Source organism: Aotus nancymaae, unplaced genomic scaffold (assembly GCF_030222135.1).
Source record: "Aotus nancymaae isolate 86718 unplaced genomic scaffold, 86718_ANA_hifiasm-v0.15.2.pri h1tg000014l, whole genome shotgun sequence".
In the NCBI taxonomy this organism is placed as follows: Eukaryota; Metazoa; Chordata; class Mammalia; order Primates; family Aotidae; genus Aotus; species Aotus nancymaae.
Genome location: NW_026988425.1, coordinates 16685740 through 16951324, shown reverse-complemented (window position 1 = coordinate 16951324; position 265585 = coordinate 16685740). Strand labels below are relative to the sequence as shown.

Below are 265585 nucleotides of genomic sequence, written 5' to 3'. Positions count from 1 at the left end.
GAACAGCATGGGAAAACCTGCCCCCATGATTCAATTACCTCTCATCAGATCCCTCCAATGATAGGTGGGGATTATGGGAGCTACAATTCAAGAGGAGATTTGGGTGGGGACACAGCCAAACCATATCACCATCTAAGTTCTCTATAAAAATAGTTTAAGCCAGGCATGCTGGCTCACGCCTGTAATCCCAGCATATTGGAAGGCTGAGGCAAGAGAATCACTTGAGCTCAGGAGTTCAAGACCAGCCTGGGCAACATGACAAGACCCTGTCTCTACAAAAAACTAAAAATTAGGTGTGGTGGTGCGCATCTGTAGTCCCAGCTGCTGGGGAGGCTGAGACAAAATCACTGAGCCCAGGAGGTCAAGGGTGCAGTGAGCCGTGATGCTGCCACTGCATTCCAGCATGGGTGACAGAGCAAGACCCTGAATCTAAAACAATAATAAAAAAAAAATAGTTCAGAAATCTAAGAGGGCAATTTTTTTGGTTACTAAGTTTTTTGTTCAGATGGCACACTAAATTGGGACAAAAAATCTGCTATAGTAAAGTTCTGTACTTGTGTTTATTGGGTATAAAAATAAGTGCTTTAAAGAATTTGAAAATCCCTATTGACCAAAAGTTTATACTGTAATAGGGGACAAAACAAGCGCATTAAGCTAAATTTAACCAGCACATTTACGACTGTTTCATTCAGTTGAGCAGAGAAACATCACGATTGCTGGAAAATATCGAACCTGGATTCAAGGTTTGGCATTGCTCTTTTCAAACTATGTGATCTTTTAGGTCAGGGGTCAGTGAACTACAGTACAGAGACCACATCTACTCTGCTACCTGTTTTTGTGAATAAAGTTTTACTGGAACAGATCTGTATGTATTTGTGCATGGATTGTCTATGTATGCATTTGTACCACAACAGCAGAGATGAGTAGTTACAACAAAGGGCCCCCACAAAGCTGACAATATTTACTCTTTGGTTCTTCATAGAATGTTCTGACCCCTGTTGTTGTAACTATGGAAGTGTATTTTCTTTAGAAGGAAAGCTACAGTTAGAATTTTGATTCCATGTGTGATGCAAGGAATACAGTCCCTGGTTTTGAGATTGTTGCTTTAAGCGTTTCTTACCCACTGTTTTGAATGAATCTCCTCCCTCCTTGCATTTCATCATTAGCGCAAACTGGCTCAGCATTGCCTCTTTTGTACTTAATCAGTCCGCAGATTAATGAAAGCTTCTCTGGGATAGATTCTATCTTCCCTCCACATGCCCTAAGATCTCTAGCATCGTGCCTGCTTGAAATGTTTTAGGGGCTCAGGTAGGCATAGATCACACCACTGACCTCTAAAACTTTAAGTTATAGAAATCAGACAAATGCACACAAAATGTGAAATGAGCACACAAGATAGCACAGCAATTCTTGTATCAGGAAGTGGCATTCCAGGTGCCAAGTCAGGTAGATTAGTGTGACTGGGATGACCAGAGGGGAGGAAGCAAGGTGGAGGGGTGTGGACCTAGAGCTGGTCTTGCAGTATGGCAGGACTTGGGATGGGAGAGGAAGGGATCCTGGTGGAGAGAACTGGAAGCACAAGTGCAGGTGTGGCGTGGAGATGGGCACGGGACAGGTGCGGCGTGGAGATGGGCACGGGGCAGGTGCGGCATGGAGATGGCATGGGGCAGGTGTGGCATGGAGATGGGCATGGGGCAGGTGTGGCGTGGAGATGGCATGGGGCAGGTGCGGCGTGGAGATGGGCACGGGGCAGGTGTGGCATGGAGATGGGCACGGGGCAAGTACAAGGCAGAGGTCAGAAGCCATGCTAGGACTCCCTTGTCCTGATCCAAAATAGTGTCATGCCTGCTTGGAATGTATCAGGGGCTCAATTAGCCGTAGATCACGCCACTGATCTCCATAATAAACTTTAAGCAAGTTATGGAGATCCGACAAATGCACATAAAATGTGAAATGAGCACACAAGGTAGCGCAGCACGTCTCGTGAGTATCAGGTAGTATTCTTCCAAAACAGTGTCTTCATTAGTCTCCACCCTTGCCCTCCCACCACCTGTCTATCCCACTCAACACAGACCAGACACTTCGAGCTTTAGAAAACAGAAATCCAAATATATTTGTTTCCTCTGCCAAACTATTAATACAACTTTCTGTACCACTGAAACATAAATGTTTATTCCTTTAGTGCCCTATATTTTCTTCTTTATTTTCCCCCCGAGTCTCCCTTTGTCGCTCAGGCTGGAGTGCAGTGACGCGATCTCAGCTCCCTGCAATCTCCGCCTCCCAGGTTCAAGTGATTCTCCTGCCTCAGCCTCCAGAGTAGCTGGGATTACAGGTGCCTGCCACCATGCCCAGCTAGTTTTTGTATTTTGAGTAGAGACGGGGTTTCACCATATTGGCCAGGCTGGTCTCGAACTCCTGACCTCGTGATCTGCCTGCTTCAGCCTCCCAAAGTGTTGGGATTACAGGTGTGAGCCACCGCACCCGGCCAAGCCCTGTATTTTCTGCTGCGGTGTGCCCCTCCAGCCTTGTCTCAAGCCTCTCTCTACCTCACTCATATTCCAGCCAGACTGGTTGTGGCCTAGCAGCATTTGACTTGGTCATGCTTTCGTTGAGTTCCCATTTACCAGTCTCACAACTTAAGAGTATTCTGCAATGACGAAGGCAACAGTTGTTTCCTGGTGACGGGAGCTGTACTTCCTAAGCCCATGGAGATCTGGCTGTGATGTGCTGGTAAATGCTTACCAACTGGCTGTCGGGGGGAAAAAATAACCACCACCCTGCTTCATAGAACTTGCTGATTTTCACTGTGTAAACATCCCCACCACAGCTAATTTCAGGCTCCAGGGTGGCAGCAGTGGATGTGAGTTGGAATGAGATGCACACAGTCACCTCTGGCAAGCTGCTAGGAGCCGGGTCCTGCATACCACTGACAAAGCGCAATGGAGAGATGTCCTTTGTTTAAATTAAAAAATGATATTTGCTGGTTCAGAAGACAACCTCTGAATGAAGCAGAAAGAAGACACTTATAAAGCCTTCAGCACTTTGTTTTGGTAGGGGGTGTAATTAAGGTGGGAAAGTTAAAAATTTAGTAGAGGATCTATTTCCATCTTTAGTTCTTCCAGGGACTTCTATTTTTACTTTCAAGTAATAAGCAGGTTACAGTTGATAAGCAGTTTGAGACATAAACAGGGTCTACTGCCCCTGAAATAGTCACATATTTGCTTGGTGGGAACCAGTTGTTACATTCGAGCTCTCATCATTCCCTCATGATATGCTGGGGGAAATACCCAGTGATTGCTAAAAATCCCATTGATCGGGGGAATAGTTCTTTGTGAGTTCACGGAATGACTCACAAAATATTAAATTCAGCAAATTTAATATTCCTCTTAACTGCAGATAAGATAACCCCAAGGATCAACACCAACCATCTTTATCAAGTTGCTTAGAGCCTAGTTGTTAAGAAAAGATAGAAATATATAAGGCGATAAGACAATTAACAGAGTATGGCGACCATCTGTATTTGTGTTGAAGGGCTCCAGAAAGAAAGTGTTCAGTCACGCATGGTGGCTCACGCCTGTAATCCCAGCACTTCGGGAGTCCAAGGTGGACGGATCACCTGAGGTCGGGAGTTTGAGTCCAGCCTGACCAACATGGAGAAACCCTGTCTCTACTAAAAATACAAAATTAGCCGGGCGTGGTGGTGCATGCCTGTAATCCTAGCTACTCGGGAGGCTGAGGCAGGAGAATCGCTTGAACCTGGGAGGTGGAGTTTGCGGTGAGCCAAGGTCACACCACTGCACTCCAGCCTGGGTGACAAGAGCGAAACTCCATCTCAAAAAAAAAAAAGAAAAAAGAAAGTGTTCAAAGAGGGAAGTTTTGAAGAGAGGAGAACATTTAGCCCCAAAATGCAGATTTGTGATATGTAATGTGAGCACATGCCAGGGCAATGGAACTAATGAATGGAGAAAAGTCATGAGGCAAAAATGAGCAGAATGTGGGTTTCTGAAGCAGTTCTTTCTTACACTCTCCTTCCTTTGTGTTACTCTGTTAACAGCCTCTCTCTGACATAATCAGCGGCATTAGTTACCGTTTGTTCAGCACACATTTCAGGCTTGGTGCCAAGTGTGCTGCCCTCAGTGTCTCATTTTGTCCTTGCCATGCTGTCGATGCTATTTATAATCTATTTTAATAGCTATTTTACAGAGAAGCTATTGAGATTTAGAAAGCAGTTTATTTAGCTTACTGTCACAGTTAGCTTTGCTGTGTAAAAAAATCACCCCCGATTTCAGTAACTAAAATAACATCTTCTTTAGCTCATGATTCCAGGAGTTGTCAGTTTGACCTGGCTCATCCGGGCAGCCTCTCCCTGCTGGGCTCACTCAAAGCCTCTTCAGTTCAACTAGACCAAGGTCCACAAAGCTGACCTTGCCTGGCTTTCTCATATTTGGGACCTCAGATGAGGCGGTCGAGCTCCCCTCCATTTGTTTGCTCATCCTCCAGTTAACTAGCCTTGGTGAGTTTATGGGGCATTTGATAAGGTCTCAAGAAAACTAATGGGATTAAAATTTTAAAACTGGCATATTGAGATTTAAAATAAAAACTGGCACATTGTTCATTCCACCACATTCTACTGCTCAAAGCAAGATGTAATGCCAGGCCACCGTCTGAGGTGGGGAAATAGACTCCATAACTTTCTGGAAGTTGCTGCAAAGCCGCTCAACAAAAGGTTGGAGAATTGTGGCCACCTTTGTAATCTACATCACTTGCTGAAAATCACAATACTGTATGGACAGGAAATTCAGATCCAGCGTCGTCTGTCTCCAGAATCTCACTTGATACACTTCGGTTATCTGTCCCTGTCCAAAGCTCATGTTGAAATATAATCCCTGGGGTTGGAGGTGGGGCCTGGTGAGAGGTTTTTGGATCCGGGGGGAAGATCCCTAGTGGATTGGTGCCACCATCGTGAGTGAGTTCTCATGAGATTTGTTCGTTTTGAGATGGGGTCTTGCTCTGTCACCCAGGCTGGAGTGTAGCGGTATGATCTCTGATCACTGCAACCTCCACCACCAGAGTTCAAGCAAGTCCCTGCCTCAGCCCACTAAGTAGCTGGGATTACAGGCACCTGCCACCATGTCCAGCTAATTTTTCTATTTTTAGTAGAGACGAGGTTTCACCATCTTGGCCAGGCTGGTCTTGAACTCTTGACCTCCCAAAGTGCTAGGATTTCAGGTGTGAGCCACTGCGCCCAGCCGAGATCTAATTGTTTCTAGAAGTGTAGCACCTCCCCACTGCCCTTGCTCCCACTCTGCCATGTGGTACACCTGCTCCTGTTTCACCTTCCACGTGAGTAAAAGCTACTTGAGGCGTCCCCGGAAGCCAAGCAGATGCCAGTGCCATGCCTGTAGAGCATGCAGAACCATGAGCCAAGTAAACTTCTGTTCTCTACAAATTACCCAGTCTCAGGTATTTATCTGGCAATGCAAAAATGGCCTAACACATTGCTCTTTCATCACGAAACTAAGCTAAATCCAAGCACTTTCTCTGTATTTCACTGGCCTTCTGATAGGACCACACCCATTCTGTGTGGCATAATTTACCACCATCCCATCACCAGCTTCCTTTAATTAGACATGTACTTTTAGCATAAACACGCACACATACCCACCGTATTATTCCCTTTATTCTTCTGTTGCTTGAAATGACCTTTCTCGCCTATTCACATTGTCTTCGTCCTTGGTAACTTGGTTCAGGTTTTAATTTCTACACCAAGCTGCCTGTGGCAGAGACTGCTAACATCCAGTAATCTGGCCTTTCTCTCCTTTTACCTTTTAGTAACAGAATTCCCCTACGTTTTGGCTGCAATTTATGTTTAGCCACGTAATACATTTCCCAGCCTCACTTGCAGCTTTCTGTGGCCATTTTAAAACATACTGCAACTTCTTGATACCTCTCCCATGAAAAGGTGAAGTCTAATTCTTACGAATATGGGTCAGGCATGGTGATTCACTTCTAGTGAGTAGAATGTAGAAGAAATGATACTGCATGACTGACAAGCCTAGGTCATAAAAAGTGGTACATCTTTACCTGCTCTTTCTCTTGAGACACACACACTCTCTGGGCTGACATGGAAGAAGTCTCCCTAGCCTGAAGATACCATGCCAAAGAGACTACGTTAAGGAGGCCACATAGAGAGAAAAGCTTGACACACCCCAGAGGTACCACGCCTCAGCTGTTTGTCTTCCCGACCTCAACCATAAAATAAGTCAATGAGTCTTTAGATTATTCCAGCCCTTAGCTTTGAACTGCCCCAGCTTAAGCTGAGGGGAGCAGAGCTGAGCTCTTTCTGCTAAGATCTGCCCAAATTGCAGTTTCATGAACAAAATGACTATTGTTTAAAATGATCACTAAGTTCGGGGGTGGTTAGTTTCACAACGGTAGATAACTGGACATATTTTGGCACTCTAGACGTGAGGTGCTACCGTAACCGAACCTAAAGCATGTGGCTTTGGGACTGAGCAGTGGAAAGAAGTTGAACTGAAGAAACATGTTAGTGAAGCATCAAGGACTTCAAAGAAATCATTAGCAGAGTCTTGATGACCCTCTGGGGATTGCTGGTGAGGACTTACAGGAAAGTGAGGAAAATATTATTGGAAGCTGGAAAAAAGAAAATCTTTGTGATGCAATCGCAGGAAGTTTAGAAACACCATTGCCTGTGCTCATGTGAGAAATAGAAAAAGCACCTAATGAGCTAAATGTTCCAGCTAAGGAGATTTCCAGAGAGTGTGTTGAAAGTACCACCTGGTTTCTTTTTGCTGTGTATAAAAAATAGACAAGCTAAAGAAAGAACTGTTAAATAGAAAGGAGCCAGGACTTTCTGAGTTGAAAATAAAACTGGTTTTCATTCCTAGTTTCTCCAACTGACATAGTGATTGCTAAAATTAAGAAATGGTTTCTGGAAGATATCAAATGCAGGGCACTGTCAGGACAGTGTAGTCTAAGATGAACCCAAATGTGCAACTGAAAAACTCTATGTGAAGTTCTTAGAAAGAAATGAAATCAAAGTTCTCTAGGGATCATCAGGATAGGCCATGCAGATCCTTCCCACTACACAACTTGGGCTTCTAAGAATCTTTTTTTATTTTTGAGGCAGAGTCTTGCTCTGTTGCTCAGGCTGGAGTGCAGTGGCATGATCTTGGCTCACCACAACCTCTGCCTCCTGGGTTCAAGTGATTCTCCTGCCTCAGCCTCCCGAGTAGCTGGGACTACAGATGCACACTACCATGTCTGGCTAATTTTTGTAGTTTTAGTAGAGATGGGGTTTCACTGTTAGCCAGGCTGGTCTTGAACTCCTGACCTCATGATCTGCCCCTCAGCCTCGCAAAGTGCTGGGATTACGGGTGGGAGCCACCACACCCGACCAAGCATCTTAAAGGAATTGTGCCAGAGTCACCTTTCAGGGATCCCAATGTAGAAAAAGACTTACCTTGAGATACATAAGTGAGGCTTTTATTTAATAGAGTGAATTCCAGTAGGTTACATAGTAAACCCAAAATGTTGTAAGAGAATTGTATGAAACAAAACTTTGACAGGCAGGAAACAGGCTGAAAAATCTAATCTGCTGCAAACATGTCTACATTTTAGAGAAAAAGAAAGGATGACTCAGAGGATATATCCAAGAACCCATGGAGAATGATTCCCAGTTGCTGGAACTGAGTCTTCATCAAGGCACTGGCAATGTGTGTTCAGCTGGATTTCAGAAATGCCATGGGCCAGGGAGTTCTGTGTGCTTCTCTTTCCCTGCACTGTGTGAGTTAGAGTGTCTATAGCAGTTATCTTATGCCAGACCCTCCACTGTATGTGGCATTAGAGAGAGAAGACTTGTCTCTTTACTACACAGATCTTCAGATCAAGAATATGATCATCAATATCTACACTTAAGGAACTACCCGCAAGGAGCCTCACCCATGTGGGAACATGATTTAGAGGACAAGACCCTGGGCTTCAAATCTAAACCTGATCTCTTAATAGATACAATTTTGCAAGTCCTGGGATGAAGCAAGTGTATTTTACATGAAGGAGAAATGTAAATAATTTGGGCTAGAGGATTGATTGTGCTGCTTTTAAAATATAACCACAAATGCTGTGATACTCCTCCCATGAAAAGGTGGAGTCTAATTTTCCTCTCCTTGAATATGGGGCAGCTCCAGTTCCTCACTTCTGACAAATAGAATGTGACAGGAATAAAACTGTATGACTTACAAAGCCAAGTCATAGAAGGTGACACTACAGCTTTTGCTTGTCTCTCCTCTCTTGGGACATATGCTTTTGGAGCCCTAAAGCCACCATTCTCAAGAGAAAGATACCCAAGGCATCCCAGCTGTGCCAACTTCCAGCTATTTAAGTCTTCCCAGCACCAACCACAAGTCATTTCAAATGATTCCAGTCTCCAGCCTTCGAGCTGCCTCGCCTGAGGCCAAGGGGAACAGAGGCATGCTATGCTCACTGAAGAGGTTCCAGCCACTTCAGCAAGCCAGAAAGAGGAAGGGAAAAGATATACAACTGTCATTATTCACAGCTGAAACGATGAAGCCCCTAGCTTATTGGCTGATTATGTTAGATTTCCTATTAAAATTAATGAGTGACTGTCGCAAGATCACTAGATAAAAAGTCAGTTTTTTAAAAAAGTGCACTTCTATATAGGACAATGAATTACAAAATGTAAAAATAATACCTTTTACAATATTATTAATAACATCGTAAAATCTAAGAGAATATTAGATATTAAATAACATTTAATATCTAAGAGAAAATGAAAATCTCAATGGAATAGTTCATCCTCTGATGTCAAAGCCCAGGATTTCTTCCTGACGCCACAGTCTGAACGAGATGTAAACTGATCCACAAAACATGAAATGAAGAGAAGGGAAAATTGCTGCTACAAATAGCCAACCATGAAAGCAAAAATATGTTGGTGATAGAAGGAAATGAGGATATAACCCAAGTGTTTGTTAATCTGCTGGGAAAGCTACAGCTTCATAATTCCTACTTTGATCCCCCTTCTTCTAAATTATGCTGAGTGTAAAGCATAGTAAGAAAATCTAACTTCTAAAATAAAATATGTCCCTTCACGACAAAGAGGAAGTCCCATTTATTGGTTAGTAGAGAGCTTCTGCTTGAAATGTTTATTTTCTATTTTACATCAGCCAGCCTTCTGTTACTTGGTAGAATTATGAATTTTTTCAAAGTAAATTTGTGCTGCTGTTCAACTGAGTGTACCACCTATCTAGAAGCATCCATGTGAGAAGCACACTGATTGCACATTGATACCTGCTATTAAGAACATGTTCTAACCCAATGCAAAGAAACTAAGAACCTTGAACAAACATTTGACGAAAATGCTAACGAGAATAAACAGCTTAGAGAGGAACACATATGAATTGATGGAGCTAAAAAACACAACACGAGAACTTCATGAAGCATACACAAGTTTCAATAGCCAAATTGACCAAGCAGAAGAAAGGATATCAGAGGTCAAAGATCAACCAATGAAATAAAACAAGAAGGCAAGATTAGAGAAAAAAAAAGTAAAAAGAAATGAACAAAGCTTCCAAGAAATATGAGATTATGTAAAAAGACTTAATCTACATTGGATAGGTGTACCTGAATGTGATGGAGAGAATGAATCCAAGCTGGAAAATACTCTTCAGGATTTTATCCAGGAAAACTTTCCCAACCTAGCAAGGCAGGCCAATATTCAAGTCCAGGAAATACAGAGAACACCACCAAGATATTCCTCAAGAAGAGCAACCCCAAGGCACATAATTGTCAGATTCACCAGGGTTGAAATAAGGAGAAAATGGTAAGGGCAGCCAGAGAGAAAGGTCGGGTCACCCGCAAAGGGAAGCCCATCAGATTCACAGCGGATCTCTCAGCAGAAACCCTACCAGCCAGAAGAGAGTGGGGGCCAATATTCAAGAACCTTAAAGAAAAGAACTTTCAACCTAGAATTTCATATCCAGCCAAACTAAGTTTCATAATTGAAGGAGAAATAAAATCCTTTATGAACAAGCAATTACTCAGATTTCATCACCACCAGGTCTGCTTTACAAGAGCTCCTGAAAGCAGCACTAAACATAGAAAGGAACAACCAGTACCAGCCACTCCAAAAACATACAAAATGGTAAAGGGCATAGACACAATGAAGAAACTGCATCAACTAACAGGGAAAACAACCAGCTAGTATCGAAATGACAGGATCAAATTCACATATAACAATATTAACCCTAAATGTAAATGGGCTAAATGACCCAATCAAAAGACACAGACTGGCAAATTGGATAAAAAGCCAAAACCCACCGATGTGCTGTATCCAGGAAACCCATATCACATGCAAGGATACACATAGGCTCAAAATAAAGGGATGGAGGAAGATTTACCAAGCAAATGTAGAGCCAAAAAAAAAAAAAAGCAAGAGTTGAGATCCTAGTCTCTGATAAAACAGACCTTAAACCAACAAAGATCAAAAAAGACAAAGAAGGGCATTACATAATTGTAAAAGGATCAATGCAACAAGAGCTAACGATCCTAAATATATACGCACCCAATACAGGAGCACCCAGATACATAAAGCAAGTTCTTAATGACTTACAAAAAGACTTAGACGCCCACACAATAATAGTGGGAGACTTTAACACTCCACTGTCAATATCAGATCAATGAGACAGAAAACAAGGATATCCAGGACTTGAACTCAGACCTGGACCAAGCAAACCTAATAGACATTTACAGAACTCTCCACCCCAAATCCACAGAATATACATTCTTCTTAGCATCACATCACACCTACTCTAAAATTGTTGGGAAGTGAATTACTCCTCAGCAAATGCAAAAGAATGGAAATCATAACAAATAGTCTCTCAGACCACAGTGCAATCAAGTTAGAACTCAAAATTCAGAAATTCAGAACTGGCAGCTTCATGGAAACTGAACAACTGGCTCTTGAATGTTTACTGGATAAACAATGAAATGAAGACAGAAATAAAGATGTTCTTTGAAACCAACAAGAATGAAGATACAATGTACCAGAATCTCTGGGACACATTTAAAGCAGTGTCTAGAGGAAAATATATAGCAATAAATGCCCACATGAGAAGCAAGGAAAGGTCTAAAATGACACCCTATCATCAAAATTGAAAGAGCTAGAGGAGCAAGATCAAAAAAACTCAAAACTTAGCAGAAGACAAGAAATAACTAAGATCAGAGCAGAACTGAAGGAGATAGAGACACAAAAAACCCTACAAAAAATCAATAAATCCAGGAGCTGATTTTTCGAAAAGGTCAACAAAATAGACCACTAGCCAGATTAATAAAGAAAAGAGAGAATAATTGAATAGATGCAATAAAAAACAATAAAGGGCATATCACCACAGATTCCACAGAAATACAAACCACCATCAGAGATTATTACAAACAACTCTATGCACATAAACTAGGAAACCTGGAAGAAATGGATAAATTCCTGGACACTTGCATCCTCTCACATCTAAACTAGGAAGAAGTTGAAACCCTGAATAGAGCAATAACAAGGGCTGAAGCTGAGGCAGGAATTAAGAGCCTACCACCCAAAAAAAGCCCAGGTCCAGATGGGTTCACAGCTGAATTCTACAGACATAAAAAGAGGAGCTCATACCACTCCTTCTGAAACTATTCCAAACAATCCAAAAAGAGGGAATCCTTCCCAAATCATTTTATGAGACCAACATCATCCTGATACCAAAACCCAGCAGAGACTCAACAAGAAAATAAAACTTCAGGCCAATATCCATGATGAACATAGATGCAAAAATCTTCAATAAAATACTGGCAAACCGATTGCAACAGCACATCAAAAAGCTTATCCACCACGATCAAGTAGGCTTCATCCCAGGGATGCAAGGCTGGTTCAATATACACAAGTCTGTAAATGTAATCCACCACATAAACAGAACCAAAGACAAAAACCACATGATTATCTCAATAGATGCAGAGAAGGCCTTTTACAAAATTCAGCAGCCCTTTATGCTAAAAACTCTCAATAAACTAGGTATTGATGGAATGTATCTCAAAATAATAAAAGCTATTTACGACAAACCCACAACTGATATACTGAATGGGCAAAAACTGGAAGCATTCCCTTTGAAATCTGGCACTGGACAAGGATGCTCTCTCTCGCCACTCCTATTCAATATAGTATTGTAAGTTCTAGCCAGAGCAATCAGGCAAGAAAAAGATATAAAGTGTATTCAGTTAGGAAAGGAGGAAGTCAAACTATCTCTATTTGCAGATGACATGATTGTATATTTAGAAGACCCCATTGTCTCAGCCCAAAATCTCCTGAAACTGATAAGCAACTTCAGCGAAGTCTCAGGATACAAAATCAATGTGCAAAAATCACAAGCATTCCTATACACCAGTAGCAGACTTAAAAGAGCCAAATCAAGAACAAACTGCTATTCACAATTGCTACAAAGAGAATAAAATACCTAGGAATACAACTAACAAAGAATGTAAAGGACCTCTTCAATGAGAACTACAAACCACTGCTCAATGAAATAAGAGAGGACACAAACAGATGGAGAAATATTCCATGCTCATGAAGAATCAATATTGTGAAAATGGCCATACTGCCCAAAGTAATTTACAGATTCAACACTATCCCCATCAAGCTACCAATGACCTTCTTCACAGAACTGGAAAAAACCACCTTAAACTTCATATGGAACCAAAAGAGAGCCCACATAGCCAAGTCAATTCTAAGCAAAAAGAACAATGTGGGAGGCATCACACGACCTGATTTCAAACTATACTACAAGGCTACAGTAATCAAAACAGCATGGTACTGGTACCAAAACAGAGATATAGACCAATGGAACAGAACAGAGGCCTTGGAGGCAACACTACACATCTACAACCATCTGATCTTTGACAAACCTGACAAAAACAAACAATGGGGAAAGGATTCCCTGTTTAATAAATGGTGTTGGGAAAACTTGCTAGCCTTGTGCAGAAAGCAGAAACTGGATCCCTTCCTGCCACCTTACACTAAAATTAACTCCAGATGGATTAAAGACTTAAACATAAGACCTAACACCATAAAAACCCTAGAAGAAAATCTAGGCAAAACCATTCAGGACATAGGCATAAGCAAGGATTTTGTGACAAAAACACCAAAAGCATTGGCAACAAAAGCCAAAATAGACAAATGGGACCTAATCAAATTCCACAGCTTCTGCACAGCAAAAGAAACAGTCATTAGAGTGAATCGGCAACCAACAGAATGGGAAAAAATTTTTGCAATCTACCTATCTGACAAAGGGCTAATACCCAGAATCTACAAAGAACTAAAACAGATTTACAAGAAAAAAAAAAAACCCATTCAAAAGTGGGTGAAGTATATGAACAGACACTTTACAAAAGAAGGCATATATGAGGCCAAGAAACATCTGAAAAAATGCTCATTATCACTGGTCATTAGAGAAATGCAAATCAAAACTACATTGAGATATCATCTCATGCCAGTTAGAATGGCAATCATTAAAAAATCTGGAGAAAACAGATGCTGGAGAGGATGTGGAGAAATAGGAACACTTTTACAATATTGGTGGGAGTGTAAATTAGTTCAACCATTGTAGAAGATGGTGTGGCAACTCCTCAAGGACCTAGAAATAGAAATTCCATTTGACCCAGTAATCCCATTACTGGTTATATATCCAAAGGATTATAAATCATTCTATTATAAGGACACACAAATGTTCATTGCAGCACTGTTTACAATAGCAAAGACTTGGAACCAACCCAAATGCCCATCAGTGATAGACCAGACAGGGAAAATGTGGCACATATACACCATGGAATACTATGCAGCCATAAAAAACGATGAGTTCGTGTCCTTTGTAGGGACATGGATGAACCTGGAAACCATCATTCTCAGCAAACTGATACAAGAACAGAAAATCAAACACCACATGTTCTCACTCATAGGTGGCTATTGAACAATGAGAACACATGGACACAGGGAGGGGAGCATCACACACCGAGGTCTGTGGGGGGAACTAGTGGAGGGACAGCAGGGGTTGGGGAGTTGGGGAGGGATAACATGGGGAGAAATGCCAGATATAGGTGATGGGGAGGTAGGCAGCAAACCACATTGCCACGTATGCACCTATGCAACAATCTTGCATGTTCTTCACATGTACCACAAAACCTAAAATGCAATAAAATGTATATTAGAAAAAAAAAAGAACACCTCCCTGGCCAGGTGCAGTGACTCATGCCTGTAATCCCCACACTTTGGGAGGCTGAGGTGTATGGATCACTTGAGGTCAGGAGTTCAAGACCAGCCTGGCCAACATGGCAAAACTCCATCTCTACTAAAAATACAAAAAATGAGGCAATTGTGGTGGCTCATGCCTGCAGTCCCAGCTACTTGGGAGGCTGAGACATGGGAATCACTTGAACCCTGGAGGTGGACGTTGTAGTGAGCTGAGATGGTGCCACTGCACTCCATCTCAAAAAAAAAAGAAAGAAAGAAAGAAAGAAAGAAAGGAAGAAAGAAAGAAAGAAAGAAAGAAAGAAAGAAAGAAAGAAAGAAAAGAAAGAAAGAAAGAAAGAAAGAAAGAAAAGGAAAGAACACCCCGCTCTTCTCCTGATTCTGCACTAATGGTCCTTTTTCATTCAGTCTTCAGGTTATATGTTACCTCCAGAAAGGCCCTTCCTCACCACCAAATATGTTAATAAAATAACCAGTCTTACAACATACCAGAATCTCTGGGACCCATTTAAAGCAGTGTGTAGAGGGAAATTTATAGCACTAAATGCCCACCAGAAAAGTGAGGAAAGATCTAAAATTGACACCCTAGTGTCATGATTAAAAGAACTAGAGGAGCAAGATCAAACAAATTCAAAAGCTAGAAGAAGAAATAACTAAGATCAGAGCAGAACTGAAGGAGACAGAGACACAATGAACCCTTCAAAAAATCAGTGAATCCAGGAGCTGTTTTTTTTTGTTGTTTTTTTTTTTAAAGATCAACAAAATAGACTCCTAGCCAAACTAATAAAGAAGAGGTAAGAATCAAACATGCAATAAAAATGATAAAGGGGATATCACCACTGATCCCACAGAAATACAAACTACCATCAGAGATTACTACAAACACCTCTATGCAAATAAAACAGTAAATCTAGAATAAATGGATAAATTCCTGGACATTTACACACTCACAACACTAAACCAGGAAGAAGTCGAATCCCTGAATAAATTAATACCAACGTCTGAAATTGAGGTTGTAATAGTCAACCAACCAAAAAAAGTTCAGGATCAGATAGGTTCACAGCCGAATTCTACCAGAGGTACAAAAAGGAGCTGGTACCACTCTTTCTGAAACGAACTCAAACAATAGAAAAAGAGGATATCCTCCCTAACTCATTTTATGAGACCAACTCACCCTGATATCAAAACCTGGCAGAGACACAACTAAAAAAGAAAATTTCAGGCTAATATCCATGATAAACATTGAAGTGAAAATCCTCAATAAAATACTGGCAAACTGAATCCAACAGCACATCAGGAAGCTTATCCAACATGATCAAGTTGGCTTCATTCCTGGAATGCAAGGCTTGTTCAACATACACAAATCTATAAATGTAATCTATCACATAAACAGAAACAAAGACAAAAACCACATGATTATCTCAATAGATGCAGAGAAGGCCTTTGACAAAATTCAATAGTGCTTTATGCTAAAAAAAAAAAAAACCCCTCAGAAAACTAGGTATTGATGGAACGTATCTCAAAATAGTAAGAGCTACTTATGACAAACCCACAGCCAGTATCATACTGAATGGGCAAAACTGAAAGCATTCCCTTTAAAAACTGGCAGAAGGCAAGGATGCCCTCTTTCACTACTCCTATTCAACATAGTATTGGAAGTTCTGGCCAGGGCAATCAGGCAAGAAAAAGAAATAAAGGGTATTCAGTTAGAAAAAGAGGAAGTCAAATTGTTTCTATTTGCAGACAACGTGATTGTATATCTAGAAGACCCCATCACCTCAGCCCAAAATCTCCTGAAACTGATAAGCAACTTCAGCAAAGTCTCAGGATACAAAATCAATGTGCAGAAATCACAAGCATTCCTATACACCAATAACAGACAGACAGAGAGCCAAATCATGAGTGAACTCCCATTCATAATTGCTACAAAAAGAATAAAATACCTAGGAATACAATTAAAAAGGGATGTGAAGGACTGCTTCAGGGAGAACTACAAACCACCTCTCAATGAAATAAGAGAGGACACAAAAAAATGGAAAAACATTCCATGCTCATGGTTAGGAAGAATGAATATCGTGAAAATTGCCATACTGCCCAAAGTAATTTATAGATTCAGTGCTATCCCCATCATGCTACCTTTGACTTTCTTCACAGAATTGGAAAAAAAAAACCACCTTAAATTTCATATGGAACCAAAAAAGAGCCTGCATAGCCAAGATAATCCTAAGCAAAAAACAAAAACAAAAAAACAAACAAAAAAAACAAACAAAAACACACACACACGAAAAAAACAAAGCTGGAGGCATCATGCTACCTGACTTCAAACTATACTACAAGTCTACGGTAATCAAAACAGCATGGTACTGGTACCAAAACAGAGATATAGACCAATGGAACAGAACGGGGTCCTCAGAAATAACGCCACACATCTACAACCATCTCATCTTTGACAAACCCGACAAAAAGAAACAATGGGGAAAGGATTCCCTATTTAATAAATGGTGTTGGGAAAACTGGCTAGCCATATACAGAAAGCTGAAACTGAATCCCTTCCTTACACCATATACAAAAATTAACTCCAGATGGATTAAAGATTTAAACATAAGACCTAACACCATAAAAACTCTAGGAAAAAAATCTAGGCAATACCATTCAGGACATAGGCATGGGCAAGGACTTCATGACTAAAACACCAAAAGCACTGGCAACAAAAGCCAAAATAGACAAATGGGATATAATTAAACTTAAGCGCTTCTGTATAGCAAAAGAAACTATCATTAGAGTGAACTGGCGACCAACAGAACAGGAAAAATTTTTGCAATCTACCCATCTGATAAAGGGCTAATATCCAGAATCTACAAAGAGCTTAAACAAATTTACAAGGGAAAAAAAAAAAAAACCCATCAAAAAGTGGGCAAAGGATATGAACAGATACTTCTCAAAAGACAACATTTATGCAGGCAACAAACATATGAAAAAAGATCATCACTGGTCATTAGAGAAATGCCAATCAAAACTACATTGAGATACCATCTCACGCCAGTTAGAATGGTGATCATTAAAAAATCAGGAGACAGCAGATGCTGGAGAGGATGTGGAGAATTAGAAAATCTTTTACACTGTTGGTGGGTGTGTAAATTAGTTCAAATATTGTGGAAGACAGTGTCATGATATCTCAAGGATGTAGAATTGGAAATACCATTTGATCCAGCAATCCCATTACTGGGTATACACCCAGAGAGTTATAAATCATTCTATTATAAAGACACATGCACACGTATGTTTATTGTGGCACTGTTCACAATAGCAAAGACTTGGAACCAGCCCAAATACCCATCAGTGATAGACTGGACAAAGAAAATGTGGCACATATACACCATGGAATACTATGCAGCCATAAAAAATGATGAGTTCATGTCCTTTGCAGGTACATGAAGTTGGAAACCATCAATCTCAGCAAACTGACACAATAACAGAACATGTTCTCACTCGTAAGTGGGAGTTGAAAAAGAGAACACATGGACACAGGGAGGGGAACATCACACACTGGGGCCTGTGGTGGGGGTTGGCTAGGGGAGGGATATCAGAGGGTGGGGAAATAGGGGAGGGATAGCATTAGGAGAAATACCTATGTAGATGATGGGGTGATGGATGCAGCAAACCACCAAGGCACGTGTATACCTATGTAACAAACCTACACGTTCTGCACATGTACCCCAGAACTTAAAGTATAATAAAAAAATTGCAAAAAGAAAAAAAAATAAAATAACCAGTCTTTGTTGCATCACCATCTTTGAAATAGCACTTGTCATTAAATGGTGTCTTTTTGTTTATTGTATGTCTTTTCCAGTTAGAATGGAAGCTCCATGAGAGCAGAATTTTTTTTACATTTATTACTGTCACTTTGTTAATGAGAATTGTATCTGAATATAGTAGGTTCTTAGTAATTATTTCTTCAATAAATGAAGAAATGAAGTATGACTTTCAACTTGGGGCTACCCCAGGTGAAATGAAGGCAGAGATGAACTGCTGATGCGTTGAGAAATGCAATCCCAGGGCAGAAAGGATATGGGAGTGAGGCAGAAATGGATAGGAGTCATTGCCAGGCAAGGCTTTACTGGGCCAACCCCTCTTCACCTTGAGCCAGAAAGAGATCCAGCCCGTTGCTTGGCGGAGCATCTGCTGGCCTCTGTGGGATGTCTCTGCACAGGCTGTATAGAGAAGTCCTGCCTCAGAGCAGTCCTCCAGAGGGAAGAAATACATCTTCCCGGCTTGGTCCTGTCTCCTGTTTCCCACTGGTTGAATTTCACTACCTGGGGAGTCAGCTCCCACACATGTCCATGCCATCTGGTATCTTTATTTTTTATATTTTTAGAAACAGGATCTTGCTCTTTTGCTCAGGCTATAGTGCAGTGGCATGATCATAGCTCACTGCAGCTCCTAGACCCAAGAGATCCTCCTGCCTCTGCCTCCCAAGTAACTAGAGTGACCAGTGCATGCCACCACACCCAGCAAAGTTTTAAAATTTTTTGTAGAGATGGGATCTTGCTATGTTGTCCAGACTGGTCTCAAACTCCTGGCCTCAAGCAATCCTCCCACCTCAGCTTCCCAAAGTGGTGGGATTACAGATGTGAGCCACTGTGCCTGGCCTGTCTGATGCTTTTCAAAGCCACTTAAGAAGCCATATCCTACCCAGAGGTGGGCTGAAAAATGGCCCCTGACAGATAACCACATCCTAATCCCCAGAATCTGTACATGTTAATGGCAAAAGGGACTCAGCAGATTAATTAAGAATTTTGAGGCCAGGCATGGTGGCTCACACCTGTAATCTCAGCACTTTGGGTGGTCAAGGTGGGTGCATCACAAGGTCAGGAGTTTGAGACAGCTTGGCCAACATAGTGAAACCCCATCTCTACTAAAAATACAAAAATTAGCCAAGCGTGGTGGTAGGCACCTGTAGTCCCAGCTGCTTGGGAGGCTGAGGCAGAAGAATCGCTTGAACCTGGAAGGCGGAGGTTGCAGTGAGCCGAGATTGTGCCACTGCACTCTAGCCTAGGTGACAGAGCAAGACTCCATCTCAAAAAAAAAAAAAAAAAAAAAGTCTTGAGATGGAGCAATTGTTCTAGGTTATCCAGGTGGGCCCATTATTCAAGGGATCTTTGAATAGGGAAGCAGAAAATCCGAGGCAGCGTTGGGAGATGCGACAGTGGAAGCAAGTGTAAGAGTGATGCGAGAAAGGGGCCACAGGCCGGGGAATGCCAGCAACCTCCACAAGCCTGGAGAGGCAGCGGCCCTCAGGAAAAGGCAGCCCTGCCGGCTCCTTGATTTTAGAAGCATGAAGCTCATTGCAGGCTATGACCTCCAGAAACGGAAGAAAACTAACTTCTCTTGCTTTAAACCACCCACCATGTTTGTGGTAACTTGTCACAGCAGCAACAGGACTCAAATTCACATGCCCTGAAGGTAGCATTTCATCGAAATCTCTGGCAGGAGGCTCCTGAGACTCCAGGTATCCAGCGGGTCAGTCTTAAGGGGTGGAAAATCAAAGGCCTGCGTGGAGTCAGTCGACTCTCTTGGCCCTGAGTGGACCAAGCTTTCAAGAGCTTGGGGGACGGATGAGGCCAAGGAACCCGAGGCGGCAGGTAAGAGATGTAGCATCCAGCGACCCACATTGAAAACAACCACGTATGTTAACAAGGTGTGGACAGAGAAAATGTGTACATGTTGATTGTATTATCACTACCTTTTATGATACAGTCGTCCCTTGGTATCCATGGGGGATTGGCTGCAGGACCCTCCATGGGTACCAAAATCTGAGGATGCTCAAGTACCTGATGTACAATGGCACATCCTCCTGTGTATTCTCTAGGTTACTTATAATACCCAGTACAGTGTAAATGCTATGTAAATAGTTGTACTATATTGTTTAGGGACTAACAAGGAAAAAAGTCTGTACATGTTAAATGTGGACACAACATTTTTTTCAAATATTTTCAATCCTTGCTTGGTTGAAATCTACAGATGTGGAACCCACAGGTACAGAGGGTTGGCTGCACATCATTTTCAGCTGTTGTAAGGAATAACTGCTGAGCCTCATGAGACATCCCCTTGGCCCCTTGGAGTGAATTTTATGTCACATCATCTCTACTCTTACGTCAGACGATCACAAACTAAAAATCGCTGGGCGTGATGGCTCACACCTGGAATCCCAGCTCTTTGGGAGGCCGAGGTGGGTGGATCACAAGGTCAGGAGATTGAGATCATCCTGGCCAACACAGTGAAACCCCATCTCTACTAAAAAGTACAAAAATTAGCTTGGCGTGGTGGTGCATGCCTGCAATCCCAGCTACTCGGGAGGCTGAGGCAGGAGAATCACTTGAACCAGGAAAGCAGAGGTTGCAGTGAGCCGAGATCGTGCCACTGCATTCCAGCCTGGTCAAAGAGAGAGACTCTGTCTCAAAAAAAAAAAAAAAAAAAAAAAAAATGCTGAAAATCTATTTGGACAGAAACAATTTTTATATTTGATGTAGAATTTATTAAATATGTATTAAGGCAACTCTAGTTGCTTTAGCCAACAAACTGCTCTGTTTCAACCACTTAATATAATGAAAGATGATTTTTTGCTTATATGGAGAGTGGTGGTTACTCCCTGTGGCTATTCAGGGGCCCAGGTTGACGGGGGCTCTGCCTTCTTCTACATTTAGCTTCCAAGGTCGTCTTTGGTGGAGCTGGGCAGAGCTGGCAGAAAGGAAACAAACAGTCCATTGAATCAGGAAATTCACTTCTTAACCTTTTCAGCCTGGAAGTGACTTCACTTCTGCTCCCAATCCACTAGCAAGACCTAATCACATGGCATTACTTATATGCAAGGGATGCTGAGGAATGGATGCAGCGGATGCTGGAAATGCAGCTCCAGGCTGGACAACTGCCCTTTCAGTAGCAACTGTACCGTACATAAGGGGAGAACGATGCTTTGGTGGACAGTTAGCTGTCACTGTCGCAGTCTGCCTCTCTGGCCAAGAAATATTCACAAAGACACTATCTCCAAATTCAGAAAATTCTTCCCCCGGCCAAAAAAGAACACTCAAGAAAGTTAACTCAAAATTCTATTGAGTTATTGCATCCCTAGGAACAAAACAGATGGCCAGCCAACAAGAGATTGTTCAGTCTGTAAAACCAAAAGAAATCAAGGATTGGATGATTAAGAACCCAAGAGCCACCAATAAAAACACAATCCCTTGTTCAGTTGCCAGGCCTGAGACACTGTTTGGCCCCAGGTGCATTGACTAAAGAAAAGACTGTGTCTCTAGGAGGCAGAGCCCTGCAAAACCACACAGCAAGAGGGTGAGGTCCTGGGTCTCCCAGGCCTTTACCAAAAGGGATCTACTTGGGTGACTGAATACTGAGGATTATCCAAACATTTGAGTGACTGTTGCATGAGGTCTTAGTAGACATTAACACCTAGAGACACAAACCAGCAGCTTGGGCCTCTGTCAGAGTGGGTAATATTGGAGTAGGTAAAACATGGAGACTGGCCCAGAGCCTACTTATTTATGGTTTGTCCACTGGGCCTGCAGATTCATCCAGTGGTCATTTCTCTGGACCCCAAATGTATATGGAAATAGGCATGCTTCATTTACTCGTTCCTAGGCTTAAGACTATCATCGTAGAGAGAACCAAGGGGAATCCACTGAAATGAATCCCCTCAACGACCATAGACAGTGACTCGAAAGCGATACAGCATTCCAAAGTGAATGGCAGAAATTAGTGTCATCCCTAAAGAACTAGAGGATGCAGGGTAATGGACCCCATCACGTCGCCATTTAATTCACAAGCGCAGATGCTGCAAAAAAAAGGCGGATCCTGGAGGATGACAATGGTCCATGGCCAACTCAACCAAGCAGTAGTCGCCATTGCAACTGCTGTGTCAGATGTGATATCACTGCTAGGTCAGAATAGCTTGGCCTGAGTGCATGTTACGTGCGATTTAATATACATTCTTGATTGAATCCTGTTTTTTTGATTTCTAGGAAATTTAAATTAGAATGTATAACTTTGATGTCTATAGATGAAACATGTAGGTTATATTTCTTCAAAGAGCATTATATAATTTCAAGCATAATAAATGATATTACCTACAATAACTCATTTTCATATGGTTCTTACTTGGCAAACTCAGTAATTCAAAACACGGCAAGAATCTGGGAGGAAGCAAAACTTCGCTTCATGTAACTCCTAACTGTCCTTGTGAGCTTTGCTGACACAAATTCCATTTGTGCCCCAAAAGGGTCAGAAAAGATGATCCTCCCTTTCATCCCACTCAGCAGGTGTCCTCTCTCCTCACTCGCCTGTGCCCTCTGCAGCCAATGATCTGTCACCTGCAAAACCCCATCATCACCACCTCTTCTTTAAGTTCCTCTGACCTTCTACTCTGAACTGAAAACTGGCATGTTTCCAGCAACCTTCTCAAGTAAGGGTTGTTTGCATCCCAGCCCTGCACCACTGGGCCTGGGTGAGGTGGTTATTCTCTCAGCTCCTCGAGACCTTTGCTCTTCCTTCTTTTCTGAAAACCCTGAAATTGTCTGAAGCGACACCATTGGAACAGACCGTCCTCACCCCTTCCTCATACAAGTATTTGGCTGCCTTTCTCTGCACCACTGTTCCGGAGACTTCCCTCTCATAGACAGTCCATCCAACGCCCTGGCTTCTTGGTCCTTTGACCTCCTCACTTCTAGCAATCTTCCCCACCAAACTCTGGCCTGCTGCTCCCAAACTATTTCATTTCCACTTTTTCTCAGCATAGTTCCTCTAGTGACACTTCTCCAACAATGCTACCCCATGAAGACTTCCAAACCAGTGAGGCCACCACTTTCCTCCATGTACACTGCTCCCTCCTTCCACAGTCTAGGATCATTTGCACATATCCTCAATTCCCTCCTCATCCCTTCCCTCCCTACATTTGCCTTCAAAAATCCCACATGACTGAGCCATGGGATGCCCAGATAACTGCTCAAACATGATTTCTGGGTGGTCTCTTAGGATGTGTCCAGAAGAGATTCGTATTTGAATTGGTAAACTGAGTAAAGTCATGGGGGTGGGCATTACCCAATCTATTAAAGGCACGAATAGATCAAAAAGCAGAGGAAGGTTGAGTCCATTCTCTGCCTGACTGCTGGAGCTAGCTTTTTTTTTTTTTTTTTTTTTTTTTTTTTTTTTTTTTTTGAGACAGAGTCTCGCTCTGTCATCAGGCTGGAGTGTAGTGGCCAATCTCAGTTCATTGCAACTTCTGCCTCCTGGGTTCAAGTGATTTTCCTGCCTCAGCCTCCCGAGTAGCTGGGACTACAGGTGTGCACCACCACGCCCGGTTAATTTTTGTATTTTTTAGTAGAGATGGGGTTTCACCATGTTGGCCAGGATGGTCTCAAACTGTTGACCTAGTGATCTGCCCGCCTCAGCCTCCCAAAGTGCTGGGATGACAGGCGTGAGCCACCGCACCCGGCCTGGAGCTGGCTTATTGATCTTCCCCTGTACTTAGAGCACCTCGTTCTCAGGCTCTCTCACCTGGACTGGAATCTACACCATTGGCTCCCTGGCTTTCAGGCATTGTAATTATACCACAAACTTTCTTGGGTCTCCAGCTTGCAGACAGCAGCTCGTGGGACTTAAGTATCCATAATCAATCTCTATAATCATGTGAGCCAACACCTTATAATCCATTTCTTTCTGGAGAGAGATATAGATATCCTATTGGATCTGTTTCTCTGAGGACCTCTAATGCCTTGTATTTGAGCAGCTGAATATTGCTGGAGAGATCATGGTAACTCTCACTTTATTACAATCTTCAGAAGCTGGCAGCCACTTCACATCCATCCTGCCACCCTTCCCTAATGAATTCAGTCTCTTGTATCCTGTGGCCAAGACCACTTTCTCAAAACTCATTTTTTTTTTTTTTTTTTTTTTTTTAGAGACAGAATCTCGCTCTGTCACTTGGCACCAGGCTGGAGTGCAGTGGCGCGATCTCTGCTCACTGCAACCTCCACCTTCCAGGTTCAAGCAATTTTCCTGCCTCAGCCTCCCCAGTACATGGGATTACAGGCACGCGCCATCACACCCAGCTAATATTTTTATTTTTGAGTAGAGACAGGGTTTCACCATGTTGGCCAGGATGGTCTCGATCTCTTGACCTTGTAATCTGCCTGCCTCAGCCTCCCAAAGTGCTGGGATTACAGGCATGAGCCACCGTGCCTGGCCAAAACTCCTCTCTTTCTAAGCTCCCTGCAGTCGTTCCTTCTATTCTTCACTTCTTATTTCATTGTGAAAACCCAATGGTAAGCAGAGAACACTTGCCTCTTCTACCATATCTTCCAATTTATCCCACATACTCTCATGGCTTTCATGTCATTTAGATGCTGACTTTCTCTCCCTTGAACTTAAGGTCTTCCTATCTGATCTCCTACTTGGTGTCTCCACTTGCCTGTGTATTAGGCAGGTGAAGTAGAGCATGTCCAAAAGAAGACTGCCTGATTTTCTCTCCCAAATATTTCCTATCTTGTTCAGTTGTCAAGCATCATTCTTGACTTCTCTATGTCCCTGACATTCTACATCTAGTCCATGAACATCTACTGTTTCTACCTCCCCTGGTTTTCCAAATCCAACCATTTCTCGGCACCTCTACCACTACCATTCTCTTTCTGTGACTATTGTAGTAGCCCCTACCTGATCTCCCAGCCTCCATGCATGTTGCCTCATCAGTAATCGGAGCCATCTTTTAAAGATGAAACCTGGCCAGGCACGGTGGCTCATGCCTGTAATCCCAGCACTTTGGGAGGCTCAGGAGGGCGCATCACTTGAGGCCAGGAGTTCAAGACCATCCTGGCAAACAAGATGAAACCCCTTCTCTGTTAAAAATACAAAAATTATCCAGGTGTGGTGGCAGGTGGCCTGTAATCCCAGTTACTCAAGAGGCTGAAAACAGAGAATCGCTTGAATCCAGGAGGGGAGGTGGAGGTTGCAGTGAGCCAAGATCATGACACTGTACTCCAGCCTGGGTGACAGAGTGAGACTCTGTCTCAAAAAGATAAATAAAGATGAAAATTGGATCAAGTCCCTTCTTGTACAAAATCCTTCATTGGTTTCTCATCACTATTTAGAATAAAATTGAGTCTCCTTCCACGTGGTCTACAAAGCCCTGCACTGTGGCCCACTCTGCCACCTCTACAGCCTCATCCCCATCGCTCTTCCACACCCCAGCCCTGCTGTCCTCTGCTCTTCTTGTTTTCTCCTTCTTGTTGTTTCTTGAGCATTTCAAGCTGGTTCTGGCTTCACAATCCTCACCCCTGCTGTTCACTCTGTCCGGCATGGGCTTGCCTGCAGAATTTCACATGACTGCCTGCCTTACTTCATTTAAGTGTCTGCTCAAAAGTCATTTCCATTCAAGACCAGCCTGTCCAACATGGTGAAAACCCTGTTTTCAGAAAAGAAGGAAGGCATGGTGGCATGCACCTATAATCCCAGCTACCCAGAAGGCTGAGGCAGGAGATCACTTGAACCCAGTGGTGGAGGCTGCAGTGAGCCAAGATTGCACCACTGCACTCCAGCCTGGGCAACAGAGCAAGACTCCATCTTGAAAAAAAAAAAAAAAAAAAAGTGACTTCCCTCACCACCCTGCCTACTATGGCCTTCTCCTCCAACGTAATTATCTGGTTTTTTACTCTATTCTCTTTTTCTTCATTGCATTTAACATGTGCTCCATTGTTATGTTAATGGATCTCAATGAATTCTAGGATCTTGTGTTGCCCCCTTCAACATCAACTCTAGGCTTAGTCACATGATTTTCTTTGTCTATTGGATCTTTAGAAAATGTGGCCCAAGCAGAGGCCTGTTCGATGGGTGCACAGCAGCCTTGCCCTCATGGAACCCCAGCTTCCAAGTGAGGAAGGCTGAGCTGGGAGAGGCCAGCTGGGGAGCAACTGAGGCACATCAGCCAGCAGCTCCAGCCAACTGCCAGGTGCATGAGTGAAGCCATCCAGCATCTGGCAATTGGTGGCAAATGCATTAACGAACCCAATACCACCACGTGGATCCTCTAAGATGAATAAGATGTCTAAATTTAGCTCATTAGAAAAATCTATCTTCCAAGTGTCTGTCCCAAGTAACCACTGGACATCACCAGCTGAAATTCAACATCTAAACTATTGTTCTTCTCCCCCAAACTTATCTTTTCTTCTTTGTTCCATATATTATTAATGGCACCCAAATATAACCAATGTTTTAAAGGTGATGATTAATTTTATGTATCATCTTAGCTAGACTGTGGTGTCTAATTGTTTGGATGTCGCTGTGAAGGTATTTTTTAGGTATGATTAACATTCAAATTGGTGAGCTTTGAGGAAAGCAGATTACCCTCCATAAGATACCTGGGCTTCAGCCAATCAACTGAGGATGTTAAGAGAAAACACTGAACTCCACCGAGGAAAAAGGAATTCTGTCTCTAGACTGCCTTCGAACTCAAGACTGCAAGATCATCTTCTGATAGAATTTCTAGCCTGTTAGCTACCTTGCAGGTTTTGGACTTCCACACACCCACAATGGAGTTTCCTTATAATAGAGAGCTCCTTTCTCTCTCTCTCTCAATCCACACTCACACATCCTATTGGTTCTATTTCTGTGAAGAATCCTCAAAGGTTATCTCTATGACCCCTCTCTGTCACTTCCTAGCATTCACTTAGTGACCATGCCCTATTTTTGCAATCTACAAACTGTCTCTTGTATCCATCCTTTCTCTGTCTCTACTTCCTCTGTCTTGGTTTAGGTGCTCAGCATCTCTCACCGACACTATTACAAAAGTCTATTAACCAGTCTTGCTGGCTCATCTCCTTCCAAATCCCCTGCCACTCCACGACTAGACTTAACTTTCTAAGATAAGCACCTGATGATCATGTTATTTATCTCCAAACTCTCCTCCTGGCTTCCCACTGCCTTTAGGACACAGTTCAGACTCTTCAGGATGGGATGGAAGCTCTTTATGTACTAGCCCAAGTTCCGCTGGAGTTCCGAGCTCCCTTACTGCCCCGAGTATCCAAGCTCCAGCCATATTTAACTAGTTGTTGACCCCCAAAGCCCTCATGCTTTTGCATGTTCTGTTTCATCTGCTTGGAATGCCTACTGCTTTGTCTGAAAAACCCTCTGAACTTCAATCCAAGCCATGGCTCAGAGGTACTCTTTAGGTTCAGAAGCTGTTGCTAGATTCTTGGCTCTAATTTTTAGAACCTGATAAAGGTCTTACCATAAACCCTGTGTAATACATTGAAATTAACATACTTGTATTTCTCAAAAGATAAGGGACTCTTTGATGGCCCTTGTATCTTGTTCATAATTGGATCCCTAGTCCTAGTGTTTTGTTTAGCTCATAGTGGCCACTCAAGAAATGCTTGTGGAGCCCATTAGTATAAGTTAGATTTTATACCCCTTGAAGGTAGAGACCATACTGCTGTTCATCTTTTTATCATTCCTCTCATGGAATCTTGCATAGTTGAAGCTTAACATAAGAAATTTGAGGCTGGGCATGGGGGCTCACACCTATAATCCCAGCACTTTGGGAGGTCAAGGTGGGTGGATCACATGAGATCAGAAGTTTGAGACCAGCCTGGCCAAAATGGTGAAACCCTGTCTCTATGAAAAATACAAAAATTAGTCGGGTATAGTGGCCTGTGCCTATAATCCCAGCTAATGAGAGTCTGAGGCAGGAGAATTGCTTGAACCCAGGAGGCAGAGGCTGCAGTGAGCCAAGATCACATCACATCGCTCCAATCTGGGCAACAGAGCAAGACTCAGTCTCAAAAAAAAGAAAGAAAGAAAGAAAGAAATTTGAATTTAGATATGTCAACCATCTTTGAGATTCCCTGCTCAGTGGTGTCACAGTGATTTTAAGTCAAATAAAAGTTTATGGAAAAGAGACATTGCTAGCACTGAGGGTCATAGCTGTGGAGAAAAGGGAATAGAAGAAAACAGTCTTTAAAAATTTTTTATAAGAACTATTTCCATTTCCTATTTTCTCAAAGAATCTTTGAAAAACATTTTTGTCTTGAAAATTTTCAAACCACAGAAAAGTTGAAAGAACAGTACAACGAACACCTGGATACCTCTCATGTAGATTCATCATTTAGCTGCACCTACTTCCTCTTCCTTTCTCTATTTATGTGCAGGCGCGCGCGCGCGCGCGCACACACACACACACACACACACACACACTCTTCCCTTTTGCTCAAGTAGGCAGCTGTCATCATGGCATTTCATGCCCAAATGTTGCATCTTGCATTGCTCAGAACAGAGCCATCCCCTTCGTCACCATAACGCCATCTTCACACCAAAGGAGAGAATCAACATTAATTCAACAGAATGATCTAACATGCGGTCTGGACTCAAAGTTTCCTAATTGTCCTCCAAAATGTCCTTGGTAGCTATTTTTTGACCCAGAATACAATCAAGGTTGACACCTAGATTTGGATGTTCTGTCTCTTTATTTTCCCCATACTCTGCTTCTGTTCTTGATATCGAACTCTTTGAAGACCTGTAGAACATCCCTGATGGGTGTGGTGGCTCACACCTATAATCAAAGCACTTTGGGAGGCTGAGGTGGGAGGACCACTTGAGGTCAGAAGTTCAAGACCAGGCTGGGCAACATGTTGAAACACCGTCTCTACTAAAAATACAAAAATTATCTGGGCGTGGTAGCACACGCCTGGAATTCCAGCTACTCAGGAGGCTGAGACATGAGAATTACTTGAACCCAGGAGGCACAGGTTGCAGTGAGCCAAGATCGTGCCACTGCACTCCAGCCTGGAGGACAGAGCAAAGCTGTCTCAAAAAAAAAAAAAAAAAAAATCCCATATTCCAGGGTGTTCTGACCATCTGGCCAGGATTTGATTTAGGTCAGATGCTTCTAGCAAGTTTTGTTATGGGTGTCCCTCCCATGGCATCAGACCAGGGGCTCACAGGGTCAGATTGCTCCACTAATTGTCATGGCATGCATGGTGGGAGGCAGATAAGGTGAAGGCTGACAGATTGCAATGCAAAGGCACACTTTTGCCTTTGTAATTAATCAGTAACCGAGAGATTGCGTAAACAGCCTTTCCCCCTACAGTTCTTTTCTCCCAGTGGGTCATATTATTCATTGATGATGACTGCTTGAATCAATTATTACATTTAGAGTTACAAAATGGGCTTTCTTAAATGTAAAATTTAGCCTATACATACTAGATTAGAGTCTTTTAATTATTGTTCCTTTTTTTTTTTTTTCTAGGCAGGGTTTCGCTCTGTCACCCAGGCTGGAGTGCAGTGGTGAGATCATGGCTCTTTACAGCCTCGACCTCCCAGGCTCAAGTGATCTTCCCACCTCAGCCTCCTGAGTAACTGGGACTATAGGCACATGCCATTATGCCCAGCTAATTTTTGCATTTTTTTTTTTGCTAGAAATAGGGTTTTGCCATTGCCCAGGCTACTCCTTTAAGAATCACTATAGAGTCACGAAAATTTAAAAATGCAATGCATTACTGTCATTTCCAAGGATTATTTTTTTTTGATCCTCAAAGTTTCTAAGATTTGGTCAGTGGGATCCTTTTCAAGCTGACTTCTGTATCTTTTTGACATGGACTTTTAAATGGTCTGTGACTACATCTTTGCTTTCTGATACACAAGATGTTCCTAACTGTGACCTAGCATTTGCCAATTCTCTAAGGAGCTTTGGTTCTTTTTGGCAGGTAATAGTATCCGAAACCAAAACCTGGTTCCTACATGAACTTATTGCTATTGGGTATTATTGATTCTAGGCTTTTTCAGGGGCAGAGCTAGAATATCGTACCATGATCTCCCACTGACTGATAGCTCCAATTCAAATCCTACACTGCAGGGTTCTCCACCTGCCCTCCTCCCCGATCCTATGTTCTAGATCCCCAGACTGAAAACCCTCATTAAGAGCAAGAGGTAGGCTGGGCGCGGTGGCTCACACCTGGAATCTCAGCACTTTGGGAGGCTGAGGAGGGCGGATCACAAGGTCAGGAGTTTAAGACCAGCCTGACCAACACAGTGAAACCCAGTATCTACTAAAACTACAAAAATTAGCCAGGCATGTTGGTGGGTGCCTGTAATCCCAGCTACTCAGGGAGCTACTCAGTGGCTGAGGAGGGAGAATTGCTTGAACCTGGCAGTTGGAGGTTGCAGTGAGCCGAGATCACGCCACTGGGTGACAGAGTGAGATTTCATCTCAAAAAAAAAAAAAAAAAGCAAGAGGTAAACACAATCCTCAATGATCTGAGTTTGGGACTTCACTGTGGAGGCTGGGACTCTCACCCATTGGAGTGGCAGGGGAGGCAGAAGGAAAGATTCCCTTGCCAGTCAGCTTGATTGTACCCCAGGCATCTGGCTGCTGCGCCTTCTTGGAGTGGGCAGACTTTTATACAGAAAGAAGATGGAAACTGTCCACTTGGATGTTATTAAAACATGCACCTGTGACCCAATTCTTCAGAAACCTACTTGTGGACATTTTACATAAAATCAGCGTTTGAAGATTTTCTACTGAAGAATTAAGGACAAAACTGCTTCTGTAGCTTTGTCCATCAAACGACGAGTTTCCAACAGAAAGCTGCTTGGTTCATGACCCCTGGAGAACTGGCCCCTGTAGCTATTTCCTCTGAACAGAGCTCTTTGTAGAGAGCTGTGGTTAAGCCACCCATGAATGAGACTGGTTTCTCTTTCTGGCTTTGTACACTGCAGAGAATTGTTCTGAAATTTGATGATACAAACTTTGGTATCAGTTGCAACAGTTTTTCCATGTAGCCCAGGTCTTCTCAAGAGAAAGTCATTATAAAATGCCTGTGTTCAGGATCCAGATTCTTAGGAGATATTCTCCCCCTGGGTCTCAACTGCAGTTATTCCAAGTAATTCCTACAGCAGTCTTAAGAGTTAAGGATTGTTTTAAAGATGAGGAAACCAAGACTCAGAGAAACTGTGTCACATAACACAATGTCACAGGCTACTATGCTTTGTCGAATCTAAGATGCTAAGATTTTAAAGTACATTCCATTTCCAGGTATGTTAAAAGTGAAAAAAATATGTATATGTCTTAGAATCAGTGAAATACAGTGGCTAGTGATAGATCTAGGGTCAAATTCAGATCCTCCTAAGAAACCCCAGCTTTTCCCACTTGATCAAGGGTTCATGCAAGAAGAGCAAGCTGAGCTGCAGATAGGAGACCTGGGCTTCCAGGAGGTTGAAAAGACAAGGAAAAATAGCATAGCATGAACAACAGCATGGATATGAAAGTTTGCTTCGAGTGTGAACTCAGAGATGAGCTAGTCTGATGATAGCTGAGTGTTCGCATTTGGGAGCGGTGAGAAATGCAGCCTTTAGAAAGAGCTTGGCCGGATGAACAAGCTCTAGAAGGCAGCTGGCAATTTCTTTAGGCGTAGCAGTTCTAGGAAATTGGGCATTGTTGTAAGCACTTGGGGGTGGATGCTACAGGTTGAAAGCCCTGTTTTAAAGGAGAGGTGTACAGGGAAGATTGGAAGAGCTGTGAGGCTGCCATAGTCAGATGGGCAACAGGCACTGAAGCTTGAACAGGGATGGCAGACCTGAGACTACAGAAAAGGGCTAGGCGAGGTGAGAATGCTTCAGAGGAGGAGTTCTCAGCAATTATTGACAGGTTGGCAATGAATGGGGAGCCCATATGATTTCTCATCCAAACCCAGACACCTCTGAGAAAGAAAGTGAAGCACTATTAATAACCGTGCCAGAAGGCAGGCATCAGCCAGCATTGTCTTGGACAAACCTGACATACAGTTACTGCAGATAAGAAAATGAAGGAGAGACCAGAATCAAAACAGCTCCAGTATTGCTTGTTTGGGGGACTTTGGGTTACTCTAGCTCACAGGGCAGTTGCAAACGCCACCTCTTGTGCAAGGAGAGTCTCTGTGATTTTCCCCCATCCTCCCCAAAAGAAGCTGTGTGGAATCAAACAGCCCACGTGGTATGGGTGAAGGAACAGGCTTTAGTGGGGGCAACTTAGAAGCCAAGGTTGGAAGGAGAAGGCATCCGATACTCCTCTGAACCACACAGAGAGGGGTGTGCCACAGCCAGGATGGTCTCAGAGACCTCTGGGTGGACATGCCTGGGAAGGAGCCCCTCTCCTCCTCTCCTCCAAGTCTCTCTTCACCTTAGATGAGGTAAAACCTGACAGATGGCAATGCAAAGGCCCGCTTTTGCCTTTGTAACTAATCAGTAACCTGCGAGGTTGTATAAACAGCCTTTCCCCTACAGTCTTTTCTCCAAGTGGGTCACATTACTCATTGATAATCATTGCTTGAATCAATTATTTTTATTTTTGAGACAGAGTCTTACCCTGTCGCCCAGGATGGAGTGCAATAGTGGGATCTCGGCTCACTGCAACCTCTGCCTCCCAGGTTCAAACAATTCTCCTGTCTCAGCCTCCTGAGTAGCTGGGATTATAGGCAACTGCCACCACGCCCAGCTCATTTTTGTATTTTTAGTAGAGATGGGGTTTCACTATGTTGACCAGGATGGTCTCAAACTCCTGATCTCGTGATCCACCCGTCTCGGCCTCCCAAAGTGCTGGGATTATAGGTGTGAGCCACTGTGCCCCGCCTGCTTGAGTCAGTTACAAAATGGTGCTTTCCTAAATCTAAAATTTAGCCTACACATACAGAGAGGTATGTGCCACAGCCAGGATGTTCTTGGAGCCCCTGGGTGGACGTGCCTGGGAAGGAGCCCCTCTCCTCCAACTCTCTGCCACCTCTCTTCTTTATAGGACAAGAGCAAGAACCACCTTGTCAGTGGGAGAACAGTCTACAGGTACATTTGATGCTAGTAGATTGCAGAAGGTATGGGGAAATCCAGCTGTCCAGTATTTGGAGAATCTGAGGGCTCATTGGAAGCTGGTTTTGGAAGGAGACCCATCAAGCCTGTAGGACCCTCGGTTTATGTGTATCTCTTCTCCCTGGAGAAGGTAGAAATGCCTTCAGTCCCATCCAGGACCTTGTCCAGGCAACCCAGAGTGAGCTCCCATGGGCCTTTTTTGGGATAGTTCGGCTTGTGACACCAAAGTACTTCGTTTAGGGCAGGGAAGGGGCAGGAGTGAGGGTAAAAACAGAGAAGTGTGATACTGTGATATAATAATATATATTTGGTCATCCTCCCTGGTTTCTAGCACAGAGCTTTGAAAACCCTTGGAAGGGTTTATTATGAGAAGAGCATAATTTATTATTCTTAATAAGTCCCTTTCAACCATACTTGAGTTTACACTCACGAGATGATTCTTCCTTGGTCCCTAGATGTTTCATGATGGGGGCTGCTGGCCAGAGGAACTGACCATGTGATTACAGGGTTAGAACATTCAGTCCCGCCCCCAGGCCTCCTGGGGAGAGGAGAGGGGCTGGAGGTTTTAATGATTTAGTCAATTGTGCCTATATAATGAAATCTCCATAAAAACCCCTAAATGAAGAGATGCAAGGAACCTGTGAGTGTGAGCAAATGTATCCACATGCCCGGAGGCTGGCATGCTCTAACTCCCCAGTGGGGCTGACGCGCTCATGTTCAGGACCCTTCTGGACCTTGCCCTACGTACCTCTTCATCTGCATGCACATTCGTATTCTTTATCATTTCCTTTATAATAAACTAGCAACAGTAAGTAAACTGTTTTCCCTGAGTTCTGTGAGCTGTTCTAGCAAATTATTGAACTTGAACCAAGAGCGGTAGCTCATGCCTATAACCTCAGCACTTTGGGAGGCTGAGGTGGGAGGATTGCTGGAGCCCAGAAATCCACGACCAGCCTGGACAACATAGGGAGGCACTGTCTCTAGAAGAAATAAAAGCTTAGCCAGGTGTGGTGGAGCACAGCTACTCTGTGCTCCAGCTGGGTGTGATCCGAGCTACTCTGGAGTCTGAGATGGGGGGATCACTTGAGCCTGGGAGGTGGTGGCTGCAGTGAGCCATGATTCCTGCCTTGGTGACAGAGTGAGACACCCTCTGTCTGTGTGTGTGTATATAAATTTACATATATATATATATATATATATATATATATATACACATATATATATATATATGTATAAACTTGAAGGGGGAGTCATGAAAACCTCCGATTTATAGCCAGTCAGTCAAAGTACGGGAGGTCCAGAACTTGTGATTGGCATTTGAAGTGGGGGTAGTCTTGTGGGGCTGAGCCCTTAACCCATGATCTGCTGGGTTAGACCAGGTAGTTAATGTCAGAATTGAACTGATAACCAGTTGGTGTGTAGACAATAAGAGAATTGGTTATTGGTGTGGGAAAATCCACATACCCAGTGCCAGAAGTATTGGGAGTAAAAACAGTTCAGACTGTCAAAGGAAAACCTTATCACAGGTTTAGTTTTAAGATCTTAATTGACTTTATTTGTAATTCCAGAATTCAGCAAACTTCATTTGATGAAATAGAACAAGTGTTCCAATGGGCTGAGTAGAGGAAGTGGTTTCATAAGGAGAAGGGCTGAAGAAAGCAGGGACAAAACCCAAAAAGCAGATTGGTCATTTCAAAGTCACTTTCCTTGCAAGGTGGAAATGGGGAACAGAACAGTAGAGAAATAACTGATTGGTTAATATCAGGCCACTTTCTCTTGGAAGGGAGAGAACAGAGGAAACTCCATTACCATGCAGATTGAAACTGGCCTGTTTGGGAAATTTGACTTTCTCTCCTGACTGCTCTGGAGGTCGGTTGACAACTTGGGTTTGGCAACTCAGCATGAGTGACTTCATTCTGATTTTTGGTCTGGTCTGTTGGGGCCTAGTGTAGCAGCTTAGTCCAAAACAGTAGTCTCCTGGCTGGTCTGAAGGTAGTGAGTTACCTTAATTGATTGTTTGCAGTCAGTTACAGATCAAACTCCTTGTTCTTCTCTTTTCGTCCTTCTCACTACTGCACTCATGACAATGATGGCCTCCTATAATTTTTTTTTTTTTTTTTGAGACAGAGTCTTGCTCTGTTGCCCAGGCTGGAGTGCTGTGGTATGATCATGGCTCACTGCTTGACCTCCCTGGCTCAAGTGATCCTCCTACCTCAGCCTCCCAAGTAGCTGAAACTACAGGCACATATTTTTTTGTAGAGATGGCGTTTCACCATGTTGAGCAGGCTTTGTCTCCAACTCCTGGGCCCAAGTGATCTGCCCACCTCCTGAAGTGTTGGGATTACAGGTGTGAGCCACTGCACCTGGCCATTCTCCTCTAATTTTTATTTAGGGAGAAGTAGAGAGAGCGTCCCTTTTCAGTGAATTAACCTACGAGCAAATATACTGAACTGTGAACTATAATAAGTAGAGACATATTTCTTGGATGGTTCAGAAGACATTTGGGTTTCATAACTTATGGGTCCCCAGGAACACCCCTAGTTGTGCAGCAAGCACCCGACTGCACCACGTATGCATAACTGAAGTGGGCACGTGCGACATGTTCTGACTGCAGGGCCTGTAGCCATTTTCACAGTCTCGAGGGTTGCCAGATTTTGTGCATGATTTCTAATGAACTAAAATTAGTAACAGGTGACAAGCCAAATATACCCTTGGAAGGGTTGTTTGTGGGATGTCACCTTCATAGCTATTTCATTGCATTCCACTCATCTAATTTTAGCATGGAAGACACCCCCTTGAGACTGGAGGCCTGATTTGGAGACCTGGATTTAGAGAGAATCACAATACAGTTTTGCTTTAAGGATGGAAGTCAGGCTGGAGTTCCCGGGACCTCAGGACACTGCTGCTTTGATTCTATCACTTCTTTGGTAAAAAGAAACAATAACAACAAAGAAACCCACAAACTCCAGGAACTCTCTACTGCTCAAAGGATTTTGTCTAAAATTCTGTTACTGATACTTACAAGTTTCTTTTATTTGATCTGTTTATCCAAAAGTCTTATCAAAAGTACTGTGCCCCATGCAGTTGCACGAACCTGGCCAGCGCCTCTGAATGCTTCTTGGTCATGCCCTCTGCCAAGTTCTCCTACAGGCCATTCCGTCTGCCAGGATCTGTCTCGTTCGGGATACCTGCTGGTCTCTGAGGTGCAGAGCCCTGTACCCAACAACCTTACTGACATCTCCAGAGATATCCAAATGCAGATCCATTTTCAAAAATGAAACCTGCCAGTCTCCCTTTCAAACTGGCTTCTCCTCCTCCCTCATCCTCGAGAATGACAAGGGAAAAGTCTCTTAGAGTGCCTTCCCTCTGTCAGGCTTTATGCCATCCACGATCCGGAGATATCTTTCTGAAACACAGGCTAGCTCCTTCTGTCTCCTGCTGCAAGCCCTCCCATGGCTCCCTGTTGCTCTCAGGACAAAGCAGAAGCTTCTAGCATCATACAGGAGGAGGCCCACTGTGACTGGTCTCCTGCTCCTTCTACCCCATCCTCCAGCTTACGTCTCCTCCAGGTCTCCTCTGAGGGCCACGCTGGCTCCTCTCCCGCTTCCAGACTGTGCACCTCATGCTTCCCCATTCCCTTTGCCTAGCACCTTCTTCAGGGTCATTATCCATTGTCTATGCCATAAGCACCATGAGAGAAATAAGCAGTCCTGTTCATCTCGCCAGAAGTCCACCATCAGCCTTTCATGAATGTCTGATGACCAGTGAGTGAAGAAATGAAGAAATAACAAATGAATACACAGGTACAACGATGCAGAATCAGGGCCATCAAAGGGGGTGTGGGGAAGAGGCTTCAGACAAGGATACAGCAGTGCTTTGTCTGCTGGTTCAGATTCCTGTTGGGAAGGGGTTGGAAGTTAGTGTCCTGCAGCCACCCTTGTGGATCACAGGTGTGCGTGTGTTTATGCATGTGCCTGTGGACAGACAGGTAGGCCTCCTTGGGGGATATACTCATGTTGTCATGTGACCTCCGTTCTTTTCAATTAACCATTCTGAAGCCTTAAAAAAACACCTGTTTTTTGAGACAGAGTTTCCCTATCGTCTCCCAGGCTGGAGTGTAGTGGTGCCATCTCAGCTCACTGCAACCTCTGCCTCCTGGGTTCAGCAATTCTCCTGCTTCAGTCTCCTCCTGAGTAGTTGGGATTACAGGTGCCCACCACCACACCCGGCTTTTTTTTTGGATTTTAAGTAGAGGCGGGGTTTCACCCTGTTTGGCAGGCTGGTCTCAAACTCCTAACCTCAGGTGATCCACCTGCCTTGGCCTCCCAAAGTATGAGGATTACAGGTGTGAGCCATGACACTTGGCCAAAAAAAAAAATACTTTTAGGTATTAGGGAGCAATACCCCAACTGTTATCTGGGTGGCCAACATCTTTCTGGTAAGCACATCCCTTACGGAATGCTTGTCAAACACAGACTATCCTAGTTTGAATATTTCAGTTTGTATATGCACAACAGACATTCAATGTAAGCAGAAATAGCGAATTCCTTCTGTGAACCAGGCACTGGGCTGGGCCTTGGAAGCTGGGCTAGAGACCCAGGAGATGACCTTCCTTCTTTTCCAATTGCTCTGTGGCTGCTGATGATGTGTGATAATCCTACTTATTTGTGCTTAGACTGAACTATCCAGGTTTTCTTAGTGACAAGAAAATTAGGGAACTTTAGCTGGGTGCAGTGGCTGATACCTGTAATCCCAGCACCTTGGGAGGCCAAGGCGGGCGGATACCAAGGTCAGGAGTTCAAGACCAGCCTGGCCAATATGGTGAAACTCCGACTCTACTAAAAACAACAACAACAAAAAAAAAAAACCCCAAAATTAGCCAGGCATAGTAGTGGGCACCTGTATTCCCAGCTACTCGGGAGACTGAGGCAGGAGAATTGCTGGAACCCAGGAGGCGGAGGTTGCAGTGAGCCGAGACGGTGCCACTGCACTCCAGCCTGGGCAACAGAGTGAGACTCCGTCCCTCCCCACCAAAAAAAGAAAATTACGGAAATTTAGAAATAAGGAACAGAGGATATAGCAAGGAGAGGAGGGTAGAATTGCTTTAATAAAATTATCAACACACAAAAAATTCTATCTGCAGGCTAGTAAACAATACAACACGTACACAAGTGTATTAGTTCATTCACATTCTAGTATGAAGAAATACTCGAGAACAGGTAATTTATAAAGAAAAGAGGTTTAACTGACTCACAGTTCTGCATGGCTCGGGAAGTCTCAGGAAACTTACAATCATGGCGGAAGACACACCTTGGCAGAGTGGCAGGAAAGAGGATGAGTGCTGAGTGAAGGGAGAAGCCCCTTATAAAAACCATCAGATCTTGTGAGAACTCGCTATCATGAGAACAGTATGGGGGAAACCCCCACGCCCATGATTCAATTATCTCCACCTGGTCCCACCCTTGACACCTGTGGATGATTACAATTCAAAGTAAGACCTGGGTGGAGACACAACCAAACCATATCAACGAGCCTCCTTCTGTTTAAGGAACCATGGACCTACTGTAGGATTCTAATATATAATATTTTGGGGAAAAGAAATTTCTCCCAAAATATTATGACTGGGGCATTTCCCCATCATTCTAAGTCTTAGCTTGATGTTGCCTGAGGAGACTTCCTGCAGTGGAAATTAATTATTCATTGTTTTTCTCTCTTATTACAAGCTTTCCACATACTCTAAGATGAGAAAGTTGAGTGAGTGGCCTCTGTTAGAGTTCTTATGTGTATTTGGACTTTCTTTACTGGAGCTGTCTCATTTTCTAAACTAAGATTCAGTGGCTATGACTGTTCTGTTTTTTTTTTTTTTTAATTCTCAGATGAATTTCTAGTTTCCTTGTTTTTGTGATGCAGATTGTCAAATCACCTAGCACATTACTGTTAATCACTCTGTTCCTAATATATAGCAATAAAAAATTCGGGAGAGAATCTTAAACAGTAAGCTTACCTGCAGGAGTTCAAGAATATGGCATGTTCTTAAAACTAGGGGACAAGATTTCAACCACTGTTAGCATTATGCTTCAGCCGTCTTAGCCCTGAATAAAGTACTCAAGCATCACAAAGATCATTAGACAAACAACAAACAGGCAACAGCAACAAAAACCCACCCAGCAGCACCATTTGCATGTCTATGCCAGTGTCCACTTTTGTCACACAAGTTGTCAGTAAGTATTACAGGTCGGAGGTGAAAAGGACAGATTAGCCCAGCCTTTTATGCAAAACAGTTTGCGTAGCATTTTCTCCATAGTAATTTTGAGAGAGAGAGACAAAGAGAGAGGGAGAATCAACTTTACAACACATGGCTGTGGGGAAAGAGGTTTATTATTAAACAGAGATGATAAGTAAGTGCTGGAAACCACACACAGCTAAGGAGCTTAGCTTTTATGTGTCTTGGTTGCCAGCAGTTTTTACTACTTCAACAGATCCTGACAACAATAAGTAGAATTCAGGGGAAGCAGGAGGAAGGTGATGAATCTTGCAAACCTGTTTCTCGTAGCTCATCAACACTGTTCTGGGCAATGGGGATGCCTGGTTCCTCCTCTCCCCTGCCCCATGCTCTCCACACTGGCTGCGGCACACATCTGTCTAGCGACAGATTTTAGAATAGCAAACCTGGGGCTGTATCAAGTGCCAAACAAAGGCCAAAAGACACAATAAAAGCATTTATCTTTCAAAAACTTCTCCACTAGTGCCAAGAGGGAGGACACACACCTGGAAAAAGATTGTATTTTTTTTTTTTGAGATGGAGTCTTGCTCTGTTGCCCAGGCTGGAGTGCAATGGCGTGGTAACTGCCACATTTCCCTTCCGGGTTCAAGCAATTCTCCTGCCTCAGCCTCCTGCGTAGCTGGGGCTACAGGTGACCACCACCACGCCTGGCTAATTTTTGTATTTTTAGTAAAGACAGGGTTTCCCCACATTGGCCAGGCTGGTCTCCAACTCCTGACCTTGTGATCTGCCTGCCTGGGCCTCCAAAGTGCTAGGATTACAGGTGTGAGCCACCGCTCCCAGCCAAGATTGTCTTTCTTATATGGTTGAAACCTGAGTTGTTTCCATGTTGCTGTTTCCTTGCTGCCCAGGCCACTTTCCATCGGGTTGTCAGGATATTCCTAAGAAGGGAAGCTGGAAATGCCAGATGCTCTTAATTGGCCCCTCATCAGACTGTGAGCTTCCTGTGGGTGGAAGCTGTATCCACAGAGCTTAGCAATGCTTTGTGTACTCGGTAGCTGTTTAGTAAGCCTTTGCGTGGACGCCGGGAATATACCCCCTTTGAAGTACAACATACACACAGTAAAGTGCAGACACCTGCAGTGAATGTACCAATCAATGGATTCCACATGTGTCTACACAGAGGTTTACAATGGCCATCCAGAGGCGTTACAGAACTTTCCCCCAGAGGCTCCCTTGACGCAAGGGAATTTCATTGCCCTCCCTTCCATCCTGTGCAGGAAGGCTGGTTGCCAGTAAAGGGATATGAGATGCCCTGATTCACCTGCAGATAGAATCCTCTGGATGGGGTAATGGCATGTCATAGAGTAAAAGGAAGACCAGGAAGATTAAAGAAGACAAAAATTTAAAAATGCAAATAGTGAAAAGTAAGCATAACCAATGAACTGTGTTCCTCTCTCTCCGCACTCACGCAGAAGCACTGGGGCCAAAGAGGTGGGGCATGGGAGGTCTCAGGATGGATGCCCTGCCACCCCACCACTGCCCTGATGCCTGCTCGTGACGCGGAGACCAAGTGGCTCTGAAATCACTGGCTTCAAAGCAGGCCAAATCTTGCTTGACATGTGCAAAGGTTCAGTCTCTTGCTTGTCAGCTCCCCGCACTCACGACCAACGTGCACTTCTGAGTCAGATCACCTGGCCACACAGAGCCGGGGGAGAGGCGGAGAGAGAGAGAAACAGCGAGAGACAGAGGAGAGAGAGAGGAAGCACCTTCCCCCACCGCTGCTGCCTGGCGTTTCCTCCCGTGTCAAACGAGAGGGCCCCAAATTGACCCCAGATGTTTTTTCTTCCTTTCTCAATCCAACATTTATACCAGCACGTTATTCCCAGGGTGCCCAAGACCTCTGCTATGGCTGTGCTGCTGTCCCTGCCAAGGTGCTGGGGATGGTCGGGGTGGGGCATGCCCATGGGGGCTGAAATCCGCTGCCAAGGGAAGGGGCGCCCCGAAACCACCCTCAGTGGCTGCTGGTTGGGCGACCGGTGACCCTGGCTTGAGAAAGTGAAAATGTCCAATCTATTTTGCCCTTAGCCTTGGCTCCCTTTCGGATATGGAACCGAGCCGCGGTCCTCCACTCCGCCCTCTCCGTCGCTGCAAGGGAAAAGAAGGTCGTTTTCCTCGGGTCCCCGGCGAGGCCCTGGAGGAACCTGGAGCCCCCAGTGGACGCCGCCCAGCTCCGGGCCCCGCCCCTGCGCGAACTCGGCCGCACCCACTTCCCCCGGCGGCGCCCCCTCCGCGGCCGGTGACGTCACAAGGCACCCGGCCGCCTGCGCCCCGCGGTGCGCGCCGAGCTCCGGGACCTGCCGCCGCCGCCCCGCCCTCGGCGTCCACACCCAGGCGCGCCCCCGCGCGCGCTCTGCCCCGTCCCCGCCTGGAAGCGCCGCCGAAGATGGCGAGCCCGGCGCCCCCGGAGCACGCCGAGGAGGGATGCCCGGCTCCCGCCGCCGAGGAGCAGGCGCCGCCGCAGCCCCGGGCGCCCCCAGCAGAGCGGCCGCCGCAGGAGGAGGAAGCGCAGGAGGCTGGGGCGGCGGAGGGCGCGGGGCTGCAGGTGGAGGAGGCCGCGGGCTCTGCGGCCGCCGCGGTGACCTGGCTGCTCGGGGAGCCAGTGCTGTGGCTGGGCTGCCGCGCGGACGAGCTGCTGAGCTGGAAGAGGCCGCTGCGGAGCCTGCTCGGCTTCGTCGCTGCAAACCTGCTGTTCTGGTGAGAGCTTGGGCAGGGTGGGGGCGTTCAGGAGGGCAGGTGACCTTGGGGCGCCCGGGGACCCAGTGCAGGGGGAGCCCGCGGGACAAAACACTTGTCAGCGCTGCCGCACTTTCTCGGCCACCTTTCTCGAACAGGTAGACAGATACTCGCTGCAACTTTCCTCCGGACGCACGTCCCTGTGCGTAGGTGTCGTCCTCCGTGTGCAGATCCAGCCTCAGAGCCAGGTGGTCGGCCGGCCCGCGGGCACCTGCACCTGCAGGTGTTCCCATCGTGCTTGAAAACTTCGCCTCCTCTTCCTAAAACTCTCAGGTCTTAGACCTGCTCGCCCAAGCTTGCCGGAGCAAACGTGTTTGAGCGTGCCTTGGTTCTGGCGGCCCCAGCAGGCATAGCTGGACCAGATTAGGTACACGTTCAAAACGGTGCCGCGCTCATCAGTCACCTGAGATGGGCCCTGAATGATTTGTTTCTCCTTCCCCTGGAGGGTTAGGTTTACTGTCTTTACTCCCTGATGAGAAAACGGGAGGCAAACAAGCAGGTGGCGTACGCCCAGCACCCACCCCTGGGTGTGCACAGTGTGGAACGCAGGCATATTTTTAGGCGAAGTACAGGGAGAACATACGGGGATGCTCAGCCTCTGAGCAACAGGTTCATATCTCCAAAAAGCTCTCTTCACCAGGAAGGCCAGGAGAGTGTCTGGCTCCTTCGTTGAGAGTGGTGTCCTGTCATCCATTACCACGCTACTGAGGGCGGAGAAAAGCCTTCTTTGTTTGCTAAGTGTCCTCATAACAAACATGACCCACACAGGGCAGAATAAGCAGAGCTCCCGTAACAGGTGCCTTGTTACAGGGCAGAGATTTCTTAACCTTAAAGTTGAGAAATAAATAAATTGCACAAAATACACAGCCTGTCATTTTCTAGGTTAACTTGAGCAAGGCGAACATTGTCCTGCAGATCTGTGCTAGGCCTTTTCTTAGTGTTGCTAGTTTCCTGTGTCTCTTTCCAGATAGTGCATGTTTCAGCAAATATACCATATTCTATGCAAATTGTGGAATACCATATGAGCTCTTCCTTTTCTTAGTATTTCTTGGTGATTGCTTCCTTGTTCTTTTTCAGCTGCTTCAGAATTCTATTGTAAGGATGTCTCAAATTACTTAACCTGTCTCCTACTGAGGCACTGATGTTTCCAAGCTTTTGCTGTTTCAGTGTTATAGCTAATGACCCTGTACATGCATCATTTTGCATACATGCAAGTATTTTGGAAAACTTCCCAGAAGTGGAATTGCTGGGTCAGAGGGTGTGTGCACTTGTAATTTGGTGGAGATCACCATATTGCACTTCCTTAGGGTTCTAACAATTTATACTTCCGTTAGCAATGTGTGTGACTGCCTGCCTGCTTTGGTACACCCTTGCCAAGAATATTTTATGAAACTTTTTGATCCTGCAGATCTGATGGGTGAAAAAGACTATCCCCAAATGATTTTATTTTGCAATTCTCTGTGATTGAGCATTTTATCTTATGTTTAAGAGCCACTACAATTACCTTTTATCTGCATTGTTTATAAATAACCTTTGTCTATTTGTTCAAGTAGGCCATTGTTCTTTTCTTTATTGATTTATAGGAGCCATTTTTTTTTTTTTTTTTTTTTTTTTGAGACGGAGTTTTGCTCTTGTTACCCAGGCTAGAGTGCAATGGCACTATCTCAGCTCACCACAACCTCCACCTCCCAGGTTCAAGCAGTTCTCCTGCCTCAGCCTCCCGAGTAGCTGGGACTACAGGCGTGCGCCACCATGCCCAGCTAATTTTTGTATTTTTAGTAGAGACGGGGTTTCACCATGTTGACCAGGATGGTCTCGATCTCTTGACCTCATGATCCACCCGCCTTGGCCTCCCAAAGTGCTGGGATTATAGGCGTGAGCCACCGCGCCCGGCCTATAGGAGCCATTTTTATAGTAAAGACTTTAGCCTGATTTCTGTAACATGAGTTGAAATTTTTTTTTGAGACGGAGTTTCGCTTTTGTTACCCAGGCTGGAGTGCAATGGCGCGATCTTGGCTCACCTCAACCTCCGCCTCCTGAGTTCAGGCAATTCTCCTGCCTCAGCCTCCTGAGTAGTTGGGATTACAGGCACGTGCCACCATGCCCAGCTAATTTTTTTGTATTTTTAGTAGAGACGGGGTTTCACCGTGTTGACCAGGATGGTCTCGATCTCTTGACCTCGTGATCCACCCGCCTCGGCCTCCCAAAGTGCTGGGATTACAGGCATGAGCCACCGCGCCTGGCCAAAATTTTTTTTTCTATGATGTTTTCTTTAATGACACCTATTGAAAATCATGTTTTTGCATAAAATAATTGGAAGGCATATTTGGTATTATTCAGGGGTGTTGTCTTCCATCTATTTTATTTATGACTGTTGGAGAGGACACATTGGCCAGGCATTCAACCTAGATAGAGCCTTCTCCTTACCTGTTTTATTTCATCTCCTGTTTGAGGCATCTGCATTCCATGCATGTAGTTTCTTTGACAAAAATGACTGCCCTGTTCTTTAAATTCAGAAATACTTGTTGCTTTTCCATTATAATCCATTGAATTTGTGACCCATTTATTAATGTCATTAAAATTTTGTTTTTTTCCCCTTTTATTTGTTGCTCTGGGGTTAAAATAATTTTCAAGGACATTGCATTTTCTTTAAATAATGTATTTCTTCTCAAATGATCTTAAATTATGTGATTCTCTTATATTATGATCTTAAATTATGTGTCTTAGGAACTCTAAAGCACTGTATTTTCTATGAGAAAAACAAGAAAAAATTCAATTTTAAAACTATGGGGAACCCAACCGAATCTGTCGTAAGCAATGGGATGTTGTTTTCACTTTAATTGATGTCATTTCATTTTTGTGGAAATAAACTTTTAAGCCTATATTTTTGAATGATTTAGCACCTGGCATTAGCAGTGGGTTTTAGGATTTTGAATTTGACTTGAAAGCTTCAACATTTGCCCATTATCTGTAAGATTTTGGGCAAAAATTGTGACACAGCCATAACCAATGGGTATAACTCAAAGTTGCATGAATTAAGTGTGGTGGAAAGTTCAGGAAAGGAGAATTCATTTTGACATGGTTTTGGGGAACAGTGGTATTGTGGATGGAAGAGATTGTGGGGTTCTTCATAAGGAGATCATGCTTGAACCAGACCTCAGTGGATGGGAATGATTTGGGAGAGCTAATCTGGTTCATGATCCACAGCATCCCAACCCTGAGGAATAAAATGAACACAACAGCAGCTTGAAGGTGTACCTAATATTTCAACCACAACACAGTACACAGATGCAGCAGCAGCCTGGGTTGGTAGAAAAGGTAGTGGGAGATAAGGTTGGCCAGGCGGTTTGTGGGGGCAGTCGTTGCCTCAGATGCTATGTGGTGTGTTTGACTTTGTTTTCTTCTGTAGGCAACAGGGATCAAAAAAATACCTTATATCAGCGTCCACAAATATTTTAATGGATAAGTACATTGTGGTTCATTTATTTATTATGAATTGTGATACCATATAATGATGAAAATACAGCTTTGGCAACAACATGGATGAATTTTACAAATGTAATTTTGGTTAAAAGACGCACAAAGTAATATGTGCTGAATGATTCAATTAAGAAGCTTTAGATGGTGCAGAAACAGAACAGGTTGATTAGGGATACACACATAGGAGATTAAAAACTACAAAGAAAATAAAAGACATTCTTGAATCAGATACATGCAGGCACACACACATATGCATTCTTATCTATGGTATATTTTATGAAAAATACTAACATGAAAAAATGCTAAAAAATGATAGTCACTGAGAACTCAGTGGAGTTTGGTAAAATATAGGCCACATAGAGCGCCTGTCTCAAAAAGCAGGGTTTCCACAACTGAAATAGATTGGGCAACAGTCCAATAGTTTTGTGGTGCTGAGGGGCCTCAGATGATGTTATCTCACTCATGTCACCAATGAAGAACATGTTTTTAGAGTTTTTCCTTCATTTAAAATTTTATTTATTTAAAAATTAACTAACATAGGCTTATAGTTCACACGTTTAAATGTACAAAAGGGTAAACATTTTGAAATCGTCTTCCCACGCCTGTCCCTGTCTACACAGTTTCCTCTCAGAAGCAACCGATGCTATACTTGTAAGCACATCCTGAAGTAGAATGAGCCCAATGTAATAGGAAATGTCGGGTTTATTTTTTTTCTAAAGGATTAACTTTTTGTGGTTTACCACCAATAAAATGCACATACTGTAAGTATACAGTCAAATGTATTCTGTATGCCTGTGTAACCACAGTGGCAGTGGAGATCTAGAATATTTCATCACCTGTAAAGACTTCTTTGCATCCCTGTCCTATCAGCACCTAGCCCTGGGGACTGATCTGTTTCTGTCACTGTTGCCTAGGTTGGACTTCCCTAAAGTTTCATATAAACGATGTTAATTAGGGTGATGTCTTGTTTTTTTGAGATGGAGTCTCACTCTGTCACCCAGGCTGGAGTGCAGTGGTGTGATCTCGGCTCACTGCAACCTCTGCCTTCCGGGTTCTAGCGATTCTCCTGCCTCAGCCTCCTGAGTAGCTGGGATTATAGGCACACACCACCATACCTGGCTAATTTTTGCATTTTTAGTGGAGACGGGGTTTCACCATGTTGGCCAGGCTGGTTGCAAACTCCTGACCTCAAGTGATCCGCCCGCCTCGGCCTCCCAAAGTGCGTGATGTCTTTTGTATCTGGCTTTGCTTACTCAGCGTAGTTTTGTCATCCCTGCTGCGTGTGCCAGTGATTTGCTGCTTTGTATTGCTGGGTAGTGTACCACCTTGAGGCTGTACCACAATTTGTTTATCCATTCTCTGGTTGATGTTCCTTCAGGTAATTTTCACGTTTGACTATTATGAATAAAGCTATTGGAAAACATCAGGTAGAAATTTTTGTGTGAAGTGTCTGTTTTTGGTGAGGGAAGTGGTAAGCCCTGATGGTTGCCTTGGATTGGCACCGAATGGAATAAAAGGTCCATCTCAGTCTTGCTGGTTGCTGTATTGAAATTTAATGGCTTACAATGCAGCTCTTCTTTTGGGCATGTTACCGCTGCACCCTCAAAGCCTCTCTGATGTGATTTGGTTTTGAACCCCTGGTTGGAGACCATGGCGTTTAGAAAAGTCCATGCATAGACCTTTTTCCTTAGTGCTGTGGCGAGGAATGACGACAGCATTCCCTTCTATTGGTATAAATAGTAAAACTGTAAGAAAGTGGTTTGCCTGAGTGACCACACACGGGCACACCTGGCAGGAGACCTGGGGCACTCTGACTTTTCAGGCTGGGCACCCGGCAGTCCTGAATGCCAGCAGGACCCACCGATAGTCTTTGGAGCACTGTCAAGTTGTTTTAGAAGGTTGCAGGGTTCAATCTTCCACTTGATGTCAGGCGTTCCTTCTCCGCCAGCATGAATGTGGTGCTCCAGTTGACGTTAGAGCCATACCTCGCAAAGTGAGGTCCTGGGCCAGCAGCATCCACATCACCAGCGTCACCTGGAGTTGAAAAATCATGGGCCTCCTCCACACTCACTGAACAGGAATCTCTGCGGGTGGGTCCAAAACATCTTGGCTTTCTCCAGCTCTGCAGGTGATTCGATACGTGTTCCAGTTTGGAAACCTCTATGTTTGAGCACTTTCTGAAATTGTGAGCTATCTTCTCCATGAGGCAGCATTTCCATTGCTGGACGACACTCACTAGTCAATGTTTTCCTTACATTAAGGCCGTCTCTTGATTGTCTCCGAAGCTGCCCAGGAGGTAGACCCCTCCTCAGGACCGTCCTTTGTCTGTTTCAAAATCCATTTTCTTCTTGGTTCCTGCCAAGTCTTCTCTTCCCTGGCTGAGAAATCCCAGCCTCCTCCACTCACTATTGTGCTGTCTGGTTTGCAGACACTTCTGGCCGGGCTTCGGTTCATCCGTATCCTGCCTGGAATGCAGCATTCCTGAGGTGGTCTGACCGCTGCATACTCTCTCGCTTCCTCCTGGACGGCGTCCTTCTGGTATCACAGCTTGAGATATAATTTCTTTACTCCAGTTGACAGTAACTCCCTTTTACAGATGCTACTGTTGCTGGTTGTTAGACTCTTACAAATAAGTAAATATATATCATTTAGTGCTTTGTCAAAGTATGGTTATATGGATAGTTATATACAGTTACAGTCTGTCAAACTTTACTAAAGTTGTGATAACGGGTATTCACATGTAGCATCGTATTTAAACCTTGCAGGAACACAGTGAGGTGTGTGTTCTTTCCATTTTACAAAGGAGGAAACAAGAGTCCCAGAAAAGTTAACACCAAAGATGACATTGACCTGTGCTTTTCAAAGAATGCTTGCAGTGACAGACATAGTCTACCTTTGCGCTGCTGGTTATGGTAGCCAGTAGCTTCTTGTGGCTGTTGAGCATGTGAAATGTGGCTAGTGGCCCTCGGAATGTCATTTTACTTTTATTTAAGTGTAAGTTTAAATAGCCTCACATGACTAGTGGCTGCTGTGTTGGCACCGTCTTAGATAATAGTGCTGAAGCTGGGTAATGAAGCGGCATCCATTTTCCCGAAATTCATTGATTTTTCTACTCCATCTCTCTAAAGAACAACAGGAGGCTGGGTGTGGTGGCTCCCTCAGCACTTTGGGAGGCCGAGGCAGGGAGATCACCTGAGGTCGGGAGTTAAAGACCAGCCTGAACAACATGGAGAAACCCTGTCCCTACTAAAAATACAAAATTAGCCAGGCTTGGTGGCACATGCCTATAGTCCCAGCTACTTGGGAGGCTGAGGCAGGAGAGTCACTTGAACCCAAGGGGCGGAAGTTGCAGTGAGCGGAGATCGCACCACTGCATTCCAGCCTGAGCAACAAGAGTGAAACTCTATATCAAAAACAAAACAAAACAAAACAAAACAAACAAAACAAAACAATAGGAGACTACTAGGGCTTACTTTTTTCAATATTACAGAATTACACTTAGTGATTTTGGCACAGAGTGAAAAAAATTATATTGTGAGAGGGTTGCTTCTGCATAAATGGGAGGGATCTTTTTAGACTGTCAGCCAGTCTGGTCCAAGTTCCTTGCCTTATCTTTGTTCTGTCTGGGTAGCCGGCACCTGTGAATGAGTGTCTGCTCCCTGCCCAGGGTGGTGCTGGGTCCCGGGGGTATACCAGAAGCCCAATGCCTGAACCTACCTCCGAGAGCCTACCCACTGGTTTAGGAGACAGAGCTGATTCGGTGAATTGATTGAGAGAGTACGTACGGTTCTGAATTGCATGTCACGGTCTCCAGGGCTGTACAGTTTAGGACAAAGTGGGAATCAGGGAGGTTTGGAATATTTGATGAAAGCCTTGTGAGATTTATTGTGTAAGCCTGGAAGGAAAGGTGTAATTTAAAAAGTGAGGTTAATGGTGAGGGATTTCCACGTAGGACAACTCAGGAATAAATGGGAGATGAGCCCTGGATGTTTTCAGAATGGGAAGACTCTCCTGACTCACACTGAGGGCCTGTTTTGGGGATGGAGAATTAATCTTGAGTTGCTGGATCCACATGAGGTCTAAAACATTGTAGATGTTAAAAAAGGTTTGGTGAAATGAGCTGGACTAGAGGATATTCCCCTATGATGAATAAGGTGGGCCTATTTAAAGACAGTGAGAGTGGGCCAGGCATGGTGGCTCACAATTGTAATCTCAGCACTTTGGGAGGCCGAGGCAGGCAGATCACTTGAGGTCAGGGGTTCAAGACCAGCCTGGCCAACATGGTGAAACCTCATCTCTACTAAAAATACAAAAATTAGCCAGGCATGGTGGCATGTGCCCGTAATCCCAGTTACTTGGGAGGCTGAGGCAAGAGAATCGCTTGAATCTGGGAGGCGGAGGTTGCAGTGAGTTGAAATCATGCCATTGCACTCCAGCTTGGGCGACAGAGTGAGATTTGGTTTTGAACCCGTGGTTGGAGACCATGGCCGTTTAGAAAAGTCCATGCATAGGCCTTTTGCCTTAGTGCCTGTAGCATTGTACTAAGTTCCTCGCATTACCTTCCATTGGTATAAATAGTAAAACTGTAGGAAAGTGAAAAGGAAAAAAAATAAAGACAGTGAGAGTGGAGCGGAGGGGAGATTTATGCGCTTGCTAGGGGGAATACCCAGAGGTGAGGCTGCAAATTCAAAGGGTGGGGCCAGGTTTTGAAGAGGTTACTATTGGACTATGCTAAGGAATCTGGGTGACATCAAATAAGCAGTCCCTTTCTATTACCCCAGTATTAATACAATCATATTCCTCCCTTTCTTTCAGGACCTCCATTTAAATATGCAACAAGTAATTCTTTCTTTCTTTCTTTCTTTTTTTAAATTGAGACAGAGTCTCACTCTGTCTTCCAGGCTGCAGTGCAATGGCACTATCTTGGCTCACTGCAACTTCCGTCTCCTGGGTTCAAGTAATTCTCCTGCCTCAGCCTCCGGAGTAGCTGAGATTACAGGCACGTGCCACCATGCCCAGCTAATTTTTGTATTTTAGTAGAGACAGGGTTTTACCATGTTGGCCAGGCTTATCTTGAACTCCTGACCTCAGGTGATCCACCTGCCTCAGCCAGCCGAACCACCACGCCTGGCCAAAATATGCAACAAATATTTCTTGAGTGTGTACTATATGTGAATATTGTTCTAGGTGCAAGGGATTAACAGTGGACAAACAGATAAGGTCCCTATTCTCCCAGAGCTTATATTCTAGTAGTGAAAGTGGTGGAAAAAAGACAATCAACAAATGTACAAAATGCTAGAAGGAGCTGGATGTTATGAAGAAAACTAAAGCAAGGACAAAGGATAGAGAGTGAAAGAAATTACTATTTTGTTGAGTGGTCATCAGTGGCCTTTCAGGAAGTGGCCTTAGCAGACACCTGAAGAGCAAGTCAGGGAATGATGCAGGCAGGTAACTCTGGAGTGGAATGTTCCAGGCAGAGGGAATGGCACGTACAAAAGCCCTGGGCGGGAGTGGGCTTGGGGTGTTTGCAGTGCAGCAGGGAGGCCGTTGTGGTTGGGGCTGGGTGAGCAAGGGGGAAGCGGTGCTTGTTCAGCTCGGAACTTCATGCTACAACTGTGCCAGAGGCTGCCTGTCAGCTTTCTGCCAGCCCCTCTGGATGAATGAGGGGAGCAAGAGCCCGGGGCCAGGCACCAGCTAGGACACCATTGCAGGCGGCAATGGTGGTGCTGAGAGGCTGAGCCAAGGTAGTGGGGGTGGGGAAGAGGAGATGGATTTGGGGTGACTCTGGAGATAAAATCAGGAGGACAGTGATTTGGTGGGTAGGGGTAGAGAAAGGCAGGGAAATGACTTAGGCTATGGGCTAGACGAGGAGTGCCTGGTAGTGACCTTAACCAATGTAAGGGTGGCTGAGGTTGCAGCAGACTGGGCTTGCCCAGGTTTGGGGATGTTGCATTGGACGTACCTGTAGCTCTCCAGGTGAATTATCCACGTGTCACTACAGTGTTAGACACAGACTGATGCTCAGGGTGCAGATTGAGTTTGAAGTATGGAGTTGCATGTGTTAGAGTTTAGATGCTGCAGCCTTGGGAGCATGTGAAATTTCTTGGAGAGAGCTGGGGGAGAGTGTTGGGGAGATTGAATTACCCAGGTGGGTGACCAGAAAGAGAACCTTGAGAGAGAGAGAGTGCGGCAGCATGGGGGAGTCACAGGAGAGGGTGGTTCTGGAGCAGCCAGTGTGGTGATCACAAATGCCATCCAGTACTTGACTTATAATTGCTCCTTGCTGGCCTTAGCTCAAGTGGTTTCTACAGGGTGCTGGTGGACTCAAATCACACCCCAAGGGGAGGAGACTCTCCTCCTTTCTCCGTAGTACCACTTCCTCACTGCAGCATTGTGGCTCAGTGGAGGACCCAGCTATCAACTCTCTATTTCTGGGCCCCTCTGTGATTTGGTTCTCAGGCTGGCTCCCAACTTGGCCAACGGAATTCAAGTAATTTAGGAAATCTTCTCTCTCTGCCATGGTCTGAATATTTGTGTCCCCTTAAGTTTCATATGTTGAGACCTTCTCTCCAGTGCATTAATTTTAAGAGATGGAGCCTTTAGGAGGCTGTTAGGTTGTTGAAGGAGGAGGCCTCATGAGTGGCATTAGTGCCCTTATAAAAGGGGCCAGAGGTAGCTTGTTCACTGGTTCCACCATGTGAGGACACGGCAAGAAGGTGCTGTCTGCAAAGCAGAGAGTGAGCCCTTACCAGATGCCAAGCCTACCGGTGCCTTGATCTTGAACTTCCGAGCCCCTAGAATTGTAAGGCATGAATTTCTGTTATGTATAAGCCACCCAGTTAATGGTATTTTTGCTACAGCAATCCAAGTGGACTAAGTACTCTATCTCTAATGCTTGGCCTTCACCCCCATGAAATACCTTATTTTAAATGTCAGAAGCTGCATTTCACCAGTGTTTCTATTTTCATTCCCTCTGTAGAATCTTAGCACCCCACTCCCTCCCATTCTCGGTCCGTCCTCTAGATGCCTGGAGATGCCTGGGTGGGTATTCCAAAGGACACTGGAATTTGTGGGGAAAGGGGCAATGGAGAGGCAAGATTGATGATATGGTGGTGTCCTCTGAGGAGGACCCAAGGGGTTGGGTGAGAAGGACACCTTTTCTTCTGATTCCTGGGGACCTAGGGGAAGATTCCTGGGGACCCAGTGTACTTGTAGTCAAAGCAGCAAGGAGTCACATGTGTTGTCTGATTTCTCTCTGAAGGAGGATGGTAATCTACTGCAGCTGAGGAGGTTAAGGCAGGACAAGGCACCTGCAGAGGCCGGCTGTAAGCTTTAGTGGGGAAGCACAAATGTCTGGGGGAAAATGCTAGATTGCACTTTTTGTTTGTTTGTTTTATTTATGCTTGGCCATTTCTTCAGTGCAGACATTTTGTATCAGGTTCCTATATCTTCATCTTTGCCTGCATTGACCATTTTTTTCCAAGGTGCATTTTTAATGGAGTAGTACTAGTTTTAGTATTGTAGTCACCCCATACTATATTGGTTTAACAATAAATATGTTATGGGAAATTTCCCATTTGCTAAAGATAAAATGAGTCCAAGATATCCACGTGTCATTTCGAATGTGCTTTCAGAAGCATGCAGCTGTGAAGTGTTTTCAAAGATTTTGCTGAATGATTTAGTGTAATGTTCTTTGTTTGCTGCTGATTCCAGTTTTTGGAAGGACTCATTTTTGTCTCAGGGATGAAAAAGGCAATACCTAAGTGAAGACACATTGAGTGAGGTGTGGCCACCTCCACGCTCCTCAGTAAACCTAGAACTGGGAGAAAGAGCATGAGCCACCTGTGGGAGGCTGGCCTCCCATCTCTTCCTAGACACTCACCAGACCTTTCACCTGAAAGATGAACTCAGATGGCAGAGGGAGCTCTGCTGAGTTGTGGCCACGTGGACTTTCTGGGTTTCTAGATAAACCATTGTGGCTATCGTGTAATGAACCATTCTTCTTTTGATGATTTTGCAGCACACTTGGCGTGGCCTTGCATAATTTCCTGCATTTCTGCAGTGATCCTTGATAATGGCAGTCACCATTTATGGGGCTCCTGCTTTGCTAGGCACTTAGTGGAGTTTCCTTATTTAATTCTCAGACCATACAGCAGGTATCATTGCTCCATTTGGAAGAGGGAATATTGGGGCTCAAGGCATTTAAGTCACTTGTCCCAAGGCAATGGTATTTGGCAGAATGGGGATTCCAACCAGGTTTCTGCTTTCAATAAGCTAGACTTCAAGGGGAGGTTGCAGGATACAATCAGAGCATAATTCAATATGACTTCTTCCCTCTGCTTCTTGAAGACAGACTTAATTTCTTACTCAGATCAAAACATCAGCTTTTACTCGCAGAGTTTGCTATCTCCATTTGCTTTACATAAAAAGGTTAATTTATTTTTCCAGGTAAAATTTTGGCACCAACTCTGGCTTCACCCGTAGAGGATTCCACCCCACCACCTTTGTTTTCCATTTTCGGCATTGATTACCAAAGCAGGGTGTGTATTTCTCTGAGTTGTCATGTGGCCCAATTTCATCATATTTCAGTTCCCTTTTGTGTGTGCTCTTTTGACCCAGGGCGGGTGGCACTCTCCCTAACAGGTAAGATGTCATGTGGGCTCTGGCCTGTTCTTAGCTGATTGTACTACTTTGTGGTGTAGAGAGTTGCATGAGATAGGTGACGTGGGATGCAAGTCCCGGTGAATCTAGAGTTTGGGGACTGACATGTTGTGCTGAAGGAGTGCGGCTGCCACTCCGAGGGTGGGGTTGGGCTGGGGGGTGGGTGGGCATGGCGCCATTATGGAGGGAGCACAGGGGAGCCCACACCCGCCCATGCCTCTTCTTGCCCACTCTGCTAAGCTGCGTGCTCTGTGGGCAGCCCCTCTCCCACCAGGACTGTGACTCCCGAATCTCTGTTCCCTGCTCTGTTCCTTCCCCGTCATTAGCCCCACCTGCCACCTCTTCAGTGAGGTTGTCCCCAGCCTAGACTCCATCTAGATCTTGCTTGTTAATTTCAGTTTCAGATCTGCAAATATTCTTCAGAGAATGTGGTGCAACTGGAAGGTATTTTGTTAATTTTTCTCTGTGTTTGTTTTTCTAATTCTTAAAACCTCGTTAAAACTCTGTTAAGTATCCCTTGGGTCAAAGAAGAAAATTAAAACTGCAATTACAGAATATGTAGGAAATGATGTAGAGAAACCATGTATGGAAATCAGTCTCTCCCTTACACACACATACATCTTTAATATCAATCAATTCCACTGGGTTTTTAATGAAAATGCAACAGTTTCTTCCCAGTCCTGTTTCCAGGAGCAACTGTTATTTGTTATGCTCTTGGCTCTATATAGACTTTTCTAAGTAAAATTCTTAAAATGCTGGTTTTTGATTCAGCAATCTAAGACATTAATTTTCTCCTGGCACCCCAATTCACATAAACTCTTCTCATCCCCCTTCCACTGTAATGATATCACAAGTTTTGGTGAAAGCATTATGACTACGTAAGTATTGTTCCTGTATGAACTGAGTATCATGTTTACCTTTCCAGCCTTCTCCCAGTTCCCATCATTCTGTTCTGGTCTTCTCTGATGCCCCACTGGGCTTGCTGTCCACCCAGGACACTCCATCATCATCATTTTCCTTTTCTCCTCCGTTGGAGCCCCTGATACTAGACCCTTGCTTAAAACAGGGGCTTAGGACAAAGTCAACATCCTGAATGGGGAGGCCCCCCTTTCTTCCTCTTGAAAATATTCATGAGAGTGTAAGGTTTTCTTCACCCTTGTCCCGAGTTCTTGATTTCTGTGTTTCTTCTCTGTTCCTGAAGCCTTCCTTGGTGCACTCCTCTGTATGGGGAGAGCACATTCTCTCACTTGGAGAGAGTACCAAGGAAATAAATACATGTTTTGAGAACTTGTATGCAGAAAGCATCTTTTTCCCACCCTTGCTGTGGGTTTCTCGTCTGGCTTGATTTAGAGTTCTGGGTTGGAAAGAATTGCCCTTAGAAATTGGAAGCATTGCCTCCTCGTCTCCTCTCTTGCTTCTACCATTGCACTTGAGCTGGCGAAAGACCTGCCAGCGCCTGATCTCTTATAGATGACCTGGTTTTTCTCCCTGGAAGATTCTGGGGTTTTCTCTTGATTATTGATAGTTGATATTTCAAATTGGTAGGTCTCTGTTGATCCTTTTTTCATTTATTGTTCCAGGTTTTATGAATAGCCTCAGCTGGAAACTTTTGTGTTTGAAAAAAAAGATTCTTGAAGTCTTTTAAATTTTAAAATTCTTTCTCTGAAAAAAAAATTTTCTTCAAGTTTTTAAAAAATTATTTCCTGGCCAGGTGCAGTAGCTCACGCCTGTAATCTCAGCACTTTGGGAGGCTGAGGCAGGTGGATCACTTGAGGTCAGGAGTTTAAAACCAGCCTGGCCAACATGGTGAAACCCTGTTTCTATTAAAAATACAAAAATTAACTGGGCATGCTAGTGCATGACTTGGGAGGCTGAGGCAGGAAAATCACTTGAACCTGGGAGGTAGAGGTTGCAGTGAACCAAGATTGCGCCATTGCACTCCAGCCTGGGTGACAGAGCACGACTCCATCTCAAAAAAAAAAAAAAAAAAAAAAGAAAACAAAATTCCTTCTCTTTGTTTTGTTTGCTTTTCTCTTCTTTCTTTTTAAATTTCGTTTAAAATTTAAAATTTAAAAAGAAAGGCCGTAGTGCAGTGAGGCGATCATAGCTTAAGCGATCCTCCCACCTCAGCCTCCTGAGTAGCTGGGAGTGCAGGTACACACTACCATGCCTGGCTAAGTTTTTAAAATTTTTGTTGGGGTGGGATCTTGCTGTGTTGACCAGGCTGGTCTGTAACTCCTGGCCTCAGGCAGTCCTCCGGCCTTTGCCTCCTGAGTCACTGGGATTACAGATGTGAGCCGCCACACCCAGCCTATTTTTCCTTTCTGGAAATCTTACTGGTCTAATGTTGGACTTCTTGGATTGCTCCTGATTTTCTCAGTTTTTCTGTTTTCATCTTCATCTTCTGTTCTGCTTTCAGAAAGCTTCCTGTATCTTTTGCATTCTACTGATTCAAAATTTCTGGTTTCATTTTTAGTTCCAAGACATTTTCCTCATTTTTGATTTTTTCCTTTTAGAATGCACTTGTTTTGAGTCTTAGCTTTTTGATTCTTAGATTTTCTCCTCCTTAATAAAAAGGAGAAGATAGTTTATTGGAGGTTTCTCATGCGTGTTCTGAGTTCCTTATTTCTGTGTGTTTTGTCTCTCTTAGGTGTTGAAGGGTTTCCTGAAATATCTAAGGGGTCCTCAGATTCCCGTTCCTGTTTCACAGTAAAGGACTTCAAGACTGAGCACAGTGTGCAGGGCTGAGGAGTGTCCACTTCACGGTGTTCACTGAGGGTCATCAGCATGCTGACCCCTCCTGGGGGCGTGGGGCAGGGAGCAGACGCCTGACTCTGAGTGGTCCAGGAGCTGTGTCAGGGAGATGGTGAACACGTGCGGTCCCTGTCAGAATGCTGCCTGGCATCAGCTCCCTGTTCTCAGTGTGTTTCCTCTGCCCTGCTCTCTTCTGTGCTGTTACCCCTGGGGTCTGAAGCCCTTCCACTTTAATTTTTTCAGAGAACAACCTCCTACTTCTATTGGGGTGGAGGAGGGGTCCCCTCTCCTGACCCAGCAAGGGTGGGCAGTAAGATCTGAGGTTCTAACTGCTCATCATACAGATTTGTAGGCTGCGTGTGGTGGCTCACGCCTGTAATCCCAGCCCTTTGGGAGGCCGAGGCGGGTGGATCACTTGAGGTCAGGAGTTCAAAACCAGCCTGGCCAACATGGTGAAACCCTGTCTCTATGAAAAAGACAACAATTAGCTGGGCATGGTGGTGTGCACCTGTAATCCCATAGGAGGCGGAGGCAGGAGAATCGCTTGAGCCCGGGGAGGTGAAGGTTGCAGTGAGCCAAGGTTGTGCCACTGCACTAAAACCTGGGTGACATCTTCACACTTGTCCTGGCCCCCGCCTTCTCCCAGTACCTTACCCCCCTCCCCCACCTCCCAGCTTTCCTGGGACCTGCAGCTCAGGGGGACGTGCTTTTGGGGACCTTCTCCTTGCGCCCTTGAAATTCCCAGCGCTCTTTCTGCTGCTTGCCCAGTGACCACCCTGGAGCTTGTTTTCTGTCTTCTAGACGTTTGTTGATATCCACCCTGTTGTCTCCTTTCCTGCTTTCTTTTAGCTTCATGCCTGCATATCTTTGTTGTATTCTTTCTTTTTTTTTTTTAATTGCATTTTAGGTTTTGGGGTACATGTGAAGAACATGCGAGATTGTTGCATAGGTGCATACGTGGCATGTATTCTTACTTTTTATTCTGGCGTGGTTTGGGGAGGGAGAGGAGAAAGATATGTGTGTTCAGTGTGCCATGGCTGACCACAGGGCTGGCCTCCCCACCTGAACGCTGCCTCCAGGAGGGCGGAGAGCAGTTTGTTGCTTCAGCCCTGTATCCCAGCACCATAGCATATGGTAACTGAATGGGTAAAACTGCAGTGACACCTGCTTTTTCATCCACTTCCTCGCGATTCCCATGCTTGTGGAAAGGTACCCGAGTTCTCTGCTCACCTCCCTTGAGAAGAAGAATTTCTGCTCTTTTACCGTTTCTTTTCCAAAATACTGTGTGGTTGTGATAATTCCTATCCAATTCAAGTGAAGCACTTTGTCGATTTTAAATTAAAAATTGACATGATAATAATTTATTGCTGAGTGTTAATACATGTCTAGATTTTGGAAAGTTTACTGAGTAGAATATTAGTGAATGGAGTATATTTCATTCTGGCTAGTTTCATTAAAGCATGAGAATGGCATTTTATTACAGCATTTCCTTTTATTTGTAAACATTTATTTATTTTTTCTTTCTTATTGAGACAGGGTGCTTCTCTGTCAGCCAGCCTGGAGTGCAGTAGTGTGACCTTGGCTCACTGCAATCTCCACTTCTGGGCCCAAGCAGTCCTCCCACCTCAGCCTCCCAAGTAGCTGGGACTACAGGTCTGTGTCACCACACTCGGCTAATTTTTAAAATTTTTTGTAGAGACGGGGAAGCACTACAGGGTCTCACTCGACTCCTGATTGAGACCAGCCTAGGTAACACAGTGATCCTCCCACCTCTCAAGTGATCCCTCCCACCTTGGCTTCCCAAAGTGCTGGGATTGTGGGCATGAGCCACTGTACCCAGCCTATAAATTTTTTTTTCTTTTTTTGAGATGGAGTCTTGCTCTGTCTCCAGGCTGGAGCACAGTGACACAATCTTGGCTCACTGCAACCTCCGCCTTCTGGGTTCAAGTGATTCTTCTGCCTCAGCCTCCCGAGTAGCTGGGACTACAGGTGTGTGCCACCACACCCGGCTAGTTTTTGTATTTTTAGTAGAGATGGGGTTTCACCGTATTGGCCAGGATGGTCTCGATCTCTTGACCTTGTAATCTGCCCACTTTGGCCTCTCAAAGTGATGAGATTACAGGCCTGAGCCACTGTGCCCGGCCCAGCCTGTAAAATTTAAAAAATAAATAGAGCACGATTTGGTGAATGAAGGGTGCCATTAGTATCAAACTCTAAATCCTAGGTGTCTTCAGTCTACCTTGATCTGACATTGAACTTTAACTGTAGTGGGACTTGAAGGACTTGGTGGACTCTGTCACTTATAAAGAATGGTTATAAAGGAAGGTTAAAGGTAGTTCTTAGTGTCTAAAATCTCTTGGGAGAGATGACACGGAAAGCAGCAACTAGTCTGTTTGTCAAACTTGAGTAACAGGTATCCAGGCTGCTGCTGCTGTGGGAAGGAGCGGAAGTCCTCCGAATCTGGTGACTCCAGGGAGGTCACACTTCTGTGAATTGAGCATGATAAGTAGAAGTGGTTTGAGTGAGTCCACATAAGCAGAGCCTTCTGGGCTGAAGGAATCATGAAAGCTACAAGGGTGACAGTGAGCAACATGGCCCCGGTTCGTTTCATTAGCAAATAGTCACTGAGAACATGGCAGGTAGAATCACTGTGCTGGACGCTGGGAACAGGGTGTCTTCTTCCCTCATGGAGCTCACTATCTGGGGAAGGAACTCAGGCCGGGGTCCTTTCCAACATGTTCTCATCAGTGCCATGCTAGCGGTAGGTAGGAGGGGCAGCCATGGTGGTTGGTAGTCATGAAAGACCTAGAAGTGACATTTTAGCTGGACCTAAAGAGTCAGTAGGCATTGGCCAGGTTGCCGGGGTGTGCAGGGGAAGGAGTTGTTCCAAGCCAAGGGAGCAGCGTGTGTGAACGTCCAGAGGGAGGAGTGTGGGCTGCCGAAAGAATGCAAGGACTTCTGTGTGGTTGGGAGGTGGGGAGATGGAAGGGGAGGGGGTGAGGTGGGGCAGGAGGTGGGGCACGGTGAAGAGCCTGGCACCAGAGTTGGGGGTTTGGGCTTCATCCAGAGTGCAGTCAGAAGCAAGGGCTGCCCAGGCCCCTCCAGTGTAGTTCCTTACCCCTGGGGCAAGGAAGTTGTGCCAGTGGTCACAGGAGGTGAGGGTGGAAGGGAGGCAGGTCCGGACCCTGAAGGGCTTGGGCACCAGTTCCAGGACTGGGACCTCTTTCAGGTCTGGAGAACTGCTGGGCCATTATAAACATCCCCTGGCACTGATGTGATGGATTTTGTAGAAAGCATTTGAGGGGCAGTGAGGAGGGGCATGTGGGAGGCATGTTGGAGGCTGGAGAGTGGAGCGTCAAGGGGAAGACGGGGTTTTGCCTGTTGGCCAGGCTGGTCTTGAACTCCTGACCTCAGGTGATCCACCTGCCTCGGCCTCCCATAGTGCTGGGATTACAGGCATGAACCACCACACCCAGCCTACAAATCTGTATGATGAACGGTTAGAACTTCAGATCTTACTTTTCTATGGGAACACACTGGTGGGGTCACCCTTGTGGGTGGAGGAGGCCTCAGGGCAGTGCAGGTTGGAAGTGCCCTTCTCCCTGGGAGGGGTTCTGGAAGGGTGGCTGACTTCAGGCTGAGTGTGGGGCCTGGTCCAGCCCAGACTGCCACCCTGAGAGAGACTCCTAGGCTCCCTGAGGGTACTCAAAGCCCAGCAGAGAAAGGCAGTGTGCTTTTTGTGGCCCCAAGTTTAGGGGTTATTAAGATTTATGATACTTTGGCTTTAATGACAAAGGTACAGTGACAAATCAGTGAATAAGGATAATGTTACAATTCAGAACTAATGAGTGTGAAGCACTTATCCTGTGCCAGATATTTTAGGCAGTTCACCTGTAGTATCTCTCACTCTGTGTACATAACAACTGTTTGAGGAGGTAGGTGTCATTACTAATATTCACAATGGTAAAGGCATTGTGAGGCACAGAGAAGTCAAGTGACTTGCCAGGGCACACAGCCACACTCATGTGTGGTTGCAGCTGTGTTACACCTGGGCGGCCTGACTGTAGTTTGTCCTCTACTTGTTGGGTTATTTTGCCCATTAAATGCATTTGCTAGCCTACTTGTTCAGGATTCTTTCCGTGTCCGGTGTAGATGCATTTCTCTGTTGTCTGACGACTGTCGGTAGTCTAACTGTTGACCGATCACTTCTAGTACACAGGTAAGCACAGAAGCAGCCAGATCCTGTGCCATTATTTCTCATGGTTTTGATCTTCAGGGCAAGCTTAAAGCATTTCTTTCTGCCTTTTGTGCTGCCAAGGCCCGTCATCTGCTTGCTGCATAGAAGCTGCACATGATTTTTGTGGTCCATTCTCTAAGTGTGACACAGGGCTTCTGTGTTGCTCATCTCCGGGTACTCACACAGAAAACAGCGTGAGCGGCAGCCCCTCGAGTTGCAGTGAGGTTGTCTGGCTGGATGTTGTGGGCTTTGCTGAGTTCTGCCCTGGAGGGTGCCTGTCAGGCCAGGTAATTGGCCTGGCTTCATGGGAACTGCCGGAATAGGCTGTGCTTAACTGAATGGATAGATAATTCTTACCTTGATGTTTCAAAGCACGACTTTCAAAACAAATATTCCAGTTCAAGCACAACTTTCAAAACAAATAGTCTAGTCTGTGATTGACCAGGATGCATCAGGTTGAGAGTGTCACTACTGCTTACATTTTAGGTTTGTCTTGGAGCATGATACTTAATGCTACATGGGTGCCGATTTCTTCCTGTCAGCTTCCAAAAAGCCACTGTGGCAGTTTTGCATATGTTTTGCCAGTCTGTGTAGCACTGAAAGAAATGTGCCTCTGGAGTAGCAGATTTCAGCAAAAGAATCATATAGAAATCATATAGGACCCAGGCTGCCAAGTTCTTTGAAGGCACTAATCTGTTTTCAGTATTTCAAACATCTCATGGAAGATAATTATTTCTGTGATCAAGCTGCACCAGCTCTGACATAGTAAACCATATTATTTGTTTCATTAGCAGCTAAAATCTTTCAAAAGAAGACATCCGTATGATGAAATGAAAGGAGGGGAAATCTTTGCTCCAGTTTAACCACCTTGTGTACAGATGAAGAAACTGAGTTCCACGGTCCCTCAGCTGGTCACATCATGACCCATATCAGAGTCTCGTGACCCCTTTTTTAAACTGCATGTGCTAAGTGTTGAGACAGTGAACATGATGAAACTTAGGAAGGCAAAATAATAATGTTCCCAAGTGTCAGAATCACTAATTATATTTTGCAGGTCAGTGTGGGAACTTTGCTGTGTTGACCCAACCATGTCTTTGCAGGTCTTTTGAGGGTCTGGAGTATTGACAGGTCTCCCCGTGATCTTCCAGGACCCTAAAAAGCTCTTAGCTGTGAGATTCAGGCCTTTGTCTCAGACTTCACATCCCTTCCTGCCCCCGGCCCCGACAAATGAGCCAGAGTTTGCTAAAAGTCACTTGTATATAAAGAGGCAGTCGAGAGCAGCCTCTTGCTCTTAGTAGCAATAGCTTCTGTTTGACCACATCTTCAATGGTAGTGCATCTTTGAAATGATGAGAGTAACTCCATCCAGAAAGCTTTTCATAGAAGGAGATTTTGGCTGTTGAAAATGCATTTACTATTCAAAGGAAACATTTTTTTTGTATGCTCGTAACTAACAAGTTATTACTTGTGTCTGCCAAAACAACACCAAGAACCGTTAAAATGGACGTGGTCACTTTAATACGGTAGTTATATTAGTTATCATAACACAACTTAGGGACTTTTTTTGGTTAATAAAATCTCTCTAAAAGAGCTGTTGGCCTCTTTTAATTAAGCTCTCCTGTAGCTATTAAGCATGGTGCAGGGCGCCTACAAACAAAGCATACATACACTCAGAGCCTAAAAAAGTGATCTTTCATGTGAAATAAAAACAAAATATAAAAACAAGGAACCATTAAAGGAGTTTATTAGGACAGCAAGGGTTAGGGGGCCTGTGTACAGCGCTGCATGTGACTGCCACCCTGACGGGAATGTCACCATGAGTCAGGAGATGGCTTCATGGTTTCTGGTCTGGGGCTTAGTTGCTCATGAGTTACATAAAATCCAAATACCGTCTTCACACATGAAGAAAATGGCTCATAAGCTGAAGGAAGGATATTACGTGAAACTATTCTGCAACTGAGCTCCTGTGACCTGGATAGGTATATCTTGGAGTGTTGACTGTAGTCTGGAAACCTTACTTCATCTTTTTCTTCATTGTTTTGGGAGTGAATGTGTGTCTTCCTGGCATACCTTCTGAATTTAACTTCCAGATACCTTCTGGATAAATTGAAAACAACAGCTCGCATCATTATGTCATCTATAACATCAGAAACTTTTAGTGAGAGACTTTTAGCTGGTTTGTGATGTAGTCTATGAAAAATGCTGTGCGGTTTTGTTTTTATTTATTTATTTTTTTGAGATGGAGTCTTGTTCTGTCATCCAGGCTGGAGTGCAGTGGCACGATTTTGGCTCACTGCAATCTCCATCTTCTGGGTTTAAGTGATTTTCCTGCCTCAGCCTTCCAAGTAGCTGGGACTACAGAAATGTGCCACCTCGTCCAGCTAATTTCTGTGTTTTTGGTAGAGACAGGGTTTTGCCATGTTGGCCAGGCTGGTCATGAATTCCTGACTTCAGGTGATCCAACCTCTTTGGCCTCTCAAAGTGGTGGGATTATAGGCATGAGCCACTGCGCCCAGCTTAAAAATGCTATGTTAAGCATTTAACTTTTTTTCTTATAAAAGCTATCTACATATTTAAAGATATTTAATAATGACATTTCATGGTTAGCTCAAGTTCTAAGTGTATTAGATTTTAAAATGTGACTGAATGAAAATAAAAATATGGCTTAAAATTGCTTTTCTATTCTTTTTAATTCACTAATATTAGTATACAGTAGCTTTCATTTATCAAAATGAAAGTTGTATGTCAGGAGAAATTTTGATTCTTAATCATATCACTGAATATAGCCAAAAGGTTCAGCACACTTGTAAATTCGTGTGCCCTATGACTAAGACATTTAATTCTGTGTACATGCCAGCTTTCAGCTCTGACTGTGTCCATCAAATCTCTGCTGTGTGTGGGTTTTGCCTGGTACAGACAGGTTGTATCTTAACATTGCGAAACCAGGGTCCAATACATGTTTGCTGTGGGCCTGTGACGTTGAAAAACAATAGCCGTTGGCAAAAGAAGCAGTCGTGAGCTACCATTCCCCAGAATGCCAGTGATGATCTTTGGCCTTTTGCTGTAACTACCAGTTGTCTAGAAAGAAGCCCAGATATTTGTTGTATTCTGATTTGGTGTGGCTTTCACAGTAAACATGGCTGCTTAGATTTGAGGGTTGTGCGTCTGTTGCAACTCTGCTCGTGGTGGGGACGCATGAGTCAGCAGGGCACCATTCTCTTTGACCTGAGCCACACCACTGCAACATGACTTTAGTATGGGGCAAATTAGGTGAGCCAGATTTAGTTCTATTGGTTATCAGAGGCCAGGTCTTCTGAATAGAAAGAAACAAGATTTGTCTAAGTCAATATCCAGAGCCATTTGTGTTATCTGATGCTTCCCAAAGGGTCTTCAATAAAATGGTGTGTGTGTGTGTGTGTATTTTTATATATATTATATATATATTATATTGTATATTTATATATTTTTTATATAATATATATATAAATTTTTTTTTATTATACTTTAAGTTCTGGGGTACATGTGCAGAATGTGCAGGTTTGTTGTTTAGGTATACACATGCCATGGTGGTTTACTTCACCTATCAACCCGTCATCTACATTAGGTATTTCTCCTAATGCTATCCCTCCCCTAGCCCCCCATCACCCTACTGGCCCCAGGATATGATGTTCCCCTCCCTGTGTCCATGTGTTCTCATTGTTCAACTCCCACTTATGAGTGAGAACATGTGGTGTTTGGTTTTCTGTTCTTGTGTTTGCTAAGAATGATGGTTTCCAGCTTAATCCATGTCCTTGCAAAGGACATGAACTCATCCTTTTTTATGGCTGCATAGTATTCCATGGTGTATATGTGCCACATTTTCTTTATCCAGTCCATCATTGATGGGCATTTGGGTTGGTTCCAAGTCTTTGCTATTGTGAACAGTGCCCCAATAAACATACGTGTGCAAGTGTCTTTATAGTAGAATGATTTGTAGTTCTTTGGGTATATACCCAGTAATGGGATTGCTGGGTCAAATGGTATTTCTAGTTCTAGATCTTTGAGGAATCACCACACTGTCTTGCACAATGGTTGAACTAATTTACACTCCCACCAACAGTGTAAAAGCGTTCCTGTTTCTCCACATCCTCTCCAGCATCTGTTGTTTCCTGACTTTTTAATGATTGCCATTCTAACTGATGTGAGATGGTATCTCATTGTGGTCTTACGGACATTTTAATGTTCCCCATAGTTTGTTTTTTTCCCCCAATTTGGCAAGCTGTCATTACTATGATACTGTGCTTCAAGGAATTCATGATTAATGATTACATTGATTACATGCATGGTTGATTAATTACATTAATTGAATCATACAACAAATATTGAATGAGCAACAGCAAACAAAAAAGTATTTATTGGGTGCCTGTGATTGGCCATGCAGTGACCTAGTGTTGGGGTGACACTGGCGAACAGGAGAGATGGGCCCTTGTCTCACAGAGCTTGTAGTTTGGGATAGGGAAGGACAGACAGATGAGAAACAAATGGCCAGGCAAACAAACATACAAGTGGGAATCAGAAGGCATGCTATGAAAGGAAAATGCATCACTCTGGGGGAGCAGTGGGGTGACCTAATTTGACTGCAGGCTGCTAGGGAGACTGGGTGGAGTTTTCCTTGCTGAGAGTGACCCCTGGGCATGGGATGGTGAATCAGGGGTTCACTGTTGTGTGTTTGCCAAGCTTTAGGAAGCAAATGCCTTTTGTCAAATAATCCATATTTTCCTTTTCTTTTTTTTTTGAAAAACTTATTTTAAGTTCAGCTTTGTTATGTAGGTAAACTCATGTCAAAGTTTGGGCTTTGTTGTACAGATTATTTCATCACCCAGGTACTGAGCCTAGTACCCGATAGTTATTTTTTCCTCTCTTCTCTTTCCTCCCACCCTCCACCCTCCAGTAGGCCCCAGTGTCTGTTGTTCCCCTCTTTGTGTCTATGTGTTTTCATTGTTTAGCTCCCACTTATAAGTGAGAACGTGGTATTTGGTTTGTTAGTTTGCCAAGGATAATGGTCTCTAGCTCCATCCATGTTCCCACAAAGGACATGATCATGTTTTTTTTTTATGGCTGCATAATATCCCAGGGCGTATATGTATCACATTGTCTTTATCCAGTCTGTCAGTGAGCATTTAGGTTGATTCTGTGTCTTTGCTATTGTGAGTACTGCTGCAATGGACATACTCGTCCATGCACCTTTATGGTAGAATGATTTATGTTCCTTTTGGTATATATTCAGTAATGAGATGGCTGGGTTGAATGGTATTTAGCTCTTTGAGGAATTGCCATACTGCATTCCACAGTGGTTGAACTAATTTACACTTACACCAACAGCATAGAAGTGTTCCCCTTTCTCTTCAACCTTGTCAGCATCTGCTACTTTTGATTTTTTTATAATAGCTATTCTGACTGGTGTAAGATGGTATCTCATTGTGGTTTTGATTTACTTTTCTCTAATCAGTAATAAAGAGCTTTTTTTCATATGCTTCTTGGCCGCATGTATGTCTTCTTTTGAATAGTGTCTGTTCTTGTCCTTTGCCCACTTTTTAACGGGAAGAACCCACATTTTTATTTATCAAAATGGTTCATTCTTTTTTGGTACAGTGTATTTGAAGTTCTGATGTGGTTGAATTGATTGGGATTATTTTTAAAAGACTTGCTCGACCAAAGGCATTTCTTTGTCATTTTTACCTCTGTATTCACTTCTCATCTGATTGAAATATAAGCTTAGGATTGTGTTGTAGACTCTATTCTAGTCCAGACTCACAGTGCTGATGATGAACTGGTGTCGTGTGGTTGAACTGAGGCATTTTCTTTTATTGTTGGTGTTTAATGTCAAATGTTGCAAAAGAGCTTCTGAGGCGCTGCCACCTTTCCTTATTATGTATTCTTTTATTCTTGTTCCCTGCATTGTTTTTCATGGGCTTTGTCTTTTTGGTTAGAGAGTAAATATGGTGCTGGAAGTCGCAGGTGGAATTATCAGGAGAGACAGATGTTTTCTGTTGGACTTGGTTAGGGCCTGTGCTAAGGGAGGGTTTCGTCCCCCTTGTTTAATTAGAGAAAGTTGTTAGGGTTGTTTGCACCCCTGCGTACTGCTCATGTGTGCACACAACGGGAGCAGGGAACTGTGGACCTGCTGGGTAAAGGGAGCACCTTCCAGCAAAGCCAGGCGAGTTGGTAAATAGTGTGGGAGAGGCCAGGTGTGGTACCTCACGCCTGTAATCCCAGCACTTTGGGAGGCCGAGATGGTTGGATCACCTGAGGTCAGGAGTTTGAGACCAGCCTGACTAACATGGTGAAATCCCATCTCTACAAAAAAAAAAAAAAAAAATAGTGTGGGAGAGGGTGGTTAATACTTCTCATCACCGTTTCTCTCATTCTTCCTATTATAGCCCCTTTTTGGCAAACAGGGAAAAGCATTAAAAACAAACATCCCCAGAGACTCAGTTTTGTTTTTTTTTGAGATGGAGTATTGTTCAGTAGCTCAGGCTGGAGTGCAGTGGCTCGATCTTGGCTCACTGCAACCTCTGCCTCCTGGGTCCTGGTTCAAGCAATTCTCTTACCTCAGTCTCCCAAGTAGCTGGGATTACAGGCATGAGCCACCATGCCCAGCCAATTTTTGTATTTTTTTTTTTTTTTTAGTAGAGACGGGGTTTCATCATGTTGGCCAGTCTGGTCTTGAACTCCTGACCTTGTGATCCACCCAGCTTGGCCTCTGAAAGTGCTGGGATTACAGGTGTAAGCCACCGCGCCTGGCCGAGACTTACTTTTAACAAATCAGGATGGTACTCCTGTTCAAGTCCTCATTCTGGTCCTCGGGCTCTCAGAGTCAGCATATGGTGGTCGCCTGTGACATTCACCTATTTTATAGGCTTGCTATGTTTTAGTGATTGATTCTTCCGTATTAAGAAATTATGGAACGTTTCACTGTGTTAGTTTGTATTCTTCTCCTATTGAGTTACACAAGGGTTTCACTAATGATGGAATATCAAGTTCTTGACCCAAAAGAGGTCATCTCAGAACCAGATTTGTGACTGTTTTCCAGCATCTCAGCTCATGGCTTGAATTCTTGTGGGCTAAACCTCAGCCTAAGTCATCTTCTTTTCCTCGGTTTATTTTCCCTTTGCCCAAATTCCTTAGTTTTTTATATTTATTCTGTGCTGTGATAGATATTTAAGTTCTCTCAATTGGTTTTTGGACTGAGGTGTAATAGAAATAAATGCTTATGGAGGCAGGCAAATATGTGTTTGTGTGCATATGTGTACATTACATGTGTGTATATTTGCATGTGTGTGTGCATGTTTGCATGTGCACACGTGTGTTTGCATGTGTATGTATGTTTACACGTGACACATGTGCTTGCATGTGCACGAGTGTGTTTGCATGTGCGTGTGCATGTTTGCACGTGTGTGTTTGCATGTGCGCGTGTATGTTTGCATGGGTATGCATGTGCATGTATGTTTACATGTGTACATGTGTTTGTATGTGTTTGCATGTGCGAGTGTGTATGTTTGCATTCGTGTATGTGTTTGCATGTCTGCATGTGTTTGTGTGTTTGCATGTGTGTGCATGTATGCTTGTATGTGTTTGCATGTGTGTGTGTGTGTGTGTGTCTGTGTGTGTGTGTGTGTGTGTGTGTGTGCATGCTCCAGGGAGTAAGGATTTCTGGGAAAAGGTGAGCTTCTAGCTGGGCAAACCCAGTCCAATGACTTAATCTTTCTTAGCTTCAGCTTCCTTATTTGTAAAAATTGGGTAATGCCATCACTTCACAAAACAACAAAGAGGCTCTGGGAGATAGTCCACCTTGAGTTCGTGGCCCACATTGATTCTGTGGCACACAGGCCCTGAGTTCACTCAGTCTAGGCGTTCTTTTTCAGAATCATACTTTTTCACTTCTAAGATATTTCATTAAGTTTTGTATTACTACTTGTTTGTGCTATTTACTGAAGACTCTTTTAAACATCGAAGTATAAAACAGGACATTAAAATATTACTTCACAAGAAAGAACCTTGCAGGAAGCCTGGCCTGCAGCCTGTCCTTCGAGGTGCGGGCTCCGTGAATCCCATGAAACCTGGCTGGACAGGTGTATAATCTGCGGGCTTTTTTGTTACCGCGGGCGTTGCTGTCTTGTGTCAAGGTGCACGGTCTCCCATCGGTGTGGGCGCCATTACCTTTGCGTGTGAGGGGCTTGTCTTGCCCTGACCCTCAAATACTCCTGAGGGATCCTGGAGGTGCCAGGATCAGCCGCTGAGGGTGGGGGAACCCGAAGAATTGACAGCCGTCAAGAAAACATTCATTCTTATCTGAGGTTCACTCTCAGTTTAGAATGTTCTTAGGGAACTTAGAAGAATGGGGTCCATGAGGCAGCTGCCAGTTCTCTCTCATGCTTGTGCACTTGGACATGAGCGTGGACGTCCTCTCACTCTTAGTTGTTTGTCTTCTCTTTTAATTTGACCCACAGGAAAGAATCAGGAAGGGTTTTCCTACCTGGGATGATACAACACAGTCTCTGGCCTTGAGGTGGCCTTGCCCATCGAAGTTCAGCTGGAATGTGGCCATTGGCTTCAGGCCCAAGGTGGACTTTCCTGACACGTAGTATTGGTGCCCAAATATTTGTTACTGCTTTTTACTGTCTCAGACTTGGTCACAGAGTAGCAGGGAGTTGCAGCAGTTCCCCATGCACCAGAATTGATGGCCATGGTTCTTCCCTTCCATGCTGGCATCTAGAAAGACATGCACCAGAGCTGGGCATGGTGGCTCACACCTGTAATCCCAGCACTTTGGGAGGCCGGGGGGGGTGGATCACTTGAGGTCAGCAGTTTGAGACCGCCTTGGTCAACATAGTGAAACCTCGTCTCCACTAAAAATACAGAAATTAGGTGGGTGTGGTGGGTGCTTGTAATCCCAGCTACTCAGGAGGCTGAGGCAGAAGAATCACTTGAACCCGGGAGGTGGGGGTTGCAGTGAGCTGAGATCGCACCACTGTAGTCCAGCCTGGGTGACAGAGCGAGACTTCGTCTCAAAACCAACCAACCAACCAAAAGAAAGACATGCATTAGATACAGTACAAACTCCTTTTTGAAAAACAATAACAACAACAACAAAAAAAACACTCAAGTTTCGAAAATATCCTTTCACCTGTGTTCGTCAGGGCTGCTGCACCCATTGGGATTATAATCCCCAAGAGGCTCATCACTGTTCTGCCCCCTGAATGTATTAAATAAACTGGACAGCGGTTTTCTTTTTTTTTTTTTTTAATTTCTGTTTTTTTACTTTATTTGTTTGTCTGTTTATTTATTTTGAGACAGAGTCTTGTTGTGCCGTCAGGCACCAGGCTGGAGTGCAGTGGCACAATCTCGGCTCACTGCAACGTCCGTCTCCTGGGTTCAGGCAATTCTCCTGCCTCAGCCTCCCAAGTAGCTGGGGCTACAGGCACGCACCACCATTCCCAGCTAATTTTTGTATTTTTTAGTAGAGATGGGGTTTCACCATGTTGGCCAGGATGGTCTCGGTCTCTTGACCTCGTGAGCTGCCCTCCTCGGCCTCCCAAAGTGCTGGGATTACGGGCGTGAGCCATCGCGCCCGGACTGTTTATTTATTTTTTATTGCACTTTAGGTTCTGGGAGTTCTGGGTTGTCTATGGTTTGTTGAACATTTTGGTATTGAATAACCAAAGGGAGTGATGTTTTCTTGGAACAACTACTGGATACGGGGCCCTAGATACTAAAGAAATGTACATGAAAGGAGGCTGCTCACATAACGCAGGAGTACTGTGTGCGTACGTGGAGTGGCCCAGGTTAGCTTAGCTGAGCAGAGTGGCTTCACTCTACTGATAAAAGACACTTGATCTTGACCTTCAGATAAGTGGTCCCCAGAGGATGACAACATTACTAATTCATTGCTCAGTATATTTTGTGTTTGTGGATTTTGAAACAAATTAGACAGTTGCTTCTTTTTGTCCTGTGTTTCTTTAGAGCTTATGTAGGGTGAGCATATAATGTATTGTCCTAACCTAAGTAGGCCAGGACACAGTATATACTGGGATACTGTGGTCTCTCTGATCTTAAATAGCCTGTTGGCTCTAATCTGCACAGTTCCTTATAGCTTGTTCAGATATTTCAGTCTTGTTCTTACTTTGTTTACTGAGTGTAGCAGCATGAGTGAACGTTTGCCTTTCTGGCAGGGAGTTTGGGAGGACATGGATATGTCCTCAGCATGGTGGGGCTGACAGGGCACATCACAGGGCTACTTAACTTTGCTATAGGAGTGACCTTGGGGCCGGCAGGTGAGTGGTCCAGATGCTTGGTGTTATGGGCTAAATCATGCTGTCCCCTAAATTCAAATGTTGAAGTCCCGACCCTCACTACACTTCAAAAGGTGATTCTATTTGGGGATAGGACCTTTAAAGGTAATCAAGGTTAAATGAGGTCATGTGGGTGGGCCTTGGTTCAATATGGCTGATGTCCTTATAAGTAGAGAGGAAGACACCAGATATAAGTATGCAAAGAGGAAAGACCTTGTGAGAACACAGTGAGAAGGTGGCCGTCTGCAAGCCAAGAAGAGGGACCTCAGGAGAAACCAAACCTGCACATAGCTTGATCTTTTTTTTTTTTTTTTTGAGGCGGAGTCTCACTCTGTTGCCCAGGCTGGACTACAGTGGTGTGATCTCTGCTCACTGCAGCCTCCGCCTCCTGGGTTCAAGCGATTCTCCTTCCTCAGCCTCCCAAGTAGGTGGGTCTACAGGCACGTGCCACCATGCCCAGCTAATTTTTGTATTTTTAGTAGAAATGAGGTTTCACCATGTTGGCAGGATGGTCTTGATCTCTTGACCTCGTGACCCACCTGCCTTGGCTTCCCAAAGTACTGGGATTACATGCTTGAGCCACTGCGCCTGGCCCAGACAACTTGATTTTAGACTTCCAGCCTTCACACAAACTATGAGAAAATAAACTTCTGTTGTTTAAGCCACCTTGCCCGTGGTGTTTTGCTACTGCAAACCAATACAGTTGGCCCAAGAGATGTAAAAGCCTCACTCCCAGCTCTGGAAGTGATCACTCTGGTCTCAGACTGGGAGTGGCAGGAAGGGACACATGAAATCTTATTGTGGAGTCCAGGAACTTGGCAAGAAATGGTCCACTGTATGTGTCTGTGGTCTTGAACAGTGGGTTATTAGGGTGTGATCAAGATTCATTCATCTAGAAAGGTATTGGCTGGAGCTGGGTAAGCAGACCCCTGGCGGGGCTTCTGATGAAGAGGGGAATGAGAAGGATCAGGCTTGCCACAGGAGAACCAGGCAGAACAATTGAGCACAGCCAAGGTGAGAGTGGGTGCCACATAGATGCACGTGGCCAGAGTCTAGTTCTTGGTATCCTTGGTTTTTGGGGTCAAGGAGTTGGAGAAGCAAAAGCATCTTCTACAGCTGTGGCAATGCTGTCAATCTCAGAACTGTAGAGTGTTTGAATTTTTGGGGGAGACCCTGGACAGGGTCAGATATATTGGAATGGGTTCTTGAACAGACTGTAGACATGAACTGATGAGTGGGTGACTACAACTGAATGGGGATTTAAAAGGTAGAGTCCACATGACAATTGCCTTTCAACTCTGCTCTCTGGAACAGTCTGGTACACTGAGATTGGTTGATTAAAGCAGGATGCCAGGGAACTCCACAAATGATGTTTACATAGAGCAGCAGACTCTGAGTCAAGAAGACCCAAATTTATATTCTGACTCTTTCCATTATAGACTCCATGATTTTAGACAAATTGCTCCAACCTCACCTATTTATGGATATATAATTTTTGTGTATCTAAATTTATCATGTTGTTTAGGAACATTAAATGTGATGGAGATGTGAAAATACCCAGCATAGGGTGGGCTTTGATTACACATCAATATTTGTCTGCAGTGGGCATGCCTACAAAGCTTCCTTGAGTTCATTACTGTGTGTCGTGCTCCTCTCCTCATTACTCACCCAAGAGCTCTTCTCAGAAGCCTTTTTGGAACTGGTCACAATGCCTCACTCCCAGTTGCATGAGACTGAGTGTCTCCTTTTCCCCCTGCATTCTTATGTTGAAAACCTATCACCAATATGATGAGGTGAAGCCTTTGGGAGGTGATTAGGTCTGGAGGGTGGAGCCCTCATGAACGGGATTAGTGCCTTTATAAAAGGGACCCCAGAGAGACCTTTTGCCCCTACTACCATATGAGAACACAGTGAGAAGTTGCCATCCCTGAACCAAAAAGCAGGTCCTCACCAGACACCGAATCTGCTAGAGCCTTCGTATTGGACTTCCCAGCCACCAGAACTATGAGAAATAGATTTCTGTTGTTTATAAGCCACCCTGCCTGTGGTATTTTGTTATAGCAGCCGGAATGGACTAAGACACCAGTATATGTGTGTGTTTCGTGTGAAGGAAGAGGCCCCAAGGCTCAGTTTGATATTTGGATCTGTTACACCACATTCTCTAGATCTAGAGTTTATAGAATCAGAGAATATTTGAATGGGAAGTGCCCTGAGACACCGTCACAGTCCAGTGGTTTGTAAACCTGACTGTTAGCATGTAGGTTCCTGTACCTCTCCTTGGAGTTCTGACCTACCAGGTCCGGAGTGGGGCCCAGGAATCTGTAATTCCTAAAAATGCTTGTGACTGGTCAAAGTAAGAAAAATGCCCCAAGTAATTCTGATGATGATGAGGCAGTTTTAGGAAGGGCTTATCTAGCCAGTGCCTTAATTTAAAGATGAAAATACTGAGGCAGAGGATGTGGAGGTGTTTCTCACTGGCCCTGCTAGACTCTCCACCCACCTGTGATTAGCGTCCCACATTCATGTCATAAGTTCCCACTGGGCAGACGCAAAGATGACCTTTTTGCCATTTGCATAAAAACCTAATGAAACTAACCCAGCTCCCCATTACCATGGCATCCTGACCCTCATGAGTTTATTTCTTCTTTCTTCTCTGTACCTCTTGCTAACCCGTTTCTTCCTTTCTTCTCTGTTACCATCCTGCATGACGTAGTGTATGACTGATCTGTTCTGCTTTTTTCTTCTTATAGGTACTTTCTATGACTGAATCTGGTAGTTAGTATTTAACTTATGGCTAGCTGATATAGTTTGGATATTTATTGCTGCTCAAATCTTAGGTTGAAATGTGATCCCCAGCGTTGGAAGTGTGGGGTCTGGTGGGAGGGCTTTGGGTGATGGGGCTGGATTTCCCTCATGGCTTCATGCTGTTCTCAAGATAGTGAGTAAGTTCTCTCAAGATTTGGTAGTTTAAATGTGGGGCACCTCCTCCCCACACTCCCTCTTGCTACTGCTGCCACCATGTGAGATGCCTGCTCCCCCTTCACCTTTCACCTTGATCGTAAGCTTTCTGAGGCCTCACCAGAAGCCAAGCAGATGCTGGCCCCATGCTTCCTGTACAGCTGGAAGAACTACGAGCCAGTTAAATCTCTTTTCTTTATAAATTACCCATTCTCAGGTATTTCTTTGTAGCAATGCAAGAATGGCCTAGTACACTACCTCAGCTGGAGTGGGCTGCAGAACTTGACTCACCCACCCTGCCTTGAAGTCCCCTTTCCTGCTGTGACCGACCAGGTCAGGTAGAAGGTGGAAGTAATACAAGTGGGCAGATGTTCAATTTATATGCTAGGTGGAGCTAAGGAGCACATTACACTGCCCTAGGGTGCCCCTGACTTGATTTACTTATGGCTTTCTCATGATTCCAGTGCAAGGCTGCACAGTAGAGCATGTCCAATTTCTCTTTGCCTTGACCTCAGATGGCCTTGGTTCCATCCTAGCCACGCTCTTGGTTTCTCCCACTCTTTGGACACAAGAGCACAAACAGAATGCAAACTTCCTACTGCTCTTCCCCACTGTCTCGTCTGTTTGTCCACCACGCCTTGCTGACCTGGGCACATTCCCTGAATTCACTGGATAATCATGATGTGCTTCTCCTAGAGCGAGGTTGTTTCACTCCTCCGCTGCAGCAGACTGATTGCTGCTACCCAACATTTCCCTGCTGATTGACATCTTCCAGAATTTCTCATCTCTCTAGAGAAAGAAGTCTATTAACTACCACCCTCTTTTCCTCTCTTCTGATGCTTCTGATTCATTTTCTTGGCTATCACAACTAAAGAAGTACTACTCTAGAAAAAAAAGCCTTCCGGGTTTCAGTGAATCTCTGATTTGCAATTGTTACATCTCACAACATTTTCTGATGATCTTTTTTCCAAATTATTTAAAATTACATGTTTGTTCATGTTTAAGAAATATACCCTCCAATTAACACACATACATATTTTAAACAGCTCTGAAAATGGGATACATATTACAATTGAGAGTGTCTTTATTTGGCAGCTTTTTTTTCCCCTTAATAGTGCATCATTTAATTACACACAGCATCTTCAGTTACTAATTTTGCAGGATCTGCATAAAAGGCCAGGAGAAATTAAGCTAACTTTAGTTGAAACTCTGAATTTTGTGATATTACAGTAGATGGCTGCAGGTATGTCTAACTCTTGAGAAGATAATTATCTTCCAATGAAGTGTGATGATCTGGACTTAGAATAATGTTTGGTAAATCATTATGCCTTATGAGACCCTTTTTTCTTTCACAATTAGAGCCACCATAATATGAAATAAAGCCAGGAGACATTAAAAACTCAGGCTAAGTCTACAGTTACATATATTTCATTTTTAAAATCATTTATTCAGTCAGTATTTAGTGAACATTTAAATTGAATGGAGGGATTGCTACTTGACCATTAAGATTCTTTCTGTCTTTCATATTCAATGATTCTGATTTTCTGTTTAAAATCTTAATTTTTAAAATTTCAATAGGTTTTTGGGGAACAGGTGGCATTTGATTACATGAATAAATTCTTTAGTGGTGATTTCTGAGATTTTGGTGCACCCATCACTGGAGCAGTGTACACTGTACTCAATGTATAATCTTTTATCCCTCACCCCCTCCCACCCTTTCTCCTGAGTCTCCAAAGCCCACTGTGTCATTATTAGGGCTTCGTGTCCTCATAGCTTCGCTCCCACTTATGAGTGAGAACATACAATGTTTGGTTTTCCATTCCTGAGTTACTTCACTTAGAATAATATTCTCCAGTTCCATCCAGGCTGCTGTGAATGCCATTATTCCATTCCTTTTTATGGCTGCAGTTATATATATTTCAGTAGAGGAAAGTGAAACCCTGCTTTTGGATCTCCATTTTAAGAGTTACAAAGCAAATAATGCAGATTAGTTTCCATATCCATAGACGTTCTTTCTTTGAAGCCAAAAAAAAATATATGTTTTAGCTGTTGACAGCATTTATTTCATAGTACAAAGTGGGTTGTGCTTTACTCAGAAATGAAGGTTAGGTTTTTACACATGGGAAGAACTAAGTCTTATCTTTTTTATCCATTACCATACAAGGTTTGTGTGTGTGTGTGAACTATTTTTCTTTGCTTTACAGGAAATTTATCCTATTAAGCCATTTAATTTGGCCTTGCAAAACTCATCATAGAGTAATGGAAAATTATCCTTGTCAAATGGATACACAACTAGTCTCTCTCTCTCTCTATGTATATGAAATATATATATATGTAGAGAGAGAAAGCGAGAGAGAGCAAGTGTGAGAGAGAGTCTCACTCTGTCACCCAGGCTGGAGTGCACTGGCATGATCTTCTCACTGCAACCTCCGTCTCCCAGGTTCAAGCGATTCTCCCATCTCTGCCTCCCTAGTATCTGGGACTACAGGTGCATGCCACCACACCCAGATCATTTTTTTTTTTTTGTATTTTTGGTAGAGATGGGGTTTTACCGTTGTTGCCCAGGCTGGTCTCAAACTCCTGGGCTCAAGTGATCCACCCGCCTCAGCCTCCCAAAGTGTTGGGATTACAGGTGTAAGCCACTGTGCTCGGCCAAAAATTATTTTTTATAGTTAGCCACTGAGTGAAGTTCCACAGAAGGTCATTCAAGTACCTTCACTTACTTTTTCGTCATGTAAATTTTCCACATAGCCCAGCACCTGTCCCTGCCTCCTGGCTGGCCTGGCTGCTTTGCTGTGACCTCCTGCATTGCCGAGCCTGAGCTGGCACAGGTGTCTGCCTGGAGCAGCTGCATCCAGAGCTCCACGTGGGTATGGAATGGTCAAGAATCAATAAGGGGACAAGGAAGGGCTGAATGACAGGGGTCCGAATGATCCATGCAGAGAGGGAAGATGCTGGCTTAACAGAGAGTAAATTATTTCTACAGACCATCATTTTCCCTGCTGGGCTCTTCGTGGAATGAGTGCCCTCACTCTCAGGGAGCTTCTGAGCGGCCAGTGCAGACTACTTTTGAAATTTGTCAAAGCCTGAAATTTGATAGGAAAATTTTCCTCTTAAAATCATAGTGCGTTCTAATATGGAAATAAGCTGGGATTACCCAGGCCAGTTTTTTTACCAAGAGTTGAGGGTTACCTCTGACAGTTTCGAAGCTTTCTCTGCATCTTCCCCTACTGCCCCAACACTCTCCTTTGTCTCTGAGCATAAGGATGGGATCTTAATTCTTCCCTGACCCAGATATCTGAATAGAGACCAGTCCTGTAAGCCATCCCAGCAATACCAAGTGGGATAAGGCAGTCGATTACTAGAAAACCAAATTAAAATCAAAATAATGTTACTGAATCTGGGAATGGAATAGGAAAAAATATAGAAGAAATGAAAAACAGTAAGAAAAAAAGCAAATAGACACATTTATCCAATATGGGCTGTGGTTATCACAAGCTAAACATGAGTCATCTGGGTGATGTGGTTTCTCTTTTAGAGCGAACATTACATTACTATGTAGAAATAGGCCCTAACTTGCTAAAAGAACGTGCATATAGTGATTTAGAGAACTGTACCTTTCTTATAGCAGCTAAACCACACAGTATGTCTTTCTATAACAAATGGGGCATTTATTATACACATAGATTTTTATATATTTATGTATAGCATAGAATTGTCATATGTAATGTTTACCTATCATGATATATATATGTATATTATAATGGTCAAATATAATGTTTGCTTTAGTTTCCGAAGTCTGGAATATCCTTTTCAGATAAAAGTTGCATTCTACTAATATATGCTGGGCTTAGTACCTAGGTGAGGGGTTGATAGGTGCAGCAGACCGCCATGGCACACGTTTACCTAGGTAACAAACCTGCACACCCCGCACATGTACCCAGGTACTTAATAAAATAAAATATTTAAAAAGATTGTATTCTATTCAGCTAAAAGAACATGTAACTCTCAGTAAATAATTGATATTTTAATTTAAAAACATGTAGTAGTTTTTTTTCTTTTAATTGGTTATAAAAAGGTCATCAATCTGTATGAGGTGTTTCTGATGGCTGTAGACTTAGGGACTGGTGGAAATATTGCTTCTGTTCTCTTGGTTTCTAGGATCCATTGATGTGGTCACAAGTCCCTGGACTAATTCAGATAAAGATGAGGGCCAGTAGTTTTTTTTGTTTTTTTTTTCTGAACTTAAAAAGTATTTTAAGGAGAAAAAAGCCTTTATTGGTCACTATGATGGGGGTCTTACTTGGAAGATCCAGTGAAGGTGGGGCTGGCTAAATGGGAGAGTTGCCTAGATAGCTGCACAGGGCCTGGGGAAGGCCCCTCACCTGGGGATGAATGTTCTGTGATTATCGTCTTGCAATAATTAACACTGAGTTCTTTGAATCTGTGTTTTGTAAGTGAAGTGTGAGGTGGCAGTGGAGCATGCATGGGGGATTGGAGCCTCAGCTTGTGTGCAGTCCTGCCTCCCACTGGCCTCTCTCCCCATCTCCTCATCTCCAGGATGGGTTCTTGGCCACCCACTTCTTGATGCCACAGTGTGCTGATGTCAGTTGGTGCCCTGGCCCTGCCCAGCCTCTCCCTTCCAGTCCCACCCCGTGTAACTGCCTAGGGTGGCCATCAATTGCATCCACAGGGGAGGCTTGTGTTCCGTTGTGGCCGTCTGCCCCTTGAGGAGGCCTGAACATGAGGGGCTGTAGGCCCTGCAGCTGCCAGGTTGTCATCTCCCAGGCTGGCAGTGATGTGGTGCATTCAGCAGGTGACTAGGCAGGGGCCTCTCATCTGTCCTGGATTCAGGTCCTGAACATGTCCTGGAGTGGAAGTTGCAAGATCTTGGGATCTCCCATTTGCCTGGGAAGGGAGTTACTGACTTCCTTAGCACAGGTGGGTCTCTGCATTTTCACTTATTCTGGGCTTTGAAAATTAAGGCACTCCTCTCATGAGGATGGTGCACATTCACAGACCTCCCTCTTCCCAGTCTGTACTCTGTCGCCGTGCTCTCGTGGTCTTCTGGGCAGCCTGTACTTTGACCATGCTCCCCCTCATGATAATTATTCTGCAGCTTTCAAGAACCCTCTGACAGCCTGTGCATGTGACTATTTTCACTTCAGAATTCTTACATGGTTACCACACGTTTTTGTGGATTCTGTGAATGGGCAGATCAGCAAGGTGACCCTGGGGCGTTGGCTCAGGCTGCATCCCATGATATTTTTGGCAGAGTCTGATGGTGTTTAGTTCTTCTACAGAGAGCTATTACGTACTTCAAAGTAATTTTCAGCAGCAGTTAAGCAAATCTGCACTTACAGACACTTAGCCCTTCAGAATGCTGGAGGCTTCAGCAAGGTGTTTAAGGAAAGCTAATTCTGTCTTTGTGGATAAGATGGAATGATATGGACAAGCACAGAGTGGCAGACGGCATTGTCTGCTGACTGGTATTCTAGTTCACTATGCTAATGGGGAGTGACAGGACTCCAGTACCGATCAATATCTTTGATCAGTAGTGTGGATGAGGACTGATGACATCCAGATAGCAAATGCATGGTGTCCTGAAGCTGGACAAGAGAACAGATGTGATTGATGTCACCACTAAAGCTCATAGGTTTGAATGATGGGACATGTCAAACAAGAACAAATTTCACTGGACATAGATTCAAAGATGGTATCTGAAAATTAGAACCCTTGGGGGTTTTAACGTCTGTGAATTCAACTTCAGCCAGCATGCTGATGGAACTGTTAAAAATTTTTAAAAAGGCCATGCCAGCCTGGAGTGTTGGCTCACGCCTATAATCCCCGCTCTTTGGGAGGCTGAGGCAGGTGGATCACGAGGTCAGGAGTTCAAGACCAGCCTGGCCAAGATGGTGAAACCCCATCTCTACTAAAAATACAAAAATTAGCTGGGCATGGTGGTGGGAGCCTGTAATTCCAGCTACTCAGGAGGCTGAGGCAGGGAATTGCTTGAACCCAGGAGGTGGAAGTTTTAGCGAGCCAAGATTGTGCCACTGCACTCCAGCCTGGGCGGCACTCCAGCCTGGGTGACAGAGCAAGACTCCATCTCAAAAAAAAAAAAAAAAGTTGAAAAGTTATGTCCATAGAAAATCCTGTACATGGAGCAGCTTTATTCATAATTGCCAAAAATTGTAAGCAACCAAGGTGTCCTTTGAAAGGTGAATGGATAAATTTTAGTATATCACATAATAGAATATTATTCAGTGATCAAAATAAATGTGCTATCATGCCACAAAAACACTCAGAGGAAGCTTCAATGCATTTTGTCAAATGAAAGAAACCAGTAGGAAAAAGCTACATACTGTGTGATCACAACTATAGAACATTCTGGAAAAGGCAAAACTATGGAGACAGTCAAAAGATCAGTGGTTGCCAAGGGTTTGGGAGAGGGAAGGATGAACAGATGGAGGACAGGGGACTTTTAGGGCAAGAAAAGTATTCTGTATGATACTATAATGGTGGATATATGTCATTATGCATTTGTCAAAACCCATGGAATGCTCTAAAAACTGCTCTAAAATATATAAAAAAAGAAAAGGCTGTAAAGTGGTGCCAGTCCTTCCAGCTCTTTTCATGTGTGAGCAGGCAGATGAAGAGGCAGACACTCGTGTCTAGCAGTGATTTAGCAGAACGGCAAGGGCTGGCTTAGAGCCAGGCTGCCTGGATTCATATCCTGGTTCTGCCTCTCTCTTGTCTTGGGGCCTTGAGCAAGTTTCTGAGCCTCTTTGCTCATCTGTAAAATAGGGATAATGGTGGTCTCTTCCTGAAGGGATAAAGAATTAAGTGAGTGACTCCATATAAAGCTCTCAGAACAGTCCTGTGCTCACTGAACATCAGCTGTGCTATTCATCCTGCATTTGGTTCTGGGGTTCATAACTAGCACCTCAGAGTGGAGGAGACAAAGGTTAAGGGTAACCTTCCTAATTCAGGCTCTAGTCTTGTGGCTGTCTTGCAGTTTCCTTTGCATACGCTGTTACCCAGTCTGCAGTGCATTGGTCTCTTCTCTGCCTGGCCAAATCAGATGTCTTTGGGAAGTCAAAGTTTAGATGCCACCTTCTCTAGAGCTTTCTCTGCTTCTTTATGTAGTTATCAGCTCTGTTTTCTGCCTCCACAGCGTCCTGAATAGTACGTTGGTAAATGCAGTTGTTTACCTGTCTGCTTTCCCGGCATTGCAGGAGCAGGCCGGGATTTAGTCACCAGTATTTTCCCAGCAGCTAGCCCAGTGTGCGACAGAGGCTGGTGAATGGACTGAAAACAGAATTCCCTGCCTCCTCAAATAATAATAGGATGCTGCTGGAAATTGAATGCTGCAAGAAATGTTGAGCTTCCTGGCATGAGATCTATTTAAGTGCAGGTGGTTGACTGCAGCTGAGGGGATTCATGGATCAGATGAAAGTCAATCAGATGACCTCTGAGCTCCTTCCAGCTCTGTGATTCTGTGACAGCCCTTCTCTGAGTGATGCCACAGTGTGCTGGTGTCAGGATTGCCCATGCCCAGCAGATGGGGATTGTTTTTTGATGTCCTTCTAGGACAGTTTCCATGTAAAGATCAGTTAGAAACAACTTTGTTCAATTACTTTTTAAGGAATACATTTTGATTTCATAAAATTGCAAATTTAAAACTCTCATTTTTCTTTGAGCTTTCCATTTTAGCTAACAAAACCTTATTTTGTTTATAAATCTAACAAATTGTAACCATGCTCAAGAGAGTCTATTTCATTAAATAATAAATGATTGCTTTATTATGTGATTAGTTTTATTAAGTTTGAGTTATATTCCTTTGAACATTTTAAACTGCATTTGTAAATGTTATATTTTCTATATCCCTTTAAAGTACTTTATTATCGGAATAACTAAGGTTATGCCAAAGACCTGAGAGGTGACCTGAATAAGACGGGGCAGCCGGAGTATCAATAAGGATAACCCTGCAGTGACTGAAACACATCAAATATGTTCAAACTCCTGAGTTCATAATAACGGGAAAAAAAGGAATAAGAAAATGAACTTACTGCATTAGTCCGTTTTCACGCTGCTGATAAAGACATACTTGGGACTGGGTAATTGATAAAGAAAAAGAGGTTTCATGGACTCACAGTTATACATGACTGGGAAAGCCCCACAATCATGACGGGAAGTGAAAGGCACATCTTACATGGTGGCAGGCAAGAGGGAATGAGAGCCAGGCGAAAGGGATGTCCCTTTATAAAACCATCAGATCTCTCGAGACTCCTTCACTCCCATGAGAACAGTATGGGAGAAACTGCCTCTGTGATTCAGTTTTCTCCCACAGGGGCCCTCCCATAACATGTGGGAATTATGGGAGCTACAACTGAAGATGAGATCTGGGTGGGCACACAGCCAAATCATATCAGTTGCCTTTAGAGGACACTAGGAAACTGCTTCATTATCTTGAAAAAAACTGGTAAAAGGAAGAAATCAAGAACTGTTGCTGCCTTTCTAATGAGCTCCACCTCTCAGTGTAATTGGACATTGATAAGGGAATCTTCTCTTTACAGCTATGATCCAGCTAATACCTGAAGCAGGAATGAAGGGCCATCACCCCCATGTAGCCTCTGAGGAATCACACTAGGCAGGGATTGTCTATGGCTGCCAGTAGTGCAGGTGTGGCCACCAGACACCCAGACTTTCTGCATGCCTCTTGATGGAGAAGGGCACTACCACCTGTCTTGGGGTTTTACAGGAAAAAAAGAACCTAAGTCTGATCAAACCTCTAGATTCACCTGCCAACTTATGGGCTACACAGAGGATCAAGGAAAATGTTAAACAAAACCACAAGGATATAACAAATGATTCCCAGAATCTGGAAAACGTTGTTGGACAAATGAGTCTGTTTCTTCCACAAAAAAAATTCAAAAATTAAAAAAGAAAAAAAAAAGACAGCAGGGGACCTATAAGAGTACAGGACACTTAAAATCCACATCTGCCAATTTCAGTGGATGACTTTTTCAGATCCTGTTTCAGTCTGTGTGTGTGTGCATGTGCACACAAAAATGAGTGGGGAAATATGCACCTTGACAGGATATCTGATAACATTAAGAATTAAATTTTTTTAGATGTGATAGTGGTATTGTTTGGTTAAAAATATCTTGTATTTGGCTGGGTGTGGTGGCTCACGCCTGTAATTCCAGCACTTGGAAGGCCGAGGAGGGCCGATCATGAGGTCAAGAGATGGAGACCATCCTGGTCAACATGGTTAAACCCCATCTTTACTAAAAATACAAAAATTAGCTGGACATGTGCCTCAGCTACTTGGGAGGCTGAGGCAGAAGAATTGCTTGAACCCAGGAGGCGGAGATCGCAGGGAGGCGGAGATCTCAGTGAGCCGAGATCGTGCCACTGCACTCTAGCCTGGCGATGGAGTGAGACTCTGTCTCAAAAAAAAAAAAAATCTTGTTTTTGAAGATAAATGGTGGGTATTTGCAGATTAAATTACGTTATGTTTGGGATTTGCTTCAAATAATTTTTGGGGAAGGAGGAGCTTAGTGGGTGGGAGTATGGAAGAAACAAGATGGCCCACGAATGGAGAATTGTTGAAAGTGGGTTTATTACACTCTGGCCTCTCTTTTTGTAGATGTTTGAAGTTTACCAAAACAAAAACTTTTTAAAAATTACTTTGTCTAACAACCCAAGCCCTCCCAAATATTAGATACTACTTGAAAGATGAATAAAGAATAAACTCATGTGTTTGTAAGATTTTAATTTCCAATCATAAGTCTAAATTACTCAGCTACTCATATTTTGAACTGAGGCCATGACACAAATCATCTTAAAAATGCTCAGATTTTTCTAAATACAGATTATTCTCTTAGGGTTTCGTTTCTCAAACATTTTTGTATGACGCGACCCCACCAAAGAAGCAAATATGTAGCCCCATACAGTTTGGCATTACCTTCCAAAGCAATTGCTGGGCTTGTCTTCTCAGCTGACTGAGGATCTCAATGACCAACAAGACCTTGGCCAAGGTACCAACTGGGTCCTTGCCCAGGACACAGAATAGACAGACGTCCCGAGTGCTCTTTGGAGTTGCTACGGCAATGCCTTCCAAATAAAGTCTGGCAGCCAGGCCTGTGGGTCGAAGTCCTGGCATTACCTAATTTTGTTTTATATTATTCTTGGAAGTTGGTAACTTCCACTAAGAGAATAACTAATGGCTTCACTGCTTCAGTCGGTTTTACATTTCATTGGTTTTGAAAAGATGCTTAAATGGCTTCCTTACTAGCTCCAAAGACTTTTAAACTTGAGAGAGCTTTCTGTCTCTGCTAGGGCTTTGCCTGACCCTGCAAAGAAAGCCATTCTAAGGAAGCATGTGGATTGAACATTGGCAGGTTTCTTCTCATGCCATGTGAGCCAGACTGCACATTACAGCTCATTAGTGGGCCCTGAGTCAGGCGAGTGATTCACAGTCAGCATTTAAACACATAATAGAATTAAATGGAAAATACTGGACTGCGTTATGAGTTGTAAGGAAAATATTATTTTTTGAGACTTGTTTTTCATTTATATGTACGTAGATATAAATGAGTTTCTTATTGTGGGTTGCTATGAAATCTGCCACTTCAACGTGAGGTGGGGGAAAACTGGGAGCGCAGAGCATATGAACAAGAGTAAGAATGAATCCTGAACTGAGAGTGAGGAGGTGGGCTCCAAACAAAACAAACACCGGAGCACAACCTTGCTTAAAACAAACGAGCTACAAAAACAGAGCAAGCGGTGACTCCTTAGTGGAGGGACAAATTTAGTGGAGGAGCAAATTCTTGTCGCCAAAGACAGGAACTGCAGCATTTTATTAATTCTGTTACTTACGTCTTTTATGTCTGTTCCATCTTTCAATGCTCCTAATTCGCCATTCCCTTTTGGTAGCACAGTGCTTGGTGCCATGGAGGCAATCGATAAATATTTATTAGATGCAAATGCTAGTAATTAGACCACCTGTTTCAGGGGGCCTGGGAGGAGGAGCCCGGGGCCTGGGAATCTGCGTTTTGACAAGTTTTCCAGGCAGCCAACCTGGCAGCAGTTGCAGACTGTTATTTAAGAAACACTGATCTAGTTCACCTGCTCATTTTGCTGGCCCAGGCCATACACACAGCATTCGAACCAGTGAGAGCTTGGGTAGCCCACCTTCTGGTGGAGGGCTTTACCCACCACGTCACCCAGCATCTCATGTTGATCTGCTTTTCAGCAAACATACTGCATGACCGTCCAGTAGATGGTCTGGATTCCATGCTTCCTCCCTACCCTATCACATTCTTTCTGTTGCCCTCAGACGTTTCCCTAAATCACCTGTCATTTCACTTTCGTGCTCTAACCTTTAGCTTTCTCTCTGTTGCTTGTAGTGTAGGACTTAATGCCACACTCTGCCTGCCACGTCTTCTCTGAGCCTGTCTCCCCAATCTTGTCTCTCTGCCAGTCTCCCACCCTCTCCTTTTGCTTTGCCTTCCTGCTGAGGCCACCCCAGACTGCTTGACATGCCACACGTACCTCACCCTTCCCTGAGTGTGATCTTCTATTCATGTTGTATTCTCTAATTGGAGAAGCCTCTGTTTTCATTCTGAATTGCATCCATCTCCCCAGACCAAGTTCAAGTGCTTCTTCTATAAAACCTTCCCAGCCGGGCACTGTGGTGTGTGCCTGTAATCCAACACTTTGGGAGGCTGAGGTGGGTGGATCATCTGAAGTCAGGAGTTCAAGACCAGCCTGGCCAAAATAGTGAAACCTAGTCTCTACTAAAAATAGAAAAAAATTAACTGGGCATGGTGGTGGACGCCTATATTCCCAGCTGCTCGGGAGGCTGAAGCAGGAGAATCGCTTGAACCCATGAGACAGAGGTTGCAGTGAGCCGAGATTGTGTTACTGCAATCTAGCCTGGGTGACAAAAATAAAACTCCATCTCAAAAAAAACCAAAAACCAAAAAAAAACAACAACAAAAAAACCCACAAAAAGACCCTTCCCTGCTTGGGAGCTAATCCATCCTCCCTCTCTCTGTGCCTCTCCTTGTTCTCTGCACCTCTCTGTGACAGCACCAAAGCCTCGGCTGCATCGGACTTTGTCAGCTTGGCCTGTGTTTGTCTGATGAGAAAGCAAGTTCGTAGAAGGCAGTATTCATGTGTTCTTTTCTTCTCTTTGTAGCCTTGCAAACAATCTTAAACATTTATTAAATTAATTTTTCTATGAGTTCTGATTCCATCAAAGTTAATATTTATTGGCAGCTTGGCTAATTAATTTGTGTAAACAGACCTCTAGTCTCATGTGAAGGGTCAGTGCTCCTTGTGACTTCTTTGCCATTTCACTTCTTTATAAAACACAACCCAAAAAAAGCACTGCAGTGTTTGTGTGCTGCTCATGGTCAAGAATTTTTAGTTTCCCTCCAGAGAGGAGGTAGACAGGTATCAAAAGGGGAACATGATCTTAAAGAGAAAGAGTTAGCAAACTGGATCTTTAATAACTGCTGATTTTTTTTTTTTTTTTGAGATGGAGTCTTGCTCTGTCGCCAGGCTGGAGTGCAGTGGTGTGATCTCAGCTCACTGCAACCTCCACCTCCCAGGTTCAAGCGATTCTTCTGCCTCAGCTTCCCAAGGAGCTGGGACTACAGGCATGTACCACCATGCCCAGCTAATTTTTGTATTTTTAGTAGAGACAGGGTTTCACTATGTTGGCCAGGATGGTCTCAATCTCTTGACCTGGTGATCTGCCTGCCTCAGCCTCCCAGAGTGCTGGGATTACGTAAATGAAAATACAAGACAGGATGGTGAGTAAAGGGCCTCAGTGGTGCAGCCCCTTCATGTTTGTTAGAGCAGCCCTTTACTCACCGTCTTGTCTTGCATTTTGGGAGCAATATTTTGGTCCATCCCTGAGACAGCAAATCCTCTGCCCAAATTAGAGGGTAGAGCAGAAAGCTTAGCATAAAAGTGCACAGGCTTAGACACTTCTATTTTCTGACTTTGATCCCTATTAAATAACTTTCATGCAGTCACATGGGGTGATTTCAAAAAGTGAAATCATGCCGGGTGCTGTGGCTCATGCCTGTAATCACAACACTTCGGGAGGCTGAGGTAGGTGGATCACTGGAGGCCAGGAGTTCATGATCAGTCTGGCCAACATGGTGAAACACTGTCTCTACTAAAAATACAAAAATTAGCCAGGTATGGTGGCACACGCCTATAATCCCAGCTACTTGCAAAGTTGAGGCGGGAGAATCACTTGAACCTTGGAGGCGGAGTTTGCGGTGAGCCAAGATCGTGCCACTGCACTCCAGCCTGAGCAACAGCGTGAGACTCTGTCTCAAGGAAAAAAAAAAAAGCGAAATCATTATTGAATGCACTTTTTGTTTCTGTGGCAGGAGGTGAACCTAATATTAAAAAGGTTAAAAGTCCTCAAGCTGAAATACTGATTTGTGTTTTGCTGTTGCAGGTTCCTTGCATTGACTCCATGGAGAGTATATCATCTGATTTCAGTCATGATACTTGGGCGTGTTATTATGCAAATAATAAAGGATATGGTTTTGTCTAGAACAAGAGGTAAGGAAACTCACATTTTATTTATATGGTATTTAATTTTCTAGACCCTGCATTTCTGATATTTGTGTAGGCATATTAACTAATTCATCCTTTGAACAGGAGCAGATAAGGCTTTGACTTAGCTGTTTTCAATATGATAATTTATTGAGTTGATGTTGTCTTTATAGCTACTGCTTCTGGGCAAAAGGTTTGTGTGTGCTGGTTTTTCTCTTGGCCTTAAGAGCTATTTTAAATACCACTTTGGTATTTAAGTAGGCCTCAGTGAGGATAACAGTTAAATATTTATTACATCTCACGTGATGAAACTGGGCCACTGGAAAATGGACTAGTTTATGTAAAAATTTTCTCTGCCTCAGTGAAGAAAAGCAACTAATTCAGAGTTTAAAAACAAGTGATGGTTAAATAAATTTAAAAAAATGAGTTGATAATGAAACATGAATTAATTTTAACATTAAGTTTAAGAGCAAGAGCTTGGTTTTAAAAAAATTTTTGTCTGGGGTGCTTTTTGAGTAATTTAATTGCATTACAAATCTGACTCAAGCCTTTTGCATATTTGGAGGGGCCTCTTTTACCAATGTTTGAGCTAGTTTTTATAAACTTGGAAAAAGCCCTCCTGGGAATAATTAAGCCCCATAAACCTAAATGTAATAATAAGATAGATTTTATCAGAAATAGCCACGAGGAGGTTACAAAAGATGCATTTAATTTCACTAAATGCACCCCATGTGGAGGGACACTTTTGGTAGAGGTCTGAGTGGGCTGATGCTCAGAGAACTGCCTGGATTATATTCCTGGCAGGGTTATCGAGGCCTGCCCCATGGGAGGCACCCATCTCCTCCCTGATGGCAGCTAGAAAGCAGGGATGTAAGCTGGTACGGGTTTACTATCATGGTGTTCTAGGGATCTGCTTAAAATACAGTTATGTTTTAAGTCTCTACAGTTTTTAAAGCAAATCATCGTGTAAGACATCTTTAGATTGTTTTACATTCGTGTGTTTTCAGGTTTGAAGATACTTCATTCTCAGGATTCTGGGAAGGCAAACAAATTTGGTTTTGTTCACTTTGTGCCTTCCACGAATCTGTGGATTTTAGCTATATTCTTCAACGCACTCTTCCTTCTCTCCCCTTTTTCCCTCTCTCTCCATCGTCACTTTCCTTTTTTGTGTTTCAGGGAACAGACACCTAACTCCCCAGTTTCAGCCCAAGCAGGCACTTGTTCTGATACTTACGCATGTATCAAGGCCGCCTGGAGGTGGGGCATCTCCTCGCATTAGGGTTTCATGCCAGAGTTGGTCGGTGGATCAGTCCGTGGCGATCCTTATTTATCTGCCTTGATTCATATCTGACAGAGGAGAGCCCGTTTTTCCTGACTAGACTTTGTAATATTTTCACCCTTTAGGAACTCCTTCAGGGAAATCTCGGAGATAAAGCCAATCGTAAATTTTATCTGCAACCATTTTAGCTTGGTAGAGTAAGCTAAACATGGATTCAGGAAGCAAGCTGAGCATCTTAATGTTTCATCGTGCATCAGATTTGGCCCTAGTCTGGGCACAAGTTACAAGGAATAGACATGTGTGGAAGGCCAAAGATAAAGCTGGAAGACTTTACAGCTGTCCTTTTCTCTCTCCAGGCCCTTCACACACAGATCGTTTCCACTGTCAATTCATGGGCTTGATATTCATGCAGATGTGGAAATTTCTTACTCACAAATTGCAGGAAACCTTTACCTTTCAAGGATTCAGTCCTTGAAAAACAATTAAGGTGGTAGAGTTGAAAGAACGCCAGCCTAAAGAGTCTCATCTTTGAACTAGTTGATTCCATTCCCTGCCTGTGGAGAAGCCCCATGATAGACTGCATTTGTTTCTGTGGCTGTTGTAATAAATTACCACAATCTTGATGTGTCATAACAGCAGAAACGTCTTCTCTTAAAGTTCTAAAGGATGGAAGTCCAAAGTCAATGTCACTGGGCCCAAATCAAAGTGTTGGCAGGGCTGCACTCCCTCTGGAGTCCCTGGAGAAGGATCCGTTCCTTGCCTCTTGCAGCTCCTGGGGGTTGCAGAATTCCATGGTTGGCAGCTGCATCACTGCAGTCTCTGCTTTCACAGTCACCTGACCTTCTCTTCTGTCTATGTCAAATCTTTCCATCTTCCTTTTGTCATTACACTTGTGATTGCATTTGGGGCCTACCTAGATAATTCAGTATGATTTTCTCATCTCACATTTGTTGACCTAATCCTATCAGCAGAGACCCTTTGTCCATATTAAGTGACAATCACAGATTCCAGGGATTGCGACTTGATATCTTTGTGAGCTATGAGTCAGCCTCCTGTACCATCTGAACGTCTCTGTCCTGTAAAATGGCAGAAACCATCCTCATACCACAGGGCTTTGTAAGAGGGCAATCAACGCATCAAATAGAAGTGACTTCGGCACAGTAGCCGTCTACTTTGCCCAGCTGACATATCATCAGGGCCATATGGGGTTTATGCATTCCTGGGTCAGTCCATGTTGAGCTCTTTTCTGTGCCGATGCCCATTCTGGGTGCTGGGCTCCCCTTGGGGAAGCAGTCCCAGCTGGCCTCTGTCCAGCTAGAGCCTCCCCTCAGTCCTGTACATCAGGTTTTTGCCCAAGGCCAGGCTTTGAGTCTTCACCGGATGACATTGCCCTAAGTGTAGCATTTCTACTGCATGAAAAATAAAAAAATAGAAAAGATTCCTCTGTCTTCCTAGAGCTCTGTAGCCTGTGCTGAAGAAGCCCTGGTGCCAGCTTCATCCTCCTTCAGTAGAGTCTCTTAGGACAAAGGCCCATTGGGGAGCCCTGTGAATAGTTGGCAGCAGCCCCATCCCGCAGGCCTCCTAGCGCAGGGCACTGCTGTGGTGAATCAGTCTCTGCAGGGGACAGTTTGGCTTCACATTAGATCCAGATGCCGTTACGGTAACTCCATGGCTTCAATCAGAGCTGCCGGCTGCTCTTGTTAGATGCCCCGGCTTACAGCAACGGCAGTGGCAACGAAAGGACAACCAAGTCAGCTGTGCTCTCCCCTTCCGTCTTTTCCAAGTTCTCTGCTTCCCATGTGTTCTCGCTAAAAGTATGAAATTTTATTGTTGAGAGTTTGAGTTTAATTGTATCCTTCCCCCAGTTATTATTTTTGTTTGATTCTCTCATGAATTTTTAAGTGTACAGTATTGTTACCTGTGCACGTTGTTGTACGGCAGATGCCCAGCACGTTTTCATCTTTGATGACTGCAACTCTGTTCCCATGGAATAGCCAAATCCCCCGTCCCCCATGCCCCCTTCCTCCAGCCCCTGGCAGCCACCATTCTACTTTCTGCTTCTATGACTTTGACAACTCCCAGTTGTTATCTTTGATACCATCTTAGGTGCTTAATACGAAATAGATGGACCAGGCCAAATGCGGTGGCTCATGCCTGTAATCCCAGCGCTTTGGGAGGCCAAGGCGGGCAGATCACTTGGGGTCAGGAGTTCAAGGCCAGCCTGGCCAACATGGTGAAACTTCATCTCTACCAAAAATACAAAAATTAACCAGGTGTGGTGGTGGGCACCTGTAATCCCAGTTACTCAGGAGGCTGAGGCAGGAGAATCACTTGAACCCGGGAGGCAGAGGTTGCAGTGAGCAGAGATCATACCATTGTACTCCAGCCTGGGTGACAGAGCAAGACTCTGTCTGAAAAAAAAAAAAAAAAAAAAAAAAAAGCAGTGATACCTTCTTGAGAGTGAATCTTTGTGAAAACTATGGGAGCCCATGCCTATTTTGTATTGCCGGTGAACATCCTCTCGCTGTGATGGATTTCTCTCTCTCCCTCTTTCTCTCTCCTTGTTGTGTACCTTGAGTGTGTGCTTCCCTGCATTGCTTTGTCCGAGTTCTGGGGAACTCTTCTGTGGCCTGGAAAACTCCTCCTGCATCCTGAAACTTTTCCTTGACTAGCTTCTTTCTCTCTCATTGTGGTAGAACTGGTCATTTCTGCCCCCAGCTTTCTTTTCTTTCTTTCTTTCTTTTTTTTTTTTTTTTAATAGAATTTGGGTCTCACTCTGCTGTTCAGGCTGGAGTACAGTGGTGTGATCGTAGCTTACTGCAGCCTCGAGCTGCTGGGTCAAGTGATCCTCCCACCTCAGACTCCCGAGTAGCTAGGACTACAGGTGCATGCCACCACACTTGGCTAATTTTCTTTTTTAAGTTTTTATAGAGATGGGGTCCTGCTTTGTTGCCCAGGCTGAGCTCAACTCCTGGCCTCAAGCGATCTTCCCACTTTGGCCTCCCAAAGCACTGGGATTACGGGTGTGAGCCAGTGTGCCTGGCCGCCAGCTCTCTTGAAGATCTCTAGCTACTGCCCTGTTCTGTGGGAGGAGGGCTCAGTGGGTGGCCCTGTGGCTCCCCACAGCTACCTGTGGAGCATCTGCAACCACTGCTGCTTTATACTTTCCTTCCTGTGAAACCTACACTGTCCATTGATGCCTGGCCTCAGCACCCTGGTTGCTATCAACTGTGGTCTCGGTAAGGATTGTGGCCCATGAACTGTAGTCCTTCCTGCACTCCCCATTCTCTGTCATTCCAACTTGTACTCTGATAGCTTGTCGGACAGCCTGGATTTGGTTGCCTATCAGGTAGCCTCATCTTTGATCTTGGCCTTTGGAAGCACCGTGTCTGCAAGACCTGCAGAGTCTGAGAGTGAGTTCTCAGCGCACCCTCTCTTCATTCCTCACTGGCCTCTTGTGCCTGGTGAACTAGCTCTTTGACTCTTGGATGGACTCTTTCCCTGCTAGGTCTCTTGCCACTTGTACTATTCCTCAGCCCTGTCTTTAGACTGATTTCCTCCCTCTACTCAGCTCTCTCCTGGTCCATGCTCAATGATTACAGAGATGCTGTCCTTACTGTTCTTTTTTTTTTTTGAGATGGAATTTCGCTCTTGTTACCCAGGCTGGAGTGCAATGGCGCAATCTCGGCTCACCGCAACCTCCGCCTCCTGGGTTCAGGCAATTCTCCTGCCTCAGCCTCCTGAGTAGCTGGGACTACAGGCATGTGCCACCATGCCCAGCTAATTTTTGTATTTTTAGTAGAGACGGAGTTTCACCTTGTTGACCAGGATGGTCTCGATCTCTTGACCTCGTGATCCACCTGCCTCGGCCTCCCAAAGTGCTGGGATTATAGGCGTGAGCCACTGCGCCCAGCCTGTCCTTACCATTCTAAAGGTCCTTGTTTCCTTAATCCATCAGCCATACCCATTTCTTTACTTTTTAAATAATGAAACAAACAAGCCAATGCCCATCCTATACCATTATCTACTTTCTCCACTCTTGGCTCCAGGGTTGTTAGAGAAATGTCAAATGACAAGCTGAGTTGATGCTCTCCAACTTTCCAACTTTAGTTGAGACCTCACTATTGCTCACAGTCCTCTGGGTTCGAGTTCTCAATTTGTTTTCATGTGCCACCTTCCTCCAGCAAGTTTGAAGAAGCTTATTTGAAACATAAGCACAAAACTGTTCAAAAGAGGTCTAGAAGAGGAGCAAGAATCTGACATGGTAACCATGGTAACCATTGATTGAGCAATAGATTTATCCTCATGCTTACTGGCAGCCAAGGCAAAAAGGGAAACCAGATGAATCACGCAATTCTAATTATCTGAAAAAAAAAGTGAAGCAAACAATTTCGAGAAACTTATTTCTGGAAGTAAAGGTTAAGAAGGATTTATCCCACAGATCTTTGATAGGAGATATTGAAAAACATAACAGACAACACCTTTGGCTTTTTTTTTTTTTTTGAGATGGAGTTTCCCTCTTGTTGCCCAGGCTGGAGTGCAATGACACGATCTCAGCTCACTGCAACCCCCGTCTCCTGGGCTCAAGTGATTTTCCTGCCTCAGCCTTCCTGAGTAGGATTACAGGGATTACAAGCGCACACCACCACACTTGGCTAATTTTTTTTGTATTTTTAGTAGAGATGGGGTTTCTCCATGTTGGTCAGGCTATTCTTGAACTCCTGACTTCAGGTGATCTGCCTGCCTCAGCCTCCCAAAGTGCTGGGATTACAAGCATGAGCCACCGCGCCCGGCCACCTTTGGCTTTTTGTTAGATGGAAAATGCAGAAGCTTCCTCATGGTCATTTCTTATAGTGAACTGCATTAAAGCTGGTAGCTGGGAGTATAATATCAAGATATAGTCAAATAAAGGTGTTCATTGGAAAATTAAGAAAGTAAATTAGATCTAGGTGTGAATATGTATATGTGTGTGTGTGCGTGTGTGTATTTTCTGTTCATTTCATTTGCACCTATATAAAAGTCAAAACATCTAAAGAACGAATAGATAAAAATCTCCTGTTTTCAAATAACAGTTCTCTTTTGTCAGCACCATGTCAAGACTCACCTTAGATGCCACTTCTACTACTGGCACTTTTTGAGCAGCTGCATTTTCTGTCTTCCCTGAACTCAAATGGCATGAGCCTCCCTCTTGTGTAGTTAGTTCCTATACTGCCTATCTTGGTTCATATTTACTTGGGTGCATATTTTATCTGCCCCAGGGGACAATGAAGTCCCTGAGGCAGGGTCCATGTATTATAGAGTATCCTGTCTCCCACAGTACCCACCCAAGTGTTTTACATGTAGAGGGGTCTCAATAAATATATGTGGACAAATTGCCTAAATTTGTGGCAACATGGTGCCAGAAGTGTGCACTGTATGACATGATGGTGTCCTGCGTGTTAAAGATCTGAGCATTCCACTTTATTTTTTATTTTTTTGAGTCGGAGTTTCGCTCTTGTTACCCAGGCTGGAGTGCAATGGCGCGATCTCGGCTCACCGTAACCTCCGCCTCCTGGGTTCAGGCAATTCTCCTGCCTCAGCCTCCTGAGTAGCTGGGATTACAGGCACGTGCCACCATGCGCAGCTAATTTTTTGTATTTTTAGTAGAGACGGGGTTTCACCATGTTGACCAGGATGGTCTCGATCTCTTGACCTCGTGATCCACCCGCCTCGGCCTCCCAAAGTGCTGGGATTACAGGCGTGAGCCACCGCGCCCGGCCCGAGCATTCCACTTTAAATAGCTTGGGTGAGTTCTAAGTTGAGACATCTTTCAGGAGAAAATTCCTCTGTTAAGTTTCACATTCTGCTTCTCTGTTGCAGGTGCACAGTTGTGGAGAAGCCTCAGTGAAAGGTAGGGAACTTTCCTTCCATTTGCGCTTCATGGAGGGAGGGTGAGGGAGGGAACTGAGCCACCAAGATGTAGCTCTGAAATAGAATTTTAGTGACAGGAATCTAAATCCAGGAATAATTTACCAGAGTGGGAAAATAAAGAAGTTACATGGAGGCCAAGGATAAAATTGAGGCTCACTCTAGGAAGTGGTGTGTATCTTGCTATGATACGGGCAACATGAATTTATGAGAATTGTAATGTGTGAGGATTTAGAAGGGAGGGGAGGGAGGAAGGCATTTTCTTTTGGGATTTCCGTTCAGACTTCATTTTTTGGATGTGAACAAAACTGCTGTGTTGGGAGAACAGGGCTGCACTCAGTTGGAGAAGGCTTCTGGAATGTTCTTGAGGGTTAGCCATGCTGTCAGTTCAGAGCACTGTGGGGCAGGGGGAACACAGAGACGGGATGAGAGGCTGTGAGGGTGCAAGAGATGCTGACCACCACTGGGATCCTTGCCCAGCCCAAGGCAAACATCAGCTCTTTTTATGTAACGTCCACCATTCATTCATTCTATGGTAAAGAGGCTGATTCCAAATGGACAAGGAAAGGGCTGGGGCAGTTGATTGAGGGGACCACAGTGCACTCCACCAGCTGGGTGTGTGAGAGGCAGAAAAATGAGTGGAGTATGGGGAGAATATTGCAGTAAAATGAATTTTTGTAGGAATTGATTTTTTAAATTTCTGCCTTAAAATATATTTGTATTACTTAAAAAGGATGGCTGAGGAGCCTGACATGTATACAACTGGACATGACGAAATGAATTGTGTGAAAGGAGGACAAAATAATGCCTTGAAAAATCTTATAAAAAAAAATCACCCAGGCTGGGTGTGGTGGCTCATGTCTGTAATCTCAGCACTTTGGGAGACCGAGGCGGGTGGATCACCTGAGGTCGGGAGCTCGAGACTAGCCTGACCAATATGGAGAAACCCTGTCTCTATTAAAAATACAAAATTAGCCAAGTATGGTGGCACATGCCTGTAATCCCAGCTACTTGGGAGGCCGAGGCAGGAGAATCACTTGAACTGGGGAGGCAGAGGTTGCGGTGAACCAAGATCACACCATTGCACTCCAGCCTGGGTGACTAGAACAAAATTCTTTCTGAAAAAAAAAAATCACCTGGTATTTTATATAATGCACCTTTGGAAGCTGTGCTTATGGAAATAAGGCTTATTTCAGCTTTAAAGGTTCATTTCATGATCAATTTAAAACTGCTTTCTTGTTTCTTCATTTCAAATCCCAAATATTCATGGGCAGAATGCAGACTTGCCAAGAGAGAAGGTGACACTGGGTATAAGGAGAGAAACGTGATCCTTGGTGCTTCTCGCGGAGGTGGGGGGTGGCCTGGGAGGGTTGGGCTGGCCCCAGGGAGGAGCTGGCGCAGGTTCTGGCAGGCACTGGTCTTGCCCCGTGCTCTGATCTGTGTGCTGTGCACAGGCAGGTTACGGTTCTCTTTCTATTTTATAGAAACTTGTTGGAATGTCAAGATAGAACTCTAGATTACTCTTATGAGATAGGGAAACAGCCATGTGTTTGCAATTGATTAAAATATATTTTGGGTTTTACTGTCTATCTGCTTCCATGCTTCACCTGCTTTTTCTACATTGTCATCTTTTAGGGAAAGCATTTAAGTCAAAAACTGTAAGAGAATGTCTCAGCTGGAAATTGGATCTGCGTTATGCATTATAATGTTGGAAACCAGTAAAAGACATGTATGGAGACAAGGGATTTCATACACAGTTTGTTCAGTATGAGTTTCTAGAATTATTTTAAATTGAAGTTGTGCACAGGCAATAATTTTCTTTACTGATAGGGTTTTATCAGTAGTAAAGAGGAGGATAAAGAAGAGAATGAAAAGCAAACTGAGAATTTAAAATCTGATTCCTAAGCAGAAAATACATTTCTGACCCAGCAGTCTAGAGAAGATAAATACTGCTTATGTTTAGATTTCTTTTAAAAATGAATAACAGAAAAGTTTGTATCCATGTAATAAAATAATTTGTGTAATTGGAAACAAATTTAAGGTATCTTGTCTAATGGATATGATGACATAATTTCTACAATCATGATAAAATATGTACAATGACTCATTTAACAAAAGCTTCCTCTTTTCTTTTCCAGTATTTTAATTCACCCAACAAGTAAGGTTTGAAATACATGAAAAAAAGATTTCTATTTTTAGGCTTTATGGATAGAAATAAAGATTAATTTAAAAAAACTTTTCAATAGAAAAACATTTCTATCTAGTAATATAAATACATTTTACCCACACAGATCATCTTCGTAAATTAATTGGTTAATTTAGGAATTAATAATTTGATAAGCGGAACTGGGATAGGGTGAGCATGGCTCTCATTTTTGTTTGCCAGATCCATGTATGTTAAAGACATTTATGGGCCAGGTGTGGTGGTTTACATCTGTAATCCCAGAAATTTGGGAGGCCAAGGTGGGCAGATCGCTTGAGCCCAGGAATTTGAGACCAGCCTGGGCAATGTAGGGAGACCCTGACTCTACAGTAAACATAAAAATTAGCTGGGCATGGTGTCGCATGCCAGTAATTTGAGCTACTTTGGAGGCTGAGGTGGGAGAATCACTTGAACCCAGGAAGCAGAGGTTGCAGTGAGCTGAGATCACACTACTGCACCCCAGCCTGGGCAGCAGAGTGAGGCCTTGTCTTAAAAATAACATAAAATAAAGACATTTACTTTGTTCCTACATCTAGTATCTAGGCTCTGAGGAGTGATTCCTGCTATCTAAACCTCTAAGACATAGATTTTAAATATGAGTGAGATGGATCGAGCTCCGCTAATCCATCAGTGGGTTTGAATCTTGCATTAATTGGTTCTCTCACACAGGCATTATTTTTTTTTCCATGCTTTTATTTTAAAAGCAAGATTCTGATATACATAATGAATCCATATAAAAATTCACAAATGGTGGCTGAAATGCTGTCAACTTTCAGCCCAATACAGTACAAATCCACAGTTATAATGCATAAACAATTCAAAATTAAAGTTTATAATGGAAATGTCAACAAGTCGTAACTACTACACATTACTACTGATGGGTTCCACTATACTTGAACCAGGCACAGCACATTTTTAAAAACAGTTTTAGATTTACAGAAGATTGAGAAGACAGTAAAGACTTTCCATATACTCCCCTAACCCTGGAAACAGTTTCCCCCATTAATAGCATCCTACATTGGTGTGGTACATTTGTTACAATTAACAAAGCAATAGCGCATTCATTCTTATTAACTAAAGTCCATGCTTTATTCTGATTTCCTTAGTTCTTAGCTGATGTCACTTTTGTGTTCCAGGATCCCGTCTAGTATCCCACACTGCATTTATTTGTCATATCTCTTTAAACTCCTCTTAGCTGTGCCAGTTTTTGAGACTTCTCTAGTTTTGGTTGATAGGGGCAGTTTTGAGGAGTACTAGTCATTGATGCCCCTCTTGAAATTTGTCTGGTGTTTTTCTCATGATTAGATTGAGGGTATGTGTTTTTGGGAGACAAATCTCAGCGGTAAAGTGTCATTTCCTTCATCCTGTCAAGGGTACAAGCCATCAACATGTGTTATGGTTGAAGTAGTGTGCGTCAGGCATCTCCCAGTTGGTTTTCTTAAGCAGGAGAATCTATTGGGGAAACTGAATTAAGATCTGAAGGCTGCTGGGGAAACTTGAGTTAAGATTTGAAAGCTGTTGATGAGAACAGAGCCAGGGATTTGGATCTTTGCCGATGATGGCACCCTTAAGGCAGGTGGGGTCTAGGCCTGTGCCCACCTTGGGGCTGGCTGTTAGGACCCATGTCCTAGTCCTGCCCGCCACAGATATTCTGGGCTGCCTTGGGTAAGCATCTTAAGCTTTCTATGCCTGGGTTACCTCATTTGTCAGGCAAGGAAATTGATGCTTTCTCTCTAATGGAGGTTGGGGAAAGATGAGACAAGTGGAGCTAGTGCAGTTTCAAAGGGTTTAAAAAAGGATTCCATGCTCTTTGACTCAGAGTTCTTTCAGATTTACTGATAATCAGTTTGACTGGTCAAGGTACTATCTCCCCTTCTTTCCTGCACCCACAACCCTTCTAATGCATCTAAAATGTGCATGTGAGAATTTCTGCTGTGTGCTTTCTCTTAATTCAGAAGGTGTTTGAGCATCTAATGATTATTTGGCAAAAATATTAGCACGGCAGAACCAAAGGACATACTTTGCTAACTGTTAGGTTTGGTCAGAGACTGAGTCGCTATCTATTTTAGGGCTTTTGTTGGAAAAAAGTCCTAACAAAGGCTTTCTCTCCTTTGGGAAAGTGCTCACATGCCCCAGAGAAGGCAGGCTATGGAAATACCATTTATAGGAAGGGTTTCGTTCATTCTAGAATTGCCTAGGTGTATATCCAGGTACAACTGACTTTCGTCCTGGTCCCAACCCTACAGCTCATGCTCCTGCCGACTTCACTTCTCTTTGGGCATCAGTTTTTCCTCTGCTTAGTGGGAGGTACAAGTGAACGGTTGCAAGTATCCCGTACAGCCTGTATGATGTATGATGTACGTATATGATGTGTGTGACGGTGCAATTTGAGGGATTTATTGTCCCTTTCTTCAGAGGCGGAGCACAGATTTCACAGGGTCAGTCTTTCTAGAGCCAGCAGGGATTAGCAAGGGAGTCGTGAGGTTTTTTGCCTCTAGCTTGGTCAGATCGTGGGAGTCCTCAGACTTTTTCCCTCTCAAACTCTCAGGGGGAAGCAGTTGTATGGTCCTGATTCTTGCAGTGAAAAGCTCTTTTGTTTTGTGGGCTTCCAGATAACTGCCAGTGAAAATGCTCTAGCTGGTTCTACGCTTTCAAGTGGCAGGGGATGGGGCGGGGGTGAGGCAGGTTAAAGGTGGAAAGGTGAAAGGAAGAATCTTTGGTTATAAAACCCAAGTCCTTGATATTCACCCAGCTTATAGGCCCAGAACAAATTGGAGCACTTAAATCAGAGATGTCTAACACATTAAATTCTTGAGCACAACATGTCTAACACATTAAATTCTTGAGCACAACATATGTCAATTTTAAAAGTAAAAAGTCATCTAGTGTTTGCCAGATTGTCTCTTCTGATGAATGGAACTTAGTGAGAAAAATGCATTTTTTCTATATATGACTCATATTTTTATTTATATCAAACTTGCCTGGAATTCCCAAATAAAAAGCATTAAATATTTACCTGATAGCTTAAGAGGTTTGATCTCTCACCACGCTAAGTGTAACAGTAATTCTGACATTCATGTGTTGAAACTACTGGACTTCACAGTTTGAATTTGTTCTAATGTGTCTTAAAGTCACCTTCTAACTTGCACTTCATAATCTCGTGCCTGTACCCTGTAACTTGTACAGTAAGACTTGAACCTTGTTAATAAGACATCGTATTTGAAAGCTATATTTTTTAGTTTTGTGTTCAGTCACAACTATAGACAAAGAGCCACATCTCTATGAGTTTTAAAAGAAAATCTTGCTGTGACAGATACATTGGTGTCTTAGTCTGTTTCGTGTTACTATAACAGATTATCTGAGACTGGGCAATGTATAAAGGAAATAAATTTATTGCTTATCCTTCTGAAGGCTGAGAAATCCAAGGTCAGGGGGCCGGCATCTGTTGAGAACCTTCTTGCTGTATCATCTCATGGTGAAGATGGAAGGGCAGGAGAACCTGAGAGAGCAAGAAAGGGCCAAACTCTCTTTGTTGTTGTTTGTTTTATTTTTTTAAGAGATAGAGTCTTGCTCTGTCACCCAAGCTGGAGTGCAGTGGTGCAATCATAGTTTACTCTAGTGTCAAACTCCTGGGCTCAAGCAGTCTTCCTGCCTTAGCTCCCTGAGTAGCTACGACTGCAGCCATGCACCATCACGCTCAGCTCAAACTCACTTTTATTTTTTTCATTACTTTTTTTTCTTATTTATTTTCAATTTCTTTTTTTAATTTTTGTTTTTTCTTTCTTTTTTTGTTTTTTTCTCAAATTCACTTTGATAACAAGCCCGTTGTCGTGATAACTAACCGACTCCTGCTGTAAAAACATTAATCCATTCATGAAGGCAGAGCCCCCATGTCTTAATCACATCTTAATATCATCATGATGGCAATTAAATTTCAACATGAGTTTTGCAGGGGACGTTCAAACCATAGCAATTAGATTAAAGGAAAAATCATCCCTCAAAAGAATCAGTTAAATTCAGAATATGCTGAAACATATGCATTATGCGTAAGCGTATCTGTGCTTGGGTCAATCTTAGGCTGCCGAGGCCTAGGCAAGCCTGGGAACTAAGCGCCAGTCTTACAGTCTGTACCCTGCCAAAATCAAAACCCGAATAGGCCTTTTATTCCTCTTTTCAAAAATAATAATTGAGCACAATTCTGCAGTCATATATTGCACAATGGAGAGTCAAAGCCCTTTTCTTCCTCTCTCAGAAGAAAGAACGGATCTATTCATTGACTGATAGCATGCCTTAGCCAGCGCTGCTGGGATCTGGTCTGAAAGTTTCTGCAAGTTCTACATGGAGTTTCCAATCTGTGGTTACTTTTTTAAAGTTGTGCATTGAAAATTAGTTCCATTGAAGACAAGTGTGAAACAAGGGGATGGAAATGGGTTTTCGAGCTGTTTTGGAAAAAAAGAATATGGAGAACTGTAGTTATTATTTCTCACCATCAGTGGTTTACCTACATAAAAAATTATGAGTTTTTTAAAAAGTCTCATGCTGAACACGTAAGGGCCACGCTTTTCTCTGAAGAGTCTGTCTAACTCAAGTAAGTACATGCCTACAATGTAAGTTCAAGGGAAGAGCCTTCTAGGAAATTGATGTGGATCTTTAGGACAGCAACGGATATATTTCTTGAGGCATTAAAAATAAAATGATGGCCAGGTGCAGTGGCTCACACCTGTAATCCCAGCACTGTGGGAGGCTGAGGTGGGCAGATCACCTGAGGTTAGGAGTTCAAGACCAGCCTGGACAACATGGTGAAACCCTTTCTCTACTAAAAATATAAAAATTTTCCGGGCATGGTGGTGGGCACCTGTATTTCCAGCTACTTGGGAGGCAGGAGAATCACTTGAGCCTGGGAGGTGGAGGTTGCAGTGAGTCAAGATGGTGCCACTGTACTCCAGCCTGGGTGTCAGAGCAAGACTCCATCTCAAAAGAAAGAAAATGAAACAAACAGTACATGTAATATTCTAGTTGCTCCATTGACAAGGGTGATACATCTTCAGACCTGTTCCTGATTGCATGTTCCTTCCCCAGGTAACATGTTCTCCTTAAGTTCAGATTTGTCAAGTCAAAACATAGAAAATGAGGGGATCCAGGATTTTGTGGGTCTGGCAGCAGTGGACATTAGGCAGCTCATAAATGGCGTAGTACTCAGGACTCCCTAAGCAAAAGGCACTCAACGTTGTATTTTCTTATAATTTATAATTTTTGTTGTTTAGGATTGTTTTTGACATTCCTTTAAGTTAATGTAATTTTATGACAATCACCCATTTTTCATTATTTTGGGGCAACTTCATCCTTGCTTAATTAACAATGTTTCCTGTGGCAGTGCCTTGGGTCTGCACAGCTGCTTGATAACAAATGAAAGGAAAAACTCTGATGGCTTTATCAATGTTTTCAGATTCTCATAACTCCAAGCTTACTAGGTTTGATGAGTTAGCAGATCCTGACTTATGGAATTGAAATGAGTGAAGTTCATTTATAAATATGTAAAATAACTAGGCTAGAATAATTGTTACCTAATAAGATATTTGCTTCAATACATTTAAATTATAAAAGAAAAAATGATTAGTAGTTAACATTTCTCATAACTCACCCTGTCCTGTGTTGCAGTTATATGAATATAAATTAAGATTTTGCAGGTGGTTAGAAGTCTATTTCCCTATTATTTATTTATTTATAGTCTCCAAACACTGTTACTTGTAGTCATATTTGCCGAGTAGCATTTATAAAATAACTTTAATTTTTCCCCTAATTGTAAAGGTAATACAGTGCTAATTTAGGAAATCAAAAATAAAGGAAACTACACAGAAGAATGCCCAGATCACTTAGAGACCCATCAACTAGAAATTAAACTCACTTTCCAATTTTTAGTTTATTTTCTTGCAGTCTTTTTGTAGAATTACATATGTGTTTGTTCATTTTTCCATCCTTTCAACAGATGTTTATTGAGTACCTTTATTGCCAGATCATCTTCTCAGCATTTTCGAAAGGAAAAAAATGTGAAACAGGCCAGGTGTGGTGGCTCATGCTTGTAATCCTAGTACTTTGGGAGACTGAGGTAGGCAGATTGCCTGAGCTCAGGAGTTCGAGACCAGCCTGGCCAACATGGTGAAACCCCATCTCTGTTAAAATACAAAAACCTAGTCGGGTGTGGTGGTCCGTGCCTGTAGTCACAGGTACTTGAAAGGCTGAGGCAGGAGAATCAGTTGAGCCCGGGAGATGGAGGTTACAGGGAGCCAAGATTGCATCACTGCACTCCAGCCTGGGTGACAGAGTGAGACTCTGTCTCAAAAAATAAAAATAAATCAATAATTCAACAAATCAACAGACAAACAACTTTGTCCTTCTAGAGTTTATGTTCTAGTGAGTGAGTCAGAAAATAATTACTGCAATATATAATGTTAGATGGTGAACTGAGAGGTGGGTAGGGAGTGGAGAGGGGCCAGGGAGAGTCCAGTCTGTGATCTGGTGCTCAGGAAAGACATTACTGAAGATTTTTGAGCAAGAACTTGAAGGAGGTGAGGTTGCAGATCATGTCTGTATGAGGAGCTTCTAGGCAGCAGGAACTGGGAGTGCAAAGGCCCCGAGGCTGGGGCTTGTGTGAGGGTGACTATTGTGTTATACCAGTAGGTTTTGTTTTATTTGTTATTGGTGGTATGTATCCCTAGTGAATGGGATCAGTAGAATATCATGTAGCCAATAAAGATCATAATGTAGAAGAATATAAAGGGACGTGAAAGGTCATCCTTTATTGCTAATTTTTTTTATCAAAAATTGTAGATTTAAAGTGTGGTCTCGCATGGGGCACCAGCTGTGACCTCCGTCACGTCGGGGTCACCTCCTGAGACGTTGATCACCACCTGCGGAGGTCTGTCCTGCAGACCCTGACTCAACAACGGGTGAATGAATGCACTTTCACACCCATTTCAGTGATTCAGAAGGGCTAGGGATGGTCGTTGGCTGCTTTCAGAGGGGACTGCAGCCAATTGACCAAGACCCTCATCCCATCCTCACATTTTGTTCAGTAAAGATTTTATAACAGAGGTTCTAAGTCAGCACGCTTGTGGATAATTAACATGGTTAAAATAGTGGTTTTATGAATGATAAAAGCTTTAGTTTCTGGGGCCCAGAGTAAACACTATTAATGGGTAATACCCCTTTGATCTCCCTCTGAGAGGGACATCCAGCACAAAAGTTTCCGTGAGTAAACAGAGTAGAAACAAAGGGATGTGGGGTAAACAGACTTCACCGGGAAAGCTGCTTATCTCTCTGTCTTTCCCTATGCAAATATAATTGAGCCGGCTACCTTCAGCCTGTCCCAATAAAACCTTTTGGCCTTCCAAAAGAGACTATAAGCTATAACTTTCCCTAATATTTTTCTAATATTTTGCCAGCCACCCTGAGTGCATCTCAACATTAACGTAAGTACAGTTAGGTATATGCGCAGTACATCACAATTGTATGCTGGCACATAAAATGTAGTTATCTCAGGGTGAGGGGAATATAAGCGTTTTTTATTTTCTTGATTTTGTTCACCCTTACTACATTTTCTTCTATAATGAACATTCTTATATCAAAAGGGGAAACAAAAGACATTCAATGAAAAGGAGCATGTCCCAGCAGGCAGAGTGAATATGGGGAGGTGACACCCAGCACTCACAGGCAGCAGCGCCCAGCATTTAGATCACCGGAGTGCCCAGGGCTCTGGCTCCTGAGCTTCTGTGCAGAGGCAGGCTCTGGTTACAAGGAGAGAGACTGGCAGGGCCCAGTCATAGGAATTAAAGGTCAGGGACAAAGTCCAGAGAAACAAGCAGGGCTCAACAGAGAGGTTCCAACCTCAGAAATGGCAGCATCATTCCAGGTGGGGCCCAGCCAGGCCGAATGTCTTTTGACATAAAGTCTCACAGGATTGGGTGAAGAAAAATGATTAATTTCCAAGGCCAGGTGAGGATCAAAGTTCTTATATTCTTGCTTTCTGAGTCTCAGAGGCAAGCTCAAAGTTGAGCCTCCAGATACAAGTGACAGGGTCAAATGAATATTCCAGTGACTTAGGTGCAAACCCCAAAATCTTTCAAGATTTGGAAACTCTTTATATCATCTAGAATAAGATTGGAATCCTATCCTTGTGCTCCGAACTGTAGTCTTTGGACAGTGTGAACAAGAGGGAATCCAAGAGGTCATCGTGTTTTCTTTCAACAACCTATCCCTGGGTTCTGTCAGTGGGCAGGGCTGTCTGTCTGTCTGATGGCCTACCTATATATGTTCCTTAGGTACATGTTAGTGACCATATTGAATATATTGAAGGATATTTGTAATATACACATAAGTTGTAAAACATTGTAATAAATGAATATACATGAACCTATCATCCAGTCAGGACTGATACAGTCGCTCCTCCCCTACCCCATCCTGCTGCCTGCCAGAAACAGGCATGGTCCTGAATTTTGTGCCCCTCATTCATTTTCTTTTCAGAAAAACCCCACTTAAATTTAAATGAAATATGAGTATTCATACATTTAAACAAAATCTAAATATTTATATTTAAACAAAATCTAAATATCTAAACAAGGTATGTTTATATATTCAAACAAAATATAGTTATATATTTAAACAAAGTATGAATATTTATATATTTAAATTGCATATATATGTATCCCTAAATAAAGTTTTTGTTTTTGAGGCATATAAAAATGGTACCATATTTATGTACTCTTCTAGGACTAGCGTTTTAACATTTTAGAAACATTTTTTAAAAAGATCAGTTGTGTTGCTGTATATAGCTATAGTTCATTCATTTTTTGTGGTTGTACAATATTCCATCATGTGACTATATCACAACTTATTTATCTGCTGTTTTTTCACTGAACGTGGATTTTTTTTTTCCCAAGGTACCCACTGTTTTTGTTTCTGAGTTTACTATATGGCAGTACAAATGGTCATTTAAAGGAAAAAGGTAAATGCCTAATGCATAAAGTGACCAGTTTCCAAAGCCAGGATATTGTATGTTTGAAAGATTGTGTAAAATCTATACCATGCATGGGTTGTGACACCTAGCATGGAAATATTCTTGCGAGTTCTTGTGGGGTTTTTCTGTCTTTAGTCTTTGCATGCTCAGGGTGTTCTAGGGCTGGCTGCCACTAGAGGGGGTGTGAGCGATGGGACATCTGTTTCAGAGACGCTAAGAATAGTCTGGCTACTGCAGAAACCCAGCCGCCTGGTCCAAAGTGTGATTAGAACCTACACATTTCAGGAGGGCAAAAACATTAGTATTGTTCTAGTTACAAGAAGGAGTCCAGTGAAAGGTTACTTCTGTACCTGTACCTCTGTGCACAGGTATGCATGGATACCCACGCTTTACAGTAGTAGGGGGAATGAAAAAAATGAACTGGGACTAACTAAGAGAAGTGATTGAAGTATGGATCGATGGAGAATATGAAATAGAAAGTGTGGGTGGGCAAGAAATTCACAAATAAATGACATCAATCAATGACAAATGGTTGTGCTTTTTCGTTGAAAAACAAGCTAAGGATCTGTGAGGTCTCTGAGAATTAAATGGTACTTTGAGTTCATGACACTTTTACTGCTTGTTTCTATCCACTGTCTTATATAAAATCTAAAAGTCTTTCCTTCTTCCCTCCTTGCTCTTTGACTTAGTATTTTCCTTTTCTTGAGGACTCTAAATCACCTTGAATTGTGAATCCTAGAAAATAGTTTAATTTGCAAGTGATTATGTAGAAAGAGGGGGTATTAGTGAGTTGTTGGCTCCCAGGCATAAATTGACCTGTTAAATATTGAGGGCAAATGTTCCTGCTTGTTGGAAGAGTGTACAGGAGCCGTGGCTGCCAAAGTATGTCTTCCGTACCATTGTGTGTTTGGGCAGGCTGAATAATCCCATCCCCACCAAAGAAGTCCATCCTGTAACTTAGAAACTGAATATGTGACCTTGGATGGCAAGAGGGACTTTGCAGATGAGATTGAGGATCTTGAGATGGGTGGATGATCCTGGAGTATCCAGGTGGCCCCATGTCATCAATAAGGTTCTTTTAAGAAGGAGGCAGGTCAAAGAGAGACAATGTGAGCCTGCAGGCTATGACTATGGAGCATGGGACCACGAGTCAAAGAAAACAGGTAGCCTCTAGAAGCTGGAAGAAGCCAAGAGACTCCATCTCCCCCAGAGCCTCTGGAAGGAATGCATACCAGCAGACCCAGATTAGAGTCTGGCCACCAGAACTGTAAGATGATGAATTTTTGTGGGTTTCAGACACTAAATTTGTAATTGGTTACAACAGGAACAGGAAACTAATCTAGCATTTCTCATGATGTGAAAGAATCAGCTTTGATTTGAAAACGTAGAAGGCAGGAGAGTCTGATCTGCCACAAGGGGGCAGAGTTATGTCTGGGGGATAGGTGGACTGGGAAGATGATGGGTGTGGCTCATCATCCATAAATCTCTATTGGAAAATTGAAGATAGCATTAAGTAACTGCAAATGCTGGAGTAGCAGCTGGGGAAGTTGAATTCTAGGTACCATCAGTGCCTCCAACAGTGAGAGCATTGCTTCTAAAGGAGGAACCCAAGAATGTGCCCTTTATTTGACATTTAAGTCATATTTCCTTTAGCACTTTTTTTTTTTTAAATTTTAAAGAGGAGGGAATATGTGGGAAGGGAGAAAGTCGACGTTATTATTTAGAGGTATTTGGTCAAAAGAGGAAAAGGTACATCGTGTGGTACCCTCACTGAGTATATTGCATTATTACTCACGTGCTGTTTATTAGTTCTTCTGAAGGCTATTCTTACTTGTGCCTGTTTTTAATACCTGAACAACTGGGAGAGAGAACTTATAATCCTGCAGTCATTTGGCTTGTATTCTTGGAGAGTATTTTTAAACTATAACATTCAGAGCCATCTCATGTCACTTTAAAGACCAAGAAGTACTTTCACTATTTACTTCTCCTGGACTACAGACTACAGACTTCAGATTTTCAATAATATTTTCACTAATACAGAAAATACATTTTCTAGATTGTTTTTGATGTTTTCCTTATTTTTAGGGGGTCAGTTACTACAGTCTTTAGTAAAATGAATGATATTTTCAATCATGACTCAGGAGTCATCTGCTCTGGAATAAAAACTGAATTCCATAGCTTATTAAGCTGAACATCCTGAAGTCAGAACTGCTGTTTATGTGGAATAAATTGCACATTTAAATACTTTTTCCCCCTGAGGCTAAGTTTGGATGAAATCATCTTGCTTCCAAGGACTTTTAATGGATGTATCATGCTTGGAATATATAATGAAGAGGCAGTAATTGAGAGGATGTCTAAATGGAACAGAAACTTGTATTTTTAAATTGAGAAGTGGGTCTGAAACTGATCTAGGGGGTCAAAGTAGGACTATCCCAAGTTTTCATTAAGCAGGAGTGGAAAAGCCTGCCCTTCTCCACAGTTTTACTTATATTAATATATGAGCAGTTCAGTGAATACACAGGTGATTGAGATGGACCATTTCTACTTCCCTAATGGAAGTGGGTGGGATGTGACCCTGGTTTGAGGGGTTAGCTTGTGCTCTTTGTGGAGGGCACTTGGAAAGTTAGTTAGACATTGCTTATAAATTTGTCTTGTTCTTTGATCAAGGCATGACAGTCTTCTGATAGTGAAGGAATATAGAGCTTGTAGTAAATGAATTTCCTCAACCTGGTTAGAATATGGGATCGATAATTTAATCAGTATCAGGAAGGTAGGTAAATTCAAGAGAAAGCTTTTCATCTAAATACTGCCAGCTGATTTCTGGAATAGGAAAAAAGGCCTTCTCTGGTAAGCAAGTCATTTTGAGAAATAGGGAGAGGCCAGTGAAAAGATGATGAGGCTGTTTGGACAAGGTTTTCAGCTCAGCTACTATGTCAATAACACTGTTGGTACCCAGCACCTAGATTTTGCATGGCCTCTTGGCCTGGGATTCTCTTTATTTTAGTTTGCTCAGGCGGCCATAACAGAATACCATATATTGGGTGGCTTAAATAACAGGTATTTATTTCTCACAGTTCTGGAGGCTGAGAGTCTGAGATCAGGGTGCCAGCATGCCTGGGTTCTTGGTAAGGGCTTTTCCCTCTTCCTGGTTTACAGAGAGTGCTCTGGTCCCTTCATCCCTTTATAAGGGCAGTGATCTGATCATGAGGGGTCCTGTCTCTATGATCTCTCCAAACCCAGTTACCTCTCAAAGGCCCCACCTCTAAATACCGTCGCATTCTGAGTTGGGACTTTTCTGTGGTTTCAATGTCTCCTCCCAAACCCATGTTGAAATTTCACCGCCAATGTAACGGTACTGGGAGATGGAGCCCTTATGAGGTAGTTAGGTCCTGAGGGCTCTGCCCTCATGAGTGCGTTAATGCTGTTATTGCAGGAGGGGACTTCTGATAGAAGAAGTTGGCCCCATTTCCTCTGCTTCATGTACTTGTGTGCCATTTGATGCCTTTCTGTCATGAAATGGTGCCACAAGAAGACCCTCACTAGAGGTGGCCCCTCAGTTTTGGACTTCCCAGCCTCTAAAACCATGAGCCAAATAAATCTCTCTTCTTTATAAATTACCCAGTCTGTGATATTCTGTTATAGCAGCAGAAAATGGGTTAAGATATGTTTACCGTACGAATTTTTTGGGAGGACACAAACATATATACCCTAGCACTCTTCTTCCCTGCCTGCCCCATTTCATCCTTTTGAATTTGATCATGAGGGTAAGTAGAGAGATTTAATTGGGTTGCTGCAATTCATACGAATGCAGAATTAGAGAGCTGGGTGAAGTTACACACAATCCAAGCTGCAGGAAGGGTCATGATGAAACAAAACTATGAAGAGAATCCACCTGTACTCAGGTTCCTGGAGAAGGGATTATTCCAAAAATTTTTTTGGTTAAGTAATTCGAGAGTCACATGACTTCCTTAAATTAAAAAAAAAAGTTCTAATTTAGACACCACCCCCGCCGCCCACTGCTTATTACCATTGAGTGCTGGGGCCCTTGAATGCAAGGGATGTTCTAGAAACTTTGGTTTGGACCAAAGAGGACTAAAACCAGGTTAATAATGAATACATTATGACCCCCTCATTTGTTGTCCTTTTCTTTTTATTGTATAAGGACTGAATATGGCTGGGTATGGCTGGGTTATAACAGACAAGCATAAAATCTCAGTGTCATACGATGCACATTTATTTCTCGCTTATGTTTCTGTGAAGCAACTGGGTTTAGCCTGGACTTGGCATTAAGATTTGGGTTGCCAAAGGATTGTAAATCGTTCTATTATAAAGACACATGTACATGTATGTTCATTGTGGGACTGTTTACAATAACAGCCGAGTGTCCATCAATGATAGACTGGATAAAGAAAATGTGACACATATATGCCATGGAATACTATGCAGCCATAAAAAAGGATGAGTTCATGTCCTTCACAGGGACATGGATGAATCTGAAAACCATCATTCTCAGCAAACTGACACAGGAACAGAAAACCAAACACCACATGTTCTCACTCATAAGTGGGTGTTGAACAATGAGATCACATGTACACAGGGAGGGGAACATCACACACTGGGGTCTGTTGAGGGGTGGGGGACTAGGGGAGGGATAGCAGGGGGCGGGGAGATTGGGGAGGGATAATATTAGGAGAAACACCTAATGTAGGTGATGGGGGGATGGAGGCAGCAAACCACCATGGTATGTTTATACCTGTGTAACAATCCTGCAAGATCTGCACATGTACCGCAGAACTTAAAGTAAAAAAAAAAAAATTTGAGTTGCCTCCAAGCTTACTCCACAGTCTTGTAGCCTCATTGGACCAGAGGCTACTTAAAGTGTGCTATTCTCATGGACAAAGACAGGAGGGGCACAAGAGCACACACCCAGTAACTCAAGCACATTTCACACCTCCACCTGCTGGTATCCAGGAGACCTGAACAACTTACATGGCCAAGTCTGACGCCAAGAAGGAAAAAATACCTTTGGCCACACAAGGCCATGGCGAGGTATGGACGTATAACACCACTATAAGAGAGTAAAGAATTGAGTCTTTTTTTTTTTTTTGAGGCGGAGTTTCGCTGTTTTTACCCATACTGGAGTGCAATGGCGCGATCTCAGCTCACCGCAACCTTCGCCTCCTGGGTTCAAGCAATTCTCCTGCCTCAGCCTCCCGAGCAGCTGGGACTACAGGCGCGCACCACCATACCCAGCTAATTTTTTTGTATTTTTAGTAGAGACGGGGTTTCACCTTGTTGACCAGGATGGTCTCGATCTCTTGACCTCGTGATCCACCCGCCTCGGCCTCCCAAAGTGCTGGGATTATAGGCATGAGCCACCGCGCCCGGCCAGAATTGAGTCTTATAATTTAATAGGATATTAATTTTTTTTACATTCTTAGATAGGAATTCTTTTCATAGAGTTATGTGTTTTTCTGTATTTGGTGTCTTTCAGAACTCTTCAGAATAGTTTTTGATGTGTAAATAGATACACATATTTATGTGCTTGTAGGATATAAGCTTATAAGTCCAGTCTCCCCATTTATTCTTAAAGATGGCTGCTTTAAATACCCTTTTTTTTTTTTTGAGACGGAGTTTCGCTCTTGTTACCCAGGCTGGAGTGCAATGGCGCGATCTCGGCTCATCGCAACCTCCGCTTCCTGGGTTCAGGCAATTCTCCTGCCTCAGCCTCCTGAGTAGCTGGGACTACAGGCACACGCCACCATGCCCAGCTAATTTTTTGTATTTTTAATAGAGACGGGGTTTCACCATGTTGACCGGGATGGTCTCGATCGCTTGACCTCGTGATCCACCCGCCTCGGCTTCCCAAAGTGCTGGGATTACAGGCGTGAGCCACCGCGCCCGGCCCTAAATACCCTTTTTTAACCCTCAGTGTTTCGTAGGTGTTGCTTGAATTTTTTTTAACCATAATTGTTAGTTTTATCCAGCATTAATTTCAAGGAATTTACTAATACCTGATTATTTCTCCCTCTTTCAAAACCAGAACAATTTTACCCACTACTAATGTCAGATTATAAAATTATTGGCAAATGTGACATTAAAATGGTATATGTGTGTGTGCTCACATACAGAGCTAAAGGGCTTTGTGAAACCTGCTGTTATATGACTCTGAACACATCGTGTACCTTTATATTTATAGAAGGGCCTCATTGTACACATTGAAAAGGGAACTTGGAAGAATCAGATATATTCTTTGGCAAAATGTCACACTTATTTCTGCAGCCTAAATTAATGCTATTGAAACATAAGTTACTTATTTTTGGGCCGTAAATTAAATTCCCATTGTTGCTAACACTCATGGTTTCCAACAAAAGTTAAGAGAGCCAACAGTTGTAGGCTCTGCAGGAAGATGGTTGAAAGGGAGTGTGGAATGTGCTAAACGTGTTATTTTTATTTGGAAGAAACCAAATACCCCTGTTTTCTGTTCAAGAGTTGATTAGTCATCTATGTTTTCCCCGGATAAAATATCTCTTATCTTGGGCCTGACTCTGAAATTTTCCCCTTGGATTTCTTGTGATATTTGTAATGGTATGAAACACTTTGGTTGTGAATAGAGAAAGGAGGTGACACTTTGCACAGTCACCCTGTTGGTCTCTGACAGAGCTGTTTTAGATTCCTGCTTAAAATCTGGGGCCACCTTCCCTGTAGGTGTCTTGAGCTGTAGACTTCTACCAGTTATTAAACACCTGCTCTGCATAAGGCAGAACCCTATCGGACCTGTAGCATGGTTCCTCACATCATGTCAAGATTTTGTTGTATTTCCCTTGATGTTGGAACATGGGGAAAAGGTCTCTGATATCAGAGAGGTGGTAGAAATAACGAGAGAGTTGTACATAGTTGGGCTTTGAAGCTGTTGGATTCACCTTTAAAGTAATTCAAAGAGATTCTGTTGCTATTTGCTCTACATAAAGAGAGAGTCTGTGCCACCAGAATAAAAATAGCTGTATTACATCATCAGAAAAGGTTTTCATTGGTACATCAGGCCATGAAGGGAACAAGTCCATGGTTATATTTAGATCGATTTCTGTTTTGCTCATTCAAATGATGATTTTAGGACAAAGCAAGAAAAAAGGTAGGAAGGGAGGGTTGGCTGAGGAAGGCCACCACCTTTATTTTGCACACACTGATTAATATTTCAAAATTGGAATCTGGCACTAATTTTCATTTGTATTGAATCAGCACCCTGTTTTATTCCTGTTTTCTAACCACCTGTTATAAGTATAGTGTCTCCTATTTACACTATCAAAGCGTCTTTGGGGCAACATGTTGCTTCTAATAACTTACTCTTTTCTAAAGTTGTATCTCAAGAATATAAAATTTTGGCCAAGTGCTTTGGCTCATGCCTGTAATCCCAATACTCTGGGATGCCAAGGCAGGAGGATGGCTTGAGGCCAGGAGTCTGAGACCAGCCTGAGCAACATAGCCAGGCCATGTCTCTACAAAAAATGAAAAATTAGCCAGGCATGGTGGTCCACGCCTGTGGTTCCAGCTGCTTGGGAGGCTGAGGTGGGAGGATGACTCAAGCCCAGGGGTTTGAGGCTGCAGTGAGCTGTGTTCATGTCAGTGTACTCCAGCCTGAGCAACAGAGAGAGAGAGAGACCCTGTGTAAGAAAAAAAAAGAGAGAATATAAAATTTCAAGATTTGTGCAGTGGAAAACGGATATACCAAAGGAAATTGTTTTCTTTTTCATGTTTGTTTCTTTCTTGGAATTTCAATCATTGTATCTCACTGCCTTGCTTTTTATGACCTGTGCAGGTATAAAATTGGGATTCTCTCATGGAAGGCAAAAGGGTTTAGTTCACATCTGCACGGCATGCTGCCTCTTGTCGTAACCCAGCACCGCCTCACGTCCAGCCTGCCTTCTCCAGCCCTGGCTGCCTGGAGTGACTGTGCTCAGTGCCCCAGAGGAGGAGCCTCCTGGACAGGTGGAACTGTGGCTCTGGGGAGCTAATTTACCCTTTTTTCTGGGGAAGCGTCTGTGCTAACTGACAGACAGAAACACCCTCGATCTAGCATAAATAAAGGAGGAATTATTATTTGGACTTGGGCATCTTACGGAAGCTGAGAAAAAGAAATGCTAGGAATAGGAACCAAGACGTTCCTGGGAACAGAAGCAGCTTAAAGCCTCCCAGGAATCAAAGGAAGCTGACAGGGAGCTTGGAGTCAAGTGAGGGGCACCCAGGGAAGGGAGGATAGTGGACGATGCTGCCGCTGCTGATGATAAACTGTGAATTAACTGTCCTCTCAGTGCTTAATATTTTCCAGGCACTGTGCTGAATGCTTTCTGTGTATTACCTAATTGATCCCCAAGACAATTCCATGAGGCAGGAATTAGCAGCCCCCTTTCAAAGACAAGGACACCAAAGCTTCCTTAAGGGACTTGGCCAGACTGATGGGTTTCACTCCTGTCTGTCTCCTTCTAACACCAATGGGCTTCACCACGGCATCCTACGGTATCCCATATCAAACAGTACATGTCTTACCCCCAGTACATAGCTTCTTAAACAGTATTTAGGAAAATAAAGGTATGGTTAGGAATTTAAAACAAGAATTTTAAAATGTTTTCATCACATTGCAAGAATGGGGAGCGAGCAGAATATTGGTGTCCTCAGTGTTTGAGGACTGGATCTGGCAGAGCTCGTCAGGGGACCTGACCTGGAAGTAGCCCCAATTCCCAGGACTCTCCACTTAACTGGAGAGGCAAGCTGTGCTTTTGCAACTGAAATGTGTTGCTTTGCCATTGCTAAAAGCTTATTTTTAATTGATTTGAAACATACTTTCCTCACAAAAAAAAGGCTGTGTTTTTAGTAAAATATGTTTTCATATGTTGTCATGTAAGCTAATTGTTTTCTTGGCATATATTTTCTTCCTACTTGTAAAAGAGTGAAACCTTAGAAGATAATGTGGCTCCCATGGAAGAAACTTCGGAGTGTGAGCAAACCAGTTCAGCATTCTAGGCCTCATTTTGCTTATTGGCTAAAACGAAGTGAGCAGGCTTATTATAAAGCTGTGGTCATCAAGACAGTGCAGTAAATAGATCAGTGGAACAAAGTAGAGAGTCCAGAAATAGACACACGCATACTTGACAACTAATTTCCAACAAAGGTTCAAAGGCAGCTCATTGGTAGGAGGATGGATTACCTTTCTAAGTAATAGTGCTGGGAAGATTAAATACCCATATGCAAAAGCATGAACTTTGATCCGTCCCTTGTACTGCATACAGAAATTAACTCAAAAAGGAATATGGGCCTAAATGTAAACCTAAATCCATAAACTCCTGGAAGAAAACACAGCAGAAAGTCTTCATAACCCCAGATGAGGGAAAGATTTCTTAGATACATACAATATTATTGGGATGATCCACAGAAGAAAAATTTGACAGATTGGACTTGATCAAGATGAAAAACATTTGCTCTTTAACAGACATAGCTAAAGGAATGAAAAGTCAAGGCACAGACTGGGAGAAAATATTTGTGAATCATATATCTGATAAAAGACTCTTTTCCAGAATGTATAAAGAACTATTAACACTTGGCAATCGGCCGGGCGCGGTGGCTCATGCCTGTAATCCCAGCACTTTGGGAGGCCAAGGTGGGCGGACCACCTGAGGTCAGGAGTTCAAGACCAGCCTGGCCAACATGGGGAAACCCTGTCTCTACCAAAAGTACAAAAATTAGCCAGGCGTGGTGGCAGGTGCCTATAATTCCAGCTACTCAGGACTCCTGACTGAGGCAGGAGAATTACTTGAACCCGGGAGGCAAAGGTTGCAGTGAGCTGAGATCACGCAATGGCACTCCAGTCTGGGCGACAAGAGTGAGACTTTGTCTCAAAAACAAAACTTGGCAATAAACAAACCTGTAAAATGTCCAGATTTAAACAGACACTTCAACAAACAAAATAAACACATGAAAAGATGCTCAACATCATTAGTCAGTAAAGTAGCAAATTATAACCACAATGAGATACCACTTCGCCTATTTAAATGGACAAAATGGAAAAAAGACTGGCCATACCAAGTGTTACTGAGGCTGTGGAGTGATTGGAACTCTTCTTTTATATTGCTGGAGAGAATGAATATCAAATGTTACAACCATTTTCTCAAACAGTTTGGCAGTTTTGTTTCTGTTTTGAGATGCTGTCTTACTCTGTCACCCAGGCTGGAGTGCAGTGGCACAATCTCAGCTTACTGCAACCTCTACTTCCTGGTTTCAAGTGATTCTCCTGCCTCAGCCACCCGAGTGGCTGGGATTACAGGCATGCACCATCACACCCAGATAATTTTTGTATTTTTAGTAGAGACGAGGTTTCACGATGTTGGCCAGGCTGGTCTCGAACTCCTGACCTCAAGTGATCAGCCTGCCTTGGCCTCCCAAAGTGCTGGGATTACAAGCATGAGCTATCTTGCCTGGCCCAGTTTGGCAGTTTTTAAAAAAAGATAAATACACAACTACCATGTGATTCAACAACTTCCTTTCTTAGATATTTAGCTAAGAGAAATGAAAACATATGTCCACGTGTAAATGTTCACAGCAGCTTTATCTGTAATAGCCAAAACTATCTGTCAGCAGGTGTGAATGCATAAATTGTGGTATATCCACATGGTAGAATACAGCTCAACAATAAAAGTGAATGAATTATTGATAGAAATCAAATAACATGAAAGTATCTCGAGATAATTATGCTGGATAAAAGAAGTCAGACAAAAAAGAGTGTATCCTGTATGATTCCATTTATATGAAATTCTAAAAGTGCAAACTAATCTACAGTGACAAAGCAGACCAGTTTTTGTCTTGGAAGGGGAGGAGTGGTACAGGGAAGCATTAAAAGGGGTACCAGAAAATGATGGCAGGTGATGGTGGTGTTGATTCTATTGGTTTTGGTGCTGGATTCATGTCTGCATGCCTGTGTCAAAAGTTATCAAATGTTAAACCTTATGCACAGTTTATTGTAGATCAGTTATGCATCAATAAAGCAGTTTAAAATAAAAGCAGGTCCAGCAACAAGCACTAATACATGAAGGAAAGCCCCATAGAGGTAGTGGCCCTTCTGTTAAGAAGTCAGCAGGCATTTCATGGAACTGTCAGCAGCTAATTCCAGAGCTCGTTCTGACACCCTTTCATATTGCTGAGACATCCCTTTCACATGAGCCGTGTGGCATGTATTTCTTTTAGTGAAACCGGTTAAGGAGCCCTTTAACTTTTGAGAGTAATGCATTACATTTATTTTTTTTCCTTAAGGATGCCTTATAGATTCCTAGTACACGGGTGGGCAAGTGTAGACCCGGATTATGAGGTGTGTTTACTTAGGAGATGGCTCCGGGCTACATTGTTTGTATGTCATAAAAACAGAGACTGCGGGGGTGTGGTTGGCTGGAGGAGAACAGGTCTATGGCTATCTTGTGTTTTTCAAAAGCCCTGTCACCTGCTACTGCTGTATACAGCTGAGCAAATGACACATATACATGCTGTAACCTCCCCTCAGCTGAGAAACTTCAGGCAGAAATGAGGTGGGGGTTTTGTTTTTGTTTGTTTTTCCCTAGAAAACCCCACCGTTAAAGCTCCTGCCTTTACTAATCTGTGGTGACAGAGAGCAGTGGTGGCCTGTGGCTGCTGAGGAGCCTGAGAGGAGGAGGGTGAGTGGGTGTATTTACAGTGGCTGTTGGAAATGTTCTGTATCTTACTTGTGGTGGTCGCTTTAAGGGTGTAAACATCTTTCAAAACTCACCAACTTTCCTGCTTTAAATTTAGACAGATTCTTCTCTATCACATCTGCCAAAATAAAGTTATTTTTCATACTTTGTGCCTTTCCGCCCTCAGCCTTAGAACGCAGTGGCTCTTGAACACAAGTATTAATAAAATAATCATATCATTGCCTCCCTGTGTAATTTCTCTTAGGAAACAAGATTAAAACCTCTCATTTAGTTGTTTCAACCATAGATGTAGAGATTAGTTTTTTTATTTTTATTTTTTTTTTGAGATGGAGTCTTGCTCTTATTGTGCAGGCTGGAGTGCAGTGGCACGATCTTGACTCACTGCAACCTCCACCTCCTGGGTTCGAGTGATTCTCCTGCCCTCAGCCTCCTGAATAGCTGAGATTACAGGTGCCCACCACCACACCCAGCTATTTTTTGTACCGTTAGTAGAGACAGCGTTTTGCCATGTTATCCAGGCTGATCTCCAACTCCTAACCTCAGGTGATCCATCCGTCTCGGCCTCCCAAAGTGCTGGGATTACAGGTGTGAGCCGCCATGCCCAGCCTGAGATTCATTTTTGTTTTTAAACCTTTATGTTATTTCTTTCTATCTGTATTTCTAAGAGAGAGAAAAAAAAAAGCGAAATTGAGGCAGTTTGTTTTAGTGGATTGTCTTAGTCCATTTGGGCTTCAGTAACAAAATACCTTAGACTAGGTAATTTACAAACAATGGAAATTTATTGCTTATGGTTCTGGAGGCTGGGAAATCCAGGATCAAGGCACTGACAGAGTCAGTGTCTGGTGGGGGCTCCTTTCTCACAGACGGCGCCTTCTTGCTGTGTCCTCACATGGTGGAAGGGACTAGGCAGTCCCTTCAACCTCTTTTTAGAAGGGCACTGATCCCACACTTGTGGGTTCTGCCCTTATGATTGAATCACCTCCCCAAAGACCCTGTCTTTTGATGCTATCACATTGGATATTCAGTTATAACATATGAATTTTGGAGTGACACAAACATTCAGACCATAGCACTAATTACATATGACAGAAAATGTGATTATTTGTGTGTCTCCTGAAATGAGTAAGCTCTGGGGCAGTGCGGTGACCAAGATGGGATCCTTCTGGAATCTCTCAAGCATAGTGATGGTGCTGGTGCATAATAAGTTCTGTTTACTTGTCAGTTGACTGAATCCGTGCTTTTCTCCCCTCTAGTTGGCCTGAGTAACCCATTAGACAACGATTCTACTCTCCAATCCCCATGGTTTATATAGACACAGTGGAAAAGATGCGTGGTAGAAATTGGCCAGTCACTGAACACAGCTTCATGATATGTCTCACCATCTCCTCTTTTTGTTGCCTTTGGTGCTCAGGTCCTTAGGAGGCCTGTGGCTGGCGGGAGGAAGACCTGACGTTACCCGTTTAGTTCCTCTGGGGATAGGTGAGCTAATGCATGCGGAGTGCCAGCACCGTGTTAGGATGGAATAGGCACAGTGTTCTCTCGCTCCTTCCTGTCCTGTTTATACAGTCGTCTACTCATTCCAAATTGCTCATTAACAAGTCTACATCTTTCTCAGATTTGATTTTCTTACAGTGGTGAAGTGAATCATTCACTGGTATGTGCATGAATTTTCAGAATCAGAGAGCTTGAGATTCTCAGTTTTTAAGATCCTTTCTGTAATAATTGAATTTGTGGTGGAAAGGAATCCATTACTTAGCCCTGCCTTGTATTTGCAGAAGGTGAGTATTCCTATGTGACATTAGCCAACTCATCACTATCAGTTATTGACTTTATCAATGATTCTGCTTAATAAACAAGGCTAATAAGGAGAATTGATTTGCTGTTAAACAATTTACAAGTCCTTCAACTTCATCAACAGGATAGAGATCATTGCCATTGGAAATACAACTGCTGTGTAAAAACCTGTTTTATTGGTAGTTTTTAGTTGGAGGATCCAGGCTTGGATTAAGAAATTCACTTTGGGCTGAGCGCAGTGGCTCACACCTGTAATCCCAGCACTTTGGGAGACCAAGGCAGGCGGATCACCTAAGGTCAGCAGTTTGACACTAGCCTGATCAACATGGTGAAACCCCATCTCTACTAAAACTACAAAAATTAGCTGGGCATGATGGCTGACGCCTATAATCCCAGCTACACAGGAGGCTGAGGCAGGAGAATCACTTGAACCTGGGAGGCAGAAGTTGTAGTGAGCCGAGACTGCGCCATTGCACTCCAGCCTGGGCAACAAGAGTAAAACTCCATCTCAAGGGAAAAAAAAAAAAAGGAAATTCACTTTGGATTCCTAGATCTCCATTAAAACGGGTTCCAAAAGAACTGATTTTGACAAATCTACTCACTGAATGTTTGTGTATTCCTATCAGTAGCCAAACTCTTGGTCCTAACCAGAAAGCACTCAAGCATATAAATAAGATCGTGGCAAGCTTTACATTTTAGAAGATTATTTGAACATGTACTTCCTTCAGAAGGAATTCTTATCTATTCACCTAGAAATGTCATTTCCATTTTCTACACTGAGGCAATATTTAAAAAGAAAAGTTATTTTAAAACATGTCATTCAATTCAGTTACATTTGATAAGTACAGAATTGGGTCCCAGCATTATTTGACGTCTAAACATCTGGTGAATAAGCTACTCATTAATTTTTGACAGTTTCTCAAAACATGTTCAAGGCAAGTCAAGGAAGTGATGACAGCGTCTCCTGACAGACGCATGAGATCTGCCCTTAGTAATAGTGAAGTCACATCAGGACCCTGGTACCAGGACAGCTGGCTTCCCTGGTGGTTGATTGGAAAGGACTGGGAGGCTCAGATGCAGCAGCAAGCATGGGACAGCTTGTGAGGGCAGCTGGGCTGGAGGAGAGTGCCGAGCAGGAGATGATGAGGCTGGGCAGGGTGGGATCAGGGGCTGCGTTTTGACCTTTCCTTGTCTCCTGGCTCGCTCGGACTGACCGGGCCCCAGATTACGAAACATGTTCTGGAAATTATTTCCAGAGGGCACACGTCCCTCTGGTGACAGCTTATTTCTGGATTCCTGGTGCAGATGCCTGGACTCTGATGACATTCAGGGGTGTGTTCCGTGGCCCATCATCTGATTAGTCACTGAATTCTAAGGACTTTCCCTGCTGGCTTCGGGTCAGAGCACATGAGTGAAGAAGCAAAATAACTTGTTTATTTCCTCCAGGCTCATCTGAACAGGCCATAAAGGCAGGCTCTCCTTCCTCCCTCTGGTGCCCCCCTTCATGGATGTACCTTACCATCTGGAAATGGAACACCCTGGCCCTTCATAGGGAAATGGTGTCTAAGCAGAGCTCTTAGAGGCTCCTTATAATGATGTTTGAGCTTTATGTCTAAAGAGATGACTTGAGTCACCTGAAAAATCTTGGAATCCAGAGTGAGTCTGTAAGAGATTCTGACAGCCCATCCCCAGTTTTGCTTTGAATGAGTGCTTTTGTTCTTCTTGATGCCACGGTTATGTCTGTGACTCAACCGGCAAGGTACATGGTATCTCGGTAGGTCTGTGGTTGCATTGAGAAGCAGGGGCTTCGTGGTTAAGGCAGCCTTGAGTTCAGATCTCTGTGCCTTTCTGCACTCGTCTTTAAAATGGGTGTAGTAATAGAGGCATCCTCACAGAGCTTTAGGGAGGATTAAATGAGATCATGAATGTGTAGCATTTAATACAGTTTCTGACACATGGGATGCATTCCGTTCACTTTAGCGATCATCATTATTATCTGTTATCTTCATTTTGTTTGAGAAGTCAAAGAGCCCCTGATTTGAAGCTACTTCCATACTAAGAACAAGACTCCAAGGGGAGCCAGGAGCGAGGACTAATCCTGCAGCTGCCCAGAGCAGTCACATCACAGGCGCCTTTTGTCCAAAGCCATCTCTTCATTTTTCCCCCTGAGGTTGACTGGCTTGGTCTTCAGAGTCGGAGCCAGGCACCATCTGCTCCCCGATTTAGCTGTGGCAGGTGGGGTGCAGTAGGGAGTTAGATTTCTGAGTCTCTTCCAAGACTGAGGGCTGCACTGCAGCTCTGGAAATCATGGTCTGATTGGGAACCCTGCTTGACTTAGCGTTTGACCTTGCAGACCTCATCTCTCTTCTTCAGGCCACAGTCAAATGAAGGGACCAAGCTTAGCTGATTCTAAGTTCCTTCCCCCTCTAAAACTCTGTGATTCTGTGGCTGTACTGGAGAACTGAGAATTCCGGTACCAAGTGGGCTTTGTCTGCCTGATATTTGCTCCCAAAGCTGTGGACCCTGCATGCAGGCAGGGATGCCACTGTTCACCTGTGGGTGAAGGGCACTGCGTCTGCAAATGGCACTGTGCTGCATGGCCAGAGCCTCTTTCTCCTGCCACCCCAACGTCCATGCCTCACCTCATCCTTTCCTCTTTTTGGTTGGGGGCAGTCTTGCTATGTCCCCAGGCTGGAGTGCAGTGGTGTGAACTTGGCATACTGCAACCTCGGCCTCCTGGGTTCAAGCGATTCTCACGCCTCAGTCTCCCGAGTAGCTGGGATTACAGGGGTGCACCGTCACACCCAGATAATTTTTGCATTTTTAGTAGAGACAGGGTTTCGCTGTGTTGGCCAGGCTGGCATTCTTTTCTTTAAAGAACTAACACCTTTGTTGGAATGGTGGCCAAATCCAAATACCACATACCACACACTCCTGGCGCCCTGGCTTTTAGCTGCTGCAGATGTTTGCAGCTGGCAGCTGTGCTGAGCTTCAGCGGCATCTCCAGGCAGCAGAGAGGAGTTATTCCCAGGGTCAGCTCTGAGCCTCACACCTGCGGTTTCAACCCAGTTCTCTTTCTAAACAGGCACCTGGCCTGTGGCAAGTTACCCTCAAAGCCTCATTTCTCCACTTTTAATACATGAAAAATGTAATTTAATTGGGAGGTTTTGAAGGCATAGAAAAACCTATCATATGCTTGGCACGGGGCCTGGCGCTTGGTCAGCACTCTGAGAACAGAGCAGCTCTTTGATTGCACAGCAGATGCACACAGACCCTTGTCCTGGTCAGGGAGGAGGCAGGCAGGGCGGAATCCGCATGGGCAGGTCAGGAAGAGTAGAGAAGGGAAGTCGCACTGGACCTTTTATGTGACCTCTCTGCCAATGGGAGCTCTTGACATTCTGGGACTATGTTGGTGTGAGGCATGGTGAAGAGCTGCCCTCGGCCTTGGAGTATATCTTCCCCACTCAGAGAGCTCATCTCTGACAGCTCCCAAGCAAATTCATGTTGGAAAAACATCATTTTAATCTGCCAGAATCTTTCTGCAAGACAAGAGTCTGAGATCTCAGGCATCTGTTGACTTTGGTGCCATTGATATCTTGCACTGATTTTCAGTCTTTTGGCAAAAATGGTCCCGCTCCATGAGAATTTGTGATTTTTCCATTTGACGCAGTCTGACACATCTGTGGAGTTAGTGTTTCCTGTTGAATGGGATGAGGGAATAAATATCAGCATGTTGAGCAGATGAAATGGGAGATGCATGTTTGTCCTGCGTCCTGGTGTCTCTTGGTGTCTCTTTGGGAGAGGAGTTAGAGTGTGTCGACATGTTGGCATGTTGGGGTCCAGGAGTGAACCAGGCTGGCGATTCCTGCTCGGTGAGGTGATCCGCTTTTGCTGACTAATGGTCCTCTCCCTCTCCTTGCCGCTGTGACCGATCAGATTCCTCATATTCGCAGACTTAAAGTTTGGGTTTTTATTGACACTGTCCAGCTTCAGAGCATTTTTGTGAGAGCTTCTCTCTGGGAATGAATCACTGTGGGCTTCATGCTTTCAAGGACAGCTCTGGGAAGAGGCAGGATTCTTTCTTCATAAAAGGTGGCCGGGAAATTCTGGTCAATCCTAGCATTTGGATGGTCCATGCCAAGCCAGAGAAGTGAAGTAGGTGGCAGTTTATCTCCTTCCTTCTTGGGGTGGGAGTGGAGGTATTTCCCCAAGGAGATGAAAGGACCGATCAGACTCTTGCTTTGTGTGTTACTGTGAGCGATTAGATCAGGCAGGTGTATGTGGCAAGTGTCTCCTCTGCCAGCCCAAGGCAGCTAGCTCAGCTCCCACTTTGCGAAGGCAGTGTGCACGCAGTACCTCCAGCTCCTACTTTGTGAAGGTGTGAAGGTGGTGTGCACGCAGCAGCTCCAGCTACTACTTTGTGAACGCAGTGTGCACACAGTAGCTCCAGCTCCTATTTTGTGAAGGTGGTGTGCACGCAGTAGCTCCAGCTCATACTTTTTGAATGTGGTGTGCACGCAGTAGCTCCAGCTCCTACTTTGTGAAGGTGGTGTGGATACAGTAGCTCCAGCTCCTACTTTGTGAAGGCGGTGTGCACGCAGTAGCTCCAGCTCCTACTTTGTGAAGGTGGTGTGCACGCAGCAGCTCCAGCTACTACTTTGTGAAGGCGGTGTGCACGCAGTAGCTCCAGCTCCTACTTTGTGAAGGTGGTGTGCACGCAGTAGCTCCAGCTCCTACTTTGTGAAGGTGGTGTGCACACAGTAGCTCCAGCTCCTACTTGGTGTGCACGCAGTAGCTCCAGCTCCTACTTTGTGAAGGTGGTGTGCACGCAGTAGCTCCAACTCCTACTTTGTGAAGGTGGTGTGCACGCAGTAGCTCCAGCTCCTACTTTGTGAAGGTGGTGTGCACGCAGTAGCTCCAGCTCCTACTTTGTGAAGGTGGTGTGCACACAGTAGCTCCAGCTCCTACTTGGTGTGCATGCAGTAGCTCCAGCTCCTACTTTGTGAAGGTGGTGTGCATGCAGTAGCTCCAGCTCCTACTTTGTGAAGGTGGTGTGCACGCAGTAGCTCCAGCTCCTACTTGGTGTGCACGCAGTAGCTCCAGCTCATACTTTTTGAATGTGGTGTGCACGCAGTAGCTCCAGCTCCTACTTTGTGAAGGTGGTGTGCACGCAGTAGCTCCAGGTCCTACTTTGTGCAGGTGGTGTGCATGCAGTAGCTCCAGCTCCTACTTTGTGAAGGTGGTGTGCACGCAGTAGCTCCAGCTCCTACTTGGTGTGCACGCAGTAGCTCCAGCTCATACTTTTTGAATGTGGTGTGCACGCAGTAGCTCCAGCTCCTACTTTGTGAAGGTGGTGTGCACGCAGTAGCTCCAGCTCCTACTTTGTGAAGGTGGTGTGCATGCAGTAGCTCCAGCTCCTACTTTGTGAAGGTGGTGTGCACGCAGTAGCTCCAGCTCCTACTTGGTGTGCACGCAGTAGCTCCAGCTCATACTTTTTGAATGTGGTGTGCACGCAGTAGCTCCAGCTCCTACTTTGTGAAGGTGGTGTGCACGCAGTAGCTCCAGGTCCTACTTTGTGCAGGTGGTGTGCACGCAGTAGCTCCAGCTCCTACTTTGTGAAGGTGGTGTGCACGCAGTAGCTCCAGCTCCTACTTTGTGAAGGTGGTGTGCACGCAGTAGCTCCAGGTCCTACTTTGTGAAGGTGGTGTGCACGCAGTAGCTCCAGCTCCTACTTTGTGAAGGTGGTGTGCACGCAGTAGCTCCAGGTCCTACTTTGTGCAGGTGGTGTGCACGCAGTAGCTCCAGCTCCTACTTTGTGAAGGTGGTGTGCACGCAGTAACTCCAGCTCCTACTTTGTGAAGGTGGTGTGCACGCAGTAGCTCCAGCTCCTACTTTGTGAAGGTGGTGTGCACTCAGTAGCTCCAGCTCCTACTTTGTGAAGGTGGTGTGCACGCAGTAGCTCCAGCTCCTACTTTGTGAAGGTGGTGTGCACGCAGTAGCTCCAGGTCCTACTTTGTGAAGGTGGTGTGCACGCAGTAGCTCCAGCTCCTACTTGGTGTGCACGCAGTAGCTCCAGCTCCTACTTTGTGAAGGTGGTGTGGATACAGTAGCTCCAGCTCCTACTTTGTGAAGGTGGTGTGCACGCAGTAGCTCCAGCTCCTACTTGGTGTGCACGCAGTAGCTCCAGCTCCTACTTTGTGAAGGTGGTGTGCATGCAGTAGCTCCAGCTCCTACTTGGTGTGCACGCAGTAGCTCCAGCTCCTACTTTGTGAAGGTGGTGTGGATACAGTAGCTCCAGCTCCTACTTTGTGAAGGTGGTGTGCACGCAGTAGCTCCAGCTCCTACTTTGTGAAGGTGGTGTGCACGCAGTAGCTCCAGCTCCTACTTGGTGTGCACGCAGTAACTCCAGCTCCTACTTTGTGAAGGTGGTGTGCACGCAGTAGCTCCAGCTCCTACTTTGTGAAGGTGGTGTGCACGCAGTAGCTCCAGCTCCTACTTTGTGAAGGTGGTGTGCACGCAGTAGCTCCAGCTCCTACTTGGTGTGCACGCAGTAGCTCCAGCTCCTACTTTGTGAAGGTGGTGTGCACACAGTAGCTCCAGCTCCTACTTTGTGAAGGTGGTGTGCACGCAGTAGCTTCAGCTCCTACTTTGTGCAGGTGGTGTGCACGCAGTAGCTCCAGCTCCTACTTTGTGAAGGCGGTGTGCACGCAGTAGCTCCAGCTCCTGCTGGGGATGGGCCCTCTTCGTACTTGGCATCCTGGAGATCGGTGAGAGCACTCCGAGCTTGCAAGGATTGACCCCAACTGAACAGCCTGGGAGTAAGCCGACTGAAAATCTGTATGTTTATAAAACATACAATATAAACTATAAATATCTTTGAGAGAGAGTTAGAAAAAAAGTGATATAAGCATTCTGGTTTGAAATCCACTTTATTCGAATTCCAGTTTCTCATAGCAGCTTCTCATCACTCTTAGAAAAATGGGTCTTTATGTATTGATTTGTGTCTTCACTTGTTTAATGTCCAGCTTCTCCACCACCCTGCAGGCTCCATGATGCAGATGGCTTGTTTCTCTTATCCATCCCTGGACCTCCAGGGCCTACCTTTGTGCCTGAGACTTAATAAATGCTCAGTAAAAATGGTCGATGAATGAATGAGTGATTTGGTTTCCATTAAAGAGACCATTATTTACAGAAGAAGGAAAATGGCAGCAGAAACATTTCCTTTCAGAAGTTTGGCAGGGATATATTGTCAATGAAGCAATCTCAGGCCTAAGTATAATTCTGAGGGGGCTTCTACTCTTAGCAGATTAATAAGATAAAGGTGATGAGTCTCACGTGGAAAATGGCTAGTGAAAACTCAGAAAAGGAACATGGCAACTGGCTGGGATTGAAGTGTGAATGTTGATATGCGTACAGAAATATCCAGGCTACCCCTTCTGATTCATTCACACATTATCACATGATGGCCTTGGCCTTGATAATGTCAGCTGAAATAAGCATCGTAATCTCTCCTCTCCACCCGCGCTATACATCCCCGTGCCCCGGCAAGGCTGGATGAGTGTAGAGCCCTCTGCACTTCAGGATGATAACCTTGGGAACACCCCGTCTGGCCAGTGCACGCTGCTCCAGGCGGTGGGATGGGTAACTTGCATCTCAGTTCTCAGAGTACATGCAAACAATACGGTTCACACAGTCAAAGCCTTAGCTACTCTGAACATACTCTGATGTTACGTTGGTTGGTTGGTTGTTTTTTAGTGACAAGGTCTCACTCTGTCACCCAGGCTGGAGTGCAGTGGCGTGACAGTAGCTCCCAACTTGGCCTCCCAAAATGCGGGGGTTACAGGTGTGAGCTGCCATGACTGGCCAAGTTTTTTTTGTTGTTGGTGGTGAAATGTTCATTATTTTAAATTGTGGATGTGGGGAAAATGTGTTATTTTTTTGGTTTCTCAGACTTCTCAAAGGACTTTCTGATGAAGGAGAACTTTCTGACTTACAAGTCTGTGCCTTTCCAAAGTGGAAGCTGAGCTCAGTCCCTCGCCTCCCTGGAAGCTGGGGTGTAGGCTCGTGACCTCACCCTCCACCAGTCAGATGCATTCTCGCTAGACTCTGCAATGAAAGAAGCAGGCTTAAAGGGATCCATTCTGGCGCGGATGGTGATCGACCATCCACTTTCCAAAATGGCAGTGGTGAAGGCTCTAGGCTGCTCCGCCATCTGGGTCTGTACCAGACACTTCTATTAGCCTTTCTGGTGGAGAAGTTCTGTGGTGTGATTTGGGTAACATTTATGACCCATTTGTGTTCTGGAAACAACGTGGGCTACGCTTTTGTTAATTTCTTTTCTACTTGAGCCAGCCACAGTCAGTCTTATTTGCCACCAGGAACCGTGGTGGGTACTGTGGGTCATTCAACTTCTAGAACCCATGGGGGTGTGAATTATCACCATGGTCACCCTGGGGCTCCCTTTGGGACCTCTGCTGGTTACCATAGAAAGTTCTTCATTCCTGAGCATCACTTGAGAAGGGCTTAGGCCAGGAGACCGCTAGGTTTGTCTGCCTTTGGACATAGCTCCTTCCCACTTAAAATAGGGCATTTCTCCTGGGAGATAGGGAAGGATGGTGGTGGTCATTAGGCTCTTGGTCTAAGCAGTTAAGAGAATTTTAAATCATTAAGACTTTTAAGTTCATATTATCAGCTACTAAAGTATGCATTTTAGTCCTTTGCAAATTCCATTCAACTCTAAAATTTAGAACCCAAGAAAAGCATTTACCTAAAAAGGTGTTTCCTCAGATCTTTCTAAAGTGTCACATGTCATGAACTCAGGTAGTATATTATATAAATTCATGTTTGCATCTGTGTTGGGATTTGCAGTTTATTTTGTGGGATGAAATAACTCTTGTGAATTACCTGTCTTCAAAGTTGTTGTTATTCTTTGACATTTCACCACAGTCTTTTACATGAGCTACGTTACATGAGTTGGAATAGTTTATAAACAATGAAGGAACCTAGCTTGCTTTCCCAAGATGGACTTACATTGTGTCCCTTAGACTTTAACTTCCTGTGAAGGATTCGCGCAATTATCTGACAGGTACAGATAAATTGTGAAAATTTCTTCACAAATATGCAGATAATAAAGGCACACTTTGTCAAAATAAAAAGTGACATCTAGGTAATTGCTTTAATTTTTCTTTTCATTGTCTGCATGGAAAGCCAACAAAATGTTAACAAAAAGGGCAAAAATAAACAGGAAAATGGTTTTTCGTTTTTGTTTTGAGACAAAGTCTCATTCTGTCACCCAGGCTGAAGTGCAGTGGCATGATCTTGGCTCACTGCAACCTCCGCCTCCTGGGTTCAAGCGATTCTCCTGCCTCAGCCTTCTGAGTAGCTAGGATTACAGGCATGTGCCACAGTGCCTGGCTAATTTTTGTACTTTTAGTAGAGATGGGGTTTTACCATGTTGGTCAGCCTGGTCTTGAACTCCTGACCTCATGATCCACCGGCTTGGCCTCCCAAAATCCTGGGATTGCAGGTGTGAGCCACCATGCCCAGCCCAGGAAAACTTTCTGAACATTAGCAGCTAAGTTATGATGAGACTTCTAATGTTCTAAAAAACTGCACATCATACCCTCATCCTTTAAAGACTTCAGTGACAAGCTACTAAGATATGATATCATTGGATCTCCACTGGATATCAGGAACTATTGTTTAATCTCAAACGTGCCTTCCTGTGTCTGTCAGTTAAGGAAGGTTTCCAAGACCAAGGAGATAATTGGGTTCATTTTCATCTTCTCTCTCCCAGCATCTATGCATCTTAACAGGGCGGACACAGCCATGTATGACTTGACCCATCAGGGAAGCTCTCCCAACTCATACTGGTGTAAAGGAACCTTGCAATTAGACTCAGGGTACATGGAACAGAATTAGTTTGCTCACTGCATGTGTTGGGAAAGAGCAGCCAAACTCAATGATGGCCACTGCCTAATTTGTTAAAGGAATCTCCTGTTTGATGCTTGGTGAGTGGAACCTCCTGCTCCCCTCCGCTCTGGCTAGCCATCCCCATCTCAAGTCCTCAGATGTGCCATGCGTGTCTTGCTTCTGCCTGGAATTCTCCCCAACTCCAAGCCCAATGTGTCCTTTAACATAGTGGAGGCACCCCTTCCCTGGGAGGCCTTTTCTACCATCCCCCAGGCCTCCAAGCCTGTCTTCTGTGCTCATCACTCTGTACTCATCACCCTTGTAATAGCCTGCATCACGTTGCTCTGTAATTGCTCGTTGATTTGTCTGTGTTCTCCACCAGACTTAAGCTTGGTGATGACAGGGACCATTCCTAATCTTTGCCCTCCTGACACTTGACCTGCAATTGGCAACAGTAAACAGTTGTTAAATACATCAGTCATTTCACCAAACTATGGTATTAATAAGCAGCTGTGATGAGTCTAGAACTGTGCTGTGAGCAATGAGTGATTCCAGAGAAGGAAAACATAGCCCTGACTCAGCCATTTATGAGCGCTGTAACCTTGGGCAAGGTACATACTTTGCCTCTGTCAACCTCAGTCTTTTTATCTGCGATGTGGGATAAGAATACTTTCTTCAAGTCATTGGTAACTTGATGGGGATAGCATTGACTCTATAAACTACCGTGGGAATTACGGCCGTTTTTATGATGTTGATTCTTCCTATCCATGAGCATGGAATGTTTTGCCATCTGTTTGTGTCCTCTCTTACTTCCTTGAACAGTGGTTTGTAGTTCTCCTTGAAGAGGTCCTTCACATCCCTTGTTAGGTGTATTCCTAGGTGTTTTATTCTCTTTGTAGCAGTTGTGAATGGGAGTTTACTCATGATTTGGCTCTCTGTCTTTTATCCATCATTCTCAGCAAACTGACACAAGAACAGGAAACCAAACACCACATGTTCTCACTCATAAGTGGGTGTTGAACAATGAGAACACATGGATACAGGGAGGGGAACATCACCCACTGGAGCCTGGCAGGTGGGGAACTAGGGGAGGAATAGCAGGAGGTGAGGAGATTAGGGAGGGATAGCATTAGGGAAAATACCTAATGTAGATGACAGGGAGGTGGATGTGGCAAACCACCATGGCACGTGCACACCTATGTAACAAACCTGCATGATCTGCACGTGTATCCCAGAACATAAAGTATAATAAATAAATACAAAAACTTTCTTTAAGACAGCATAAAGATTATATGAAACAATAACACAAATGGCTGGGTGAATAGTAAGTATACCTTAGCTACTGCTGTTATTATCTTTCATCAAAGGATGAACTGGCCAGCAGAAGTGAGGGATTAAAATGAAAGAATAGGAGATCTAAGAAATGTTTCCTGCCACCTCTCCTCCTCCTTCCCGCTTCTCCCCTTTTTCACTCATCCATTTCTTCCTTATGTCGAAATTCTGATGAAAGTCAGATAAAGGAAAGATCATTGTAACTGCAGAAAGCAACAAGGAAAATATGTGATTAAATCTCCTCTGTTTCTTTCTTTTCTTTTCTTTCTTTCTTTTTTTTTTTTTTTGAGATGATCTCGTGCTGTATTCCAGGTTGGAGCGCAGTGGCTCACTGCAACGTCTGCCTCCCAGGTTCAAGCAATTCTTCTACCTCAGCCTCCCAAGTAGCTGGAATTACAGGTGCACGCCACCACAGCCAGCTAATTTTTGTATTTTTAGTAGAGATGGGGTTTTGCCATGTTGGCGAGGCTGGTCTCCACCTCTTAACCTCTCAGGTGATCTGCCCATCTTAGCCTCCCAAAGTGCTGGGATTACACACGTGAGCCTCTATGCCTGGCCCTCAGGCGTTTTTTAAAAGCAGATACTTGAGTAAGACAGTGAGCATGCCAGGCACTGGTCTGCTCTGTGTTTTGCATATGATTACATTCTCATCAGATCATCTGTTTAAGCCACTTGACACACATTAACAGATACATTAAATCTCCACAACCATTATTTGATATATAATTATTATCTCCCTTTTACTCATCGGGAAACAAGCACAGAGAGGTTAAGTAACTTGCCTGAGATTAAACAGCCAGTAGGTGGTAGAGCCAGCATGAGCACCCAGGCAGACTGGCACCAGGGGTCACTTGGCAGAAATGCCCCTGGGAGCACAAGTATGTGCCCAGCATAATGAGAGGACTTGACACCAGAAACACTGCCCTGTAGTTGTTGGCTGTTCAGGCAAGGAGTTACAATCACATAGGGAAGTGAATACAACGTGGAAATGGACAAGAGGCCTATAGCTAGGTTAGGTTCCTCGAAAGTGGACTATGAGATGGAGATGAGCGTGCAAGGTGTTTATTGGGATAAATGTCTGGGAAGGAAGGAGCAAGTGGAAGAGGGAAGAGCGGGGAAATGGAGCTGCGACATGGTCCTGGCCTCCTGGGGTTGGGAGAACCATTCTTCAGTGATGTGGAGAGTAAAGGGTGCAGCTCTTTGGAAGCAGGTCGAGCTACTTCAGGCTCTGCTTAGACTTCAATTGCTGCTCATTGAAACAGAGAAGAAAACGAATCTGATGTCCACCATGCAGGATGAACCCAAATGGGAGACCCTGCACGTGGTACTTAAGTATCAAAAGGGCACCTAGGGTTGAATGTCACTTTCTACCCCCATTCCATGTTGGGTTAGACTGACAAAACACACACAGGTGCAATTAAGGATGTAAAAAAATTAACCAAACCAGCCGATGTAGCTAAGAACTCAACTCAGGCTAAGCTTGCTGTTGAACAGTGACGCAAAATCACCCCGGCGGGTCTTCGGTGGGCTGGTGATCCTATGAAATCAGATGTTGACATATGAAAACAGTGTTTCTGATTTGTTAAATTACCACGTTAACAGCAAGTGCTGCTGGTTTGATTTGCACCTGATATGATAAGAAGCTAATTATATGACAAGGCAACCCACGTGGCAGGGCAATTTCAGTCCTAGCAACACAATATTTATCTGGACAGCAAACAGTCAAGCTGCTAATTCAAGATGCAATCTTTTCCAGAGACTTAGCCAATGTGGTAAAAAACAACGTTCCCCGTTCCTCACACAGACACTCTCCAGGTCTAGGAAATAAACTATAACTTATTTTTTGGTCAATTTCTGATTTAGAAATGATTTACTGATGACCTTTTGTAATAAGAATTTTTATATTGAATAGTCTCAAGTAAAAATGTGTGGTCAATGATAGGCACCCAAATGCAGAATCCCAGACTATTTGCGTTTGTAGATGTAGAAGAGAGAATCTTACCCTTTTTTATTTTTTGTTTATAGGCTTTATTTGATTATAAAAGGGAATACATAGGTGGGGGAATTTTTGAAAATACTTAAGAATCATAGAGATAATCAGTGTTACTCTTGGGGTATATAGTTCCTTCCAGATTTTGTTTGTTTTCCTCAGTTTCAAAATATGTAACTTGTTCTTTTATAACTTGTATGTGTGTACGTGTGGGTGTGCAAAATACGGCAGTTGGCACATTATGGCCCACACTCATCTGTCTGCTTACTGTCTGTGGCAGCTTTGATGCCACAATAGTAGGACTGAGTATTTGTGACAGGGACTATATGGCCCGCAAAGCTGAACGCAGCTCCCGTCTAGCCCTTTACAGAAAAGTTCTCCCATCCCAGTTTTAATATGTCAGACATTCCATGGCATCAGATGGTCTTCAGAAATGTGCTTTGAAGGACTGCATAGTGTTCATGTGAGTGGATCAAAGTCACATTGGACTTTACCTTGTCCTTACTGCACACATCCTGTCTGTTGGGAAACCCTCTTGGCTCTGTCTCCAGATGCATCCTAGATCCCCCAGCTCTAACCTGGGACCTGGGCCAGATCTCATCTCTCCCTGGCCCCCTAATCTTTCTCTTGTCCCTGAAGAAGCTGGTCCCCATGCCATCCAGAGCTGACTCCTGTCCTAGGCAGGTGGAATATGCCCAACACAAGGTGATCTTGAACCTGGGGTGACTGTCCCCTTTTCATTGCCAAGGCCCAGGTAAAGCTTGTGGATACCTTGACTATATAGGCCTCCAGGAATATAAATTTAGAGAGTCATATTTTTTACTCATATGAATTGTAATCTCTGTAAAATCAATGTCTGTTAATTTAGTTAGGTTAAGATAGGTAAAAAATCATATCTTTACATAATATGTTAGTTTTTAAATGCTGCTTTTCCTACTTTCTCTTTATGCCAGATATATTGAAACTAAGGCCACTTTTTGAATCTAACACATTTTCCAGAACAAGTTGTCTTCACTACTAAGCTGTGATAGAGCATGTTTAAAAATTAGAGTCCCTAGAAATTGTACTAAGCTATGAATAGCTATTTTGATCGGTCTTTATCACACAACCACTTACTATGTTATTAATACTTTTTGAAGAAACTTTTGCAAGGCTATTTACAATGACACTTATAGCCTTTTCAGTTGTGAGGTCACACCCCCAGAAAGAATTATGAGATCTGTAATAAACTTTCTTCTTCTCATTATTATTATTATTATTATGATTTTTATCAATTCTATCAGGCAACTTCTGTGACATCTAAAAGGCTCCAAACTAGCATTGATGCCATTTCAGCCATTCTTCCTTCCCCAGAACTTTTAAATTCAAAATAAATAGAATGTATGGCCCTGGTATATGTCAGCTTTTGTTAGATCACAAACACATGGGTACCTACTTCTTTTGAAAGATAATTTTAGGTAAAGCAAAGGAAAACTTTGCCGTGTGTTCAGATACATAAGGTGGCATTTCAGTTGCACACAGCCTTGTAAAACCCTGAGCAGTGCGGCCCGGCCGGCCTGGAGGAACAGGCTGACTTGGTGGTTTGGAGCTCCACCCTAGAGCCAGAGGGCCTAGATTCAAATCCCACTTCCCCAATTTACCAGCTCTGTGATTTCAGCCAAGTGACTTAAGTGCTTTGACCCCATTTCTAAGGTTTTCCAGGAAGCAAATTCTGAGTTGGAGGTCGACAAATCTAACGGGATGGTCTTGGCATCAACACCAAGGAGGGAAGGAAAAGGAAGCAGCCATGGACAAGGGAGAAGCTGAGCTGTGATGCAGTCCCAACAAAGGTCTCAGGTGACACCTCGCAGAGTTGTCCCAAATTGCCACAAGGAAGCCAGTCTTCTGCACCCCGTGCTGATCGGTCACTGGCTCACCCTAGGAGGAAGTGAGATGTTGGGGTGTTAGTTGTCTGCAGCAAAGACGGTACCCACAAAGGACTAACAGCTGTGTGGCATCCTCTGCAGCATTCCTGCAGCTGGAGGAGGAAGTCCTTCATTGTGTAAGGGGGAGCTGGTGGTGTGCATCACAGAAGCCACCACAGGGTGATAACAGTCCCTTTCTAATATTCTGAATATTCAATTAGAAAAAGAATTAGAAATACATTTCTAATATGCTGATATTGATGATCATAATGGATTAAGATCTGTAGAAATGTTAGAACAGCGTCGGACTCACAGTAACTGACGTGTATTTGTTAAACAAAATCCAAACCTTGGGCCTGACTCATCTCCTCCTGTCGCTTTCTTCTTAATTATTCTACTGCCTTAGTAAGTTCCAGACCCTACTTTTGGAATATGCCAGTTTTACTCCTGACTCGGCGTGTTTTTTTTTTTTTTTTTTTTTTTGACAAAGTCTCACTCTCTTGCCAGGCTGGGGTGCAGTGGTGCGATCTCAACTCACTGCAACTTCCACCTCCCAGGTTCAAGTGATTCTCCTGCCTCAGCCTCCCTAGTAGCTGGGACTACAGGTGCGTGCCACCACGCCCAGCTAATTTTAGTATTTTTAGTAGAGACAGGGTTTTACCATGTTTGGCCAGGATGGTCTCAATCTCTTGACCTTGTGACACGCCTCGGCCTCCCAAAGTGCTGGGATTATAGACTCAGAGTCTTTATAGTTATTCCTAGAACATCTCTTTTTGAATCCACATTTTCGCATGTAATGCATGGGTGGGGGGAGCCTCTGAGAATAGGGTCTCAAAGCCTCCTTCCTGCTTTAGCCTTGCCTGGTGACTAAGGCAGTTGACACTGGTCCTGTGACTTGTTGGGTCACATGAGATTGCACAGAATACGCCCCCAGTAAGTATGTGATGAATGAACCAAAGAGACTTGAGATTTTCTTATCTGCTCAGCGGCATGCCTGTGCATCAAGACTGATTGATTTTTCTTGGAAACCAAATGTTTTTCTACAGAATCTCCCTGAGCCATTTGATACCCATAGCAATGGCCCTCCATGGTCATCGGGAGAGCTCCCTAGTGTGATGGTTAGATTCACGTCAGCTTGCCCAGGCTATGGCGCCTCATTGTTTGGTCACACACAGTGTAGATGTAAAGGTATTTTTTAGATGTGATCAACGTGGTTAAGTCAGAGCACTTTGAGTAGGGCAGATTACCTTCCACAGTGTGACTGGGCCTCATCCAATTACATGAAGGCCTTAAGAGCAAAGACTCAAGTCCCTTGACTGAATTCTGTCTGCAGACTGCCCTCAGACCCAAGATGGCAACTTCTGGAATTTTCAGCCTGTTGACTTACCCTGCAGATTGCAGGCTTTCACAGTCACATAAGCCGTTTCCTTAAAATAAATCCCTCTCTCTCTATATATACATCCTATTCATTCTCTTTTCCGGAAGAACCCTAATACCTCTAGGAATCCAGTGTCTGCTGAGTCTCCATCCCCCAGTTTTGCTTAAATTGCTGCAGTGTTTGTCTGGGGACCTATAGATGTGGGCCCATGACTTTCAGGCAGGGCAGAGGAAGACACCAACTCATCTAATGAAGCTGTTTCCCAGCTGACTTGCTCAAGAGGAGCCTCACTTGTGCCTTTAGGGTTTGTAGCTGGTGCGTTGTGAAGAACCTAGGAACAGTGGTTTCCTGTTGTTGGTAGGGCCTCCCTGTCCATCTCCTCACATGAGGCCAGCTGCGCTTTCCTGGGAGGGAGGGGAGAAGGGGACCTGAGCATTCCGGAGGACGCAGGTTGGCACAGCGTGCCCCCGCACACAGCGTGCCCCTGCGCACAGCCTCCTGCAGGTGTGGGCAAGCCCATGTTGTTTCCTGGCCTCTCGTATGGCTCTGACACAGCACATCCCTTCCTCTTCACTTACATTTAGGACTGGGATGATGTTGAGATTTTAACTGCTTGGGAAAGACACAGAAGCTGGAGTAGCAGGAGTGTTAAAAAGGCCACTGCCCTCTACAGCGTTCAATACAACTTGTGATTTCATTGTCTTGTTAAAAATAATACAGAACCATGTTTGATAGAAGCAAATTCTCATTGGTTATAAATCAGGAGGCCGAAAGCAGTGTCTGGCAGTGTGAATCCACCATGAAAATGTATGATGGATTGTGTGTATGACGTTGCCATGGTTTGATGCTAAAAGTAGATGGATGTAAAGAAGCCAAGTCTCCTTTCTATTTTTGAAACTTGGACTTCCTCTAGTACTCAAAATAGGAAAGAAACATGAAAGGTAAGGACTAGTGGCACACATGGAAGGGAAATCTGGATGTGGTTTAAGTTTTAGAGATTTTATCAAAGTGAGGGGGAGACGGCAGGCTGTTGCTCACGGCTTTCACAGGAGCACGCTGGAAATGATTCACATGGCTCACTGCAGTGGAGACGCTCACAGCATCAGGAGCACACGTGTCGCCCCTTCTCACATGTGTTGGTGGAGGTGGACACTGGGGCACAGATGTTGCCCTGTTGGTCGGCTCAGCTCAGACTCTGCGTTCATTGCTGGTGTTGCCTGTTGGCTGGGCCGATGCTGGCTGGGAAGGAAGTGCGATCATCTTCAAGGGGATTGGTTGCTCTGTGGTTAAGACTGAGCTCAGCTGGAAGGCAGGACAGGGTTGGACAAGTTGAGGGGAACCCTGCTGAGAGGGCAGAGAGGTGGCCCCTTCAGATCGCCTGGGGTTGCAGGAGGAGTCAACAGAAAGGGGAGGCAAGAACAAGTTTGTGGCTGGAGCAGTGTGAGCATGAAAATCGCAGAGCACTGGATTAGCGCCCAGATTATCCGGTAAACGCGAGTCCTCACTGATGGAAATAAATGATTGGACACACAAGTATTAGTAAGCTGCGGGGAGGGGAGAGGCAGGTCTTCCTTGTAAGTGTCCAAATGCTGTACGTTGATACTCCCCTGCTCAGGAGTGAGAGTCCTGTCCCTTGCGCCACACTCCCTCCCTCTTTGAGCCTGGATTGGATTTAGTGACTTGCTTTCAAAGAACGGAGGATGGAAAGGGAAAAATAATAACTTTACAGTTGCAAACTTGGCAAACTACTTTATCCAAGTGATCAAGTTAACAACACCTGTGAGATGCCATTTGGACATCATGAGACCCCCGCGTGATGTGACGAGAGGGGCACTTCACCTCGTGGTTTCTCCCCCAAACCCACAATCTCAGCCTAATGATGAGAAAAGCATCGGACAACTCCAAAGTGGTGAATCTCTGCAAAACACTCCTGACACTCCTCAGATCTGTCAAGGTCATGATAACTGAGGAAAGGCATAGACCACAAGAGACCAAGCTGATACCAAGATGGAATGCGGCGTAGTTCAGTATCCAGGTATCCTGGAAGGGATAAAGTGAAAAACAAAAGCCAACCGAAAACAAAGTCCGGAATTTAGTTCATAGTAGACTAGTGGTTTTCAGTTTCTACAAATGTGCCATGGTAATGTAGAATGTTAACATGGGCAAAACTGGGTGAGAGAGATTAGGAGCTGTCTTTGCAACTCTTATGTAAATCCAGCTTCCCTCCCTCCCTCCCTCTCTTCTCCCTTCTTCCTTTCCTCCCTTCCTCTCTTCCTTCCTCCCTTCCTCTCTTCCTTCCTCCCAGGCTGGAGCATAGTGGTGCAATCACAACTTACTGCAGCCTCGACTTCCTCAGCGCAAGCGATCCTCCCATATCAGCCTCCTGAATACCTGGGACTACAGGCCTGTGCTGCCACACTCGGTTAACTATTTTAAATTTTTGTAGAGACAGGGTCCCACTATGTTTCCCAGGCTGGTTTCGAACTTCAGGGCTCAAGTGATCCTCCCACCTTAGCCTCTCCAAGTATTGGGATTACAGACATGAGGCACTGCATCTGTCCCAATATTATTTCAAAAAAAATTATTAACATAAAGCAAGTTTGTGTCTGCCCATAGGAGAGGGCTGCCGGATGCTGGAGGAAACTCCTCATGAGGAATTAGCGTGGAGACAGGAGACCGGGGAGTAACACCGTCAGAGTCTTATTGGATCCAGTTTCTGTTCTGAGAGTCTTTAAGATTCAAGTTTTGGGTTTGTTTTACTCTGTTTTTAAAGCTTATGACTTTTTCTAGTTATTGAAGGTGTTTTGCTCATACCCCAACAGACGTGAAACCACTTACTGGATACCTTCAAGTTGCTACATCATATAGAACCCTGAGGGGGCCTGAAGGAGAGAACCCCATGTTTCCCAGAGGACAGATGATAAGCTGTGCCTCTCCAACACGTGCTTTATCTCCAGACAGTGATTGAGGCAATGAGGAAATGAAAGCCCAGTAGGTTACTGGAGGCGTCCGCCCTTCCTAAGAAGCAGTTCTGAGAGCTCATAAGTCAAAGCCTTTTTTCCACATACCAAGATCAGCGTGGTGCTCAGCTTACTCTGGTAGCAAATGCTTATCCAGGAGCTGCTTCCTCTTGGAAAATGCCTAGACACCACAGGATGGTGGCCCAGAAACCATCCCCCAATTTCCCAAGCCCCATTGCTTGGAGGAGAAGTCCTTTCAGTGTCTGAGGCAATCTCTCATCCCCCTTCAAGGCTGGCTCAGCAGACGAAGCTCATGCAGCCAAGGCCACAAGGCCGTCAGATGGCACGTGGCAAAGGGTACCCAGTGGAGGTGTTCTGGTTCCCTGGCCCACACCCCCGAAGTGAATATGGAAATATTCATTCACTTCCAGAGCTGTGAAGCTGCAAAGGCTCCCTTTCAATTTGACTTCTCCAAAAATTACCAGGTAAATGTATAACCAAGAAGCATCTTATCAGTTGCTGTTTAAGGACTGAAATCGTTTAAAGTTGACATCAGCACAGTGCAATAAGGAAGATCGACGTGTAACAGAACCCATAGTTAAACAGAAGGTTATATGTAATTGCCCCCATGTTGCATTGTGCTTTTAAACTCAGGAGATAAGGTTTGTCTTGAGCTGTGGGCCACCCTTGTTGATTCACTCCTGTCCCTACTGTCCACAAAGCGCTCTGTCTCTGTGGTGTGTGGACTTTGAAAAATTCCACTTCCTGATGTTGGCTAAGAGCAGCGAGACTTGAGCCAGAGCTCTTTTGCTGCTACGACGATTTGTTCTCAATGCCTCAGAACCAAAGATTCTCTGTCAAGGAGCTTCACCCTGAAATGCACATGCCACATCACCTTAGAAGACAGCTTTAAATAAGAAAGCCACAGGAAGATCATTTCAGGAACAGGGGAGTTCTGCAAAGGGCAGCTTGAACCAGCTGGCAATGCTGACCCGCTAGAGAATTTGGTTTTTACAAGTGTTTAAACTGTGGGGGTGAAGGTTTTAGAGAAGTTCTGAGGGATTTGGAAGGTAGGAGGGGAGGGGAGAAGGATGGGAAGGAGGACAGGATAGAGAAGGAAAGTGGCTTCATATCAGAGGCATAGCAATGAAGTTTTAAGGAGAAGAGGCATGAGGAAATAAGTAGGAATAAAACCGGATCCATGACCCACAAGACTTCTGAGAGGGAGTCACAAACCAGAATTTATAAAGACTGTGTTCCGTGCAAAGGAAGGAGTCTCAGTAAACGCAGGACTCGATGCAGAACGACTCAGTGGCCCTGGCCGAGGCCTGGGGTCTGAGCCCTGCCCTGTTTCCTGCAGTTATTTCTCTGGCCTTCCTAAGCTGTCACCAAGCTCCCACACCCCGCTCCCTGCCCCTGTGTTTCCCGAGGCTACTCCTATCCTCTGAATTCCCTGCCACTTCCTGCTCTTCTTCTCCACCTGCCATCACCCCACCCTTCCTGGAATGAAGCCACAAATGAGGGGCAGATGGGTTCTCGCAGACTTCACACTTCGCATCATGTTTGCAAATGGTCATTAACCGCCAAATATCGCAACTTAAAAATTATTTTAAATTAATTTAAATTACTTCTAACGGCAAAAACCACAGTTACTTTTGCACCATCCTAATAGCAGCAGTCAGTGAACTTTTTTAAAACAACTATTGATTAGAAAGGACATCAAGCACACCACCATAGAGATCAGCGTGACAAAATAGGCTGGGGCAGGACACTGCCCTTGCAGGCTGTGCCTCTTCACCTGTCTTTCTGTCTTTCCTCACCCCTCCCCAGCGTTACCTTTGCAAGTCCATGTCTTGCTCTCCTGGCCTTCTCTCCCACCGGGGCTGGCCTATCTTCCAGCATCCCCTGGATGGCTGCAGCCTGCTGCGTCCAGGCCATGCTTTCCAGATAGCTTGGCCTCAGCATAGCTTTGTGGGAGGCACAGGCTAACCCACAGCAGGGTCAGGCAGCAGGCATGGCACAGGCTGGACAGGAAACGGGTGAGAAGCTCATGCTGGCCAAAGTGATGGTCTGTGGCAAAGACGTGGTTCCAGTTGTTGGTCCCAACTGAGACCATAACACACTGAGCAAAATCAAAGTTCTGACTATGCAGGGTAAGCAAATAGTGATACGTTGCATGACCCTACAATTTTATGGCCTGGAGAGGGGCCTGTTAATAGTTGTACCAAGACAAGAGGTACACCTGGGGACTGTCCCCGGCAGACTGGGAAACAGGGTGACTACAGTGATATTTCCAGACTGAGAATGGAGGCGGCCCACAGAAGAGCTCAGGGGCAGGGGAGCTTCAGAGGCTCAGGATGTTGGTTTGAGTGTCCTGGCTATTTTGGGCTGAAAGGAGCTTTGACGAAAACACTCCATGTGCTAAGCTTAAAAAGAGTTAAAAAGATAAAATGGGCAACTGGGTTAAGTCTGATCTAATTATTCTGAGAAGAGACTGAGAAAAAGGTTCCGCTTTCTCCCGCTGGCTGTCCAGACGAGGCAGGACACTGCTTGCCACTGCATCCTAGGAACTCTGGGTTTCCAAGGACCTGAGTCGGGGCTCTCTTTGCAGGGATTGAGACCATGTGTCACTGACCTGCCCCTATTTAAACGTGGGGAACTCTTGTTGGGTTGGTGGTTGTATCTTTTACGTATTAAGATTTGCTATAACATAGTATTTTGGGGAAGAAAGTTTGTATTGCTTTGAAAGCCGCTGATCTAGGACAAGTCTAAGTGTGGTTCCACCAGCCAGGTAGTGAGAGAGTGGTACCACCTCTCCCTCAGCAGCGTGGTGCACATACTCATTTTTCATCAGATTGCCATTATTGATGGCATCATTTACACCACGGGCATAGGTGCTCATTTGATCTTTTGATTTTTGTTTGTTTGAGTGTGTTTTTTTTTGGTCTGATCTAAGAAGAAAAATGTCTTCTTCCACTTTGTTCCAGAAATATCTTGGGTTTGATACTAGTTTCATACCTTTTTTTCACTTTTGCAAAGTGCATAATACATACTCTGAATTTTCCTGGGCAACAAATTCTGTATTGGTGACAGTGGGAGTCTTTGGTGGGCTATGGAAGGTGGAGATGGGGAATTCTTAGACTCTTGAGTCAGTGGGTGGAGGGTTTGCTTCAGTTTTCTTTCTTGTATTCTTTCAGCCAACACTTTTTTTTTTCTTACCAACAGTCAGCTTCTCAAAGACTGATGGTTACGTGAAGGGGAAAAAGGTATCAAGAAAGGTGAACATTTGGCTTTGAAGTGGCAGTGATTTTCTAGGGCATACTATATGATGAAATTGCAAAGGAGAATAAAAATGCTCATTTAAAGTATATTACTAATAGTAAATGGTCATACATTTGGAAAGAGAGTATATGCAGGAAAATTTAAAATGAGGAGGTGTTTGCCCCTTTGGGCTTCTGCAGCATGTGTGGGCTCTGCTGGAGTGGAAGGACACCCAGCCAAGGTACAGCAACCTGGAGGTGACTCCTGGCTCTGTCACCTACAAGTCACCTGGCTTTGCTGTGCCACAGTTTCAGCACTAAAAATCTTGGTGATCACTTTAGTGGCACTCAGGATCTCTCCCACATCTGAATTCTATGAGTCCTTAAGTTCTGGATGTCTTGTAGATTTCAGGTCAGCAACAATGAGGAAACCCTTAGCACCTTAGTCTCCAGCAGGGTGAAAGGTGCCATCTGGGTGAAGAAGCCATTTTAGGCCTTCAGTGGGGGGTCACTTGTCACTTGTGTAGCTACACTCAAGGTCTGTTATCTGTGCTGTCCTTGTTTTCCCTCTGATATGGTTTGGATCTGTGTCCCTGCTAAATCTCATACTGAATTGTGATCCCCAGTGTTGGAGCTGAGGCCTGCTAGGAGGTGATGGGATCATGGGGCTGGAGTTCTCTTGAATGGTTTAGCACCATCCCCCTTTCATACTGTCCTAGCGAGTGAGTCCTCACAGGATCTGGTTGTTTAATGGTGTGTGGCCCCTTCCCCGTTACTCTCTCTCTTGCTCCAGCTCTGGCCATGTGATGTGTCTGCTCTCCCTTCCCCTTCTGCCATGATTGTAAGTTTCCTGAGGCCTCCCCAAAAGCTGAGCAGATGCCAACCATGCTTCCTGTACAGCCTGCAGATCCATGAGCCAATTAAACCTCTTTTCTTTATAAATTACCCATCTCAGGTATTTCTTTATAGTAATACGAGGCTGGACTAACACAGATTACCACAAATATATGTAAAGGGGACTCCATGGTTGGAACAAGCAATTTTAACACGCATGAAGGAGCACTAAAACAAAGTATTGGTGCTCCTTGAACTACCATGGGGTTACGGCCTGAGAAACCCATCCTAAGTTGAAAATATTAAGGTTGAAGGTACATTTAATCCACCTAGCCTACTGAACATCAAAGCGTAACCCAGCCTACCTTGAACATGCTCAGAACACTTACATCAGTGTGTGGTTGGGCAGAAGCAGCCAGCAACACAGCTTACTGCACAGTGCTGGCTGCTCACCCTCATGATCGTGGGGCTGACCAGGATCTGTGGCTCATGGCTGCTGCCCAGATTCACAAGGGAGTACCCCACCACATGTCGCTAGCCCAGAAAAAGATCAAAATTCAAAATTTGTTGCACAGTTTCTGCTGAAAGTGTATTGTTTTTGCACCACTATAAAGTCAAACAGTGATAAGGTGAGCCATCCTAAGTTGAGGACTGTCTGTTATAGTAAATATTTCCTGTTGGTAACAGCTAATTCATCTGTTACAGCACTGAATCAGGTCATCAACCTTTACAGCTGAGAGGCAGGTCTCAGGGATATATTCAGTTCTGTGGTAACCAGTAGCTAAGATCAGTTAACGTTCAAGTATTCAAGAAATAGCAAACTAGAAGCTTAGGAGAAAGAAAAGGTAAAATTCATGGGACAAAATGATCAGAACTGAAAGTTAGATAAGAGAATTAGCCTTTTGTGTTGATAAGGTTTTTTTTGTTTTTGTTTTTGTTTTTGTTTTTGAGACAGGGTCTTGCTCTGTTGCCCAGACTGGAGTACAGTGGTAGAAACCTGGCTCATTGCAACCTCTGCCTCCCAGGCTCAAGTGATTCTCCTGCTTCAGCCTCCTGAGTAGCTGGACTTACAGGCATTAACCACATTGCCTGGCTAATTTTTGTATTTTTAGTAGACTCAGATTTCACCATGTTGGCTAGGCTGGTCTCGATCTCCTGACCTCAGGCCATCCACCTGCCTTGGCCTCCCAAAGTGCTGGGATTACAGGTGTGAGCCACTGCACCCAGACAAAAGGTTTTATTCAAGTGCCAAAATATTATATTTTCAGCATTTCAACTTTCCAGTTATTTAAAAACATAGAATTTCTAATAGTATAGCACACTGCTCTGCCTCTGAGAGGCTCTCGCACACCCTCATCTTCAGAACTCAGTCTATGACTGTTTTCTTTCAAGTTCCTGGTATTTCAGGTGTGTGTCTGTTGTAACCACACCTACTTCACCTTAGACTTTGAAGTGTCTTGTGTAAAATATTAAATGCTTTAAGGGATTATTAATTGTGAGATGCATACATCACAGAATAACTAACACTATCCAAAAGAAAGCAGTTAAGTATATTACTTGTTTTGACGTTTCATTTCTTTAATGTAGTAGAAAGTCTCTGACAAATATAAATGGTAAAATAAGCTGGGCATGGTGGCTCACCCCCGTAATCCCAGCACTTTGGGTGGCTGAGGTAGGTGGATCGCCTGAGGTCAGGAGTTTGAGACCAGCCTGGCCACCATAGTGAAACCGTGTCTCTACTAAAAATACAAAAAATTAGCCGGACATGGTGGTGGGCACCTGTAATCCCAACTACTAGGGAGTCTGAAGCAGGAGAATCACTAGAACCCAGAAGGCGGAGGTTGCAGTGAGCTGAGATCACGCCATTGCACTCCAGCCTTGGCAACAAGAGAGAAACTCTGTCTCAAAAACAAAAACGAAAAAAAAGTAAAATATACATTAGATATAGATAACATGCTGGGATTATCTATAATATAACAACGGAATACACGGATTTTTATTTTTTAAATTTATTTTATTTTAGTTTTTTAAAGAAACAGGGTCTTGCTCTGTCACCCAGGCTGGAGTGCAGTGGCACGATCTTGGCTCACTGCAGCCTCCACCTCTGGGGTTCAAGCAATTGTCTTACCTCAGCCTCCCAAGTATATGGGATCACAGGAACATGCCATCAGGCCCAGCTAATTTTATTTTTTGTAGAGATGGGGTCTCACTGTGTTGCCCAGGTTGGTCTTGAACTCTTGGGCTCAAATGATCCTCCTACCTCAGCCTCCCACAGTGCTAGAACAACAGGCCTGAGCCAGAGCACCTGGCAACACATTTTGAAAAGAATATTGTTTCTTAATAATTAGATCTTGCTTTCTGCCATCCCTAATATTCCTAGTCAAGAAAAAAAAATAGCTTCAACTTTTTGTCCAAAGCTTTCAGGATATATTCCTAAAGGAATCTCAATAATATTTCTTCTGGCCTTTCTGAGAGCAAGACTTGAAGTGATTTTTGTCATACTCTTTTAAAAAAGCAAATGAAGGATCGCCCCTCTTCAGTGACAACCAAGCTATGAAAACATCCAGACCCACAGTCCTCCCTATGCCAGTGGCAGGCTGCCCTTGGGACAGGGAAGTCCTGGGGCGAAGCATTTTGCCCGGATGAACACATGAACATTCGTGTGCATGCTTCTGGTGAGCTGAGATATCTACATGACCCGAAGAAAGATTTTATTGCAAAACAATATCCCTCAAAACCCCATTGCCTAATGGCTCTTGTTTTGAACTTTTTTGAGTGAGGGATCTTTTTGCTGAGTGGCTAGACGTTCCCCAAACAAACCCCTGACCCTCACAGGTACAGCCTGTTTTGCTCTCTGCTCTCCAACTCCCTCCTGTGACTCGAAGGAGGAGATTTGATAGCCCAGGGTGAAGTTTCGACCTCCTGTGGCCACTCCACCCTTAGGTGGGTGCCTGCTCATGCCAGGAAAGAAAAAAAAGCTGGGGGAAGAGAAAGGGCAGGCGGGCCTAGGTGAAGTCATCCAATGAAGGTTACTGGCTGAGCAGGAACACCTTCTCACACGACTGGAGGGAGAATGTGGGGCAGCTGGGCAGAGCTCCCTTCCAGCCGCCTGTCACGGTACTGGGAGTAAGAGGTGACCTATTTATTTTTAGAAGGGGGCAGTGATAATAACCCAGCTCCTAGCTTCATTCAAGGCAGGCAGGCGCTTTGGAAGTTTGTAAACACCAACTTTCTGAGTAAGGGAGGATCACTTTTTTTCCGAAAAGGAAAGAACGTCTCTGCTGGGTTTCTCTCCCTCCTGATATTCAGCATTAGAGTAGAAAAGAAACTATTGTTTGGCCACATTAGCTGCGGTGGGCAGGTGCTGCAGCCCTCACCACTGTTATTTTTAAAGGGCAGAAATGCCTGAAGGTGAAGACTTTGGACCAGGCCAAAGGTAATTGTGATATACGCATACTTACTTGTTCTTCAGTCTGTTTCATTGGCTAGTTATCTTTTAAAAAATATTATGACTAATTGAAAAAGTAGTTTAACATGTAAAAATATTAAGGATGTAATCCTTTAATTCTAGGAAACAGTTTTCTTTGGCGTGAACTAACTCCAGAGACAAATAACTTAGTGTGCTCTTAAAAACTTACACCAGTAAGTGCTTTTCTTGAATCAGAAAGTGATGGCCTGAAATTTTTTTAAAAAAATGTTTCCCGGTGCATAATGTAGAATCTACTTGAATGTTTTGTTGTGAATTTTTAACATTAGATGATAGTTGTTGGAAATCTAAGCTATTGAACATTTTTTAAAACCTTTTGCATTTGAAAGATCTGTTAAGCATTTCTAAAGGTTAAACATTGGACCAATATACCATTTTGATATTGTAAAACTTGTTAAAGCCATAGTTCTTATTATTGAAAATGTGAGTACTTGGGCTCCCTTTACAGCACATTAATTGTATCACTGTTTATATTAATATCTAACTCTAAGAAGGGGGAGATCAAGAGAAGGGAAAGGAAGCAGGCAATTAATTCCTAGTCATATAAGCATCACTATGTGCCCGAAGTGAAAGTGTACATTTTAGCCACGTTGCTGTGAACATTTGTATGAGTCAGTTAGATGCCTTCACTGGAATTTAAATTGGGGCCATTGAAATTTGGATATGAAGTAGACAGAAAGTTATTAAATAAGAAAAGGAGTCAGACAATTTTCTTGCCAAAGAAAGTGGAAACTGGTAACTCTCTAGGAACAAGGGCACCAAAATATATTTTTTGTCATTGTATTAAAGACAAGCATCCCCTTTCAGCCATGGGTATATGGGACATGTTTGTGTGTGCGGTGATTATAATCAATTGTAATAAAGTCCGTTAAAGCTACTTTTCTCTAGTTTTCTAGTTTCTGTTTTCTTACAGATTCTTTCCTAATACATCAACACTATATTGACATTTAATTGAACAATGAAACAACTTTCTACATAGAATGACACAGTAAATCAAGTACTTAAAGGTGACATTTATAGAAGTGCCTAGAGTAGGATATGGGTTAACTGGTTAAGAAAACATTTCCGGAAAAATGTAAATGGCAGATTTGGTTGGAGATGATGGGTTGATTTACTTGTATTGTATTGTATGTATCCCCTCCATGACATTTAGACATTTCTGGAAGCAGGACCTTTATTTTCCTCTTGGCACCTAGGCATTCCCACCAGCTCGCTGCATAGAATTTTGCACAGAATAGGCATTTTTAATACATACTTGTAGGATGGAATGTACTGATAAGTTATTCGATATGTGCCATAAATATTTATGCGGCCTACTCATTTTAGAGGTTGAAAGGAGGGAGAGATTTGGCAGAAATGTGATTAAGGTTGCTTTAATGAAATGCAATATTATCACAATTAAGTAGTAATTAATTACTGATAAATATTTTGAACTATCAGTTTGTGGTATATGCTAAACAAAAGAATTTCTAAGAATGCTTTGCTGGTTAAAAAGGGTAAACAGATAAGAGTGTGTAGATATTATATAGCTATATATACACATATAACGCTATATTATACACACATATAATGATGATTATTACCAAGGATTAGTAATATAGTGGATTGAAAATGGGAGACTCCCTCTCCTTTGAGGTAGGATATTCCTGTGCCACCTTCCCCTGCTACCTGTAGTTTTTATTTTGATGAAATAACTTAAGCTCTTACCAGTTTGTGGTTTTCTATACAATATACTTGGCCTTACTTCATATATTTGTTTCTTCTCCTATCTTAGCAGAAAGAAGGGGCATCACAGTCAAGGGGAAAGTTTAGACTTAGGCTAGAAATAAAAGATTACAACTGGCCAGGTGCCATGGCACATGCCTGTAATCCCAGCACTTTGGAAGGCCAAGGCAGGAGAATCCCTTGGGTCCAAGGGTTTGAGACCAGCCTGGACAACATAGGGAGACTCTGTCCCTCCAAAAACTACAAAAAATTAGCTGGGTGTGTGCACCAGGGCGGCTGAGGTGGATCACCTGAGCCCAGGAAGTGAAGATTGCAGTGAGCCGTAGTCAGACCACTGCACTCCAACCTGGGCGACAGAGTGAGACCCTGTCTCAAAAAAAAAAAAAAAAGATGGCAATGGAAAAGGAATTTTACTCTTGCTAAGTGTGAGATGAAATGCCATTGGACAAGTCTTTTGGTGCCTTGTCTGAAAGAGAAACAGCTGTTGGAAGTTGTTTACTGACATAGTATGTTCTTAGAGCTGGATTGCAGCAGGTTCTAGTTGAGTATCACACTTGAGACTTTTTCATGTAACTTTAGTCCCATTTTGGCACTTGGTGACCTGGATTGCTCTGCAACCACCAGTGAGCTAAGTCTGAGTTTGGGTTGTAAAAAATCAGTGGAAGCTGAATCTCAGCAGCTTCGTAAGTGTATCCGGGTGTAGGGCGCAGGCATCCAGGGCAGACTGCTCTGTGTGCTCTGGTCTGATGGCCCCAAGGCACCATTTGATACTCACCAAATGGACGTGGTGAACCAATGGCCAGAGAGGGGGCAGGTCCAGGAGAAACCCCGCTTTTTGTGGTTTATCTTTTGTCAGCAATACATGGTCTTAGTAAGAGCCTCTGGAGACGCCATGCCCTTTTCCAAGGTTGAGAGGTGAGGGGAAAGGGTGAGCCTGAATGCCACTTCAAAGCAGGTGAGGAAGACAGAAGCCCAAACAGGGAGCCTCAGGTGCCCAAGAAGAAGGAAGGAACAATGGGGCAGCGACTAGGGCAGCAGCCAAGGTCAAGAAATAGGAGGAAGCCTGTACCCTGGCCAGTGTGTACCAGCTGTCTGTGCAATGGTTCCTTGGCCCACCTTGGAGCCGGGGCCTGGGAGGACCTCTAATGTCTTCAACAGCCTGAACTGAGGGGTATGGAAAAGGGGACGGTCCCTGTTCCAGCTATCCTAAAGGGAGAGGGACCCTGGGCACCAAGATGAAACTCTTCATGCATCTTCTTGTGGAAGCGCTTCCTGGATCATCGTATTCACATGTTCATTGCTTCACTTGGTAGGGCTTTATGGCGCCCCCAATGTCAGCCTGCTGCTGTGCCAGGAGCTAGGGTGATGTCAGGCCCCTGCTTTCACGGAGTACACAGCCTGGGCACAGAGACAGACCCCAATGTGAAAAATAAGTAAGCAAGAGTATTTCAGGTAATAGGGGCTGAGGAAATGAAAGTTAAAATGGTCACGTGGGAGAGTACCTGGCGTGCAGGCTGGGGCTGGCGGAGGGGCCTAACAGCAGAATGTCACCTGTGAGTCCAGGCCCCTGGGAAACATCCTACTGGACTCTCATACAGTAAGGGCTGAAAAGTTTGTCTGCAAAGGCCACTGAGCCCATACAGCTGGAACTTAGTAACATGAGTTTTGGCTACTCACAGGCTTTTTGTGATCGCTTGACTCTGGAGTGGTTGGGCTGCCATACATTCGTGTTCTGGATATACGAAGAGTTACTGTATTTGAGACCCCCAAAGCACTTTTAAAGCCGAAGCGTCATTCGTAATTGCACTAAATTTTATTCTTGGAAGGTTTAAAAGAAATTGACTTAAATATATCCAGTTGTTTTAATAATTCAGATTAGCCAGATTTTAGGTTTAATTTTACATTGTTGACAAAGCCTATTGTCGATAATACTATTTCTTTAAAAAATGGGGTGACGAGGAGAAAAGCCTCGCGCAGGAGTCTGACCAGGGTGCAGCTGGGATCCCTGTGAGCCAGTGTATTTCAGCTTTTGCATGTTTGAAAAGGTCGTAAGTGGCCTTTGGTTTTGAAACAGGTACAGACAGGTGAAGTAAACAAAGTTCACACAGCCGTGAAGTGAGGGAGTTGTGATTCCAAGGCAAGTGACTGACTACTGAGGAGCCTGTGCAGTTAGACACGTATATAGCTATTATGTGGTGACGATGCCCCGGGTGTGTTTAGCACTTAAGGAAGAGCAGTGTGGGCGCAGAAAGGTCAGTAGGATTGGCACCCAAGGAGAAAGGAGGGAGTGGCTGAGGTAGGAGGAGTACACAGGAGTCCTTCACTGGGCCTTGTAGGAAGCAGTGTGTGTGAATGTCATGCAGTCTGCTCTCTGCGGTAGGGAAGCCCTGATCTTTAGCATTTGTGGATTCCTGTGGTGTAAATACTCCCACTGTGGTTGATTTCGCCTCACCATGTGAGGTCACTAAAAGTGGAGCTGGAACCGTTCACAATATCAAAGACGTGGAATCAACGCAAATGCCCATCAACGATAGACTGGATAAAGAAAATGTGGTACATACACACCGTGGAATACTATGCAGCCATAAAAAGGAACGAGATTGTGTCCTTTGCAGGGACATGGATGGAGCTGGAAGCTATTATCCTCAGCAAACTAATGCAGGAACAGAAAATCAAACACCACATGTTTTCACTTATAATTGGGAGCTGAATAGTGAGAACATGTGGACACAGGGAGGGGAACAGCACACCCTGGGGCCTGTTGGGGATAGGCATGAGGAAAAGTAGCTAATGCATGCTGGCTTAATACCTAGGTGATGGGTTGATAGTTTTAGCAAACCACCACGGCACACATTTACCTATATAACAAGCCTGCACATCCTGCACATGTACTCCAGAACTAAAAATTAAAATTAAAATAAAAAAAAGGTGGAGCTGGAAAGAGAATCAAAATATTGGCTCTCATGAGCCTGTAGAGGTCAGTCTCATGAGAGACTGATTGTGGGCCAAGATAAGAGTGAGCATTTAATTCTAACTGTGCTGCGGCTCGTTCATTTATATATCTCTAAGGCATAATAGACATTCAGTAAATATTTGTGGAAGGAATTATTTATTTTTCTTTTCTTTTTTTTGAGACAGAGTCTCACTCTGTCACCGAGGCTGGAGTGCAGTGGCATGATTTTGGCTCACTGCAACCTCCACCTCCCAGGTTCAAGCGATTCTCTACCTCAGCCTCCTGAGTAGCTGGGATTACAGGCCCCTGCTACCATGCCTGGCTATTTTTTTTTGTATTTTTAGTAGAGACCGGCTTTCACCATCTTGGCCAGGCTGGTCTTGAACTCCTGACCTCGTGATCCACCTGCCTCAGCCTCCCAAAGCGCTGTGATTACAGGCGTGAGCCACTTTGCCTGGCTTATGGAATTATTTATTTTTCTTCCACTTACCATAGTCATGGAAAATATCTCTTAGATACGGAAAATGTTTACCACTTTTAAAATCCTACTTTGACCCAGCTGGGCTAATATTTAAAATTGATTAAGAACATGTAGAACAATGCAGTCTGTTTTTGATGCAAGAGAGTTTTTTTAGCTTGTTTTGTGTGAGATATCTGAATCACCGGTTAATAAGTAGTGTGCTTCCTAAACCCTTGCAGCATCCCAGTGAGTTTCCTGTAATCACACCTCTGTGAAAGCTGATTGCTGTTTTATAAACACAGAGTAACTAATGCTCTGCTGCTGCTCCTAAAATGTGCTGAAGTTCTCTCTGTTTACCATACCCAAGGAGGGCTGCAGCTGCTATGGGTGGCCATGGGGAGGGTCTGTGCCTGGTGACTGACAGGACAGAAGCCGAACTGTATGGGCTTCCCCTTATTCCCAGCCTCTCATCTCTTTATGGCAAATCTGTCTAAATCCATCAGAGCGTCTTGCTGCTTCTCTACACTGGGCTAATCTGGATCCTGCAGAAGCTATGTGGGCATGAAGTCTTGCCTAAGGGGCAAGTCTGATCCGCTACTGTTTGTATATTTTAAAAACAGTGTCTCTTTAAACAATTTTCCCACTAAAGGATGTTATAGCTGTTCATTTGGGAAGATAAAAATAGTACTGGGAAAAAATATAAAGGCAAAGAGATCGACTGTAATCTAAATGCCCTGAAAAATTACTGTTACGCTGTCTTCTGGTTCTTCCTGGTTGTATTTTCTTGGTGAAGTTATAATAAGGATCATATATACAATTTTGTCTGCTGCTTTTCTCTCTCACCAGCATTTTTCAGTAGCATCTAGACACTTCGAAAGCATTTTTAAATGCCTGCAAACATTTCGTATCCTTTGAGTTGACCCACCTTTACGATCGCCTGTTTCTTAAGGCCTGGGCCCAGAAGCTGGGACAGCATGACTCCCACCATATTCGACTGGTCTGGCAGCCCAAGAGCGCTGATTAGAGGGGAGGGGACATGCAGCCCACTCTTCCCTTGGGAAGAATGTTGAAGAAATTAGGCTTTAATTTACAACTAACTGAAAGAGAAAAAATTTTTACTTAATATTTATGGCTATAAAGTTTTATCAGTTGTTAGTGGAAAGGATAGCTCTGGTAGTACTTGCCATCTGGTGCTCTCTCATGCTCTTAAAAAAACTGCAGGCCAGGCTGGGCGTGGTGGCTCACACCTGTAATCCCAGGACTTTGGGAGGCTGAGGCAGCGGATCATTTGAGGTTAGGAGTTCAAAACCAGCCTGACTATCATGGTGAAACCCCATCTCTACTAAAAATACAAAAAAATTAGCCAGGTGTGGTGGCACATGCCTGTAGTCCCAGATACTCAGGAGGCTGAGGTAGGAGAATCGCTTAAACCTGGGAGGTGGAGGTTGCAGTGAGCCAAGATCGTGCCACTGCACTCCAGCCTGGGCAACAGAGACTCCATCTCGAAAAAAAAAAAAAAAAAATTACAGGCCAATGTCCTCTCTCTGTAACAGAATGATGTGTAGTCGCTTGATGAATAAGCTCTTCTTCTACGTGAATAACTTTCCAGTTAATTGAAGCTTGCACTTTAAAGCATAAACACTGAACATTTGAACCATTTTAACCATTCTCTTGGTTGACTGTGAGCATGAGTTTTAGAATGATGTGATGCTGTTTTTACTCCTGGCTGCAAATCTCAGCCTCACCAGGTACTAGCTAGGTGACCTGGGGTAAGCTACTTAACTTCTCTGAATTTCATTTTGTCATCTGCCCTACTCTATAGGTTTTATAGATTAACTATGGTAAGCCACATTAAATATTCACTTTAGTGAATGGCTCATTGTTAAGTCCTCAAAAGTAGTTTTTAACAATAATAATAATACATAAATTATACATTTCCTTAAGCCATACAAAATAGGTCACGTTGAGTGAAAACACCTCAAACCATCTGTGGTTTACCTCTTGAGAAAATCCCGATTGCCAGACATAATACACAGGGCAGGTCCTTCACATGCTGTCTACCCACTCTCTCTAGGAGGTGGTCTCCTCTAGTGGGTGTGCAGAGTTACCCGGGGTCCCTTTTCAGGAGAAGCCCTAACTCCCTGAACAGCTCTGGAGTACTTTCTGGTTAGTCTGCTCTAGAGGGTCTGTAGGCTCTTTGTGGTTGGTTCATCTTGTTTTGACCCTTCCTAGGATTGCTTTAACCCAGGTGAACATTGATATTATGCCATGGACTGTGCTGAGTGAAAGTATTTACTCTTTAGGGGGAAAGCAAGGACGTCTGCCCAGTGCATCTTACAGAGAAATGAGTACCCACACGGTGAATTTCAGGCTCAGGACATGCGTATGTCTTTTGTGTGGCTGGTTTGGTTTAGTCTTTTGAGCACTCTGAATCTTCTGACTGGTCCTATTTCCATTTCTGATTGGAGGTTTGGAGCTAAAATTTCAGCTCTTCTCTGGCAAGTGAGTTGGACCCTCTGGAATGCACTCCTGTATGGTCTTCTTCCACATGACGTTATTCTTCTTCCCTTCAGGTTCTTTAGCCTCAGACCCTCATAGTCCCTTTCTCTGTGGTTGTATAGGTTGTGTACTCAGGCACCCAGCTGAGAGAGCCAGCTGGGGCTGCCATCCATCCCAGGCTCTGACCTTGGAGCAGAGTGCCCTGATTTGGGGCATATCTCCTGGATGAAGGGGTACTGTAAGGCCGGTGCCTCCTTGGGAGCCGAATGGACATGCCCTTCTCTCTTCGTGCCTAAAAACTACATCATCATACTGAGCACATTGCTCAGCATTTGCCCTCTCCACGCAGGCTCCCCTTGCCCATGTCCGCATTCCAATCTCAGTCCTGCACCTGCCATAAATTTTGAAAAGGGCCTGCCAAGAACCTGCCCTATGGTAGCTCCCCCGTACATCCTCGGCCAGCCCCTCGTCCGTGCTCACTCCCTTCATACCCAATGGAAATGCCCCCGCTTTGTTCACCTCGCCCGTCCCCAGTCTTTTAATACCCAATAGAACTACCTTGTCTTTGTTTCCCCCGTAGTCAATCAGCTACCTCTATTCCCTATAAAACCCCATGCCGCAAGAAGAGAAGCGCGACTTCTCTGGCCCCTTCTCGGACCATAGAACCTCGCCCGGGAGCCGAATAAATTGGCTTTTAATTTCCTCACTCCGGTCTCTGTTTCCTCATTGAGCTTGGCGGAAAGTCTAACAGGTACCATTTTGTATGTTGCACAAATGCATCCCGTGGCTGAGACAATAGCCTTTGTCACACACAAATTAGATGCACACACACACACAGACACACATGCCTTTGAAGAAACAGAGAAAAGTAAATGTCCCATTTGCCTAGTTTTTAACTTAAGACTAGGGCACCAAAAGTAATTCTGTTCCAAAGAAGGTCAGTTGAGGGTTGGAGATACAGAGAAAGATACGCTGCCTCAGTTTTGCATTTGAGGAAGCAGGGCAGCTGCCTGCAATGCTTATCTGTTGCTTTGAAAATCAGTGTTTGCTTCAGCAATCAAATGTCTCTTTCTACTAAAATCCAGGGAGTTTGGTGTGTTTCTGTGGCTGGTTGGTCCTCTTGCAACCAATATTCTTAATGTACAAAAAGAGCTGCCAAGACTCAGAACACAGACCTTCAGGCCCCAGTCTGAAACTTTTAAAACTGTTTACATTTTGTCAGCTGTTCTTGTGAAACCACTGGTGAACTCTGAATGAGAAAACAAACATGACCTCCTGCAGGAATATTGGCTTCATTATCTTAGGCCTGAGTGGGAATAACCTCATCCAATGTCTTCTTGTGAAGGAGATGAAATTAGGCCAGACAATTCTACCCTAATAGGCCCTTTTCTGTATTTTTTTTCGAATTTTTCTTTCATGCTCTTGTTCATCCTCACAGTCTCTCATTCACCCATTCTCTCATCTCTCTCTTTCCTCTCCTTGCACTGTCTCACTAGTGAACTGCCTTCTTAAAACCGTGGCACCTGCTGTCTCTGAGTCCCAAATTGATAAAGGCATGAGGCAAAACCTGGATGTAGCAATGTGTTGCAGTTCATCTAGGTTACAAAGCATCCTGACGCAGGAGCTGGGAAACGGTGGTGTAGGGAATGTCCCAGCGTCCCTGAGAGAGGCCCACGGGCTCTGTGTAGATGTCAAGAGGACGGTTGTGTTGCTCCACTTTATATGGACAAACTCACCCTCTCATTAGGGAGACAGATGAAATGATCATCTTAAAGGGAGGCTCCCGTGGTCTTTCAGGCCAGGCCACAACCTCTGTCCTACTTCAGCCTCACTTTTGCAGAGTTGGCCTGCCCTGGGTGTAATTGTTACCCACTGGGTAACTACCATGGGGGGTATTAAAGATGTTGCTCTGTGGCCCTTAGTTGTGTCAGTGGGGGTGGGGGTGGGAGCTTTACCAGACTGCAGATTCTTTGCTTTGGAAGGGAGAATTGTAGCTGTTAAGTGCCTGATATGGGAACAGATGATGGAAGGGGTCAAAGCCCAGAATGTTCTCTCTCACTGATCTCAGTGATTCACGAAGGGTTGCTATGTCCTCAACGTGCAAGTGTTTCATGGGTAAAGATTGGCACTCCCAGAGGTGGGCAGACACCCACACATGGTGGTGGTGGTGAATGAATGTCACATAGTAATTACCATCAGGAATGGCCTCCTTGCTAGCCACATAAACAAAACAGAAGTAGCTGGGCACAAATATTACTCTGACTCAAGAAGTGACTTTGCATGGTGATAGTTTGGTTGAATTGTAAGCAAGTGCTTCATTTTGAAAAGAAAACAAACCCATCTATCAGTGCAGAATCTTAAAATTATTCCTCTAAAAACTATAAACTTTAATTTTAGATAAGGTAAGGGGGTTATGAATGTGTTTATGTTTCTTAGAAATTACTAGTTTCTGGGCTGGGTGTGGTGGGTCATGCCTGTATTCCCAGCACTTTGGGAGGCTGAGGGTGGATCACGATGTCAGGAGTTCGAGACCAGCCTGGTCAATATGGTGAAACCCCGTCTCTACTAAAAATATATATAAAAAAATTAGCCGGGCATGGTGGCGCATGCTTGTAATCCCAGCCACTCAGGATGCTGAGGCAGGAGAGCTGCTTGAACCTGGAAGGTGGAAGTTGCAGTAAGCCGAGATTATGTCATTGCACTCCAGCCTAGGTGACAGAGGGAGACTCCGTCTAAAAAAAAAAAACAACAAACAAACTAGTTTCTACTGCTTAGAACGTTCTCTTCAGGAATCACAAATTATGTGGCACATATGTGTTTCTGGAGTAGCTTATGACATTAGTGGTGGATAACTTTCCCTCCAGAGTAACTGGAGTAGACTCCACGATTGAAGTAAATGGAACATTAATTCTAAATATGGTCACATGCTGCATTAGGACATGGCTGCATATATGACAGTGGTCCTGCAGATGATACTGGAGAGGAGAAACCCCTGTCACCTGGTGATGTCTTCATCATCCCGTCCCTGGGTAGGCCTAGGCTAATGTGTGTGTTTGTGTCCTAGTTTTTAACAAAAAACTTTAAAAAGTAAAAAAATCAAAAATTAAAAATAGTAAAAAGCTTGTAAAATAAAGATATAAAAGAAAGAAAATATTTTTGTGCAGCTATGCAGTGTGTATTTTAGGCTAAGCGTTATTACAAGAGTCAAACAGTTTAAAAAAAGTTTATAAAGTAAATAAGTTAAAGTAAGCTAGGGAACTATTAAAGAAACTTTTAAAGAATTTAACTCAGCAAGTGCACAGTGTTTATAAAGTCTACGGTAGTGAACAGTAATGTCCTAGGCCTTCACATTTACTTACCTGTGACTCACTCAGAGAAAGTTGCAATCCTACAAGCTCCATCCATGATAAGTACACTATATAGGTGCACCTTTTTTTTTTTTTTTGAGACAGGGTCTCGCTGTGTTGCCCAGGCTGGAGGGCAGTGGCACAATCTTGGCTCACTGCAGCCTTGACCTCCTGGTCTCAAGTGATCCTCCTGCTTCAGCCTCCTGAGTAGCTGCAACTATAGGCATGCACCACCATGCCTGGCTAATCTTTGTATCTTTTGTAGAAATAGGGTTTCACCATGTTGCCCAGGCTGGTCTTGCACTCCTGAGCTCAAGCAATCCATCCATCTTGACTTCCCAAAGTATTGGGATTACAGGCGTGAGTCACTGCACCTGGCCCCATTTTGTATCTTTTATTCTGTATTTTTATTGTACCTTTTCTATGTTTAGATGCACAGACACTTACCATTGTGTTACAAGTGCCTGGAGTATTCAGTACACTAGTGTGCTATACAGGTGTGTGGCCTAGAAACAATAGGCTGTACCCTGTAGCCTTGGTGTGTAGTAGGCTATCCCATCCAGGTTTGTGTAAGTACACTCTGTGGTGCCCACACAATGACAGAATAGCCTAATGATGCATTTCTTACAACATATCCCCATCGGTAAATGATGCATGACTTTAGTCATAGTTTCTCCATTCTGAAATATTGTGAAAACTTCCTTTTGGAAGCATATTTGTTTGTGCTTAGGAAGGCTTTGAGATAAACATTATTAAATGAATGCCAAAATGACAAAACCTAGAATGAATTGACTTGCTTGCTGAAACAAGAAGAGATTTGCTCAATAAACTAAGGTACAATGAACATTGGCACTGATGATAAAGGAGATAACTGATAATCCTTTCTTTGGGGGCACAGTAGGGGGGAAAATTGGAAGCTGTTGTGTCCCATAAGGCAAGTGTTGAGAGTTTGATGACTTCATTCTCTCATGCCAACTCCTACAAACTGGAAATAGTGCCTGGAGCTCTTATTAGGTTCATGAGGCCTTGTTGGGAAATTTCTGGAAAGAGTGCTACAACACATTAGTGTGGTCTGCCATGCGTGGCAAGGGTGGAATGGTACATGCCTGTCCCAAGACGAGGACAGAGGGTGATAATCTTTCTCTTTATTTAGATAAACTTTCAAAGACCTTATAAGTGGTCAGTGATATTGATGGCACCTCGACTTTGATCCCCCCCACCCCCTATTAGTTACCAATGTTGTGAAGCTTATGACCTTAGCAATTTACCCGGGAAAATCTGAAGTTTAGGTGCTTCCTTGCTAAAGCCCAGGTAAACTGCTGGCAGGGGCTACTTTAAGATCAGAGGAAAGCTTTTGTCATTGTAATATTTTACACATCCAATCTGACATAGCAGCTTTGCCGGTAGGGTGACAAGAAATTGTGTGCATTTACTTCATTTATTGTTAGCTAAAGGACAATTTCTCATCCAACTTCTGGGAAGAACTTCTTTCACCTGGCAGAGAACAGGCTTTGGAAGCTGGTGGGGTGAGGCTGGACAGACTGGGTTCTGATCCTGGTTGCCTCTTCTTGGCTGTGTCTGCTTTCTCATCTGGAAAACGGAGGCATTTACCCACCTTGTCAGATTGTTGTGAGGATTAGAGGTAATAACAAAGCTCCTAATGTCCTGCCTAGCACTTGGTGTGTGCTTAGTAAATAGGAGGTGCTATTAGAGAGAAGCCCTCTTAATAGTTTCTAGTAGCTTGCTGAATTCGTGATTTTCATCACCTTTGTATAGCCATGTGTCTGAACCTATGACACCTGAACTAGTAGGCTCCTGTGCCTGGGCCCAAATCCACCCTGCAGCCTGATTTTGTAAATGAAGTTTTATTGGATCACAACCATATTTTTTCATTTTCATATTGTCTATGGCTGCCTTCTTGCTACAGAGGCAGAGCTGTATAGCCAACAAAGCCAACAGTATTTACTATCTGGCTCTTCCTAGAAAGTGTTTGCCTACTCCTGGTCTACTGCTTCTACCATTTGAGTTGTGTGCGTACTAATTCAGTTGTGTTTATTCGCAAATCTCTTTGTGCTGGTTGTTTTCACTGTAATTGCATAATTTAATTACAATTTATGTAAACTGATGAAATAAGGGATCAAAAAGAGAATTGTTGGGGCAGATTCTGTTGGTTGTTCTCAAATACTCAGCTTTCCTTTCTTTTTTTGGTTAATAGAATTCTGAGTTTCAGCTGGGTGGTCACCAGCAATTGAACTATGTTTCCTAGGCTCTCTTGCAGGTAGGCATGGCCATGTTTCCATGCTCCAGCCAGTGAGAGGTGAATGGAAGTTGTATAGGCAACTTGCAGGCCATGACTTTAAAGAGAAAGGGGAATTCTCTCGGCTTCCCTTTACCCTCTTCCTGCTGGTGCCAGTGTGGATGGGGCGAAGTCCATGGGGTGGCAGTGTGATTCGACAGTGTCTGAGCAATGAGATGGAAAGGGCCTAGGTATCCAACATTATGGATGTCTCGTATCAGCCTGGGACCTCTATGCTCTGCTGTCACATGAGGGAGAAATGAACTGCTCTCTTGTTTAGACCACTGTTGCTTTGACATTTGATATGTTAGGTAAACCTACATTGTAATACATACAGCTGTTTATGAAAATTAAGTCAAATGCATTGGAGAGAGTAAGAGCAAGTTGCTAATACTACTTTTTTTTTTTAAAGTGTGGACAAACTAAAAAGGTCTGTGGGGGATGAGTAGAAAAGTTTAGAATGATCTTTTACTTGGGTTTGACTTCTGTCATTAAATTCTTGCTCCTTTTTTAAATAGGTAAAACTAGAAATCATGCCTAATACATCAATTTGTTTGAAGCCCTAAATCAATTGGCAGTTCTATAACCCCCTAAGTGCCTACACCGAAGTGAATTGAATCGAATACTACAGGGTTGTACTGCTAGGTTTGTTAGTCCCCAGTCAGCATTCAAGTTATACCCTGAGTCTAAGAATATTCATACTTCTTTTCTTAAAAATTTTTGACTTGTCACACCTGACTCAAATACCAGTTTCTTTTAAAATATGCTTTGGAATTAATAACTAATCTGTATCATTCTAGATAAGGGAAGGAGGATGTTAACTGATACTAAAAAAGTAGTTTGAAAGTGACCATTATTTGCAATATATAAGGAAAGGTCATAATAACCTTGGTATGCCCAATGATAAAAATGAGAAAGGAAGATTTAATTACTCCCAGTAATTAGGCCCTGACATCTAGCAGCACCTATTGTTTCTCATAAATTAGCCTTTGCATTTTAACCCCCATTTTTGTTTCCAGTGAAATCAGAAATCCTTGCTTTGAGTAAACACAGAATTTCTAGTTCTATATTTTACTGGCTTTGCTAAAGAAAGATAACATCAGTGAAGATTGCAGCCATAAAAATCCACAGATATTTTAAAGGGGGCCATGATCCAAAAAGAGTTAACATTCAGCTTCTTATTTCACAAGCAGAGAAACACAGATACCTCATGTGGACTAGTCAGACCCTGGAATGGCCTCCCCATATCATCCGTGGTGGCCATGCTACTGTGTATTACTGTATCACTATATCCCTACATTCTTGGTTACAAGAATATTCACTTCATTTGCTCTTATGATCCCAATGAGTTGATTAATAACAGAATTCAGAGTTGATCCATTGCATTATATAGAAGATATTTTTAATACATAGCAAGACAGAAGCTGCTGTGCTTCTTTTATAGCCTGCAGAACTGTATAAACCAAGTAAACCTATTTTCTTTATGAATTATCCAGCCTCAGATGTTTCATCCAATCACTTCCCACTAGGCCCCACATCATACACTGGACATTACAATTCAACATGAGATTTGGGCAGATCCAAACCGTATCATTTGGCCCCTGGCTCCCCAAATCTCATGTCTGTCTTACATTTCAAAATACAATCATGCTTCCAGTCTCCCCAAAGTCTTAACTTATTCCAGCATTAACTCAAAAGTCTAAAGTTCAGAGTTCCACCTGAGAGAAGGTTAGTCTCTTCCACCCAAGAGCCTGTAAAATGAAGCACAAGTTAGTTACTTCCAAGATACAATGGGGTAGAGGCATTGGGTAAATTTTCCCATTCCAAATGGGAGAAATTGGTCAAAACAAAGGGACAAAAGGCCCCCTGCATGTTGGAAACATGGCTGGTCAATCATTAAATCTTAAAGCTCCAAAACAATCTCCTTTGACTCTATGTCCCATATTCCAGGCACACGTATGTGAAGGGTATGTTCCCAGGGCCTTAGGCATCTCTGCCCCGTGGCTTTCCAGGGTTCAGCCCCTGCAGCTGTTCTCATGGGCTGGTGCTGAGTGTCTGTGGCTTTCCAGGCTGAGGGTGCAAGCTGCTGGTGGATCTACCATTCTGGAGTCTGGAGGATGGTGGCCCTCTTCTCACAGGTGTACTAGGCAGTGGCCCAGTGAGGACTCCATGTGGGGGCTCCAACTATGTGATTCCTCTCTGCACTGCCCTAGTAGAGATTGGATGGTGCTGCCCTTGCAGCAGGCTTCTGTCTGAACATGCAGGCTTTTCCATACATCCTCTGAAATCTAGGCAGAAGCTGCCAAGCCTCAACTTTTGCACTCTGTGCACCTACAGGCTTAACACCACATGGAAGCTGCCAAGGCTTATGGCTTGCACCCTTTGTAGGAGCAGCCCGAGCTATACCTGGGCCTCTTTGAGCCATAGCTGGAGCTGGAGCGACTGGGATATAGGCAGCAGTGTCCCAAGGCTGTTCAGGGCAGAGGCGGCCTGGGCCTGCCCCACGAAACCATTCTGTCTTCCTAGGGCTCTGGGCCTGTGATGGGAGAGGTTGCCAGATGGTCTCTGAAATGCCTTTGACAATGGGGCTTTCCCCCATTGACTTGGCTATTTGGACTTGGCTCCTTTTTACTTATGCAAATATCTGCAGTGTGGTTGAATTCCTCCCCTAAAAATGGGCTTTTCTTTTCTCCCACATGACCAGGTTGTAAATTTTTCAAACTTATGGTCTGTTTTCCTTTTAAATGTAAGTTCCAGTTTCACATCATTTCTTTGCTCACACATATGAGAACAGGTTGTTAGAAGCAGCTAGGCTACATCTTGAATGCCTTGCTACTTAGAAATTTCTTCCACCACCAGGTATGGTGGCTCACGCCTGTAATCCCAGCACTTTGGGAGGCTGAGGTGGGTGGATCACGAGGTCAGGAGATTGAGACCATCCTGGCCAACATGGTGAAACCCCATCTCTACTAAAAATACAAAAATTAGCTGGGTGTGGTGGTGCGTGCCTATAATCACAGCTACTCAGGAAGCTGAGGTAGGAGAATCACTTGAACTAGGGAGTTGGAGGTTGCAGTGAGCCGAAATGGCGCCACTGCATTCCACCCTGGTGACAGAGCGAGACTCCATCTCAAAAAAAAAAAAAAGAAATTTCTTCCATCAGATACCCTAAATCATCACTCTCTAGTTCAAAGTTTCACAGGGCAGGGGCACAATGCAGCCAGATAGGCCTTGCTTACGGCATAGTAAGAGTGACCTTTGCTCCAGTTCCCAATAAGATCCTCATTTCCATCTGAGACCTCATCAGCCTGGCCTTCACTTTCCATATCACTACCAGCATTTTGGTCATAACTATCCAAGTCTCTAGGACATTCCAAATTTTCCTTCATCTCTCTAGGACATTCCAAATTTTCCTTCATCTCTCTGCCTTCTTTTGAGCTCTCCAAACTCTTCCAACTTCTGCCTATTACCCAGTCTCAATGTCGCTTCCACATTTTCAGGTATCTTCATAGCAATGCCCCCACTCCTCTGTACCAATTTTCTGTATTAGGACTGCTATAAAGAAATGCTAGAGACTGGGTAGTCTATAAGGAAAAGAGGTTTAATTGGCTCATGGTTCTGCAGGCACAGGAAGCATAGTGGCTTCTGCTTCTGGGGAGGCCTCAGGAAGCTTCCAATCATGGCGGAAGGCAAAGGGGAAGCAGGCATGTCTTACATAGCCAGAGCAGGAGTAAGAGAGAGATGGGGGAGGTGCCACATGCTTTTTAAACAACCAGATCTCTTGAGAACGCACTCACCATCAAGAGCACAGCACCAAGGAGATGGTGCTAAACCATTCGTGAGAAACTGCCCCGATTCAACGACCTCCCACCAGGCCCCACCTCCAACACTTGGGACTACAATTCGACGTGAGATTTGGTGACGACACAGATTCAAACCGCATCAGTAACTTTCCACCATTTCTTGTTTCTGTCATCTATAACCCCAAATGCATACCCATACCCATCTTCCCTGCATGCCGTTGTTGAATATTGTATTATATTAATTTACCATTAATACATGTACTATTTACATAATAGCTTATTCTCAAAATCTGCTATTGAGGGAGGCTGAGGGCAAGTTTAGCAAGCATTGAGACATGATAGTAAATCTGTCATTTTTTTCTGTGACTGATAAGGGTCTGATTCTCTTGGTAGGCATATATTCCTTTAAAAGCCTCTGATTATTTATGTGAAGATAAATGGGAGATACACTCTTTAAAGGACCAAGTTGGGAAGATGACCTAATTAAATAGTCCAGCATCTTGACTGAATATGTCAGTGTGTGATAATCACCCCAGGTTTGCCATATTCCAGGTTGTTTCTTTTTATTACAAAGATTGATTCTCCAAACAAAAGTAATTTGAATTGGCCTTTATAAAAAAAGCACTTTGGAGAAACTTGAGAATTCATTGTTCAAGCTGTATATACCTAGTGCTCAGGCTCAGTGTGATGGGTACCATCTCTAAAAAGCAAAATTAGGAACAATATTGTTAATGACTTTTTTTGTGCTGTAGGAAACATATATTTTAGTGTCGTCACAGGTTTCATATAAGCAGGTCAAATGTTACAACACAGGGAAGGGACATTTACTTTTGATTCCAACTACAGTAAACCCTGGGTTGAAATTCATTGGAAATTGTGGGTCCTAAGTGGAATACAAGAAAAGGCTTATATCTAAATTAGCAAACCTGCTTCTCAGAAACAGTTTTGTTTTCCTTGAGAAGTGTTTCTTGACTATCTGATATTATCTGTCCTTCAGGGATAAAGTAGAAATCTTTTCTGCCCTCAGGGACAGTGATTGAAGCAAATCTTGGCCTTCACAAATGAAAGGGTGTTTAATCTCTGGCAGGTCTCAAGTAGGTGCTTGTCCTGTGCTAGTAATGGCATTTGCATTACTCATACCCTGGGCTTATGAAAGTCTAGTTATTAAAATATTAAAATTAAAAATGCTGAAAGATGACCTACACTTGGCATCTTGTTCATAGAAACTTGAAACTGTAATAACATAAATAATACGATGGGTAGTGGAGTGTCAGCCTTCCAAATGATCTAGGTGGGCTGGATAATTGATGATCACCTGGAGAGGCAGCAGTGCTCAGTTTGAGATGAGAGGTGGAAAGGGTCAATCTGAAAAAGTAAGTGGCTGATCTCTGAGTCATTTTAAACTTGGCATAAAAAAAGAGAGAGCTCCAAATAGAACACTAAGTTGCCTTGAGGAAGGTGGGGCTATCCAGGCAGAAAACGCCGGCACTCACTGGCGCCTTCTGGTCCTTGGCTTTGGGAGGAGTTGTTCACGTGGCAGATTGGCCTGAGAAGGCGAATGCTTCACGTTGAGTGCTATGTAATTTCTTAATCTTGTGTTTGCTTATTTAATCCTCCAGTTGACAAATCTTATTTGCTTTGTCATGGTTCTAATTCTGTGAGTGCTCATGCAGAGAAATATAGCCCTGTTTTTATTTTGTTTCTCTGCCTACATACACTCAGATGCAAGTACCCACACACCAAGGAACATAACAAGTGTCCACAGGACTAAAAAAAATTCTAACACATTACCCTAAGAAATGTTAAAATCTGTAACCAGATACTGACTGACCTTTCTAAGAAAAATTTGACAGGAATTAGCATCAACAGATGTCCGCTACCAGTGGAGAGCATGAGACCTTTAGTCACTAGCTGAGAATGAAAGTCTCCAAGCCAAAGCGTATTTATAGGTGTGATGGTTGCAGCAACTGTTTGTCATGGTTGCCAGGTGACAACTTAGGTTTAACAAATCCTTTTTTTTAAAAATAGTTTGTCAATATGGAATGGTGACGTAGTGAACTTTCTGAAAAATAATTTGACTTCAATTTCCATTTCTTATAAATTAAAAATAAAATGAGTAGTGAAATAATGTATACTTTCTGGAGGTATTATAGCAGAGAGCAAAACATCTGTGGAAATGATTATTGCACTATAAATTCAGAAGGATGTGAAAAAGTTAAAACCTAACTAGAATGGTGTGTGTGTGTTTGAGAGAAGACACCAGTATCTGAAAATGTTCTCCAGTGGGGTGCAGTTGCCCCACAAAAACTTGAAAAGCAAAACAAAAAAGGGAGTCATTTTTCTCTGATATTCCACCCGAAGGTTGGGTATTCGTTGATCTTTCCATTCTGCCCTACTCAAGTTATCAGGACCCAGTCCTGTTCTCTACAGGTATCACCAGTGCTGGGGGGCTCTGTGGGAAGAGTGCCTGGAGGAGATACTCACGGATCCACGGATCTCCAAGTCACACATTAAGGCTCAAAGTTTTGCCAGCAGAAATCCCATATGAAATACTGATTTTCAGTTCCAGAAAGTCTTGAAATATATGAAGCATATTTCTTTCTTTCTTTTTTAAAGTAGAGGCAGGGTCTTGCCGTGTTGCCTAGGCTTGTCGTGAACTCCAGGGCTCAAGGGATCCTCCCACCTTGGTCTCCCAAAGTGTTGGGATTACAGTTGTGAGCCGCGGCGCCTGGCCCATATTTCCTAATTACCTAATTTTGAAGGCAGTTTAACTGCCCATTTGCAAAAAAGAACAAACCAAAACTCTTCCATAGAGATGACAGTTGTTTTCCAGATTTTTAAGAGGACTTTTTGTATGTTATTTTATATATTTTTATACATGTAAAGGAATGCGTGCTAATTATTACCAACATATAATATATAGAAACATTCAGATAAGTGAATTAAAAATATGGTGCCACTAAATAACTACCATTAATTATTTTTGATATCTTCTTCTTTGGATGTTTACTGTTTATATTCATTTATTTATTCAATATTTTTATGTTTCTCATAGATGTCAAGCTCTGTTAGCTACTGAAGACAGAGCACTGTCCAAGAATTCCTTCATGGAATTTAAAGTCTAATGGGGAGTCAGTATTACAAATGTCATAAATTAATTGCAATTGATAATTACCATCAAAGAACATTATCAGATGTGATGGTCGTGGTCAGTAACCAGGAGATCTGCTGTGTTTCAAGCCCTTTTCAGCCTCCGTTTTCTTTTGGATAAAATGGAAATAACCCTACCTTGCAGGGTATTGTAATGGGCTGGGGGTCATAGGGGGATTGCGTGGAGGACGTTGGGACAATGCAGGCAGGGTGCTTAACGTCGTGCCTGGCACACGGAGAGCTCGGCAGATAGTTGCCATGGTCATGATTATTATGGGCACGTGTTGTAATTTAGGTTTGAGAAGTTGGATTCATGATTATGCAGTCACTTTGTGGGTACTAATTTAGGAAAAGCTGAAGGGGTTCAGAGAGAAAATAGGAATCTAGACTCCTTAGGACCAAGGAGTTTCATCTGGGAACCAAAGCCGCTTTTTAGCTATTTTGATTTCGATTTGTGTAGCTTGGCATTTAGGCATCCATAATCCTGCCCGTGGCACTGTCTGAATGTGCTTTCCTACACATCTTTGCAATGGTTCCCATGTTCCAATCCAGAGAGTGATTTTTCTGTATATCGCCTCACATCAGGAGCATTCCCAGTTCCATGTATTACTTCCCCATTCCATCATGTATTAGTTCTCTGACCTTGAGCAAGACAGCTAATGTATCTGGGCCTCAACTTCCTCAATCTGTTGAACAGGAATAATACACAATAGTTCACTCACAGGTTGGTTCTAAGGATTTAACAAGCTAGAAAGTTACAAGATGCTGTTCAGTACCTGAACCCTGCTGAGTGTCAGCTGTTCTTACTTCATGCTGCCTGTAACACCCTTTATTTGAATTGTTAATAAACTGCCTTTGCTTGATTTATTATACAACCTAATTGCATCTTCCTTCTTTCTACTAAAAATTGCCACCTAAATAAAACTGTCATACTAATCTGTGTAATCCTATAACTTTTTTATGGTTACGTTTACTTGTAATTTAAAATATTTTAGACAATTTTCCATTGCTTCCACTGAAACATGTGGCACTTCATTTTGTGTTACAAATGCCAGAAACCAGCTTAAGGCACAAGGGAATTGGTTCCTTCATGGGGGATGTCCATGGGTGGATTTGCTTTGCACCTTGCCTCTTGGCCCAACAGAACGTAAGAACTCAAACCAGACTATCAGGATTCATTCATATTCTCTCCCTGCCTCACATATATACTCTTTCCCTTCCTGCTCTTGTTCTGTCCACTCCAGGTTTCCTATCTCTGGTTGGTAGTTATCTTCTCAAATCTAAAGCTCAAGAAATATGTGAAAAGATATGAGCTTTGATATATTAAAAAATATACATTTTTTGCTTTCAAAAATAACAGTTGTAAAAACACTTTTAAGTTTATAAGTATATGCTAAAACATTTTATTGTCCTGTGAAATGTACAATCATCAAAATATCTTACATTTAACAAGTTCTTCTCACATATCCAATCCCCAACTTAGTTTTCAAATTCATGTATCTCCAATAGCCCTAGATACAAGTAAATGCCATTTTACAAATGTGAGTTTCATGTATCACGAGTGTGTGTATGCTTTGAATCAGTCATTCTTGGGTCACATGTATACTTTAACTTATTGGTTAGGGGCTGTACCTTCATCACCCGTCAATTCTGGAGCCAGGAACGGTGACAGTTAATGTACATTCACTGCATATTTATTAAAACGAACAGAAGTTAAATGATAATGAGATACGATTTCTTCTATGCCAAGATTCATTTTATATCAGGATTATTTTTTCTGGCGCTCAAAGACACTATTGGTGAAAGAGATGAAATAGGCTGCCAGCACGTGTTCTCTTACAGAATTACAATCTATTTTTAAAGAGAACAGAGTGTCATATTTCTTAGTCTTACAGAACCACCTACTGGAGAATACTGTGTGCTGCATTCTGAAACTATTGGCAAAGTGCATTAGAATTCCATTTACGTAGGCTTTAAACTACACAAAGACAAATATTATAATATTTAAACATTGTTTTTGATAAGTATATTTTAAGGGATCAAAGGTATATAATAATTTAAAGGATATACATGAAAGTAAAATAAGTAAACTGCTACAGATCCCAGTTTGACTGAGTTATTTGGTTCATAACAAAACTCACCACTTTGTATTCCTGCAGATGATGGTTGAATTACTTAAAATCAGTTTGATCCTTTTAAGGCCTGCTTTTAAGACTTGTTAGGACCAGAGCCGCATTTAGTTTGGGACTGATTATTGTCTGCTACTGAGGCAAGACCCTTCTGAGTGTTCTACCTGTGTCTGTGAATTTTGAGGTTTTTTAGTCTAGTTGCTGGGACCAGATGTCATTCCTGGCAAAAGACATTGTTCCTTCTAGTTCTTTCTGATGGCTCTTTCCTGGCCTCTGGGCTCCTCACATGCCTGTGCCAGCCAAGCCTCAGCTGAAGACTCCAGGAATCCCCCACAGCAGACCTCTCCCTTTGTCTCCCTCTGCACTGTGCTCTACTCTCCAGCACTGGGTCCTGCAAACTCTGGCCCCTTGGATCTCCTTTTTGGACCCTCAGCTCTGTCTCCTCAACTCAGGGAGTTGCCGGGGGCACCAGAGTTGCTGCTCCTGCTCCCAGTCCAGCAAACACTCAAGGCAGTGTGCTGAGTGATCACATAACTCCCTTACTGGTTTCTCATCCCTTAGGAGTCACTGTCCTTCCTTGCCTAATGCCCAGTTTTGAAAATCATTGTTACATAAATTTTGTCTTTATTTCTTTTTGATTGTTTCATGTGGGTTGGGTATATCAGCTCCCTCTCACACCATCTTACCCAGAAGCAGAAGTCTCTCTCTTATTTGTAGGACAGGAATTCAATGTTACTTTCTCAAGGGTATTTCTCACAGTGACTCTTAGGGTAAGAAGCATCTGCCTCAGCATCATCTAGGACACCTGTTAAAAGCTTTCTGAGCTTCACCCAGATCTGCTCCATCTCCATCTCTTCAGTAAGGCCCAGACAGCTGCTGCTTAAACAGTGCCCTGGGTGTCTCACAACTACATCTTTAGGAACTGCACGAAGGGCTTATTTGGCCAAACCACCCAATGTATATGACAAACTGTAATCTAATAGGGACAGGGAGGAAGAAAGAAGGGATGTTGGCTTGAAATTCTACTGAGAAGCCAAAGCTCCTTTCTGTGGACAAAGTGAGGCTGCTTGTCCGAGGAGCCATCTTCCATAATTTGTTCCCTTAGAGTTTCACTGGCAGGTGAAACCATAAATTTTTCAGCTGCTGAAAAAGCCCTTTGCTCTGGCTTATGGTTCTTTGATAAATAATTGCTTGATTACAGAGTGGCCTTTGTCAAAACACCTGACTAGTTTTCCTGTAAGAAGGAAAACTTAACCAGATGGCATCTGCTGGGGCTTTTTAGGGAATCATTTATAGCTACAGATCCTTGAGCAAAGCCCATTTGAAAGATGGCATGGCCATGCAGAGGCTGAGACTTGTAGTGACTTCTCCCTGAGAACCACTTGGACTGGCCTGGCTACGAGTATGGGAAGATGGGGATGATGGTCATCAAGGGTGACTCTTAAATGGTCTTTATCTTGTGGCTGGAGTGTGTGTTGAGTTCACGCCTTAGTGAAGGCAAGAGTGAGGAAAGCTGGAAGGCTGGGGAGAGAGAGGGAGGGAAGATGGACAGAAAGATGAACCAAAAAACCTGTTTCCCTTTGAACTTGGAAAGTGCATGTTCTCTCAGAAACTAAGGAGGAAATATTAATAGAGCCACTGGTAATAAATTTTCTCCCTTAGTCGAATGTCAGTCACAGAAGACTTGTATTGTTTGGTTAGGAACTTTGGTTAGGAACTTAGTACAAACTTAAAATATTTTGAAGCCTTAGGTATTTTCATTTCTTTTTATGTTAGTTGGGCCTTACGTTGCATGGTGATCAGTGCCAAGGATGGTGGGAAGACAGCCACACACCATGGAAAAGATCTGTTCCCCAAGCCTTGCCCAGCAGTCACAGGAGATCTTTTTTCTCGTTATGTGTTTTCCAAATAAGGCTCTCTAGGAAAACCTAGAGTTTCATTATGGAGCAACTCAGTGTGTGTGCAGATGACACCTGTGTTAAATGTCAACCAACCATGGGTCTTGGTTTCTGCTGAGTATTTGGATTCTGCACGTGAAGTGCTCTGTTTTCCTGGAAAGGGTTGGTCCTACATGGTGACACCTTGGTATTGGTCAATCACACCTCATCTCTTTTGATTCTAGGAAGGAGTGGGGAGGAACAAGACATGTTCCTTCTCATTCTGAATTGCCACGTGGTCTCTTCAAAGGATGCCATTGAATTTATTCACCATTTTAAAGGATTAGAACTGTATTGGAAACTCAAGAGTCCTGGCCTTGGGTCTTGGCTCTGCCTCACACTAGCTGCAAAAACTTGAATTTCACATTCTTCACCTATAAAATAAGGGAATTTGAAAAGCTGACATCAGTTGTCCCGACTCATGCCAAATTATCTAATTCTATATAACCTAAATTGAACTGTGGTGACATAAGTTAATGGTAAATTCACTGGAAGACTATAGAAATGTGAGTTCCTGTGGTATTCAGAATTAATCACTGGGCAATTTAAAACTATTATTAAACTCCCAGAGAGCACCTGTTTTTTGTCCATTTCTCATTTAAAGAAGTGTGGAGTGACATCTTTTCTTTACCATGGAACTCACATTTTCTTTTTAAATCATATATATTGCCATTACATTTTATTCAGCACAGTCTGAACATTTATTTTTATTTCAAACACTTATTACTCTTTACCAACCCATTTGGTTAGATAGTATTTTCAAATTGTACACAATGAATTTTCCATTTCTGTGTGTGATTATAACAATTAAAATATCAATTATAATTTATTGTGTTAATAAAAATATAAGTAATGATGAAATTTATTGTCCCAAAAACTATTACATGAGGCTTTTTAAAAGGGGAAAAATGTAATTTAGAGTGTTTTCTTATGACTATGGAAAATAGTCAGAGTATTTTTTTCTTTCCAGCAAATAATGTTTATCTATACACACAAAGAGAGGAATAGTGCTACCAGCATTCAAGTTTTTGAAATAACAATATTTTCCACATTTGGTGTAATACAAGACACAAAGTGGGAATGTAATAACTTTTTATTGAATAAATGAATAAATTAATGGATAGATGGTGACCACTTGAAGTTCACTGTGGAAAACCCTTACATGCAAAAGAGAGTTTTTAGTTATTTCATTGTCATCTCTGTAAAACACCTTAAGTTATATGAAGTCTTTGATTTAACATTATCTCTCTAGTGACAGTTTAGTAGTATACTAGGCTCTTTTACAGTTTGGGGACATTTACTTAAGCAGTGATTTAAAAAATATGTATACAAATATGGTGTCACTTCCAAGACATGAATCCTAAAGATGATATATTAGAACAAAGTTCCAGCTGTACAAAGTACCATTCATTCAAAAATTATTTTTTTGTCCTTGTACAGTGGTTCATGCCTGTAGTCCCAGCACTTGGGAAGGCCAAGAGGGGAGGACTGTTTGAAGCCAGGAGTTATAAACTGTTCATTTATTCTACCTTAATCTTTAAAAGAAAATAACAGATCCTTCCATTATAGCTTTTCATTGATTTTTGTTAGAATTATATTTGGCAAACAGTTCAGACGAATCCTTAAATAATTATTAAATATGCATAGGGAGCAGAAATTAAGATGTTTTCTGCCATATTCATGGTCCCATTAAACAGTAGCCTAGCCTGTCTGTGCCAATTTGCAGCAAATCTATGTTGTTCTGAGAAAACAGACTGCATTTTAATAATCTTATATTTCCTTTGCCATGTAGCCTTTGCTCTGCTGTGAAAAATCTTTTCCCACTAAGCAGATACATTGGTAAGATTTTGCTACAGATGTCTGCGTCTTAGCTATGCATTTAGTGTTTAATAGATGTGGAATCATGGGGTATGCAAACCTGGTGCCAGTTATGGTCATGAATGAAAACAGATTTGCTCGGTGATTCAAGAGTGGGTAGAGTTACTGGACACATAAACCACTACCTGATAGCTTGACATCCCCAAAAGTTCATTTCTTATGACAGACAGGAAATCTACCTGTAGGAATAACATCAGCCTGGACAACTGGTAGCTCAGTGACTCTCCATAGCATTGGTTGAGGCTGAAAGAACAAAGAGGAAGGAAAATGGTATACTTCCCCCCTTTTTAAATGCTATTGTACTCATTTAAACTTGGATTAAAATTTATATTTAAAAAAGGAATTATAATTTACAAATTGCCTTACTTTGCAAAATATATTAAAAGTCACAGAATCTATATGTACACAAATTTCTGTATAGTTGAGCATCTAAGGGTGAAGGTAGTTTTGTCTTAGGGCTACTGGAGTTGAATCCAGAGATAAGCCTCACCCTGGTACCCTACCATAGCTCAGATGATAGTTCACTAACAATTCGTGTCTTCTGCTAGAAACTTTGCGGCTTTTGTTATTGCCTTAACCATAGCTCCGTGGCAGTGCCTTCAACATGGTAGGCACTTATCTCTTAATTATCTCTTAAATGAATGAATTTGAGGATCCTTAACAGGCTTGTTTGAACTGGTATGTTTTTATGAGTTAGGATTGCCAAGAGTGGGAATGAAGCTTTATGTCATTGTAATGTTAGGGAATGACATGTATTTGCATGTATCTTCCTCCTGCAGTGACTGTTTCTAGTTTTAAGCTGTGTGGAAAATGAGGGCAGAGAGAAAGCTCATTGCTGGCCTATGCATCACACTCAACACATTCTAGATGATGATTAGGAAAATGTATTCTAGAAAAATAGAGGGTATTGTGAGATCCTTTTAACAGTTTTCTATAGAGTTGTCCAACCATGGTATATATTGAAAATACATTGTTGGTGTTTATTCTTAATATTATATGCTTAATTCCAAGGTTTCTCTAAAAGTACTATGGTTTCCCAATCTTTGAGATTTAAGAAGTTTTTAACAAATCCCTACAAGGCCTTCCATGACCCAGTCTCCTCTTACCTCTCCAGCTTCACCTGTTCTTCTGGTTGACTTTGCTGGAGCCATGTTGGGACTCAACAGGACAGCACATTTAAGCTTCTTCCCACCCCAGGGCCTCTACATAAACTGCATATTGTTCTATCTGGAACCCTGTGATTAAACTGCTGATCATCCCAAATCTGAGTTTAAAAATGACTCTTCATTAAAGATGTCCCTAAGCCTCACCTTGTTCTCCCTTAATGTTTCCCTGGTTGTAAATAGATAATTAATTAGACAGCTAATTGTTTCTTTTGGCATGTGAGTTTCCTGAAGCAGGTGTATGATGTTTCACTTTTGAATTCAGGGCTTTTCCAGAGGGTGTGGCAGCAATAGATGCTCAATAAGTATTTGCCAAAGCCATAAATGTTGAATGAATAATCTAAAGTTTGGCAATATTTTTTTCTTTTTGTCTCTTTAGCTGGGAAGTCATCAATTCCCAACCAGATGAAAGACCCAGGCTCAGCCACTGTATTGCAGAATCATGGATGAATTTCAGCATATTTCTTCAAGAAATGTCTCTTTTTAAACAGCAGAGCCCTGGCAAGGCAAGTTTTCCAGTAAAGGAGTATGTTTTAAAATGTTCAGTTACTTGGAAACAAATGAACTAACCTATTTTTATCACCTTATGAGATTTCTCCAATTTTAAAGATAATATACTAAGAACATACACCATAAAAGCTGGTATCAGCAAGATTCAGAACTATGAATGTGCGAACACTAGAAAATCCTCAGCCTCACATTTTGAAACTGGATTGTTTTTACATTTTATACATATTTATCTAGCTCATTAGCTAGAATGAATAGTGATTGGTCTTATCAACCAGACTAGGGAGAAAAAAAGTCTTCAGTTATCGTATTTAGCCTGGTGCTGAAGTCAAAGGGATATGAAATGAATACATAGTTCTTTATGCTTTTGGAAACAACTGAATCTTATTTTCAAGCTAAAAAGTGGAGATTCTTGTATGATTTATTTAAGAAAGAAAACTTTTGGCAAAAACATTCATATAAACAAAATGAGTATTTTTTCCAATTAAGATAAAACCCATGAGGGGAAGTGTCTTATGTGGTCGGAAAGGGATTACATGGAGTGCTGCACATACTTGTATTATTTTATGTGTAGAGGCAGTTTAATTCTGATTGACTGTCTTGATAGCCTGGGTGAGGTGCAGAACCATCAACAGACCTTGTCTCTTCCAGTGTTGCTTTCAAGTTTCTGGAATATCCACCTGTGGATAGAATGAAGAGCTAGGAATGTCAGCATTGAAAATCTCTGTCTTTGTACCTTGTATGGGCAGCCTCATAACTTCAGTAGTATTAAATAATAGAACTATGCTTAGACACATTTTGAGTGTATTAAAGTGACTGTATGGCATTTGGATGCATTTTTTTAAATCACTGAAGGCATTTTTTAGCATAGGTATCTATATTTGGGGCATGATGTTCTGTCGATGTTGATTTTACTGAAGTGGTTAAATATATTTTTGGAAGATTCTAAACTTCAAACTTCTGCATTGGGTTGTGTTAATGTGCCCAAGTCAATGAGCTTAAAATGATGATGCTACAAATGTAGAGCATAATATGAAATCCCTTTGTAAAACTAAATTCTGGATATAGTAATGCTTTTATTGGCTTATTTGTTCCTTTGACTTTTATGGCCTTTCCATTTCATTTATAGAATTCCAAATTCTTTCAAGGGCCCTTGCTGTTTTAGAAACAGCTCTCAATTTTGTTCCACAGTTCCTCTATTCTACTTTTGACTAATTTATTAACTGTAGTAAAGAATGAAAAATCAAAATTAAACTTACATTTAGACCCCTTTGCTCTTTATAATAATCAGTTATTGGTCAGAGGTATATATTCCTTCCTCCTGTGTCTTTAAAAAACTCCCTTAATGAATTTACTTTGCTTACTTATCAGTTTAATTTACTATCACCATTTAAAGATGATGCAAAAATGTAAGACAGTTTAAGACTGGAGTGTGAAAAATCAGGTGATGACTTTATGGGAAAATTTTTCTACCTGGGTGTTTCTAAAGGGAATTAAGGACATTTTCTGATTGTTTTTAAATTTTTTAAAACAACCAAGATTTTTTTAAACTGTAAATGACAGAGAGAAGGAAAATAAACAGATGTTACTGTAGGAGTTTCATTTCAATGGCAGTTTGTTTCTAGGTGACTTAGAAGTGGGGTCAATTTGAGGGGTACATATGGTTAGGAAAGAGGCTAATGATGGCCATAAATTTATCCTGTCAGCTTAGCAGCTATGAATTATGTTAGATTTGTGTAAACTACATTATATTTGTATAGATACCTCTAATTTCTGTAACATGGGTTTTGCCGTGTTTTTATGAATTTCAGTGGGCTTACAGTGGTAGTTTGAACTTTCAGATGTAGTTACCAGGCCACAATAATTTCCTTAAATGAGTGAAGTAAAAGAAGTTTCTGGGGACATAATAGCTTTCTGTTCTCTTACACCTGGCAGTAATATAGCCACAGGCATGAGTAATGGAAGTTGTTACTATCTGTGCCAGAAATTAGTTCCTGTGTCTTCAAAATGATTATTACCGAGTGTTGAAATGGACTAAGGCTGGTTGAATGCAGCAGTCATTAGCCCTTAGTACAAAATAATGTTTTTTGGAAAAAATCTGTAATAATCTGAGAGGTCACATATAGATTTACAATTGTGTGTGTATCCTGTGCTCTAAAATATCTTGGTGGTATGCATAACTATCCCATGTTATTTCTATTATTTCTAGTTTTGTCTCCTGGTCTGTAGTGTGTGCACATTTTTTACAATCTTGGGAAGTTACATTCCTGGGGTTATACTCAGCTATCTACTGTGTAAGTATACTAGAACATGTGGCTAATTTTTGTGATGCATATGGTTTCATTTATGGTCAACAGACCTTCTGTAGTTTGAGGAGGAGGGATGAGTTCTTATCTATAATGTAAGTTGATTATTCTTTAATCTCCTGCTGTACAAAGTTTCTCCATTTTCTTAGAGACATGTCTATATTTTAAAATTGGAAGAATAGCTGCAAAAGGCAGAATTATAAGTGAATAATTTAATGTTAAATTTTGTCAGTAAAACTATCCATAAAGCTGTATGCCCCACCTCCCAAAAACACACCAACACCTTTGCCTTAATGCATGTTCTTTGGCTCAAAAAAAATAATTACAACCACGATGAAATACCATTGCATCCCTACCGAATGGCTAAAATTAAAAATACCGATATGAAGTATTAGGAAGGATACAGAGCAAGTGGAATTCTCACATACTGTTGGAGGGTAGGTAGAATGTTAAAATCACTTTGGATAACAGTTTGGCAGTCTCTTTAAAACTACTACATGACAAATCCATCTCACAACCAGGTACTTACCCAAGAGAAATGAAAAGTACAAAGACACAGATGTTCACAACATATTATTTGTAGTAGCAAAAAGCAGAATATAATCCATACATCCATTAATAGGATGAATGGGTAAGCAAACTGTGGTATATCCATATAATGGATTACTACTTGGCACTAAAAATGGATACATACAACACTAAAGAGAAATCTTAAAATAATTAGACTGAGTAGAAGAAGCCAGATGAAAGAATATGATTCCATTTATATATTATTCAAATTAATAGAAAATTCAAACTAATCTGTAGTGACAAAGCAGATCAGCGGTTGCCTGGGGATGAGGTGGGAGGGGGTAGGGAGAAGAGGCAGGAGACTGGAAGGAAGGATGAATATGAACATGAGAAAACTTCTGGGGGTGGTAGACATGTTCACTATCTTGATTACAGTGATGGCCTCTTAGTTGTATGCATATGTCAAAATTTATCAAATTGTACACTTTAAATACATGTATTTTATTATACATCAGCAGTCACTCAAAAATGTTATTATAAAGTGTGGATTTTCTGCTTCACCTGAAAACTATGCTACTATGATCTGGCACTGCTACCTTTCTATGGGGCAGGCACTCTCCACTTAACATACCCCATATTTTCCAATTATTCTTACAAAATTTACATACAGTTTCTTGGCCTCTACACGTATTTGAATTTGTAACTTCTATTTCAAAATATAATAGGGGACATTTCCTAAAAAGAACACATCAATAAAGATTAGGAATACAAGACCTAAAGTATGGCAATCTTTGTTTCTTTTTGTATTCGTAATGCATAATGCAAATGGCAAATAGAGCTCAAATCCATTCTCACCAAAAGAACTCATACAGCCTCTTGATTACATTGCTTAGGAGGTGAAGGAGAAGAGGACTAGGGATTGAGAGAATAATTTGGGCAAGGCATTATTCAGATGGTTTGCTTTGATCTCATTTCTACTTTACAACAACCCCAAGAAATAATGTTATTATCCTAATATTATTGAGAGGCTATAACTTTCCCATGGTGAAATGGCATTGAATACATAGTTAAACCAGGTCTGTTGTCTGGAAGGCATGTAGTTTCTCTATAAATTTTGAGAGTAAAAGGAGGGAGCTGATCTGATTGTATCTGAAAACAGTGACGGTGAGCATTGTGTGTGTGTAAGTATGCATGTGTGTGTTTGTGGGTCGTGGTAGAAAACGTTTACCTTATAGAAAAAGAATGGAAATTATAAACATTTAACAGAGGCATTTCCCTTTAAAAAAAGCTTAAATTTTTCAGTAAAGAAACCGTATTTTGAAATGTATGTAGCCTTTTGAAAGGAAAGGCATTTTACCTATACTCTCATTTTTCTTCCAGTACTATGTGCATTTTTGTGTCCATTGTTTAAATGTAATGATATTGGACAAAAAATATACAGCAAAATTAAGTCAGTTCTGCTGAAACTAGATTTTGGAATCGGAGAATACATTAATCAGAAGAAACGTGAGAGATCTGGTAGGTAAAGTTTATATTTTAGATTCTATGCATGAAATGAGACATTAGTGGGCTATTTTTAGGAAGTTCCTTTAATACATTTGAGGATACTTTTAGTCTTTTACTAAGTATTATTATAGAAGCGAATCTCCCTCAAGGTAATATATACATACATGTAGTCTTTTCCTATTTAGGCTTTCATTCTTTTCTCAAATATACAATTAAATAAGCTGACTTTTTAATCCAGACTGTCAGGGTAGAAAGAAAAGGCTTCAACACTCTTTATTTTGCTATTTATGATTTACTTAACTTTGCTTTATTTTGGGTTGGACTATCGCAAATATAAAATTACATAAGCAGTGCTAACAGTGTGGAAGCTGTGTAAGAAGTGATTGAAAGCACAGGGGAAGGAAAAGAAAACAAAGGAAAAGCCAGTATAATCACCTTTTACTTTTTAACTTGGCTTATGACCGTCTAGGTTCTCAAACTAGAATGTATTAAAGTCACCTGGAGGGCTTATTAAAAGATAAACTGCTTGGCCCCAGCCCAGAGTTTCTGATTCAGTAGGTCTAGGGTAGGGCCTGAGAATTTGCATGTCTAAAAAGTTCCCAGGGAGGATGCTTTTGCTGTTTCATGGACAATATTAAAAGAACCACTAAGGTGTATCGTTTCTTTTGCAAATATGTGAAGCTTGTTATATGCAAACATTTAATTTTATGGAGGCGTTTTAGACTATGAGAAATGTGGGGTAAGAATACATAATAAAATAAATACACTATGTCTAAGTTGGCTAGGAAACTGAAAGCTTCCAATTTTTTTCTCAACAGAAGCAGATAAAGAAAAAAGTCACAAAGAAGACAGTGAATTAGACTTTTCAGCTCTTTGTCCTAAGGTATTTGTTGTTTAGTTTTCAATTTGTTCCTGTGTGGTTTGATTGTAAAGGTATTTACTACTAAAAAGCCAAAGCTGAATGAGCTTCCTAATAGACTCCTTATATTTCTGTAAGATGATTGAATGATTTCAAAAGAAAAATATCCATCTGGTTTTTATTACTCTGAAATTTTGGGGGTTTGTATAGATTTTTCAAAATATTCCCTGCAGCAGTTTAAAATGTGCTGCTGGTATTTATTTATATTAACACAGATTAGCCTCACGGTTGCTGCCAAAGAGTTGTCCGTGTCTGACACAGATGTCTCAGAGGTTTCCTGGACTGATAATGGGACCTTCAACCTTTCAGAAGGATATACTCCACAGACAGACACTTCTGATGGTATGCTAATATTTCTGGATACGTTTATGTTTTATAAGTGCATACAAAACTATTTAACTTCTGTCAAAATACTAATGGATAAATAAAATGTTACCACCATATCTATACAGTGAAATATTACTTGGCTATTGTGGGAAGTAGAAAAGTTCCTTTTTAAAGTGTTCTAGGTTTAAATAGTAATGCTGTTTGTACAGCTTTGTGAATATACTAAAAAACACTGAATTATACACTTTAGAAGGGTGATTTTTGGGGTGTATGAATTACCAAAAGCTGTTTATAAAAAAGTATGAGGGGAAAAAAATCTAAATTAGCCAATGTCCAAATCTGCCTTTATTAAAAAAAAATAAAAAATTGAAAAATTACCTCCTGAAATGTCTTTGAAATGTCCTAAGCGACAATGGTGGGAGAGAAAGAGAGAAGCTAATCCTATACATTTAGGCCTAGGCCTCATTAAAAGGGGCTGAAGTATGGAGGGCAAATTCCCTAAGTCCAAAGCTGACTCCAGAGTTTCTCACATTTGCTTCAAAGTTAAAAAAGCTTTTTATTTTTATTTCCAACTTTTAAGTTCAGGGCTACATGTGCAGGATGTGCAGGTCTGTTACATAGGTAAACATGTCCCATGGTGGTTTGCTGCACAGGTCATCCCATCACCTAGGTATTAAGCCCAGCATCTATCAGCTATTCTTCCTGATGCTCTCCCTCCTCCCACCCCTAACTCTGACAGGCCCCAGTGTGCGCTGTTCCCCACCATTGTGTCTATGTGTTCTTAGTATTCAGCTCCTACTTATAAGTGAGAACATGCAGTGTTTGGTTTTCTATTCCTGTGTTAGTTTGCTAAGGATAATGATTTCCAGCTCCATCTATGTCCCTGCAAAGGACATGATCTCGTTCCTTTGTTATGGCTGCATAGTATTCCATGGTGTATGTGTGCCACATTTTCTTTATCCAGTATATTCTTTGTTTATAATAATTAAGTACAATTAAAAACAGGAGAGCACAATATTCTTTATAATGCAAATTACATCCATAACTCAAACTGAGAGTCAGTGCTTGTGCAGCAACTTAACTTTTGCTAGTCTCACTGGATTACCTTGTTTTGGCCATATACTGAACATATGAGCAGATTGTAAAGGAGGAGGGTGAATGAACTATTTTATACTTATGTTCCAAACACACATTTTTCTATTTCTAAAGGAAAGAGGGAGGGAGGCTGTGCAGTGTTTGAAAAAACATGGGTTTGGAAGGTGGAAGACCCAAGTAGAGTCTTGCCTTTGTCACCACCTAACTCTATGACCTTGAATAGGTGACATAATTTTTGTGGATTTCAATTTCCTTACCTTTAAAGTACATCAGAGCATTGCTGAAGGTCATTCAGGCTCTACAAACTCTCAGTACCTACAATTTGAGGTCATATTTTAAAGAACAACAATAACAAGTATCTTGTTGTTAAGCATCCCATCTCAGATTTATTCAACAAAAGACGCAATAATAATCCAAGCCACATATAAGGCTTTTCATTAATTGAAGATTTCAAATAACTATTGCAGGGAGTTAACTGTTATAAGGTTTTATTTGAAAAGTAAAAATAATAAAATCTATCAGCCTTCTAATCTGACATTGCTTTCAAATGTCCTAAATCTTGGTCTGGTCAGTTTCAGCTATACTTACAGAGAGCCAATGTTTCCATAAACTCTTGGGTTATATAGAATATAAGGAGCAGTATCTTCTTTTCATTGCTTAAAACAAACACAGGTTATAGACACTGAAATAGATCTCTATATATGAAAATTCTGAGGCTGGATAGCATTAACCAAAATCCAAGGAATCTTCCAATTACAGTATTTTAAATTTCATGTACATATACCCATTGGCTTAAGATAATTCCCACTGTAGGAGCAGGATGGGGAACTTTTATAGTAAATGCTTAAACTTTAGTCAAAACCTCAAGCTAGTATCATACAAAGGTGAGTTTTAGGTCAGTACATAAATTGTTTTGTGCTTAAGAGGAAACTAAATATGGAGATGGATGTGTAGTATTTGTGTCCCTGTGGAGAAGAGTGTTGCAGAATTAGGAGGAGTTCAGTATGTGGTTAAATGGATTCAAGTTGACTCAGGAGGCTAGTGAACGCCAAGCTTGCCCAGAGGGTTCAGATAAAAGTGCTATCATTTAGACAGCACTTTTATTTCAAATTTGTCATGGTGCCTAAGTCTGAACTTCTGTTATGCATTTCACAGATCTTGACCGACCTAGTGAGGAAGTTTTCTCTAGAGATCTTTCAGATTTTCCATCTCTAGAAAATGGCATGGGAACAAATGATGAAGATGAATTAAGCCTTGGCTTGCCCACTGAGCTCAAGAGAAAGAAGGAACAGTTGGATAGCGGTCACAGACCAAGCAAAGAGATGCAATCAGCAGCTGGTCTCACTCTTCCTCTGAACAGTGACCAAACCTTTCACTTGATGAGCAACCTGGCTGGGGATGTCATCACAGCTGCAGTGACTGCAGCTATCAAAGACCAGTTAGAGGGTGTGCAGCAAGCACTTTCTCAGGCTGCCCCCAGCCCAGAAGAGGACACAGACACTGAAGAAGGTGATGACTTTGAACTACTTGACCAGTCAGAGCTGGATCAAATAGAGAGTGAATTGGGACTTACACAAGACCAGGAAGCAGAAGCACAGCAAAATAAGAAGTCTTCAGGTTTCCTTTCAAATCTACTTGGAGGCCATTAATATAGGAATCAGCTTGCAACACAGCACAAAAAACACCAAAAAAATTTTAAACGAGAAAAAGAAAAGAAAAAAAAAAATTGAACTGTAAGCTTTAATGATTACTTTAGATTTATTTTCCCTCCTGCAGTGAATTAATTGGATATATATCAGCTGACACTGATAGACTGATCTTTCTGATCATTATTTTTGTGTAGTAAGCATGGAAATGAACTTTATACACACCAATGTGTTGTCAGAGATAAATATTAGGGGTTGTTTTTAAAGCAAAAAGAAACAAAAACCAAATTATTAAAATCCTTCTATATATTTTTCTTTTTACAGTTTTTCAAGCATGCAAAGCAGTTTATTGTAACTCATTGAAAAATATTAACAATTAATTGTGAATACGTGCTGTTATCAGCTTCCTTATTCCTAATACCTGGAAATTTTTTTAAACTGATAGATTCTGATGTAAAAAGAAATTATCAAGGTATCTCAGTTGAAGGACTTGGGAAATACTATCAAAATTAATTTCTTAGAAAAAAATTTAAAGTATATTTAAGTACTCTGGATAGACTGAAACATTTCCATGTTATTTCTGCAGTTGTAGATTGAAGTTTATTTGTAAAGCAGCATGCTTCATTGACTGCCATCCCTAGTCTTGCAATGGGTAGTATTAACCCATAGAAAGCAAGCAGTTGTATATCACATAGACAATGGTTATGATGTAAACAGGTTCAGTTGTTTTGTGGTTCATTTGTCATATGTTTGTGATAGGGATGTTGGGAGCACAGCTCTATTCTGCCTGCTCAGACTTAAGTTAGACCCTTATCTTTTATATTATGTCATGAAAAATGTCTCCTAAAATTGTGAAACTATTTCTTGATATGAGTGATGTGATCATCAGCAATAAAGACATAATAACTCTGTTTTCTTAGTCTGTATAGAGGAGAGGAACTTGCTTGGTTTTAAAATATATTTATTTGCCATTTAAATATAAATATGAAATCTGTTTCTTATTGGGTAGAATATATATATTTTCCTTTATTTTAAACTTTTAAAGATTATTTTTAAATAACCAAATTTGATTCATGGTTTTTAACAAAGGACTAAAAAGCTGAAACCAAGCTAGTTTTGTTTTTTTGTGATATAAACTTTAAGTGTTGAGGGACCATGCCAGCAGCTACCAAAAATCTCTTAAATCTTCAGGTACAGCTGGCATTTTGGCAGATGCGTAGAGACATCTGAGACCCTCAGAAAGGAAGGATAATCCAAGAATATAAGAAATCTGTGTTCTCTTCCTTTCATTTTATCCCTTTTATTTCTAAAGACTAATTATAGGTAATCTGACATTTTAATATTTATTTTTTCTTTCTGAGGTATTAAAATATCTAGACTGAATTTTGCCAAATGTTAAAGGGAGAAGAGTTACTGAAGACTTTGAACACTTGCTTTTTGTGATTGCTTATGTCATTAGTGCCTCATGACTGTGTTTGATGTCCTTTATTGATAAAAAGTGAGCCTGTGCCTTCATTATCTTGCCCATTTTAATACAAATGGAAACCTGGTGTTGGAAAAATCTCTGAACTGTGTGGGTTTTGGAGGAATATACCTGAATTTTACTCAATAGCAGTTTCTGGAGAGGAAGAAAAATACAGTTACATATTTATAAAATAGTCATTACCAGTATTCTTTTTTTATGTGTATGTTTCTTTCTTTCTTTCAAACCATATTCTTGGTTATAAAGTCGAAAAGTTTAAAGGTCATTTCCGTTTCTTCACTGAGGGGAAGACAAGTTAAATAATCCAAGTAATCAAAGAATATAAGTCACTAGATGACTTTACAAGAAGATTAACTCAAGGGCTGATAATCTGTGATGGTATGATCAATCAATCTAGAATAAAATGTTAATAACTACAATTAAAAGGTGTGGAGATGAAAGGAAGTTGGTAAAGTAGAAAAATGTGCTATCACCACTATAGAGGAGACATGCCAGCTCTCTAGGGACAGCAGTATTATAATTATATATGAATTGTATTTGTATATGGCTGTGTGACCACAAATTTACACAATACAGTAATGGTACTTTCTCACTGCTATTAATTCAAACAAACACAAGGATGTTGAAGGTTTTTGTTGGTGCCTATGTGTATGCTTTGATGGTGGGGGGTCATTGTTTCTGGTTTTAAAAGATGAAGTAGCAGATAAACCATGTGATTGATCCAATATAACACAGGACTACATATCCTTTAGCATGAGAATTAATATCAATAGCAATATTTCCCCAATATCTGAAAGAACTGATAATGAGTGGTTTGTAAAATCTAAGTGGACTGAAGTATTTAAAATGTGAACCGTGGATATATATTTTTTAAATTGAAAGCTGTAGAAAAGTTTTGCTTACTTCCTATAGAAAGTACTAAGCAAAATCACACAATGACAATAGCCATACATTGAGCATGTATTTTAATCTGAAGCAATAAGCAGTGCTCAAGAAGTTGAAGCTCGTTTTGGAAGATCAATCCAGGCTTGAATATTCTTATTCTGAAATACCTTTTTTTTTTTTCTTACCCTACATAGTAGCTTCAAAATGTTTTTTTTTTTTTTTTTTTTTTTTTTTTTTTTTAAACTGCCTGCTCCCCAGTTTAATAATAGGAAAAGAAACTTTTATAAGGTTTTGTAATTGGCAAATATATTCAACATATTTAGGCATCTCACTCTTATATTTGAAATAAATGTGACTTTCTTCCATTTAAAAAAGTGGCAAATGGCAGCATGTTACTAATTTTAGTCAAGAAGGAAATCCACATTTAAGAAAAAAAGTGATTTTAACATTTATATTATCTGTTTATAATCTAGATGGGTATACTTCTGTATACTGCTTCAGCTGTGTTCATTGCAAGATAGGAAATTATTGTGAAAACCTTTACTGAACTACTGTTGTCTTAGATCATTTGTATTATGATGAAATTAGAATGCCTCAGAACTATATTTTTGTGTATTATTCATTTCCATTGTAGCATTTATACTAAGATGTTGAAAATATGAGTTCTTGTTCTAATGTTAACATTATGGCCCCAAGACAAAGTGTCAAAGTCACATAACATCCCCAAGCTTCAGCCTGTTTCCCCAAACATTAAATAGGGAAGTTAATTCTTACCTTCTCACACAGGGATGTTTTAAGAATGAATGAAAAAAAAAGTATCTGAAGCATGTTTGGTGGGGGTGGAAATGCTGCATAAAACCCAGATACTGATTTCTTTCCTGCCTGTGTTTCAACTGAGTCATTCTTTTAAACATTAAAACAAAGGTATCAACAAGCAACAGCTTACAAAAACCATAAGGTTCTTTTAATGGGTCTAGCACTGTATCAGCCTCATAGTGCAATAAATCCTTGTGGAATTAATGGATGGAAGTGTTGCAAAAATGTCTACTATTTCAGTTGATTCTGTGGACCAAGCATAAAGTTCTTGAATAGTAATTTTTACGGTTGTAACACCTACTGGCTACGGGACTCTGAGAAAGTCACCTAATAACTCCATACCTATCTACCTCATCTACAAAATAAAGCTGTAGTACCGTTTACCTCATAGAGTGTTGCAAGGATTAAGTGTCTTAAGGCCGGGGTTGGCAGACTATGGTCCATGGGCCAAATCCAGCCTGCCACTTGTTTTTGTAGGGGCTGCAAGCTAAGAATGATTTTCATATCTTGAGGTAGTTGAAAAAAATCAGAAGACTATTTTGTGACATGAGAATAAATGAAAATCAATTTTCAGCATCTGTAAATAATGTTTAATTAGAACACAGCTATGCTCATTTATGTATCATCTATAGCTGCTTTTATGCTATAACAGAAGCTGATTAGTTGTGACAGAGACCCCAGGCCTACAAAGCATATTTACTCTCTGGCCATTTATGGGAAAAGTATGCTAACTCTTGGTCTAAGACATAGAAAACAGGATCCTGTTTAATCCTCATGACTACAGTTAAGTGGTATTAAAAACTTTTTGCCAAAGAAAAGGGTAAATAAGTTGTCCAAGGTCACATAGCTAGTCAGGGAAAAAGCCAGCCTGACTCCAAAGCCTATTCCCTTTTTTATGTATCACACTAGTATATTATATTGGTTTTATTTTTGATACATTAACAATGATCATAATTTTAAGTGGTTTAACAGAATTTCACTAAGAAATACTGATTTTATTTTAGATTTTTTTTCCAAAGGCTGTAGAAACCAGTTGATCTATACTGTTTTAAATGCTGTGATAAATATGCTTTGCTGTAAATTTCAATTTCTTAATAAGTTAAGAGAAGACTTTGCATTTGTAGATAGCCAGAACAATTGGGGATTGAAAATCCCTCACAGGATTTAACATTTTTATGAACACAGAATTCACAGAAACTGTAAACCATGTGATAAGTGTACATTCGTTTTTATATTTCGATATTTGCTACCCCTACCAAAGGTTACCCTCAACCAACCCAATCGCCTTTATAGTCTGCCTTTTAAAAATCAAGGTGCCACTGCAATAAAGGAATGTGAAAAGCAGTAAACCTGTCACAAGAGAATATTGTGATCAGTAGTCAAACTGACTTGAAGGCAACTTTATTAGCTTTTAAATTATGTAATGATCAAAGATGAATATTCCAAAGTCTTCCAAGACTGAAAAGAGAACCATGTTACTGTGTGTACTGTCACCTTTACAGTGTGCACCATAACTCTAGTAGTTTGAGAATTACGTGAACTATTTTAAGGGCTATGAAGGAATTCTAATTTTCAGTCCTTTCAAATTAATTTTCTTTGTCATAGGTGGTTTTATTAGTCCATTCTCACATTGCTATAAAGAAATACCTGAGACTGGGTAATTTATAAGAGGTTTAATTGTTTCAGGGTACTGCAGGCTGTACAGGAAGCATGGTGGCCTCTGCTTCTGGAGAGACCTCAAGGAGCAGACTCAAGGCAGAAGGCAAAGTGGGAGCAGGCAGTTCACATGCCAAAATCAGGAGCAAGAGACAGCGAGGGGGGAGATGATACATACTTTTAAACAACCACACCTTGAGAGAGCTCACTGTTGCAAGAATAGCACCAAGGGAGTGATGCTAAACCATTCAAGAGAAATCCACACCCATGATCCAATCACTCCCACCAGGGCCCGCTTCCAACATTGGGATTACATTATGACATGAGATTTGCGTGGGGACAACAACAAACTATATCCGTGATCTGAAGATCTAAATTCTTCAGAGAGTGAGCAATTTGGTAATATTTTTTTGATAGCAGTAACATCAGCAGAGGTTAGACACATTTAGAGTGCAGAGGATGTACTGTAGAGAGATTTTACTCACAGTCCCTTGCAGTCAGCTTGCATTTACCAAGGAGCTATTGGCTGTAGACGTACTCTTGTTTTTTTTTCCAATTAGTTTCAGAGATTGCTGCTGGATCTGCTCAAGGCCCACTTCTATTCCTGATGCCATATAAGGGGAAACATTTTGTGACTCTCTATTGTTTACCAAATGAAGAATGAACAGGTAACGTAAGAATCCAAGTCTTTAGCCATTGATATCGTGGCTCTCTCTAGTCTCATTTTCCCTTGTTTGTCTGTAGTCCACGCTTCATCCAACCTAGATAGACTCTTCTTAAAAACATCCTTCATTTTCCTCCCTCCACAGTATTTCTTCTACCTGTTCCCTTCCCTTTTCACTTGTAAAGTCCACAGTCATCTTCTTTAGGATCCATCTGAAATGCTTAATCCTTAATGAAAACTTTTCTGATCTCTCAAATGGGATGAGATTTCTCTATCCTAAATACTCATTACCCCTTTTTTTATATTTCATTGTACTAGATCCAGCTTCATTCTATTACAGTTAACTGTAAATATTTATCATCTCTAAGAAATCATAAAAGAAAAAAACTTCTTGAGGGTAGGAATGGCTTAATCAATTTAGAACCAGTAGAATGTTACAAAAAATATGTAGCATGTGGGAGAGATTATGGGAGATATGAAAGCCAGGTGAAGGAATTTAAACTATCTTATGAGCAACAGACAATGATTCTTGAACAGAAAAAGTGACATACGAAAAAAATGCTACAGGAAAATTACTGATTACCATATTTATGTAGAGGGAGGCTACAGGGAAACAATAAGGTTGTCTTGGAGACTGCAGAAGAACAGTACATTGGAAAATTGTGTGGCAGGGGACACAACACCGCTTTAAAAAAGAGAAGTAAAGAAACTGGAGAGTTCAATGATGCTGAAATAGAAGGATCATGAAAACAGATTAAAGGAAGCAGGGAGGAAATAATGACCTGAAGAACAGATGCTGGAATGGTAATAGGCAAAAGTAAAACCAGAAGTTCTTTACTTTTATAGCCATCTTCTGCTTTACTTTTTAGGGAAGCTTGAAAATATAAACTTGCTTTGCTAATTCCAGTTAACGACTAATACTAGCTACATTTCTCAAAGTGAGCATCCAGACGGCTCAGGTATTTTAAGATACTGATAATCTCAAAATAAGTTTTCTAGAAATAATAAATTATCTGACAACTTTTGCACTGCAAAAGATTCATTTAACAAATACTGAAGAGTTGATCTGCTGGCACTGTTCTAGCATTAGGGTATACAACAAAGGAGTGCTTGTTCTCATGCAGCTTGTGCTCTATCTAGATGTAGATGATAACACATGCAGTGTGACTAGACATCCTGGTTTGCCCAGGATTGAGGGGTTTCCTGGGATGCAGGACTTCCAGTGCTAGGCCTGGAAAATCAGTGACAAACAACAAATGCTAGTGGTAGTCGATCTCCCAATGATCCCCTCAAACCCCCCTGCCCCTAACTTCCTGGCATTCATGCCCTTATGTAAACCCTTCTTACATTAAATAGGGCTGAACTGCGTAAGTAACACCACATTGTGGAAACGACTGTGTGACTTCCAAGGCTAGGTCATGAAAGAAATTCATGGCATGACCATGAATTTCATGTGGCTCTCCGCTGCACTCAAGCAGCCCTATGGAGAGGCCCACTTCTCAAGGAACCAAAACCTCTTGCTATCAGTTTATGTAAATGAACCATCTTTAAGGGAGATTTCCCATTCACAGTCAAATACAGTCAGACTTTCAGATGACTTTAGCCTTGGACAGCATGTTCGCTGCAACCCCTTATGAGATCTTAGAACCATACGGCTAAGCTACTCAAATGCCTGACATACAGAAACTGAAATAAAGCTTGATGCTCAATTTTGGGGGTGATTTAATTCAGAGTAGTAGATAACTAATACACTGCTAGAGAAAAGTTATGCCTGGTAAGGAAATTAGGAAGGTAGGCACTATTTTTGATAAGAGGGTTTGGATAAGCCTCTCTTACAAAGGCATTTGGGCAGAGATCCAAAAAGTAAGGGAGCAAGCTAGTAAAAAGATGTTTCCAGCAGAAGAGTAATGGGTTTCTGACTTACTACCAACCAAAGATGCTTGTTAGAACATCAAATGTGTCATTGCGACTAAAGCGGGCTGAGCAGGGTAGAGAAGGGGGTGTGGCAGGACATCAGAGGTAGGGGTAGAGCCTCAGAGAATAAAAAGTAAGGTGTTTAAATTTTGTTGAGTTAAGGGAAGCCACTGGAAGGTTTTGAGCAAAAAGACCAGCACGACTTGATCCATATTTTTTGAAACGCCATCTTCATTTGGTGTGCTATTGGCGGCTTGGATTCTGAGCACGCAACATTCGATTCTGTAACAAGGCTGATTGGATGAAATGAACTCCCCAATCATTTGAAGTCCATTTCCTTTTCCTTTCTCCTCTCCTCTTTCCTTTTCTTCTCTCTTTTTCTCTTGAGACGGAGTCTTGCTCTGTTGCCCAGGCTGGAGTGCAGTGGCGCGATCTCGGCTCACCACAACCTCGCTTCCTGGGTTCAAACAATTCTCCTGCCTTAGCCTACCGAGTAGCTGGGCTTACAGGTGCGCGCCACTGCGCCGGACTAATTTCTTTTTTTTTTTTTTTAGTGGAGACGGGTTTCGCCGTGTTGGCCAGGCTGGTCTTGAACTCCTGACCTCAGGTGATCCGCCCGCCTTGGCCTCCGAAAGTGCTGGGATTATAGACGTGAACCACCGCTCTCGGCCTGAAGTTCATGTATTCTACAGAACTTTGCTGTCCGATATACATGAGGCTACACAACCAACTGGGCGCCTGACACGGGGCTAGTCCAAATTGAGATGGGCTATTAACTCTAAAACACATACGGGATTTCCAAGATTTAGAACCAACGACAGAGCGTAAAAGATCTCATTGTTTTAGACTGATTACAGGCTGAAATGATAGGATGGGCTAAATTAAATATATCATTAGAAGCAGTTTCACCGATTTCTCTTTACTCTTTAAAAAATGTAGCTACTATTAGAATTACCTACGTGGCTTGGGCTGTATGTCTACAGGGAGCCCCTCTTGGCACTCTGGGCACTCAAATGTAGCCCGTGTCCTCCGCCGGAGGGGCCGCCTCAGAAAGGCTGAGCTCCGGCCTGGCCTCTCCCGGAGAGGCGGTCCAACCACCCGCGAGGGTTCCGAGGTCCGCCCCGAGGGGTATGGAGCAGCCCGGGGTGAGGAGCAGCCCTCGCCATCGCGACATCCATTCCTCAGGCTGCTCGGGCGAAGCGCGCTGTCCTCAGAGAAACCGCGACGCTCGCGTCTCCGACCGGACCATTCATAATCGCGGGCTTCCTAGGGCCCGGGAGCAGCCTCGGGCGACCCACTCCCCTATTCTCGCGTAGCCGTCTCCTTGACCGCATCACGCCCAGCGGCACAGCCTCCAGAGAAGGCAACTGGGAGGGGATGACCGCCCTCAATCAACACCCACCTCGGGCTGACTGGGCGGGCCCAAGTCTCGTTCAGCCACAGCGTCCTCTCGCCTTCCCGGGCCTCACCGCGGCGGGGGCGTGGCCACAGCCTGAGAGGCGGGTTTCCGGTGCCGCTGAAAATAACTTCCGACGTGTGCAGGAAGTTTCCTCAGTGACAATTAGGGAGTCGGCTAGTTCAGTGGCTCTTCGTGGCCTCTGAGGCGGGTTAAGGTCTGAGGGTCTTGTGGGGCCAGGGCGCTGATCACTAGGTGTTTGGCTTGGTCGGCTCTTATTTCTTGCCTGGCAATGGCGACGTACACCTGCATAACTTGCCGGGTGGCGTTCTGCGACGCGGACATGCAGCGGGCCCACTATAAGACAGACTGGCACCGCTACAACCTGCGGCGGAAGGTGGCCAGCATGGCCCCGGTGACCGCCGAGGGCTTCCAGGAGCGCGTGCGGGCGCAGCGGGCCGTCGCCGAGGAGGAGAGCAAGGGCTCGGCCACCTACTGCACCGTTTGCAGTAAGAAGTTTGCCTCTTTCAACGCCTACGAGAACCACCTCAAGTCCCGGCGGCACGTTGAGCTGGAGAAGAAGGCCGTGCAGGCCGTGAATCGGAAAGTGGAGATGATGAATGAAAAGAACTTGGAGAAAGGCCTGGGCGTGGACGGTGTGGACAAGGATGCCATGAACGCGGCCATCCAGCAGGCCATCAAGGCCCAGCCGTCCATGTCTCCAAAGAAGGCGCCCCCAGCGCCTGCAAAGGAGGCCACGAGTGACGTGGCCGTGAGTACTGGTGGCCGTAGGACCCACGACCGAGACCCGAGCGAGAAACCGCCCCGGCTCCAGTGGTTTGAACAGCAGGCGAAGAAGTTGGCAAAGCAGCAGGAGGAGGACAGTGAGGAGGAGGAGGAAGAGGACCTGGATGAAGACGGTGATGGCTCTGGCTGGGTGGGGAGTGGGGAGAGGAACTTGGCCCAATTAAGTTTCCAGATTTATACTCGAGATGGGGGTATGTGTGTGTGAGTGTGAGGGAGAGAGAGAGCGAGAGCGCGCTTTTAAGTAAAATGATGAGGGCCGCTTGTTTAGACGCTTTCTGAAGTGCTTTATCTGGCCAGCAGGTTTGGCTGTTTAGTTCACTGTTGTAGAATCAGGGCCTAAAACTTTGTCTGGAAAAAGAAGTGCTTAATACATATTTAGAGAATGAATTGATGCCTTCTCTGTTTTGGATGGGGAGGCTTTTAACACATGCAGAGGAGGACATGCTATTGTCCTACCAGCTGCCGTGTAATTTGCGATTCTAGTGGATTTCCAGTTATGATGGTTTTGCGCTTTAGTTAAGTGAAACAGAATCAAGGGATCAAAATCAACTCAGCCAGAAATGTGGAGCTGTAGCCAGCAGCCTCACCTCTTTGACTTTATGAGCTATTTCTTCCTTCCTTTCCTCATCCCACATCCTATTAACAGTGCTGGTGCATGCGTTTATGTCTTAGTCTGTTCGTTCTGCTCTAATGAAGTACCAGAGACTGGGTAATTTATGAACAATATCAATGTATTTTCCCATAGTTCTGGAAGTTGGGAAGCCCAAAATCAAGGTGCTGGCAGAGTCAGTGTCTTGCGAGGGCCTGTTCCAGAGATGAAGTTTTCTCGTATCGTCATGTGGTGGGAGAAGCAGAAGGCAAAAAAGGGGCTAGCCAGTTTCCTCCTCACTAATCCTTTCATTGGGGATTAGCGCTCACCTAACCTGATCAACTCCTAAAGGCCCCACCTCTAATGCTATTTCATTGATGATTAAGTTTCAACATTTGAATTTTGGAGGGAAACATGCATTCAAACCATAGCTGTTCATAGAGCACCCCACCAGCACATACACACCCCCCATAGTTCTTTTGTGAAATAACAGATAGAGGCGTTGTTTTAGCAGTTTATAAAAATAGCCAGATAAGAGACTCGCTAACTATATGTTCAGCACTGGGCTAGGTGCTGTAAGGCATAGGAAAGAAGCAAAAGACTCCTGTTACCCGGAAAAGAAAGACTAAGGCATTTCACAGCCATACAGATGAGTCTGTGGTAAACGAATAGCTAAAATTGAAATCTTGAAAGAGGAGTTGTCCCTGAGAGTTGGGGATGGGGCTGCTTACCCAAATGTAGGACTATATCACCTCATGTGAATTTTTGTGATATCTTTGCTTGCTACCACTTTTCTTAAACTTTGTTTTTCAAAATTCTGGCTTGCAGATTGGGAAGATATTGATTCTGACGAAGAATTGGAATGTGAGGATACTGAAGCAATGGACGATGCGGTGGAGCAGGATGCAGAGGAGGAAGAGGCTGGGGAAAAACCACCCCCTGGTTCCATCCCTATTACAGACTGCTTATTTTGTTCCCATCATTCCAGCTCGCTCATGAAGAATGTGGCTCATATGACCAAAGTCCACAGTTTCTTTATTCCTGATATAGAATATCTTTCAGATATTAAGGGACTGATTACATACTTGGGTAAATACAATAGTTTTCCTTTTAATAAGGAAATACCACATTATTGGGGGACTGGTCTCAAGGGAACATTAGTTTTGTGTTCTTCATCAATCTTTGATATAATTACTTGCTTATTTGGTGAATGATTTTTGAATTGTGACAAATAATGAGATTTAATCTGGTTGCTAAAAGCTTTTCTCATAGTTTTTCCTTACATTATTTTTTAGGAGAGAAAGTTGGTGTTGGAAAGATTTGCTTGTGGTGCAATGAGAAAGGGAAGTCCTTCTACTCCACAGAAGCCGTACAGGCACATATGAATGACAAAAGCCACTGTAAGCTCTTCACAGATGGCGATGCTGCTTTGGAATTTGCAGACTTCTATGATTTTAGGTAAGCATAGTTTGAATATGAAGTGAAGTGAGGTCGTATTTACTTTGAAGTGATATTAGGTGTGCCAGGGCTGGATATGTGTTTGGCACTGTACAACATATTCTTAATAACACTTAGAACACCTCTGTATTAGGTAGTTCTTTCCTTGTAGTTGAGAAACTCAGTTTAACAGAGTTTAACACATATAGTAAAGAGAAGATCTTAGACCCAAACTGAAATTTGACTTGTTTTTGTTCTGGTTAAATCATCAAGAATTCAGTTTTGCCAGTTACCCCTTGAATAGAGGTACAGAAATTTGGTTTTACATGTTGGGTTCCTGGAGAGTCCTTGAATCATCAGCTGTCTTCTGAGGGAGTTGAGAGGGTTGCTAAACCTGGCCAAAACCAGGCATCTGATGGTGAGATTATCCCATTGGTGGTTCACCCGTGACTAGACTCTTTTTCTTTTTTTTTGAGAAAGTTTCTTGCTGTCACCACAGCCTCCCCAGCAGCTAGTGTTCACCACGATGCCTGGCTAATTTTTGTATTTTTTGTAGATGGTGTTTCGCCATGTTACCGAGGCTAGTCTTGAACTCCTGGGCTCAAGTGATCCACCCACCTCAGCCTCCCAAAGTGCTGGGATTACAGGTGTGAGATACCTTGCCCTGCCCTAACTAGGATCTTGAATAATTTGTATATCATTTAACAAATGTATGTTAAGTACTTGTGAACAACTAGTTGTCAAAATTCCTGTTACCTAGCACAGGAGATAAGCAGATGTATATAATTACCATGCCAGGCATGCATAGTCCAAGTGATAAAATGTTCAGTAAAGTCTCAGTCTTGTAAGTCTTCGTTTGCATTTTCTTTCTGAGTTTTCATTTTGCAGCTGGAGACTTCCAGTTGGTGGACATGACCGGGTGGAGGTGGAGGGGAGGGTCAGAGGTTGTGGCAGTGGAGAAGACAATGACTGTCTGCTGGTGGTGGGAAGCATCCTCTTTCAGGCAAAGGACAGTATTTATCCCTGTCAGGTTTCCTTTTAGTCAGCAGTGTTTATGACCTTTTGACCGATGTTGTAATCAGAGTGGTCAAAGCAAATACCACGGATAGAATCAAGCGGGTGCCATCAGCAGCAGGCTTGGAATGCCCAGCATTTGGTCTCTCATCCTGCGGTTATATTCAGGATCCTGCCCAGTCTCATAGATTTCAATATCTTCTGTAGGCCCATGACCCCCCACACTTATATCTCTAGTATAGCCTTCCCCTTAGCTACAGACTGAAGATATCCAGCTGCCTCCTTGATATTTCTACTTGTGTTCAAAAGAGATCATTAACTTCACCTGTCTGAAATCAACTCCTACCATGCATCCTAATCTGCTCCCCGCTAAGTAAATGGCATCTCTGTCCTTCTAGTTACTTAAGCCAAATGCCATGCAGTCTTCCTTTATTCTGTTTTCTTTCATGCTTACACTAGAATCTATCACCATATCCTGCTTTATCTACCTTTGCACTATCTATTTTCAGGTCTGGCTGCTTCTCACTAATTCTACTGCTACTACCCAGGTCCAGGGCGCCATCATCTTTCACCTGACTTCCTACAGTACTCTCCTGCTGCCTGCTCTCCATACTTACATTCTTCCTACCCCCTACATTCTGTTCTCAAAACTGAAACTGTAGGGAGATCCTTTTAAAACATTAAGTCAGGTCAAACTCCGCTCAGATTCTTTCAAAGACTACCTGTCTTATTCAAAGAAAAAGCCAAAGTATACTGGCCTGCAGGGCCCTGCACATGATCTGGAGCATCTGTGGTTCTTTTGTTTTGTATGACTTGCTCTCTGGATTCCTAACTCTTCCTCTAATGCATCAAGTGTGTTTCTCAGGACCTTTGCATTTGCTATTGTATTTGTCTATAGTATTCACTCAGATATTCACGTGACTTGTCCTTCACTTCTTGAAGGCATTGACACAAATTTCACCTTCTTAGTGTGGCCTTTTTTGACCACCTTCCGTAAAATAACGCCTACCCAATCCTTTTTATCCCGTTTTATTTTTCCTTATAGCCCCTACTGCCATTGTATGTATTATATATTATTTGTTTATTATCTCCTCCTTCTAGAATCTAAGCTTCAAGCCCTAGCCTTTTGTTGGGGTGTTGCTCCATTAGTTTGAATTAAAATATGTAACTGATGGAAATGGTTCTCCCTTAGTCCAAATGATGCATTTTTCATTCCATGTACAATTTTATTCTGTTGGTGCCTAGAAATGAGAAATCATGTGAGCTTTTCTTCCTAAAAATGAATATTAAAATGATTTGTTTTCCTTAAAAAAATAAAAGCCGAGTGTGATGGCATGAGCCTGTAGTCCCATCTGCTCAGGAGGCTGAGGTAAGAGGGTCACTAGAGACCAGGAGTTTCAGGCCAGCATAGGTGACATGGTGAGACCCTGTCTCTAGGAAAAAAATAATTTAATAAGTTGACAATGTTTAATAAAGAAAACTTGGAAAACAGAAAACCTTCACTTACAAAGCTAGCTTTTATGGAGTGCTTACCTGCCAGGCACTGTTCTAATCAGCAGTTTATGTGGATTCACTCAGCTAAAAAATGACAAATTACCTATAATTTCACTCTCCTTCACACAGTAACTTACTTACTTATTTTGGACCTGAAACTTTTTATTGAAGAATAAACTTACAGAAAAGTGCGTATATGTATACAGCTGGCCTTCTGTAGTTACAGGTTTCTCCATCCGTGGATCCAAACTATAGTATTAGAAAAAAATTTTGTGTTTACTGAACATGCACAGACTTATTTTTCTTGTCATTATTCCCTAAACAGTGCTGTGTAACAACTATCTACATAGCATTTACATTGTATTAGGTATTATAAGTAATATAGAGATGATTTAAAGTATATAGGAGAATGTGCTTAGATTATATGCAAATATTACACTATTTTATATCAGGAACATCTGCAAATTTTAGTATCCTAGGGAGGTCCTGGAACCAATCACCTGTGGATACCAAAGGATGACCGTACTGTGATATCATGATTCAATTTAGTGAAATGTTAAATGTAAATGGCACGTAGATCAAGAAACAGCATGTTAATAATACCCTGACATTTCCCTTGCGCTTCCTTCCAGGAACTACCCCTCCTTTCACCAAGAGTAACTACTATTCTGACTTATAACTGCATAGATCGGTTTTGCCTGTTTTTGTACTTTATATAAATGGAAGGTACTCTTGGGTCTGGCTTCTTTTGCTCAACTTTGTGTTTGGGAGACCCATTCATACTATTTGATATGACTGTAGATAGTTGATTCTTATTGTTATAGAGTATTCTGTTCATTGCTCCACAACATTTAGTCTACTGTTGATATACATTTGAGTGGTTTCTAATCTAGGGCTATTCCAACCATGCTGCCACATCATTCTGATGTGTGTCTTTTGGCAAATGTTTATATGTTATCTGTTGTGTGCTTATGTAGGAGTTGGGCCAGAGGATATACATATGTTCAATTTTAGAAAATACTGTCAAATTGTTTTCCAAAGTGGTTCTCTATACTCCCACTTGCAGTGAGGGAGAGTTTTTCATTTTAGCAACTTTGGTGGGTGTATAGTGGCTTTAATTTGCATCTCCCTGATGTTGATTAATGCAATCAAGAGCCTTTTTGTGTATTCATAGGCCATCTGGATATCTTTTTGTGAGGTATCTGATCAAGTATTTTGTCTATTTTCTTATTAGATTGTCTGGTTTACTGTTAATAATTTAATGTGCACTTTTCCAATTATTTTTCATGTGTATCTATGAATAGAATTTATTAGCATTTTTAGGAATATAGAGATTCTTCTGGAACTGCACTGTCCAATATAGTAATTACTAGGTATACTCATATAGCTGTTTAAATAAATTGAAAGTTTAATTAAAAATTTAAAAATTCAGTTCTTCAGTCAGACTACCTGCATTTCAAAGTTCAGTGCTTGAAAGCTCATGTGACTGGAGTTACTGTATCAGACACAGTATTGATAGAAATCAGACACAGTATTGATAGTTCTATCTATCTACGGATAGAACGTTTTCTGTCATCACAGAGTTCTGTTGGACAGCACTGTTCTAGAACTTGTTTTTATAAGGTTAAATTGAGTATTGCTGCATGTCCAGCTGTGCGTTCTCCTTCTCTTCCTCTCCATCAGGCAGCCTTTCTAGGGAAAAACAAATAGAATTCTCTTATAGGTCATTTGCTCACGTCTACTACAGATAAAATGCTAACAAGTTGTTTTCTCCCCAAACCTTTTAGCCGGTAGTCCCTATAGCTGCTTCTTTCCTCTCCCTTTTAGGTAGCTTAGGAAGTTTGCCACATTTGCAAATAGAGTTTATGTCTTTTAGTTCAAGTTGAGATATTAGTCTATTTATTAGTGCAATTTCTCTGTTATAGGAGTAGCTACCCAGATCACAAGGAAGGGGAGGACCCTAATGAGGCTGAGGGGTTGCCTTCAGAAAAGAACTTGGAATATGATGATGAAACCATGGAATTGATTCTGCCTTCTGGTAAGTGCATTTGTCAAAAATAAATAGCTTAATGCCAGTGGGGTTGAGGGAGCAGCATATCTGCGTCAATTACCTTCCATACTCAGGGAAATAGATCATAGAGCTTAAAGTTTATGTTTGGGTTCTCATGTATGGTATAAATCCTGGAGGTTGCTGCTCAGCTCTAAATTGGCTGTTTTGTTTAAATTTGATTAGTGTTTCTGTTCACTTCTGGGTTATGACTCAGAATGTTTGATCAGGCATTTCTTTCTTTCTTTCTTTCTTTTTTAAGCTATAGACTTTTCTGTCCTGTTCTTTATCTTTTTTTTTTTTGGTTTTGTCTAGATTTCTCTTGTTAATTGTAACCTTACTGTTATTCTTTGAACTGATTCCTGTTTCCTTTTGTTGCTCAGACTTCCAAATGGTAGTTTGGTGTGGGTGTATATGACTCATGGTGGAAATTTATCCACCATGATGTACGAAAAGATGAAGAATAACCATGAATGTGAGCAGCATACATGGTTGTTTATTGTGTGGGAAGAAAGAATCGTGATTAACTGATAAGAATAGGAGAAGCTACAGAGGACATGTTTGAGAAGTGAAAGGGGACAGTAAAGTAGAGATGATAATAAGATCTTAATACCCGGTATTTGCTGAGCAGTTAGCACATTCAGGCAGATGTATTTATCTTTATAGGCCAACGTGAGTTAGATTCCAACGTCTTCATTTTACATATGAAGCCTGAAAAGGTTGAGTAACTTATCAAGATCTCACACACACAATCAGTAAAGCCTTTTTCCAATATCCCTACACTGCCTCGGGAGATTTGCAGTAATGGTGCAGGCAGGAACAATGCAGCCTGCTGGTGGAGATATCTGCAGTGAAGCAACCTTGTCTTAGGGCTTTTCACATAGAGTGTCACTTCTTAGGTACAGATGGCAATCTTTAGCTCAGAATGATAACCTTGTAAGGCCAAGAGCAGTGTAGAGTGTGGCAGCAGAAGGAAAGGTCAGGCAGAACCAGTTTTGAAGATGACAGTTCTTCCTACAGTGATAAGAAAGTTATAATGCAATATATTATTAAGGCCTAATACCCAGTGGTAAAACTTAAATCCCAGAAAACCTTTTCTGGTCTTTCTCTGCTGATGGTAACCATATAGAATATCAGAAATATGTTTAATAACTTATTTTCTAGGACTCTATGTTTAACTTGTTGTCTGCTTAGCTTCTGCTTCTGAAATGGTGGAATCAGATAATAACAGACCTTAAGGAAATTGAAGATAATCCTAGTGCAGCAGTGTCTGCCTATGTGTAGTAGGCTCACCATAGTGTTGGCTTCATTTTGCATCTACTTTAGCACAATATATTACAGAACTTAGCACAACAATGAACATATCTATTTAAAAAATCTAGAGTGTTTAAGAGAAGTTTTCATCTGGACTTTAAATTTTTGAAACTTATGAAAAATAAAGAATACTCAGCTTTGTCCTGGGTGATTGAGTTTTTTAAGGTTAGCCACAGCCAAAAATGGGTATCTAAAAAGATACCCTATTTTGACTGCCAGAGCCAAACCCATTTTTGTCTTTGGCTAGCCTTAGAAAGATCTTAGAGCGATCTTCCTCTCCCACATCCAGATGACTTAGCAACTCCTAAATGTCTTTTGAAAAATTTTTTATATTCATAAGTCTGTGTCACCATTACAGCTTCCTGTCTGATCATCTGTAATCTGGTTTTCACATGACCACCAAAACATTCTTTCTAAAACACCAGTATATTTTCTTAACCGTCTGTAGTTCCTCCACTGGAGCTATTGCCTTGAGGAACTCTGAGTTTCTCTCACACCTGGTCCCTCAGGTGTATAGTGCTAGTTTATTCCTCTGCCCACCCACACGGAGTTTTTCTTCCTCTGGGCGTTTGCATATGGGGTGCCTCTATTATTCCTACTTTTCTTGTAAGGCTCAACTTCCTTAGATTCAACTCTCTGGGAAGCCTTCCTGAACTCAGCTCCTGTTCATTTACTGGGTAATGAGTCTCCCCTGCTGCTGGGACACTGAATCTAGTTGCTCAGATTGGACTTTAGTAGCATTAAGTAGGCAATCTCAAAGCCAATGACAAAAAGTATCCACTAGAGGGCACCGTGAGCATTTATTTTGAAGATTGTGGTCTGGCGTGGTGTTTTTGGGTGTCCTTCATTACTCTTCAACTCATATGGAGTAAGTTAGCATGAAAGGCCCATTCAATTGGGTGTCATAAATTGTAAGGCCGTTTGTTAAGAAGGAGCAGACATTAGCCTGCTGTGATGGTGTGTTCCTGTAGTTCCAGTTGAGGCAGGCGGATCACTTGAGCCCAGGAAGTCAAGAGTCAAGGCTGCAGTGAGTCATGATTGTGCCACTGCACTCCAGCCTGGGTGATAGAATAAGACCTTGTCTCCAAAAAGTAAAAAATAAAAAAAAATAAGGGTGTGGACAGTTTGTAAGCAGTTACTGCTGTGTCAAAAGCTAGATGGATAGGTCGTGTGCTTCACCATGACTTAGATATAACCTATCCCTTATTTATTGGGCAGTTGCACTGTATTCTAGAAAATACATTTCCTTGATGAGGTCCTTCAAGTTGAGCTGTCCTTAGCCCATTGTACTTGGTGCTAATATCAGGTGGTCACTGTCGTTGGCACAGGACAGGAATAGCTCTAAACGCTATTTTCAGTTCTTTTTTACCAGCTGTTGGAAACCTTGGCATTGAGTAATAAAGCCATTTCAAGGACGCTTTAAAAGGCCAACCTTCTGTAAGATGTATTTCCACATGTTGCTTAAGAATATAAATATATTGATTTCTTATGTCTTAATGACCAGCAGTATCATTTAATGGGTTGGGATAAACCTTGCAAACCTGGAGTGTCCAGACCTAACGTTGTGAATAGAACATCACAGTAAACAGTGCTGGAGTTTGCTGTAGACCCTCCATTTAAATTTATGTTTTTATATGTCAACTACATCTCACTTATTTCTTGTGGTCTGAGAGCTTTGTTAACTCTTATGCTGCCAAAACAGTCAGGTTTAGGGGAAACGTTTTTCTCCACACTGGTATCCAAAGACTATGTCTTTGAATTGAAAGGTTCTTTTTGCCATCTCTTAAGTATGATAACAAAACAAGCAACTGAAAGCAATGACTTTTCCACAGCTGTTTAGCGAGCAAATTATTTTCCAGTTGTTTTGCCAGGTATAGGGACTTAAATTAACCAAAATAATTTTCTCATGCAAATTGAAAGTCTGGATCCTAAAAGCAAATACAGACTTCAACAATATTTATAGTATCTTGTTCATGGTTGTTTCACACAAAAAGTTCTGAAAGAAATGGTTTGACATATGTAAATAGAAACCTTTCCTGGAAACTGTATACAGGGTTCTACCCTAGTCACATATCTTTTATTCATTTTCAGTGGAAATGGCTATTTCGTGCCTTATGTATAGGCTATTGTTAAGTATCTGCTTGGTTATGTCCCTCTGGGAAGGTATTTGATTGGTTTTGTCCTAATTAATATTCTTGTGAAAGGATAGCTTGCCTTTAGTAAGCTTTTAGGTAATGTTGATGACACTGGCCTGGGGACCACCTTTGGAGAGCCACTCCTCTGATGAAGCCTGGAATGAGTCATTTCTAAAACCAGCCCCCTTCAGGTCATCTCCTGTGAGCCTATGACACAGGGGTTGGGACATTTTCCCTAGAAAGGGCCAGAGGTGATCGTTTAGGCTGTGTGTGCCATTCTGTCTCTGCAGCAGCTTCCCACCTCTGCTGATGTAGCAAGCACCAAAGCAGCTAGAGATGATACCCACACAGATGAGCATGGCTATGTTGCAGTCATACTACCCAAAACAGGCGGTTAGCCAGATTTGGTTCTCTAGCTGTAGTTTGCCACCCGCTAGATGAATATATCAGATGTGCCTCACCCTTAAATAGGAACCTTGAATTGTTCCTTTAGTAGATATCTTTGCTTACCTCAGGTTTTTATTAGCCCAGCTACAGAATTTCCAATCTGTGGCCAATACCTTTTTTTCATAGTTTTTAATTTTAAATATGCAGAGTCTGTTTTCTTTTTTCTCACTCTGTTACAAGTTAATGGGCCTATAAGATAATGAGATATACAATCATATGTTGTAATGACATCAGCATACTTTGAAAATTAAATTTAGAAATTCATTTCTGAAAGCATGATTGACTCACATAGTTTTACTAGATCCTACTAAATAAGCAAAAGGTATAGACAGAATTCAGCTTAATCATCTTTTATAATTTGAATTCACCAGGTGGTTTCCATCATTTAGAAGCAATAGGCAGGGTTTCTCAGCCTTGGCACTACTGACATTTTGGATGAGGTAATTGTAATGGGAGGCTGTCCTGTGCATTTAAAGAAGTTTAATAGCATCTCTGGCCTCTACCCACTAGGTGCCAGTAGTACCCCACTAGCTGTAACAACCAAAAATGTCTTCAGTCAGTGCCAAATGTCCCTTGCTGGGTGAAATCCTCATTGGAGCATCACTGCAACAGAGAATTTAAGCAAAGGAAAGATGGATTGATTTCTGTTTTGATCCTGGCCCTGGCTTGCAGACCTAAACATCAGAACTACTCTCTGTGCTTAATATTCTTCCCATACATATATCTATAATTGTCTCTTATCTTCTAGGGCCCTGTTATCTGCATTAGTAGGGGTTTCTATGTGAATTTTTGGGGAGGCATATTGTATGTAAGTACACAATGCTAAGTTTTTCACTTAACAGTGACTTGCCATTCTCTTTTTTAAAAATCTATTGTTTGTTCTTCTTTTTCTTGAATGCTTTCTTTCTTTCACTTTTTCATTTTTATTTTATGTGCCGTTTCATCTTTCTTTAGAAAGTAGAACAACTGTTTCTTCTGGTATATCAGTTTTCCATCTAGTATCTAAAAGATCTGATTTGAAAAGCCCTTGCTTTATAGCTCTGCCTTGAAAAACCTATCCAACTCAGTGTTTCAGTATTGCTCTTTTGAAATACAGGTGCCAGAGTGGGTCATCGCTCCTTGATGAGATACTACAAACAGCGATTTGGCTTGTCAAGAGCTGTGGCAGTTGCTAAAAATCGGAAGACCGTGGGCCGAGTACTTCAGCAGTACAGAGCCCTGGGATGGACTGGCAGCACAGGTACGTTGATGTTTACAACTACAGACAGTCTAAGAACTTGTATTTCTAGAAGGGGTGTGGGGAAAGGTGTTTCCATTTACGTTGTCCTGTGGATTCTCTGTAGGGGAAACTTAACCTCTTGGCTCCAGGGACTTCTGTTACCACTTGATGTGTTTAAGGCAATAAGCCCAAAGCTCTATGACTTAAAAATTTCATATTCCTGGCACAGTAATTTTATATACCATTAACTTTTTCAGAAGATAATAATTAACAAAAATAATTATTTAGTAATCACCAAAGGTTGAAATTATCCTGGAGGCTATGCAGAGGAATTAGATAGTATCTTAGTGGTTAATAGCTTGAGCTGTGGAGTCAAACGTGACTTATGTGATGTACTTAGAGGTTCTTATATGATGAGCATGAGTAATTTAGTTAAGCTTCTGTTTCCTCATTTATAAAACAGATAATAATAAGACCTACCTCTTAAGAGTTGAGTGGGTTGAATGCCATGCATGTGTGATATAATGCATGCCCATAGTCAAGGTTAGCTATCAGTCCCCTTTTTTGTAATTTTCCCATAGAAAATTTAGTAAGAGTCAGAAGAGTCAAGAATGCCACTGCAATTACTGAGCTTTGAAACCTCATCAATATGCTACTTTTAAAATCTATTCTGATGTGTCTGCTGGATGAAGCTGATTATCCTTAGATCTTCAGGGAAAACATCTCTCCAGCCAGAGGACTGTGGAGAAGATAAGAGGAGGGCTGCCTTCTGATGGCCTGGAAAGCTCTAGGCAACTAAAATGCATTTTAAATGCCACTGTGTTTATATGTGATTTCCGTCACTGTGGCTGCCACAGTGACGTCACTTGAATCTGGCAGAGACTTGACTTCATCTTACTCTTATCAGGAAGTATTTTCTGACTTGATTTACAGTTTCTGCCTTTCTGATTAATGGGGCTTCACCTTTTGGGCTTATAGACTCTTCCAGATGATGAAAACTAAAGATGCTAATCCCAGAGAAATGTAGATATACGAAAGTTCTGGTATGCAATTCTGGGGCCCACAGAGACCCCCGAGGCCCATTGCTTAGACACCCCAAGTTAGCAACTCTGTTTTAAATACAAGAACCCAGTTACCTCAAACTAACCTTTTTAATTCTCTGCCAAGGTTAGATTTTCTCTGATCACAAATAACAGACCTTTGTCTAATTTCTTAACCCCCTTCCAACCATAGGAGCGGCTCTTGTGCGAGAGCGAGACATGCAGTATGTGCAAAGGATGAAATCAAAATGGATGCTGAAGACAGGAATGAAGAACAATGCCACCAAGCAGATGCACTTTCGGGTCCAAGTGAGATTCTGAGAGTCTGCTGGGACTGAGCAATCATCTCTTGCCCAGGTTTCCTCCTTGCCCTGAGGACCAGTGAAAGCCAGATCATATGAGAGACCCTTTTGCTGCTACTTCATTCATTCTAACCTAATAATAAAAGTTAGAATCCCATGTGTTTTCAGATGTCATTTTTGAATAGTGCTTAAAGGTTATGTTTTCACAAGGTAAGTCTTGTGTCTACTGGACCCTGGGACGTGCACTGCTGCCTGACAGTTGCTTCATCGCCTCAGCTTTAAATGACTTACGGTTGTCAGAATAATGTGAGAAATCAGGAGTGACTTGTGTGCCCCAAACTTAGTTTAACTTTCAGAGTTACTCACCATGTCATGGCACTGGGACCTATGTAAGGGGGCTTGAAGGCTCATGTAGGGGCAAAGTTTAATGTCACTCATTGAGTGTATCGTGGCACAGGAGGTGGTGAATATCTCTGGACACTCGCATTAAATCCAGGCTGAGTTAAAGAGCACATGAAGAGCTTGCTGCAAAGCCTTTCTCTTTCTAAACATGAATGCATCGCTTGACTGCTGTGTGCTCTGATGCAGTTTCCAATGGCACAGTTAGTTTAGGAGGAAAGTAAAGGTAAAATGTTTAGGTATCATTTTAGAAAGGCTACCTCAGGGTCAAATCTCTGGAGAAATTCTCAGTTTAGGTGGCTTAGGGGAAGGCACTAATATGTTGAAAATGAAGCTAAACATGAAGTTCAAATTCGTTTAGTTATCTTTGTGACCTTGGAAAAGTGACTTGTCTTTTGAAATCTGTGAAAAAGAAGTGTTTATTATCTCACAGGTTGTTGGGGTTAAATAAATCTGCTGAAGGACCCATCACTCGTTGAGTCCCCAGCACAGAATTAGTGCTTAAAGTTCTCTTTCACAGAGCAAATGTGCCACACTGAGTAAGGCATGGTGAGTTTTAGTCAGTGCAGTATTCTGAGTAGTGAGTTCAAGCATGTCGGGAGAATGTGGCTGCCCTCACCATGTATTAACCAGACCTCATTTGCTAGACATAAGTCTTTTTCTTTATTTTTTTATTGCATTTTAGGTTTTGAGGTACATGTGAAAAACATGCAAGATTGTTGCATAGGTGCATACGTGGCAGTGTGATTTGCTGCCTTCCCCCCCTTCACCTATATGTGACATTTCTCCCCTTGCTATCTCTCCGCAACTCCCCACCACCCGCTGTCCCCCCAACTCCCCTGCAACAGACCCCAGTGTATAGTGCTCCCCTCCCTGTGTCCGTGTGTTCCCATTGTTCAACACCCGTCTATGAGTGAGAACATGCGGTGTTTGATTTTGTGTTCTTGTGTCAGTTTGCTGAGAATGATGGTTTCCAGGTTCATCCATGTCCCTACAAAGGATGCGAACTCATCATTTTTGATGGCTGCATAATATTCCATGGTGTGTATGTGCCACATTTTCCCTGTCCAGTCTATCATTGATGGGCATTTGGGTTGGTTCCAGGTCTTTGCTATTGTAAACTGTGCTGCAATGAACATTCGTGTGCATGTGTCCTTATAGTAGAACAATTTATAATCCTTTGGATTATATACCCAGTAATGGGATTGCTGGGTCAAATGGAATTTCTATTTCTAGGTCCTTGAGGAATCGCCACACTGTCTTCCACGATGGTTGAACTAATTTACACTCCCACCAACAGTGTAAAAGTGTTTCTATTTCTCCATATCCTCTCCAGCATCTGTTGTCTCCAGATTTTTTAATGATCGCCATTCTAACTGGCGTGAGATGGTATCTCAATATAGTTTTGATTTGCATTTCTCTAATGACCAGTGATGATCAGCACTTTTTTCATATGCTTGTTGGCCTCATGTATGTCTTCTTTTGTAAAGTATCTGTTCATATCCTTCGCCCATTTTTGAATGGGCTTGTTTGTTTTTTTCTTGTAAATCTGTTTTAGTTCGTTGTAAATTCTGGATATCAGCCCTTTGTCAGATGGGTAGGCTGCAAAAATTTTTTCCCATTCTGTTGGTTGCCGATTCACTCTATTGACTGTTTCTTTCGCCATGCAGAAGCTGTGGAATTTGATTAGGCCCCATTTGTCTATTTTGGCTTTTGTTGCCAATGCTTTTGGTGTTTTGGTAATGAAATCCTTGCCTACGCCTATGTCCTGAATGGTTTTACCTAGATTTTCTTCTAGGGTTTTTATGGTGTTAGGTCTTATGTTTAAGTCTTTAATCCACCTGGAGTTAATTTTAGTGTAAGATGTCAGGAAGGGGTCAAGTTTCTGCTTTCTGCATACGGCTAGCCAGTTTTCCCAATACCACTTATTAAACAGGGAATCCTTTCCCCATTGCTTGTTTTTATCAGGTTTGTCAAAGATCGGATGGTTGTAGATATATTGTGTTGCCTCCGAGGCCTCTGTTCTGTTCCATTGGTCTATATCTCTGTTTTGGTACCAATACCATGCTGTTTTGATTACCGTAGCCTCGTAGTATAGTTTGATATCCGGTAGTGTGATGCCTCCCGCTTTGTTCTTTTTGCTTAGAATTGACTTGGCTATGTGGGCTCTCTTTTGGTTCCATATGAAGTTTAAGGTGGTTTTTTCCAGTTCTGTGAAGAAGGTCATTGGTAGCTTGATGGGGATAGCGTTGAATCTGTAAATTACTTTGGGCAGTATGGCCATTTTCACGATATTGATTCTTCTTAACCATGAACATGGAATGTTTCTCCATCTGTTTGTGTCCTCTCTTATTTCGTTGAGCAGTGGTTTGTAGTTCTCCTTGAAGAGGTCCTTTACATTCCTTGTTAGTTGTATTCCTAGGTATTTTATTCTCTTTGTAGCAATTGTGAATGGCAGTTCGTTCTTGATTTGGCTCTCTTTAAGTCTGTTATTGGTGTATAGGAATGCTTGTGATTTCTGCACATTGATTTTGTATCCTGAGACTTTGCTGAAGTTGCTTATCAGTTTCAGGAGATTTTGGGCTGAGATGATGGGGTCTTCTAGATATACAATCATGTCGTCTGCAGATAGACAATTTGACTTCCTCCTTTCCTAATTGAATACCCTTTATTAAGTCTTTTTCTTTAAACTTTGGATGCAGAGTTGAATTAATTATATCTCATTAGTGCCCAGGTTCACTATTGTCCAACAATGAGAGCTCCTTGGTTTTAATTTTGCTCCGTCATCCTGTTTTCTGCCATTCTCCCCACACAAAGACCCAATCTGCTGTGTTTGCCACATCTTTAAATCCATATCCTGAGAAAATGGTGTAGTGCTTTGTATGTGGTATGTTTTTAATTTATATTTATGTCATCTTTTAATTTGTCATCTCTTTTACCTGGTGGGGGGCATGGAAGGCAATGAGAATAGCATGTTTACTGACCTAAAATGCTAATACTATATTTATTTATTTCATTTTTGAGACAGGGTCTTGCTCTGTCTGGATGTTGCCCAGGCTGGATGCAGTGGAGCGATCACTGCTCACTACAGCCTCGACCCCCCGGGCTAAAGTGATCTTCCTGCCTCAGCCTCCCCAGTAGTTGGGACTACAGGTCTGTGCCACCATGCCTGGCTAATTTTTTTTTTTTTTTTTTTTTGAGAGAGAGAGAGTCTCACTATGTTGCCCAGGCTGGTCTTGAACTCCTGGGCCGAAGCAATCTTCATGCCTCAGCCTCCCAAAGTGCTAGGATTTACAGGCATGAGCTACCACACCCAGCCTTTTCATTTATTTAGCTACTGCTTTTAGGCTTCAAGAGACACCTTAGTTTTGATTTTGGGTTTGTGGAACAATCCATTGTCTCACTTCTATCCACACTGTAATTTTAGAAAATTCAATTTATTTGTTTTTCTAGAGTAGAATTCTATTTGCAGGATGGAGGGGGGGCATGGCAAACAAAAAGATTTAAACCTTATCTCCTGATAGTGAAGTGACAAGGTAAGGAATATGACAAATGGACTTGTTATTTTGGGGGAGCCTCTTGGTGGTACAAGATAGTGTGGAGATGTCTTTGATATTTTATTTGCTTGTTGTTCCTTTGGGTGTGTTTAGCTTTCTTTCTCTGGGTACACCCTGTTCCCCACTCCCTGTTTGCTGTATTAGGATTCCTTGGGCTGCCTGGTCCATTCACACATAGTCACTTACTATCAGTTCTTCCTGTTTTGGTGTTTTCACAGCTACATGTCCCTTTTCGGATATCTTATGCCTATCACACTGGAGAAATGAACACATGTGTGGGCAAAACCTGCCAAACAAATATACAAGCATAAAGCCCAGCTAATGCTTCCGTTCTCACGTTTCCCTACCCTCACTGTGGTATTGACATAGTGCTTTTGTTCCTCCATTTTTTTTTTTTTTTTTTTTTTTTGAGACGGAGTTTCACTCTTGATACCCAGGCTGGAGCGCAATGGCGCGATCTCGGCTCACCGCAGTCTCCGCCTCCTGGGTTCAGGCAATTCTCCTGCCTCAGCCTCCTGAGTAGCTGGGATTACAGGCACGCGCCACCGTGCCCAGCTAATTTTTTGTATTAGTAGAGACGGGGTTTCACCATGTTGACCAGGATGGTCTCGATCTCTTGACCTCGTGATCCACCCGCCTCGGCCTCCCAAAGTGCTGGGATTACAGGCTTGAGCCACCGCGCCCGGCCTGTTCCTCCATTTTTTAAAACACCTTTGTGGCTGCATAGGAGGCGTATATGCTTGTGGGGTACATGAGATGTTTTGATACAGGCATGACATCATTGTTTCTCTAAATTTTTATTCTTCATATTTCTTTTTGATGAACATATTTAATCCAATCTGTATGAATACACACCCCTCATCCTGCCACAGCACCTATTGTTCGTAAAACAGTTGTCTAAACGGATGCCACAGTCGTCATGTTAAAGGTCTTTCTTCATCAGTACCAAGCCAGCGCTGGCTGCTGCAGAGCGATTTGTGTGGAGTCTTTCCTCCTGGGAGGCATCGCAGGACCAGATGGTGCTGGGAAGTGTTTGTGTCTTTAGCTTAACTGGGATCAAACATGAGAGAACGTAAAGTGAGAACATAATCTTGTCCCTTTCCATGCGTGTTACAGAAGCCCCTAGCTGCTTTGCTGCCTGTCTACGGACTGGACAGTGTCAGCGTAAACTTTCTGCTTTGTGTAACATGCATTTGTCTTTTGCTGAGCATAAAGTGCTGTTTTATGATTCTCCACTGTGGGATATAGACAGTATTCCTATTTTGCAGATGAGGAAATATGCTCGGAGGAGTTCAGTAACTTTTTTAAGGAGACCCAAAAGGAAGCCAGACATGACGATTTCTTCTCTCGCATTCTTTTTCTTTTTCTTTCTTTTCTTTTCTTTTTTTTTTTTTTGAGACAGAGTCTCACTCTGTTGCCCAGGCTGGAGTGCAGTCTCAGATTCCTCATCTTTAAAACGAGGCTTATTGCCAATCCTTTCCAGGATCATCACAGGCTTTCCAAAAAATATGTGATAAGGTGCCTAACAGGTGGTGACACAAGAGGATGTCTGAGCAAGTGTAGCTTTTATTTCAGATAGACTAATCATGGCCAGGGAGGAAGGAGAGGGGCCACGACCAGCAAAAAAGGAAGGAGAAGAGAGCCACCAAGGACAGATCCACAAACCTTCAGCTGAAAGCCTTTCAAGCCAGAGTGCAGAGACTCATATATTTGGAGTTTTAGGAATTCAATGGGGTACATATACCATAGATAATGTCAGGCTGCCGTAAGACCTGGAGGACCATCTAATAAACATATTTATACTTCTAGAGAGGGATATATTCCATTCATACTAAGGCCTAGAAATAGCCTTCTATCTGGACAGGTTTTGCTGCCAAAGGATTTACCAAAAATGTTTCAGTGTTCAGAGCTCTGGGATTTGGGACTGTAGGTGAGGGATTGTGGGCCTTATTGAGCTTCTGTGACGGCACCAAGCTGGGGATTGTGCCCACACGCTTTCATTTCATCCTTTCAACTTTATGAGCAAGAAGCAGACATCTAGAGATCTAGAAACATCTTTGCTTAGCATTTGCCTTGCAATCAACTTTAGAGGACCCCAGCGTTGGAGCAGTGGCCTCTGGCTTTCTGCCTATGGCTGTTGCCTGCAATTTAAAGTCCTAATGTTCATTTTGTTTGAAGAGGGATGGAGGAGGTGTTAGATGTATGGAATGTGTGTGTGTGTTTCAAGATGAACCCCACAGCATCAACAAACATCTCAATGAAGGCAGAAAGTTTGTATTTAACTTGTTGAAAATCCACTTAGCCATGAGCCTAATTTCCTGAAGAATAAATGTAAGGTGAGATGATATGTTTTGGATACCAGTAAGATCCATTACCTACTACGTTTATAGGGATAGAAATTGAACAAATGGCAACATTTCAAAATCTGCCAAAAAGAGCCCCAACTGATTGTTTTCATGTTTCTAATCTCCAACTTACAGAATTTCACAAAGAAACAAGCCTAAAGTTGCCTGAAGATAAGTCCTGGCTATGAATTAATGTTGAACAACATGAAAAGATTACAGGTACTTGGAAATAAACTTCTGAAGAATTCATCAGAATTTCAGATTATGCAAGTATTATGACAGTACTTGAGAATCTCAAAATCATTTCAACTATCAGTTTCCGTGGGATGTTATAATAATTTGCAGCTTCAGCCACAATGATTTTTTTTCTAACTCTACCTACACAATTATTCTGACTTTATGGGAAATAAATTACATTTATTTGGACATCTATACATGTCACACACATTAATAGGTATTTTGTTGATTCCAACCTATATACTTATATATTTCAAAATTGTAACCTCTTTAAGTTTGTCACTGTCACAAACTTGACTTCATGGTACTTTAAATATCCTCTCCCCAGCCAAAAAGCAGAAAATGTTATTTGTTAAAAGTCAGGGAAGTAGAAAAATAACTTTTTATAATACCTGTATCCAGTTAAGTAGATATGGCTGCTCTAGTGAGTTGAGAGGACTTGATTTTTCTTTTTTTCCTTTTTCCCCTTCCCCCTTCCCCCTTTCCCCTTTCTCTTTTCCCTTTTCCCTCCCCTCCAGTTCCCTTCCCTCCCCTCCCCTTCCTTTCTTTTCTTCATTCTTTCCTTCCTCTTTCTTGTTACTTTACACTTCAAAAGTAGATTTTAAAGTTTCTATATATAATAAATCACTGCTAATGTATTGCCTTTATCATATAGAATTCCTTAGGAACAACAATGACAATCGCAACAATTAGTTGAACCCAGGGCTTCTCCCAGGATTCCTGGTAACTAGGTTGTGACAGTAAAACTGGGACCAAGGATACCTATCTGACGTGTTTACTATGGACATGAACTCAACAACTCCACATGCTTGTAGTGGATGCCGTGGTGTGCAGCCCCCATCTTCCCTCCAGGACTCAGGCTTTAATTCCCCCAGTTGCCAGGAGTGCTGGCTTTTGTTGTCTCACAGATGAGTCTGTTTTTGAGAATCCCTCCCTTAGCAGAAGAAAGCTGCCCTGCCCAAGGTGATACCCCATCTGCAGTTTGGGGTTTGGAGGGCAGCGTGCATCCTGTGGCTGGCTGGCCCCTTGCCTTGTCTAGACAACTCTGACAGCAGTCCATGGGATTGCTAAAGCCTTTATTGCAACTGAATCATAATTCGATTTCTCCCCCTATGGAATCCTTTTTCTTTTACTTCCTTATAGGTACTGATCCTAAAAGCACCCCCAAATAAAAGTTCTGCATGTGAATCTCCACCTCAGACCTTGTTTCTCAGGTAAGCATAGTTAAAACCACTGGTGCTAGGAATGGTCCGAGGAAGGAGACTCTAAAATAGGATCTGGAGCTGGGTCACCAGCTGACCTGCCAGCAGGGAAGGCACCATCACTAGGGGTGGGTGGGTGGATTACCTACAGCCCCTGACAGGCTGTAACTATGCAATGGTTGCAACTTTCACTGTGGTGTAGCTGTTGGAAGGCCATGCATTGGTAGGTCTAGTATCTGAGGTATATAGAAGTTCAGGGGAAGTGGTAATTATAAGTGCAGTGGAATTGGATGGCTGTTACTGAGTGCTATAAAGTGAATTAGCGAAAGGGGATGAAAGGATACAATGATTAATCACCAATTTAAGGCTAAGTGTGAAAGCTGAGGGCCTATGGTAGTTTATAAAGAGATTCTCATCTCCTGCAGCCAGAAGCAGAAAAAAGCCAGGATCAAGCCTAGGACTTAATCATAAGGCCAGAGAAGTTTAAAATGTTCAACCCCATCAAGTGTGCTATGCCAAGGTCAGAACCCTGACTGGGAGGGAGCGAAATGCTGAGATTTGTGATATGTGAAATGCTGGGATAAGGATATGTGTCCCTGCACCAAAAATCTCAAAGCCTCAGATTCCCCTGAACCCTCTGGGCCTACTGCTCCCTATTTAAAGCTAGTGCTACCCTTGCTTGAAGTGTGCAGGAGCATTTTCTTGCAAGGCAGCATGTTCTTAACTCAGGGTTGATCCTAACTCCCTTCCTGGACACTAGGTCCATAAGTAGAACAGGGAACAGCAACTGCAGTCTCCTGGCCAAATTCAGCCTCCAGTCTATTTTGGTAAATAAAGTTTTATTGGAATACAACCACATTCATTCAGTGACACATTGCCTGTGGCTGCCTTCATGCTATAATGGGAGAATTGAGTAGTCACGACCAAGTCCATATGGCCCACAAAACCTAAAATGTTTACTATTGGGCTCTTTACAGGCAAAGTTTGCTGACCCCAGAACTATAGTCAAGTACAATAAAACTTAACAGGAGAAGTGCTGATTGTGATAAGGAAGGAAAAAATAGATACTAAAGAAGATGCAAGATTGAGCTGGCAAGTACTAGCAGGAGTGAAAGAATATATATGGGATGAATCCCAAAGGGTCTTAGTTAAGAAGGACACAATATATAGTTGGATACTGGAAACTTTATCTACATAGGTGCACCCCCTGAGATAGAGAATTTAGCATTCTGCCTGGTTGACTCTTGAGGTCTCTTGGTTGACTCTTTTCTTTCTTAGAAATGCAATGATCAACCATGTGGAGGAGATATGTGATAAATGCTTTAGCAGATGATGAAGAGACTGAAAGGCTCAGAGAAGCAGGAATGCTATGATGGATACGCAGTCAGCTCTCTGTATCTGTGGGTTCAACCAACCAGGGATTGAAAATATTCAGTATTTGGGGAAAATGTAGCATCCCATACTGAACATATACAGACATTTTTCCTTGTCATGATTCCCTAGTCAATACAGTATAGTAACTATTTACATAGCAATCACATGGTATCAGGTATTATAAGTAATCTAGAGGAGATTTAAAGTATATGGGAGGTTGTGTGTAGGTTATATGCAAATCCTAGGCCATTTTATATCACAGACTTGAGTATCTACAGATTTTGGTATCCAAGGGAGGTTCTGGAACCAATCCTTTATGGATACTGAGGGACGACTGTACACTGGTTCTCCCTATCCATGGTTTTGCTTTCCACAGTTTGGTTATCCTCCGTCAACTATGGGCTGAAAATGTTAAATAAAAGATTCCAGAAAGAAACAATTCATAAGTTTTAAATTGCACCTTGTTTGAGTAGTGTGATGAAGTCTTGCACTGTTTCACTCTGTCTCCCCCAGGATGTGAATCGTCCCTTTGTCCAGTGGATACACACCGTCTACGCCTCTTCACTGTCTACACTTCCCTCCACCATCTACACTTCCCTCCAGTTAGCCTCTTCACCATCTCAGTGATCAGATTGACCATCGAGGTATCGCAGTGCTTGTGTTCAAGACACCCTCATTTTTCCTAATAATGGCTCCAAAGCACAAGAGGGGTGATGCTGGCGATTCAAATATGGCAAAGGGAAGCTGTAAAATGCTTCCTTAAAGTGAAAAGGTAAAAGTTCTTAAGGAAAAAAAAATTGTATGCTGAGGTTGCTAAGATGGTAAGAACAAATTTTTTACCTGTGAAATTGTGAAGGACAAAAAAATGTGTGCTGGTTTTGCTGTTGTACCTCCAACTACAAAAGTACAACAGTACATGTCTAGGAAAAAACATCATGTATATGGGGTTTGGTACTATTCACAGTTTCATGCATCCACCTGTGGGTGGTCTTGGAATGTGTTTCCCACAGATAGTGGGGGCCTGCTGTACTTTGTAAGACCAAACAATCCACCAGTTCACTGTGTTTACATGGGCGCCCAGAAGGCAGACCACTTACCAAAGCTGTAAGGAATGAGCTGGTGAGAGGGGCTATGTGTCAATGAGAAACTCAATGGTGGCTGTCCCTCTAGAGGAGGGCTGATACTGTAGACCGTGCTGTTATAGAACTGGGATCTCTAAAAGCAATGGGGATGGTAAGATCCCAGATTGATAGAAGCTGAGGGGCAGAACATCGGTAGTAGAGCAAGAAGGGTGCCATTATTATCACGAATGGAAAGGTTGGCAGCCTGGTTGGGCCTCACCCACAGAGAGCTATGGAGATGGTTACTAGACCACAGTGTGATTAAGGGCAAGATGCAGGGGCAGATAAGAATAACGCCAACACTTCACTGAAGAGTCATGGTCAATTTCCAGATCTGAGGCTGTCCTTTGACCCAGAACCTGTTGACTGGAGAGGCTGGTTTGAGGAAGGAGCCTGCTATACTGTGGCAAGTGCATATGATAACAATTCCCCCAGTCTTTACTCAAAGGGATCCCTGGCCATTTACTTGGGTAACAGTTCAGTGGGAAAAAGGGCAATCCTAGGTATTTTGAGGACTCTTGGGCATGGTCCAAACTCCACTGATATTCAGGAAGTTTTGTTTCATCCAGGCCCCTTGCAGAAGTAGGAGTTTATGAGGAGTAAGAAATAAGAAGTCCAGACCCAGTCTGGTGGTCATTTGTTCAGTCCCTGGATGTACAATTGAAATCCATTGTAGTCAGCAGAATCTTCTCATTAGTTCCTTCGTTTGTAGGGACAACCAGTATGGTCTGTAGTGAAGAGGGCTACACAGAAGCCTCTGAAACTTTCTTACCATGGCCTAGAGAATAAATAAAAAACAATCGCACATCCAGGGGAATGCCCAGGAAATCTGCCTCTCTAAACATGCTCAATACTACAAGGGTAGTGGTCCCCATTATGTCCCCATTTAATCATCATTCTGTCCCCCTTCAAAATCAAAGGTCCTGATGATTGAGAGTGGGTCTCCATGAAGTTAACTAATTACTTAATATATCTATTACCACTACCAAATGTCCAGCTAGCCAGCAACAGAAGCCAACACCGAGCTCTTCAACAAACACAGTCCCTTGAGGAGACTAGCCAGCCACTTGTTAGCAGTTCGATCACATCGGATCCCTTTCAATCTGGAAATGGCAGTAATTTATTTGGACTGGAACTGAACACATATTCCAGAGATGGCTTTACCTTTTCTACCCACAGAGACTTAGGCAGCATGACCACCTGCAGGCTTACATGATTATTTGATAAACTGACACGGAATCCTGCAAAATGTGACCGTGAACTACGGGTCCCCATTTTATAGCAAAGGAAGAACAACAATGGACATAGGATGATAAGATCTACTGGTCTCATCACATAACACCATCCAGAAACTGCCTGTCTGCTAGAGTTTTTTGAAAGCCAGCTAAGGTGCTAGCCTGGAGATGATATATTATAAGGACAGGGTGGCATTGAACCAATACCCATTCTATAGTGCTACATTCCCAATGGGTGAGATTGAAGGGCCCAGAAAACAATGATTGGGGCCCGGTGTGGTGGCTCATGCCTATAATCCCAGCACTTGTGGAGGCCAAGGCAAGTGGATCACTTGAGGCCAGGAGTTTGAGACCAGTCTGGCCAACATGGTGAAACCCCATCTCTACAAAAAATACAAAAATTAGCTGGGCATGGTGGAGTGTGCCTGTAGTCCCAGCTACTCCAGAGGCCGAGGCAGAGAATCTTTTGAACCGGGAGGCAGAGGTTGCAGTGAGCCAAGATTGCACCATTGCACTCTAGCCTGTGTGACAGAGTGAGATTCTGTCTCAAAAAAAAAAAAAAAAAAAGAAAAGAAAAGAAAAGAATGATTGGAAGTAGGTCTGGTTCCACTACCATTACTCCCAATGACCTGTTTGAGGAATTTGTGCTTTCTTGGAAAAAGACATTTAGTCCCTCCTGGGTCCTTATCTCCAAGGGGACAATGCTGCTACAGGGAACACAGCAAGAATTCCATTACACTTTAAGCTATAGCTGCTGTCTAGTTGCGACCACAGCCATCCAGGTGACTCACTAGGTTGTCTCTTTGTACCCCCTTGCCAGATCTTGATGGTAAATTGGCAAGTGCAGTAGCCATGGCTGGAACTTGGTTATGCCACCAAGCCACGCTTTCATGGTGACCCAGGGCTCAGGGTCCCCTGGGATGAAAGTCATGATCACCCCACCAGGTAAGCCACCCAGACCACAGCAGTGCTGTTTAAAAGTGTAATAGCAGAGAAGGGAGATCATAACACCAGCTGGAGTCACTGAAAGGGGTGAGATTTGTCCCAATAACCTTCCTCTTACCAGTTTCCAAAGAAAAAGAGATCATTGGGAATCCTATGGAGCTAATCTCAGAGGGGATGAAGTTACTACATGAAGGAGTGAGGCTAAGGTGGGGACTGCAATGCGAGGGGAGATACACTCCCAACATGTCTCCTTCAGGATCAAAGCATTCATTTTCAGGCAGTCAGAAGAATTGGCTTCTGATTCCTGCAAACGGGTCCTGCAAGGATACTCATTCGTGAGTCCCTCTTGAGATTGACTCTTGGCCAAAAGGAGTTACTTTGTCCAATATTTATTTCCATTGGCATTGGGTTTATGTGAGAATACCATGGCCTGGCCCCCTTGCCTAGATTAAGAAAGCTCTGAAGGGCCTTTCTGCTCTGGTCTTCTCATGGTATCTGCTGAGGCCTCTTGCAACACATCACAGTTCTCTTCTCCATGTGCCCAATCCTGCCTTCCTCACCCCTCCCAGGTGATGCTTCTGAGAACATTCCTCAATGAAGCTCCTGCATGTAACCTTCTGTCTCAGATTCTGGTTCCCGGGAGCCTGTCCTGAGAGTGTGCCCTGCTTTGAGCATCTTATAAATGCCTTCATTTTCCTAATTGTTATAATTCTGGGGATAAAAACAAACCAGTGATTAAGTATAATAGTTTGCCCCTCACAAACTGAAAATTAGAATATTCAGTAGTTTCTTTCAGCTGAAAATATTTTGCCGGCCCAGAAGGGCTTCGTTTCTTTGGGAAGTCAACTCCACATAGCATCTTCCGTTTAATGAGCTTTTGGCATTTCAATCACTTATTTTTAATCAAGTTCTAATCCACTGTTTAGTTAGATGTTTCCAAAGTATTTTTACAATGTAGCATGTTTTTAAAATTAGATCTCCATCTGTCATTATATGGAATGTGTGTGGGCATTAGTGAATGGACTTATTTTTACCCTCTGAAGGCTATTAGCTTGCTTAACTGTATCCCTGGAAAAAAAGTGTCATGACAAGTGATCTTTTCTTCCCTTTATTCACAATTAATTTTGCTTTGTTTTGTGATCCACAGCTTCAGATTTTCAAAAAACCAAATGAGCACCTTAACCTATTTAAAGAGGGAGCACAGAAAATTATTCTGCAGAATTTACATTCTCTTTCCATCTTCAAATTATTTCATTGCCACAGCAAAGATGTGTTTACTGAGCATATCACAGACCTCTTGATTCACCAAATTTCTTAGATTGATAGTTTTGATGCTCCTTCTATTAATATTTTAAATTGGTGATAGTGTAAGTTGCCAAAAAATGTAGAAGGTGATTAATCTTTTAATCATCAATTTCAAAACTAATCAGATAATATTGGAGTGATTCCACTTCAAATACAGATCAGAAATCTGCATATAGCATATGGAGTAGGATTTCCTCACAGATTTTTTTTTTTTACAGTTGTCTATTCCATATCTTTCTAGTCCTGGCATGTATGGAATTTCATTTTTTACAGGTTTTGATGTACTCATAAGCATAATTTTTAGGGTTTTTAAAATTATGGAATGTTCCAAACATGCAGAAAGTAGAGAGAATAGGATAATGAACCTTCATGAACTCAGCTTCAACAGCTGTCAACAATTTGCAATGCTTGTTTCATCTACTCATCTCCACCTCCTCCCTCTCACCACATACATAAACACACACACACACACACACATACACACACACTTTTTATCCTGGAATATTTGAAGCAAATACTAGATATCATATTATTTTATTTGTAAATTCTTTACATGCATTTAAGCATTAAGACAAAAAATAACCACCTAGGTATTATCATACCAAATAAATAACAAAAATATCAAAAGTATTCTAATATCCATTCATATTCAAATGTCTTTAATTGTCTTAAATAGTTCTTTTACAGTTGGTCTATTGGAATAATATTAATAATAATATCTCTTAGCTATTGTAGTCTACATTGTCCCTCCTCTTCGCTCCTTAATTGTTTTCATGCCATTGAATTTGTTAGAAAAATCACATTATCCTTTAGATCTACATTCTAGATTTGCTTAATTGTTTCTCTGTGATGTTTTTAACTTGTTCCTCTGTTTTTTTCTATTTTTATCTATAAACTGATAGTTAGGTCTGAGCCTTGAAATGATTAAGGTTAAAATGCTTTTTGGGTTATAATATTTCTGATGCTATGCACTTCCTGTGAAATCACACCATGGACTCATGACGTCTGTTTGCTCCACTTTGGTAATGTCAGGAATCAGTCCAGGTGATGTCAGAAGGTTCCATCTTCTAAAAGTCTCCCACAAGTGTTTCATCTGTGTTTTTCACATTCACTGACAACCATTGCCAGATCCAGCATTTCACGAGGGATTGAAATGGCAATTTTCTTAATCTGTCCTTCCTTCTGCATTAGTTACCCATAATTCTTCTATAAAAACTTATCCTCATTAAGTATTTGGCTGCCCTGAATTACAGTTTGTACAAGAAAGACAGGATAAATTCTTGATTCTTTCTATACATTTATCAGTTTTCAGAGTAATGAGTTGGTGTTCTTATAAATAAATTTTTTAACAAATATCATTATGATCTCATTGATTTTTATGTTTGATGATTGAACTGAGAGTGATTATTATTTTTTTAGGTAGTCACATTTTGTCATTTGGATCTTTTTCAAGTTGGCTTCCGTTTGACATGACCTCTCAAGATGTCCCAGGCTTATCTAGTACATTTCAGATTCCATATAGATTCCCAAAAGGCGACTTACTGACCCAAAAAGAATAACTATTTTTATGGTAGTTTGATGTAGTGGAAAGAGTATGGTCTTTGGATGTAGGTAGATCAGCTCCATTGCTTATGAGCCCTGGGGTTTAGAAAAGGCTTAACCTTTCAATATGTTGATAATAGGAATCCCTATTAGTAAGAGAAAGGTAATAACAGAAAATTATTTTACTACAGTGTAAGTGAAAAAAGCAGAATTCACAATGATAAAAAATGCATAGAGAAACTATTGTGATCAAATATGCTCCAATGTTAATGATGGCATCATTTGACAGTGGGGCTACAGGTTATGTTTCTCTTTTTCATGACTTACACTGTATTTTTCTACATAACATAGAATAGAAAAAAAAAAAGATATGTTTGTTCAAAGAAAAATAAGCCTCTACTGCAAATCCTATAGTGTTGATTAAAATTCATTTAAGATATGATTCATGAAATACATCTTTTGTATCTCTCATGGTCAATTTAATCCACTTGTCCTTTAACAAAATTTAATGCAAATTCTGTAATAAAGAAAAATATTGACGTAAGTATACTCTGCCATCTGCTTCCTTTCTCTATGCCATGCTGTATTGATTTCAATAGACCAGGTCAAAGCTGAGTGTTTCCTGCTTTCAAGGCTGACCTCTGACGGCCTCCTACTGTTTTACCTCCTTACTCCCTGGGGAGAGCCACTAAGTTCTTAGTTGACAGATGAAGGCAGGATAAAATAAAATCTCCATTTGACATGCTTATAAATCAGTTTTCCTAAGGGACAGGATCATTGGTGTTGGGTGCTCATTGAAAATAGTCTTATTGATCAGAAAACTAAGCCAATTGGTTCTTCATTCACCTGAGGATTCAGATTGACTAGTCAAAGATGAATTCATCTTGTAATCTTTAAAAAATATGGCAAATGATTTAAAAAAAAACTTTTGTGGAAGAAGTCTGCAGAAGTTTCTAATCTAAGATTCAATCTGATTTTCAGAAATGATATTTTGATCTTGAAGTTGAGGGTCATAATTTCCTCTTTAAAATTGACATTAAAATTCAACACACATTTGGAGTACAGGGAGGGCGATGATCACAGACAAGTTTTTCTTTATAATTTTTTTCTATTTGAATATATCTTATTTCAAAAGAGAATTCTTGATTTTAATTTTGGATACAATGTAGGCTAAGTCCATCATTATGGCATCTTGACTATGGTGGCCTGCTCGATTAATTATGAATAATAAATTGCCTTTGACAGGTCTGCAGGTAGCTGTGTAAGAGGCAGCAAGGAAAGCAAAGGGTCCTTGTAATTGAAAACAACTGGTAAGGGCTGTTTTCTTTTTCTTTTCCTTGATGTTCTTCCTAATCGATGTGCTAATTTGGGTATGAACCTACAGATGAGTCAAACCAAAGCATTCAGCATCGAGAGCACTGTCACTAAAAGTGAAGCCTCATTCAACAACACGTCCTTATTGAGCACTTGCAGGTACTCCGCTGAATGTTAGAAATACATTGATGATGAATGATAGACTGGATAAGGAAAATGTGGCACATATACACCATGGAATACTATGCAGCCATAAAAAAGGATGAGTTCATGTCCTTTGAAGGGACATGGGTGAAGCTGGAAACCATTATTCTTAGCAAACTAACACAAGAAAAGAAAACCAAACACTGCATGTTCTCACTCACAAGTGGGAGTTGAAAAATGAGAACACGTGGACACAGGAAGGGAAACATCACACACTGGAACCTGTTGGGGGGTGGTGGGGGGCCTAGAGGAGGGATAGCATTAGGAGAAATACCTAATGTAGATAACGGGTTGATGAGTGCAGCAACCCACCATGGCAAGTGTATACCTGTGTAACAAAGCTGCATGTTCTGCACACGTATCTTAGAATTTAAAGTACAATAATAATAATACAAGAAATACACTGATAATGGAGACATAGCACTGGTTCACAAGGCCCTTATAGCCTAGGCAGCAGGATGGGACATATGCACTTTGGTAGGTAAGAGAATAGCAGAGGCTTCACCGAGTATGATGTGGAATGTGGGATGCATGACGGTGGGGAGCCATTCCTATGGATGGTGTATTAGTCAGGGTTCCCAGAGAAACAGAATCAACAGTGTCTTTCTCTCTCTCTCGTACTCTTTCTTGCTCTCTCTCTTCCTCTTTCTCTCTTGAGATTTATTTTTAGAAGTTAACTTATGCAACTGTGGAGCTGGCAAGTCTAACAACTGCAGGGCAGGTCAGCAGGCTGGAGACCCAGGGAAGAGTCGATGCTGCGGTCTCTAGTCTGAAGGCAGTGCAGAGGCAGAATTCCCTCTTTCTCGGAGGGTCTCAGATTTTTTCTCTTAAGTCCTTCAACTGACTGGTGAGGACATCCACATTAGGGAGGGTACGTCTGCTTTCCTCACAGTCTACTGACGCAAAAATTTATCTCATCTAGACACTGCCTTCACAGCAACATCTAGGCTGATGTTTGATCATGCATCTGGGCACCGTAGCACAGCCAAGCTGGCACATAAAATGAATTATCACAGATGGGGAGAGGCTTCATGGGGGAAAGCTGGTTAGGAGACATAACAGTACTCAAAGAAGCCTGAAAACAGGTCTTTAGCTGCTCCCAAAGTATCCAAATTTATGGCCCATCAGAAATTAGGAAGCCATCCAGTGGAAAGATCTTTTCCCCAGCAACATGTACTTGAGTATGTGCCACGTATGAACAGAAGACCGAGCTCCCACCAGAGGATCCAAGGAATGTGATTGGTTTAGTCCTGGCCTCACCATTTCCCTTCAAAATGCCAGCTTATTTCTCTGCATATTTACCTTATTATTTTTTTCATTATCCTCTGCAGATTTATAATTTTCTATTGGTTCTTTTTTGTTTTTTTAAGATGGAGTGCAGTGGCGTAATCTCAGCTCAATGCAACCTCTGCCTCCTGAGTTCAAGCGATTCTCCTGCCTCAGCCTCCCGAGTAGCTGGGATTACAGGTGTGCGCCACGACGCCTGGCTAATTTTTTGTATTTTTAGTAGAGATGAGGTTTCACCATGTTGGTCAGGCTGGTCTCAAACTGCTGACCTCAGGTGATCCACCCATCTCGGCCTCCCAAAGTGTTGGGATTCCAGGTGTGAGCCACTGAGCCTGGCTCAATTGGTTCTTTCCTTTCTTTCCCTTTTTATTTTTATTTTTTAAGAGATAGGTCTTGCTTTGTCACCCAGGCTAGAGTACAGTGGTGACATCACTGCTCACTGCAGACTCGACCCCCGTGGGTTCAAGCGGGGGTTTCCCAGTTGCTGGGACTGCAGGTCTGTGTCACCAAGCCTGGCTACTTTTTTTTTTTTTTTTTTTTTAAGAGAGAGAGTCTCACTATGTTGCCCAGGCTGGTCTTGAACTCCTGGGCTCAAGCAATCCTCTGGCCTCAGCCTTCCAATGTGCTGGGATTACAGGTGTGAACTACTACACCTGGACCCTTTTCCCTTTCAAAAATATAAACAAAATAAAAATAAAAAATAAGCATTTTATCTATTTAAACATCAATATTTTAAATATTTTAATTACATACTGTTTGCTTCTTGAATATGTAATCCATTCCTATGGCATAAACTCAAGATTCAAAAAGGTATACAGTGAAAGTAATTCTCTTTCTTACTCCTGACTTCAAGCCACCTGAAGTGTTTCCCCAGAGGCAGCAACTATGACCAGATTGTTGGTTTTGTTTTAGAGACATTCTATGATATATAAACAACTGAGTATAAATACTCAAAAAAAAGTACAATAACACCTTGATTTTTTTTTCACTTAAAATATTTTGAAGATTGTTTCACTTGAATTTAGTTAAAGCTGCCTTATTTTTTATGGCTACATAATATTGCATTGTGCAAATATACTACAATTTATTTAGTTGGTCCTCATCTGGATTTTTCCAGGCTTTTGCTAATAAGACAATAAGGACATAAATATCCTTGAACACACACTTTCTCCCAGCAACCCCATTTTTTAGAATACATTCCTAGAAGTAGAATTGCTAGATCAAAGGGGATGTACATTTGAGATTTTTACATATTGGCAAATTGTCCTCTTTAGAGGCCATGCCAGTTAACACACCTACCACTGATTATTTTCAGCTCCAACTTGCAAATTTAAAAATGCGACATCACGTGGCATTTTTTCCCAAAGATTTTGGCTGACTCATTCTCTCCTTTTCCCTCATGCCCCTGGTGGCCGATCACAAGGATTTGGAAGTCAGCTGCCTGGGAATAGTGTGAGGAAAGAGAACAAAGTGAAGGCAACTTGTCCATAGAGGCACTGACCCCAGAGACTCGCCTTAATGACTACCTGGATCTGGTTTAAGTACAAAACTGTGGGTGTTCTCTTGATGACTTGCCCATGTTCACACAGCTCATACATAGGTGTCAGGAGTAGGACTTGAACTCTGCTCCAGAGTGTGCTTGTGACCCTGGAGGTCGTAGATTTGTAAGCATGCCTGCATGTGCCTCGTTTACAGCAGCCGGCACACAGCATGTACTCAGCAGCGTCACTTACGGTCATCCTCACTCATTAGGAGGCCAGTGTGGAATGAGTGAGGCAGGAGGTGCTGGAGGGGATTCACAGTCTGGATGTTGCTGGGGCTGGGGGGCTGAGTATCAGAGACGGCTTGGATGACCTCCCCAGTCTCTCCACAATGGAACTCAAACAGCTCCAACTAGGAAGCTGTGGTTGAGTCATGGGGGCACATGAGCATTTTTCTTAATTGAGCAGGAGCTAATGAGAGCTGTATTTCTTTAAATCTGCCCATTGGATGAGAACAAACATTAATGACCACTGAGCTGGAAAGGCCAGATACAATTTATCAAATGAGAGAGCATCTTCCCCCATCAGTTATAAAACAGTGTGCAGAGGACCGGCGCAGGCTTTCCAACAGTGAAAGTCCATCAGCAGCTACGGTGTTAAATGCAAAGCGAAGGACCCAGTCCATAAACTGGCAGCTGTGTGTGAAGCAATTAGATGTGGCACTGCCCCTGCAGCCATGTTCCAGCAGCCGCCTCTGTTGGAGCTTTCAAGGCTCAGCAACTTGTAGGATGACAGAGGAATAATAATGTGCTGGTTTTATTTGCAGACACAAAGTAGGCTGCATTGGGGGAGCTCCTCTCTCTCATTGCAGGAAGATTCAGAAGCCATCCTCACCTGGGTCCTGAGGGATGGGCAGAGCTAAGCTCTCCCTGGGTGGCACCTCTGGCCAGCTCCCTCTGCCAAAACAGACTCCATAATCTGCTGATGGTGAAAATGAAGGATATTGGGCACACCTGGTGGGAAACCCAGACTCCAGCGGAAGCAAGGTGGTCTGGCTGGCTTCTCCTACTTTTTTTTTTTTTTTTTTTTTAAAGAGAAGCCATCTCACTATGTTGCTTAGGCTGGCCTCAAACTTCTAGGCCCAAGCGATCCTCCTTCCTCAGCCTCCCAAGGAGCTGGGACTACAGGCACTTTCCCAGCTTCCTTGTTTTTAATGATGCACACAATCTACCATTTCCTGTTTTACATCTCCCATTCCACCAAGTGCCCAGTTATTTTACTCTAGCTTGGTAGCCCAGAGAGTATCCCTAAGTCACTGGGGCTCAGTGAGGTTGGTGGTTATTTGAATAGGTTTCTGAGATGGTATAGTTAGCTTGGTTAATTCCTTCCCTTAACTGCCCATAATTTGAGGTATTAATTATATTGACATTAGCCCAGGAAAGAACTGGTTAGGGTAATGTCTGGGCATGGAGAAAGAATGAAGGCAGAATATTATGGGGTTTCTCCTTCTCCTTTTTCTGACTATCTCCTTTGAGAGCTTGGAGGGTGAGTGAGTCCCATCGACCTGCTTGGCCCTGGGTGTGTGGTGTGGGTGTGTCTGCGTGGGGGGCACCTTCTCATCAGGAGTGAGCCTGCCTGCCCTGCCTATTCCATGCTCTTGGCCAAGGGGACACTGCCATCCCTGCCCCAAGGCCTCTGTGAGATCCTGCTCTACTCCACATCCTGAAAGCTGCTTACCTTCAGGGTCCTAATGGTGCCAAGCATTCTCTGAGGTTTCTGGGAAGAGTGGGCTGGAAAGAGGTGAGAGGCTCCTCTGTTACCCAGGCACCGGGAGCTTGGTTGCCTGTGTGGTGATGCAGCATTGCTCAGTGGTTGAGTTGACCATCTCTCCTAGAATCTTGGCTCCACCTCTCACTGTGTGTCTTTGGGGGACCTACTTAACCTCTCTGTGCCTTGGTTTCCATATCTGCAAAATATGGATAATAGTAGTACCTACTATTATTATGTTGTGAAAATTAAGTGATAGCATGTATGTAAAGAGATTAGAAAGGTGCCTTCAGTGCCTTCCATAGAGGGAGACCCCATCTCCCGCCACCATAACTGCCCATGCTCTTTTTTTTTCCTTTTTCTTTGCGACGGAGTTTTGCTCTTATTGCCCAGGCTCACTGCAACCTCCACCTCCCAGATTCAAATGATTCTCCTGCCTTAGCCTCCTGAGTAGCTGGGATTTACAGGCGCCTGCCACCACGCTCAGCTAATTTTTGTATTTGTAGTAGAAATGGGGTTTCACCATGTTGGCCAGGATGGTCTCAAACTCCTGACCTTGTGATCTGCCCGCCTCGGCCTCCCAAAATGCTGGGAGCCACCGCACCCAGACTTATCTCATGCTCTTATCTGACTTCTTTCTAGGGCTTAAATCTGGCCTGGGTGAGATGGGCTGGGGCAGGGAGGAAGGGGAAGGACAGCTGCCAGGTCGTCTCAGGCTCAGCCTCCTTTCTTCCCCTTGCACACATCATTTCCTTCTCCTCATTCTGACACCAAAACCATTGATCAGTTCCCAAGCCTATCACTGCATAGACCTGGGTGCCCACAGGGGTCACCGCTCTGCAAACTGCATGTAGGAATCCAGCTGGGTCTTGCTGGGCCCCTCTGAACTGTCCTTGCAGGTCCATTTTGCATCCATTGCAGCCTTTTGGGGCTTTCTTGCCCACTAAAGCCATCCTGTCATCTAAAGTCAGTACCTCACGTTCGAATTTCTCTCCCAAGTGTGTGTCATGATCAGCAAAATGACTCCCATGCATTTGCAGATATTCTCAGTGCTACAGTCAGTTTTCTGCAGGACATTGTCAGGCCCAGTCCAATATTTATCAACTATGCCTCAAATGACTGTTTCCTTCCACAAGACCTGTGTGTGGGCAACACCAGTTTCCCCCTCAGTGTTGGTGCACGATGGTGCTTGCAGCAGCAGAGCTCTGGAATCTCCTTCTCTTTAGGGGACCGTGGGCACTTTTGTCTTCTCTGTGCTCTATTTTGTCCCTGGGCGTTTTCTAGTCCTGCCCTGGTAGATAGAGCTGAGGACTATGGCTTTTAGCCATTATTTATGGGAGGTGGATGTCAGTTATAATAATTTACTTTTTTATTAAGCAAGCATGGTTCTCTTCTGTTTCGTCTTCATATGAGATGCCCTTCCTTTATCTTTCCCTTTGACTTACAGCTTCTCCCCCCAACCTTCCCTCTTCTTTTACATTAAAATATTTATTGGTCATGCATTTCATAGTATGTGTTTGTAACTCTTGGTATCAGTTGAATGAAACTGTTCACCAAATAAAAATGGTCAATAATTTATATACATTTACAAAAATATATCTTTTATTTAAAAAAATAGAAGTTTTTTTTTTATAACTTATTAACTGAGCACTCCCTTTACTTTAAAGGAGTGAGTCCTACAGTTTGGAGAAACCCACTCCAATTTCACAGCACAATTGACCCTTGAACAACATGGGGGCTACAACAACATCTCTCTCTCTCTCTCTCTCTCATACACACACACACGGAATAATTGATGGCAATCAGAAATCTGTGACTTTTTTCAGCTGAACTGGGGTTTGTAGCATAGAGATAAAAACATGGGCTATGATGATCTAAATTTTGGGACTGACTGCACTCACTGGAAATAGGCACCCGGGAAATCCACTCGGTCGCTCTTAGCCCCACTTTCCTCATCTTTAAAATGAAGACATTTGGCTTCTAATTCTGTGAAGTCCCCTCCACCCCTTATATTCCACAGCTCTCTGGATTCTAAAGACCAGGGCTCCAATTCACAGCATCGATTCATCCAGGAGCCACAAAGGCAAGCGCTTATTTGCATAGAAATAGAATACTAATCAGGTGCGGACAAAGCTCATCAGAATCAAGACGGGCTGTCAGGACGACAGCCTTCCGAAGGTGCCCAGACAAGGCGAGCAGAAGCAGGAGAAATTAAATTTGCCCGAGTAGTGGAGTGCTATCAGTTATCGGCGGCCCCAGGCACATTAAATGGCATCTGGCTTCCGAGTGCTTGGCAGGGGAGCTCTTATCTCTCCAGTTCTGGAATTTGGAACTATTATCTGTTAGAGCAGAGCGATTAAAAATAATGTCTAGGCCTGATGGACATCGGTGAACAGCCAGCCACATGGTGCCATTTATTGCTGGTGGAAAAGGAGTCTTGGCCGAGCACAGTCAGGAGGCTGAGGTAGGGAGATTCTGAATCACCAGCAGACGACCAAGGTCACTCAGGAAAGTCTGGCCGACTTCTCTGTAGCTAAGTTTTCATCTTCATTTTGTGAACAGTTATCATCTGACTCCTGTTATTAGAATAAAATGCAATAAGGTGGCAACAGCCCTTTGGAAAATTATAAATACCCTTGAGATGAGTTTGAACAGTAGGGTCCACTTATATGTGAATTTTCTTCCACCTCTGTTAGCCATGAGACAGCAAGACTAGCCCCTCCTCTCCCTCCTCTTCCTGCTCAGCCTTCTCAAGGTGAAGACAACAAGGATGAAGCCCTTCAGGACTATTCACTTCCACTTAATGAATAGGACACAGATTTTCTTTTCTGTGTGATTTTCTTAATAACATTTTCTTTTCTCTAGCTTATCGTCAAGAATACAGTATATAATACATATAAAGGACAAAATATGTGGGTAATTGACTGGTTGTGTTACTGGTAAGGCTTTGGTCAACAGTAGGCTATTAGTTAAGTTTTTGGTGAGTTAAAAGTTATCCATGGATTTTCAGGTGCACAGAGGGTCAGCCCCTCAGCCCCCACGTTGTTCAAGGGTCAGTAGTGCTGTGAAAGTTGTCATAACAAAAGTGGAGTCTCTTGTGTCAAATCCTAGCAAATGGAGCTGGGAAGGGCCATGGAGGGCTCTCATGCACAATTCTCCTGATAATGGGAACTATCACAAGAAATTTTTTCAAACTGCAGCTTACTGTATGAGTCTTTCAAGGAAGGTTAGCAGTACAAGGAGAGCTAGCCACTTATACAAGAACACCTGCTTGTTTCAAAAACTGTCCCACAAGCCCAATCCAAAACTACAAGGGCTTAACCATAACTTCAAGATTACAAGTCCAACCTAGCAATTACTGACACTTATCCATCAGAATTTGCCAGCTCTTGTTAGATGATGCCAACACCAATGAGCTTTCTTTCAAAACAACATGTGTACCCTCCTCTCTCTCCAGTAAAACTCTAACTTTCCTTTGTTTTCTGGACATGCCAGAGACCACCCTAGTCTCCGTATCTGTCTGAAATTGCAATCCTATTTCTTTGGTTATTCCTAAATAAATCCTTTTTGCTTGGAGGCTCATCTCTATGTATTTTTATTTCAAGTTGACAGTATGATCCATACAAAGAATCAGTTTTCAGGCAACCAATACTCAGCATTTATTATATGCTTGATACTGGGAATGGCAATAATAGCCAAGATGTATTAAGCACTTACTAGGTAGACGCTTTGTAAGTACTATCATTATCCTCATTGGGGAGTTTAGAAAATGGAGGCAAAGTAATTTGCCTGAGATCATAGCTGTTGCGTGGCTGGGCTGAGGCTCCAATTCATTCTAGAACCTGCAATCTTAACCGTAATTAGACATGCCCTTTAATCATCATCACGACCTTATTTAGAAATAAATCCAGTCTTTTATGTAATATAGATTTCACTTATTTGAGATATTATAATCTTGATATATATTTTAGTTAATAAAGAATAAGCACATTTGCATGTCTTTAAAAATTGCTCCCTGACATAATCAAAGGGTACATATTATACTGAAAGAAATTACTATAATCAAAATATAAAGACACAGTTTCTGTTATAAATAATTTTAAAAGGAAAATTTGTCTATGATTCATATCATTTCTCAAAAGTGGAATTATTATGTAAAAGTGTGTATGTTTATTTTACATTTTAAAAATTATAGTCCAAATTTCTTTTTTTTTTTTTTTGAGACAAAGTCTCACTCTTGCAGCCCAGGCTGGCGTGCAGTGGTGTGATCTTGGCTCACTGCAACCTCTGCCTCCTAGGTTCAGGCAATTCTCCTGCCTCAGCTTCCTAAGTAGCTGGGATTACAGGCTCCAGCCACCACACCTGGCTAATTTTTGTATTTTTAGTAGAGACAGGGTTTCACCAGGTTGGCTAGGCTGGTCTTGAACTCCTGACCTCAGGTGACCTGCCTGCCTCAGCCTCACAAAGTGCTGGGATTATAGGCATGAACCACCATGCCCAGCCCCAAATTTCAAGTATATCTAAAAGTAGGGAGAATGATGTAATGAATCCAGTGTTCTCATCACCAGCTTCAGCAATTGTCAACACCCAGCCAATCTTATTTCATCTATTCCCTCCCCTCAGAGCAATTATTTTGAAGTGAATCCCAGATGCTATCTCATCTATATTGATTCCATTTTGTATTTCTAAAGGATTAAGACTCTTTTAAAAATACCTACAATATCACTGTCACATCTAAAACAATTAACAATAGTTCTTTAATATTGCCAAGTGACTTGTCAGTTTCCATTTCTTTGATTGTATTATAAGCAGTCATGTGCCATATAATGATGTTTCAGCTGATGAAGTATCGCATATATGATGGGTGGTACTATAAGATTATAACACCATATTTTGACTTACCATCATGTTGCAATTTCCTACAGTATTCAGTACAGTAATATGCTGTGCAAATTTGCATCCTAGCAGCAATAGGCCATACCATGTAGCCTAGGTGTGTAGTAGGCTATCCTATCTAGGTTTGTGTAAGTACACTCTACAATGTTTCCACAATGACAAAATCTCCTAACAATGTGTTTCTCAGAACGTATTCCTGTTAAGCAACACATGACTGTATTTGAATCTGTATCCAAATAAGTTTTATAAACTGTGATTGGTTAACAGGTTTTCTAGGTCTCTTTCTATCTAGCTCACTTCCCCATCTCCCCCTCACCATTCTCTTTTTTGAGGAAACTGGGTCATTTTTTCTATAGAGTTCAACAGTTGCTAATTGCATCCCTAAAATACTTGATATGTTATTTTTTCCTTCATATTTTTTATAGATTGGTAATTACATCTAGAAACAATCAGACTCATATCCTCCAGGTTCAAGTCTTCTTAACCTCCCGAAAAGTTATCCTGAAAAGTAGGAGGGTTCACTTTGAGTGAATAAATGTGTTAGGTACTCACATTGACAAATCAAACATGGCGGCTAAACTATGGAATAATTCTGATTGGTTTGCAGGAGGAGGACGCTCTTATCCAAACCACATAGACTGTGAATGGGGAGGAAGATGGATTATGAACAAAAATTGAAAGTTTTAAATAAAATGATAGAACATAGTGTGCATGGATACAAAAGGACTAAAGCAGCAAATGTGCACGACATTTACCTTGGAGGCTCAACTATAAACCTTATGTCTGAGGGATCAGCTGACTGTGTGAGAGGGACACTATTTCTGATGAAGAGAGGGTGTGGATCACATAATTTTAGCAAATTTAAGCTGGAAGAAGCTTTAAAGAGCTGCTTGTTCAGGTCTTCCATTAGAGGACTTAGGAAACGGGAGTCCCACAGAGGCTAAGTGACATGCCTGAGACCGTATTCCTCATCAATTGTGGGGTTTGAATGGGAATCTTTTGATTCCTTCCTCTGATCGTTGCCATTCTCATCTCGAGATAAATAATGTAGTCCTGCTCAAAAATGAGGAAAGTCAAATGTTCTCATTGCATACTCATCATTTAGTCCACTGAGTAACACTTTTCCTGCAAGGAAATCATAGATAATGTTTTTTAAAAAATAAGCCAAACATGTATGTTTGTCTATGTATGTATGTGAGAGTGGCTTTTAATTGATATTGATCAATTTTCTATATGTCAAAAGCTGAAATACAATTTACTTCCATATCACCTCTCCAATTCACCCCCCCAAAATAAATTGTTTATTAAATATTTTCATTTCATTTCATTTCCATCTTCCTTCCAGAGGACACACATACCCTCCACATTTTCTTTTTACAAAGAAGTCTACCTTGATGGTAATATGGCCACTGATCTGTCACTAACTGATGAAAAGAACCAGGCAGAATTTGTTTTGATTGGCTTGTTGGTGTAATGAGCAACATTTATAAAAAAATTCCATATATTTTTCCATCTCATTTTCATTTTTCTCCCCTTTTGTTCTTTGTTCACATTTATTTGTAATCTCCCAGAATTTCCCAAGGATTAGAGGCACGAGGCAGGCAGATCTCAGCAGCACATCAGTTATCTCTGGGCTGGGGAGAGTTGGGGTGGGTAAGAAAAGGGAAAAGTGCCTGGTGCAGAAGACACTTTGAGGATGATTTTTCACATAAATGTTTCAGAGAGTATTCTGTGCAGGCTGTTCAGAGAAGCATCAAATTGTACTGAGGGACTCTCAGGTGGAGAGGTGCTGATATAAGTTCTGCCCAGAGTTAAATCACATTGTTTTAGGGAAGTAAAAGATAAACAAATGAAAAGCAGTTCCTGTCATCTAGGAGCCTTATACTCCCTGCTGGACCTCAGTGTTAATTGCAAGCTGGCCTGGAGCTCATAGCTGGGCCCGGTTCTCCTGCTCACATAAACAAGCTCACAGAGCAACCAGCACCAAGCAAGGTCACTCTCAGACCATGATGAAGTGAGACAAAACAAGGCCATGTGCAACCCATAAAATACCAAACATCCCCGCTCTCAGCTGAAATGAGTGACTGCTGTTTCTTTATCAATATAGTTTTATTCTTGCTCTAGTCTGCCCTATCCATGGAAAAGATTAATATACCAAATAATACAATTCTCCCCACATTCTGGCGGCATCCAATCTAGACCAACTCCCACTTCCTTAGGGCTTCTCCCTGCCAATGATCTAAACAAAGCCCCAATCCTATGAATAGGCTCCTTCTAACACCCCCTTTGTGGTTCCTCGTGGAGAACACTCTTCCTTGCTGCAATGAATAATAAACCCAATTTCAATGATGGAGTGTCTCTGATAGGCTTTGGCTGAAGGGTATTGACAGAGGGTAAATTTACAAACCATATCATTTTCTTTTCATTTAATCATTGACTAGTGACAACGAAAGGCAGATTTGAGACCATTTATTCTTACCTTTTAAATTTCCTTTTACTTTGCTTTATTACCAATAGCAGAGCTCTTTTTTAAGACAAAATCTTAAGTTGTATCCCAATATAGGAAGCAGATGAAAGGGAAACTGCTCTGGCACAAACATGGGGGCTCCTGGGCCCCACTAGCTTGGGTCCCTATGCCTATTCCCACCGTGGCCTGAAGACACTTCCATTTGTTAGAGGGACCCATGTAGAAAACCACTGATCTAGTCTAAATTCCTTATAATCTGGATTAAGCATCCAAGATCCAACTTTGCAAGTTCCTTGAAGTTACCCTGCTTGTTAAGGGGGACATCTTAGATGAAGATTCTGGTTTCCTGACTCCCAGGCCAGGGTCAGAATTCTGCATGAGTCCATTTTTGGTTCAAGGCAGTTCAGGGCCAGCTCACCCACTCCTGTGACCTGTTCTGGGCTGTTCATGTGGACATGATTGTCTGACTCCCTCCCCAAAGATGCCCACTGCATAAGGACTCTGGTCCCCTCCAATGTCCAATATCTCTGCACTTTCCCTTTTCTACTTTCTTGACCAACAGCCACAATAATGACCATGGTGGTGCCATGATTATCATAGAAAGATTCCCTTTAATGCATGCCTGTGGGGAAGTGTTCTACCAACTGTGGAATCAATATGAGGCTTAGAAATGGGATTCCCAGTTAAAAAGATCTGGTCCTTTTTGTTAACTCTAAATAAACTCTAAGTACTTGAATCCTTGAGATAAAAGCACTAGTGAGGAGAGGAAGATGAACTTGGAAGATTCAGGAAAAGAAGACCCAGAATCATGGTCTCAGAAAATAGCTAGAACAATCTCATTCTGCAGCAATGAGATGAAGTGTGAGTCTGCTTTATGCAGCATTTGCACTTACCAAGAAGAAGAAATCATGTCTCTTTCTTGCCTCCTGCACAGGAATACTATACAGATACTAGAAAGTGATCTACACTCCCTGAAAGAAAGGGGCCATAGAAATCCAGGGGGAACATATAAAAACATTTTTTTGTGATGCTTTTCCATGATGTTTGTCATATTCAGAAGGGATGTCTATTGTGGGTGACTGAAATGTCATATGAAGCAAGAAATGTTCTTGTCAGCCCCAGCTCAGTAGACAGGGTAAGCAGTCAGCCCTAATGAGGCAAGTGGGACTAAGAGACAAAAAGGACCATGCTGAGCTTATTCTGTGTCTAAGACAAGGATCCAGATGGAGATTGATGATCTGGCCAGACCTCTTCCACATGAATTTAGGCTGGTGCATTATTACAAGTCATACATCTTTCTGGGTCAGGCAGTGGCACAACTCAGGCTAGTTTTTTTAAAAAAATCACATTCTAACCTGTTCATCAACCACAGTGCAAAGTAATGACCCAGAAACACCAGGAAAGGGATCTGTAAATAGATTGTCTCATCAGACCAATTACAAAACAAACACCAATAAATTTTTGTGTAAAAACATTATTAATATATACATTTTTATCCTTAAGCTGCCCCATAAATAACAAATAACTGGCCTTGAGCACTTACCAAGTGTCAGGGAGAGTAACCAGGGCTAGGAGTAGGTGAGATGAGGAAGGCACTTGTGTTGGGTACAACATTTAATGGGGCACCAACAAACTCAGCAATCAAGATAAATAATATTTAGATGCAATATTTAAAAAATCATCAAACTCTGTCCCTCTTGTTATTGCCAGTAAGGCTTTAGCTTCTGACTGCTGCCTCCAAGTGCTTCCACACATCAGTGCCTTCTGTCGGATTCTATTTCTATGCATTAACTCATTGTCTAAGTTGGTTTGGGCTGCCAGAACAAAATCTTGTAGACTGGGTGGCTTAAATAATAGACATTCATTTCTTACAGTTCTGGAGGCTGAAAGTCCAAGTTTAGGGTGCCAGTCTGGTTGAGTTCAGGTGAGGGCTCTCTTTCTGCTTACGGATGTCCACTTTCTCACTGTGTCCTCACAGGGTGGAGAGTGAGCTCTGGTGTCTCTTCCTCTTATAAGGACATTAATCTCATCATGGGGGGCCCCACTCTGATAACCTCATTGAAACCTAATTACCTCCCGAAGGCCTCATCTGCAAATACCATCACATTGAGGCTTAAGACTTCAATGTACAAATTTAGGTCTTCAGTATACAAACATTCAGTTTATTAACACTCATTAAAACTTCAATCAATCCAATGAAGTATTTACTATCAACCTTTTTTCCTCTATGTCTGTCTGTCTCTTCCTTTCTTGTGTAAACATTTAGGCAAAGAAACGTTAAATAGCTTGACAGGGTTTACACAGATGGTAGAATAAGTGCTATGGTTTGAATATGTCTGCCAAAGTCCATGTGTTGAAAACTTAAATGTCAATGCATCAGTATTGAGATGTGGAACCTTTAAGAGGTGATTAAAGGTGAGTGAGGAGCTCTCATGAATAAACTAACGTCATTATCATGGGAACGGGTTTGTTATAAAAGTGAGTTCTCTTGCTCGCTTTCCTGTGTTTTTTTTACCACCTCATGCCTTCCACCATGTTATGATGCAGATGCAGCAAGAAGGCCCTCAGCACATGCAGTTCCTGGATCTTGGACTTCCCATCCTCCAGAAATCATGAGCCCAATAAACTGCTATAGTTTATAAATTACCCAGTCTGAGGTATTGTTACAGAAGCGCAAAATGGACCAACACAATCAAGATTTGAACTCAGTGACTCTGACTTTGGTGGCTGCACTTTTATCCACTTTGCTATACTTCGTCTAAAGCAAAAGAATGAAAATTTCTCAAGAGAAATCTTGCCTTAGCTACAGACAGTACAGAGTAATGATTTCAAGGACAGTAGATGTCTTCACATGATTGAATTTCCTATATGTAGACAGAAGGCTCCTATAAAGGGAAAATACCCCATGGAAGATATTTCACTGGAGAGGGAGGGGATGTTGGGGGCACTTCTTGACCCTGAATCAACTAGTAGCACCCCTGCTTGACAGCATTTAAGTGACCTCTCAACCCCAGAAGTAATGGTAGGCAGGAGAGTTTTGAAGAAGCACAAGCATTAGAGAAGGGCAGGGCACTGGAAACAGTCCCAAGATGCTGAAGTGCTTCAGGGGGTGAGGGAGCAAGACTGGGGCATCCTGATCCCATAAAATGATCGGATACATGAGAGTTGTGTGTGAGCGCAGAGAAGGACTAAGCGGAGCATGTGAGGAGGCCAGTGGAGTTCAGAAGGCTCCCTAGGAGTAGCAGTGCTGTGGAAGTTTGTAGAATCGCCTCACACCATAATGCTTTGCCCGATTTTCACTGTTGTCAAGGAGCATTAGACTTTTGAGCTAATTAATTAGACTTTTGACCTAACTTTTGAGCTGCCGGCATGTGTCAGCATCCTCTATCTGTGAATAATGCCTGTTTCTTCTCACTGCAAACTCAGAACATGCCTCACATCGTTTACACGACATTCCGGCAGCCCCATACCATCCAGAGGGCCTTGTCCAAGGTTGCACCATAATCCAGGGCCAGGGTTTGGACTCAAGCCCAGATTCTGACTTCCAAGTTCCTGCTTCAGCCATTACTTGCTGACATTCCTTGTTAATTTTCCTTATCCACAAATTTGCAGGCTTCACAAGTTCTGGATTGAAATTAATTTCTTTAATAGTTGGTGCCCTCATTCATTTTCTTTCAATTTAACTGGAAGCCCAGGTGAGCCTCAGACATGACTCAGTGTACTTGGCAGACTCTTCCCACTATTAACCAGAGCGTGGGCTGTGAGTCCAGGCACTGCCTACCACCTCCTTTCCTCTTTTCACTTTGACCTTGGTATAGACTGAATGTGTCCCTCCAAATTTATCTGTTGGAACCCTAATCTCCAATGCAATGGTGTGTGGAGATGGAGGCTTTGGGAGGTGATTAGTTCATGAGGGGGGAGTACTTATGAATGAAATTAGTGCCCTTTGGGAAGAGGCCAGAGAGTTAGTTCTCCCTCTTTTTGCCAGCTGGGGACACAGCAAGAAGGTGACTGTTGAAACTAGGAAGAGGATTCTCACCAGAACCTAACCATACTGGCACCCTGAACTCAGACTTCCCAGCCTCCAGAACTGGATGAAATATCTATTGTTTAAGACCCCAATCAATGGTATTTTTGCTGTAGCAGGCTGAACTAAGGCAGAACTTTATAGAAATTGTGTGTCTGTGTGGTGTATGTACTTAAAAAGAGAATGCTTTCCCAGGTTTCTTTTGGTGCCTAGAAAGATGTGAAATGTTTTTGATGTCCTTACGTAGTGACCAAAAATGGTAAGGCCTGAGTATCTGGACCTTCACCTCTGAGATATGTCTGGATATGTAGAGACTACTGGAATGCTTGATGGTTTCTGGAGCAGTAGGAAGAGAGACCACCCAAGTTTCAGGCAGGAAAAATGCTTCCATTCTCTTCATTCATTCCTGAGTCCCTGGGTCATCCAGTGTGGGCTATTACTCACCAGCCATTCTGCCCCTACCTCCTCCCTGCAGCTGCTTCTTTCCTGGTGGATCCAGCTTCCTGCTAGGGATACGCACTTGCTGGATATTCACATTCCTAGATTTTCTTCAAGCTAGGACTTGTGTTTGTGGTCCAGTCCTGGAAGAAGGAACATGAGGGGGAAGGGGTGCTGTGTGTGTGTCTGTGTGGTGGTGGTCTTAGGTTGACTTCCTAAGGAAAAGAAAGCCATGGAGGAAGCACCAGTATTTTTCACTGGATGCAGTCAGGACTGTAAATGATGCCGGGATCTGCAGCAGACATCTCATAGCCCTGAGAGTAAATATTACCACACCAGAAAGCGGCAGAGCAAAAAAGCATACAGAACCTGGATGCCATCAAGGAAATGCTGCAGCAATTGAGCAATCATCCTTTCTCTGATCTTGTTTTATCTCTTTATTGCTTGAGCTATTTGAATTGGATATTTACTAACTCGCAACTGAAAACATCCGAATACCCGCTTACCCCCAACTTCCCTTGCTCACTCGTTATCCTTGGAGATGTGCCTGAGGCAGCTCCCTCCTCACAACTACTGACATAGTTTCTGGTGCACGTTTCTTTGGGCACCAGGTTTACGAGCTTCACACACGTACACATGCATACATATGCACATATACACATACACAATGCCTTCATGCGCTTCCTTTCTGTTCATGTGTGTGTGTGTCTCTGTGTGTGTCTGTGTGTGTGTGTCATGTATTTTTAACCACACAGGGAATACTGATTAGAGGAACAGAATATCAAAGTTGAAAGTGGCAGTGGCGATGGCTGGGTCGGAACGTGGAGAGGTCTGGTAGTGAATGAGGTGCTCCACTGTTGTGTGGGCGCAGCCTGTCGACTCTATTCAGGGATTGCTCGTGCTTTTCCTGAGGCACTTGCCAAGACAGTATTTGCATTCCATTGACTCAGCACTTGCAGGAAAACCCAGAAAAGGCTGGATTTGCTTTTCAGGGTTAAAGATGCCCGGAAACTGGGTTCCTGCAAAAAGATGGAAGGCATTTATAGTGGAGTCAGGAAAGGCGAACCAATACTCTAGATTTACGTGACTAATTAGAAGGACTGCTTGATGCCCTGCAAAGAACAGAAGCCCTGGAAGTAACCATTCAACCTTGGAGTTAAGAGTTAAGCATGGGACCTCTAGATGCAGTCAGAGATGAACCTTGGATGTTACGATATCAGATGTCTAAAGTCCAGAGGAGGGCATATATAAGAGACTGAGGTTGTACTGACATATGGAAAAGCTGGGCTTGAGAGAGTTAAATGCAGAAGATGAGATAGTTTGGGGAGAGCAGGGCTGGGAGCAGGCTTGAGACACGTGCAATAGGGAAGAAGAGGACTCAGCCAATTGCAGTGAGAGAAAGGCCACCAAAGTGGACTTCTAGAACATCACTGGTTACCCAGTGGTCTGGCTGCAGGGAGCAGGCATTAGTCTAGGCCAATTTTCCACACTGGAAAACAGAACTTGAACATGGCCCAAGCCTGGCAACATATCAGAATTCTTGGATTGAAAACTTCTGTAAAAAATGAATGCAGACACTCCAATTCCCACCCTACTTCCACCCCTGAGATTCTGATGCAGTTGTTTGAGAAATTCTAACTTAAATGGTCCCTGAAATTTATATTTTTTCAAAGATCTCCGGGTGATTGTGATGAGCAGCCAGGTTTAGGAACTTCAGAAATAAGCAGGGTCAGTATTGACAGAAGGGTGTGGAGCAGGTGGTAAATGAGCTGAAGTTGACAGGCAGTCAGGCCTCAAGGATCAGGGGTCAAAGATCTAAACTCCATTCCTGGCCAATGCAATTTCCCTAGAAATACACAACTGTGGGCTGACATCAGCAATCCTGGGGAAATTGTGAAATGTACTCATCATATGAGATGTGTGCTGGTGTTCCTATTTTACACATGATCAAACTAAGGTGCAGAGAGGGTAATAGATTTGCCCAAGATCATGAGTCCAGTAAATGGTGAAACTGGGAGGTGGAATCAGGTGTTCATTCATCCAGTGAGTGTGGGAGAGTGACCTCAAAAGTCACTGAGGAACTGATCTTGTGCACCCAAGAGAAACGGAAACTGGAGAGAAGAAAAGAAAAGAAGAACACATTGGGCTTAATTAGAATGAGAGCAAGCAAGGCAGGTATCTTGTTTGTGTTGCTGTAATAAAACAACACAGATTGGGTCATTTATAAACAATGGAATCATATTTCCCCACAGTTCTGGAGGCTGGAAAGTCCAAGATCACAGTGTTGGCGTTTGGTGTCTGGTGAGGGCCTTCTTGCTGCGTCTTCAGATGGCAGAAAGGAGAAAGGGCAAAGAGAGCCAAGCTTATTCTCTCCAGACCTTTATAAGGCATTAACCCATTCATGAGAACAGAGCCCTTGTGATTTCATCACTTCCCAAATGGCTCCACCTCTTAATACCACCACAATAGGGATTATGTTTCAACATGAATTTTGGAAGGAACACATTCAAGCTACAGCATGGCAGAAGGACAGAATGTTACTAGAAATGAGAGAGAGCTCTTATTTTCTTCATTTGGCTTCATTCATTCATTATGTATTTATTGTTATTTCTGCAAATACATCTTGCCCTTCCTCTGAGTTCCAGCTTCCTAACTGTGTGAACCCCCCACCTCATCTTTCTCCAATGCCCTAAATGATCCCTTATTCTGAAACCCTTTTTACCACGCCTTTCTTGTCACTTGGCTGGAGGTCATGTAATATGGCAGCCCTCTAGCCTTCTTTGTACATACACTTCTTTCCAACTTGATAACCTTGGGGCATTGAGAGAGTAAAGTGGACTGTTGGTTTCTGAAAGGAGTTATAAATCACTTTGTGGGGGTATTGGCTTCTTCCACTGTGTGAATAATGCCTCATTAGCAGCCAAATATAGAAGTGACCCATTTGTCTGAAAGTAGGCAAAAGAAATCCATGACTAATTGGTTTTCATGATCCTTTTTGGATCTTTTGATACTTTGTGCTAAGAACCATAGAAACATTCAGGTCTCTAAAAGAGGAAAATTCAACATATCAATATATATTTATGAGAGCCAATGCACCTTTGGAAGAATCTGCCTTTCCAACCATGAATAACAGGGATTCCAGGACAACTGAGTGCATGAGCTTTCCAAGGCAGGAGGAGAATGCCATTTACTATGGATAGTCCAGAAAACACTTTATGATATTCTGTTGTTCAGTTGGAAGAGTAGAAAAAATAAACTCCATGCCATCTTCTTTCTAGGGAAGAACTATGTTCTGCAATAGACATTTTGGGCAGCGATATATTAGGCCTTAAATTAAAATAGCAATTAAAATATTATGCTAAGCCATTTTCTTATTTATAAGACACTAATTTATTGTAAAGTAGTTTACTTTCTTCCATGGCTGAGTTTAATAAGTTTCTTTCAGAAGAACCATAAAAGCATGCTCGGAGAAAGGAGACTGTGTTGCTTTTTTAAATAAGCAATGTAGCTGTCACTGGATGTTATGAAGATTGATTACTAATGCATTTTTAATGCAGATAATTTATTAGATAATAAGAGTTTTTTTCCTCTAAATTTTCAGTAGGAGGAAATCATTGAGTTTTTCCATTTTAAATTAAAGGCTTTCTACAATTGGTTTTTCACTAAGCCTTAAAATGGATGATCAAATTCAATTATGTAGCAAACATACTTAGGATGAAGCTTATGCTACTCTCTCATACTTTTATGTCTGCTTGAATACCAACAAACCTCCTGACAGCAAGAACCAAACTAGACGCATACCGCAACCAAGGTGCCTGGTAGAATGCTACTGATGTATAACAGGTGCTCAATGAATGTTTGTTGGATGAATAATGTCTTAGGCTGTTTTTCTTCCTGCAGAGTGTGCTTGTGCTAAGCTTGTATGTCAGCGATGGATTGCTACATAGCATTCATACTTCCTCGTGTCTCTCTTTGTCATCTTCCAGCAGCCAGGACGGGAGGCAGAGTGCAGAGGTGAAGAATGTATTAGCCCAACTATGTCCCTGTCTTCTTCACTGAAGGCGGTTGAAACTGTCTTGTCCTGGCAATGCCAAATGGTCAGGCTGTGGTCCAGCTTCATAAGATAGCCAGTGGGAAATTTCCTATTCTACGTGGCTAAAAGCTCTAAGATGACCAAGGTGAAGCTGCCTGAGAAATTCTTCTTAAATTTTTGTGTCTAATGGCAAAGAAGTGTAAGTGGAAGGATTGTCTCTGAGAGAGACTGGGACACATAGTCCAAAAGGAATTATGGGCCAGGCATGGTGGCTCATGCCTGTAATCTCAGCACTTTGGGAGACAGAGCCAAGTGGATCACCTGAGGTCAGGAATTCGAGACCAGCCTGGCCAACATGGTGAAACCTCATCTCTACTAAAAATACAAAAATTAGCTGGGTGTGCTGGCTCAAGACTGTAATCCCAGCTACTTGGGAGGCTGTGGCAGGAGAATAGGATGAACCTGGGAGGCAGAGGTTGCAATGAGCCGAGATCTTGCCACTGCACTCCAGCCTAGGTCATCTCAAAGAAAGAAAAAAGGAATTATGAAAAGAAAATTTTTTTCCTGAAGTCTCTTATTTTATCTGAAAAATGCATGTAAGTTTGCATTGCAAGCCATAATATACCTCTTTGTTAAAGAGGTTAGTCTCTAGCTGTTAGTCTCCATAAATGTAACAAAGATTTCAAATAATCTTGATTTCAACCAATGGAACTAATTGATTGTGTCGTATCTAGACTACAAGCTTCTTGTTTACACTTCTTTATATCCCCTCAGCTCCTCACCCATCTTTGTTAAGGAGGTATATTGTAATAAAATAAACAAAGGAAGCTGGGCGCGGTGGTTCACACATGTAATCCCAGCACTTTGGGAGGCTGAGGTGGGTGAATCACAAGGTCAATAGATCAAGACCATCCTGGCCAACGTGGTGAAACCCCGTCTCTAATAAAAATACAAAAAAAAGTATCTGGGCATGGTGGTATGTGCCTGTAGTCCAAGCTACTTGGGAGGCTGAGACAGGAGAATCGGTTGAACCCAGGAGATGGAGGTTGCAGTGAGCCGAGATCGTGCCTCTGCACTCCAGCCTGGTGATAGTGTGAGACTCCATCTCAAAAAAAAAAAAAAAAAAAAAAAACGCAAAGGAAAAGAGATGTATTACTATTATTATTATTTTTTTCTTCAGTATTTTTTTTATTGCATTTTAGGTTTTGGGGTATATGTGAAGAACATGCAAGATTGTTGCACAGGTACACACATGGCAGCATGATTTGCTGCCTTCCTCCCCTTCACCTATATCTGGCATTTCTCCCCATGCTATCTCTCCCCAACTCCCCACCCTCCACTGTCCCTCCCCTATTTTCCCCCAAAAGACCCCAGTGTGTGATGCTTCCCTCCCTGTGTCCATGTGTTCTCATTGTTGAACACCTGCCTATGAGTGAGAACATGGAAACCATCATTCTCAGCAAACTGACACAAGAACAGAGATGTATTATTATTATTAAGAAGTATATATGATAAAATATAACAAAGGAAACTGAGCATAAGTCTTTGGTTAATATTGAGTTGAGTATAATTTCTGGAAAAGTAGACTGAGTTGGAAAGGGCTGATGTTGAGTATCACATTCATAGCCCCTACTTAATGTTTTCTTCCTACTTAAGCCCCTACTTAATGACTTGGATTTACACAATTTTGGAAACATAGGCCCCCATAAAAATGGTGACAGCGTCTTCACTGCTTGCCAAGCTATATCAAGGTAATCAACAAGGACAGATGCCTGGATGAGCCACAGAGTTGGCACGATGCCACATTTTCAGTCATAGTCCCTGAAACCTTGAATAAGTGTTTTTTGCTGAGAAGTTAAGCCATGTGGGTCCTGTGATGATTAATTAAAAAAAAATTATTTTCATAGGTTTTGGGGAACAAGTGGTATTTGTTTACATGAGTAAGTTCTTTACTGATGACTTGTGAGATTTTGGTGCACCCCTGTGATTATGTGTGTCATAATCAATTTGGAGGCCATGGTATCCAGATAATTGGCCAAACATCATTCTAGATGTTTCTGTGAAGTTATTCTTGACATTTAAATCAGTAGACTTTGAGTAAAGCTTATGACCTCTCATAACCTAGGTGGGTGAGCCCTACCCAATCAGTTAAAGGCCTTAAGAGAAAAACACTGATGTCCCTAGGGTAGGAGGGAATTCTGTCAGCAGACAGCCTTCAGACTCAAGCTACAATTCATTCCTGGGCCTCCAGCCTGCCTGCCTGCCCTGCAGATTTTGGATTGACCAGCCTCTATAGTCACTTGAGCCGATTTCTTAAAATATATCTCTCTATACACATCAAATTGGTTCTATTTCTCCGGTGAACCCTGACTCATACAGGTCATGTGGTGAACTGAGAGTGGACCTGCCAGATCTGCTTCCAGATGCCCCAGGCCTGACAGCCAGGCCTACTTGCATAATTTATTCCATCTCCTGGACTGCCCCCCAAACAATAGGAATCTCACCCAGTTCCCTGGTAATGCAAGAGAATCAAATGATGCAATCATTCTCAGCATAGCAGCACTATATATATAGTGTATATATGTAGTGTGTGTGTGTATAGTGTGTGTGTGTATATATATATGTATATATATATGTACATACATACATTTTACCTCTAGCCTTACAAAAAACTGTATATTCTCCACCATGGAAAAGTGAGAGATTGTTCACATTTTATTTGCATATGGTATGTATTCTTGGAGATGTGTGATATGTTTAAGGAGGTTAGACCAAAGCATTTAGAGTGGCTTTCAAGGACAATGGCCCTTGCTGTCTGTTTTGTTATCCTCAAGGTTAAAGAATAGATGAAACAAAACATTTTTTGAACTAGGATACAAAAATAACTGGATCTGTGGCTAAGATGTATGAACTGGGTGTGTGTAATACGTTAGTAGGTCCAGTTAATGAAAAGGCTGAATGCAAGAGAGACAAAAGAGGATTAACGATTCTGTTAGTCTCCAAAATGTAACAAAGATTTCAAATAGTCGTAATTTCAACCAATGGAACAAATTGATTGTGTCACGTCTAGACTACAGGGTTCTTGTTTACACATCTTTATATCCCCTCGACTCCTCACCCAGTGCCCTGTACTAAGGAGATGATCAATAATAGTGGTTGACATACCGCCAGCAACTTTAATTTGTACAAATTAATGAAAGGAAATGTGAGGTCTATTGTCGCAGTTCGTTTGTGTGCTGTATGTACCCAAGGGAGTGAGGCTATTATGATATCAGTGTCCTGGAAATGTGTTTAAAGAGACACAAAAGTTTTCTTACTGTCCAGCCTGTTCTTTTCCATATAAAGCCATAGTGAAGCTTCATTTAATTAGCAAAATGTGAATAAGAAAACATAACCAGTTAAAAGGGTGAATGCAGTAATCTTGGAGAGAGAGTGTGATATGAAAATAGACACATGAACAGGTTTGTTGCAGGAAGGGATATGTGTTCACTATCATGGTAAGATTGGGGACCAGGCCAGACCATGACTCACGCCTATAATTCCAGCACTTTGGGAGGCCGAGGCAGGCTGATCACAAGGTCAAGAGATCGAAAGCAGCCTTGCCAACATGGTGAAACCCTGTTTCTACTAAAGATAAAAAAATTAGCTGGGCGTGGTGGCGCATGCCTATAGTCCCAGCTATTTGGGAGGCTGAGGCAGGAGAATTGCTTAAACCTGGGAGGCGGAGATTGCAGTGAGCCGAAATCACACCAGCGCACTCCAGCCTGGCAACAGAGGAAGACTCTGTCTCAAAAAAAAAAAAGAAAGAAAAAAAATACAACATTCAGGACCCAATAGGATTTTGGAGTAAAGGAGGAGTCTAAAATGACATCAAGGTTTCAAGCAATGCTGTGTCGACCTTAAATACTGCTTTGTTCTTTGGCTGGAGAAGATGGTATTTTATGTTTCAATTATAATTAGTTTGGAGATTTAGTGGGGGTACTTAGATGGGCACTAGCAGTTGGGGAATGTACTCTTATTCTTTGGCAAGAGAATATGGGAATGTATAGAAAACAATTAGACTCAATAACAGATACAGTGTTCAGATTGTTCCACAGCCCAGTCATACCTTTATCTTTTCCCTAAGTTATTTAGGTACATAGTAGTGAAATACAGGGTGGCACTACAAGGTGTACTGTTAACTGTGATAAATATTCTATGTTGAAATCAGAAGCAAGTCAAGGATCCCCATATCATCGCTTTCATGCAACATTATCCTGGAGGTCTAGCCAATGGACAAAAGATTAGGGAAAAAATTACATATAAAAATTAGAAAGGAAGAAACAAAGCCATTATTACTTGCAGATGGAAACTTCAAAATCACAAAAGACAAATTATTTTAATAAGATAGAATATTAAAACAAAAAATTAATTGCACTTTTATATATCAGTAATAAGTTAGAAAAGTAACATTTTTAATAATAATAAAAATAAAAGGCACAAAAACTAAATTAATAGAAGAATTGCAAGATACTTATGGATCAATTTTTAAACTTTATTTTAAAAATGTAATGACTTATATGTCATTAAAGAAGATATATAAATGAAGAGATATACCATATTCATGGTGGCTGCTTCTTGCTAAATTGGCCTATGAACTTAATGCAATTCTTGTCAAAATCCTGATAGCATTTGTGGTAGATCTAACAAGTTGGCTATAGAATTAAAGGAGGAACAATACAATAAATGGTGCTAAGACATTGGTTGCCGTGTGAAAAAGAAAAGAAAATAGGAAAGTGCTTCACATCATATAAAAATCAATTTTGTTTGAGTTAAGAAAGAAAGTGCAGAATTGAAATTAGAACTCCAGGAAAAAAATTGAAGAATAATTTTGTGAACTTGATATAGGAGTGATATTTTTTAAAAGCCACACCTCAAACAAGAGATTGGTAAGTAAGCTATATTAATTACTTGAATTTCTTTTCATCAAAAAAGAAGTAAAAAAGAAGCTAAAATTATATAAGGAAAGATATTTTAAATGCACATAATCTAATAAAGAATTTATATCTGGAATATATCCAACAAATAATAAAAATATCACCAAAGAGAAAAATACCTCAAAAGAGAAATACTTTTTCTGTCTTAATATTTTTAGATAATATGTAGATAGACAGCAATGTCTGTGTAAATATTTTTATTTCCCCAGTAGAAAAATGGGCAAAGGAAAACATGAAAAGATAATTTATAGAAAAAGAAACAAAATGACCAATAGGTTTATGAAAAGATGCTCATTCTCATTGGCAATCAAAAAAATGTAAATGCAATGAGATGTCATTTTTTTTCACCCACCAAACTTGCAAAAACTAGACTAACAATATCAGGGATTGTGAGAATATGGTCAATGGCATTATTTATGCATTGATGGAGATGTACACTGGTCCAAACAAACTGGAAAACAATGTGGCATAATTTACTATATTTGATGCTGCACAACTTTTAAGACCTAATAATTCAACCAGCTATATATTCTCAAGAAATCACTTGCTTATGTGCACAAGGGGACATAAGTACATGTGTCTCCAATTTAAAGCAATGTCTGTGATATGGTTTGGAGCTGTGTCCTCACCAAATCTCACATTGAATTGTATAGTCCCCAGAGTTGAAGGTGGGACCTGGTGGGAGATGATCGGCTCATGGAGGTGGCTTTCTCATGAATGGCTTACCACCATCCCCTTTGGTACTGCCCTTGTGAAAGTGAGTTCTTATAAGATCAGTTGTTTTAAAAGTGTGTAGCACTTCCCCCCACCACCCAGTCCTGCTCCCGCCATGTAAGTTGCCTCACTCCCCCTTTGCCTTCCATACGATTGGAAGCTTCTTGAGGTCTCCCCGCTAGGCTTCTTGTACTGCTTGCAGAATCCTGAGTCAATGAGACCTCTTTTCTCAATAAATTACCCAGTCTCCATTATTTCTTTATAGCAGTGGGAGATTGCCCTAATACAATCGGCAGGTTAAAGCAAAAACTATGAAAATGACCATCAACAAAAATCTGGATAAAGAGTTGTAGCACATTCATACACTGGGATATAGCAAGGTATGTGAAAATAAGTGATCTATAGTTATATACATCAACATAGATGAATTTTACAGCCATATGGTGGAAAAAATTAAGTTTAGATATATATCGGAATGCATGTGCCTATTTAAAAATAATTTCCTATTATAAAATCTATAAAACTAATTGTATGTAATGCTTAGGGATATATAGATAGAGTTGATTCTCATTATTTGCAACAGTTATGTCCTAGAAATCAATGGAAACACTGAATTAGCATGTATTATACCATTGCTCTGAGGGAAAATAAAGGGTTAGGTTGCTGTGAGCATCTAGTCATAATATTTCTGTCAACTGGTCTATATATAACTTTGCTTTATGTATGATTGCTTTCAAAACACCATATTTAATATAATGGCACACTTAGTTTTATTATACTTTGTTTTATTGCCCTTTGCAGATTCTGCATGTTTTGCAAAGTGAAGACTTGTGGCAATCCTGCACTGGGGAAGTCTTTTGGAGCTGTTTTTCAAATATCAGGGACTCACTTCATGTCTCTGTGTCACGTTTTGGTAATTCTCACACTATTTCAAACTTTTCCATTATAATTATATCTGTTATGGTGATCTGTGATTAGTGATCTTTAATGCTACTATTGTAAGTGTTTTGGGGTGCCATAAATGGTGTCCATATAAGACTTAATCGATAAATGTGTGTGTGTCCTGCCTGTTTCACCAACAGGCCTTTTCCCTGTCTCTCTTCTTTTTCTTGGGCTTCCCTATTCCCTGTGACATGACAATTGAAATTAAGCCAATTAATAACCCTACAACGGCCTCTAAGTGTTCAGGTGAAAGGAAGAGTCACATTTCTTCCACTTTAAATAAAAGGCTAGAAAAAAATTAAGCTCAGTGAGCAAGGCATATTGAAAGCTGAGACAGGTCAAAAGTTAGGCCTTGTGACAAACAGCCAAGTTGTGAATGCAAAGGGAAAGGTCTTGAAGAAAATTTAAAATGCTACTTCATGGGCACCCAAATGATAAGAAAACAACACAACTTATAGCTGATATGAAGAAAGTTTGTGGTCTGGATAGATGATCAAACCAGCTACAACATCTCCGTAAGCCAAAGCCTAATCCAGAGCCAGGCCCTAACTCTCTTCAAGTCTATGAAGGCTGAGAGAGGTGAGGAAGCTGCAGAAGAAAAGTTGGATGCTAATACAGGTTGGTTCATGATATTTAAGGAAAGAAGGCACTTTGCACTTTGCAAAAGTGCAAAGTGAAGCAGCAAGTGGAAGCTGCAGCAGGTTATCTGGAAGATCTGGCTAAGGAATGGCTACACTAAACAACAAAAAATCAGCCTTATATTGGAAGAAGATGCTATTTCAGACTTTCATAGCTAGAGGGGAGAAGTCAATGTCTGGCTTCAAAGCTTTAAAGATCAGGCTGACTGTCTTGCTAGGGGCTAATGCAGCTGGTGACTTTAAGTAGAAGCCAGTTGCTCATTTACCAGAGCCTCAAGAATTATGCTAGATCCACTCTGCCTATGCTCTATTAATGGAACAATAAGGCCTTGTTGACAGCCCATCTGCTAATGGCATGGCTTATCAAATATTTTAAGCCCACCGCTGAGACCTATTGCTCAGAAGAAATGATTCCTTTCAAAATATTACTGTTCATTGACAATGCACCTCTTCACCCAAGAGCTCTGATGGAGAGGTACAAGGAGAATAATGTTTTCATGCCTACTAAGACAACATCCATTCTGCAGCCTATGGACCAACGAGTAATTTTGACTTCCAAGTATTATTATTTCAGAAACACATTTTGTAAGGCTGTAACTGCTATAGACCGTAATTCTTCTGATGGATCTGGGCAAAGTAAGTTGAAAATCTTTGGATAGGAATTACCACTCTCTATGTCTTTAAGAACATTTGTGATTCATAGGAGGAAGTCAAAATATCAACATTAACAGGAATTTAGAAAAATTTGATTCCAGCCCTCATGGATGACTTTTGAAGGGTTTAAGACTTCAGTGGAGGAAGTTGTTGCATATGTGGTTGAAATAGCAAGAGAACAAGAATTAGCAGCTGATCCTGAAGAGGTGATTGCATTGCTGCGATCTCATGATAAAACTTTAACTGATGGGTTGCTTCTTATGGATGAGCAAAGAAAGTCATTTCTTCAGATGGAGTCTACTCCTGGTGAAGACATTGAAATGACAATAAATGATTTAGCTGATAAAACAGTGGCAGAGTTTGAGAGAATTGACTCCAGTTGGAAGTTTTACTGCGGGTAAAATGCTATCAAACAATATTACATATTACAGATAAATATTTTATGAAAGGAAGAACCAATCAGTGTAGCACACTCTGATTTTAAGAAATCTTATTTTGTCTTAATTTGAGAAATTTCCACAGCCACCCCAACTGTCAGCAACCAACACCCTCATCAATCAGCAGCCATCAACATTGAGACGAGACACTCCACCAGCAAAGATTAGGACTTGCTAAAGGCTCATTAGCATTTTTGGCAGGTTTTTTTTTTTTTTTTTTTTTTTTGAGAGAGTTTCACACTCTATTGCCCAGGCTGGATATCTATCATCCATCTCAGCTCAATGCAACCTCCATCACCTGGGTTTAAGCAATTCTGCTGCCTCAGCCTCCTGAGCAGCTGGGATTACAGGTGCCGCCACCGCACCAGGCCAATTTTTTGTTATTTTTTTAGTAGAGACAGGGTTTCACCATCTTGGCCAGGATGGTCTTGAACTCCTGACCTCTTGAACACCCATCTTGACCTCCCAAAGTGCTTGGATTACAGGCGTGAGCCACTGTGCTCGGCCAATTTAGCAGGCATTTTTTACTTCAGGTATGTATGTATTTTTAGATATAATACTATTGCCCACTTAATAGATTATAGTACAATAGTAAATACAATTTTATATGCTCCAGAAAACCAAAAGCTTTGTGTGACTTGCTTTATTGTGATTGAGATATTCACTTTACTGTGGTGGTCTTGAACTGCACCTGCGGTATCTCTGAGGAGTGCCTGCACATTGTTGCTTTGCTAACATGCACTCACTGCCAGAAGCACTGCTCATATTTGGACTCACGCAATTCAAATGTTCAAGATGTTTTGGAAGTTATGTTGCTGAATTAGGAAAGAGATGTTTGTTTCTTACGTGCAAGTGACCCAGAGACTAAACTGGTATTAGATTATAGGTTAGGTCACATGCCCTTGTATCACCAGTCTGGTGGTGATGCAATTCTGTTGTGAAAAAGGGTTAGAAATATTGAAGCTATTCCAGTTATTTGGAAAATACATTCATGACATTTATGTTCTACCAGTCTCCTCATGGATTTTAGGTTTCCATCATGTTTTCTTTCTTTTTCTTTTTCTTTTCTTTTCTTTTTTTTTGACAGTCTCGCTCTGTCACCCAGGCTGGAGTGCAGTGGTGCAATCTCGGCTCACTGCAACCTCTGCTTTCCAGGTTCAAGCGATTCTCCTGCCTCAGCCTCAAGAGTAGCTGGTATTATAGGCATGCGCCATCACACCCCACTAATTTTTGTATTTTTAGTACAGATGGGGTTTCACCATGTTGGCCAGGCTGGTCTGGGATGTCTGACTTCAAATGATTCACCTGCCTCAACCTCCCAAAGTCCTGGGATTACAGGTATGAGCCACCACGCCCGGCCCATCATCTTGTTTTTACTTGTCTGTTGCCAAAGAAGAGGTGAGTTAAGCAAGAAACTTGGCGTAATTTTATCCTTAAAGATCTGCCCCTTGCCTCGAAAAGCAGCAGCTGTAAATAGCTTAAGTTCATTAGACCTCAAAATCATGTTGCTTCTGTGCCCTTGGTGCTTGATTTATTTGAGAACACATCCTCAACACTTAAAATCCTTTCCTCTCCCCCTTCCTTGAATAGATGGTCATCGTCCTCTCTTTTCTATTCTGATCAAAAACTAAAATTGGCAGAACACATCTGTTTGCATAAAACCCATTTGCTCTGCTGGTGGGACATGCAGCCTTCTGCCTTCAAGTAAAGAAGTTTCCAGAAATATTAAGACAAATGCTTAACAGTTAGAGGACTGGCAATAAAAACTTTAAAAATAATCAAGCCATTTCTTCGGCATTTCTGAATGTAGGGCATTTAGGGAAGGGGCATCATTCTAAAGATAAAGCATTCAGTCCTATGTAGTTGGAGTTACAACCCGCTGCCGCCTAAACTACAATGGGATAGTGGTATATGTCAGAGACTGGGGAGGAATCTTTAAACAAGAACTCATTGCTGCTCTGGAATATTCATTTTCTTCCTGACCACTTTCAGTTAATAGAGTGAAAGTTAAAAGCATCAAACTCATGCAAGAGCTTTTATGAAAATGAATGTATCAAACAAATGGATCTTTAAAAAAATCCGAGAGTTGATGCAGGCTAATAATATTAGCTTCAATTATATTTAGCCTTTTTCAGATAAAGCCCTTGCAAATAGGTAAGAGAGAACTGCTTCCATTTCCGCTCCTCCCACCCCCATCCTCCTTCTCTATGCAGAATGACTCATGGATTAGTCTGAGACCCAAACAGCAAGCAAAGAAATTGACAAAAGCACAGAGGAAAGATAGTGCCTCTCTTTTTCCTTCCTTTAAGTGCTGACAGAAAGGTCTCCCAAGAGATGCCGAAATTGGTCAGGATGTTGGATTCTCTCTATCTGGCAAATTTCATTTTTTATACTTACTGTCTTCCTCTCCCCATTGTCATTCTCTGTGATTAAGTAAAAATTAATGTTAGCATCATTGGGAAGCTGAGGTAATTCCGAGGTGCATACTAATTCGCCCTGGTCTGTCTGCAGTGTGTTTTCAAATCCCAAGCCCAGCTCATTTGGTTTCTGGATCTTTAGAAAACACTATTTATAACATTAGTTGTCACCCCTATTGAAGACACTTTCTGGAAGTGATAATGAACCTTGCCATGTTTATACAAGAGGGTATGTCTCAGTAAATCACAGTCTTTCCTCTGCATATCTTTAGTGTTTTCAAGCTAGGCTGGAATACCTGCAGATTGGGTGGGAGAAGGAAAAAACAGTTTACAGATGCCTGATAACTAACCACAGAGGCTTCATAGGTTTTCCCCTAGACTGAATCACTTGTCAGAGGAAATTATGTTGATAACTTTCATGCAGTCACATTGATAATAAATTAACACTTGAAATCACCTTATGCATTAATTGTAGTGATGCAAGTCAACTTTCCTGCTGTTCGTAAATATCCATCTGGAACAGAGACTATAGGGAAGCCTCTCCCACTGTCTTGAAACTGACACCTTTACTGTCTATTTTCGTCTTTCATTCCTAACCTGAGATTGCTGGTTGCAGTGTCTCATAGCAGTTTATGACATTACTACTGATCACAACATAATGATTCTTCATTGATTATATGTGGTTTATGTGGGATTGTCAGAGATGGATCGGGGAGCATGCAAATAGAAATTGTAACCACTAATGAATGCTAGGCCTATCCCTACCTAACCTGGAAGGCAATGACAGTGTAGAGAGAAGCAATTCAAGTCCTGGATACGGGGCTAACTTACTCACTTTTTAAAATGAGTTAGCAATCAATTCAGTGAAACAATGAATGTGATGTTTGAATCAGCTAATGTAATCATTGGAGTCTGCAAATCATCGAACTTGTTCCTTGTGTGACCGTAAGCTCAAGAATTTTTGTTTTCAGTGATGTCTTTTGGTTTCATGTACAGGTCAAACTGACAGTTACTTTGACAACTGTAAACTTAGTTAACAGCTTGGCAAAAAAGCCTTGTTCTTTTAGTCATTTTATTCATAAATCTGCAACTGGCACTCACCTAGTAATTGTATGTATACAAAACCAAACTATACTATCCAGAATATTCTTAATAAAGAGGTTAAACTCCAGGTTCCTGTTCCTCTTGACTCTGTGATGAAGGATGAAGTTAAGAATATTAAAATTTTTTTTTGGTTGGGCACATTGGCTCATGCCTGTAATCCCAGGACTTTGGGAGGTCGAGGTGGGCGGATCATGAGGTCAAGAGATGGAGACCAGCCTGGCCAACATGGTGAAACCCTGTCTCTATTAAAAATACAAAAATTAGCTGGGTGTAGTGGTGCACACCTATAGTCCCAGCTACTCTGGAGGCTGAGGCAGGAGAATCACATGAACCTGGGAAGCGGAGGCTGCAGTGAGCCAAGATTGCACCACTGCACTGGAGCCTGGCGACAGAGTGAGACCCTGTCTTAAAAATTTTTTTTCTTTTTTTAGACTCTCAACATACTTGAAATAGCTCATAATAGGAAATATTATTTAGGGCAAGTTAGTATCACATTAACTAACTTGGAGGAGGGAAAAGGTTTTTGTTTTTACTTTTGTCTTTTAATTTTGTGGAGCTTAGGCCTTTGTGGAAAAAAGTCATCAAAGTTTGGCACATACTTACTGAATTAACATATTGAGTTAAGCTAAACTATACATTAAGAGAATACATCAAATACTTCACAAGCTAGGAGTTGGTCCAATTTGTGGAAGATGATTTGTTGTAAATTTATGGGGTAATCCTCTTAGGGGAGGGTAGGAGCAGGGGCAATGGGACAAAGAATGCCCAAGAATTCAATTACCTGATGCCATATATATAGAATTTATGATAATTGGTCTAGAGGCCGGGCTGAGGTTTATCCTCATATATTAATCACCAAATATTTGACTAAGATAAGGAACATATGAAAACTGTTTCAGTTCCTAAAACTAAAAATAATTCAAATCATTCATTAAGTATAAACACTTCATATTTTCTAATTATATGTGATTCTTAAATAGTCATTAAAACAAAGTTAACTGAACTGCTACTAGCCTATATTTTGTTCATCTGAAAGACAGAAACTGGACTTTGAAGTCTTCCGAAATCCTAATTTGCCTTTATCTACAATAGTCTATATTATTAGACTGTACCATGATAATTCTTCTCTGCTTCAGGATGAGAATGGAACAGAGTTCAGCACATTCATTTTAGGTTGACTTCCATGGATTTCTGGATTCCATTGCACATTTTCTGTCTACAGAACCAGAGGAAGAGTTACTTATGAATTTCCTTGTAACACCACGTTACCAAGGGACCCCTTCATTGTTTTGGAAGAATATTTTAGATTTTCTAGGATCACCTTAAAAGCTATTTGACTCTCAGCTGTTTTTATATATTGATGGTAAAGAAACACTCCACCAAACAAGCTCATCTGTCATTGTACCCTAACCCACATTAAATTTCTCAAGTCACCATCAGGTGCTCAATGTATTCCTCTTCTTGTCTTCCTTCCCTGCCCCATCCAGGCAAATTTATGTGCTGCTCTTATTCTACCTTTCTGACTCTTTCTAAACTATGCTTTTATTCCAGCTGTCTCTACCTCTCTCTGAAATGTCAAGTCTCTTTTGACAGCACTGCAGAGTTAGGTTAAGACCTCTAAAGAGAAGAAGAATGGGTGAAAACCAATATTCTCATTTAATGCAGTGAATTACAGTCTGGCACACCAAATAGCAAATATTCCCCTGCTCTTACTTGATATAATGGATGAGGTGAAATAAATTATTTTCACTCCTCAAGCTGTAATTTATCCATGTGCTGTTGAAAAACTGTACATGGCTTCCACTCAATGGAGGATGGTATTTTTCCCTAAGTTTGGGAGTAAGGCAAGCTGTTAATAGTTAATATTTAAGATGAGATCCAAAACTGTGGTTGGAATTGTATTCTTTTCTTAGTGGGCAAATTTTAATCAAAAAAAAAAAAATCCCCAGTGAGTGCTTTATTGAGCAGCAGCCATGCCCCAGGCTTTGATCTTAGTGTTAGGGTGTATAGTAAGTGGTGAGTAAATGTTAGCCACTATTATTTCTTAGCATTTATTAATTTATTTTGGTCTGTTACGGTTTGAGTGTTTAGCCCCTCCAAACTTATGCTGAAATTTGATCCCCAGTGTTGGAGGTGTGGCCTAACAGGTGGTGTTTGGGTAATTGACAGAGACCTCATGAATAGATTAATGCCTTCCCTTGGGAATTAGTGAACTCTCAATCTATTCATTATTGCAAGAGCTGGTTCCTCTCTCATCAGGTGATCTCTGCACCTCCCTACTCCTCTTTGCCTTCTGCCATGAAGCCCTCACCAAATGCAGATGCCCAATCCTTCTGAACTTTTCAGCCATCAGAATCATAAGTCAAATAAACTTTATATATATATATATATATATATATATATATATAAAAATTACCCAGACTTAGGTATTCCTTTTTTGCAACACAAAATTGACTAAGACACATCACAACTACTATGTGAATTTAATATCATCCCATTTAACAAATGTATTAGTTTGGTAAGGATGCCATAGATGGGGTGCCTTAAACAATAGAAATTAATTTTCTCATGGTTCTGAAGGTGGGAAGTCCAAAATCAAGGTATCAGCAGGGTTGATTTCTTCTGAGGCCTCTCTCCTTGGCTTGCAGATGGCCACCTTCTTGCTGTGTCCTCACATGGCCATTCATCTGTGTGTGTCCAGGTCCTAATCTCATCTTCATACAAGGACAATAGTTATATTGAACGAGGGTCCACCCTAACAACCTCATTTAACCTTAATTTACCTTTGTTAATATCCTTTATCTAAAAAGTTACATTCTAAGGTACTGGAGGTTAGGACTTCAACATATAAATCCTGGGGGACATGATTTAGTCCAAATAGCAGGTGAGAACACAGAGATGTGCAGAGCCAATCACATGCCTGTGATTCCAGGCAATGAGGCTTGAGGCTGTGTTCTTAATCACTACTGTATTTTGAGTAAAATGTAATGCCGGCATATGTACTTTTGGCATCCCTTACTAGTTATCTCAATGCAGTTTCAATTTCTGTGTAATCAATATTAATCAAAATAGTCAGGAAATTAGATGTCAAAGTTAATTTTTTTCTAATTCATTAAGCATTAAGCATAATATTCTTGATTTCATACTTTGTTTAAAACTCTTCTAGGCTGCATGTCTCCTTTCACCCTTTACTGTGTGGGCTTTGTAACAATGACTGAAATCCTATTTTGTGATTGAGTACTTTATGATCTGTGAACGGGATGGATATTCTCAGTATTACTTTGAATGTACTGTTCAGTGCTGTTGCCACTGAAGGTGTGAGAGGCTGAGTCAACCAAGGGCATAGTGCTTTCTTGCCATTGCCTTTTTCTCATAGAAGGAATAGGTACATATATACACATCTGTGGTTAATAAGACTGTGGTAGGTTAATGGTAATTTGAAGATTTTAGCATTATCTAAAAATACAGAGATTTTGTTGAGTTTAAGTTCTACAAATCATTGCATATTTTTCTAGATGACATTTTCTGTTGCCAACAAAAAAGTTTCCATAATCCTAGGAAAAGACTAATTATTCCGTAGCCATAGTAACAGGTAACCACCAAAATGGATTTTACACCTGTTTATTTGTAATAAGACAATTTCACAGTAACGAAGCATGAGAACTCATTGTAAACCTATTTAATCCATCAACAACTCCCCTCAGTGAATATGCTTCTGAAAGCCAACTAATCAGCATCAGCCTTTTGCCTTGGAAAGTCAGCCAATAGGAAATGGACTCCCTCCAATGAACAGCCTTCTAGCAGTGAACCCATCCACAACAGTTTCACCTGAGTAACTACATTCCTACAGCTAAACCATCCCCCACTCCTCCTCTGAAAGCTCATCAGTTACCTACTCTTCTTCAAGAGATCGTGCCCATTCATCATAACTCTTCCTCGCTTGAGGAAATCACAAATTCAGTTTTGTGGGTTTTTGTTGTTGTGGTTTGTTTGTTTGTTTAAGACATTGAGCAGTGGTCTCATACTTTGACACTTCAATGCTTCTTAGTAGCACTCAAATATTAACTGGTCTAAGGCCTATCTGGCTCTCCTTTAGGTCCTTTTTTAGTAGAACATGTGGAAAAATGACAACACGGCTTTCTTCCCTTCTTTATTCCAACTGTCTTTTTTATTGATTGTATTTCAAGAATAAAGCCTAAGTAAATGATCTGTCTTTCTTGTGGCATGATACGAGATTACCTCTAACTTCCAATGTCTGCAAAGTAGCAGATTAGATGTGCAGAAAGACCTTTTCCAGTACGGCATACCTAAAAATGCTACATAAAAAATCAGCCCCTCACAGGGACAGTGCAGGTAGAGTGAGGAGAAAGTAAAGGAATTTCTCCAAATCCTTTTAGAAACTTCAGGAAAATACAAATCCAAAAGGGCGAGGTAGTAGAGCTGGAGCCAGTGTTTGCCCTCTAGGAAAACCTGGAGATGGCTTTCTGGGTTTCAACGAGACAAAGGCACAGGGACAGGCGACAGTGCCTGAACCCCAAACAGGGAAAGGGGGGCATCCAGAGTTCCTGTATCAATCTAACACCCCCAAAGTAGACAAATAGAAAAAAATTTGCCCTGCTGATAAAGAGGTTGGAGACACATACCAGAGATACATGTCTGTCTTAATCTTGACTTTTAATAAATTGGATGAAAAAGATTTTCCACTTACTTCTCATCATAGGCCTGTAATCACAAGGTTGGGGACCAAAATTCCTCTGCCTGTTCGGTTGTAGAAGAATTAATTTACAGTAATCTTGTGTTGGTAGTGCTTCTGGAAGTTTGCCGGAAGCAAATGCAAATACTCACTAGATGAACACAGTTTCAACTATGGCCTCAGAAATTTCTCATACAAAAACTGCTGAAGGAAATGGGTTCATAATTTCTTAGAAAAAATTAAGCAAAACCAAGCCGTTATAAACAAAAGTCAGCAGCAAAAAAAAAAAAAAAGCAAAAAACCAAAAAAACCAAAGCACAGAAGTAGACTTGCAAAGTCAGCAGACATTAAAATGATAAGAAACAGAATGTAAGGAGAGTGTGTTTGATATGTTTTCACAAAACCAAGTATTGAAAATATAATGAGAAGCAATCGATCAACACTTACTAGGTGGATTTGGGAAAGAACCAAACAGGACTTTCTGACAGGAAAATACAATAATTGGAAGGCAGCGATGCCATGCTCTGAGGAGGTGGTAAGTGTGTCTCTTTAGTTGAAAGAATGCCGGTTCTCCCTGTGTACATTCCCTACAGGTGAAACAGGAAAATTAGGGACACTGATGTAAAAGGAAAAATCCAGATGCTTAATTTATACTGAGTCAGAACTCAGTGGCAGTCCACAGATGTTCCGTGGTTTGGTTTTTACTGTCAGTCAGTTTTTCTTTCCTCTTTTAGTTATTGTGTGGCCCCTTGAGAATCTAGGTGGTCACAACTGGGCTCATTTTTCCAAGATTGATAGGCTAGCAAACTGAACCTTCTATAGTGAAAACGACCGACCTTTGAAATATCCCATCTCCCAAGCTTGGAATACAGACCACCAGAATAATTTCCTCTCTCTTTATCATACTTTACTTACTGTACTTTGCCTTACTACTGGAAAATCTTATTGTTAGTATTTTTTGCTGGATGATAAATTCATTATTAATTAACAAATATGTCTTTTCATTTCCTTGCCTGTTGTTACTGCCCTAATTCTGGTCCTCATTACCCCATTTGTTTCTTCAGCAAATGTTTTCTAATTGATCGGTCCATAATCTTGTTTTGCTCAAATTCTTTCTATACAAAGCTGCTAGAATGATCCATCTCAAATGAGATCATACCACTCCTTTTGACAACAGAAGTCAAAGATTTCCCATAGTGTGTAATCTAAAAGACCCAACTCCTGGTTCTCTCCGAGTGGGCCTGCCTACTTCTCCAACTCTGTGTTCTTCAAATCCCTACTTTCTTCATCAACACTCTACCTTTATTCTCTTACACATTCCACGCTGTTTCTCACCTTCATAACTTTTCTCATGCTCTTTGTGCTATCCTGAATGCTTGGCTAATTCTAAGTTATCATTTGAGATTGAGATTATATGCCACTCCTTCCAGTAAATCTTTTCTGATACCGCCCCTCCATGTCTTGCTGAGTCAGCAGCTCTACTTAATACTTCCAAGTGTGAAGCATAGATTTCTATATCAGTGTCTTATAACATTATACTAGGATTTTGTATTCACATGTTTGATTTCCTCATTGTAGTGTGAGCTCCACATTTAGCTAAGGGTCTAAAGAGCCAGTCTGGTAGCCAGCATTTACTAATGAATTTTGTTTAATGAATAAATTACTACCCTTCCTCTAAGGTTCAATTTTCTGAGATGGAACCTTTTTGAATTAATCATTCCTGGGAATTTAGTTTAACTTCAAACCTTGGATATTCTCAATGTCTGTAATGTAGCAACCAAATACAGAAAAGAAGGACCCTGTCATTGGACACCTCATGTGTTGTAGCCACATAATTATTCATTCACTTTTCATGAGCTTAGTGTTTCTTAATGATAAAACTAGAGAAAGTGATAGAAATTGTGGTAGCCAGTATCCAAATGCTTCCCAATGATCCTCATTCCTGTCACTTATGCATTGTGTAGTGCCCTCCTATATTAAATAGAATGACCTATGTAACCAATAGGATATTGTGAAAATAACCATGTGACTTCCAAAGCCAGAATGTTCATAAAAAACATTGTGGTTCCACTGGTCTTGGATCAGTTACTCTGGGGAAAGCCAGCTGGTATGTCATGAAGACATTTGAGCAGCCCCAGGGAGAAGTCCTTGTGGAAGGAACTGAGGCCTCTTGCTACTGGTTATGTGAGTGAACCATCTTGGAAGCAGATCCTCCAGCCTGGTTGATCCTTTGGATGACTGCAGCCCCAGCTGCCATCTCATCTACAACAGTATGAGAAATTCCAAACTAGACTCCTTCATCCCAGGTAAGCTACAAATAACATCCCATAACAATAGCCACTTATTATCTTCCATAGAAACTGTGCAAGGTAATAAATGGCTATTGTTATGTTAAACCACTAAGTTCTGGGATAATTTGTTAAGCAACAATAGATAACTACTATAGGAACCATACATTAAACTTTGGGGTTCTCCTGTGTATCTTATCAACATATCTTTGTAGATAGCAAGTAATTACTAAATATGATTTTTAGCATAAAAATATGCATGCAGTGAGCCAATTATCTGTGAAATGGCTGGGGTGAAGCTATTTTCCTTGGACTGTGGCTGAAGAAAAAATACACGCTGCCACAAAAGCAACAGATGTAGGATTCAGGTGGTCTGTGGATGCCTGAGAGTTTTCCATCACAGATCTATTTCTCATTTAAGTGAAGTTAATGAATTTGGGGTGAAGCGATGTAACTCTCACAGCTACTTTCATCTTGTCTCAGTATGCTATGCTATCCTACCTCTCAAGAATATACACCCCCTTAATGTAAAAAAAAAAGCACTAAGTTTTAACAAATCACAGCATTTACTTTATAAGCTAGTCAGCAGTTGAAATAAGAAAGAAATATTCTGCCTAATTTTGAGTACTAATCCACACAATGGGAGACAATGCTGTGCTGGGATATTGTTCGTGAATGAACATTCATTCATCATTCATTCATTCATGTGTTCATTCATCATGCATTTCACAAATACTTATTAGTGAGGTATTGGTTTTAATGCTATGGGAAAACACAAAGTAGAAGCAGAGTAATGAAGTGCAAAGAGCATGGCCTCAGGAATCAAATGGACTTAAGTTCAGTCTCTTATGGTATTTGAGGCAACCCAGTAAGTAATTTCTGCTTTCCAAACTGGTTTTTCAATCTGTGGAGAGATATGATAAAAAGTAAGATAACATATGGAAGCCAGTATATCACTACTTTTACTAGTGAGACAATTTTGGTGAATGTGGCTTATCTGAAGTAAGTTGACTTCTTAATTCTGAACTTGAGAATTAGGCAGACTTTTATACCAATCACTCATTGAGAGCTGGGACAGAAGAGAGATCGTGCTCTCTGGGCACTCCCAGGAGAAGGTACAGGAGCAACAACAGAACAGTTCCTTAGTCCAAAACCACCACAGATAATTACATTGCTGCCCTGAGGCACAGTGAATGGCAGGGTGATGGAAGGCAGAGGGTGTGCCAAGGGCACTCCCTCTTCAGGAAGGGGCACTCCATCTTCAGGAAGGGAAACTCCCATAGTGGAAAAGGAGCATTTGGCCCTGGAGCCCATGAGAGGTATGGCCATTCCCTACCCAGGAGGAGACCAGCTGGCTCTCAGGAGAGATCCACTCTCATGTTCCTGATGCTGCTCCCAATACCAACCACTGTCTTTTGGGCATCCCCCTGATATCTCCAGGGCAGTAGATTTTGCTCCCAGAGGTTTCTAGAATGAGCCAGAAAAGTGAATTAGTGAAATCAAAGCCAAGGCCAGTCTGAAATCATTAAAATCAAAGCCAAGGCTGAAAAAACAATCCTTCTTCCATTTCCATTTCAAATTAGTATCACCTACACTGTCCAATTCAGCTCATTCTAGTGTCTTCAATTCAGAGACTCAGAGATGAAATTAAATGATATATAGCAACAAAGTACAATAATACAGTATAACAACATAGATATCTAAAATTTGATTCCAAATGCTCTTCCATTTTAAATTTCCTGGGAAAAAATTAGAGTTTAATGATTAAAATTCCCATGCAGATTAAAGTTCAAACATACACAGCAATTAACATCTGGAAGTAAATTCTGTTTCCCTATGTGTTAAAAATGCAGAGATATTGCCATACCTTCCTCCCTCAATTTATTATTCTGGCTGTTTTAGCCAAAGGGTTCGCATTGTCTATGTCAGCAGTTTTCAAACTTTTTAACCTCAGGGTTTCTTGAAACTCTGAGTAATTGTTGAGAACACCAAAGTACTTATTAATATTTATTATATTATAAATTAAAACTGAGGTATTTAAAAATATTCATTTAAATATAACAAAATAAACCCATTACAACTTAACATAGATAGCATGCATTTATGAAATGGGGTATGACAAGATGCTGGTCAAAAGTGCAAAATTTCAGTCACGCATGAGAAATATTTTAGGGATCATTGCACAGCATGATGACTATAGTTAATAATAATTCAAAACTGTACATTTCAAAATTGCTAAAAGAGATTTCATTTCTGCTAACCACAAAATAGGTATGAGAGATGATAAATATGTTAATTAGATTTAATTATTCTACCTATATGTGATAGATTATGTATATATATAAAATATTTGATATATATGATATATAGCAACACATCACATTATACCTCATAAATATTTAAAATTATTTGTCGATTAAAAATAAATTTTAAAAGATAGTGAAAAAGTGTCACATTTTAATTTTCATGTTGGTAAATCTTTCTCACGTTTGGTTTAATAGAAGGCAGCTGGATTCTGCTGTTGCATTCAGTCTGTTGCAATATGTTCTTTTGGTTGAAGAATCTGAAGAAAATTCAGCCTTATACCAATGTGCAGTTGGAAAAGGCAGGCGTATTTTTATACCTGTTTTAGATAATGGTGGATTTTCTTAGTTGCTATGATGCTGATGATTGACAAGTGGTAATTTCGAAAAGGTTAGTGCAATGTGTTGAATCTGAAACCACTTCAGTGAACTTTTCACACTTTGCTATATTAAAATCCAGTATAGTATCTTGCATTTTTTTTTTTAAAGACGGGGTTTCACCATGTTGGTCAGGCTGGTCTTGAACTCCCGACCTCAGGTGATCCGCCTGCCTTGGCCTCCAAAGTGCTTGGATTACAGGCATGAGCCACCGTGCCCAGCCAGTATCTTGCATTTTGAAAGAATCCTTTATCCATGTATAATTTTGTTAACATCATTCACTGGCCATTTGGGAAACACTGGTTCACTGAGTTAGGCAGATCTCCCAAATCTTATGCAATACCCCCCAAAAATCACATTTGTTAATATTATTGTGCACCTCATCAGAAAAGCCTTTAAGTATTAAGAAGCTGTCAAGTTCATGGTGCTGGACGCATGTTTTTAAGAATCCTCATTTTCACTTGAAAGCTTGAATTATTATTGGTGACAATTATCATCAGCTGTTTTCCTTGAACTGACAGGCTTTCCTTGTTTATTTTTGAGCAAATAGTTGTCAAATACCCAGTTTTGAAAAATCATAGTAGTTCCATTAAGAGAAAAGAAATGCTCATTTTAAAAAAGAAAAGAAAAAGGCTAGTTCAGCTCTTAACCTAAACAATTGCACAGTGCTTGCCCTTGAAATAACCTTCATACTTTGGTATGTTGCAAATGTAATCTATGCAAACTTCCCATTCTATCATACAGACTATTAAAAGGACATGTCCTCAATCGATGAGATTTAATAAAATTCATAATTTTTACAGTTTCTTTAAGGACATTGTTAAGTGAAAGTGACTTAGTTTTTTTTTTTTTTTTTTT

At 42.3% G+C, this 265585-nt stretch overlaps 2 protein-coding genes and 1 long non-coding RNA gene across 4 annotated transcripts; all 3 read left to right on the top strand.

Annotated features, from left to right (window-relative positions):
* Nucleotides 1–41839: 41839 nt before the first annotated feature.
* RETREG1 (reticulophagy regulator 1) lies at nt 41840–185019 on the top strand. Of its 2 annotated transcripts, XM_064375880.1 has the most exons (9): nt 41840–42176; nt 88128–88234; nt 95367–95397; nt 174912–175038; nt 177249–177333; nt 179236–179373; nt 180180–180244; nt 180496–180622; nt 182858–185019. In XM_064375880.1, the coding sequence occupies exons 1-9, from the start codon at nt 41866–41868 to the stop codon at nt 183349–183351; spliced, it is 1485 nt and encodes a 494-aa protein (XP_064231950.1). In that variant the 5' UTR covers nt 41840–41865; the 3' UTR covers nt 183352–185019. The 2 variants fall into 2 exon arrangements, with proteins under 2 accessions (XP_064231950.1, XP_012330690.1); XM_012475267.3 differs by lacking the exons at nt 41840–42176; nt 88128–88234; nt 95367–95397 and adding an exon at nt 146706–147141.
* Nucleotides 185020–192319: 7300 nt separating this feature from the next.
* ZNF622 (zinc finger protein 622) lies at nt 192320–206164 on the top strand. Its single transcript, XM_012475311.3, has 6 exons — nt 192320–193082; nt 194387–194647; nt 194854–195016; nt 199429–199541; nt 204543–204686; nt 205899–206164. Exons 1-6 carry the CDS (start codon nt 192455–192457, stop codon nt 206024–206026), a joined length of 1437 nt encoding a protein of 478 aa, XP_012330734.2. The 5' UTR covers nt 192320–192454; the 3' UTR covers nt 206027–206164.
* A 4556-nt stretch (nt 206165–210720) lies between these two features.
* LOC105733069 (uncharacterized) lies at nt 210721–218051 on the top strand. The gene is made up of 3 exons (XR_001111175.2): nt 210721–212527; nt 213689–213759; nt 215635–218051. It is a non-coding gene; the product is annotated as an uncharacterized LOC105733069 (long non-coding RNA).
* Nucleotides 218052–265585: the final 47534 nt, after the last annotated feature.

Excerpts from the sequence above, each read along its gene's own strand:
- RETREG1 (XM_064375880.1), top strand. The coding sequence starts at position 41,866 with ATGGCGAGCCCGGCGCCCCCGGAGCACGCCGAGGAGGGATGCCCGGCT. Across the intron at positions 88,235-95,366 it reads GGTTTTGTCTAGAACAAGAG|GTGCACAGTTGTGGAGAAGC; the intron begins GTAAGGAAACTC and ends TCTCTGTTGCAG. Across the intron at positions 177,334-179,235 it reads TATACTCAGCTATCTACTGT|TACTATGTGCATTTTTGTGT; the intron begins GTAAGTATACTA and ends TTTTTCTTCCAG.
- ZNF622 (XM_012475311.3), top strand. The coding sequence starts at position 192,455 with ATGGCGACGTACACCTGCATAACTTGCCGGGTGGCGTTCTGCGACGCG. Across the intron at positions 195,017-199,428 it reads GCAGACTTCTATGATTTTAG|GAGTAGCTACCCAGATCACA; the intron begins GTAAGCATAGTT and ends TCTCTGTTATAG. Across the intron at positions 204,687-205,898 it reads GGGATGGACTGGCAGCACAG|GAGCGGCTCTTGTGCGAGAG; the intron begins GTACGTTGATGT and ends TTCCAACCATAG.